The sequence below is a fragment of the Hippoglossus stenolepis genome, chromosome 1 (assembly GCF_022539355.2).
Source record: "Hippoglossus stenolepis isolate QCI-W04-F060 chromosome 1, HSTE1.2, whole genome shotgun sequence".
Classification (NCBI taxonomy): domain Eukaryota; kingdom Metazoa; phylum Chordata; class Actinopteri; order Pleuronectiformes; family Pleuronectidae; genus Hippoglossus; species Hippoglossus stenolepis.
Genome location: NC_061483.1, coordinates 13,462,572 through 13,677,652, shown reverse-complemented (window position 1 = coordinate 13,677,652; position 215,081 = coordinate 13,462,572). Strand labels below are relative to the sequence as shown.

The window sequence follows — 215,081 nt, the reverse complement described above, 5'->3', positions numbered from 1 at the left end:
AATGACACACAAACAATTGAAGCCTTTTGTGTCTTTACTGAATATAAAGATAAAGATATTGATATTGTAGAAAGATACTGTATCTGATACATAAATCATTAACCTGAACAACAATCAGGAGGAAGTGTGGACGAGTCTCTCGAGGTCGCTCCCCAGCACCTCTGTCTGGTTCAGGTCTCAGCTCCGACACATTTCTCTTAGTTTGAAGTCATTCTGTTGTAGATTTACTTTGATGTTCTCGGACATTGTCCTGCCGTCCACCCTGACATTATCCGGGTGATAATGGAATTTATGTTCCCCCTCGATGCTGTCCAGGACCAGGGGAAGCAACACAGACCCCAAATCACGATGCTCTCTCCGCTGTACTTCACCGTCAGGATGATGATTCCCTGTTGGTATGCAATGCCCTTTTCACCCCATACAGAGCCCTGCAAAACAACTCACCCTTTGCTCCATCACCCATAAGCATTTTCCCAGCAGTGTTGTCTAGTGTCAAGCTGTTCTTTGGAAAACTTGAGGCGAGCAATGATGTTTTTTGTTTTGGAGAGCTTGGAGACCATTCCTGTTCAATGATTTGCGTTTTGTAGACCCATAAACAGAGATGTGAAAAAGCTTCTCTGGGCTTTTTATGTCACCAAGTGTCTGTGTTGGGATTTCTGAGTCGTAGCTGGGCGCCCACTTGATGGGAGAATGACCACAGAATGAATTCATCTCTGTTTACAGACAGTTTGTCTGACTGTGCGCGTATATAAATACGCAATCTCCATAAGAGGACTTTGTGACCCCCTTAAATCAACAGCTCTTGTGTGTAAGTACTTCAAGAGAAGAGGAGTTCAGTTACAATAGATTAGATTTGCAGATGTGTGAGTACACAACTCCAGCAAGTTTCACGTTATGAATTAAAACTATCGATGCAATAGAAAATGATTGACTCCCAAACCTGCATGGCACTCAGTAGAGCTCATCAGTCCCTCAATCAGTTTTTTAGGGAAATTGGTGAAAATGTCAAAAAGCGCACTGTCTCTCAATGTTAAAGGTTCAGTGTGTGTAATTTAGTGACATCTAGTGGTGAACATGTTGCAGCTGAATACCCTTCACCTCAGCCTCCCCTTCCAAACATGAACAAAAAACCTGTGGGAGCCTTCAGTTGTCATAAAAACTCAAAAGCTGTTTAGTTTGTCCAGTCTGGGCTACTGTAAAAAAACATGGCGGCCTCCGTAGAGAGGACCTGCACCCAATGTAAATATAAAGTATTTAAATATAAAGGGCCAATTCTTGGGTAAAGAAAACTACAATTTGTACAATTTAGATGAAACACACTGGTGAAAACATCACTAGGATTATTTTATATTCAATTTCTGCGAATAGATCCCTTTCACCTAAATCGTACACACAGCACCTTTAAAGCAAGTGATATAAAAAAGTTCCTGGATCTGGCCCCTGATTCAGACCCTCACCCAAACTAAATGGGTTCTTCCCTGACCCATACCAGGGCTGTGCCAAAATTTTATGGATTCTTCCTTGTGTTTTGTGATTTGCTGCTTTTAAGTGGCTGAAAAATATATTTGTGTGTGAATGCAAAGTATTTTCAGAGGTGAGAGTTAAATCTGAGGTCAGGGCTCGGGGTAACAAGTTCGCAGACTCTTGTTATGTTGGAACACAGGACACAACATTTCTAACCGCCATGTTTTTTGGCCTCTTGTGTACGCTTCATCTTTAATAAAGATTTTCTCTGAATGAAAGGTAATGAAACACCACTGCAGCTCTGAGCCAACAAACGGGCTTGGAGAAGGTGATGATGGGTGTCTGGCTTTCCAGCAATGAATATCAGCCCCAGTTCAGGCTCTCTGGCGCCTGGTTGGCGTTGCTGAGCGGGTTCCTCGTGGTCGTAGGGAGGTTTGTCTCTGAGAGGAAACTTGACGAGCAGAGGGGGCTTCTCTGGGAGGGAGGCGGCGGTTGTTTGTCCCTCAGTGTTCTCTCCCAGCTTGCTTGCACTGGCAGCAGGTGCAGAGCTGCAGCAGTCCAGCGTCTTGGCAGAGCTTCGGACTGTTCTCGCATCATTTAGACTCTTGCTTTCGCTCTTTCACAGAGATTAGGACCCCCACCCACAAACAGAGGGGGATGCAGGGGGAAGTTATTCAGCAGGAATGTGTCGACTGGCATGACAAGAATCATTTCATCCAGAGATAGGAATGGTGGTTTGGCAATTCTCTCCAGTTATTGATTTCATATAGCTACGCTCCTCTGACTGGATCACACCACATCACATTCACGCAAACGATCAATCCACAGGTTTTAGGAGATGAAAATCAGAGGTGTTGCATAACCATGACGTGAGTTGGGGCGAGATGACCTCCTCTGACAGAGATTTGTTCTCTCGAAGTCGGAGACAAGCGGCTGATGAAAGCGTCTGTTACACCTGAGAGCAGCCCGGCTCTAAAAATCGGTGATCCTGTGTAACTTGGCCAAACGCTTCTCCTGAGTCCAGTGTGATTAGTCTTGGTTGGCTGGAAGTGTGCTGCTCTCACATAAAGCAGCCAAATCAGACGCAGCCTATAAATTCAAGATTGCACGTATCTGTTGCTCTTGGACCCTGAGCTCTTCATGCACAGTTACAGCTGCAGTAAAGGCCTTTCCACAACCCCCCCCTTCAAAATAATACTCCACCGACAGATGATATTGATTTATTTCGTTGGAACTCCAAATCCTATTGTCCATTTCCATTTCCTGGGTGCCTCTGCAATATGTTGGTTCCCCCAGTCTCAGCGGGCACCTGCTCCAAAATCCAACGACTCCAAGCGCTGATCTCACTGAGTCGACACACATCACATCATCGGGTCCCACCCTAGAAAGCGGGATGATGTCAGCTGCCTGCAGCACATGGGGGTCTATTTGGGAGTTTTTCAAATGCATGAGCTCCAGATGATCTTATCCGGACACCGCCCGCTCATCCACGAACAGAAAGCACAAATTACACATTTGATTTATAGCTTGAGGGGATGGCAGCGAAGGACGGGGGGGTTCAAAAGTTTACATTAATGTCTTTCTCCTTGACCCACTTAGAGTTTTTTTATCTGAGCTCCTGATGTTTTTTACTCGACAGTGTAAGTGACCCCCAGTGTATCCGCAGCTAAACCCAGAGTCCATCCCTACATGTGAAATGCTCAGAGCTGTGAGGTCACTGTGGGAAGTCATCTAACCCAGAAAACAGGCATCTGCCAGACATTTTTTCACCAGGAGACAATCCCCCCTCAAAACAACATGTTCCAGTTTCAGTTCAGCTTCCATGAGGATATTTTGGACCGGAATTAGATGAATCGGTTACGGGCGTTAGCGTATTTTTCGGACACATGGCGTGAGGGTGAGACAGCTAGAGATATCCTTATTTATGGAATGTCGAGGGCTTGTCCAATTTAGCGACGGAGATTAGAAACTCCCAATTCTGAGAATAGTTTACCACAAAAAGGCACCGCATTTCTTTTCAGATTCCTGGATATAAATACCTCTTATAGGGGAAACGTGAACAGCAGAACTATTTATCATATACTCCAGAGTTGCTATTCAAGACAAATCCTGCACTGAATTAGTTTGTTTGAAACTTTTTGAATATTTCCTTATTCTATTTAATGCATTAAATGTTGTCTTGGGGCAGCAATTAAAGAACTGTTGCTCATACAAACGGAGACGTCCATAAAAGGAGAATCTATGTGGATTACTTGATCTCTTCTGGGGATGAAGCACATTCCGAGTCATAGTATTGGATTAAAGATTTGGACATTAAGTCTCAACGTGTGATCTTATCAGAAACCCACTGGTATAAAGAGATCTGCATGGTGCGGACTGTTGACTCGGGGTATGAATGCAGGTTCTTATCTCATCTCCTGCTCTGACAACCCTGAACTCAACTTGAACCGTCTTTTTGACTCCAGGGACGAATAAAGGTGGGTTAAGAGTCTTTTCATCAGAAACTGAAGACTCTCGTTGTGCGGGCAGACACGAGACAAACAAGTACCCACAGCCGATAGTTCCAGCCAGTTGTTCCTGTAACCTTGTCTTTGTCTTCTCTCACTGAGACGTGAGGGAGGGGATGACAGAACGTGTGCGTGAGAACAGTCATCCTTTGTTGCACAAACCGATTTGTGTGTGCAGCAAAACTGACGCCTGGATGCTGCGTGTCACGAGCATCAAGTGAGATGAATCTTGTTTTTTGATAACGTAAACAATGAAGTCATATTCTACAACACACACAGACCTGTCATACAAACAGGTAACTATGGACACACTGCACCTCTCTGTTATGTGACGATTCCAAACACTGATGTGATACTGGTGCTCTCTTATTCCAGATTGAAGAGCTGCTCACCAGTGAGAGGAGCGTGTCGAAGGGTTCTGAGGTAAAATGAGGTCAATGAGGGCTGTGGCTCTAAAAGCTGAATCACAGAGTATGAATAAATGTAACAAAGAGACTGTATTCAATACGGATCGGACACGTTGTGGCTGAAACCTGATCTGCTGATACACATCTGCCAGATTGAATCCGTGAATCACTATAGGAGACTGCAAAGCTTTCTGCAAAACATGAAATGAATGATCAACTACTTAAAGGACAAGGCTGATAGTCTGTTTGTTTATTGTTGTTACAAAACCAATGAAAAGTTTAATGGATGATAAATTGATTCAATTTTTTTTTCTCTGTGTATCTGAGGCCTCAGACCTCTCTAGTAGCTGTGTCCCAATTCGGGGGCCGCATCCTTCTGAGGCTGCATTTGAAGACTGATTGCATCTCAGTGGCGCGACTTCACTGTCCCGCTTCGAGGGCTCCTCCAAATGTGTCCTTCCTCTCCTGAGCGAAGGAGACTCATAGGTGGATCCTTCCCCACACAAAATATCCCATGATGCACTTCTGTGACAAACTGTTTTTCAAAGAAGGCGGCAAAAATCAAGGCAAAAACATCAGAAGTTTATTGTAAGTTATCAACCGAACGGTAGACGTGTAAATGACATATTTTCAATGTTTTTAAACAACCAAAGAACTTTTTCGTCCGTAGTTCTGTTGCTAGGCGACGTCTGTAAGGGCGGGACAAGCTGGTGATGCAATAAGAAGACCAGACCGTCTCATTTGGGTTTAGACAGGGTCCTCCAAGTGGTGCGGCCCCTGAACTGAGACACAGCTTGTGCCACAGACTCAATCACTGGCTGAAAATATAATCTCCAAGAAAACTTCTATAAACAACAATGTCCAGCAGCTTCAGAAATGATTGATCCTTTTGACCTCCACCGAGGAGGTTCTGTTTTCACCCCTGTCCGGTTGTTTGTTGGTTAGACAAGCAAGGACCGTTCTAGTTGAAAAATAAACTAAATCAAATGTACCAATGACCTTTTTTTAAGATGTGTGTCCTCAGGAACAAAGACTTCTGAGGTTGAGTGCCACTGACATCATTTGGGTCAGAATAATATTCTTTAGGAGTAAAAATCCCGAGGATCCTGCAACATCTGGACAACGTGGCTCTTCTTATGAATCCCTCACACTCCTGAGTACACTCAGCACTGAAAGGCTGAAACACACTGAGGCTCCTAAAAAGATAGTCCATGGATAATATAGACAGTGTTTGCAGGGTGATGGGGTTTTCGCTGCTGAAAGCCGCCCCCCCATGAGCCTGTAGCTCCAGCACAGTGATCAACAAACTGAGGATCCCGTTCCTATGGCGACACCCTGTGGACACGCTTCATCATGAGCAGGAGGCGAATGTGTCACAAAAGGTGTCTTTACTTGCACACACACACACACACTCTATGAAATGATGGGACCATCTGAGTCGTTTACTGTCATAAAAAATAAATGGTGTTTTATTTTTTTTGTCATCTTAGTTAAGGCTTCAACAAATACTACTCACTCATCTTTACCTTAAAAAAAATAAAAAAAATACAGAGGAATACGTATCTACTGGATATTATACTCTGCTGGATCTTAGTAAAATGATGCTCCATAGTTTCACTACTTTACAACAAACATGTCAAAACACAAACGCATCTATTTTAAAACACATCACACAGCTCTTATCCAGCACATCACACGTTATCAGCCCGGTGTTCTTCCCCTCATCATAGCGGTGTCTAAGAGAACAGCGTGAGGAATCAAAGGACAGTACGTTTGTCAAAGAGAGGAGGAGATTTGAGATGGAGAGGAGCTGCTCCACTTAACTCCAATAGGGTTCTGCAGAATCTACAACATGTATTTCTTTACACTAAAAGCTATTGGAAATGTTGCTCTTGGATGGATGTGTTCACGTGCAGACAAACTTTAAGATTAGTCAGGTTTATTTGTACTGTAAAGTGATGACAGTGATTTGAATACACTGTGTTTTGAAGTAGTCTGGACAGTTCATTTGAAAGAATACAGAATTAAATTGATGTATTAAATAATAAATATTACACCTTTTTAACCATCAATTTGTATTTGTTAGAATGTTGTGAAATGAAGACTTTGTATTTGTGGTCACAGAATGAAGAAATGGACTATTGACCGAAGAATATAAACTGAGCAGTGTTAAAGCATTTATGACTAAATAATCTTAACTCACTTCTCTATCTGTGGATGAATTTGCTGTATTGTGACAGACGGTTGAGATGTCATCACATGACCCTTCATCCCCAGAGAATGTGGAACTTGATTAAAGATTATTTTGTCACACTATTACGTCTATGGTCATGCCTTTTTTTAGAGTGAACATAATTTATAAAAAGTCCAAATGATGAAACAGAGTTAATCCAAACTGTACATTTAAAAGTAACCCAGAAAGAATGAGTGAAATATGTGTTTTGCAGTTATCACGTGGCTCAGTAGGTTCACGTTATAACAGCTCTGAAATGGGACAGTTTGGGCTCCACTGTTACTTCCAGTCACTGAGCGTGGTGAGTGTTCACTGAGCCTGAGGCCTCTGGTTCTTCCTCTCCTGCCACGACTTCTTCCTCATCTCCAGCTCTGTGTCAGTGAACGATGCTGGACCCCAGTTGGTGATTCTCTGAGGTGGTTTATCCCCTGAAACACCAGGTTACAGGAGAGAGGATCAATACCTTTTAACAAATGTGAAAAAAAATCACTAATAAAAAACATGCATGTTTGCTGTTTTTGTTTTCTTTTTGAGTCAGTCTGGATTTGTGCACTGACCTAACTGCGGTTTGGATGCACTGAGACTGTTAATGAGTCTGAAGTGAACCAGAGAACTGTGACTGGACTGAGTTGCAGCCAAGTGAGCACAGGACCAAAGTACTTTGCTGCACCCTTGTGCATATACAGGGTTTCTGCAGCGTTCCCCAGGTTCAATTCAAGACTTTTAATACTACATGTTACTTCTTCAGTACTTCAGTGGAGTTATCGTAATTATTGTCAAATACTAAGACAATTATAAAACTTACAAAAATACTTTCATAAAGTTAAGATTAGGACTATTTAATACCCTCTGTAATTGCAAAACTGTACATTTGGGAATTTACTAAAAACCACAGATCCCCCCCCTCCCTACCTGGCTGGATGAGACGCATCAGCCCCTCATGTTTGGCCACCTTGTCTTTCCAAGACTTTGACTTGTTGGATGCTCCCTTAAGCTTCCTCGACACCTCCTGTATATGAGAACCAAAGAGGGTTGGTTTCATGTGAGCCGAATCAGTGCTTAGCCTTCTGCCTTAAACAGCTCCTTCAAATTCATTAATATGTATTTTGATTATTTATAAAACATATATCAATTTATACACCTGGAATATTCCAGCAGGTCTGTTGACATGGGTTGAAACTTGAGTTAATACATCATACATGCTCTATAATACAAAATATCCATTCAATAAATGTGAGCTGAGGGTGGAATTAGAAAGGAAAAAATTGAAATAAGAGTTCAAATGTACAGCTTTAGTTCAAATGTAGAACAAACAGAACCAGGTGGTGTATCATATATTTGTTATGATGAATATTTTTACAAATATGGGTAGAAAGGTTGAGTTAGTTGTGTTACCAGATACATGACCACTGCCGTAAGTCAAATAAATGAGTGGAATAAAACCATTTCTGATCTGAAGGGAAAATATAATTCAAATCAATGAATCTTTATGAACTTCCAGGTGAGGCCTGACCTCATACTGCTCCAGTGCTCCCTGCCGCTCCCTCTCCAGACTCTCCAGCTGCAACATGGCTGTCTGCAGCGCTCTCTCCTTGGCCCGCTGGTCGGCCACCAGCTCCTGCTTCTCAGCCTCGGTCTGAGACAGCGCCCTCTGCTGCTGCAGGTGGATCTGCTCCAGCTCTACCCTCTTGGCTGCCTCCTCCTCCAGCAGTCTGCAGGGGAACACAGCAGGGATACTTCAAGGAGGATACTGACAAAAAGAGAACATGTAAAAATCATCGAGGGTTAATCTGTGTGCATGTGTGTGTGTGTTAGACCTGGCCTGCAGTTTTCGCATGGCCTCCTCGTCCTGCTTGGCCTGCCTCTCGTCCTCTAAGGCCTCCTCCAGCCGGTGGTACATGTCCTCCAGCTCCCGGACGCGCTGCAGGTACTGCTCCAGTTCACTGGACTTCTGCGCCACCTCCCTCTCCATCTGCTGATGCACCTGAGCAACACACACACACACACATCACTTATCACTCATCACTCATTTCCTACACACAACTGTACATGCAGGACTTGGAACTGAGCAAACATCTGTAAATAATCTAAGAAAATCTTCACATTCCGCACTGAATCTACATCCCCTTACATGTTATTTTATTTCCCAAAGGCATTTACCAGTATAGTTATTCAATTATGATGATGATTAACAGTCAGTGCATCTGACACTTGAAGATGACTCAACATCATGGGAGTTATGATTACAACTATTTTTAGCTTGTTTCCTGGAAGGACAGAAACACAGACGGATGATTATGATGACGACTTCATCACAAGATAAAAAACTTCAGTTCATCATTTTCATTCGGACCCTTTGACAAGACCACGTATGCAGTTTATCACCAAGACCCTGCAGAGTTGTGGGAGGTGCTGTGGATACCATTTTCTCTCTCTCCAGGTCCAGCCTGTATTGGTCCTGTAGGTCTAACTGAGTCTTCTTCCTCCTGTTCTCCTCTAACGCTGCTTTAGCTGCAGTCTCTTCCATTTTCTGTGAAGCACAAAAGAGGAAAGAGTTGTTGCTTCTCTGCTTGACTGGAGGTGTAACCCGGCTGGTAACAAACAAGACATTGTTTTATGTAATTTATCAGAAACATCTGGGAGTGTTTGGCAAAAGGTTTTGAACAACATCATGTGACTTTTTGCATAACCATTAATATATTAGTTTTAAACGAAAAAGCCATCTGGCAGAGTAAAAAGAGAAGTGAGAGGACGTCGACAGTGAGCTGTAGTTCTGAAACAACTGAGTTCACACATGTGGTCGCCTGATAGATGCAGGTGTCCCTGAATCATCCAAAATGTCTTTGCATAGCAGGTTTTACTTCCTTGTTCTTTGTCAACTTTCTGCTGCATCCTGTGTTTGTGTGTGTGTGAGAGAGTGTGTGTGTGTGTGTGTGTGTGTGTGTGTGTGTGTGTGTGTGTGTGTGTGTGTGTGGTTGTAGGAGTGTGTCGGGTCTTTAGTAAGTTAGATCAGTGTTTAGTGCTCACATCTTTCCCCCTTCAGGTTTATTTTTTAAACATCCAGACAAGATGGACCGAAATTTTGGGTATCCTCTAAGTTGAGTCATTTAGATACAAAATGTACAAGGTTTCCCAGACAAATCGCACATTTCTACTCGTATTAAGCTTTGTTTAATGCTTGATTACATGATATTTGTTTATAACTTACAGGGGTTAGATATTAAGTCCTGCGGTAATTACTACATCTTATATATTCTCACGTTTTAGCTTCACCAAGGAGTGTTTACATGTCAGTTAGCCGGATCGTGCAAAAACTACTGGACATGAAATTGTTGGAAGGATGTGGTGTGGGTCAGGGAAGAACCCATTTGATTTTGGTGTGGATCCAGATCAGATGGTGGATCTAGGATATTCTTTTCTTCACTTTCTTTAAAATTGGGTATTTAAACATTTCTTGGAAATAATTCATGGATCTTGATGAAAACAGTGAGGCATGTTTAGTGAACTGATATTATCTATTCCCGTTGGGCCTTGGAGAAGGTATGAGCTCTACTGAGTGCCATTCTAGCTAAGACTGTGTTAGAGTTAGTGACTCATCTTTAAGCTCTGATGGGATCTTTGTATATTTGTGAAGTGGCCGATTGTGAAGTCGTTGTATTAGATTGCAACCAAGAATTCATTATATTTACAAAAGTTCAAAATAGGACTTTGGGGACACTGATTGGTCAATAGTGGAACACATTATCCCTCAGAATGTTTCCTCTCTGCTTGTTTTTTAACCTTCACTTTTGAAGTTGTAGGAGTTAAACGTGGAGCAGTACCTTCCTCATGGCCTCCAGCTCTCTCTGTTTGTGCTCATTGGCCACCTGGAGCCGCTTCATCTTCTCCATCAGGTCCTCCTCCTCTGCCTGCTGCTTCTGCCGCAGCTCCCTGCGCCTCAGCCGCGCCTCGCGGTGAGGAGACGACAGCCCCAGCCTCAGCAGCTGGATGCACGTTTGAATGGCTGCCGCAAAGTGAGAGGAGAACCACTGATTGATTAAACCTCCACAACGATCTGACATGTTTGATCCATGACCACGACATTCAAAGATGACTTATCAATACCTTGAATCCATTCCTGCTTCTTCTTTTTATCTGAAGCGTTGATTTCGAAGGTTATGTCAGTGCACTTGATGAGGAAAAGGCATTTCTTCCCATCTTTATCAGACAGAGACTGCAGGAGAAAAAAATATTACGACTGCATCCGTCACTTTATACCAGATGTGAAAAACCTTGTGAGCCAGTCATTTAGAAACAAAAGAGGACTTTTTAAAATTTGATTATTATTATAATTATATTTTTTATTTAATTTAATTATTTATTCAATATAGTTGATATATTATATATTACAAATTAAAAATAAATACCTCCACATAGCAGTTTATGTCCAAAAGGATATTTCCTTTCTTCTCCAGAAGATCCTCACAGACGTAGTACGACAGCGCGTTTGGTCGAAGGACAAACCAGCGCTCAGTCCAGTTCTTCCTCTTGTGGCCCTTTTTCATCATGTATCCCTTCAAATCACAGAGTGGAGTTCAACACAGACACCCGACTCACTGAATTAGTCTGTCATAATAAAACTAAACTACTCAGATGATTCACTAGAAACGGGAAGAAGTCCTCTGTCTCACAAGACAATGTCACTGTTCAGTAAAAATCTGTCAAATCAGTTACAAAAAGTAAACAAGTACATAATAGAACATATCTCTTTGAATATTTCTGTATTATTAATACTCTAACAGTGCTTACAATCACATTTAGTTTAACTGGTGGACACCTATTTTTTTTTTTTGCTCCCTATCTTTTTCAAAGATATATTATAATTGCACATTGCATATTGAAAATCAGAAAATAGATTTAACATTTTTTCCAAAATGTAAATTTTTATTTTAAACCATATAAATATGAAATATTCTAAACCTAAAAGGTTATTTTTTCTATTTTAAAATATTTAAATGTTAAATATTCTAAACTTAAAAGGTTATTTTTAAATTAAAAAAAATATAAATACAAAATATTCTAAACCTAAAAGGTTCTTATTTTTATTTCTGTTTAAACCTGAGTCCTGCGATGTGCAGGATTTGGGCGGCATGTTCATTACATAGAGGAGCTATATTTGAAAAGTGAGGCAAAACAAGTCCATAGACAATTGCTGCTCTTTATAAAGAATCCAGTTTGTGCACTAATGGAGGGAACTTATATTAGCATGCACAGTTTTCTTTCTACTCTGGGCTTCTGTGTTTCAGAGAAAGGAAGTTGGTGCAGTAGCAGCACAATGTTCAGAGAGAATCAATCACATTAAAAGAGATCTACATCCAGTCAGACCTGTTTGAGCACATCCAGTATGAGTTCCTGGAAGACCTCATTGATGCCCAGGGACAGGGTCTGCTGGTTCATGCCCTTGCTGAAGTATCCCAACCCCACCAGTTCGATCAGCTCCCAGGCAGTCAGGCAGTTCTCTGGGCTCAGCTGCAGCTTGTAATCTGCAAACTTCTCCTCACTCCATTCGCTCCCTATGGCCTCCAGCAGCTTACGCAGAAAGTACTCAATCTAAGGAGATGGACGTGATTTAATGGTGGTTAAATATCGAGCTTTCCTTTTAGACTGTTTTCTGCTTGGTCAAAATATTACATCATAAGACTATCTCTCACCTCTTCAATGATGATGACCAGTGGGTACTTGTCTTCTGACAGAAAGTTGAAAATGCACCAGACTTTGAAAGCATCGTCCTGTGTGATGAGCAGATGTTTGGTGCAGATACTGTTCTTGAAACACAGGGTCCAGCACATCTTGTTGAACTCCTCTATGTCAAAATCCTCCCGCACCTGAGAACAAACACCAAACCGCAGCATTCAGTCAGCGTCAGAGTCACACAGACCACCAGCAGTGTGCGGGTTTACAAATGCTAAGCAGGGGGCCGTTGTTTGTGTCCTTTCAGAACCCCGAGTCTGCAGGATGTGAGCTACAAACCTGATTTAATGAAACGCTTCATTTTCATTCAAGTCAGAGCCAACGAGAGGAAAGCAAGAAAACAGCTCCTGAGAACAAGGAGGGAAAAACTGTTTTCTAGCTGACATGAGAGTCAGTTTTAAAACGCTTCACATACATGTGCTTGTATTACACTGTGTGTAATAGATAGATATAGATAGATAGATGTACTTTATTGATCCCAAATTAGGAAATGATTGTGTTACAGCAGCATGTCAAGGGCATTGCACACAGCTGCGAAGAACAAAAGACTAAATACCAAAGACGACAAAAGGACACAAGCGTGCAAAATTGCAGTAGTTGTTGTTTGCAGAGGAGAAGTTGGGAACATGATTCAAATAAATAAATATGAATATTAGATGTGCAGTAAAAAGAGCTACCACAGCAAAACCTCTATCAGAGATATCAATCCTATATTTAAGAGAGCATTCGATGCATTTTATCTACACATTTCAATAACACAAAACCAACGATATACAAGTTATACCCAAAAACATTTTGTTACTGTGGGCACAACTTTTTATTTCCTCTCCAATCGAGCAAAACCGGTCACGATTAGTCATCTACAGATATTGTGTCATAGACTCTTACACAGAGAAGTGTGGGTGTGTGGGTGTGTGTCTGGTCTGTATTTAAATTGCGCTTTTCCAGTCAACCACTCAAAGTGCTTCAATACACAGCACTTTTTTTATCACACACCATAGCCATGCTTATAGAAGCTTCTTTGAGACATGCACTGTCGGCAAAGCCAACAGCAACAATTAGAGGTTCTCTATCTTGCCCAAGGACACATAATGTAGACTGGTGGAGCCCGGGATCGAACCACCGCCCTCCTGAGACACACACGCCCTGCAGTATGTGTGTGTCTCCAGGTATTTAAGTATACAGTATACACTGTATCACAAAATGAAGACACAAAGGACCATTCACACTCACATTTATTGCTACAGTCAATTAAGAGACTCCTCTCTCTTCACCTAACCCTACACAGACACATGCAGTACATGCTAACTCCCCACAGAAAAGCCTCAGTCGATCTGGGATTTGAACCTGGAACCTTCCAGCTGAGGGAGCACTGCTTACCACTGCACCTTCTTGAGATTTGTAATGTTGTTGATTTATTCTTTCACACAAGTTGCTCATGCTCCTGTTTGATGGAAACATTTACTTTGTCTTTACTTTTTTGCGATTTCCTGAAACCTCCATGAACCATTTTTACAATGTATTTGGTCCAACTCTTGTTTATGGAAATCTTCTTCTGATTTCTAACCACCATCATTGAATTTGTTGACAGTTTCACAAACCACTCTTCCAGCATCTTCATCCCCACCTTGTCCAGTATGAACCTGTTGAGGTACGGCATGTAGCCTTGGTTGGACAGAAGCCCTTTGTCATCGTCTTTAAAATGTTCTTCGAGGGACACAGGGTCGTGAGGGATCTTCATCACTGTGCACAGGTTGTGAGACAATACCTGAAGAACCACAATATGAGAATTAGATGACAAATACTTCAAACTAGGGGGGTTTACACAGGACACATTACTGTACAATTACACATTCCGGCTAAATGAACACATACTGTATGAAATTAAAAGTTACCGTCAAGATCGGTCTTGCAGTTTTCAGAGTTTGCCACCAAAAAAAAACCCTTCGGTTGCCATGTACAAGCATTACTGGTCAAGCGTTACAGATGAACTTTCACTCCTCAGACTAAAGGTACTTTCCACTGGTTTTTCAGCTGTCAGCGGGGAACATAACATCCCCTTGCAAGTTTCCTCTGATCGTGTGGTGGCATAGGGAGATGGTGGATAGTTTGCTTTAATTGGCCCATCATAGAAAAGCCAATGATCAATCTCCTCAAATATTGACTTTTAGAGTTCTCCTGGTCACTCTGTCTTATATTCTGGCAGAGGATGTGTGAGGGATGGAAAACACTACAGGATTCTTGAGTCTTTGTCAGGCTGAGCACACAGACATCAGAGCCTGCAGGAAAACTAATCCAGTCCCAGGCCGTCACAAAACACCGCAACCCATTTTCTTGAGTTTTAAACACACAAAGACAAAACAAATAGGCTAAAATTGAAGGTTCAGCGGGTAGCATTTAGTGACATCTAGTGGTGAAGTTGCATGTTGCAGCTGAATACCCCTCCCCTTCCAAACATGAAAGAGAACCTGTGGTAGCCTTCAGTTGTCAAAAAACTCAAAAAGTGTTTAGTTTGTCCAGTCTGGGCTACTGTAAAAAACATGGCGGTCTCCGTATAGAGTACCCGCTCCCGATCCAATCTAAACATAAAGTATTTAAATATAAAAGAGAAAATAACAATTTGTACAATTTAGATGAATTTATCTTCAATAAATTAGATTTATATTCAATTTCTGCCAATAGATCCCTTTCACTGAAATCTTACACACTGAACCTTTAAAATCGTTTTCCATGTCCCCAATTCAAAACATTGGGCACCTGCCCCTCTAACGGTCTCTGCACAGCCCTGCTTCAGGAAACTATAAAATCAAATCAAATTATTTGATGTATCATAAATCAATTTACTTTCCATTATTGGTTATTAGATACAGTAAAATGTAGTAAATTGTAGAGGGATAGTTCGCCCCAAAAATGAAATGTTGTCACTATCTATTCAGCACTATGTCGATGGACGGTGGGTGAAGTGTTTGAGTCAACAAAACACTTTTGGAGTCTCAGATGTAAACAGCATTGCAGCCAAATCCAATATGATTGAAGTCAATGGTGAGTGATTCCTCAAATGTAAAACAAAAACCACATAGAAAAAAGAAAATGCCTCTGTGGTGTCAGCCAAGTGTCCGTAAGCCCCGACATTCAAATTTGACTCGAAACGGCTTCATTTACATTTTGTTTGGCCCCAATGTCTGTGATCTACCCACTAATGCGGCTCCGAGGAGGATATCAAAGGAAAGTATGGAGGTTTGTTTTTTCTGTTGTTTTCTTACGTTTGAAGAATCGATCACCATTTACTTCAATTGTGTTGGATTGGGCTGCAACACTGTTTACCCCCGAGACTCCAAAAGTGTTCACCAACCCCCCCATCGACAGAGTGGTGAGTAGATAGTGAATTTTATTTTTTGGGTGAACTCTCTTTAGTGTAACGTGATGGATGAGAGACGTGTGACGTCAGCCTCGATGCTGGGAGCAGATGTCGCCAAACTTCCTGATGTTAAACAGAAACTCGAGTTTATTCCCCGCAGAGTCTGAGAAAGAAATAAAACACAAGTGAAACTGACCTTTAACTGAGACTTGGAAACTTTCCCTCGACTGTCCACGTCCAGGGCAGTGAACGCGTGCCATATGGACTTCAACAGCTCCTCTCGCAGCCACATCTTCAGCAGTGACGGGATCTGTGCTGAGTGTGCTGAGTGTGCGTGAGTGAGTTTGTGTGTGGTGGAGTGTGGTTTTCAAATGTCCGGCCCTCAAAAACAACTGACAGCATGGAGAAGTGTGTTGACAGCGCCACCTAACGTTTAAAAGTCCAATAAACCATCCTCCATGTTATAAAACTCAAGTACTCGTGCTGGCTGTTAATGAACATGAGATGTTAGCCCCAAACTTTATACTCTACCTTTTCTGATTTAAAATTTGGGCACTAATAAGATATTTTAAGTTTTCATCATTCCATTTGATTATTTAGTGCGTGTCAGGAAAACAGTTTTAAAAATACCCGTCTTGGTTTAAGTTTCACATCGTTGGTCCAACACTCCAAATGTTCCATTTACAATAAAAATAAAACAAAAACAGAATTGTTATACATTGGTTAAATTAGTTCCAATCTGATCAGGTACATTCAAGATGCTTACAGTTTAATTCATCAATAATTATACAGTAATAGTCTAAAATAAACCAGTGTGCCAAATAAATACTTTTACCATTGATATTCCAAGTGCATTCGTTGATAACCATATAGAAACCCACTTGCTTTGAAGAGTATTTTACGTTCTCCACCTTATCTATTTGATATGTTTAGTTAGAAACAGTATAGTTAAAATTAGCAGAGCTGCAATGATTGGGATCAATTCAATCCAGTTTTATTTGGATAGTGCCAAATCACAACACACATTATCTTTAGGCACTTTACACAGTGGTGGAGACTCTGGCATCGGACTCGACCAGTTAGGTTGAAAGGACAGAAACTGGGGAGAGGAGATGGAGAGAGGAGCAAAAAGGGAGAAAGAGGGTAAAGAGACGGAGCAGATACAGTTTCCTCTGTTGTTGTATTTAACACTGTCAGACTGGTTATGATGACAGTCGTTAAAGACACCTGAAAAATACTGAAAAATACAGCTCAGATGGTGATTAACCATCAAGGGTTTGATTTTGTGAATATTTCACATTTCATCTAGGACAGTGAATTCTTTCCTATAGCAAAAAGGTGCAGGGGGGGGAGATACACATTTATTAAACAAGTGTATTCCTTTGTGCGCACAGCCAGCAGTGTTTGATGGGCGCTAACTAAATAGTGTGCACACCCATACCTGTGAATACAATGGCCAAATACTTGAGGCACAACAGAAACATTTATTTGGCTGAAAAGGTCCTCAAGATTTAATATGCACATTACAAACCTTGCTCGTGTGTGCTAATCTGAACACTTGAATTAAAGTATATTTTAGTATAAAAAGTAATAATGAATGAAGATACATTTTCAGTTAATCCTGGAGCCCCCCCTAGAGTCTAAGTCCATAATTAAGACTGGATTACAAACTGCTTTATGCTGCAGCATCATTCATGTCTCACTTATTGGATTCCACAGGTTTCAGGCCACTGTCTTAGTTACGGAGACTCTGTAGGGGGCAGTGTTTCAAACCAGGGCTGTATGAACTGATGAGTACACATGTGGTGATTCTGTGATCACAGGAGAGCAGTGCCCTCTGGTGGACAGAAATGTGCATGTATAAGGAAACACACACGGTCATGAATTCCCTTAGCTTTTTTTAATATGTTGTTGTATATATAGATGGGTCATCCATACACCAACCAAAAGCTTGAGACCTTCACGATTAGTCCAATTGTACATGCTTCACATGATGTATCCAATTGTACTTTCAGTGCTCACAAACACATCCTGTAGCCATACCGAACACCAAGAGCATTCTCTTTTTTTTCCCTTGAATCAATGTTTCCGAGTTGCCCACTGATCCACTCTGTAACCAGATGCGTGACAACCAGCCATTACAGAAGTCGCTTGCTGGGTAACAAAGTTACAGCTGTTTTCATTTTAAATAGTCTTCAATTAAAAAAATTTGCAGTCTGATACAGAAGGCTAGGAGACCTGAACAATATGAAAGTGCTAGTCATTAATTTACAGAGATCAGGCATCACATAGTGCTAAGAAGTATCCAATATGCTACATATGAATACAGCTGCTGACACCTTACAAATGCCTCTGGTTGTTTTTCAAGGCTACCTGAAAAATCAATAACCTTGGCTTGTATGTACATAAACATGAGTGTTTATGCAGAAAATAACGTAGATATCACCACTACCAGAGGTATAATCTTATCACGGCCGTATGGCCACAACAGTGATAATGAAATATTAAGTCCCATTATCAATTTCTAAACTGTTAATCCCCCAATTTTGTTTAAGTGGGAAAAAAAACAAAAAAAGAGTTGCCGTCGTGACATCCCTTCCACACTGGGCTCCAGAAGACAACGTTGTTTAGAGCTTCTTCTCTTGCATCGTGCTCAAGTTCTTGGTTTGTTTTCCCCAGCCATTGGTTGCATTTTGGTTGCTTTCCCACATCTTCTGGTGCTATTTCCCCATTTGACAGATTGAAGAATGACTGAGAAGAACCAGTTCTGGAACCACTACTTAAGGGAACAACACAAGCTTTTTTTCACTTCACTACAATCAGTCACAGAGTAATAAAAAGTAGAACGGATGACTCAATTCATTCCTGGAGCAGTGCCTCCAAAGTTGAATGTAGATGGCACCACTGGCGCCGTGAACTTGTACCCGCCGTGTTTCTCGATCATCTTGGATTCTGAAATTAGACGATAAGCAAAAGAACTTTTAACATCACAAACAGACAGTTATCTTTCTCACTGTTCATATACTACACAGCTTGTGCTTGAACACCTCCTAAACATATTTTTACATTTTCATTTTATCATTTTAACAGCCAGCTGGTTAAAGACTGATTTCATTAGCAAAGATTTGTTTTCCTCTTTTCATAATTGTCCAGTGGATACCACAGGAGATATGGTTTGTGAATGTTTTTATCCTGTTAAACTCCCTGAAGACAAGTCATTGAATATCTGTATAAAATAGCGAAGCCCTAAAATATAGTTCATGCTTTTCATTTCTTCACCCTTAGCTCAGGTGATGAAGGCTTTCTCTAACATTTTCAGGTCAAACAAGCAGAATGATCCAGTATATTGGCTTTTTTTATTGAATTATGATTACAATAAAATTCATAATAATGAATATAAAGTATTATGTTTAACAAACTTGATTCAGTAGAGACCATAGACTGAATATAAAGATGGACGACGCGTCTTCACTTCCTCCCACTATTCAGAAATGAAGCCAAAATATCCTGGATACGAACGCTGCCATCTTGCACATTTGGAGCCGGAGTCTACGCAGTAGTGACGGACGACGGAGCCACTGTAGCGAGGTTCCACCAACAAATGCGCTTGATCAATCATGACGTTTCACACTAACTTATTAAAACCAAAGTTACCAGAGACATGGACAGTGTAACATACATCAGTGTGATACGAACTACATACAATGACAGAAGCCATTTTTGAGAAAAATATGTGTATTTCGACTTTCGTTTGTTTCATCCATGTCACATTCGTGAAAACGGAGGCAGGGTTTAGATCAAACAGTGAAGCCAGCGATTTAGATGCTTTAACTACAATTTTGTGAGCCATCGTGTCGTCTTTGTATCCAGTCTATGGTAGAGGCTATGAATATTGTAGTGCTGCGCTTATTCCAGGTCAGTATATGGATGAAAAGTCATTAAAGATAATTTTGTAAACGGAGAGTCCCTATCAATAACAAAAAACAAGAAATGGTAGCATGTAAAAAGTTGCTTTATTGTGTCAGACAGAAAAACCGCGTCAGGTTTTCATTGGTAATTTGAGGAAGCGTCTCAGCTGGTGCTCACCATGTGCTGCCCGTCTCTGATCTGCGAGTGTGCCAATGTCCTGAAGCTGTTTGCCCTGCTCCTCATCAAGGGCTTGTGTTAGTGCCTGGTACCACGCTGGGTCACGGCTCTGGATATCTGCATCACAAAAGGCAGATTAGTGATTGATGTACAACATGGACACAAACTGAGTCGCACAAGCTTTCAATAAACACGTCCTGGTTGCCTTACTCTGTAGTATGGCTTTGAAGATCTGATACTCGTCCACCAAGTTGTCTTCATCATCTACAGCTGTATTGTAGCCTTCAAGTGCCGTCTCCTCCGCATCATCCTCCTCCCAGTCTTCATCGTCTCCGTCCTCTCCCGCCTGCTTCGCCAGCATCTCCAGGTACTCCTGGCCCTCCTCGTCAATGTCGTCTTCGTCACTGCCCAGCTCAGCTGCAGTCATTCAGAGAGTCGTGTTAACACCTTCACTCACCTTGCAGATATGCGTGACGCAACACTGAATAAAAATATATGGGCCTTACCATTGTCGTCCTCTTCCTCCCCATTTTCATCATCATCGTCCTCGTCATTCTCATGCTCTGCTCGACAGGCATATGCCCTCTTGAGGCCACTGAACAGTAGGATGGCTGCTGGAAGAAGCTGACCCGCCACCTGGTTGATAGCCTGAGGTCTGTGGTCGAGGTCGATGAGGGCACAAAGTCCGAGAATGCACATCTTCCTGTCATGGAGGCTGTGAGAGGAAAACGTGGAAGAGCAGGATTTAATAGGGCTTCCCAGAATACCAGCCGTTAAATTGCTGATGAGGATGACAATAGTTTTGTAAGCGAGATAATTTGTCTCCTATTGGAATGAGGCCTAAGACCTTTGTCCTGACACTAAGGAAGGTTAATATTTAACAGGTTAATACAGCTGTCTCACCCAAGGAAGCAGTCGACATCTTTGAGCCACTGGGTTATGAAGTGGTTAGTGATTGGCTCAGTGTTGTTGGGAAAGCGCAGGTTCTCCAGGGTGTTGAGGAGAAGAGGGGGGCTGTAGTAAAGTGCTGCGATGGCCACCTGCAGGCACATGGTCCTCAGCTCGCTGGTTTTCACCTCCCGCGTCAAACGCTCCAGTGAAGCAGCCACAAACAAGGGAACAACCTGCAACAACAAGTTATTCCTTTAAAAAAAAAAAAAACAACAAACTTGTATTCAATTTACATACAAAAGACACTACTTTAAACTCGTAGCCAAATGGATGTTGTACATTCTGCAGACGCATGTTTAGAGCGTGTGTAATTATCTCACCAGTTCAGTACTCTGAGCTATAAATGGGATTATCTTCATTAGACACTGACCTGATCAATGCCACGACCTTTGCACTGCAGAATGATCACTTCCAACAGCTTTGCAGCATGGCACTCTGGATCCTCACCTGGGTCACCTGTCAGGACCTGTGTGAAGTGACAAGCAAAGGTAAGCCTCACAACAAATTATCTGACAGGCAGTGTTATATCTCTTACACTATGTGTTCACTACTGCTGCACTTTACCTTCTTGCACATGCTGTAGATGATCTCCAGGTATTTGGTGTCAGATAGGAGGGTGTCTGTGTCAACTGTGACATAGTTGTGAAGGAGTGGCATCATATCTAAAACAGAAACAGTAATTATTCCCTCACAGAAAAACATGGAGGTTGTGTGGCTGCCAAAAACAAAACAGCTCCTGCGCCAGTACCTGTGAAGTAGTCAAATCCATCCTGCTGGAAGACTTCGTACACCAGTGGAAGGAGCTGCCACATCTGTGGCGACACCTGCTGGCAAGTCAGGCTGTGAGCCAAGGACAGGATCTCCTCATAAAACTCTGAGAAAAGAACAAACACAGAAGTGAGTCACTGGGTAAATATAGTTGGTTATTGATTGTCTCGTCTAATACAGGTAGACAGAGAGAGCTTTAGTGTCACATGCAGGTAGAATGTGGAAAAACCAGTGGAACCAGTCCTGCTTACCCAGTACATGTTGCTGCAGCACAGTCCCAATCACCTGCAGGCAGATGCCCTCTAGTTGCTGGGTGATCTGAAAGAACACAGGGATTAAAATGAAATGAGGATTTCAATCATTATTTGAGATAAAGTTGTACATAGTTTCATCTTTGAGCAACAGCATGTTGTGAATAATAATAATATGCATCTTCCAATACCAGGCACTTGATTGACACACATGTAGTAAATGAAACATTTGGGCACACATTGCTTAGATTGTGACAGTCTTGTGTTTGTGGAGCACTTATTAGAAATAAAGTACAAGAAAAATCTTAAATGTTTCAGAAAAAAGAACATTTTATCCAAGCGTTAAAAGGATATTTCAACGGAATACTTAAAATATTCTAACTTTATATAACTAAATGATAAAAATTTGTCATTTCAGGATAGAATATTTTTAATTCTGACTGATTCCATTCGTCATCCATCCTGGTTACTAAAATCAATGTTAATCAGTGTTAAGGTGTGGATCAGTCCTGTGGTTTCACCCGATAAAAACAGATTGGGAGTAATTCCAGTTCTTTGTAATAATGTGAGGAACAAAGATGGCTGAAACCTGTATTACAATGGAAAGTCATCAGTGCAAAGCAAATCGAATTCTTGGCTTCCAGTATCAGCAGTCCCATGTTTCAGCAGACATGGTGGCAGGGTGCTCCAGGACTATTTCTAGTGCCTGCTTCAGCATCATTGAGTCATTGGACATGGAGAGAACAGAGAGTGTTCCCGGCAGTTAGTGGGTGGCTCGAGTGTGTTGCAAGAACACTACAACAGACCAGAGCTGCTTCTGCAGAGGAAGTGGCACCGAGATGAGCTTTCAGCCAGAAGAGTGAGAGAAAGAGTGTGTGTGTGTGGGCAGCATGCTTAGCAACTGTGATGCTAACCTCTTTATGGTCTTCCACCACACTTAGCAATGTGTCAATGGTGTTGAGGATGCCCATAGCGGTCACTGCCTTGTCATCTCCTCCTTCCTCATCAGGCCCTGTCTGAATCACCTGGTTGAACGTCATTGCCTGTCGAAGAGTGAACAGAGAATATTACGATTGCGTCTCTGGATTGTATTAATATCATGATATTTCAACATTAACAACATTAACCCTAACCATTTGTGTGATTGTTTGGATTAGTCATGGAGTGACTCATTTCTGCTGACTGTACTCAGTCTTGTAAGTAGGACAAAACATTCTCAAACTCAGACTTTTAGATATTTTATCCTAGGATTGCAGTTCTCGTTCAAAACAGCCATGTTTAATTGGCAACTCAGTATTGAGGCCTCCCTTTGTCAGCTACACAAACATGCAGCCTATCTCTCGTTCTATCAAGTTTCAGACAACTTCTGCTTAGTGACATGGTGCATTATTATGCCGTTAGTCTCCATTAGAAGATGGTAAATTGTGGCCATACATGGATACACCTGGTCAGAATCAATGCTCAGACTGTAGCATTCAAACCATGATTGTTTGGTACAACGCAGGTTGGGTGCATGGATTCATGCTGCAGAAATCCAGATATCAGTCCAGGTTACGTTTTCATGTCTTCAACTGTTCAGTGTTTGAGAGTCTGTGCCAACAGAAGGCTCAGATTTCTGTTCTTGGCTGAGAGGAGTGAAACCAGATCTCATCGTCTGCTGTCGTCATCCATCTCAAGGTTTAACATGTTCATTCTGAGATGCGTTTCTGCTCATCCCAATTGTAAAGTGAGGTTACACAAGTTACCGTATCTTGTGTCAGCTCCAACAAGTCTGTCCTTTCTCCTCAGACCTCACTAATAAACAAGGTATTGCTGTCTGCAAAAATGCAACTCCTCACGGGATTTTTTTTCTGAATAAAACCTTGAGACTCCAGTGTGTGAAAATCCAAGAAGATCAGTAGTTTCAGAAATAAATCAACCAGTCCATCCGGCACCAAGTGCCACAGTCAAAGTCACTGGCATCACATTTTCCCCCCGAAACAGAGTGTGTACGGTGTTCCTAATAAAGTGCTTGGCGAGTGTATAATGATTGTACTCACCAAGTGCTGTGTCATCTCCACTGCAATTGGAGTGACCTCCTCACTGTATTCACAGATCATCTTCTGTATGACATTGGTGAGATCATCGTTCTCCGTCTCCCTGACAATGTGCAGGAGTGCCTGCATCACTGGCCGGATGAAGGGGACGATGTATTCTTTGGCTGAAGAAAACAATCCATGGGTTTAGTCGGACATTTATTATCTAAACTTCTACTGGATTACACTCTATAAAAAAGGAAAATCGTTGTATGTAGTGCAAGTAAAAAATGATGAGCTGTATGACTGTACTTTCTCACCTTTCTCCTGGTTGCTGATGAGGACCTGCAGCGCAATAGCCGCCTCCACCTTGACCGGCATCTCGTTGTCATTGATTAGACAGAGACGGGTCAACTCCAGAGCCGTCTGCAGGTTCTGGTCACTTTTGAACTTCACCTCACAGAAGTAATGGAGCACCCAGCAGGCCTGTGAAAACAGACGGGTTGAGAAAATGTGGCAGGACAAATTAAAGACCATAAACTAAAGATAAAAGCTAATATTACAAGTTTGTGTTAATTTAAAGCCACTTTATTCTGCCTGTTGGGAAATTGTACTTACTCTGGCTCTCATGTAGCCCAGTTCATTGCGAAACAGGGGGAAGACATGATTCTGGAGCATGAACTCCATCTGGTCTTTATATATTTTTTTCTGTGTGAAAGAAATAAAACAGTCAAATTTCACAAGACAGTCAAACACACTCTACATCATTTACCCCATACGTTTAGCATTTTCATCTTTTACAGAAAGTCCATCTATTGCATGTTTGATCCTTTCTAGAAAGATGCTGTTCAATTCAAATTCGGGCACATCAGCTTGACAACTTCACAGCATCAGCACTTGAATCTTTGGTTAATAGATATCAAATATGAAACAACCTGTCGAGCCACACCTAAGTAGGCAAACTCGTTTTCATCATCTCCAATAGCCCACAGCTCAACCAACTTCTGCACAATCATCTCTTTCGACACTTTGACCATTATTTACGAATGAATGCTCACGAGGGTTGACACAATAAAGGGCAGTGTGCGATGAAAGTCCTGTTTGCTGCAATACGTTACAAATGCTCAACAGCTTCGCTCAGCAAGAATGTGTAACATAGAGAAACTGGGAAAGTGTAAATGAGTCTTTTGAGAGCTGGTTACCTTCAGCAGGATTTCAGCCAAGGAGCCTATCATATGGAGGGCACCATCCTTTTTCCTGGGGTCAGAGGCGGGATCAGTGAGGATCTGGTAGCAGAAGCCCATAGTCTTTTGCAGCACCTAAACAGAGACAATTAAAAAATTTGATTAATCTTCAGCCTTCATTAGATTGAGGGAAATGTCTCTTACCAACTTATTTCAGCTCACCTCTTTCCTCTTGTTGCAGGCAGTGAACAGGAGCGTCTGGGCTGCTGTCGTTGGGGAGATGAAGTCCTCAAAGACATCTAAAGGGGACAGCAGAGATTGAGAGTAATTGTTAGTTCTCACTGATGAACAGAATTCCTTTTGGTTTACAGGCACTGACTTTCTCTGCTTACCAAACTTCATGCGGATGTACTCGTATGGATCCTCCTGCCACAGTTCCTCATCACTATCTGTGTAACACATGAGTGGGAAAACCACATCCTGGATGATGCCCTGAAAAACAAAATTAAGAAGTCACAAACAGGAAGTGGTGCGGACAAAGTGGATGCCAGGCACCTCGCTTGAGACTATTTGTTTTTAATGTGTTCTTTCGTCCAACGTTCTTGAACTGATCAATTGTTGGTTGAACCTGTACAAACAGTCATTGCAGAAGAATTATGGTAAAGCACCACCAATCACTTGAACAAATTGTTTCTGCACAACTAACATGCTAGACTTTTCATTTACAGAATTGTGACACACTTCCTGGATATTGAACATGCTTTATTACCTGGATGTGTGGTTTGAGGTTTTTCCAGGTCAGAGCGTGTGCTATGCCCTGGTTGATATAGTTGAGTGTCTGTTGGAGTACTCTGGGAGCCACACATTGCTTTTCCTTATACTGGTATAAGACTTTCAGCAGCACCTAGTAGACAAACGCATAAAGAAATTCACTATGTGCATTCAAAATACACAGTTCAGTCAGACTGTAGAGCAGGTGCAGCTGACATGACATCTTTTGAAGTACTCACCTGTTGTGCAGGAACTGCATATTCCTTGAGGAAAAGTTCAGCAAACTCTGCGTACTCTTTGGTTGTGTTGCCTGGGCTTCCATACCTGAATGCAGGATTCAGTAAAGTTAATCTTATTGTTGAAACATTAGCAGGAATTATTTAAAAAAAAAAGCTAAGAATCGTTAGACGATTACCTCTCGAAAAGGCGAGCCAAGATGTGAAGGGCCCACTTCTTACACTTCCACCATGGCAGCTCAGGCCGCTCATCTTCATCTATCTGCATTGTTTCCTGTACAGACCAAGGACCACGTCAGCACGCGGAAGAATTTAATGTGTGCATCTCAGAAGCCGAACAATGTGTCAGGAGTGATGAATACTATTAGTGTGGAATGAATTCAAATTGTCTCCTTACCGGAGGAACGTCTCTATCAACTACTGTCTTCAGGATCTCCATCCATTCTGTCAGGTTTTGTCTGTTGATGAGTTCCAGGGGAAGATTGTACTGAGGAGACAAACCAAGTCACTGTTATATAAAATCCCAAATCATACTGATTATGCCTACAGGTGGACATTATGAATAAAGAGAGATTTCAATGAACAAAGCAGGTTTATTTCAACTGTAGTTAGACTTTTTCAGCTGGGGCTGTGCTCAACTTTCTCGTAAGGTCATGGCAAGGTCTCGACCTTACCATGACCTTATGAAAACCTTAAGAGCAGTTTGTGGTCCCGAGCTGAGAAGAAGGTGTGCGGTGTTGTGACGTTACCTGGAAGAGGGCATAGAGGATCTTGAAGATCTGCTTCTGTATGAGGACAGAGTCACTGGAGTGGTCTGGGAGCAGCTGGATAAAACGTTCTTTCAGCATGGGCATGAAGATGTGCATGGCGGCTACGAGAGGCTGACGCTCCTCTGGTTTCTTATATCTGTTTCACACATTAGCCACAGGAGAACAACATTAACCAAATGTCATGTGCCAACGATGCAATGTGAAATTAAGAATGAGAAATGCCGTACTCGTAGTTTTTGACAAGCTGGTAAAGGCAGAGCAAGATGCCCAGCCACCCTGCACTGTTGTCTGACTGCAGGTAGAAGCCGATCTTGTCCACGATGGCCGTCCACTTGCCGGGGTAGTCGTGCTTGATCATGTGGTGGATACATGTTGTCAACTGGACCCTGACGAGTTCAAAAGGGAAGGATGAAAAAGGGGATCAGGAGGGAACATTGATGGACAATAAAATCTCCTGACCTCCTCTCGCTCTACTCAGTCTACAAGGTGAGCGTTTACCTGATGCGCTCTGGGGAGTGGATGATGGCCTCCACGATGCTGTCTCGAATGAACTGCCTGTCCTCGTCAGGGATGTTATTGACAGGTGGCTCTGTGGCTGAACCTTCTCCGTCACTCCAGTGCTGGGTTATCATGTTCTTAAGGTAAATCACACCTAGAGAGACAGAAAAAAAAATAACCACAAGAGTCAGCCTTTTAATGGCATGTTCAGAGCACAAACCAAACTTGATGTGGTCAACTTTGGCAAAGCATTCTCTAAACCAGATATTTGAAACATTTGAAACTATTTAATTTATGTATTTATCATTAGTTTTAAGTGCGATAGATCAAAAATACTCCCTTCCCCCTGTACTTAGCTGCCCATTAAAAACATTGCTCTCCCCATTAAGCTCTCTAAACTCTGTTGGTGCACAACCAAATTTCTACCATCACATTGACGGCATTTACATCATTATGACTGCGTTACGACACAGTAGCGTGTGAATTCAGCCTAAACTGGAGGAACACATTTTTCCATCTGCAGTTCAGTAGATTTGAATGTGGCACCAGAGTGTCAACTGGGATCACATGCACAATGTGGGGCCCCACTCTGAGTTGTGTGGCTTCGCAGGGCGAGGCATCGGAGGGAGTGGAAGAGTGAGGGCTGGGAAGCAGACGTCAGACTGCTGACACAAATGTCCACACCGCTGGCGAGGCGATTTTAATCCAGCCTATCATTGCTGACAGAGCATTAAACCACCTCCCCTCCACCTAATACCACCAAACTACACTGACGTCCCAACAATGGAAATCCACTGAGAACCTGCCCTTTAAATTCATGGACAGGAGGGAAATTATTTGTTGAAAATCTATCTCACTAAATGAAATGACTGTAAACATAATATACATGACATAAAATTGGCATAAACATGGTAAACTACATACTTTAGTGTCGGTATTAGAGGCTTTAATTGTTTTGTTTTTTATTAGCTGTTAACCAAAAGCCTCAAGATTTTAACTTAACTGCGGCTCAAGTCCAGAAGCAGGAACAGATGTAAACTGTGCTCACTGATGAAGCCACAGATTAACCATTTTAAATTACCTCAATCTGTGTTTTAAAAATGACGTATTGTGGGTCAACAAAAACCTTTGAAATATCTACAGGGAGAAATTGAATCTTCAACAGATAAGATGGATAATTCCTAGATAAAGTCCCTGAAGGGAAATTGTTTATTATCAATAATCACCAGGCTATACCTCCTCTGGATCGACAGAGTTGGACATTTGGTCCAGACCAGTGAGACGTCCTAATTTTGTGCAAAGCTGTGACAATATGAATTTTAAGATTTAAAGTCCACCTGGCAACACATTGGAACCTCAACTACGAGGTTTAATGACAAAAACATAAAATGAACAGTTCTGGTAGCACTGCTCTTTGCAGAATTCTTTGTGTTTTGTTTGCCGAGTTTAAGGTTACATTTATTTTCTGCCATCACATGGACACACTTAGAGATAGAAGCTAAATGAGCCCAGCCTAAGAGATTGACTAATACAGTAAATGTAGACAATGTACATACTTCACTTGTGACCTTATTCTGACAGCTTCTGGGCCGTCCTCAGGAGCTGGTCCTCAATTCTACTCTGAACACCGTCAGACATTCTTCCTACAGCTGGAAAAGTATTTATTGCACTAAAGCACCCAGCTCTAGAACAGCTTAATTTACTCGTACAGTTATTAGTACTAGGGAGGTGGACGCAATGATTCAGATCCTCTCTGCACACATTTTTGGAACAACTTTGTTCAAGTTTGTAACTCAGACCATTAATTTTTCCCCCTTCTATCGACACAAATTCCACACAGAGAGGCATTTTTGTTTAAAGCAACACAGGCTATATTTAACCAACTTCATGTGTCCCCTGCACTTCGGCCTCACAAAAACAGAAGTGTGAATCATGTCATCATCACTAAATTATCTTTTCTGAAACAATTATATAAGTGACCTGTTTTGCTTGGGGTCATGGCAAATATCAAGTCCATTTCTCAACTAATGCAGTTTGACAAAATAGGAGTCAGATGCACAAAAAAGCAGCAAGTCACAGTAGATTCAGAGGGAGGAGGAGGAGACTTGGACTGAATAACGTGACCTATCAAGACACAAAACAGCAACACTGAGCATAGGAAATGAGAATTAGAATGTGATACTAGTACAAGTGTTGTTTTGCAGGTTTGAGAGGGTTGTATTAAAGAATTATAGTAAAATATTGCTCTGAGCAGACTAGGTGGAGAAAACAATAGATTTTTACTTTTATCCCAATGATAAATGTGTTAAATTTGTTATGCCATCCAGTGCTTTCGCCTTTTAGGTAGTTTGGGAGAATATTTCTACTTTCTGCCTTCTTGGTATAACCTGTATGTATTAGGGCACATCCCGCACCTGTTGGCATCCTCCACCTCAGCTTTTAAATACCTCCTTCACCCAAATCTGATTAGACAAATCAGTTCATTGAGAAGACGTGCTGGTCCCATTCCAGCAGAAAGAAGGAACTGACTCTTTATGTCAAGTGTTTCTTATAAAAGAGAACCTGACATTAATACACAAATGTGTTTCATCTAGTTATATTTCATATCACCGTTAACAGAGGGTGAAAACTGTTTTTACATGACAGGAGTAGAGACTCACCTGCTTGCCTGACAGGCAAATCCAGCTGATCAGACATGGTGACCCGCAGCAGAGTGGACACAAAGTTCACCTGGGTGTGACCCTGTAAATCAGAATTAAAAAGAGCTTAATGTAATCCGGTTACAAACACTAATGAGAAATGTTGATACTAATATGCATGAAACATACTTCTAGTTGTTTTTGTTGCACTTAAATGTATGCAGCTTAGAACATTTATCTAAGGCATTATGGAAGGAAGTTGCATTTTGACAAACTAAGTACACAATGTCTAGTATTCAAACTGCTGCTAGGCATCTGACAAACAGACAACGCCTTTTTAAAATTCAGAAATATTTTGGGAATTATTGACATTTTTACATCATGTTTACAAAAACCCCATGGAATCTATTATCCTTTAGTGGAATTTTTCATTACAACTCAAACTTTGAGTTATCAGAGAAAAACAACCACATTGAGAGTTGTTTATAAGGTCAAATATCATAAAAAAAACAATGATCAAATTATCCAGCTGTGATCCACAATAGTGCAAGTCATTTTGGCCAATACTGTGGCATGACATTCAATTTTCTGACCAAAATAAGATTAAGGGATGACAGATAAAAAACATTTTCTTTTCCTGAAAGAAAGCTGCATTTAGTTTTTGCCTTTGAAATTTTAAGGTGTAAAGTGACATGAGATCTACTGAGCAGTTTGTTTTGTAGGGATATCACCGTATGTCATTCGTTTGTGCCTTGTGCCAGGCTGCAGTGCCAATGAAGCACTTTTTTAGGTTCATATAATGATTTAAGCATTTTGTTGAATCTTATTTACCATTTTTCACGTAACAGAGTCTGAGATATGACTAAACTGTATTTAAAACAATGCCGATTTACTTCATCCACCTCCAGAAAGTAAAATACAACTCCAGCCACCCGTGTGTGAACGCTCTCCCAGCCATTCAAGTGAACCACCACTAACGATGCATTTGTTGGTGGCAATATGCTCAATTCCAACCCTATATTTTTATTCTGGGACTCTACTAGAGTAGCTTTGCATGATTCACAGTTCGAAAAGGGTTCTTGTGTATCGCACACTTCCTGTGATGCAGTCCCTCGGTCAAGCCTCTTAACTGTAATGGTGAATATTAGCCCAGGCCTCCTGAAGCCTCCTTAAGGGCCCAATTTCTTCTGATTGGCTGAGCATCTGGAAGCTTGCTGAGGGGCAGGACACCCAGGGATCGTGAGCCCCGCCTCATCCTCTGACCGATGTAGAGGTTCTGATGCAAACTGTGAAAGTAACTGACTAGTAACTAAAACCAAATAACAGAACATTACTGAGTGGAAATGGCAACTTCTCAAATTTCTTAGTGCACTTTGTAGCCCGAATCATATAAATTGTTTCTATATATATGCCCCGGTTAATAATTTTCTCTCTGGAAATACTAAAGCTAACACTGCTAGTAAAATCGTATTTTGCGGTTGCCAAACCTGCACGATGTTACTATTCAAGTAGAAAGTCTTAGGAGAGCAAGATGTGATTGGAGATGATCCGATAAAGAAATTAGTGACCGTCACACAAAAGTAAAAAGCAAAAAAAAAAATCATTGGGCCCTATCGCTCAGCAGTGTGATGCCTGAGCTTTTGCCTCAACAGGATTACCTAAACCAGAATGGTAGACATGACCTGGAATCAAGCCAGACTTGAGTCATAATTCTGATGACTCGACTAAACAAATTCAAGAAAGATTGGTATCTCCACTTGGACATTACCATCAATTACTTTTGACTTCACTTGGAAAATACTTGATAACCCACCACCAAACCCAAAGATTAAAAAGTATTTTATTGTGTGCCAAGAATAAATTCATTTCCTGAATCCAAAGTGGACACTTAATTCCCTGCAATCCTCAGACCCATGATAGCATCCAATGAAGTTGAAGCAGAGACATGTGAAGAACTGAATTTGTGCTACTTAGAGCAAACATTTACATGTATGAAGTTAAATAAGGAAAGTTCCCCAAAAAGAAATCAAAACACCTTAGACTGCCACAAACGATGGAGGAAGGGTTGTTTGGTTGGATCTGAACATGTGCCATGACTGACATATTATCAGTTGAATATAAAAAATAAGATACCTTGCTTTGTAAAAACTGTTGGGCATGGCATTGTGATTGGACTGTGCAACACTATGTGTCTTATGTAACACAAACTAGGCATTAAAAAAAACAATTCTCAGCCCTGGATGCACTTAAATCACCATAACCAAGACAGGTAGTCATGATTTACAAAGCTGAAAGTTGTTATATGTTGAACACCGAACATACTAAGTGATGATGACCCTGTTGAGGAGAACGATGTGGCCCCCACAGATCTTCACATGATTGATACCATCTTGGATTACGTGATAAGACAGAACAGCTTTGGCAAGTCAGGGCTGGTAATAACAAATGTTTTTTATATATATATATATATCTTATGCATGTAAAAGCACAGCAAGGATGTCTAACACATAACTGATCTACCTCAGAAGAAGATGCTTTGCTATTGATTAAGTGTTTGTCATTCTCTGACCCATAAAGAGATTAAAACCACTGAGAATCAGCCTTTAAACTGAGGACACATTTATTTTGATAATTATAGATATCGACTGATGTGAAAATGTTCATATTAATATAATTCTTGGCCTTATTGCCCAGTGACAAGTTGTGCAACACCCTTCCTGCCTTAGTACCAATAAAACGGAATGAGTGTGCTTTTAAAAAAGGTAAAACATTAACACTAAATATTAATTTAATCTGCGACTCTACCCTCGCACGCAGTAAACAGGCAAATATAAACGACTTCCTTTAAAGTGATTTTTTTTACAGTTTATTCTTTGTCATTTAAATTCTTTCTAAACCGTTTAGCTAATTGATTTGATTAATTTATATAAGTATAGCACAACTGACGGATGAGGAGAGACAACAACTTTGTAAGCACACAACATTGCTAACGTGCTCACATGGAGGTCGGCTAGCTTAAAACTCCATTTTGTGATGTTTTTCGCGAAGTAACTTCCCTCACCAAACAGATATCAAGTGGGACCGAGGCAAAAAATAGATCTGAAAAGGTCGTTGGTGCTAATTTACTCAATGATATAAAATAAATTCATCACTTCGGGGCTTGTCACAGTGACACGTGAGCAGCCGCTATGTAGCAGCACATCCAACAAGTAGCTCCGTTAGCTGGTGTTAGCCACAGAGCTACACATCACTAACCTCCATTTGACACGCTAAATGCTACATGCCCCGCGGTCCCTCTGTTTAGTTTACCTCTCGGGACACCGGTCACATTATTACGGTGTCGTGTCAGCTCTTATATTAATCGCAACCCGGCCGAGGCTGCGTGTGACGAGCTAACAATTACCTCCTGAGCATGACAAGAAGGGTTAGCTTGTTTAGCATTAGCCACACAGCTGGCTCAGGCGAACACTGACGTCGGTTACTGGAATCGACGTAATTTCTTATCGCGGCTGGATTCGTGTTATCGTCCCCGCGGCGGTGTTGGGGGTGAGGCCGGGAGACACGGGGGTGTTATGTGGGTCGAGTGGCGGAATTCCGCTCCGGCTCGGTCACGGTAGCGGGCAGCGGAGCGCCGTCTGCGTGATCGCACCATCTTGATGTTGTGAACGGCCCAGGCCCGAGCCGAGACCGCGCCACAACTGCCTTCACCATTACAGGCTCGCCTCAACTTTTACCTCGTTCAGCTGCCTCTCCGCGGCCTCCCGCAGGTTGGGGTCCATCGTCCCCCGAAGGGCCTCGACCAAAGACTCTGGATCCATGGCGAACGCTCTGTTTTACGGCTCGGATTTTAATATTTCAGAGGACTCTCAGTTCCCAGTCACTGCGCACATGGACGCACGGCTCTCCGGTTACCCGGCGCGAAAGGAAGCAGTGAATGAAGTACCCGGATAGATCAGCGCCAGATTTGTGCAACACGAACATCCGGCGGCGACTAGTGCATCATGGTAGTTGCAGTTTTTAGTTTTTGTTTGTTTGTTTTTTTTGCCAAGGCAATTTAAATGCAACACACACAAAGAGGTGTGACACTTGTTTAGCTAACCGTCAATGATTTGAATAGGGATAAGAGAATCCTTTAATAGTCCCACAATTACAATATTACAGCAGCAAGAGTCAAAAATAGGCATCAGTAAGCAATAATAAGTAACATGCAATACCTAAGTGCAAGGACAATAATACTTAAGTTTGAGGAAATATAGAAAAATATTAATGGAATAAAAACTAGAACATAGAGTGTAAAAACAAAAAAAATTGCACATGAACTCTTGTATTGCACAGACAGAAAGAAGTTGAGAGTTAAAGGTTCAGTGTGTAGAATCAAGTGGTGAAGTTGCATGTTACAGCTGAATGACCCTCACCTCACCCTCCCCTTCCAAACATGAAAGAGAACCTGTGGTGGCCTTCAGGTGTCATAAAAACTCAAAAGGTTTTTAGATTGTCCAGTCTGGGCTACTGTAAAAAACATGGCACCCTCCGTGGAGAGGACCTGCTCCTGATGTAAATATTGTATATGTAGTATATTATATCAACGATCAAAAATCTTGTGTTTTGCTTATCATCCATAAAAGAATGACTATTTTGTTTCTCTTCTGTATGTACTTGAACGATCTAATGAGATGAGCTGTTTGAAGTTTGAAGTTTGTATGACTGTGCTAATAGGGATCCTAATAAAGAAATAAAGAAATAAAGAATACAGATACACAGTTTTAGCTTTTGAATAGAAGAAGTCCTAATACAACCTATGTAGTGCATTCATTCATACCCATATAAAATATGTCAAAATAAAGGTTTTGTTTTGGTAAATACGTCCATGGATGTAATATTTTGCAAGAGAACACTGTTGCGTACAAGCAGTCATTCAAGGCAAATATAAAGTCAGCATAGATCTATAGGATGAGATAAATTGTTCATATCAGACCAACATTTTTACATGTGGTTGCAGAAACATGTTAAGCTGAGGACTGTCTGTGCATCATCAGAGAAGGCACAGTATCTGTTAATGTTTTTTATTTTTTATTTCTTTCTTTAGAGTTTTGCTGGAGAATCTAATGCTTGTTATTTTTAAAGCTGTGATAAGAGAAATGACGATTCAGCAGTCAGATCTACAATAGCTAAGATAGATGTTGTTCAGTCCAGGCAAGGTGCAGGTGCTGTTTGGCAGGATGGAGTGTGAGGGACTGAATCATCAGTGGCAATAAGAGTGGGCTGCAAACAGGAGCGGGAGAAAGCTGCAGTGCATCCAAGCATCAGTTGAACCTAGAAGTAGAGTGGATATGCCTCAGAATGATGAGATCAAATGCACAACACTAGGTTGGGACAGATGGTTTGCTGTGGAGTCCTGGAGGACTCATGAGGAAGAGACTGGACCGACTTAGGAGGGCCAGCTTAGTCCTGGTATACCACCTTGACAAGGTGGAGGTAGAGAGGAGAATGATGACTATAAGCCGTCATTTGTGATGAAAAAACAGTCCCACCCCCAGCAGGATACCGTCATAGCACTGGGAAGCTCCTTCGGTGACAGACTGATTCACCCCAAGTGTCTGAGGGAGAGGTATCGCAGGTCATTCCTTCCTGCACCAAATTCTGGGACTACACTATAAACTCACTCAGGTGACTCATTTAACTTCGCAATGGTCATTTCATCTCTGCCTTTGTATTGTTTAATGTCTTATGTTATATATTCTGCTCACAGTGAATATATTCTGTTTACTTTTTTCCAAATTATTTGTATTTTACATTTCCCCTTGTTTATAGCAAACTGGGATGAAGCAGTGCAGATGCTCCTAAATTGAATGAGGTGCTTCACTGGATCTTCGCTGATGTTCTTAGTACATGTTTACTTATTTATTTATTTTACTGATGTCTCTATTTTGACTCTCCTCTTAGTTGCTGAAACATGGCACATTTCCCTGTTGTGAGGCTAATAAATGTTTATTTAATTTAATTTAATTTAATCTTATCTTATGCACAGGGTCACATTCTATGCAGGGGAAAAGAAGAGTATTTTTTAGGGTTTTTTTGACACAAGACAGCCTTTATTGATCCCATAAGAAGAATTGTCATGGTACACATGACCGGTGATAACAAAATAATTCAAATAAAAACCACAATAGCCGAATAACAGACTTTCACAGTCAGATATTAAATAAAACATTCACCATTTATACAACAAAAACAGCGTTATGCATAAAAAAGTCAGAAGACACCAAGTGCAGGTAGAAAACTGATTTCTGGCTTTGCACATATGAGAAACAACAGAATACTGAAACTTTTAGTTGGACTAATTTTTGAAGAAATACACTCTTCCTGGTATAACTAATGCAGTCTACATAATACAACAGATCTGCAATAAATCATCCTTCATGAAGCTTAACGTTCAGGTGCTGATGTAACATTTGATCATTTCAAAGGAATGGAATTTGTGTAATTTGTGTGACTACTGAACTGTATTTTATTTAAAGAGATGTACCTGCAGTTTGCCATATGCTCATTGATTTGTAGGCGACAAAATAATTGAAAAGAAGAGTTTCATTCATGGGATAAGGCAATCTAGGATGGTTTTCTTATACAAACTGCTGAGAGACTGGCTGATAATAAAAAAAAAGCAGTGAGTCACGGAAGCAGCTCAAACTTCTTCAAACCCACAGATCTACTTCTGCTGCAGAAAGGTACAGAGGCCGACAGAGCTCAACGCACTGCAAATTATGAAAAGACGTTTTCTTAATGTGCACGTGTTTTTTTTCTATTTGCATGTGATGACCCCTATCGGCCACGGTAGGAAGGCCTTTAGAGGCCATAAGTAGCAATGACTGTCCTACACCAGTGGGGGGGTCTGGCGTGTGAGGAAGAGGAGGACTGCAGGGGGCGCTGTGGTGCGCTGTGGTGGATGGTGCTGCTGAGTGTGAAGGTAAAAGGTCAGCCTGTGTAACGTGTCTGTCAGCGGGCTGTCACTGCACCGGTGTCGGTCACCAGTCACTCCACCCGCCGGCTGCTGCTGCTGCCGCTACACACTTGTTCACTGGTGCTTCAGCCGAACTCGACGTTAACTCTGAAAAAATGGCGAAAAAGCGAAGGGAGAGACGAGAGGCGGACGGGTCGTCCTCGTCCCAGGAGGAGGTGAAGCCCAACGACAGCGACTCCCAAGCGCTGAAAGGTGGGTTCACACTGCGGCGGCTAACCGCTGTTAGCTCCCTCTCGGTTCAAAGGGGAACAAAGCGGAGGGAAGCGAAGCGAGCAGTTGGATTTCGAAACGCAGCCTTGCACCATGGCTTCATTTAGCTGAGTGTTTGTTGTGAAGCCGGAGCTAGCAGCGAGCTATAGAACCGTTAATGGCTGAGATGGTTAGCTTGTATCCGCAAAGCTAATAACACACACACACACGCTGTGGGTTTGATGAAGCAGCTACAAAAATACACTTTAAACCGAGTTAGTGAGCTCTAGATGAGCTGTGGATAGGATTCAATTAGCCCGAGTCAGCATGAGAACAAAATGTTAAATATTTGAATGTTTTTTGGAGCTGGATGTTTAACAAAGATCAGAGGGTTTCAGGCTTAATGATGAGATTATCTACTGAAAGAAGAGAAGAAGAAATTAAACTCTGCTAAAATACTCCATTACAGAACATCCGTCTATAACAGTATTCTACTACATTTAAAGTTTTATTTCATGGATATTTTCGAGTACCGACAAGTACCTCAAACGTGTTGTGACTACAGTACTGTTGATGTACTTACTATCATGTCACTGTTGCTAATGACGTGCCTGCCGAAAGGGATAAAGGGTGACATGGGATAATAAGATCCCTTTGTTCAACTACTTAAAGGTACAACAGTTAAACACACATCTAGATAAAACCACACAAAAGAACAACAACAATGTTATGAATGAGATTCGTGGGTAGTTACATTAATTAATCTAAACCTCCATTCTTTCCCATTGTAAACCTTCAGGGGAATTCGTCCACAAAGTCCAAGATCTTCCTATCATATGAAACTGTGACTTCGATAGTAAAATATTTAGCTGCTAATATAAAACAGTTTTGTGTTAATAAAACAATTTTGGCCATATTACTGTCAACCTGTATTTTCACCTGTAATAATTTACATCAGTTGTGACTGTTGTAGTACTGTTGTTTGTACTGTAAAGCCAAACAAAGTTGCCTCTACATGCATGACAGTTTGGTTTAGGTTGCAAATCCTTTTCTAAAGGGGCGGCAGTACAATGAGCTGCTTGATCAACAAAACCCTGCAGCAATACCTGACATAACATATCCACGACCATGACAGGAAGAGCAGGAAAACCCCTCGGAGTTTAGTGACGATGCTTTGTGAAGCAAATCTTGTTGATTCTATCAAGGCTACAGGACCTATAAAGTGGTTTTGTGGGAGTTTTGTTGGTGTGAATTACATTCAAACATAATAGTCAATGAAAAAGTCAAACTGAGAAAGTATCACAGTTTTATAGTTTGTTTAATTTCATAGGTTGCTGGCCTGTTAATTCACTACTGAGTGCTTTCTGTAATAAAACAATTATTAATCTTAAATAACTAAAAATAAATTGAATACATTCTACACTAATAAGAGACAGCATTTTCACAAACGTAAATATGTTCGTTTTTTGTTTAAGTAAGTAGGTACATAGTAAGTAAGCTTACTGTTAATGTTATTTGGAATTAACCTCAGGCGTCTCTATTCATTTCTGTATCATTTCACTAGTGTGCTTAAGGTAACAACCAAAAAGTAAATTTTTACGTACAGTATAAAATAACATCTTTTATTGACTTCTTAAATTATTACAGATATTCCAGTTGTCCCTTTCCATAAATCATTACACAGCAGACTGCCTTAGCACCAGCAAGAGTCTGTCTCATGGGGAGGCTCATTTCCTGTGGGGTTTGAACTAATGATGCAAACTTCATAAGAAAATTACACAAGGCCCTCATGTAGCTAGTTAGTCTGATTCAGGTATAAACTCTTTTTCTTCTTCCCCACAGAAGCTCAACATAGTGTGGGGGGCTCAACACGCATGTCTCTCCTCATTCTGGTCTCTATCTTCACCTGCGCTGCCTCAGTCATGTACCTGGTCTACAGGAACTTCCCAGAGCTTCAGGAGTAAGTTGCTTTTTGAATTATTCAACTTTTTTTATATGCGAGAGGTGATCATGTTTGTCTAGAAAAATATGACAGATTTCTTGTATAAGGGGCTGTTTTAACGAGCACTGTTGGTGAAGTTTATTATGGGTTAGGTTATGCTAAAACAATTACAAAGTGATATACCATGTAAAAAAATCAAATGATCTTAACTAAACCAGATGCACATAAATCACAGTAAATGAAATGATTATTTTAGGATAATATCAATGAAAATAAGTAATTTAAGATTCCGATGACCTCTAGTTTTGAGCCTTGAAGTTAGTTGAGTTCCCCCACTCTGAGTCACAAAACTCTTTTGTTGAGTAAAAGAAAATCATTGAGATAAATCTTAAAGTTAACAGGTCACCAAACACTGAGAGGCAGGGGCTGGTGCAGGGTTAAAGCGCGACAGACCTTTCTGCAAATCGTTAAACTTGGTCACTGAATTGCAGCCTCACTCGCCGTTTTGTCTTGTTTCTCTCTACAATGTCAGCTTCCAGTAGAAAAAGGAAACATGTGGCGGGGAAAACAGCTGAGAAATTACTTAACTGTGGCATTTTGAACAATCCATTTTTGTATAGCTAAATATTTATAATCAAATAAAAATTTTAAATGTCTTTTCTGGAATTTGACTGACAGGGAACATTTGAAACGTAATAGGACTAAATGAGACATATAGCAGTTTGACAAAATATGAATTATGTATTTATACAAAACAGAACAGGATAAGATCAAGTCTTAACCAACAGAGACGAAAAGGACTTTTAGAAACATGATCCTTGAAAGGGACACTGACTGTTTAGTTTGACTCATGAGGTCAGAACGAGATGTGCAGCTCAGCCTCTCAACGTTCCTTCTTTCTGAATTAGTCAAGCAGCAGGGACGAACACAGCTGCAAGCTATTTCCAAACTCTGCTCATTAGTGTTGTCAAAAATGTTTGTATTGTGATGAAAACAGAATATTTGTGTAAAATGTAAATGACTGACGATCATGTTGTTGTTTCTTTCAGTGATGAAATGGAGAAAATCAAGATCCCTAAAGACATGGATGATGCCAAAGCTTTGGGAACCGTGTTGTCCAAATACAAGGACACCTACTACAGCCAAGTGTTGGTGGCCTACTTTGCAACATATATTTTGTATCCTTGAAGAAAATATATACAACTCGGACTTGGAAAAATAAGTCCTTTTCAGAATGATTTTAGAGTGCACCAGGAAATGGGGTTGCAGTGATAATTTGTAGTAAGCGGTTCTCGGTCTTGGGATGTCACCATGACAAATACCCGTGACAGCTTCTTGCTCTTGTTTATTTCTGTCTGGAGTCTTCCACCAGGCATTCCTCAAAAGTATCACCATGTCTGGACTTACAAAACCGGTCCTGCCGCATCTGATTCATCTGAAACATCTCACCATCAGATGGAAATGGTCTGAGTAATCTCACAGTGTCAGCAGTGTACGGTTCAAATCGAGCCAATGACACCGGCTCTAAATCATGTCTCATGTTGTGTAGTGGTATCTGTATGTGAGCATTGGCTGGGATGGGCAGATAGTCAATCATTAAGCTACTCAAATTATAGACAAAAGATCAGGTATCAGTGTAGTTGACCTTTGCATTAAGAAAAACAATAGAAACTAGAACTAACTGCTAAACATTTAGATAAAGATCAGCAGGCTAGAGTGCTTCGAGGAATATGCTCGATTTATTTATTATTGCCGTTGATTTATTTGTTAACACACTCCTCCGCTTGTGGTGACTGTATGTTTTTGTTTAGTCGTTTACCTTGACGCTTTTGTCAGCCTCCAGACATTTGCAATCCCTGGATCTATCTTCCTCAGCATCCTGTCTGGGTATCTTTACCCTTTCCCTTTGGCTCTTTTCTTAGTCTGCTTGGTGAGTAAGAACAGTATGAACTGTGTGATTGAAAACAATTGTTGCCTTGCATTATGAACAGTCGTGTGCTGAAATGTTTTCCTTGCAAAAGGGGATGTAAATACACACATTTCAAGTGTTAAGAAAGGCTTGGCTTCACTTCTCCCAAGGCTACATTAGCTTATGTACATGCACACACTTATAACTTGAGATTGTGGTCTTCTCTTCCTTTTTGTGAGCTTCACTTAGTAATCATGTGTTTCATTTGTTTGCAGTGCTCTGGCCTCGGTGCTTCCTTCTGCTATATGCTGTCATATCTGGTGGGCAGACCCGTGGTCTATAAATATCTCACAGAGAGAGCACAGAAATGGTCCCAGCAGGTAAGAGCTGTAACACAAGATGTACGGTAAACTGAAGGAATCTTAGTAAAAGCAGTTTTCTCCTTGAGGTGTTAGATTTGATTGATTATTGTGTAATGTAATGTTTTATTCATGTAAAACACACCAGTTTTAGCTCATTTTCCAGTTTTTATTGACACTGTGTGAGTGACTTTCAAGGCTGAAGTTTTACCTAAAAGAGTTGCTGGTCTTGTAAAATGTCATATTACTGTTTCTATAATTACTACAAAGACAAAGGTTTGGCTTCAATTAATGATTATTGTCAATACCAGTTAATCTTATTATTTTCTTGATTAAGGAATTGTTTGGTTCATTAGAAAGTGAAGGAGCCAAGTGTCACATTTCTTGTTCAATTCAACCATCAAACCGAAATATCAAAAGTATTCAGCTTATGATCAAATATATCAAAAAACTATGATGTATTGTATTAGAATATTTTGAGCCTTAAAAAACCTTCTGCTCATGGTGTTTGCCCATAGGTCGACAAGCATCGAGATCATCTAATCAATTACATCATCTTCCTGAGGATAACACCCTTTCTTCCCAACTGGTTCATCAACATCACCTCACCTGTCATCAATGTGCCTTTGGGGGTTTTCTTCATCGGTACCTTTCTCGGTAAGACTCTCTCCCTTCTGTTGTTTTAATTTGGTGTCATGTGTTGCCAGTGACTCACCTGTGTTCCACCTGATTGATTCACAGGAGTGGCGCCGCCATCTTTTGTAGCGATCAACGCGGGTACAACGCTCTACAAACTGACCACCGCTGGCGAGGCCGTGTCCTGGAATTCTCTGGCCGTGCTCGGAGTCCTCGCCGTGCTCTCCATCTTGCCCGTCTGCTTCCAGAAGAAGCTGCAGCAGAAACTAGAGTAGATCACTGTAAACACCTCAGAACCTCATCTGCTGGCTGATCCCAACACCCCCTTCACTCAGCTCAGGAACATGCATCTCTCGCCCAAGTAGCTGCTGGGACTGGTGTGGTGCTAGTGGGAGAATCTCTGCCCGCTGGCACGAGCACTCATTGACTTCAGAATGCATGCAGTGGTGGGTCGTTCCTGATGTTGAGTAAAGTATAAAAAAAACTGGCCGCTGCTTGCACAAGTTTTTTTTTTGGTTGTTTCTGTGAATTATTTTGTTGATTATGGCACATTGCATTTTTTTTTTTATATAATCACTGCTTATTATCATGATTCTTGCCAGACAATTAAAGGTGCTACTTGTAGTTTGTTGAAGTAAAACACATTATTCCGATTCTTACCAGTTGTTTCATAGGACCTTCTTTTCATAGGGAAACTGCTGAAAGCAACGTCATCATTACCTTGTTCAGGCTTTTGCAAACAGCTTCCGTCTGGCAGTAGCATATCGGTTACTTTGTCCTATTTGTAGCACCTTTGAAAGTCCACTTCCCTCTTTTAATATTTATTTTGACTCTTTTGTGTCTTATGTCAACGCAATGATGTGCGCCACCACAGCAATAACTGTCACACTACTGTTGAAAGTGTTGTGTTTTTTTTTAAGTCCGTTTTGATACTGGTGCTTGACTCGGCAAATGTACGCAGCTTGAGGAAAGGATGTAACTGCGGTGACGAATGACCGATCTCAGTAAATGCTTCTTTTGTGGACATGTAGGTGAGTTCCCATGTTCTTCCTTGAAAGGTGCCTGGATCCACTGCCTCACAACTCCCTCACACATTGAACCTGTTTCTGTTCATATTAGTAGCTACTGTGACTACACTGTGGTTGTTTCCTCACAGAACATCCAAGATGCAGATTGCCAAACTCTAAGCTTTGCTCAATTCAAATGGGTGTTTTTAATGAGGAAGTTGGTATGGATTATACCAACACATGCACAGTGATGCAGCGGGTAGCACTGTTGCCTAACTTTATGGAGTTTCCGTGTTCTCGCCGTGTCTGCGTGGGTTTTCTCCAGGTTGTCAGGCTTCCTCCCTCAGTCCAAAGACATACAGGTTGAGGTTATAGGTTATTGGAGACTCTAAATGAGTGTGAATGGTTGTTTGTCACTGTATACGTGTTGGCCCTATGAAGCTGGCGACCTGTCCAGGGAGCCCCCTGCCTCTCGCCCAGTGTCAGTCCAGATTTGCTCCAAACAGTTAATGGCTGGATAGTAGAAATCCACAAAGTTGGTGAAAAGCCAATTCATGTAGGTCTGTAATTTCAAAGGTCGCGTTTTAGATGGGCTCTCAGGATTTGTGATGGCGATCATAATGCTTTACACAGATTGTGTATATTTGTCTCCGCCCCACATCTCTTGCTGTGCCAGTGTAGAACTGGAGATGTCCGTGTCGAGGATGATGCACCAGTGCCCTCAAATAAACCGCCAACAGACTTACCTTGCTTTCACTGCTTCCATTCTTCACCAGCAGAAAAGTATAACGATGCCTGATTTATGTCCTCAGCTCATTTCATCCTGTGCTATGAAAGATTACTGTTTTTTTCTTCTTCTTTTTCATTTAGATGTTTCTTTTGCGTGTGTACCCTGGTAACTTATTGCTGTTGCTTAAAAAAGTTTCTGGACAGTTGATGCAGTGATTGTACATGAGGGTAAATCTTTTATTTAATCTCTTAAAACTGCACATTCTTTAGTCACAGTTGGTTTGGTGCATTTTGAGATTTCATGTTTTTATTTTAATGTCTTAAATATTCAACAGATTTGCAGCGTACTACTGTAAGACTATTAACCTTGTAAAACTTCAGTTCTACTATGGGAGGCTACTATTATCTTAACATTAACTCTTCTCATACGATTTCATCCTGAATTGGATTATGCAGGACCTGCTCTTGTTTACCTGAAGACCATTGTTATCTTGGAAACTGCACATTTTAATGAGGTGATGAAGTCAATGACTCAATGCTATAAACTGGCCCTAAATGTTTTTTTTCTTATTATTTTAATCAAGCTAGATAATCTTCATATAACTCCATGATATTCAATCTGCCGTCAAATGAAAGACGGTAGTTAGATTTGTTTTTTTTCTCCTTGCTTTTCTTTATCCGCTTCCCCTGTTAAAGATGTTGTGAGGTTCTCCTTGTGTAACCCTCTGTTAACATTTCAAATATTAATACAAATAGTATTATTTTGTACTTAGCAGGGATTTGTTGCAGTATGAAGTGTTTACAGATGCACATTTACGTCCCATCTAACCTTTTTTTTTTTTTTATATATATATATTTATTGAATCATTAAAATTCTTTGAAAATTTGATTTGATTCCTGAGAGTTTAGAGTTTGGAACTAATCATGCTGCAGCAGTGAAATATCAAGAAAATTTACTTACTACAAAATTAAATTCTATATGATGAATAGTTTGTCAAACTTCGGAATTCACGTCATTGATGCATAAAAAGGGGGGAAAAAAACGTCTGACATTAGAATAACTTAATGCTTATTAAAAATCGTGATTATTCACTAAGGGGCTTATTCAATGTCTGATGATACTGTTTTATATAGGTTCATTGTCTTATTAATTATAAACCTGTCTTATTACTACGGATGAAGAATTGTTGCTGTTACTAAGTATGAGCAGCAGGGGGCAGCAGTGTCAACTAAATGTCCAATTTTATCTGTTTAATTTTATCTTATGATTTTCTCAAAATTCTTAATCTGACCCATTGCTCATTCACTCAGTTTCTTTCTCTACAAAAAGCAAATAATTTTGATTCCAATGATTCTTAAGGACATGACATTCAACATCATATAATGTTCAAGTGTGACTGCTTATTAAATATGTTTATCGGGGGAATTTATAGTCATTTCAAACACCAAAACAAATATTAAAAATATTTTTTTTATGAATTTAGAAAAACGGGATCAGTTTTTAGATATGATCAAAGTGAACTATTTCTCTTCTTTGACATGTGAGGGCATTGTCTTAATAAGTGCCTAATGCTGTGAAACTAGTCTTTGAATAATTAAATATAAACCCTGTCTTTGTTTATTCTTTAATTTAACCCAAAAGGTCCTGTTAAGATACATCTCCTCTGCCAAGGAGCCCTGGTCAAGATGGGCAGCAAATGACATTTAAAACCTTTTTATATATATATATATATATATATATATATAAATAAATAAATACAACAAAAAAAACACTTAAGCACAGACTAGACAGAGTAACACACGAGAATCAATCAAATAGAAAATAAAAATCCCATATTAAAAGCATGTGTTGGTAAAAAGATTAATTTGAACTCAACATTCCGATGATTAATGTGGACAAAGAGGACTTTATAAAACAATTAAAGATAAATTCATAATGACAATGTGCTTTTCACTGTTCTGATCTAAACTTTCTACACTTTTTTACAGGACTCTTGGTAGAATATAGACTTTTACCTTATGATCTGTGTAAAAGATGATGTAAACAGAGGGTGAAATATTGATGCCTACCTAGAAGTATGTAACTTAAAATAACTCTCAGTCTCAAAGCAAAGCAGCCTCGTAAAGTGAACCGATGACTTTGTGAGTGTAGCTGCACTTTGGCTGTGGTGTATAAATAATCAGTGTAAGATTCATGCACAAACAAAGCCTCATGTTACACTGTGGATTGTTGCCAGATGATTACAGCTGCGCTGCTGCTGCTGATGGACTGCAAGGCTCTTCTGATTTCTATAGATGTGTAGAACTATAAATAGTTAGTGTAACTAGAAACTAGGGAGAGTTCTTTCAAAATAAGATAATTTGTCTCAGTCAGAAAAAGTACATGGAAACTCCAAATGGATTATTTTGAAATATAGATTGTGGATTAATAACAGAAAGAGTGGTTTAGATATGGCTGAATTAGTAGACTCTTTATTTTTTATTCTTAAAACGTTTCAGAGTAAATGGTAGTTTGGGGATAGATCAGCATTTAGACATAGTAGTGAGCAAAAGTTTAGGGGACTTTACTTCTTTGGATTTTTATCTATCACATGATGTGGTCAGAATGGCCTCTAACTGGTCCCAGTGTGAGTGACCTCAAACAAACAGCCAGTCATTAAGAACAACAGTGGGTGTTGAAAGATAGACAAAAGGTGGTCACACTAAATACTGATTTGATTAAATCGTTTTTTCTGTTTCATGCATCACTTAGATTTTAGTGTCATAAAAGTTTATCAGCAGGGTCCATCCTCTTTGGCTTTGTACTGTAAAGTTTTTTAAAAGTCAAATCAATAAACAACACTGTTGAATAAAACATAATAAAAGGTTATTTATATAGAAAATACATATAATTTCAAACAAAGTCCTAATTGGCACGTTTTGCTTTAAATGCACAGCAGTGTAGGCGGCATTAAATGGCTATGTGGGATAAAGACAGGGTTTAAGACATATTGATTTATGTGGTTTGGTGCAAAATTTTAATTAATTTTATATTAATTACTATCAAATTATCATTAGCACTGTCAAAATTAGAATAGTCAACAGATATAGTGCACATCTATAAACATTGCTGCAATTCCACCATAGTCAGCCACATGAGGCTTTTATTTTGTTAATCTGGACAGATTTACATTCACCTTCAAAAAGGAACAGAAGCTTCAAACTACTAATCTATTGAGATAATCCATACGTATGTAGAGAAACCATAAAAACAGTGTTGTATGTGTTGCTCAAAAACATCATTATACTGCATCTCCAGGTTTTTACCTACTTTTAATTTTTACCCGCTCGTGTTTTCTCTGCAGCGTTCTATTGTGAAGGAGCCCGGCCGGATGTAGTGTGTGTTAGCGCTGGCTGCTAGCAGCCTGGTTAGCTTTAGCCTCGGTTGTGATTTTTTTCGCAGTATCGCAGCTGTAGCATCCATGATGGCAGCGAGAACCCTCCTCTCCCAGCCCCTCTAATATGCTCCCTGTCGAGGGGAGAAGGGAACCACCGGGCCAGTCTCAGAATGACCACCGGCTTCAGCTCCGGTTCCTGCCGGTTCGCAGATTATTTCGTGATCTGCGGACTCGACACCGAGAGCGGACTGGAACCCGACGAACTGTCCGGTAAGAGCGCTAGCTGTTCGGGGAGGGGGTGGGGGTGACCGTCGGGCTGGTGCTGGAGGCGAATAAAGAAGGAAGCGGCTCGTATCGTCATACTAACGTTGTTGTTTGTGTTTTCACAGCATCTCAAGGTGGCTGTTTGTTCTTTAACATGTGTATAACCACAGGATGCAGGTTATAGATATGAAAACACAACACCAGGCCTCGCTCCTCTCCTCTCAGCCTGTTTGTTTGTGCCGCTCGGAGCAGACAGGATTATTATCTCTTTTATTTTTAACTTCAAAATATCGATCATCTCCCTCCGGTCCCCCCACACACACACACACACACACACTTCAATATCAGATTGAATCGACGTCAGCTCTGCTCCGTTTTACGTGATCAACACTTTCTGGTGTTGATTGATTTTAAAAAAAAATCTAAACTCTGATGTCGCTGCAATGTAATTACACGTGAGAGGTGTTGTCACAGTGGCTGTCACCGGGTTGTATCAAGCATCAAGCTGCCAGGTGCTCCAGGCTATTAATGTACCATGCCCCCCACCACCACCACCACCACCTCCACCTCCATCATCGACCCCTGACAGCATCCACCACCACTGTGCATGAGAGCATCGTCTTTAAGTCACCTCCACAGAGGGCACACCCTCCCCTCCCCATCTATTTTAATACACTAAGCTTAAACATCATCGTAAACACAGCACAGTGGGTCGTGACACACCTAAATCCCCCTGTTTCTGTGTTTCTGTGTCTCTGTCTTTCATGATTTATCTGCATGTGAATTGAACTGAGAGGATTTGAGAGGATGTGGATATCTGCATGTGAATTGAAGTGAATTGAGAGGATGTGGATATCTGCATGAGGAAACTGAGGTCTGAGGATCCACGGATAGTCAGTGAGATTACAGCATGGCAACACTGCTGTTTTTGTTCTAACAACATAGGTCAAAGTTTATTTTTCAGGCTGAAAATCACATTTGATTTCCAGGAATGAACCACATAGCTTGGTGCTAATCACAGGTACAGTTTTACTAGTTACAGGAACCAGTTCCTAATGGTACTAATTACTAATAGTGCTAATTATAGGTTAAATAGAAAGTGAACAGATGGCATATTTTCATTTATCCCTTTCAGCGAAGCTCGCACTACCGTGAAACGTTTTCTCAGGGGACAGCAGTTGAGCTACATATGAAAAGTGTGTCAATAAACAAACGACAAAAGAATAAATCATCCAATAACAATTGAATTAGTGATGTGGGGTTTAAATTGAGTAGTTTCTTAAACAATCTGGACATCAATAACAATCAAACCAACAGTCTTGTTTTTCCCGTAATTACCAAACTGTATACAAATATTTGGTAATAATGGACTTGTAATATGTATATATCCTGTGAGGACATGTCATTTTGTCTATCCGCACAGTGATTTTACCAAGCTGAGTAAACTATTGGTAGTTTTAATATAACTTTTTAACATTTTTGAGTGTTGCTAGAAATGGTGCAGTTTTAATAGGATTTCTGTTTGATTTGATTTTCTGTTTGTCTAATACCATTTTGTTATTTCTTATGTATGAGGTAGAGAAAACATGATATTCACATCGCATCCATAAATTGTTTCTCATTTCGTTTTACATAAAATATATCAATGTAAAATTAGATTCAATGCAACAGATGTTTTAATCCATATTGCCAAATGGCAGTCTATTATCTCTGTGTATCTGGATCTTGTGGACTGTTTGTGATTATCTGGTATCATCTCCCTCACAGATAATGTCAGGGTTTTCCACAGCATCACTTCTTCTAAGATGATATCCTGGGGAAACCCTGAGTTTTGAAGGAAGCAATCAGTTCTACAACGACATAGTGAAGCTTCAACTCAAATTATGACACTGCATTTACACTCAAATGTAATAGGAAGAGATAGGAAAGTACAGTATTGTAGTACTGTAGTATAGGAAAGTACTGATACTAAAGGTCAGACTGCTGCTAACAGTCATGTGTAAATCTACTAACGTGAAGTAGCTTTAAGCCTGTTCTTAGTAACTGTGTTAAGGTGTATAAGCTCTTACTGCTCCTACACTCTAATGGCTCCTGACAATAATCCAATTTGTCTGATTCATTTTTTTAAATTCTTGTGAATACTATATATTTTTTTTTTTTACAGCACAGTGATTAATAGAACGAAACTGTTTCTGTGTGATTAATTGTGACTCAGCAGGTAGTGACAGGTTTGCAGTGTTGCTGTTGTGGTTTAATGAAAGTTTTTTACTCCTTCAAGCAAAAACACTCAACCCATGCACTTCCCTTTTTTTTTTTTTACTTCCTTTTTAATTCACCTTCCCGTTTACGAGATGAGTGCATATTTTCTTGAAACGAATAGAAGTTCAAGAACATGCTTTGCTCTATTTGGACTTGAGATCAACCATGAGCAGAGCACAGGTGCATCTGCCTGACCAGACTAATAGTGGCTGACCACACTAACGTGGGTGCATCTGGATTTGCATATTTTGTTTCCCTCTCTGTTGTTGTTCTCCATCTGCACTGATCATGTTTTCCTCTGCTGGAGATGTAGCTTTTTGAAAATGCTCAAGTGAATTCATTTGAAAATGTCAGCCGTGCATCAGTGGGAACAGAAAAAGAACATAAGTGTATAATTATCCCTCGTCAGTGCGTAGTTCTGAACAATGGCAGCAATATAGAAAAGACAAGTTCTTAGAATACATGATTGAGTAATTCCCCATTTATTGGCATTCCCTCTCAGCTTTTTATATGAATTTACTTATTAAACTTATTAAACAAATAATATCTTTAAGTCTTTAAGTTTCAGATTTTCTCTGTTATTTAAAATCTATTGTAAGGTCAGTTATAAGATTTACTTCAGGCCTTTTTACGGTCTAGATACAACTGGAACCAACCCAATCGTTGCAGATACGCACTAACAGGGACTCTGTGGTCGACCGTGGCTGACGGTGTCCTACTTACGTGCAAGACGCGGCTGTTTACTGTAGAGGTTTTAGGGGCTTGCCCTTATCTGCTGTTTCAGTTCTGAGTTGAAGAGAGGAAATGCTGCGGAAATTCCACTTTTATAGGTTATATACGAGCACGTCAGCCAAACAGCTGCTTTAAGGTAATCTAGATAATATACCTTGATCTTCAACACTGTATGTGGTAGTACAAGTGGTAATAGCTTTTTTTGTCTTCACCTTTTCAGCATGAAATCAAAATACTGTAGATGTTTCAAACTAAAATAATATTGCTGTTGTCATTCATGTGAGAATGCACCCACATTCTTTCGAAAAGAAAGGTAGGAACTGGGAAATGAAGATGTGTCTCGATGAAACGAAACAGTAAATATGTGAGAAGTTAAAAAAGGAATTTAGTGTGAATTTTGCAGACATCTGTGCAATAAACCTATGTTTCCTCAGATTTGAGGATGTGGCGTTTCCTTTGTAACATAGTGAACTGAATATCTTGAGATCTAGACTAATGATAAAAAAAATAAAAATCTGAAGAGGACACCTCAGGCTCAGTGGAATTAAATTGAATGGCTTTTTATTAGAGCTGAAACCTTTCTTGATCGTCAGCAGTTAGAAAATGTATCATTTAACACTTTTTATGGTCATAAAACCCACCAATGTTACCAATTCACAGTTGTTTGAATGGGCTGCTTTTCTTTTTCATATCGGACGATGGACCGCTGGGCTGTTGGTCTGTGCAAAACTAGACATTTGAAGACAAGTCCTTGGGCTTTAGGGAAATTGTGGCATGATTGTTTATGGACGTAAAAAGGACCCCAGTGTTTGATAAACCCCAACATAATAATCAATCCTATAATTAATCAGAACTAAAAAAAGAGTGTCAGTTATATTTGAAGGACAGTTTCGGTCTGCATAGATTAATGAAAAAGCAGTATTCAGTATATCGTAACTTACAGAGGAATCATTGAAATCACTGAACCAATGAAATCCGATTGTATACACTTGATTTGGTTTTAAATAATAAAAGCTGCCCGGCCTCAAATTTTGCTTCCAAAAACAATGAATGAAATGATCCACATTAAACCCTCTTGTGATTCAACAGAAGCATGTTGAACATGATGGAGCGGTGATTCGTGTACAGTGACACACAAAGACAGGACGGAAACTTCCTTGAAGCGCAGTGAGGACCTGATTAGCATATGTATGACCCTGCAGCCTCACAGGCCACACTGGAAACACAGGGAGCTGAGGGACATAAGTACACTCGTACACAGGCTCCGCTTATTCAAATGCTAAATATCCTTTTGAAATCTCCAGGCAGCCTCGCTCCCCTCCCCAATCCTACTCTGCAAACAAATGAGGATCAATGGCTCAACGTGCAAGCTAGCTTTAAATGCATAATATGCTTTTTCATATTTCCACTCCAGAGTTGTGTATTTATGGGCATGTAAAGTCTCCCTTGTCAGTGTTTTTACAGCATCTTGCTTGAAATTGTATCTGGGAAACGATAGAAATGATAGAAAATACTGCCCTTTAGGCTCATGGGGCGGTTTTATTATTTTTTTTAATGAATCAATTCAGGCTATTTCTGCTTCCAGAATTAAAAGCCCCATCTATGTTCCCAACAGACGATGTTATGCGGCTCACAAGTGGAGCTCGTCTGTGGCTGTAAAGGACATGAAATTCTCCTGGTTGAATCATCTCTACAATGTGATTCTTTGATTAAATATATCACAAGCTTATTGATGACGTTTACTACACCCCCCATGGTGCATTTCGACAATAAACAGCCAATAGGAGAGCTAAGATTTTACAGTGTTGAGCAAACTGACAATACAAAGTGCAGCTTTTCTTTTCTAACCCCTGAATGGCTTCTTGTCTATGGGAACAGTAGCAGTATAGGTTTGGTTTTCCATGATAAAATATAGACAAACCACGATTTGTTAGAAATTATGTTGAAATTGTTCGAACTGGTTCACATAACTCAAGCTTACATAGGACACTGTCAATGTTCGAGTAAGGGTTAGGGTTATTCATTCATTCCCTTTGGAGAAATGTCTCTTTCTCTTTCTCATCAGTGCTGATCCTTGTATGAATAAGACTTTTATGATGGTACCTTTAGATTTTCTCCTGAAACGTGACTGTTCACATTCTTTCCCGTCACCTCACAGTAATTAAACCTGCACATTCTTGTCTAAAAGACTGTGGGTTGTCTTTGTTTGTTAAGTTTCTCTGAAGACCAACCCCGTGGTTGCTAACAGACGTTTGGTGAGCTGAACCTTCAGGCTGTCATGTAACGTGTGTTTGATATTTGCAGTTCTCATCTCACTGATTCTCAAATTCAGGCTTTTTACGGAGGTAGAAACAAATGGCAGTGGGTAAAGTAGTGAAAGACTTAAAAATAAAATGATCTGATGGTTTAGGTTAAATACCCAACTTTATAATGTAGATGTTTAAAGACTATATGATGTAACATTAACAGGTTGGGGGGTGAGAGGGACTGTTTCCTAAGCACTGAACTGAGAATTGCTGCCTTCTTATTTGTACAGATGTTATAGTAGCTGTGAGAAGAGCAAGAACAAGAACCACGCTGAGCCTCTGTATAACAGTATTTTGGTTTCCAACTGGTTCAGTGTGATGTTTGGAATTCCCTCTTAAATAGATAACAAACCACTGTTTTGCCGAAAGCTTCCAAAGAAACATGATGCTGAAATTTTGGCAGCTCGCCTGTGAATGGTGTTAACCACAAATGTAAATGATGGATGACAGTGATGTTAGTGGCAGCTCTACTTTAGACTAATGAAAACTGGCACACCAACATCACTGTCATTCATTGTTAATCTCAAATGAAATAGTTTATTTGGTCTGACCAGCCGTTCAAAGCCCAATATTTAGTTTGTTATCATATAAAATAGTTGTTTGTCACATATGAAAAGCCAGAACCAGCAATTGTGGTTTTTCCTAGAAAAATGTATCATAAGATTAATCAATTATCTGAATAGTCCGATTATTTTTCTGTTGATTCACTCATAACTCAAGATCTAAAATGTAGAAGTATCTTAAAAACCTTTTTCAACACTGTGACAACTGAAAAATCAAAAATCTGGGAAACTATTTGAGAAATGTTGTCCTCCATTGAGAAAACCCCACATTGTGTCCACTGCGAGTATACACTGTGAAGACTGTGAGTTGAAGCTGTAAGTGAGCGATCATGTCCTGTCAGCACTGGGTCCTCTGGGTGAACAAGTGTTGATGTTTTTGCTGTTGAGCTTTTTTGAAGCGTTAGCGGAGTCTTCGCCACTTTCTGCTGCAGGCTGTCGAGTGGACTACAGCTCTCCTTTTAGGGTGGTACATCCGTTTCTGTCTGAGCAGAGTGGGCCATGCTACAGGAGGTGTGAGGGTGTTAGCACAGGGGAGCTGCTCAGCTGCCAGTGGTCCCTGGCTTAGAAAAAACAGCATGATGCCAAAGCTGACGCTCTACTCCCACTGCTACCGGTCCACGCTCTAATGGCATCACAGCGCTATTTGATAAAGAATATGAAAAATCAATAACATGTTTACACTTGAGAGGTTGCTGGTGCTGAGTCGACTCCCCACGCGCGACGGTTAGCTTCTAATTAGCATGCAAGACGTTTGCCGAAGCAATCACCTGTGTTGGATGAAACATTTTTCACTTGAGCCTGCTGTGAAGAACAAGGAGAAAGTACAATGTCAGCAAAATGAAACGCCTTCTAATAAAATTCCTTCTAATCATAACAACATCAACGTGAGTCGCGTTCCTGGCCTAGTTTCCGAAACTGTGGGCAGTTTGCATACGAAAGTAGCCGGCCGTTTAAACCACCTAATCCTCAAGACATTTACTCCCTCGCTAGGATCTTTCTCACTTTACCTAATGTGAAACAGTTTGTTGCTGCACTCAGCACCTCCTGTCTGGATGTGTCGACTGCACTTACTCGACATCGTTCTCACTGTTTGGTCGGGGAAAATAAACCTGATATCTGAATCGCTAATAGATTTTGTGGTCGGACATTGTTGGGCTCTTACCTGACTGAAGACAGCACCATTATTGCACCTGTGTGTGTTTGTGTGAATTTTCAAGATATCTCTGTATCCTATAGGACCATAGACACAACCTAAACCTTATATAGATCACAAAAGTAATTTATGATCATATGGTAGGAAATCATGCACTAGGAAATCAGAAAATCATGTCATATAGTGTAGTAATGCATTGACTTTTGCAAACAATAACATTAGAGACATGATCAACAGATTATTTAGATTTATCAATTATTAATAATATTTGTCATCGTCACCATATAAACACAGTCCAGTTACTATATGGTATAATTGACCTATTGATGATGCCATTTCTACAATATACAGAACCTAGCATTGACTCATTGGGGTTTTACAGAGCATGTACACGGTATGCATTGCCCCTCCGATGCTTTTCATTCTAAAAGTTACAATTAGAATTCACAGTAAAGAAAAATCCCTGATTTAACATAAATGTGTAGTTCAAACAAAAGCAACAGAGAGAACGATTGTAATCTTTGGGGTGGAGAGATGAGTCAGTTTATCGCCTTGTGTGTCTGTGTCACCACTGAGACGTTTCATAAGAGCGATGAAAATGGATTTTTCTCATCCCTGACCACACTGCCTGTAAAAGGTTGTGTGAGGAAAGTCCTGGTTTCACATCTCACAAGGCTGCATTAGCCTGAGAGCAGCTTTGGTTTGAAGCTGACATGGTGGAAATAGAAAAGAGTTGATGTTTGTCAGCACACATTTGGCTTTGACATGCTGCATGGTTGTATGTTTCTGCCAGCAGGACTGTTTTATCGGTGCTTGTCAAATGTCCTGCATCAAGAGGACAGCAAAAAGCGTTGCACGGCTCCATATAAAGGCTTTCTTTGATGTAAAATGTTAGATAATCCAGCTCCAGGGATAGTCAGTCCACAGTAGAGGCCATTCACTGTAGAGTTTAACCCATCACAGTCTACTAATGGATACACACATTTGATCAATCTGCCACACTTTATATACAAGAATGTCTTGTTTTTCAGTTGGAGATCGTCTATAGCAATCAGCAATCATGTCTACTTTGTAATTTGAATAATGAATGCCTCAAATATATGTTTTCAAGAATCAAAGCACCCAATAATTTCTTAAACAATTAGGCACTGTGAGGTTTAGCAAATGTTTAAAAAGAACTAAAGAGTGTATTCATCTGTGACTATTTAAAGCTGCGGATGAATATACATTTTGTGTGCCAGTGAGTAGTTACAGCAGTGTGATATTCATGGTATATAATATACAAAACGTATGAGTCGGCGAAACTGTGGTTTGATAATTGAAATTCTTACGCTATGTTAAAGATGTTAAATGTGAGGATTTTAGCATTGTCGGTGTGGGCATATTAGCATGCTAACATTAGCAATTAGCTCAAAGCCTCGAAGATAATCCATATCAGAACAATATGGATCACAGACTGCGTATAAAGATGGATGACACTTCCCCCGACTATCCCAAAATTAAGCCAAAATATCCCGGATACGCACATTGCCATCTTGTGCTGAATGGTATTGAAGTCCCGCCCATCAGTACAGGCACTGGACTAAATGCAAACCAGTCTCAGTCAGCCACCCGGGGGCGATCAAGATGCTTTGGTTTCACTTTTGGGATGCCGACATGTCGTCCATCTTTATATACAGTCTATGATATGGATATATATGTGATCTCCAGAAGAACAAGGAGAAGAAACTAGACACAAAACAAGTTAATCTTTTATCATAACGCCACCTGCTGGCTTGAATTTGCATACCCACCTGACAGAGATGCACATCTGCGTGCAGCTTGTTCTGAGGACAGAGCTGTCAGGATGTGTCTGCACAAACTGAGAAGTGATGCTCTACCAGTCCAGAACCAGGCTTGTAATTATATTTTTGTTTTATTTGTTGTGTAGCTTTATGCCAGTATATAGAGGCTACTAAATTCGGTGGGGCCAGAGGAAAATTGGCAAATGCAGACGAAGGTAACCCTCCCACCACACACACTCCTACCCCTCTTAACCTGAACTCAGCTTTAACCCTTCAGCCTTTAACCTGGCACAATTTCTTATCTTTTGTTCCTTCAAGTTTTGAGTTTCCACAGTTGCTTTCTGCACAGGTTGTGGGGACTTGCCCTCTCTGTTTTGCGCACTCTGATTTCTCTCCTCCTGGTTTCCCCCCCTCCCTCCCTCCCTCCATCTCTCACTTCCTCCAGCAGTAGCTGAACGAGCTGATGTTTGACAATCACTGCTTCTGTTTCTCTCTCACACACACGAATCCAGCGCTGCCTGTGCTGGCATTGCTTGGTCAATGTTTACTCTCCCCCTACACTCTGAATGACTTTTCAGTGCTGCCTTGGTGTGTGCATCACTCCTGCTTTACTCTGGGCTCAAATCAACTCAGTTTGTCTTTTTTATGATTGATTATTTTCTGTGCTGTTTTGTATTGCCATTAAAGCTGTCAGGAAGCATTAAGAGTTATAAAGTTTGGTTGATAATCTGTTTGGACTATTAGATGCCATCTTCATCATCATATTTACTCGATTACTCTCTAGAACAGAATGCAGATGACAGCTTTAAATGATGCAATACAATCTTCCTCCCAAGACAAATATGCTGACTCGCTCTTCTTCCTGGAATTGTGCCTGGCACCTGCTTCTGATCAAAATGTTTTTATTTTTACACCTGGACACGTGCGCTGGGTGCTTGTCTTATTTGTGCTTTTGCTCTCTCGCCCTCTCTCCCTCTCTCTCTTTCTCTCTGTTTGACTTTCAGGTGAGAATTTTGAGCAGAGTCCATTGCGGAGAACCTTCAAATCCAAAGTTCTAGCCCATTATCCAGAAAATGTCGAGTGGAATCCATTCGACCAGGATGCAGTTGGCATGGTACGATCTCTTTACAGTTATAACACACCAACCTCATTCTTAAAGAATAATAGCATGGCTGAATCTATAAGTTTAATGCATTGAAATGTGTTCCACTGCTTATATATAATACCAGCATGCAAAAAAAGAAAAATATCAAATTTAGTTTGATTGTTTCGAACATTTTTGAAAATATGTCCTTATACCAAGTTCAGACGACACAACTTTCAAAGGTGTTGGCTCTCTGGTGATTGGGAGTCTTACAGACTCGGTTCCACGATCGGGGGCTTGTGTCTGCAATTTCCAAAATTTGTCATTTTGTGGAAAATCTGGCTTAAAATTATGTAGTATGAATAAGGCAATAGTAGTTGTGCTGTAACTCCTTTTTGAACTTTGTAGTAATTCCAGACAACTTATACAGTAGTAGGAGCATTAGTAATAACAGCAATAGCAATAGTTGCATTCTCTAACATCTCAAACTGTCAATAAACAAACAAAATACTTTTTAGTAAGTAATGCTGGTAAGTATAACTTTGAACTTTTGGCAGGGCCAGCTGTTTCCCCCTGTTTGCAGTCTTAATGATAAGCTAGGCTAATCACCTTTTAACTCCATCTCTGTACTTACTGTGCAGACAGGAACATGTCACGAATGTTGTCATCAAACTCTAAGAAACTGACATTTTCAATATGACAGCCATAATGTGCTGATGTAGTCTGTTAAACATCTTCTCTTTTCCCATTGTGTTCTGATGTCTTTTATCCCTCTCACTCTGCACTCTGTCTGTCGTCTCACAGCTCTGCATGCCAAAGGGTCTGGCGTTCAGGACGCAGGTCGATTCCCGGGAGCCTCAGTTCCACTCCTTTATCATCACCAGAGAGGACGGCTCGCGGACCTACGGCTTCGCCCTCACCTTCTTCGAGGAGGTGACCAGTAAGCAGATCTGCAGTGCCATGCAGACTCTTTACCACATGCACAATGCAGAGCAGTACGACATCCTGCACACTCCCACCTCACCACAGGGACTCGAGGAGCACCGGCACCAACCGCCCCATCATCGTCCCATGCTCCACGCTGCACCCGCCATCTCCCGCCTGCAGCGCTTCAACTCATATGACATCAGCCGTGACACGCTGTACGTGTCAAAGTGCATCTGCCTGATAGCACCCATGGCCTTCCCTCAGGCCAGCAGGAAGGTGCTGCAGCAGCTTCACCAGGCTGTGTCCTCCCCCCAGCCCCCACCCCTCCCGCTCGAGAGCTACATCTACAACATCCTCTACGAAGTGCCGATGCCTCCCTCCGGTCGATCCCTCAAGTTCTCAGGCGTCTACGGGCCTGTGGTGTGTCAGAGGCCGAGCACATCTGAGCTGCCACTCTTTGACTTTGCCATGGGTGAGATGTTTACTCTGCTGGGGGTGGAGAACGTTCTTCAGCTGTTCACCTGTGCCCTGCTCGAGATGCAGATTCTGCTTTACTCACAGCGTAAGTAGCTGGTCGATGTTTTCACTTAACCTTTAACATCTAGTTGCATTAGGACACATTGATTACAAATATCCAGGCATCTGACTCACATTACAACCATTTTAGAAAACAAAAGAGAAAGATGTTACTAGTAGTAGAGACACACTTCATAAAACCTAGTATCTAAATGGCTGGAAGAGAGGAAGGAGAGGAGGAAAAGCATTTGCACAACATTTGTTTATTGAGCATTATGAGGTCATGTGATCTGGGTAGTAGAGACACTGTTAAGAGACATATCAGTGTCATGACATTAGAGTAGATATTGTCAGGGGACATGTTCAATACTACCAGATGTAGCTTTAAGGCTTCCTCTCCGCTTGTACATTTTAGATGGATGGAAGAAAGGCATAGGTTAGTATTTACACAAAAATGCCGTTACAGTACAGATATTTAGTTTTATTATGCCATAAATATCATGATTAAACGTATTACTATTGTTTGACTTTAAAGAAACACAGCGGAAAACATTGGATGGTCTTTGATAGGTTTTCATAAGGCCAAGGGTATGCTCATTTACAACTATGGCATATGACATTTTTTTCAAGCATTTCAGAAATCAGTCAAATGAAGTGTTTATAGTTGTTAATGGGCAGAGTCAAAGCATGCAGAGTCTTTCACACGTGCAAAGAAAAAAAACATAGCTATAAAGAAAATTTAATTTTGACTTTCAATCCCGAGATCCTTTATAATAAGAATAATAAAAAGTCAAGAATTATGGGGGCTGGGATCTCTGAAGCTGTTAAACCACACCTGCTGATTCTTTTTTACTTTATGGGAGCCCCTTAAATATGTTGAGTTTCTTCAATCTTAAGTGGCAAAAACAAAACCAATATCGTCATGTTAATGGTCTGTTTCACCAGGAAAAAAAACGTTGCATTTCATCTCATTCCCAGACTGTCTCTCCATAATAGTGCCTCTGTCGCCAACTTCAGAAATGTTTAGCTTTAAAACCACCGGATGGTTTTTGTATAGGAACAACAACAACCCGAGGCTACAACAAATGTTTTATATGCTTGGCAGAACTACTATCCAGGAGATTACATAACCTGTTGTGTGTCTCTATTAACGTGAAGTTGTGTGAGGATGAGCTTGTGTAAATGTTATTCCTCTCGGCCATTACAGAACTCGCATGTAAGAGTTTTTTCTGTGAGTGTTGCTATGGAAGTTCGTTGTGTTTGCACATTGGAGTTGCAGAGCTAAGCAGGAAGTCCTTTTCGTCTTGAGTGTGATTCTTCCTTTAAACCAAACACACAGCAAGTCTGATAATCATTGCTTAATTTAATCTAAGCTTTGGATTTAAAAAAAGTGTTGAGAGCTTGATCTTTGTTAGTCAGCAGTAAATATTCAAAGTAAGTCACATGATTCTTTGCTGTGTGTGTGTGTGTGTGTGTGTGTGTGTGTGTGTGTGTGTGTGTGTGTGTGTGTGTGTGTGTGTGTGTGTGTGTGTGTGTGTGTGTGTGTGTGTGTGTGTGTGTGTGTGTGTGTGTGAGAGAGAGTTTGGATCCCTTACAACGGCGATACAAGGCAAATGGTTTACAAAACGCCAGGGGACAAGGGGGAGCAGCTCTTTAGGGGGGGGGAGCAGCTCTTTAGGGGGAAAGCCGTGGTGTTGCTAGGCGACCCAGAGACAGGGAGGATAGCTGTGATGCTGGGTGATTATTATTGGTTGGAAGTGACATCATGCCCTCCCCCCCATGAGGCTCATCACTGCAGAACGTGTGAAGGATGTTGTGTGGAGTTGAGCCCTGGCAATCCTCCACTGAGAAGAAATGAGGGATTGTTAATGAAAGGACACTTAAACACTCTGAGGAGAGGGATGCTCTGCGAATAAGGAGACAACTGTGTGTTATGTGCTTTAAATAGCACAGTAATTCAAAACTGATTTCAAAAGAAGAAGAAGAAAAAGACCTTGGCCAACACCTCCTCCATGAAGCCATAAAAAAGATTCTGAAATGCTTTTCTGTTTCTTCTTTCTTCCCTAAAAACAGAACGCCCGTCATGTGTCACTCATGTGTCAACAAATGTGACATCCTACAATTAAGCTGTTATCTGTTGTTTTATTATTTCATGGCCATTTTCTGTCTTGTGAATTCTGTCACAGGATTGATCAGAGGATAGGGAGAGCGGGGTGTGAACAAGTGGTCTGACTTGAGGATGTTGCAAATACAAAAAAACACACATTTCAACCGCAGGGATTTAGACTTCATCCGAAATTAAAGTTGAAGCTGGGCCTCAGCAAAGTGTTTTTTTCTCTGGCCTGAAGATACAGAATCAAGCTCTTCGATCGCACACTATAAAATAAACACTTTGTCTTTCTTATTCCCTTTTTGTAAATTAGGAAATAGCATCGCCTTTCTTTGTTTTTCAGCTTTCAGATGCACCTCCATGATTCGCAAACCTTCTATAGTTATTCTCCACTAGCTTCTCAACCACATATTATCAATGTCCATTTGTGTGTTTTTATTTTGCCTTTTGCTTCTTACCAAAGGAAAATTATAAATAGTCAAAATCAGGACGTGCCGGTCGCCTTTATTGAAACTGAAGCTGCTTAAACAACCGCAGGATTTTGTCGAACACGTTGCTTGATCAGAATAGTGCTGAGATCTAAGATCAATCGCAGTTTCACTTCTGTGTATTCAGTGTATTTTTAACCTGCTGTTCTGCATGCAGTTGCACTTGACTTGTAAACTGAACAGCACCTGCACCACTTGAAGTTCCGGCAGCAGCCCTGTTTGCAGTGTGGACATTTCTAAAATGTCCATGGCAAGTGCCTGTGGAAATAAAGCAGCAGACCTGAGATAAAGTGGTTTATTGTTTTGGTGACCCAGTTTAAGAGCAGACGGGTGATGTTAGTATTCTTGTCCCCATCCTGGGAGAGGAAGCCTGCTGAGGGGGGATGAGGGGGGGGCAGGCCGGGTTGGGTGAGAGTCTCTTCTCATGGGCCAGCACATGACCAAATGAAGGAATGGTATTTATTTTGGCACCATAACAGGAGAGGCCGAGCTGCTGCTGCGGCTGCTGCTGCTGCTGAAGCTGATCATACACTAGGTGTCAACAGGATAGAGCAGGAATGCAGATGAGGAGGACCGGACACATATTTGCATGTATGGCAGTTGACTTAAGTGTGAAACTCTGTAAGTGAAGGAGTCACGGAAAAGGAATTTAATGTTCACCACAAGACCAGCTGACTTGCTGTGTTCACACGGCTGAGTGTGGAACCTCCAAAGGACGCAGGCCACCACAGGACCTCCTCCTCCCATGAGATAGTCGACCCTCACAGAGACTAAACTGTTGGCAGACAGACAACAATTTAGAAAATGTGGATGTGTAAAACCAGTACAGTGTCCTCAAACTACCAGTGGCAAGTTAAAAGCGGGGCAGCACAGTGGTGTGGTATACTTAGCACAGCAAAAAGGTTCCTGAGTTGAATCCGGGGTCTTGCTGCGTGGAGTTTGCTTGTTCTCCGACGTGTTTGTGTGGGATTTCTCACTGCACCCCAGCTCCCACAGTCCAAATGCATAAAGACTGGGGTTAATTTAATTGGAGACTCAAAGTTAACCGTAGGTGTGAATTTGAGAGTGAATGGTTCCTGTGATACGCTGGCCCCTTGCCCAACGTCAGCTGGGATTGGCTCCAGTGACTCTCAAAAGGATAAGCAGTATAGATAATCGATGGATAGAAGTTTAATGCGAGCATTAGAATTACCACAATGTCAAAATGCACCTTTGCAAAAAACCCAACACCATCTTATCCAGTGTTTTATGGATAAAGGGCTTTAAACACCAGCGATGTCGTCCATATTGAGGCACATTTTTGACACTACATTAAAGTCTGATCCTCTCCTTACATTGGGACACAGCTTATGTGTCATCACAGATCATTTAAGGTTCGTCATTGATCCAACTCCACTTCGACCTTTACACGACACGAAAACAACTAAGATAACCAGAGCAAAGAGTTGTAACAGTAGTAAGGTTGGCTGTCTCCTTCTATCATGTCATGTTAGTTCACGTTGTTTCCCTCAGGGTAAAGTACAGAAGCATATTGCATTCACTTGAGAAAGAAAACTCTGCTTTGTTTTTCTGAATCAATGCTAATATTTTGGATGGACTTGTGTGGTTACTGCAGGCGTAGCAGGACTGGCTACCAGGCGACACAGGGCAGTTGAGGTATTTCAGACTCAGGGAACAGCCATCTTGTTGCATTAAGAGAGAGTGCTGTTACTGGAGGGGTAAACATCTATCAGAAAAATACATTTTAGGGAGGGGGACACATGGGAAAAGAGTTGTGCAACTAGATTATGTTTGAATTTGTCCTAAAAATGCACTTTTATACTTTTATGTTCAGATGTTATGAAAACTGTCAGTCTCGAGTAATACAGCAGCAGAGTTTTACCCTCCAGGCTTCAGTGTGGCTTATATCCTTGAAAGTTTTCTACTAAAAGTGCCCTAGTTTTGTCCAATAAATGTTGAAAATATCACTTAGTTGACCTGGAATTTAGTGCCTTTGAAATCACTAATTAGGGTAAAAAAAAGCAATCACTCAGACCCATGACATTAATCAAGTCAAGAGATGCACCCTCAAATTTGCACGGTACCGGTGCGCTGACATACATTTCACATGGTTCCGACTTTTTCTTGATCACCGCTTGTTTGTTTTCTTTTTGTGTGAAACAGATTACCAGAGGCTGATGACGGTGGCAGAGAGCATCACAGCCTTAATGTTCCCCTTCCAGTGGCAGCATGTGTACGTTCCCATTCTGCCCGCCTCCCTCCTCCACTTCCTGGACGCGCCTGTGCCGTACCTCATGGGCCTCCACTCCAACGGGCAGGACGACCGCACCAAGCTAGAGCTGCCACAGGAGGTACACACACCATGGTGTCTTCTTACACTACGTTTTAACACAGCTCTTAGTTTGTCCCTTCGCTGACTTTTGAATGGCTGTAGTTTGCTGCTTAATTCACTGGTATAGGATTTCCATGTTATTGTGAAGGAACCCACTTGATGTCTTGTATTTTCTTTGGGCACAACCCTGTTGCCTTTTCTTGTCAGTTATTTTATTTTAGATTTTCGTCATTATTAGCTACATTTTGCAACCTCTTGAAACATCTACTTAGTTACAATTTTCATGTCCTTTTTCCTGTCCGATGTATTTGAAGCTCAGTTACTATCCAGCCGACCTGAGAGTTTGATTCATCAGTCATTAGTTGGCTCATTAGGAACATGTTCTTTGGTTCCCCATTCTGCAGATGTGTAATAAGTAGAAGGCTTAATTTGTTATACTGTTATTAGAACTTGTTAGACTTGAAGGACTAGTTACAGTGATGATACCACTGTTATACCTGTTTTGTTTTGTTTTTTTTCTACCTTATCTTCTTCCAGGCTAACTTGTGTTTCGTGGACATCGATAATCACTTCATCGAACTTCCCGAGGAGTTGCCCCAGTTTCCCAACAAGCTGGAGTTCATCCAGGAGATCTCAGAGGTGCTCATGTCCTTCGGCGTATCTCCAGAGGGAAACATTCACTCCAGCGACAGCCAGGTGAAATACCGGGGCCTCAGATCTGTTGACGTGGTCTCCGACAAGCGCAATGGCAACCTGGCCTCGCCCCTGAACTCTTACCTGCTGAGAGAGAACGAAACTATCGCCAGACTGCAGGCCCTGGTCAAGAGGACAGGTCTCAGCCTGGAGAAGGTGAGAAACCTTACAAATTAAAAGTCGGCTGCACTAACAATCATGTGTTATATATTGGTCCAAATGTTGCCTTAAGGCTTAACTGCAAACAAAAATGGTGAACATAGATACTAAAAGTGCCATATAACTGTGATGTAATAAATTATGTCATGTAAAAGCTTCACTATTTCACCAAGACAGATCATTTTAATTTTGAATTTGTGAGGCAAGATCAAGGCGGTAAAATGTTTTTAATTAAAAATGATTGTCTTTATGTTGGCATGTTGATATTCCCCTGTAAATACATTCTCTTCTCAAATGAATTGATATATATGTGGAATTAGGTTTTGCCAGTTCTTAAAGGATGTAGAGGGCCAAAAATTGGAAAATGAGTCTCGCTGATTAATATTAATACTGCATGAACTAAAAAGAACACAAAGTTTTATTGCATTGCTGCCCAACTACTGTCAATGGTGCAGTAAAGCACAGTAAACAAAAGGGGGCGCCCATCTGTCACACAATGGACAGGACGTGTTTTGTCTGTAAAGACAGAAAATGATAGTTGTTTTTATATTTAATGTTTTTTAAGTGCTTTGAAATAGAAAAGTAATGTGTGAAGTTGTTTTGATTCAGTATTTTAATGTCTGACATATTTTGGTGCAGATCATTAGATGTTCTTTTCCCCAAGGAATAATTCATAGATGTTGATGAAAAAATCTGGCACATTAAGAGGACTGAACACTGAGTGTGTGAAATGTGGTGCAGCTTTTGGATTTAAAGAGACTGTTGGGGGTATTTGCTGTACAGTGTGCCATTCAAGATTTATGTGTATGTGTCGAGTATTGAAGGTGTTTTATTATACAACCAAGAAACGCCATTGTTTCAAAGCATCAGCTCCAGTTCCCTTTGAAATGCTGCCAGTCGATATCTCACAGCCTTGATGACAGAAACACTTTATGAACACTGAGAGTTGTGCAATCTCATTTCCATTTGAGTATCTTACACACAGTATTCAGTAGTATGATGAATTACTCGCTCTGAAGACTGATAGATGGATGAATTGGCTGATAATGACAGGAAGTCTGTGTGGTAGCAGTCTAATCAGCCTGTGCACTCCTGCCAGCATCAATTAGAACATAGTCATGAACAGATGAGCTAATCGTCTGTTCAGTTTTCCCAGACATGAGGTCAGTCCTCACTTTTAATTAATCTTATCTCAACTCACTGCAAAATTTGCTTTAAGGGAACAAGTCAGGGATTTAATAGACTCTTGCTCTGTGTCATTGGGTTGTGACATTGTTTTTCATTTATGTGTACACACGTACAGTGGACGGCCGACTTTGTACAGCTGATGAACTGAGATGCTAAAAAAAGAGCTTGTGTTTGCTTTGAGCATGAATCAAAACCTATCTCCTTGACTTCTTTTCCCATAACCCTGCTGCTTCCTCAGCAGCCTGCGATAACAGACCGTTAAAGGCAAATTTATTATCAACTTTAGATGCACATACGGAAAGGGACAGAGCCTTTTGTTCGTACACTGCGTTCATTTTGTCCATATTTGTGCAGTTCTTCTGAAAGCTTATGGATATGGACGAAACAGACAAAATGGAGATGTACCACAGGAAATTGGGGGGGCGGGGGGGCAGTGTAGCCAGAAGTTCAAGCGAGATGTCCGTGAGACAAGAAGAAGAAAATCTAGCAGTGGCTGCTTTTGCCTCTTTCTCAAGAGGATCCAAATCACATCCTCCACATCCGTCACCATGTTTGTTGTTGTCAAACACTCTGGATTCTGTGCTGCCCTCTAGTGGATGTTTTGACAACCATGCCAACATAAAGGACTCATGGAAGTACGGAGGCAGTGATGGTTACATAATTTTGAACAGACGCATCTCTTTTCGTACGTAAAGGCAGCATAAATGAGCCTTACGACAACATGACAACTAAGCAATGTCATGCTTCTTTTCTACATCTCACTTCCTACTCGCATGTTTTTTTCCCCTTTTATCTAACCTCTGTTTTTCCTGTGCGTGTGCACATCAGCTGGAGGTGAAAGAGGACGCCAGCAGCAATAAGGACGTGCGGGTTCAGTGTGATGAGGAGGAGCTGAAGATGCACCAGTTCAACGTCCACGTGCGAGAGGTCTTCGCCAACCGATTCACCCAGATGTTCGCCGACTACGAGGTGTTTGTCATCCAGCCCAACCAGGACAAAGAGTCTTGGTTCACCAACCGAGACCAGATGCAGAACTTTGACAAGGTACAGTGGAATAGAAAGCTTGTTATTATTACACTTGAGTTTACTATATTTCATGATTGATAACATTAATTTCCAACTTTTCCACGCACAGGCCTCCTTCCTGTCTGACCAGCCGGAGCCCTACCTGCCCTTCCTGTCACGTTTCTTGGAGACGCAGATGTTTGCCTCCTTCATCGACAGTAAGATCCTCTGCCATGACGACGAGGACAAGGAGCACACGCTGAGGGTGTTTGACTCCCGCGTGGATAAGATCCGCATGCTGAACGTCCGCACGCCCACGCTGCGCACATCGATGTACCAGAAATGCACAAACATTGAAGAGTCAGGTAAGGAGACTTTGGAAAGTACTGTGCTCACATGTATCAGTATACCTCAGTTGTCTGACTTTGGATTTTGTCGTTCCTGGACCTCATGTCATCGGGCTCGAGAATGACGAGACTCACCTTCGTAATATTTGCTCTCGTTACCTCAGCTTCCTGAACACGTGTGCAGTGCATTATGTTGGGTCCACTCATAGAGGGGGGGATGGGCGTTCTTTTAAATTGTCCACATAATAATATTTCACTCAGAACCAGAGCCCGACCAATGTCTGTGAAAGGCTCATACCAATACGTTGGTGTTTGTTTGATGATGTGAAAACCTTACTTTACACAACGTGCAATGCAGAAAAGATTCAGATTTATGTTTGAATTTAACGTAAAAAATATGTTTATACTCGTAACTTAATTCAAGTTCTATAAATATGGTTGTATTTTTGAATTTTTTTTAATTTATAGCTATTTATAATATAGTTTATAGTTAAACTGTAAAATATCAAACTTCAATTCCATCTCTTGGTCATAAAGATTTGATAACATCTTAGGAATCCTTGCAAATTTGTATTCTTTTTTAAAAATATGTATTTTACTCCCTTATATCAACACACATTGTTTGGACTTTAGTCCGAACGCTCTGTGTTTTCAATAGAAAACCTTTTTGTAAAACATGTTATATTCACTTATTATAATCCAATAATTCTCTGAGACCCTTCATACATTGCACACTGATCTTTATCGTGCCCTCTGATATCTTGCCGCATGCACGCGAATTGGTGATAATTCATTCTTTTCAGGCAATTAAATCTTTGTACCTGTGAATTGCAGCTTCAGACAGTCACTCTTTACATTTTCAAGCTACCATTATTAAATCTGCTGTATATCTCACCTTGTCTGTTTTGTATCCTTACATGCACTGTAATTATTATTATCTATTCTATTTCTCCTAACTCATCCATGTGTGGGTGTGTTGTAACGAGGCATCAGAAAGACTCTGTCTAAAGCTGCATTCATGGACGACTCTGAACTGGTTGTTTGTGTTCTGGGCCTTTATTCTCTCACTTCCCTTGGTTCTGTGGGTGTTTGGAAGAAAATGCATTTTTCAGTTTTCTCTCTTCTTTCGTCAACAAGTTACTGAATAAGAAATTAGAGATAGTTAATTGAAGTTAATCTGGTTTCTCAACACAATTGGCTACAGAAAACATGAGAGTCTTACTCAGATGACGTTGAGAGACATTTACTGGGTTTCTTATCATAGGATATTTCAAGACACAATAGCCCAGCCCTGTATAGTATATCATATTATATTATAGTATTCAAGATTTTAAAAGGTAGAACAACAACAGAATTTGACTCTCTGATAATCATCCTTAAACTTGTTTCTCTTACCAGTCTAACATGATGAGTAGTTCCAGTTGTTTCTTCATTCTGTAATCTCACCGTCGACTTCCGTCCCTTCTCTCACCTCTCATCCGCAGAGAAAGCCATCGAGATGAGAGTGACAAAGATCGATCACACTGCCCTCCACCCCCACCTGCTGGACATGAAGATCGGTCAGGGACGCTACGAGCAAGGCTTCTTCCCGCGGCTGCAGTCTGCCGTGCTCTCCACTGGGCCCACTTGCAACAAGTGATTATTTCACACTAATATCACATCAAAATCTGCAATGTCATTTATTTCTCATTTTAAATAAACCTTCAAGGCCTTTCCCTCGAATTTGATTTTGTCGGCTGTTTTCAGAGAATTGACGCTAAAGGTGATCCGAGTCATGTTTTGTGTCACAGGTGGACCAAGAGGAGTGCTCCAGCCCAGTGGAGGCGGAGGGATCGACAGAAGCAGCACGCTGAGCACCTTTATTTAGACAATGACCAGAGAGAGGTGAGAGGTCCCCACAGTGTTTTCTCGCCTCAGCTCTTAATTAAACACATTGATTGGCCGAGCTTTGTTTTCTTTGTTCATTTTGCATGACGTGTTGTCTGTTTACTTTAAGTTGACTTCACCCTCACTCCCCATCACACTTTTGGTCACTGTCTCTTTTTGTTTTTCTCTGTCTCTTTGCACTCCCGCTTCACACACTCTCAGCATGTAGAGTGCTTGTTTCCGGAGCTGCAGCTCCTGCTGTTTCTTGACTACTACTGGCTCTCACAGTCCTTCAGGCCCTGTCTAAAGTCAGTGACAGTGGACTTGGTATGTGTTGGTAGTCCACGGACCACATGTGATGTGCACCCATGTGGCTTTTACCTCCCTGTGCTTCCTTCACCACCAGCAGCTCAGTTTTAATCTGATTATCCATGTCTCTTTTTTGATTAACAACATTTTAATAATTTTATTTAGTTTCACCCCTCATTGAATTTGATCGATTTGGTTCGGAAAACTTAAGTCTGGCATAATTATTAAAGCAAAGATCTGGTTTAATAATTAAAGAAATGAAATAGGCTGTTTAGTCCTTCATATATGTTTCTCTGTGACCTGATTGCTGACCACGATCTCTGTCTTCTATCAGAAGTACATCCAGGAAGCCAGAAACCTGGGCACGACCATCCGACAGCCCAAACTGTCCAACCTGTCGCCTTCCGTCATCGCTCAGACCAACTGGAAGTTTGTAGAAGGGTTGCTGAAGGAGTGCAGGAACAAGGTTTGACTATTTCTGCGATGTGGTTGATGCTGTGTCACATTGTTTTAGTTGATTACAGTGAACAATATTGATTACAATATGATTTGGGCTTTGTATTATCTGAAATTGTGAAATGTGCCTTTGAAACATAATGTGTCGCCTAGTTATGAGAAGAGCAACGTCATCAGCCTGTGTTTTCCTCACGTTAGTTGAGTAGCATTCCAGTGAGCTCCTCCTTTTTCTTGTTTCGGTTAAATAAATGCCAGGTTTTGTTGAAGTCCTGTGTGGACATGAGCTTTTTTAACCATTGTCCACACTTTCTTAACTGTTTCAACCAAGACACACAGACCCAAACCAGCACAGGTTTCATATGTTTACCTGTGTTTATTAGTAAACAGTTACTTTTAAGTGTTCACTAATAATAAATAGCAAAAACCAAATAAAGGCTTTGTATTTTTATTAGTCTTGTTACTTGTGTTTCCTACTGCACAAAAATCTTATTGTGACTAGATGGAGGCTAGCAAACAGAGCGTGAAATAAAATAACGCAAAAATAATGTTTATTAATCTGCAGACCAAGCGTATGCTGGTGGAGAAGATGGGTCGGGAGGCCGTGGAGCTGGGTCACGGAGAGGTCAGCATCACCGGCGTTGAGGAGAACACTCTGATCGCGAGCCTCTGTGACCTGCTGGAGAGAATCTGGAGCCACGGGCTGCAGGTTAAACAGGTCAGGACAGAGGGATCTCTGCGGTGTCCATGCACCTGATCAGTCCTCACAGCTAGTGGATGTAAAGTTCCCTCAGAACAAGTGATAATGCTACAATATGTTGTCTCTCTCTTTCAGGGTAAATCTGCCCTCTGGTCCCACCTCCTGCACTACCAGGAGAGCAAAGAGAAGAACAATGCCACTCCCGGTGGTTTGGGACCTCCAGGTAGAGAAATCACTTCACTTCATGAACAAAATGAATCACTGACTCTCATTGCATTACACATAGGAATTGCTTTACATCCCTTTTCCCCCCACACCAGGTTTTATTCATGACACGGAGAGACGCAAATCTGTTGATGTAGGATCAGCCATGCCACCTCTGAAAGTCTCTCTGATCCAGGACATGAGGTGAGGATGACTGAGGAGGATTTAGATGTGAACTAATGTGCATCTCAATTAGAAAATGAATGGATGAGGTCTCTCAGTTTAAGTGAATAAACCAATAGTTGTTTTTAAATGTATCTGCTGCTGGTCACTATTGGAGGAAAGTGAGTAAGACTAAGACTGCCCTCCTGTGGTAAACTGTCAAACAATCCCTACTGACCTTCCTGTTTTTTCCCTTTATAACTGTTTTTCTGTACATTTAGTTGATGAATAACTTTAATGATGAAGTAAATATCAAAATCTGATGAATAACAGCTAAACATTAACTATTAAAATCCTACCTGAGAAGTTTTAAAAGTAATGCAGCCTCTCATTAACATTGTTCATTCAACATTATTTTAGTAGCAAATATTCAAGACCACCTACAATAAACAAACAGGTAATTTCATACAATAGTAGAGACCACAGTTAAACTCAACACTATAACTCTCATGTTAGTTATTCAACTAAATAGGTGATTCTGCTGAAATTAGTGGATTTATTTTTATTATATATGGATCTTTGGCCAACTTCTGTATTGAAAACTACTACTTTCTAATAATACATTATTTGTAAATTATATTTATATAGCATTTATCAAAATCACAAATTACAATGTGCTTTGCAGAGTGCAAGGGTAAAGCAGTAAAATGAGATGAAATACTTAGAATAAAACAAAATAAGATTTTTTTTTTTAAATGTACACATACATTACACAAATATACTCTCATATATATATATATATATACATGCACAGAGACATTCACATACTCATACAACTTCACACATGTATTTGGCAGATACGACTTTAAAGGTTGATGCAGATTTTCAGGCAAGTCGTTTTATAGCAGTGATGCAGTTATATAAAAAGCTCTGACCCTCTTTAATATTTTTTTATTTATTAGATCGTAGATGTTGAGATATGTGACCGTAGATGGTGGCATGCAACATAAATCCTCAGCCTGACATAAACAAGGAACTGCCCAATCACACAACCACCGCCCCAGACCCCAAGGCCAATTTGGTGCCCCATTTTTTTTACTCTGTTGTACTGTTTATAAAACTCTAAAACTACTCCGTTCCATGGCCCTGAGAGCTGTTGTGGCTCACCTGCCTTTGCTGTCGTCGTGTTATCCACCCTACCCAACCAGAGCAGAGAAATCGAGGCTTGTGGTGCGTGAAGACAGCTCAGAGCGAATCTGTGTAACAGCACGTTACTTCCAGCCTAATTACCAGACCCCCCCCCAGACTGACTGAGAAGAGAGGAGGGGGTCAACTTAGGGCACAAACACACAGCTCTGCTCCGCTGGTAGACAGACCCTCCTCCACACTCGTGTGCACGTCTGACGCCATGATCGTAAACAGAAGCAACCACTTCCCTCACGTAATGAGTTTTAATAATTAATTATATTCAGGCAGAAAATATTTAATAGGGAAAAAAAAAATGTTTTTGTTTTAGCTTATTAAAGGTTATGGTGTCATATCTGTGTTACACAGAGTTTTCTACATAAGAGATTATGTTAATAGTGCAGATGTTTTCCTCTGTTGTCATGGCGATAACAAGCAGAGGAAACTAGGTTACGTGGTTAGAGTGTAGAGGGGGGAGACAGAGAGGGGGTTGGAAGGTGGAGGAGGAGGCATGAAGAGCTCTTAGCAGACGAGCTGATGACACAGGTGGAGTGGAAGGGAATGTGTCTGGACATCGGAGGCATGATAGTGGCTCGGAGCGATGGCATGGGACCGACGTGCACACTCTGAGAGTCTGAGAGGCAGACAGAGACATGCATGTACATGCTGTACCAGTGACTCGGGCTGAATATTGCAGGAGAGAGACAGACACAGTAAAATTAAGAAGATTCATTAAATACTAATACGAATACAGTTACTCTTACGCACAGGTATAATTCAAGATGTCTTGAAAAACAAGTGTATCCCTGTTTTTCCCTAAAATAAAATATGGTATTTTAAGTATTAATCTTCATCTTTCAACTATGGAAACTAAATATATTATAAATTTGTTAAATAAGAACTTTAACTTTACTAAACTTAGATTTATAAATATACTGTATATGCATATATAGACTGATACAAGTATATGGGCATGTATATATAGTATAAAAGAGTACAATATGAATATGATTATAAAAATGGAGAGTGGGGTTAAGTCAATTGCTAGAATCTGAATTGTTCGTGTGAATGAGAGCGGGTATTGTTGTTTGCCTTGTGATGCGCTGGCGACCTGTCCAGGGTGTACGCCACCGCCACTTGCCCAAGCTGGGATTGGCTCCATCTTCCTCCCATTACCCTTACAGGATACACAGCATAGACACTGGATGGATGAAATAATCATTTGTGACGATTTGTTCTTTTTTCCCACTAAAATTGAAATAACTCGTTGTGAAGTTGTTCTCAAATTTAAGTTATGATTTAGCAAAATATTTTTTGTTGGTATGAATGAGAAAGTGTTTAACTCGGCATGAACATCACTCTGCATCGTCAAGGCCAAACATTCAAGTGACGTAACGATAATCAAAGCATATTTAGTATTTTATCTCTGAAGAATCTTTCACCTAACGAAAATAGGAACAAAGCTTTTGTGGTTGTGTATGAGCTCCAGACCTCTGTTGACGTCTCGAGCTGTCGTTTACTTTTTTTTCAGACACATTCAGAAACTAAGTGAGATCAAGACGGATGTGGGCAAGGCCAGAGCGTGGGTTCGCCTCTCGATGGAGAAGAAGCTGCTCTCCAGGCACCTGAAGCAGCTGCTGTCCGACCACGAGCTTACAAAGTGAGCAAAACACCACACTGCTGAACCTCAACTCTGCTGTCGCTCACACTGACATAGTCCTGTACTAGTTGAATACAACAGTGAGTCTCACTAGGACATATTGAAGATCACATTTCCTACTTTTTCTCATCCTCACCCTCTTTTTGTGTTTGTGGAGGAATGTCTGTCGCATATGAAATGAAGGTGACGTGTGATCGACCCATTTATTATACATTAGCTCTCTTGAAATTGCAAAGCATCACACTGCAGTCCACCGCCGCATAAATAATTCACACCTCTTCCCTCTTCATAATTGATATCTGAGCGGTGAACTAGGTCAGAAGGATTTCTGTCTGCCTTTGTGACCTCACGTTGCCGATTGTTCTACTTTACATCAAAGCAAACACACTATGTTATTCATTTGCCACAAAATGAATATGCCATCAAAGATTTGAAATATTGAAAATGGTACAGATCATTTAACGTTGTGGGCAGAAGCATTAACGTCTATTTTCAACAAACCTTTTCTTCTTTTTTTTAGAAAACTGTACAAGCGCTACGCCTTCCTCCGCTGTGATGATGAGAAGGAGCAGTTTCTTTACCACCTGCTGTCCTTTAATGCCGTGGACTACTTCTGTTTCACCAACGTCTTCACAACCATCAGTGAGTCCTGACAACACGGCCAGAAAACAACCTGTTTGTAGTGTTTGGGCTCTTATTGTATTTGTTTTTGTATCTAATGTGATATTTCTCTCCTCTCTGTGTCCCAGTGATCCCATACCATGTGGTGGTTGTTCCCAGTAAGAAGCTGAGCGGCTCTATGTTCACCGCCAACCCCTGGGTGTGCGTCTCCGGTGAGCTGGCAGAGACCGGAGTCCTGCAGGTCCCCAGAAATACTCAGGAGATTACTTTTGAGGTTGGTGTGGATTGAAATCGGCAGCGGTGTCTCCACCATGTCCTTGTTTACCTCCTTGGGTGAATTAGCACAAAATGTATTAACTTCAAACTTTCTGCACAAGCACTTAAAGAGTTAAACGTTCATGCGTGAAACGAAAACCGTAGAACTCATCTCCTTCTCAACTCAAGGCACAAATGTATGAATCAACCCTTGTAGGTCAAAGTCGATCTTAGAAATTGGACTTGATTGGCTCTCTCATGTCTCCTTCAAGACCCAACCGTCCCCTTAAATTCCACAATACATCTGTCATATTCATTTGGACATAGTTCTAAAACTATTGAATATACATATAAACTCCCCCATTGAATCCACATGGTCTCAGCTACACATTGGCTGCAGTTATAGGTTTGTAGCCATATTTATTATTGTACAGCGACTAAAACATCCTACCTCCCCTTTGAAACCACATTTAAATTTGTTTGATCAAGATTTCCATTTTGAATTTTTCATTGAAACCCATGAATTATTCACAGAGAAATTGGTAATAAAGTTAAAAAAAAAACACCCTATAATGAAATAAAAAATTCCTGGATCCATCCTTATGTCCAGATCTGGTCCAAAATGTAATGTGCTCTGAGTTTTTGTGTAATCCTGCTGAGAAACAAACAATCAAACCAACCAATCAACAAACCCCCTTGGTGGAGGTAATAATAAAACTGGAATTAACCTTGAACAATATGAGCTGTTGTCTCGTGTTTTGAATTACATTTTTTGGCATTTGACACCAACATGCTTCTCTCCCTCGCTCTCTCTCTCTCAGTGCCAAAACCTGGGCAAACTCACCACAGTCCAGATGGGCCACGATAACACGGGACTCTACGCAAAGTGGCTCGTGGAATGCGTCGTGATCCGCAATGAAATCACGGGGCACACCTACAAGTAAGCACGCCTTCCGAGGAAAAGGCCCCTGACGTTGTTTTGACGAGGCAGTTCTCAAAAGTTGAACTGGCTGTGTTTGTCGGACAGGTTCCCGTGTGGCCGCTGGTTGGGGAAAGGCGTGGATGACGGCAGTCTGGAGAGGATCCTGGTGGGAGAGCTGATGACCCCCAGCTCAGAGAACGATGAGAGGATGTGCCGCACACCCCCAATGCAGCAGTCCCCGGGGATGATGAGGAGGTTTGTGACCATCTCACCGAACAGCAAACCAAGTAAGTTACTGCACTGCATGCGTCATCTGTGCCGACTCGGAAATAAAAATGTTCCTTATTTTAGCCTCAATTTGAATACTTGGAGTAGAGTCCTGCACGGGTAAAAAATATATTTATATAAACACAGGCATGGGTAAAAAATACTATGAACTGACAAGGAACTGGCTAGAACATCAAAATCAACCACATAAAGACTGAAATAGTCGGAATATGTGTCAGTGGCTTTGATGCTTGTAAAAAGTGCCCAAATTAGTTGTTGGTAACCTAATGGCACGTCGTTGCTGAGGAAACACATCTGCAGGAGAGTTGGTGCTGCAACAATTCACAGATGATTTTCCAAGACGGGCGGACAAGGGCACCATGACCCTTTTGATGCGAGTTACTGTGTACGTAGCGTGTTTATTTAGTCATGGTCACGACACAGGTCATATTTTAACCGGTCTGGAATTGACTTGGAGATAATTACTGGTAACAGATCGGGTTTAGAACAGAGCTTTGTGAGTATGGGTTTGCGACCTGAAGTTTTGTTCTTGATACCTTCACTACTAAAAATTTAAATGTGTAAATGTGAAAATACAATTCCCAAGGGGATCAAACCTGGATGGTATTTATTTCTCTGTGAGTCTGCTTGTATTGTCCTACAGCCTTTTTTCTTTGCCTCTTTCTTCTCACCCAGAGTTAAACACAGGTCAGATCCAGGAGGGAGTGGGAGAGGCCATCAATGGGATCGTGAAGCACTTCCACAAGCCGGAGAAGGAGGTGAGCGACGACAGTCCAGACAAGCCTCAGCCTGTAACTCTATTATTCATCACGTATTAAGAACAGCAGCTTTCTGCTCTGGTGGTCCACAAGCCACTCAGTAGCTGTGCCCTACGTGGTATCATTCACATTGTTAAACCTATTAAAGGAGACTTCTTACTGTTTTTTAGGCACGGACATTATAGAGTATGATGCCTGTTATTTTTCCAGTTCTAGTGGCACCATCCATGTTAATTATTATTTATTAAAGCAGTTGGAGAAATAATTGGAATTCAGGAGGAGGAGATTCCTATTGAAGTGTTTTAGTGTCTTGTAACTTGCCTGTGAATAACAGGTTTCAAATATCAATCACTGTGTATTTTCAGCACAAGGGATTATTTCAGGGAAACCCCCCTCACTCTCGCTCCACCTCTTGACAGAACAATGGCTGCTGAAAATAACAAATGTCCATAAGATTTAAATTCCACTTTGTATTCTGTTGTTTCTGTGTGTTTTATAGTGTGTCAATGTATTACATTATGAATAATATATCTGTTATTTCATACGTCCTCATGCCTCAACCATACATTTTTTAATCTCCAGTGCACCTTCACCCTTTTCTTCCTGCATGTGTAGCAGTTTGTTTGGTGTTTAAATGAAATAGTTTGACCTAAAGACCTTAAGAACTGTAATGGAAAAGTGCTCTGTTATATTCTTCAGCATCCTTACTTTCTCTAACGTTATGAGTTTTCTTGTTGTTTTTGCGCTTCGCAGAGAGGCAGTCTGACCCTCCTCCTCTGTGGGGAGTACGGCCTCGTCTGGGCTCTGGACCAGGTTTTCCAACACGGTTTCAAATCACCCCGACTCTTTAAGAATGTCTTCATCTGGGACTTCTTGGGTAAAGACTTAATATCATTTCTCCCTGATTAAGTCTCCCAGCCAGTCCTACCATTTACTCCATGTCTCGCAACCCCCTTTACTGTCCCCCCTCATCAACAATGAAGTCCTAAAAATTCTCAAATTATAATTCTAATCAATTATATTCTATTTTAACAGAAAAGGCCCAAGTGTACTTTGAAAGTGCAGAGCAGCGGGAGGCGACTCCAGATGAAAACTGGCAAAGCAGAGTTCACCACTTCTGCCGCTTCATGCGCGCCATCAACAACACATCCAGAAACATCGGCAAGGACGGGAAGTTCCAGATGCTTGTGTGTCTGGGTGCAAGGTAGGCAGGCCGCACTCGCTCGCCCCATTCTCAGCATGTTTACATATAGTGAACGCTGTTAAAATTCATTGAGGAAGTCCAGTGTTCAAAGTAGATTGTGTGAAATTTGTAGTGATCTTGTGGTGATGCCACAAATCTCCCTGCTAGAATGCACTTGGATAACAACTGAAACAGTGGGGCTGCTGTGTCCGACCCCTCATCCCGACGACAAGAGTCAAGTGAAAATGATCTCTCCTCAGAGGATTCTTCATGTATCAGATGTTTTAATGATTTCCTTTAGTTTGTCTGTAGAAAGGTTTGTGTGTTTGTATTGAGTGAATAATGATCGTCTTTTTGTTTTTGTTTCACTGCTTCAGCTTTTTTGTATATGTCTCCTCATTTTCACAATAGTATTGCAGAGAGAAAATGGCAATTTATCGATAGAGATTTTTATCCAAATTATAAAGGGGGTTGTCTCTAAAACTAGTTTTTCCACTGCCATGGTTTTAGGTTTTTCTAAGTGGGGAAAAAAGCGACGGTTACATACATTCTTTCAAGCTGCTCGTTTGACTCCTTGCGTCTGTGTCCTGCTTCTCGTAGGGACCATCTGCTGCATCACTGGATCGCTCTGCTCGTAGAATGTCCCATCACTGCTCAGATGTACGAGGACATGGCACTGATCAAGGATCGCTCGTTGGTGAACTCTCTGATCCGAGTCCTGCAGACGCTGCAGGAGTTCAACATCACTCTGGAGGCTTCGCTCGTCAAAGGCGTTGGTATCTAAACCAAACCAACCATCCCACTAGATGCACCGGAGCAGGAAGATCACTGGGGACCACTGAAAAAGAATAACAGAACCTTTTATATGCAGAACCTGACTTGAACAAAGGACGTTTTCTGGCTTATATTAAAGCTACTGTTACATTTGCCATATATCAAGTGCAATGAGCCTTTCAAGATACCTTGTTATTTTTATCCTCGACGATGTTGCCATTAGATGTTAAAAATATGTTTTCTATTATGAATCATGATTTTCACATTATCAACGATGACCTACTTGTGCTAAAACGTTTTATTGAAAGCTAAATATTTTCATTGTTATCGTGAACTGCTGACAATGGCTATATTTAAGGGATAGCGAGGATCAAAACTGTTAATATATTTTCAGAGAAAAACAGTATTATTTTGTTAAACCAGTCAAGTTGCTTGCTCTGTCGTCAACTCAGATTCCAATGTCATAATGCAGAGCTTAAAGCAAATGATGTAGAAGTATGCTTTATAAGTATGCGTGACAGGGAGGTTTGTAGAGTGGACGATGATTCACCTACATAGGAATAACCAGGCCATTACATTTGAGCCTTTCCCTGAGAAATGTACGAGTATGCAAATCTTTTACATGAATTACCTTCAGAGAAAATGTTCCTTCTTGCATGATAAGACTTTGTGATTTAAGCCTGTTTCCAGTGATGGACATTGATATTCAGTTGGATACAGGAAAAAAGCCCAAGTCTTTGGTTTGTGTTCCAGACACACATCCTCCAAGTGATGCTTTACCCAGCTTTCTGTGCAAAGTTGATCACAGTGACCGCCTCTGTATAAGTACCTCCAGCCAGCCCTCCCCAGCCAGCCCTTACACTACATCTGCCCTCTTCCCTGCACACAGCGTGACGGCCTCTGCAGGCTGATCTCCTGCTTCCCTTCAGATTTTGTTATATCATGGTTTCTTGCTATGCAATATCCAGAAGAGAAAAGTCAACCCCCTCAAACTCCATGTTCTGGTGTGTTGAGGTAGAACCGGGCCCGCCTCCGTTACATCCATCGAACTTTACTGTGCAGAAAAAGAGATTTGATATGTGAAGGACTTCTTTTCTGTGCCAACAATGTCTGGAACGACTGTGTTGTACTCGTCTGTGTACAACCCACACATGAGCATCTTGGGAGATATATATTTTTGTTTTTCCAATACGGTTGTACATTTATTGACATAGCTGTGTAATGTAGTGTTTACTAAGTGAGCAACAGTGTACAGTGTAAAAATATATTAAGAATAAAGCATCTGTAATGCGTTATAATGACTTGTTTTTATTATATTACAGTTCATTATCTGGTGAATGTGATTCCTCAGCTGAAAATATTCAGATCACTTTAAAAGTTCAATATTCTCAGATTCTTAAATGTGAGTATTTTATTAATCTTCAGTGATAGTAAACAGAAAACCTTTGATGTCTAGACTCGAGAAAAAACTACTAAAATCAGTCAAATTTGCTTCAGTAATAGTGATAGAGATTTTCTTACAATTAAATATAATAGATAATACTTAACTGCATACTAAACTGGTCGTCCAGTTTTCTTTCCACTTTGTATTTACTATTTCTATTAAGTTTTAATATATTTAAAGTATATATATATATATATATATAAGGATCCCAATTGTTAGTTGCAGTCCCGAGTTAGTCTAAAGTGGTTGTTGCCCAATTTAAATGATAATTGTTAGCTACATCCCAAATTGAATAAATTGTTGTCGTCCACTTTTCTCTCCACTTCATCCTAATTTAAACTGGTAGTTTGTATTTATTTCCAAAAATATTAAAAATTTCAACTAATTCCTCATCTCAACCCTGAGCCACATTTCTTTCCACACCAAAACTCTGCTTACTCCTGCAATAACTGTGAATTTGCACATCTTGTATTCATATTTTATTTATTTTGTCATATTCCTATCTACCTCATTACATTGTGTTTAAATGCGAACAACTACTGCAACTATCCACACTTGTCTCTTATTCATATAGTTTCTCATCTCTTGCATTTAGTCTGCTGTTTATAGGCTAGTTCTTTGTTCTATTATATTTAGTACTTTACTGAGCGGCATTTACTTAGTGAGTATGTACCGTTCTCCATCTATCTATCTATCTATATATCTATCTAACAACTACAATCACTGTGAAACGAGTCACAGCATTACAGTAATCTAGTAATCTGGTCCGTAGTAGTTTCTTTGTGATCATTCAAACTCTTCTGTTGCGCTTTCTCAGCTGAGAACATGTAAACAAACGCTTTCGCGCCATTTCAGAGGGCTGTTTTTTCTTGAAAGCGTCGGGCCCGGTGGTTTGTGGGACTTTGAGTTTAACAGGAAGAGGTTAACAACCGGGAATAAGCGGAGCTCTCCCGCTCGTTCAACTACACCTCCCGGAATCCACTGCCGCCGAGGGGCTCGCGAGGACGGCTGCAATTGGTTGGCTCCAGGTTCAAACTGAACGGCTGCACTCCTTATATGGTCAGAGTGCGCGTAGTCCTTTCATTACGGCTCTTTATGCTAACGACATGCTAATGCCCAGCTGTATGCAGCGGTAGTAAGAGCATGCGCAGTGCGAGACGAGGACACGGCGAAGATTCAAAGTTTCTCTCCAGTAAGTGCGCTCTTATTTCTCTCGTAAGGAAATTACATAGGTGAGATTCCGCCGGTTTGCTGCTTGCGGGAGAGACGCGTGAGTGTGCGTTGTAGCCGTAGCTTGCCGTGTGCGTGGCCGCGTGCGACGAGCCGAGCGTGCGAAGAATAACCGACAATGGGGATAACGTGGAAGTGAGCGAGAGCGTGGCGTGGCGGAGGTAGCAGCATCGGCTAGCTAGCATGCTAACGGCTAACAACAATGAGCCGCGTTTGGCGCTCTAGCTGGTTAAAGTTTGACTTGAAAGGCGACGACGGGTTCGACGCGACTTTTCGCGTTTTACCGACAACACGCACGCGCTGTGTCGAGTCCACGGCGGTGCGTTGTTTGGACACGTGTTTTACTCTTATTTGAGCGAGTAGCCCGGTAGCTTTTTGTTTTACTTCAGAGAGCACCGCCGCCGCTGCCGCTTTTTGTTCGGACTTTCCGCCGCAGACCGATCCACGACTAACGCGACACATAACGGCCGTTGCATCGACGATCGCTGAGCCTCACTCATTAGTAACGTTTCTAACGCACCGAGCCACGTTCCGCGCAGTAGCATCGACGACAGTGAACGATAGTAAAACGTAACGTTGTGTTGTGGGTGTAACGTGTCTGTGAATCACCGCACGTTGACCGGACGGAGTGTGTGGAAGTTTGGGACTTTAATTTTTACGTAGCTTTTCGTAAAGCTGTTTCTTCGACGACACGACTAAATAACACGAGGACAAACCGAGTTTTATCATTTTCGCGTTATGTCGGTTATTTCGTCCTTTGATGTTCCAACGACCGGGCTTTAAATTCCTGACATTCTTGGACGTTATTTGCTCTTAAATTTCGTTGTGTTCGGTTGTTGATCGTTGTGTATGCGTTGCTTTATCAGTTAAATTATTCTTTACATATAACATGTTGAAGTTTATTATGCGTTATGAATGACTTGTGATCGTGTGTGTGTGTGTGTGTGTGTGTGTGGCCGCGCTCGTGTAGGGACCGCCCCCTTCTCAGTAGTAGAAATGCCAGCTGTCTGCAGACCGACACACGGTGTTTATAACGAACACGGGCACGATTACCGAGCTTTGTCTTTTCGTTTGCAGGTTTTTGCCTGAACACGGCCCCACAAACAGACTATGTTTGGCTTCCACAAGTCAAAGATCTACCGGAGTAACGACGGCTGTTGCATCTGCAAGACCAAGTCCTCCAGTTCCCGCTTCACAGACAGCAGCCGATATGAAGAGACGTTCAGGCTCTGCTTTGGGTAAAGACACTCATTCATTCATAAAGTGCATTTGTGTGACGATGATGTGTGTTTTTGCATATTTCGGATCACAAACTGAAGCTGTTTGGTTTTATTTACTTGTCCAGGCTGTCAGAGGATCGTGTCGGGGACATCTGCAATGCCTGTGTGTTACTGGTGAAGCGCTGGAAGAAGCTGCCTCATGGTTCTAAGAAGAACTGGAACCATGTAAGTGACAGTGCTGAGAGTCTGGTTTTTTTCTCTCTCCCTGATCTTGAATTGTAAGTTGACTTGGATGTTTTCTTCTGACCTGACTCAGGTGGTGGATGCCAGAGCTGGGCCAGGCTTTAAGATGACCAAACCCAAGAAGATCAAGAACAGTGACGGGAAGAAGAAAAGCAAGCTAAAGAAGCTCCACAAGTTAAAGAGACAAAGTAAGTTGTTTTAAAATATTTACTAATATCCCCACATATGTTGAGAAATGTGTTTTTATTCACTGACTTGAAATTAGTGATACAAGCAATGTGTGTTGATTTAAAATATGTAGGTCACAGTGTCGGTTTTCTTCCCAGTGTCTAGAGCTGATTAAAAATGACTCTGATACAGCATCTGGTGGTTCTTTGAGTTAGGGAACAATCTCTGTAACTGCATAATACCAGGGTTTGAGTTAAATGGTCAGTTTTCAGAAAAGTAATTGGCATTAATTTTAATAATAGACTGTTTTTTTTATGGAAAAACATGGCAAAAAAAACAGATTTCTGGGATGTGACTTAATTATTTTCTACTATGACACAAAACAGGACACTTTTTGGTTTTTGAGCTGTTGGGCAACAAGTTTAATAGTTGGTTCTATGAAATAGAAAATGGCTAAAAATTTATAAAATATACTCATAATATTTAATGACAAATTTGGAAAGATGTGAATTCTGAAATGACTAAGACAATAAATTGATTGTTGAAATGGTTTGTCAAATCCATCTTCCGACTTTGTTTTAAGCGTTTGTCTTTTGTTTCCAAGCAGACTCTGATGCCCACAGCACCACCTCCAGTGCGTCTCCTGCCCAGTCCCCGAGTTACAGCAACCTGTCAGATGATGGTTCAGACATCGAGTCCAAACAAAGACGCCCAGCTCCCTCCACCTTCTCTTTCCTGGACCGATCCTACTGGAAGAGGTAAACTATAGCTTTAATTATCAGGAAAAAAATATTACTGATTGACTGTTTTTTTGTTTTGTTTTTAAAGATTGATTACTCAAAGTGTTTTCTTTTATCTTTAACCCCTGTTAGGCAAAAAGTGTGCTGTGGGATTGTCTACAAGGGGCGGTTTGGAGAGGTGATCATTGATCCTCGACTCTTTAAGCCCTGCTGCAGTTCCACAAAACAGAAGAATCTGGCCCCCACACCAGTGTCCACACACCTTCCAGACCCACTTCCTCCACAGCTCCCAGAAGACGTGAAAGAAACCTGGTGATTGCCTTTGTTGAAAATCCTCCAATAGGGTTGTCCACGGCATCCACCTGGATTTGTCTCCAGTGGCAGACCTCTAACCCCCACTCCCCCTGTTAGATCAGTTTGTTAGATATTTCTTTTCTACGTAATATTCCTTTTTAATATGGGTATTTTTTTAAACTTTTGTATAGAGTTAAATTTCTTTTTTTATATAAAATGCAAAAAGTAAAAAAAAAATCTTCTCATGGGCATTAGTGTTATTTATAGAATGATGCAACACATTTTGTTGAGGCTCCGTTTATGATTCTGAATTGTTTTTTTTGTTGTTTTGTTTTCGGATTGTGTGATCAAATAATCTGGTCTCTTTTTTTTTTTTATACATATCAAGACTGTTCCGTTTTCATAATTTGTCAAATTGTAAGTGTGCATGTGGGAGACACCAGCTCTTTCTAATACCAGCTGTTTTGTGTGTGTTGGAGTGGCTCTTCAACAAGTTGCTTGCTATGTTTTGTCCTTTGTGTTTTGCTCCATGTGTGTGAGTCTGTAGGATTTCTAGTACACAGAGGGCTGTTGGTGACACCAGGGATCATTAGTACAACTGTCCTCTGAATAGCGATTTAATGTGTATAGATGAGAACAAATAATTTCTGAAGTTTTCACATCTTAAGCATGCCATGAGTTTGAAACACCTTGTAATCTGTTCAGCAGTGGGTTCACATTGACTCGGACTGATGTGGTTAGATCATGCATGCAGTACATTCCTTGGCCTTCCTGGAATGACTAAAGCAATGTATTTATTTCTTTTGTACAGCCTACAATGAAATGACTGCATTTTGTAAAGCAAATGAATTTTTTAAATGGATTTTGTAAATGCAGTGTTTTGGCTCTTGTTAAATCTAAGCCCTTTTTCAAACCACTACTTCTGTAAAGAAACAGTTTTTGAGTGTCGGAACGGTGCTGAAAACCTATTTTTACGCTAATTTAGCGAAGCTTTTAAATCACATTTTCATGTCTCGTTATCTCAGGCACATTTCACTAAAGGCATGCAAAGCTGTAGCCTATGCTCTGCAGAAAAATGTGAAAACTCGATTGCAGCATCAGTGGGCTGCAATATTCCTTCTAATATTCTGTATTTGTTCACTAACGGCATGCAAGGGTCAGAAATAGAACTTACAGGAATCACATGATCTGTTTTATGGCTTCTTAACATTTTGTAAGGCGAATGCTGTCAAAGAAAATGTGAGATTATCAGCGCTGTGATTTCTCAGAAAAAGTTCAAACTATGCAGACATTATGAATGTGAGAATTTCTCTGGGCTTTCTGTCACTTTTGCTGTAGAAGTGTGAAGTGGTGGATCCTTATTCAACCAAATTAACTTGTAAAAAGCATCAAGTATTTCAGCAATAACTTTACATTTTCCTAACCATTATTCATAATTGTCTCTGTTTATTTCCTGTTTTAATGTTTCTCAGATTGCACAGTTTTAGCCATGGTATGCTTACTGTCTCAAATTAATAGTGCATTGAAAACGGTTGATTTCTTTTAATCTTATTCCTTTTATTTGCATTATTGTAACCAATTCCAAACTTCATGAATTGACAGGCGATGCTCTGTAAAGTTGCTTAATATATAAACTTTTCTGCGGCAGGGTAGTTAAATGCTGAACTTGTTCTATTATTCTTATTAAAAGGAGAGATGCTGCTTCCTTTTAAGCTGGAAAATAAGCTTGTTTTTTGTCCTTACGGAGTTGCCATATTGTTTGTGCGAGGTACATCTTTGGGATGTGAGATGTGCCTTAAATGAATTACCTGACTCATGTAATTTATATTAATTTATTACGAAACCTCTTTCTTTCTTTTTTTACTGAAACTTTTGAGACAACTGTTGTAGAGCCTAGAAAGTCTGTTTTTATTTTGTGCACTTCTTTTGAACATGCAATGTAGATGTTTTTTTTTAAATGCTTTTTTTTTGTATACTGTACCACAAACTAGAACTGTATTGTAATAAATAGAAAATCAACTCATAAAAAGAAAAAAGGTGTTTGTGTTTATGTTCACCAACAGGGGGCAGGCAAGAGCTACACAGCAGACGTGTTTTTCTGTGAGCTCATGCACATGAGACACTTGAGATGTAGACTTTGTTTTGGTTATTTCAGTTTCACACAACCTTTTAATGGTTTTTAACCACATGTATGGCCATTTTAAGAACTCCGCTACATTGCTGCTGCTAATACACCACAATGATATAACTGGTAGGTTTAAAATACCCCCAGAAAGTCCATTGTTTTAAGATAAGGGGACTCATTTTGACAGCCTGAAGTATTCATCAAAAACTGTTATGACTGTGTTTGCGTCTACAGGGTCAGTTATTTAGTTTTTTCATATCTACTCGTAACAGTTTGAATTAGCCACTTGTTCCGTTATCTGTTCGATGCCAAATAAAACCACACTAACAGAACGCGATTGACTTGGGTGTGATCTTATTGTAACTACTCTCACTAACCGTTTAATGACCTGTCTGGAGCTATCCCACTTTGCTCTGACGCTAACTTGAACGTTTTTCCCGCTAGAATTGTCACATTGCGATTTACAGACGGTAATTAAACGCAACGTTAGAGCCATTGTGATAAACTTGCGTTGCATAGCAACCACGTTAGGTGCCATTCTAGAAGTAGCTCGTAGCTAAGTTAGATACATGGACTAAGATCACGAATGTTGTGTGTATGTATTGTGAGTATGTATTGTTTGTATGCATCGTAAGTATGTAGTGTGTGTGTATATACTGTGTGCATGTATTGGGAGTCTGTATTGTGTGTATGTTTTGTAAGTATATATTATGTGTATGTATTGTGTGTATATACTGTGTGTATGTATTGAGCATGTATAGTGTGCATATATTGAGTTCGTGCTGTGATGGTGTGTGTGTATTGTGATTATGTATTGTGTGTATGTACTGTGTTTATATATTGTTTGTATGTATTGTGTGTATGTTTTGTGAGTATATATTGAGTATCTGTTGTGTGTTTGTACTGTGTGTATATATTGAGTATATAATGTGTGTATGTACAGTGTCTATATATTGTGTGTATGTATTGTGAGTATGTTTTGTGTGTATGTTTTGTGAGTATATTGAGTATGTAGTGTGTGTATTTACCGTGTTTATATATTGTGTGTATGTTTGTCACAGTTGTTCACAGTTTTAAGACACACTCGATCACGTTGGCGCAATAATAGAATTTCCGATTTATGATTTCAAAATAAAAGCCCATTCCAGCGCTTCGATCGCATAACGTTTAACACATCACCAGGACGCTTCCGGTTCAGCACCGGCGATTTAATTGACTTGACGCAGCTGTCTCTTTTTTTTTTACGTGTACGCGCGCGCACGCTCTCATTCTCGCTTTCTTTTAAACACACACGTACACACACACACACACACACTCTCTCCCTCTCCTTTCTCTTTTCAAAAGCCCCTTGTGAGCAGATTGACAGGCTAGAATGAAAATGAGGCGGACGCTCGCTCACGGCTTCAGTGCGTACGCGTCCCTTTGAGCAGACGTCTCCACTTGGATCATATCACCATGGGACCTGTTCGGGCTGCGAGGGACTTTTGTTTGTTTTTGCTCTTGTTAAACAGTCGCCAAAGCGCTGCGCTAACAGAGACTCGAGGTGGGACTGTAGTGAGTGTGTGTGCGTGTGTATGCATGTGAGTGCATGTGTGCGTGTTGTGTTTTTGCAGTCGTGCTACTTTACGCACGCTTTGAGGAGCGCGCTCTTGTTGTGTTTCTCCACTTTTAGTTTCTCGGCGTGTTGCTGCGTAAAGTGTCGCTATGGGAATTGACGTCCTCCTTACACAAATACGTTTTTTAGACAGGTTTTGTTTTCTGTGTAACTTATTAACTTCCAGGTTAGTTCACCCAGGCCTTTTTAAATTCCCTGCTGTAGACTACTTCTACTATTATTACTAATAGTAGGGAGTTTTATTGTTGTTGTGTTTTTCAGTTAAATCCGATATTTGTATGCTGTCAGAAACATGCCCAACTTTAAAGTGCCCACATGATAAAAGTCACACAACCTGAATGATTGCACTGTTTGAATGTGTGTGTGGAGATAATTAAGACCTGTGTGGATTTCAGCAGATCCATGTGCAGAGGGAAGTGATGGCTGTCACATTGATGCTATTTGTCAGACCACTCCAGGCTCGTACAAGTGCACGTGTAAAGCAGGATTCAGAGGAGATGGAAAACACTGCGAAGGTAACGTGTCCCCTGTTTGATAAACATTCTTATCTGGTCTCCACATCCATCAGTTTTGGATGTTTAGACACTGGAACCTGTAATATTAACATGTTTTTAATTTTCACATCACCATGTTTATTCTACTGTGGCATCGTTTAGGGGCTTTCCATTTTGTGATATCTGTGATGTTTATTCTAGTTATTCTTACATCCACACATCCTCTGATTGACGCTCTTACTTTTTGTTCAAAGACAAACTTTTTTGGACTTTTGATCAACATTCATGTGTGTGTTGTTATTGTGCAGACACCGATGAGTGCGACCTGGAGTACAATGGTGGCTGTGTACACGAGTGCAACAACATCCCAGGAAATTATCGTTGCACTTGCCACGACGGATTCAATTTGGCACATGACGGACACAACTGCCTAGGTAAGAGCGGCCAAAGACCGCTGAGTAAATAAGCTTTGTGATGGCCTGAGGAGTTCTTGTCTGTGTGGGCTGCTGGTCGGGACGTTTCTCACACACACCCGGACTCCTTCTTCCACAGCTTCAACACAAACAGTTTGGGTTTTGCTCGTCCAGCAATTTGAGATACTCACAAATATTTATGCTCCAAAATCTTTATGTTGGAAAAAAGCCTTGATTGCATTTGCAGTGTTTGTGAACACTGGACAAAACAGATGATTTGTACAAACACCGTTGAATCAATGTGATCAATCCTCTGCGCTGTAGATGTGGATGAGTGCAAGTTCAACAACGGTGGCTGCCAGCACACTTGTGTCAACACCATGGGCAGCTACGAGTGTCGCTGCAAGGACGGCTTCTTCCTCAGCGACAACCAGCACACATGCATCCACCGCTCTGTGGGTGAGTGTACATGCATGCACGCTTGTTATGTGAACATCTGTGAGCCGGACAAATACAACTCAAACATATTCTCTGGCACTCACAAAAAAATGAATAAAATCAGTGTCTAACTCATTTCTAAAAGAGGGTTTAAGGATTGTTTGTGGATGCTTGTATGTGCTAATTGTCTTAAGCAATGGGGGGAAAAAAGGGGACGGAGAATTATCCAGCAATTTCCTTAATGCTCACATACAAATCTTCAGACTGACAGCACAATGAGGGGTGACAGGTTCAAGCTGGCTCCCGTCACTGAGCTTTTATCCGCAGCAGCAACATGCTGTGGGAAAAAGGATCTCCGAGTCCCCGGAGAACAAAATAAGTTAATAACTGCAACACTCGGGTCTATGTGGTCTGTGTCGCAGATTTGTCTGCAGTGCCTTTGTTTTGTCTCCTCGATTGAAGTCAACTTAAATGCAGGCACTTTCCACTCCGTCGAGTCTTGACAGCCCTTTTAAACCCTGTGGACCTATCCACTCAGCTGTGACTCATCTGGATAAATGGCGTTTTCATAATCTCAGTTTTCTGCTCCGAGCGTCGTTGAGTACGATGCAGACTCCAGACCAGTTTGCAGAGCTTTGATTGCAGGGAATTCATTTTCAAACAACTTTTTCTCGTCTTGCAGAATAAAAAATTTCTCTCTAGATGTGATGAAATGATAAATAACACTGGGTTGATGTTTTTGAATTGTGTAAAGCCTGAGAACAATCAGTGTCTTTGAGGACGGCGGACTAATCTCTCACTATGTGTGCCTTTTGTGTGGAGCCGGTCAGTCACTGTAGGAGAGTTTCATTGTGTACCCTCTCCCTCGTTCTCTTCACAGAGGGCCTCAACTGTATGAACAAGGAGCACGGCTGTGCCCACATCTGCAAAGAGACGCCCAAGGGAGGCGTGGCCTGTGAGTGCCGCCCAGGGTTCGAGCTGGCCAGGAACCAGAAGGGCTGCATCTGTACGTGCTCGGTGGCATGAGGCTAACTTCACACTACACACCCACCCACACACACACACACACACACACACACACACACACACACACACACACACACACACATGCACAGTGGGCTTCAAATGGCACGCTGATAATTTTGTCTCACGCTTGCATGTTGTTGACCCCGCAGTGACTTGTAACCACGGCAACGGAGGCTGCCAGCACACCTGCGAAGACACGGAGAACGGCCCCATATGCAAGTGCCACATCAGGTACACCCTGCAGCCTGACAAGAGGTCATGTGTAGGTAAGCGTGCTGTGCGTCGCTCGTCAAACAGACTTCCATTTTTAATACACTCCTTTGAAAGCATCACATCTTAATCTCTCTGAGAGGTGTATCCATATTGTCTTTAATCCAGCTTCTGAAGTAAGCCAAAGGTACTAAATAGATCAGACAGAATTTTCGGTTTTTGGTTAGAATATTTCAGTTCAGTGGCGGATCTTGGATTTTTCTAAATCAGGGGCCATAAAGGGGGCCACATTTTACACAGATAAAATATATGTCCATCATCCATGTACGATTCCTGGTTCAGTCAGGTGCATATGTCATTCCTTGTTTACTGTTCGCTCAAAGCCAAACGTCCTTGAATATATATTTAAAAAAAATTGTTCCTTGTTAAATCACATCACATTGAAAAAGTTTGGAAAATAAAAACTTTTAATAAATTAACATATTCAGTTAGTGTCTTCAGGGGCCAATCAGATTTCAGCTAGGACCAGTGCCCCCTGACCACGCCCCTGTTTCAATTTGATATAACGGTGATATAATAAAAAAATATTGTGCCCTGGACAGTTGGAAAGTCCACTCACCGGATTCTTTCACATCCCACCATCTTCCTCAGTGAATGAAATTCTGATTAGGATGAAATGTGGTTGAAATCAGGGGGAAAGAGTGGATCATACAGAAACAGAAAGCTGATGAGAAAGGTTTGATTCATGTTCTGCCTTCTTGTTTGTGATAAATGAATTTTGGTAGTAAATATAGTTGAACTCGACCTGAGCTCAGGGAGCGAATATTCCAGAAACAGCTCACACTTTGTTTCTTCAGTCAGTCAGAGACTATCTTGATGACTGACTGAAAACACAGTAACTGGAACTATCTCCCTCTGTCAGCTCTCCTTGTTACGCACTGTGCCTGTTCCCACACAGCGGTTATGAGGGATAAGGATCGACTGTCAGATATTGGGTAATATCTCTCCCTGCAGCAGCAGTGTGTGTGAGGTCCGGGCATATCAGTGCAACGTTGTCTCCAGATTCTCTTAACTGATGTGCTGTGTTGTCTGACACGCGCCATGCCACTACAAGCTGAATGTCTCGAGTGTAAACATGCATCTGCTTACTGAGAGGTGGCCGACACAAACAGGAAGTCAACACAGGAGTCACAGTGTTTGTGTTGTTACCTCGTCTGTGCTTGTTTGTGTTTGTTGGCTGGCTTATGTAAAAGGTACGAAACCGATTTCCATGAAACTTTGTGGAAGTGTGGAGCATAACCCAAGGAAGAACCAAATAGATTTTGGTGTGGATCCGGATCAGGGGGCAGTTTCAGGAATTTCTTTTCACTTTCCATAACATTTTCCCAATGAAATATTATATAAGAGAGAGCATATCTCCACCCTGGCCCAACAGTCCCCGTATGAAACCACATTTAGATTCAATCCCGATTTGCAAACATTCATTAATCAGTCCCCTAAACATGCCTGATTTTTACTTAATTTTATTCTCCGAGAAATCGATGAAAATATTAATAAAGTCCCATTTCGCCAATTTTTAGAAAGTGAAATATATTCCTGGATCTGCCCCCTGATCAGAATCTGCTCCTAAATAAAATGGGTGCTTACTGGACTCATACCACATTCTACCACCTAGTTTTGTGATAATCTGTCAAGTAGTTTTTCTGTTATCCTGCTAACTAACCAACTAAAAGACAAATACACAAACAAACGCAGAAGAAAACATGTAATTTTGTGTGATTTGATAAAATTTAAGTGGACAATTGAGCTTTGGCGGAGGTATGTGCTCCACTGAGTGCCATTCCCGTTTTTCTTTTGAAAGGAGCAATTTTGAGTTTCAGTCGTAGTAATAAAGGTTGTTTTTCTGTGTCTCAGAACGTGATGAGGCCACCACCGAGCCCTCGGACAACAACGCCACATCCATCACTGAGGTGGACAAACGGGTCAAACGAAGACTGCTGATGGGTAACGATTGCACCCTCCTCCATTCAGAGGCCTGACTTTCTGTTTTATGTGACGCCGCGTTGAGCTGCCAGGAACCACCGAGGGGTGTCAAACAGGGGAGAGGAGTAATGTCTAGTAAACCCCAGGCATTCCTCAGCCGTTTGGAGCAAACTGTGAAATGACTGTGCAGTCGCTTTCTCGCCCCCAGCTTCCACCCTGAATAACATGCATTTGTGACAGTGTGGTACATTTCACATTTTCCTTCCATTTGGGGAAGGGCAGTGTGTGAATCTCGTCTTGTATCGTTAGTATTTATCAGTTGTGTGATTCTGGGTGAGTCTACACATGAAAAACAATATATCTTTGGCACCAGCTCTGGGAGCCTTGTCCTGTGTTATAGATAATACATGTTAGCTGTGATGTGTACCTAACCTATATGTGTGTTTTCTCTACTGTTCACTATACAAACCAGGCATCAGAGCCTCATTCATCTGTTTCCACCAGCATTTCTAAATGTGTTAAACAGCATTTAACAGTATTCAAAAGCATGAGAAGAAACTGTATATTTGTTGTGTTCTGCTGATTTGATTCTCGGGTGTTTTAAGAATATAATGTTCAGTAGATCGAGGTTCTGTTTTGTTTAGGATCTAACATCTGACGTTGAGAAATAACGCACAACCAAAGTCATTCACATACATTCATGCTTTGTGTTGCACTTTCAGAAACCTGCGCCGTGAACAATGGGGGGTGTGACTGCACCTGTAAAGACACATCCACAGGCGTGCGCTGCAGCTGCCCCGTGGGCTTCACCCTGCAGCCGGATGGAAAAACATGCAAAGGTCAGACTGGCAGTCCCCCCCCAAAAAAATATAGAAGAGAGCATGAGTGTCTTGGTGCGGCTGCCCTTCAGCTTTGTGCATTTGGAAGTGTTGTTCGAGTGTTGTTGACAGGATGTCGCCTTGTTTCCCGCAGATATTGACGAGTGCGAAATTCACAACGGCGGCTGCGATCACTTCTGCAAGAACACCATCGGCAGCTTCGAGTGCAACTGCAGGAAAGGCTTCAAGCTGCTCACAGATGAGCGTTCCTGTCAAGGTAGGAAATCAAATCTGACTCCTCCTGTCTGTTTACCTCAAACTCTGCACAAGCCAATAACGATCAGTTGGGACTAATTGTATTTGCATAAAACAGATGGAATAGAAAGGGACATCATGACAGAAGATGTTTTTGACATCCATTGCTCATAATTTCATCATTTATTATGATAATTTGATTTTTTTAAGTCTTGATCTCTTTAAGTCTTGATCTCTTTTTAATTTTCTTTCTAAATTGATTAGGCAAGATTTTCTTTGTTTAGTAATTTATCAGAATATGTGGGCGGGTTTTACTTCAAGGTTAAAAAATGGCAAAAAAAAAATTTTAAACATCAGAAAAAAAAATCTTTTTTACCTTCGCCTTGGAAAATATGTTTTTGTCTGCATTTGTTTGTTAGTTAGCAGGATTAAGCAAAACTACTCAATAGATTTCCAAATTCCAAATTTTGTGGAGGGGAGGGGCATGACCCAAGGAAGAGCCCATTATATTTTGATGTGGCTTCGTTTCAGAGGGGGGAGCCAGGAATTTCTTTTCCTTTCTTTAAAATAATTTTTCTACATTTTTGTTGATTAATCAGAGTACAATTTATGGATCTTACGGAAAAAGTCAGGCATGTTTAGGACACTGATATTTATGAGTGTATGTGCAATTTGGTGCCGATCCAAGTAAAAATCCAGACCTAGTGAATTTAAATGTGGTTTCACGAGGGGACTGTTGGGACATGGTGGAGGTGTACGCTCTCAGAGTGCCATTCTAGTTTGATAATGTGGCTACCGCTTCGTTTACCTTCAGAATTTATGTCTTTAATGAGGCTTATCTGATGCATGTGTTAGTACATAAAGGTGTCTCAATGAGTTACTACCTCCGGCGGCGTTTTATTTGTGAAACACCCTGTACACGTCACATTTTCCCTCAGTGGGAAAATGCAGGATCAAATGCTTATGTGTGTCTGTGGGTGGGAAATCCCTCCTAGTGAAGATTGCAACTGGCTGCCCTGCTATTATGTCATCTGTCTGATTCTGATTACAGATATAGATGAGTGTTTTTTTGAGCGGACATGTGATCACACGTGTGTGAACTCCCCCGGTGGTTTTCAGTGTCTGTGCAACAAAGGCTTCACCATGTATGGACTGGCCCACTGCGGAGGTGAGACCCTGTTAGGTGGAGGGAGGTATACATAACAACTTGAGCGTAACACACAAGTGCTAAAAAGCATACAAATGTGAGTACTTGCTCATTGATGTGTTGCTGTGAAATGGAGCCTGTAATCACAGTAATGATTTTCCTTCTTTTTTCCTCTCAGATATAAATGAATGCAGTGTGAACAATGGCGGCTGCGAGCAGGGTTGTGAGAACGCCATGGGTGGATTTGAATGCTTTTGCCATCCTGGCTATAAGCTGCACTGGAACAGAAAGGACTGCATTGGTAAGCTGGTGCATCTGTTGAGTGCTGCTGTTCTGTCTGTGGAACAAACGTGATGCAAATCTGTGACATCCAACATTCTGCACTAAAACCTGGGGGACAAAAACAGGAGATACTTTGAATTCTGCTCTCTTTTTTTCTCTTTAATTCTCCGTCACTTGATTTTTCTTGTGTTTTGAGTAAAACATCCAAAGTGCAACGATGCTGTCGGAGCTGTCAGGACGCTGGGCCGTGCCTCGTCCTCGTTTGTTACAATGAAAGGTTTTCTTTTTTACCCTCGAGTTTTGTTGTGGTTTCCATCTAGAGGCTGAGGGTTTACCACCTGCCAAACCCCCCTCTAAACCCACCTTGAACTGCAGTAAGCAGGAGGGGGGGGACCGCTGCTTCCTGACCTGCCAGTCCCAAGTTCACATCAGCAGCGGTGAGTTGGATGAATCAGATCAACACACTTAGCCAGGCCACGATGATTTTGTGTGATTTCTAACTTGATATCCAGAAGATGAGCTCTGCACAGGAGAGAGTTTCATGCTGAGGTTTCAAGGTTTGTTCAAACTGCAGTTAAAAAAAACAACTTTATTTTTTAACTTAAAATCATTTCACCTTGAGATCCATTTTCTTTTTCAATGTTTTCTTCTCATGAACCACATCTGATTTGCAATATTACTGAACACACATAGCACAGGAATCACTGTCAATTTTGAGTCATCAAGCATAAAAAACATAAAAAATATTTTCTGTTCTGCTCCCACTTTTCTGCAGTTTCTCAACATTTAAATAATCATTTTCATTTGTGCAATGTTTCGAACAGATACGTTAAGATTCAGCCCATTAAAAAATACAGAAATATCCAAATTTTAACTTTGATTTATCCTCAATGGCTAAACTTTTTGGCCTCCTTAACACTCACAGTTCAGGATACTGATTTGAAAATGGAATTGGGACAAAACATTTCATAGATACCAATAACAGGCTTGATGTGAAGAGGCTGCAGAAAGTGCAGACTGCTAGAAGTAGTTCTCTACTTGCTAAAAGTCTATCTAAATTAAACTTGGGGTATTTTTGGTTGTGTCCCTGGTTCTCATGTTAGCTTCAAACAGGGTTGAATGGATGTCAATGGAAGTCGGACACAGTCTAGCAAACACTGAGGCTCCTATACAGCTTGCATGGTGAATAATAAGATGAAAGACTTTCAATTGATATGACGCAACTCTCCTCAGTCAAGTGCGTCATCAAATTTTTTTTTTTCACAGTAAGACCCGAACAGGTCGGGCATCTCCTGGTGCAGATATGTTCTAGCAAAGTGAAGTTAAATCATGCTAATGGAAATGAGTAAGTTAAGCTGGTCTACCCCTGTGAACGGTCGTCAGCATCAGTCTGCAGAGAGAGATGGGTTTCGTGTTCCTACATGCTTCCTGTTTGCTCTCTCACTCGCCTTTTGTGGCCCTAACTTTTAGGGACGGAGGATTCCTACACGGTGACCTGTGGAATGCCTTTGCCCTGCTTGGCTGACGCACAAAAGAACAACAGTGGCTTGTATTGCTTGGGCAAGTACAAAACATCCCAGATTTACATCGATCTTTCCGCTCTGCCACACAAAACCGTAACTCAGGAAACAACTCAGGCTATCCTTGCCGTCGGTTGATATAAAAGTAGATCAAAATAACAAGATTTGTTTCTGTTCCAGGTCCAGAAATGGCCGCTGTTCCACGCATTAAGACCACAGCCACTTTTAAGTCGGGCACCGGGAAGTGCAACCTAAAACGAAGTCAGGAGAAACTGAGGGAGAGCTTGAACGCTGCACACTCAGGTACAGAGGTTGCCACACAACAACCCCAAAACATCCACACACACGAGACAGGATGCAGATCGACCAAGCTTTTAAGTTTCAGCCTCTTCGTGGTGTTGGTTAGAAAAACATTTTGGGTTTACCGAGAACTGTCAGCATCTAAAGCCACAATCTTTCGGAAGATAAAGCAGACCTGAAAGGCTGTAAACCAAAACAACCCAAAGGCGAATGTGAAAGAAATTTGTGGCTAAAGTGGTGTGGTTTGAAGTGTCTTGAACGGCTCAGCGCAGCACTTTGAATGGCCGTGACAGGGGAGGATGTAATTAGCCGTAGCATGCCATTCAGCTAGCTCCGACCCAGCTATCATTCAAAGGGAGTTCTGATTGGAAGATTATTTTGCTTCTCCGAAGGGTTTTGGCCGTGTTTCTAACATGAATCACAGTTCATGAATCACAGTTGCTAAAAGGGCACCCAATTGTTTTGAATAAAGGAAATTATAATAAAATGACCTAGAAGCTAGAATAGTACTCAGTGGAGCACATTCCTCCACCGAGGCTCAACAGTCTTTATATTTTAATTCACTAGATTCTGATTTTTATTTGGATCTGGACCAAATTCCACAAGCTCATGAATAGCAGTCCCTTAAACGAATCTGGATTTTTTTCATCAAGAAAAGTTCCTGGATCTGCCCACTAATCCAGATTGGTACTAACATCTATTGGGTTGCTTCCTGACCCATAGCACGTCTTTCCACCAAATTCCGTAATAATCCGTCAAGTAGTAAACAAACAATCAAAAAATATTTATAAATGGACAGGGGTGAAAACATAACCTCCTTGGATGAGGTCAATATTTGGAAGGCCTGTTTTAAATTCATATTGTAATTCAAACCTTTTCCATACTGAGGTACTGGGAATTTCTTTAACAGTTTTGTGTGTGTGTGTGTGTGTGTGTGTGTGTGTGTGTGTGTGTGTGTGTGTGTGTGTGTGTGTGTGTGTGTGTGTGTGTGTGTGTGTGTGTGTGTGTGTGTGTGTGTGTGTGTGTGTGTGTGTGTGTGTGTGTGTGTTTGTATTTGTGGCTCTGCTGGCTGTGGCGTGGCTGTGGGGGGGTGGTCGTTCCCTGTGTCCACAGATAGCAGGTTCCTCTTCACCGAAAATGTCCAGTTCAGCTACGTGAGCCTGCGCTGCACCTCGTCCGGGCAGCGGACACGAAGCCGCCACGGCAGGAAAGCCGGCGAGGAGGACGGCTCCTCGATTACAGCTGAGTTTGAGCTGGATGTGAACCTAGAGGAGGTAACAGGTTGGTTGGTCTCGCTGCACTTCTTGCCTGCTCTGTGACCTCTGTTCCTCGTTCTCCACCTCTGTCTCCCGCCGCCGTCCATTCGTTACTAATCAAACCAAACTGTTAAAGTATCTCCTGTTTTGACTTGGTGGTGGTGGTGGGCTCTGGATGTGGGCCGTAGGGTCAAAGGGGGTTTTGTTTTAATTTCTTGATTTCTATATGAATGGTGGCCTAGAGTGTTCCTTCCCTGACTTGGAGTCACAGGCAAGCATGTGGTCATCCAGGCATGGATTCAAAGTATACTCAAGGTGTGTGTGAGATGACATTTTGTGCTGGCAACAGTTGTGGTATCAAGTTCCTCTCTCAGCAGAGAGCTGCGACCTGAGCTGCGTGCGCCGGCGCTCGGAGAAGAGGCTCAGGAAGACCATCCGGACCCTGAGGAAGTCCATCAACCGGGAGCAGTTCCATCTCCACTTCGCCGGGTCCGACTACGAGCTCTCCAAGAATCCCGAGCAGCCAGTGGAACTGACGGGACACTGTGTGGGCGGACAGATGCTGATGGGCAGGAAATGTGGTGAGTTTGGTTTTTTTCTGTTTACCTTCAGTTCCCTTTGTCAGTCAATGCAGGACGAGATGGAGTTCGGGACATGCAGCATTCAGCCAGTGTTCTGTTCGTCTCTGCAAAGCATAGAACCAACCCACTTGTGTTGCACCTAAAAAGGCAGCGACGCCTGTGGGTCGGCCTGACGCACACAGTCGACTCAGAGTCACGACTTTAAGTAATTGAAATGGTCCATGCCAGCGAGATATATTTAGACAGGCTGGTTTAATGATTGGAATAGGAGCAGGTGTTGGCCAGATGAGTGCCATATTTGGTTTGCAGACATGCTGTAAAGAGCTGGTTGGAGGGCAGAGCTGGCTCGTGTGGAGGAACAGAGAGACTGTTGTTGGTCCTCTGCGCCGTGAGATCTTCCAGCATCTCCCTCGGATAAGAGCGTAACGTGGGGCCGCAGGCAGCCCCCTCCTCCCCGGTGGTTGCTGCCTCTCGGGTTTGGTTTTTATATACAAGTCGTGATGGAGAAAATGTTCATTAAATACGACCACACACTGTCAGCATTAGAGCGCCGAGGGCTGGCATGTGTTTTTTCTGGCCGTTGGCAGCGTGTGCCCCTGGTTTCGGGCCTCTCAGTAAGTTCTCTGCCTGCCGCACAGCCTCTCAGTATCGGTGAGAGGAAACCGGTGCCTTTTCTTCCGCCGTGATGTCTAAATATTTACTCAGTCGACGTGCGCTGTGTTCGACACATGCCCGTCTATTACCAGTGTTCAAGAACCTGATGTAGGTGCAGATCTTTCATAAACTCCACACACTCTTTTCAAGTCAGATTTTTGTTTCCCTCCTTCTGAACCGTTGTTGATGGATGTGTTATTGTTCTTTGTGGGTTAATTGGAAACCAAGACACGCCTGAAGCTGTCCTCCAGACATCTGAGGTTGTTGAAAGAAAATCATCAGCTTTACACATCATCAGCTTTATATTTACAGCACGTTTTGTTTTTTTCTTTCTTTTTTTGGGGGGGCTCGACATCAACATCAAAGTTTCTGCTGCTGATTGGCTGCGCTGATGTGATTTTAACCTGAACAGCCCCTGTGCATTATATCTCTCGGTAACACAGGTCTTAAGTGTCTTGATTCCTTAACTCCCCGCTACGCTTTCAGGTCAACATTAAGCAGTCTATTGGCCGTGGCAGGGGTGTAGACATGTAATTTGGGAGAGGAGGCGGGGGGGCTGAAAGGCATTCTTCTTAACCTCCAGCTCTTTAAAGGAGCTATATTTTCCCCCTCCTCCCCCACCTCCAGCTCTGGCTTAGCTCGGAGCGCAGTTTAGTCCTTTTCAGTGCCCGTTCCATTGAAAACCCCCATTTGGGGCTTGTTCTCACTGCCTCCGAGGGACGACAACACAGCCTCCCTGTGCATTTGGAGAAAATATGCTTTTACGTTTTGGGCATTTTTCTCCTTTGAATCCGTGATGTGATACATTCAGGCTCCTGTTCGCATCAGTTTGTACTCCAGGAAATATCCTCGGTTTAGATATATTTTATATTTATTATAAAAAATACGATAAAGCCTACTGATGATAGAAATATGTTGTTGTTCAGTTATTTGTATTTTTTGTTAATCTCAACAATCTGCATGTATCTGCATCAGAATATGTGAAGATTATATGAAAAGGAAAACAAGAGCGAACTGCGGCAGTCGAGATCGGGATCCAGAGATGACGTGAATGTCGCCCGTCCACGCGTTTGCGTCCATTTGGGCGCAGTAGTCGACTTGTTGGACTTGTTTGCGTGTTTGTTTTAACATTGAAGATGTTTAGGAAGTCCTGTTGATTCAAGCTGGCAGTTTGAGTGCTGCGTCCCCCCTGCCCCCCAGCTGGGGCCACTTTGCATGACCCCCGGCAACTAAACTGCTGAAGAGAATTGACTTCAGCCACACCATGGGAATCAATTAGCATCAGCTGTTTGGGCCTCCGCTTGATGGGCGCGAGCAGCGATTGGGCCAAGCCCGAATGGGGGGATTCAGAAACCTGACCCCTTTTATTGGGTTCAGCTTCTAACCACTGTGATACCGTAGTGTTTTCCTATGTCATCAAGTAGGCAAAGACTGGGCCCTTGAATAGAGGTGAAAGGTCTTTTAAACCTCTTTGGGGCCATCAATTCGAGGACTCTATAGAAGCGTTCTTTGCATTTGAAAGGCTTCAAGGTTTTTTTCCCTTTCACTCTCACTCTCTCTCTTCTCTCACTGCTTCCCTCTGTCAAATAAAAGCTGTTAGGGGACAATGCAATGATGGCTCCTCGTGGTCTTTTAGAGTAAACAATGGGCCCCGAAAAATGGACCGCTCTTGAGAGAATTACATTTTCTTGCTTAAGAGGGAAATCGAACTATTTGCTAATCTGGATCGACATAAAGCATGTGTGTGTTGAGATGGTGGATTCTCTACTTACAGGCAGCTTAAATTTAAGGCAACAACACATTTTCTGCTAAAGACCTGGTACTTCATTGATTTATTGTTGTGTGAGATCAGCTTCTGTTTTCAAGTCAAGTTCTTAAGGCCCTCGTAGACAGTCGCAGTAATTCTCAAATTAATTACAGACATTACTCTGAATGGGAGGAACCAAAGCAAAACTGTGATTTAGTCCCTGTAATCAAGCCTTTGCACTTTGGTGAGATAAAAAGGAAATCCTCTCTTTGATTTGTTTCTGTGTTTGAGGTGAGGGTGCGTATGGTGCTTATGGTATTAAAAGTTCCTCCCTGATGCACCGGCATGGCGACGTGTCAGATGTAGGACACAAAGGCAGCTGTGGAGAGCGCCGCTGCTCTTTTGTCTCAGTCATTTTGTTTGGCTGTATTCTACACTGGTAACCTATATGTTTTTGTATTGATTTTAAAATGATTTTATTTGTTTATAAGGCACCACATGGACTTACACCAAACTACTTGTCAGAAAAGCCCCTCAGATCCTCTGGTTCTTCTCTTTAAGTTTTTTAAGGAGCAGAACCAAAACATTTGGTGATGCTGCTTTCAGCCTTTACTCTGAGTCACTGGAACAGCCTTACAGAGGATCTGAAAATGTAGATATTTTTCTACTTAATTTAAAACATCTTCTGATTTATTCTTGCTTTTATGTATTAGTTTGAGAATTGTATGGTTGTATTATTAACATTTAAATTTATCATCATTTGTTTTACTATTTATTGATCTTTTACTATCTTTGTATAATTCATAGTACTTATTTACTTACGTAATTCTTGCTATTGTTGCTTTTATTTTTTATTCAATAGTGTTACTAAAGTAATGTAAAACTGTTATTTTTTTATGAATCAATTTTGATATAAATGGGAAAAGTCTGATTTGAGTGTCCCGGCCAAGAGAGCAGGGTTGCAGACATGTAACAATTTACAATGAAAATAAAGAACGAGTTAGTGTTTGGGATTACAGAATCAGAAAACATTAAAAAAATATTCATTCATTCATCTAATTCATTCTAACCAGAAGGTCGGCGGTTCGATCCCAGTCTTCCCCATCTGTCTGCCAAAGTGTCCTTGGGCCAGATACTGAACCCTGAATTCCCCTCATAGAAAAAAAAAAGTGCTGTGGCAATAACCTGTACTGTAAAGCGCTTTGAGTGTTCATCAAGACTAGAGAAGTGCGATGTAAATACAGACCATTTGTCACAAAGGCAACAGGAGTCAGTCAAAACATCCTCTGCCATATATGCCTGGTTATAAGTAGTTTTAAATCACGTTAAATGCATCTTATGAGACAAGATGCAACTGACTCCAAGCAGAGGTAGCAGAATACTTATGTACTTCTTATATATCTATATATATAATTTCCCATACTTTTTTGAAGGATGTAGATAAGATGGAAGAAGGCCAAGAAAAACCTTATAAATCAGTATGTGGTTAATATGGTTAAAACTGCAGGGTCTCAAAACATTCTTTAAAAGGCATACGGCAGTTGGGTAAACATGAATTTCTGTATCCATCTGTCCTGCATATAAGCAAATTGTATCTGCAGCCAACCGGAAAGAGGTTAAACCTACAAAAGAAGTTGTTGTTGTCATCCTGGTTACAAATCCTAATTTATGATTATACCCATACCCATACTCCTGAGTATTTATTAGTATTTCTCTTTTCACACCTATTGAGAGCATGTAAAGCTCCACTAAGCCGAACTGCTTCCTTCCCAAAGCACTGTGCTCAGTTTCCTGCACCTCAGCTTAACCACATCTAAGACGTGTAATATCCATGGATGCAAGCAGATCCCTCCAAACTGTCAACTGATCAGAATCAGTAAATATCTTTAATGTGTTATGGGCGGTGAATAATAAAGTGGCTGCTCTTCATTGTGTTTATCCAGTCTAAGTATGTACACAGTTCTGTTTGGTTACACTTAAGAGGCGGCTGATGAAGTCCAGGTTACTTTACTTTAATGGTCTCGTCGTGCAAGTGAGCCGCTGTATTTGCAGTGTAAACGTGCAGTGTGGTTAGGGCTGTTTGATTTTGTGTAGCCAGGGGCCACACTGCTGTATTTGTTGATTCCCGTCAGCTTTTCACGCCGTCTGTCTCCCCACCTCTCTTATGATGTGAGTAGTCGAACACCGGCTGACACTGATCTCTCCTAAAGTGATGTAAAGTACAAGTTCACACACGCCAGTCTGTTGTGAGAGTCTTTAAGTGTTTGTTTTTGGTTTCTCAGGAGAATCTTTGATTTCACCGTGCTTAAATAATTAGCTTAGTGATGACCGTATTCTTTCAGAGAGAATAAAGATGTGTTTAAGTATTTAGACACATGGCTCACCACAGCACTAAGACCCAACTATCACCGACGGGATATGACGAACCACCACAAACCTAAGCTCAATTTGCTTTGTGTCTGTGTGCGTATGCTACAACTAAGTGATTGAAGTAATCGCCTTTAATCCATCTTTCCTGTGTTGTCTGTCAGTGAGGTGCAGTGTGGGTACTTATTACAACGCAGACCAGGGAAGGTGTGTGATGTGTCCTGCGGGGACGTACCAGGGTGAGGAGGGACAGACGTCCTGCGAGGTTTGTCCTGGACCTGAGGGAAGAGAAGTGTTGAAGGTGGCCGGAGCTCGAAACATGTCCGAGTGTGGAGGTAAGTCAGTGTTCAACAGACGGAAGCAGTAACTAACAGGATTTTTATTGTATAGAAAAACTTGTATATCTAGATAATTAATACTTGAAACCTATTGTACCCCAAAGAGCTCTCACTGATATTTGACTCGAGGCAGAGCTGTAACATAAAAAGCTCTCGTATTAGAAATTCAGTTTTCAAAACCAGTGGTGAGATGTGTTAAAGTACATTTATTTAATTACTGTACTAATGTACATTTTCATGTATCTGTACTTTACTTAGTAGATTTATTTCCAGGTACTTTCCACTATTACTCCACTATGTCTATCAGCAAATATCTGTACTTCCTACCCCACAACATTTTTACAAAGCATTGTGTTACATGTTCACATTGTGTTTTTATATTTTCAAAAGTAATCAATAACGAGAGGGGAATTGATCCATTGACCCAATCGGAGCGGGCAGGTAACACTAGACCCCGCCTCCTTCTATCAGAGCAGAGCGCCTCTGCCGAGACTGATGTAGAAGTCTGTTACATTATTAGGGAATAGGCTACACACGCTGCAATTGCTTTTACTTTTTATACTTAGAAAGTATATTTAAAATTAAGTACTCACTTTTACTCAAGTAGAAAAGTAAATATGGTACTTTTAAGTGTTTCAGTACTTCCTCCACCGCTGCTCAAAACTCACAGAGCAAACGTCCAATTATTCCCTTAAAGGTCGAAGCAAAATTTATATTTGATATTTCTAAAAATATATATCTTGAAATTTGGCATTTAGTGTTTCCTCTTGTGTGTAGAGACAATAGTGTAAATTGCACAGCCCTTAAGAAAACAAAGAACTTTGCAATGACACAAATGCATGAGCCAAAGCGAAACATGTTATAACATCTTGAACAAATAAAACTGTAGAAGCCATAAAGGCACAAAATGTAAATAAGTGCTTTGTGATTGTGAGCCACACAGGAAGCGATGGTGCCGTGATACAGATCTTTCTCCGGCAGATGTTCTGCTCTGTGTAAAGCCAAAGACGCTCGAGCTCAGATTTGAAAGATGGATTTGAATTCAAAACATGAAGTCGGCTGAATACAAAGCCGAAGGAGCCACCATGTTTTGGTCTCCTCCCGTGCTGTTATCGCTACGAGGCTAAACCCCTGATCCCATCTCCTCTGACAGACTAAACAAGAAGAGCTATCAGCAGACTCCCACTGGCACCCAGTTTGTATTAGTCCCCCTGAAGACACAGTGTGTGAGGTGCACTGGGAGACGGCATCGTTCCATTAACCATTGCTTTAGCTTTGTCACTGGCTCTGACCTTAATGGATCGGGGCAGTTTTCCTCATGTAGCGCATTTTGAAGGTTTTGAAATCAAACTCATCCATCTGTCGTAGTTCCCGAAAGTTGTGTGTGTGTGTGTGTGTGTGTGTGTCTTGTGTGTATTGATCCAATGTTTGTGTGCGTTCAGGTCAGTGTTCCCCAGGTCAGTCCTCTCATGACGGCTTCCTCCCCTGCCTGCCCTGTCCACTGGGGACGTACCAGCAGGAGGTGGGCCGCACCACCTGCTTCCCCTGTGGAGGGAATCTGGTCACCAAGCGCATCGGTGCGGTCACCTTTCAGGAGTGTGAGACCAAAGGTGGGAAAGTCATTTTTTAATCAAGTGTCGATGCAGGGTAAAAAAAAAAACAGGCCTCATTCAGACCTTGTATTAGCATCCGTCTCACAAGTGGACAGCTTTAAGACCACATTCAGAGATGTTCCAGGATGTATTTCGCCACGTTTATTTGCTGTGTGAACGTAAATACCATCAGGGCCACATTGAGGAAACGCCTACTCAGCTGATGTCCCCTGACCTGCTTCAATGAACTGAAAATATTGTTTCTCTCGTCGGTGTTTCCCATATATTGATTTATTTGTGTCGACGCTCCCCCCTCTCTCATCATAGTCAGACTGACTAAAAACAATAACTAATTTGGTCTTTGCAAACAGAAATGACAGACAGTACATGTTTATTTGCATATCAAGGGAAATCAGATCACAAGTGTTTACTTAAGATACAAGTGGAGACACACTCTTAACCCCAGGTGTGAACTGACATTCCATGAGCCGTCCACTTGTGAATGGATCATGTCAAGGCCAGTTCAATTTTGTTTTAAGGTTTTCAAGGTTGGTTTTTGTTTAAGCAAGATTACACAAAAACAACTGAACAGATTTCCATTCAAACTTGGTGGAAGGTTGTGGAACCGGGGGGCGGATTCAGGAATTTCTTTTTCACTTTATTTAACATTGAGAGATTTTCACCATTTTCCCAGAGAGTTGTGATTCTTGATGAAAAAGAATCAGGCTCATTTAGGGGGCCTGTTGGGTCGGGGGCCTGTTGGGTCGGGGGCCTGTTGGGGTCAGCGGCCTGTTGGGTCGGGGGCCTGTTGGGTAGGGGGCCTGTTGGGTCAGGGGCCTGTTGGGTCAGGGGCCTGTTGGGTAGGGGGCCTTGGCTGAGGTATGTGCTCTACTGAGTGCCAGTCTAGTCATAGTTTCATGGTTTAACCTAAGCGGAGGGATTAGATGGTCCGTTTTTAGCTGTGAACGTTTATGAAGACCTGTCAGGTTTATTACGTAAAGTTTTGGTTTTTTAACTTTCTTTTACTTGACATCCCATTCGTGTCATATTGTTGTTGCGTTTATGGATCTGTTTTGGGTGTTGACACAAACTCTGCTGCCCTCTGCTGCTGACTTATTGTCTGTACGTTATCGAGTTCATTTAAAACGACCACACTTTGTAGGTATCAGTCTTTCAAGAACAAGGGAAAAAGTTGTTTATTAAATTCTTTATTTTCTCTTTTTTTCCCAGACTTGTAGACAAAAACAATTTATGTATTATCATAGCTCCATAATGGCATTTGTAAAAAAAAAAAAAAAAGGTTGTCTGGAAGCCTAATGTGCAGCATGTAAGCTTTCAGCTGATCTAAAATGATTTAAAAGCACAGATGCAAAAACGCAAGTGATGAATATTAGGAAAAAAATATAAACTAACAGCCTCCTGCCGCTGTGTTTGGCTCCTGCAGTCCAGTGCTCTCCAGGACATTACTACAACACCAGCACACACCGCTGCATCCGCTGTCCGACGGGCACGTTTCAGGCGGAGTTCGGTCAGAACTACTGTATGGCCTGCCCTGGAAACACCACCACCGACTTTGATGGCTCGACCAACTTCATGCAATGCAAAAGTATGTATGTCTGTGTACAGTAACTCCTCTGAAGCATGCACACGTAGAAAATACAGCAGCGTTTTGGGGTAAATTGCTGCAGCAGGAATGGGGAAAAAACACTTTATTCAACATAACTGTGTTGTTTTTACAGACCGACAATGTGGGGGAGAGCTGGGAGACTTTACCGGCTACATCGAGTCGCCCAACTACCCTGGGAACTATCCGGCCAACATCGAATGCACTTGGACCATCAACCCACCGCCCAAACGCAGGATCCTTATTGTCGTCCCAGAAATCTTCCTGCCGATTGAGGATGAGTGCGGAGACTTCTTAGTAATGAGAAAGAGCGGTGAGTTTGAACTTATCATGAAATTCATCCTTTTGTGGGGTTTAAAGCAGACGTACCACAGAACGCTGATCACAGATGCTGTCCTTTGTGCCGACATCTTTACCTCACAGCTCTGTCCAACTCTGTGACGACCTACGAGACCTGTCAGACGTATGAACGTCCCATCGCTTTCACCTCCCGCTCCAAGAGGCTTTGGATACAGTTCAGGTCCAACGAGGGGAACAGCGGGAAAGGCTTCCAGGTCCCATATGTGACATACGATGGTAAAAAGAAATATGATATATGTTTGAAGCCTCTGTCTCTCACTAAAATCTGTTAAGATGTGTCCCACTAATGAGCTTTTTATGGACTTTATTTGTTTCAGAGGACTACCAGGAGTTGATAGAAGACATTGTGAGAGATGGAAGATTATATGCTTCAGAGAATCACCAGGAAATTCTCAAGGTATCCAGAGTTCGCCCCTTTTATAAAAGAGCATCATGTTTTGTGTTGCGTCTAAATTTGTTCTACAGTTAGGAAGGAATTTTGTAACTTATAATGATAATTGATATATAATCAAGTATAAAAATATTTAGATATTAATTAAGGTCAATTGGTAATAATATAATAATGAAACTATAATTCTATAGCACTTATCTAAACAAGGTTACAAAGTGCTTTACACAATACTGGAGAATAAAACAACACAGAACAAAACAAGCTGCACCAGCTGCAGTCGAGACACTGAGAATTGACTGTTACATGTAAATGGGTCATAGCAGTAGTCCAGACGTGAGAAGACAAAGGCTTGAATAAGCTTCACAGGTCAGGAAAAGACTGAACTGGTTAAATTTTGGCTCCAGTGTATTTCTCGTGTGAAAGTAAAAGGATTTAATAAAGTAATTTACATGGGTGTCACTCCCAGATGTGTGGATCTGTAAACCCTGTATTTGGATCCAGTGAACCAGTAGCACCCTCTTTTGGAGACGTGTAGAAACACAGACTGCTGCAGCTGCATTGGCAGTTTCTCTTCATATATTACATGTAATTAATGAACTAACTCTTCTCCTCAGGACAAGAAGCTCATGAAGGCGCTGTTTGACGTGCTCGCTCACCCACAGAACTTCTTCAACTACACAGCTCAAGAATCACGAGAGATGTTCCCTAAATCCTTCATCCGCTTCCTGCGTTCCAAAGTCCTGAGATTCCTTCGCCCCTAAGAAGGGTTCTCACCATGTGTCTGGATTATAGATTAAATACCGGCCACAGTATCTGCTTTTTTCCAACTTGCCCCAAAAAGAGTATTCTGTAGTTATCTGTTTTCACCTGGAGGGATGAGCTGACAACACATTTGATAAACAGTTATCCTGAGAGAGAAGTAGACAAGACAAGCAAGTTAATTCCTAACTGGAGCTTTTGGAGGGAGAATAGATCCTCAGAATGGAAACCAGGTTCTCTTTCCTTTGTTTGGAAATTTGGAAAAATGTTTTTAAATAACTTCTTTTAGATTTTAAAGTCACATCTCAGGATTTACCAACTGCAAGTCTGTATCTGAATATTGCTAAATATTCTACATGCCATCATTAGGAGACTTTTGTTGACAACATTGTGATTTCAAGAAAAAAAGGTAGCTAAACAGATGAATGTCATTCAGTGTATCTATAGTTTGAACTTAGGCTACTTTCACAGGTAGAGACGAGTTGTTGGCAGAAATCCTGCAAAATGACAGAAACAAATATAGCACAATGTTTTCATGGAGAAATTAGCGCCACTAAAGAAGTAGTGGCACCACAAAAGCAATTATTCTGATGAATCTTTTGTATATGATGTAAAAAGTTTTAGGTGAAACGCTAATGTAATGTAGCAACTACATACATTTGGACAGTATAGCATTGCTGCAACTGCTGGTGGCTTTTTGGGGCTTTCCCAAAAACATAAAAATAACAGTGGCTTTTATGCATTCATGAGACATCAGCTGCCTCACCAGTATGTGTCAGTACATTTTGTATTATGAACTAGCAACCAAAGACAACCGCTCACTCGGCAGAAGGTCAGAGATCTGCGAGTGATGTGATTTGAGGTCAGAGACCGTGAAAAGAAACGAGACATCCTGTAAAATAGAACTGAGCTATTCACCTGTCTTAGATGATACGTGTATGTATATTTTCTATGGTTTTGTACATCTAATATGCTGTAAATAAAGATAGGAAACTTATTTTATGTTATTATTCCTCTCTCTCACTTTTTTTCTAGCACAAAGGGAACTTTTAAATTGCCTGTATGACACACGCACGCACGCACGCACGCGCACGTATCCAGGGAAGGGATTGATCTTAAAAACTTTTATCCTCATAGTTGGACATTCATCCTCCTGGCACCCCAATCGACTCCAGACAAATGTCATTCCAGCGGTAGGAGTAAGAAACTAGACTATTGTGTGCAAAACACAAAACTGGTTTAGAAAAAACAGCTTGCACAAGTAGAAGCATAACCAGAGAATGAAAAACACATTTATTACTGTTGCCCTCATAAAGCCCCACTCCCCTGCTTTAAGCGATTGGCTCCTGAATCTTATTGGGAGACAACAATCAAGTTAAGTCAAGTCTGTCTGTCCCCGGCAGTTACAGTCACACCTGGGTCTGTGTGAACAAACCTGCTCCCATAGATCACAATTAGAAATTCAAAAAATGTCAGAAAGAAAGTGTCATTTCACCAACTATAACAACAGTGTAAACCTGAGGGGAACATAAAGTAGTTTTTTTTAATGTGTAACTAAAGCTGTCATATAATGCACTGTTCAAAATGATTAATGAACACGTAGCCTAAGTAATCCTTATAAATGACCAATAGAACAATTTCTAAATCAGTGAAAGTATCATCAGCAAATATTCAAAGTGAAAGTATAGGCTCCTCAACAGGGTGGAGAGCAAATTTGAGCTGAATTTCAGTTATAGAAGCTCAGTTTGTGTTAGATCTATTGTCTTTTCACCTTATATAACCCACACACACACACTACTGCTACACCACAGGTCCTCTTGGGGTCCGCGGACCATAGTTATCCCAATGTTTACCATCAAGTCAAAGGGTGCGCTCGTTTTAGCTCCAGATACTCATCAGCAGGAGCGGGGTGTACCGCCGCTTGTGTGGGTTTGATAGTGTTTCCTCAGAAATCGTCCAAACCAACCGACCGATCGATTAACTGATCATAGATCTGAACACCCGATCGATCACCAGTAGATCGATCGCACGTGGCGTTTTATCCAACGTGTCCCCGCTCAACGCGTCTTCGAGCTCAGAGAATCGGTGTGTTCCGGTGCACAGACCAACCGCCACCACCCGGAAACTGCCAGTCAGCTGCCAGGAAGCAGAGGCTGTTAGCTGCTAGCTAACGCTGCCACTCGTCCGGTGGTTTGTCACGAAACAGCGGAACGGCTGCTCTTCAGAAACCGAACATCCCACTCAGACTGAACATGAAGGCCGCGTGTCTGCTCGAGGTTTTCGCTGTGGCTTGTTTTGTGCTGTTAAGCCAAGCGACAGCAAAGGTGAGGCCAACGTTAGCTTCAGGGGGTTAGCATAACACAGTGAGGAAATGGTGATAAGAAACGAGAGGAAATAAACATCTCTCTTTAAATCTGCCTTGAGGATCAATGATCTGTCTAGTGCTGACTGCTCAGTGTGATATTAACAATGTTCAACTAACGCCTGACATCCTGAGCTAACACATGAGCTGCGAAAAGGTCGCTAACGTGATGCTAATGGGGCTAAATGTGAGCTTTATCTAATGGCTGTCAACAAAAATATAGCCATTAAATCGCTTATTTAAATTGATCAACGAGCTGTTGAATGTGATTGTGTTTATTTTAACCGGATGTAGCTTGAACTGGCTCATGTGTGCATACTGTAATATTAGCTAACATGATCACCAATCAATCAATGTTTGTTATTGGGGCAATGTGGCACGATACTAAAAGGTGACATGGATTTGGTTGATATGCACAACAACTGTCTGACTTACCAAAACTAAATGTAATGTACTGTGGTTAAAGTATTCATATGCTCTTCATAAGTACATGTACTGTAATGTAGTTTAAAACACTCTGTAACAATTAAATATCATTCATTTACTTGAGTTAAAGTACTCATTATGCAGAGTGGCCCATTTCAGAATTACATATATATATATTTGGATTATAATTTTGTATACACGAGTGTCTACTTCGAGGATGCAGCTGATGAAGTTAGATTTTAATAGAGATGTTCTGATGTGCTGATACATGGACTCTGTGTATCGGCTGATACAGAGTACTGATCCAATACCAGTGTGATAACCAACATAACAACGTATACTGTATAATGTATTGTAACAGCTGTATACTAATATTCCTTTATGAAAGTGTTGATTGGTATCATTGCTGTATGGCCTGGCTCTGGTTAAAGCCTTTGGAAAACTAAATCATACAGAGAAACGGCAGCATTGGAGGCATGGAAAGGCAATAATGATATCTCTAAATCATATTCTGATACATCATCATTTATTTGTTGATCATACTTTAAATTACTAACCTGGTTCAGTGATTTAAGTTATCAAATAAATGTAGAGGAGTAAAATGTACACTCCTTGCTTCTGAGCTGTAATGGAATAGAAGTGTATTCCACCACTGAATGCTACAACTAGAACTAATGAAAAAAAGTAATGATGATAATAACGATATTAGCAGTTTTGGTGAGAACCATTTTGTAAATAGCACATGTTAAAATATGAACTCAGCAAAGACTTCATATATCTCAAAGAATGCAGAAGAAATAGGAGGACATTTAAAAACATAGAAACATGACCATAATGGCCAGATTCAACTGTTAAACAATTACAATCTTTCTGTTACAGAATCCCGAAGACATCCGCTGCAAATGCATCTGCCCACCATACAGAGATATCAAAGGGCAAATCTACAATCAAAATGTCTCTCTCAAAGACTGGTATGTTAAAGTTCTGTCACAACAGTTCCCTAAATGTTTATTTCCTGCGTTCTACAATCCTGCTAATGTCATACTCTTGTTTTTCAGTAACTGTCTCCATGTAGTTCAGCCAATGCCTGTGAATGGAAATGATGTGGAGGCGTACTGTTTACGTTGTGAGTGTAAATTTGAAGAGAGGAGCTCGGGAACCATTAAGGTGACTTGACACTGAAGTGCGTGCGTCAGAATGTGGGCGGCTGTTGATTTGTCACTTTACTTACTGTAAAGTAATGAACATTTTTTTTACCATTCCTCATGTTCGTCTCTTATGATTAAATCATTAAAACATTCAAAAATGTATCACCTTGCTGACAACTTGTTTCCTAAATCACTTTGTTATCTATGTTTGGATCATACACTAATCAGTGATCACTGTGTTTCTTCAGTTCACCATCATAATGTACCTCTCCATTTTGGGACTGCTGCTGCTCTACATGGTCTACCTGACTCTCCTGGAGCCCATATTAAAGAGGCGTCTGTTCGGACACTCGCAGCTCATCCAAAACGACGATGATGTCGGGGTATGTGTTTCTTATCACGTTGCAGCATTGCAACTGAGAAAGTACTGTATTTCTTTTAAGACGATTATGCTTCTACCTCACCCATTGTACACAGTTACTCTGAAGTCTTTATGTGTGTGCGTTTAAATAACTTCCCTTTGCACAACACATCACGTGGAATTCACCTGTTTCTGGATAACATTTAACAAGGTCATGTGTTCCTGCAAATAATTTTCAAAACCGTGTGCGTGTGTGGGCAAGGCTTTGAACAGGTGGATTTATGCTGGGCTATTAAATACCTCAAATCATTGCTGAGTTATTGTTATTACATTTTTTTATTAAAATGTTAAATAACATTCATTTATTTTGCAGCTTTTCAGTTACACAAAATTTATTTAAATTTGTATGTGAGTTTTACAGCAGCTAATTCAAGCAGTAGTGAGTAGTGAGATCATCTAGAGACACAGGGAGTGATGTGGAGTTTTAAAAAATGTTTTCCCACTCCGTAGCAGATTTTTATGTCATGGGAGAGCTCATTAGAGGATCCAGTTACCACAATCACTGACAAAACAACTATAGGTGCAGGCAGCTTTATCCATCACTGAAATATCACAGAAATGATAGACTAGGCAGTAAAAGACTAAACATTTCGTCTGGAATCGTGGTTGTAAGAACATGGGCTTGACACAGACCTGGGACAGGGGCAGTGTGGCAGTAGTGCAGTGGGATGAGATCTCTTCTTGTAGTCATGTGTCGTGGTCCTTTTTAAACTGAAACCAATCAATGTTACTGTAACAGACCTTTCATAGGCTGTCGTGTCAGTTTGAATAGTCTGGAAACTTTTACAACTACTTACCAAAAAGACATAAAACCAGGAGAGTTCAGCTCAAGTGTTGGATTATAGTGCTGCTACTGGCCCATTTGGAGTCACGAATACAAAAGGAAATTTGTTACTAACAAACCTGAAGGACACTGGGGTTTAAGATAAATCCTGCAACTGCAGCACAAAGTCAGATTTCTTGTCTCAACCGTATCCTGTATTTCATTCCTAATTATTTAATATAAAAAGCACCATTAAAGAGAAGGCAAGCCGTTTGGTTTGATTCGGCATGACGCAGTATTCAGACATGTTTAGATAATAAATAAAGGGAGTCACTGACTGGCTTTGCCTGAGGGTAGGGAACTGAGCAGCCGCGCTGAGTGTTCTGTTTTCACTGGCAGAGTTCAAGCAAGAGGAAGTGTTACATGATAGGTCTAGCTTAAAGAACGTCTTTGACCATGCAGAAATCAGCACCAGACGTTTTTCAGTGGTCAGCATCATAGTGAAAGGCTGTTGGTCGGTTCCCTGCTTATGGCGCAACAACACAAAAACAGAATTATGATATTTTCTAATTTATCTCAGTGTTTTCTCAAACTGTAAAGATAATATTTGTAGCACAGTACCTTGCTCCTGGATTATATCTTAGACCCAAACTGAAAGAGACAAATTGCCAGAGAAACCACTCAAACCGGAAGTGCTGCTGTTACATTAATTACAGAGGAAAGGGTGGACTTGTAATGTTTAGTCAACGTTTAATACACAGGATGCACAACTGATAATTCTCACGCAAGAACAAACTGCTTTGAAAAATGTCCACTTTTCTGCTCTCTGTGTCCAAATCCTTTATTATTATTACAATATTTTGTGTTTTCTCTGATAACAACTTTATTCATATAGCACTTCAAAAAACAAGTTAAAATGTTCGCTTCCAACAGATATGAAAATAACAATTAAAAAAGGATTATATCTGTGGTTCTGATGTGATCCTTTTTAAACTGCTGTTTGCGTTACAGGAGTGCAGGGATAAATCAATGAAGCATTAAGTTGATGATTAAAATCCACTCTCAAACACTCACCATTGTAGAGCTGCTACACTAGAGTTATAATCATTCTACTGGTAGATCTTGTACGAGTCTCAGAAAATGGACTGAGATTTGTCCGACAGCATCACATTTTTGTCCTTTCTGTGTTTTCAGGACCAGCAGCCTTTTGCCAACGCTCACAACGTGCTGTCGCACTCACACTCTCGACCCAACATGCTGAACAAAGTGGAGCACGCCCAGCAGCGCTGGAGGAGGCAGGTCCAGGAGCAGCGGAAGTCTGTGTTCGACCGCCATGTTGTTCTCAGCTAAAACTGCAGCGTGAGCAGGAGTTACTGATGCAGGAGGAAAAAAAGAAAACAACAAAAAAAACACTGTGAAGAGCCCTCAATTTCTATCACTTTTTTTCTCTCATTTGTTGTTGTTTGTATCTCATCAAGTGTGATGCATCTAAGGTAAACATGGTGGGGAAAAGGGTCCTCTTCAGATGGGTAATAAAAGCTGGGCACTTTTTTATAGTCTGCAGGCAGCCCAAGAGATTAAAGTGAATTCAGTCTTTTCTTTTTGCACAATCTTGAATGAAGAGTCTTAAATAACGTTTCCAAAAAAGCAGAATTCAATCCACCTGCGGTCTAGTTTGCAGAAGTGCCAAGTCACCAGAGAATTCGAAATTAAAAACATTGATGGCCAAGACTAATAAATGGGAGATGAAAGCAAAAACTTTCAAGTAGATATTTTCTTCACTCACTCTCTATGCAACCTGTCAGATGACGTCCCATCAGTCCAAAGCGGACTTTCAATTTTATAAGCCAAAATAGCTTTCAGGCTGAAACATCCAGATGTTGGTTGGTGCCACTTTTCATGGCTGGATAACTGGCGGCAGTCCTGAAAAGTGAGCATGTAGATGGTGGGTGTTTTCAATCCAAAAGCTAATATACAACTTGGAACTAACTGCTCTCACCACAGGGGAAAAGAACTAGTGTAATAAAATAGAAATCTGTCAGCCTTCTTTGACAAAATGCATGTTTTATAATATATCTTTTATAAACATGTTTCCAATCCTGTACTCCTACCGCTATGTTTAACGTCTGCTAACTGGTGTGACATCCATCAATTCATGCATTTACATTAAATTTTATGTTTGTAAGTAGTTTCACTGAACCTTGTTGCAGAAATCGTATGCAATTTCTTGGTGATGTCTTAGTGAACGTAGCTGTGCTATTGATCCTCATCGAAGACCCCGTTGAAATCAGTGCCCTCTTCAAATGTGTAGTGTTTTATTTTGTCCCTTCTTTGTGCTTGGTCTACAACCGAATTTCACATTAAAAGTCCCTGTTACGGGAGAGCTGTGTTTTTTCGAGCTCATAGAAGTTTTATTTTGTGAGTAGCTGGGCTGTGTACATGAGCAGGGTGAATGAAGAAACATGGGTGGAAGATGTTTTTGAAAGTGTTCTTGACTATTGTACATGTGATACCTTTAACTTTGAAATAAATTCATGTAATAATTGTGATTCATACATTTGTGCACTTCCTCGTTCTTTCGCATTAGCTGCAGGCGAAACCAGCCACTTCTCTTTCAGTTGGAAGAAAAACCAGTTTGCATGAATTCTAATGCACAGATCCCTCTGTAAATTCCCTTTGGCGACGATCTGATCAGTGTGTTGGCGTCCGATTTCAGATTCAAAACAATATGACTCAGCATCGTGAAATACAGTTTCCTATGAAGACTCAACAAGGGATGTTAAATAATTAATTTGGCGAAAAGTACCTTAAACCAGTGGTTCTCAAACTCTTGTCTGTGGCACACTGCCAGAGGGTCCGTGAAAAATGTCCAGATTCGTCCATTTAAATTATCATGACGAGTTCTGTGTTGAGATTGTAAATATATTTTAAATAAATATCTAATATATTTAGTAGTAAAGGTGTAGAATGAGGCCCAGAGGGGGGACCTGAAATATTTTCTATCTTGTAAGGGGGGGGGTCCTTGACTGAGAAAAAATTGATCTCTGCTTTTAACAACTCCAGCTGCTGTAGTCATGGCATGCTGCTAATTTCCAGACAGAAATTCTCCTGTTACTTTTATTAACTCTGAAACATCTGGAAACCACTGGACGGGGCCCAGTGAAAAGAGGCCTCATTAAAACCCGTTGGACTAAACAGTGACTACATTAATTAACTTAGGCTGCCTGAACAGTATTTGATAAACCCAGACTATCAGCACAGTGATTTTCATACAGCTGCGTCATCGTTTCCTGAGCAGTCCCCCCTTTTCTTCTCCCTCTCCCTCTCTCTTCCTCTCTCTCTCTCCCTCTCTCTCTCTCTGCATGCAGTTGAACTGTTTTCCACAGGAGAGAAGAAAAAAAAAAGTCAGTTTGCAGTTTGCAGTTTGCACAGACAGAAAGCGACACGGGCTCTGCTAAAGAATGGATCACTGAGCAAAAACTCTGCAGCAACAAAGACACACAGGTAGGACTTTGGTTTCAGCGCATTCAATGTTCAGTATGTAGAAATGTAACTTTTAAGCAACTTGGATTTGTGGCATCTTTAGTTAGTTTGGGCTCATAACAGAATCTCCTTGTGTCTCGCACTCTGTTGTATTGTTGACATGATTATCATGACCCAGCACTAAGTTATTCATAGACACTGACTCTGATTGACGCTGGTAAACTATTTAACCCACTGGTTGATGACTGGGTGGGAAAGTGGGACTCTCTCAGCCTGAGTGCTGCATTTGTAGTGGACAGCCTACAGGGGGCGCCTCAGCCTATGAATTTGATATGTCCATACTAATCCAATCAACGTCTCCAGCAGCTCCTCAGGTGTTGTTCACCTGTGTTTACTTTATCATTCATGTTACAACAAGTTTCAGTTCAGTTCTCATTGTTGTGCCACAGTACCACAGGAACAGACACACAGTGTTGCACAGCTTATCTGTATTAGGACTTTGCGTTGACTTCCATTCATTGTGCACAGCCCAACCAAAACCGTATGCCTAACCTTAACCATGACCAGTGCATGGCTGGCTCTAATGCTTACCCTCACCACAACTCACATCTTACCACTAAACTTATCCAGGAGCTCAGGAATTCAGTTTTGCCTCATTAGGACCAGGTCCAAGGAGGCAAAACTTAATTAACCCTAACCCTAAAAACGTAACCATTACAACTCAAGGCCTCGCCCTAACCCTAACTCTTAAACCAAGTCTCAACACTCAAACAACCCTTTGAATTTGTGAGGACCAGTGAAAACGTCCTTCCAATGATGGTATTTAACTAAAATTGGGCCCTACAACTATAGAAAACAAGCACACACACACACACACACACACACACACACACACACACACACACACACACACACACACACACACACACACACACATCTTAACACTACATTTGCCTTCAAGGTTTCTCAGCAGGAAATCAGACTGATGTTGTGGCTGCTCTGTGGTGAAAAGCTCAAATATGTCAAGATAAAGAAGTGACCTCGTGTTAAAAGTTGTTCCTCTCTGCTCCACAGTGTTTTTGACTGTAGCTGCAGCGATTCCACAAATATTTCTCCCAGCAGTCACATGGTGTTACTTGTTTCTGAGTGAATAGTGAAAATAATGCCGGGATTAATAAAGAGAAAAACCAGGGTGGTTACAAATAGTCGTTGATTATTCAAGTAATTACTCACTTTTAATCATCACTTTATTGTGTTTTTATTTTATTTATTGTGTTTTTAAACACTCAGTTAATTAGTATTGGACAATTGTACACATTGGTACACACACAAGAAAACTCTCATCCTTGCCAGCACATACCCTTAAGGTTAAATTAAATTTTCTTATTTCAGGTGATGAAAGATAGACGGATTCAGTAGTTTTCTCAATGGCAGATAAATTGCAAAATGGAGCACATGAAAACAACAACAACATAAGAGCAGTCAAAACAGGTTTTAAATGTGCTTGGGCCTGTCATCTCTTTAAAAGGAAAAACGTGGATAACTAAACAGCCCAGTTCCAGTTAACTCCTTCTGAACAACAACAATTCAATCAACTTCAATTTGATTTGTGTAGCACCAAATCACAACACACACGATCTCAAGGCACTTTATACTCAGGTTGAGACTGAGACTCAACAGTTCCTACAAGAATCTAAAAAACAGCAGAAAACCCACAGTGACATCACACTAAGTAAAAGTGTGCGTTCAAATGAAGTGATAGTGTTATATTTGTAATGTCAGATCATCTGAAAAAGATAATACAAGCTGCAGTCTCCCCTGTCAGACTGTATCTCGGCCCGTGAGCAGGAGCGTTGACCAGACATGTCAACTCACCCACATTAATCCTGGAGTTTAAGAGCTGCCTCAGGTCTGTCTCTGAAATGGTGTTTATTACGATAAAATGTGTATTTCATTAAAGCTGCTGCCAATCATCGTGTGGTGACGTTGACTTCCTGCTCTTCTCAAACCGGTTCAATATTTGCGCACGCCACCTCGACCCCCTCGCACCTCTGGAATGTGCGGAAGGTGAAAGAAAAGGTCTGAGATGAATCTTTGGAGTGTAGGTGGCAAAAGCCGCACAGAGCCGCGGAATAATCCCCCTGAATCTCAGAGGATTTGGGATTCACGCTGGATCCTCATCAAACACACGAGGTTTAGAGATTTCACATGAGCTAATAAACAGTTACTCCTTGTTACTGTGGCGTTAGCAGGTGAATAATCTTGTCAATGGAAAAGAAAATCATACATTTCCAGCGTCAGAGCACTGCGGTCAATCTTCTAACTTTTCAAATAATGTAAAACAAGGTTTCTAGAAGCTGTACGATTTTTGTGAACGTATTTGACTTGTTATACTTGGAGCAGATGAATGCTGTGTTTTGGTTTAAACTCTGTTTGATGCTCCTATGTCACGCAAGAGGAGGATGTGGCTTTTAATGAGGAATCCAGATGGCACTGCCTGTGATGATCAATGGAACAATGAATTCCACGAGTTAGAGGTTAGGTTACATTCTGGTAAAACGTTCCACAAAAAGACAGAGGAGTCGGAGCCTCTGTCTTTTGTGCTGAGACACTGAGGACACGCCGTGTTTTCAGGAAGGACGGTCTTTACGAGACCTTGAAGGGTTCTGAGTGGGTCTCGGAGAAAAGCTGCACAGTGGCAGAGCCGTCGGCTTCCTGCTGACTTGATGTTACGAACTGTGATAACGGATGTCTGGGTTTTGTGACTTCCTCTGTTCCCAAGTCTGTGGGATGATAAGACCCCCCCCCCCCAAGAGACCGAGAGCTGTGGGTTTTATGGACGAGCCGCGCTTTGACATACGCAGTAAAGATGTTACTCGTAGGTGCACAGACAGATAACCATGACCGGAGGAGGGATTGTTCAATATCATAAGGATTTTCGATGGGTTTGTTTGATAAAAATGGAAAATCTTTTGATCCTTAGCAGTAAAATCTGTCCTTGAAAACCGTTTGAGCTTGACAGTTCACCTTTGACCTTGCAGCCGACAAACCACTTTTCTTCTTTCTTTTTTTGTCGATCTCTGGTGATTTATTTCACCCCATATATTTAGCAGCGATTGACAAAAGGAGATCTAGAAAATAAATCACTTATTTATTTTGTTAATGCGGCACATCTTGCTTCTGTGTTTTATCATGAAGCAGTGGGAGACATGAGCTACAGAGCTGCTGTATAAAAGAACTTATCCCACTTGTGCTGCTGTCAGACAAAGACTGACCTGTGGATATTCTCCTGAAACAACCCTGTGGGCCCGTATGTGAGGACGCAAATGTGTGAGTCAGTGGCTCCGGATATTCTCCGGAGTTTTTCCCTGCCATCCCCATAGTAAAATGTCCGGAGAATGTACGTGTGTGTCGATGATGTTTCTAAAACGCACAAACATAGAAGACGCAGAAGATGTCAACTTGGAAAACAAAACGATATTCGAGAGCTTTAGGTGAAAAGGGCCGACACTGGTGTTGATTTGCTGTAAACAAAAAACATGTGATTTTCCTGCTGCTGCCTCCTGCTGCTGTACCCAGGTGCCCCCCCTCACCTGAAGGCTCCGGACATTTTCCTGTAGTTGTGTTCGCATCTGACAACCTGGACAGTCTCCCTCTGTGTTCTTTAAATGTGAAAGGCAAACTCCGGAGAATATCCAGACCTCACTTTTCCGGACAATTCATGTCTAAAAACTGCTTTGTTTTTACAGTTAAACCGATGGATGAATGGATACAGATCCATTGATATACTGTATATTATGGATGTTTGTAATTCCTCTTGTAGTTGTCTGGTATATACAGTTCACTGAGATGGTTTACTGACATCACAGAGACGCTCTTTATTATTCAGTGTGTGCTCCAGAACCTCAGCACAGAGAGAGTTGTTACATTTCATTTGGTTTATTACATTTTTGGTGAACATTTACATTTTTGTGGTTTCTGCTAGTTTAGTTCAGCTCTAAAGCAACGACACCGTCTAGAGATGTGCAATAGCTGGAGGAGACTGTGCACATTTACTTAATCACTGTACTTAAAGAGTAATTTAACACTGTTTCACCGTCGACTGCACCAAGTGTCCCTGCAGGGCGTGTTTGGGTGTTTTACACTTTGTTGCACCTGTAACCACAGGTGATGTCACAGGGTCCTGGAGTTCACCTGAACATCAATTAGAAAGTTAAACCACTGGAGGTCAGAAAAAAATAAACGCTCAACAAGCCTTTGTTCCTCCCATTTCTATGCATAACGAGAAAGAGGAGAATGTACATTCACACACATTGTATTGTTCTCAAACACAGTTACTATTTGGACACAAGTGATTTATTTTTATGCCATCTACTACCTTACAGATGGAAATATTGCTCTATTGATTATCCTATAGTAAATATTTTTTATGAAAACTGCAGTAGCTAGTCTTTTTTTACACGCAGTGTTTTGTGTATTAGTAAACTAAATCTGTAAAGTAACTGCAGCTGTTTTATAAATGTTGCCGTGGACAAAGTACAATATTTCCTAATATTTCAAAAGTAAATTTAGTATTGAAGTAATTATTTATGAATAGTAAAAGTACTTAGTAACTACATTTAGTTCTAAAATACTTAGTAATGAATAAAATTTGTACTTGAGATAAAACAATTAACTAAAAGTACTTAGTACCTCGTTTTAGTGTGATACAATTTGCTTGAGTAAAAGCACTTGTGCAAAAGTATTTAGTGATTACATTTAGTCCTACTACCTAAACTTTGTAGGTTACTTGAGCAAAAGTGCTGCAGTACAAGTACTTGGTCGCACATTCATCATGTCTGACAAATGAAAGACATCTTTGTGTGGGTGAAATGTATTCGTGTGGAGCAGCGGAGGATCGGAGCAGAACAATGTGTTGCAGTTCTGCTGGCAGTGTCTTCAGCTGGTGAATATTCATCTGCACTCCTCAGCCCCCTCAACTCTCCTCAACCCCTCAACCCACCATGACAATAAACAAGGAAAGAGAGATAGAGAGAGAGAGAGAGAGAGAGAGAGAGAGAGAGAGAGAGAGAGAGAGAGATAGATAGATAGATAGATAGATAGATAGATAGATAGATAGAGGGAGATATATATAGGAAGATAGAGAGATAGAGAGATAGAGATAGAGAGATAGAGAGAGAGGGAGAGAGTGGGAGAGGGAGAGAGAGAGTGAATGGCTGAGGAGAGGGGCACACATGGAGGAGGAGGGGGGGTGGGAGCAGGGGGCAAATCCCAAGAAAAGTTGAGGAGGCGAGGGGGGGCAAACAACCCATCTCCATGGCAACAAGTCCTGCCTCCCCTCCGCAGCAGCAGCAGCACAGTGGTCTGTGCTCTATGGTCTGTTTCTATGGTCTGTGTCTGTGTCTGTGAAAGAGGAGGCTGGACTCTTTCTGTCGGTTTTGGTTGGAAAGACATGAGTCGGAGTTCACTGAGGAGGTCCAGGTGTCCTCTGGAGCAGCCAGAGGGGTTCAACGCGTAGAAGAAGCGGGATCTGTGCGTCTCTGAAGGATTATAATCTGAACATGTCCGCGGCCATGGACGTGAGGACAAACTCGGAGGTAACTGTTTCCGACGCGTTAATGACGAGCTGCTGCGGGAAGCTCACACTCTGAGTTAGCGGAGAATTAAAACACACTGAGAACTGCAGCTGGAGTTTAAACTGGTTTAAATGTAGCCCTGGACTCACTGTGACCATATTTGGTCATCGACATGCTAAACGATGAAGTGCAGAAATACTGTGTGTGTGTGTGTGTGTGTGTGTGTGTGTGTGTGTGTGCACTGGTTTTTGTTACTTCTTCAGGACCTTATCCAGCATAAACCTTGTCAGGACCAGTAAACCCCATTGGGACCAGTTAGGGTGAGCTATGAATTGATCATGGCTAAGTTTGGGATAAGGTTTTGGTTGGTCTGTCCACAATGAATGGGTTTTAATGCAGTGTCCTGACAAGGTATGGCTACAAAACTTGCAGGGAATGCATTATGCCAATGAGTGTCCTCACAACTACAGAGAGACAAGTCCGTGTGTGTGTGTGTGGGGTGTGTGTGTGTGTGTGTGTGTGTGTGTGTGTGTGTGTGTGTGTGTGTGTGTGTGTGTGTGTGTGTGTGTGTGCGTGCAGTTTCTCCTTTGAATGAAGTGTTCCGGTAGAGTAACTGGCAGTAACTCTGTGGATAGTAATTAGTCAAAGTTATTATCGCTGAGATAAATAGACCAGATGACTGAACTGTACATACAATGAAAGCAGCTACATGAATAGGGGAATGTTGGAGGAAGCATTAAGAATCTTTGATCTAAGTATGATGACTAATATCACTCTGTGAAAATACTCCATTGCAAGTAAATGTCCTGCATTGAACATACTTACGTTACTTTAGATAGCGTAAGTTCCAGATAATCAGGAAACTGTACGGTAAAATATCAGGAAATAGTGACACTTTTATTATGTTTTAGTCCAAACCTCAAAAGTTTTGAAACTCAATTAAGATTGTTAAAAATAAATAAATAAATATAAAATTTAAAGGAAAAGCAGCAAATCCTTACATTTAAGAAGCTTAAACCTTAAAACATTTGACATTTTTGCACGAGAAATAACTGAAGCTACTTCCAAAATATTTGATGATCCATTTTAGCTCTACTTCTATGTATTACTAGATACTAGATAATCAATAACACAATGTTATATATTTTATTTTATTATGTCTTTGTACATAATTTTATCTAGAATCTATTTTTTATTATTATGATAAACTTAGCTGCATATTTAAACAAAAACAATAAGCACTTTAGGCCATGTTTTAAACAACATGTCATTGGTTTTTAGTACAGATGCAGATCTAGTATTTGTTTTAAATACATTTATAACACTGAAAGTATATAGTACATGTACATATATATTTGATCATTTACTCATTTTGTGTTTTGATGCAGATCTAGGTCCATACAGATTACAAAAATATTGTTAAACTTATTATTATTAAGGTGATAAGACATGCACATTCATTAGAACAACACTGGCTCTTGCTGAGTTCATTTTATGTCTATCATGAATGTTCTTATGAGTGTTAAACAGATTACATCTAAAATCCTTATGATCTTATTCTGTTGAGTTTATTGCAAACCCTATAGCTGCGTTGCCTTGTTTCCTTTAGGTTTCTTTTCTCCCTAAAACGTCCTATTGTGCAGATCAAACAATGACCTGGACCTCTCACTGGACGGGACTGTCAACGCAAAGCTATTCAGGAAGTTCTTCTCGTCTGGGCTGTCCCCAGCCACTTTTAAGGCGACTGTTCAACCTCCCATTTGAAGTACATTTTGTCTTCCTGGTTCTATTTATCCATCCATGATTTACTGAGGATACATGAGAGGGAAGGCCTGATACTGCAAACCAGAGAGCAATTCTAAAGGAACATCTTTCTTTGACATCTTGCTTAATGGTACCTCAGGTCTTTTAGGTCCAGACTAATACGTTTTAGTTTGAGAACTCATCTGTTTTGCTGCCTCTATGCTTGGTGTCCACACTACTCCAGAGTTTCAAGCCCCAAAAACTGTGTAAAACACTGTTGGCCTTGTTTTAGTTAGAAAACTCTGGGGTTGCGTTTTATTATGGATGGACAGAAATAGCCATTTTTGGGAACAATGCTGGGGACACACATTTACGCTTCCTGTTTGAGTTTTAACAGTCACGACTCGACTACCTGCAGTGAGTGGAAAATGCTGTTAACCTTACTTTCAGTGACAGCAACAATAATAGCAAAGTAGACAATCTGCTTCCTGTTTACACTGGAAAGCACATGCCCAACGGTCATGTGATATTTGTTTTCAGGTGTGTTAGTGGAGATTATTTCTGATATGACACAAAAATGCTTGTCTGGATTGGACTGAGGTTGTTGCTGTTATAAAATGAAAATGTATTCATGTGGATTGTAGCCTCAGATTTGTGGGGAGTACTTCTGTAACATATGGTTTTAGCAGATTTCCCACACAGGGATCTTATTCAGATCACAAGAGAATCTCCCTTTACTTTACCCCAAAGCTCTACTAAAGATATCAGCCACTGAGAGAATGTCTCCTTTGATACCCAAAAATCTGCTTCCACATTTCATTTCCTCTCGTGGCTGCAATAGAGCTGATGTGCTGTAACCTTAAGATAATGTGATGTTAAATTGCGTAGATGTGGGTTTTTGGTCCACTTTAAGGATATGCTATTAGTGCCTTGCTTTAGTATGTGGCAGTAATGAAGCATGTTTCCGTATATCCTTGGTTTAATATTAACATGTTTCAAACTCTCACACCTTATTCCACACCAGTTTCTCGGATTCATCTTATAAACATCTTCACTACAATTATACTAAGACTGTAGGTCGCTATCCTAGAAGTGCTTACTTGCCGTACTTTCTGCATACATGTCCACTGAGAGTTGCATTCTCGTTCTGGTCACATGTGTTTAATTAAATAAGGATCTGCATCGGTCTGGTGTTCCACGCATTTGTACCCGATCCCACATTCCATTCCATTCCATTCCATGTAGTTGGATGTATTGTACCTGGAACCCGCAGTGTGGTTATCCGGTGGGTGATGACATCTACGTCACAAAGACCGTAGCGGACTAAACTGACGCAGAAACTATTAATTTGGCTTTAACAAGTGGTGTGCAAGTGGGGTTTGTGGGAATCCCAGTTACCTTGGCTTGCAGGTGGCAATCTCCTTACTCTCATTTGTCTAGATTGTCTGTCAAGTAAAAATAAGCAAGCAGTTACTGAGTTATTTAATGTACCCCCCCATGCACTGTATATTTGATTGGGTTTTGCAATTTTAAGGGGTCTGCGTGATGTGCAGTCTGTTTTCTTATAGACCTCGATTTTTAGCATTTTTGTAAAATAGACAGCCGATAACATATAATGTATTGCTAGTGGCTGTTTCTTAGAGTATTATTGTAAAACATACTTTCATACAGTTAGAATGAATGGTAATACTTATGCAAGCACTGGAAGCACAGTAGAGACATAATGTTTTCTGTTTGTCCATCCACCCCATTCTCATTAACACAATATCTCAGTAATTTCTCTTAAGGGAATTTCCTCAAGTTTGGCACAAATAGCCAGTTGTACTGAAGGATGAACAGATAAGAATTTGATGGTCAAAGACCGAAGTTCAAGGTCCCTGTGTTGTCGCTAAACACATTTTTGGCCATAACTCAAGAATTCATGCAGTATAATACCTTTTATTAAATTCCGTCTTTATTAAATTCCTTCTTCCCTCTTATGTAAGTCTTGAGTGTATTATATGTGTCTGGACAGACATGGGTGTAAACTGCAACTTGACTTTGGTGGAAACATACAACTGCGAGGGGGCAAATCTGGTTATGTTAAATGAAGTGGGAAAGTGTATCTGTTGATAAAGAAAGGTTTAGCACAATCTTGATTTATGTGTATAAAGTGACAAGGAAGTAAGTGACATTACAGCTCATTGTCCAACTTCCAACAAATAAGTCCAGTCTTCTAACTTAAAACTTTGAACCTGTTTTAAGTTGGTAAGCACTAACAAAGGACAAAGGATATGTACAATCTTTGTTTTGTTGACTTAGTTAAACTCTGACCTTAACAAGAATATATCTTATCAACCTCTTATGTCCTTGAGAAATATTTGAGTGTCAGGGGTCACTTCTGTGACACAAATTCTAGCCCCCCCACTCAGCTCATAAGCCTGTTTTCCACATGCCTGCCTCTGCAGCTGTGCACGCTCATATCTAGGCTACACAGAAGGATTTTTCCTCTTCTCCACAAAGAGAAAATATGCCACAATTACTCTGAAAAAAGCTGAAGTGGCCAAAAAGCTTCCAAGAACTAGTTCCACCTGGTCAATTGGGCTATATATCGAGAGCATGGCGTACCATGTGGGGCTAATTATACAGGTATGGCTATGTGCAACTGCCAGCAGCATCAACCTCGGTGGTTTTCTTAGAAACACAGAACCTGCCATCCAGAAATTCGGGTTATGAATACATAGAATGTGTACATATAGTATATCCAGAATGAACTACAATCTTACAAAGTTTCACATGGGAATTTCTACTAACCTATTTGACCTATAGTACAAAATTGTCTCACATGCACAGTTTGTGTGTGTTGTAAATGTTTTCATGTGAACTGTATGATCCTGTATTATCAAGAGCTGCATTCTCCTCTACCAGGATATATATGCGACTCCAGTCCCACATTGCTGTACTGACATGATCTGACGCAATCAGCTCAAGTCTCTTTTTGTCCATGGGGAACAAAACTGGTCTTTCTGCAGATATTGAAACAATGAGTGTGTGGGCTCATGCACTCACGCCTGCCAGTGAGTTGAGACGCGTGGAAAGAGTTGAGAATTTGCAAAGATTTTCGCTCCTTCCTTTCTCCATTGCTTCTTGGCTGCCTCTAAATTCTGCGGTGGTCTTAAAAGCCTTGAAGCCAGGTTGCTGATCAGCAGAAAGAGACGACCAGGTCAGCCAGAACACCGAGTAGAGTAACAAGAGACAGAAGAAGGAGGCAGTATTAGACTCTGTTTGCTGAAGCTGTTGTGTTTGCTACTGCATGTGTCAGGATGAGCAAAGGTCTTCGAGTCCCAGGTTATCGAACATGTGTCCATCACGACGTCACAAGATTGTTGCATAAAATGCCCTCACAGACTGAACATCAGGTGCCAGGTGCTGAGAGAGTGCATATTTCTGTGCAGCCTTTGTTAAATGAGAAAGAGGCTCTCGGCTCTGGGTCCAGGTGTTTCTGTCTCTCTTCTGTGTTTTCTTTCACCCTCTGAAAACATTCTTTAATATTTTTTTAAATCGACCGCAGTCTGATGGATAGGGCAAGTATAAGTACATTCCTGAAAGTAGTGGAGAGAGCAGTGTATCAGATGATCTGTCAAGTGTGACAGGCCCAAGGACGTGTGGAATCTATTTAAAAAGATATTTTACCTAATTGAGTCTCTCCTTTTCACACACGCACACACACGCACACACACACGCACACGCACACGCACACACACACACACACACACACACACACACACACACACACACACACACACACAGCTGATAAAAGACTTACTTTTAACCATGTCCCTCTCAAGGTCGTGTTGTACACAAAGGGCTCTTTCATTCCAGCCCGAATAGTCTAATGGAGACTGTGTTGTAGTTCCGGGTTGAATGTGCTCATGTTGCTGAGGAAAATATGTGTCATTGATATGTCTCTCATGTAACCATTTAGTACTTCTGGACATAACCATGACAAAACCGTGACAAACCCTGAAATGGCTATGCTAGGTCATAAAGATGATGGTGTTGAATGTCTTGAAATGACAGTTTGGCTTCTTGGGATTTGTTTTTAACTCAGAGCCAGTGATGGGAAAACTCATGGATGCTCTTTTCATCTCACTGTTTTGAGGTTGAAGTCATGGCAGTAACTTTTAGGGATTATTATTATTATCCTGTCAAGATGCAATGATCATGGCATGCGTCAAGACGCCCCCAGTGTGTGTTTGGATTGAAAACAATGGGTGCTGATGTTCTGACATGCAGTCATATGCTGCCAGTGTGTGTCACCCTGTTACTCTTACTCATGTTTGTTAAGTGTCCTGGCTCCTCAGTGACATCAAAGACGCTCTATAACAAAGATGACGCACTACAAACTGCACTAATTGTATGGAACAGTCTAAACTTCCTGTCTCCTAAGTGGGCGTGTACGCAAAAGAAAACAGGAACAGACGTTGTTCCTGTTATAACAGCCTATATGTGTCTATGATTAGAGCAGCATTTAGCAGTTGGTAAGGACCAAAAACAGTCTTAAAAGGAGAGTGAATACAGGTGGCAGAAATACAGAAACCCACTCCAACCTTATCCTAATTTTACTGTGTATCCATATTACTTTATTTAAATTTACTGAAGAACTTCTCATTATGCAACCTTCCCATATGCTGATCTCTCAAATAAAACCAGCTCCAACCAAAGTGTTCCCGCATGAATGAATGTCTTTTCATGACCTGCGTCATTCTGTAATACAGCTAACATTCAGACACCAATCAATGTGTCAAGTGTGTCATGATCATTGAACGATTGCCTCCCCTCAGCATGAAGCTGTTTCTACTTCTCATTGTTGACTGTTTTTCAGTCGTCTCAGGAGAAAGTTTGTCTTAAATCTGGTTGAATGCACTTTAAAGGTTCTCTAGAGCTTTCTTGAAAGTGGTTGTTTAGAGCATGTGATTTTGTGTTGGGAGATGCGATCAGATCTCAGGAAGTCAGTTGGCTAACGCCTTGGTGTTTACACTGTAAAGTCCATTTTGAACTTTTGTGACCTATTTTTGTGGTTGTAGATTTCTCAGTCCAAAATATGGAAATAATTACTTAACAAACAAACATTGTTCTTAGGTGTATAGAGCTGTAGTAATTTCAAAATATCAAGCTTAATTTTCTCTGCTCCCTTTTCTCATGGTTTTGTTATAATCTTTGTCATGAGTAGCTCCAGCTGAGAGTCATCTGCATATTACTTTATGCACTGTAACATCTATAGTAGGACAGTAAAATGTTATGTTTGAATTCGGTTGTTAGATCTCACAAAGAATCCTTGAGCCAAAATCAAGTTTAAGTGCACTTTGAGTATGATGGTTTTCATTTTCCCTTAAACACAGATTGACATCAGTAGAGGAGATTTGTAACCAGGACAGGACATCATCAGTCTTTGTGTTTGATGAAAATTGTGATGCATGCCTGGTCCTCTTAGCGCAGTCCACAGTTACAGGAAATAGCTGACAACAGGAATGCTCCCCCTCTCCCCTCATCTGTCTCTATAGGACCCAGCTCCACTACTGGTTGGCTGGCTTCTTCATACAACAACTTCCTGTAAACAACTCATGCTGCCAAGCACCCTCCCATCCTCCACCTCTGATCTCTAGGGATCTCCGTTTGACCTCCTAACGCACCAGAACAATCGCAATGATATGCCACCCAATATGAAGCAGAAATATCGACATTGGCTGATTAGCCAAAATAAATTAGTGTGTAGAAAAGCCAAATATACTGTATGAATGTGAACATACATAGACTACATACATACATACACTTTGTCCCCCAGAGAGCAATGACAAGTATGTTTTTCAACTAAAGGTTAAAGATTCTGCCTTTACGTGCAAAGAGATTTGTCCTTTTGAAACGATGGAACCATTACTACATACTACATGTATTCTTTACATGGGTGGCCTTTACACCGGGGGCATCACAGAGTTTTTGACTCCAGCGACGATGACGGTAGTTGTGATAATGTACCTAATTAGAAAGAAGCAAAAGCCGCTGTTTTCCCCTTTAGCCAGGCAAAGTGGTTTAGGGTCATCTTGCGGTGACTTGTTCAAACTGTTGCTATAATGAGACTATCACCAGTATTTTCTTTAGCTCTGCTTTTAGTGTGTATGAGAGCCCTCTTTACCCAACAGGTGGCTGCAGACACCTGAAGGCATCAGGTTTGCAAACTCTAAATGAGTTGGACACAGGTTGCAAGTTGATCCATTGTGGTTACCTCTGTAGCCTCCAAAAAATGACACAAACCTCAGTGCCTCTGAGTCTGCAAACATCAATCTGCTCAGTTTTGTATTTTCTTGGTTTCTGCGTTACACAACCATCCAGTGGGGAGCAGCTGCACGAATAATAACTTTCAATCCAGATTTCCTCTTTGGTTATGATCTGAAATTTTGATCGGGAGCTTGTTCAAATAATGTGTGTTTAGCTGTGTTATTTTCAGTAATGTAGCACTGTGTTGTTTGATGTAAAAATAGATGTTTTAAGTGGAATATCTTTGTCTGAATATATTTGAGTTTCTCTGGCACAATGCACTCGACAGGCTGTCTTAGTTATGTCACTTACTTTCTGGTTTGTAGAAAGATTTGTCTACAATGTTTACACTGGCGATTCAATGTGGCAGATGTGGTGAAGTGGTTCCTATACTCCTGGTTGTCAAGTGCAATCAGTGCACCTTGTACTTACATATTAATCTATGATTGGGAAAAGTAGGTTTATGGTTGAGAGTATTAGAACTTATAATTTACCCTGTTCTTATTCTATTGTTATTACAGGACCTAGTGTGAATGTATTAATACCTGAGATATGCAGAGTCACATGCTCATTTAACCAAAGTTTTAAGTAGCCATTTTGTGTAACATGAGTTTCCCTGTTCAGACTAATTTGGCACTCCCAGTTTTGTCCTGGCTCTGGTCCTATAAGAATGTAGGTCATCTGGTTTTTGATCTGGCACTGGATTAAATCATTACAATATCGGGTTTGTTGTTTCTGTACCGGCTTTAGCTCTATAGAAAAATGTAATAATTTCCTTATAATTGTTACTGACCAACCCAGACTAGTTTGGTAGAGTCTTAGTTTGCAATATCACCCCATATTGTTTGGAGTTGATTGAAATGCATTGAATGCTGCAGTCATTTGAATGTTTTGTGTCCTTGTGTTTGTCCAACAGGTGAGTTGGCAGTTTGCAGACAAACATGACTGCCAACAAGAGTTTGAAGGCTGCGCCTCGTGCAGGAGGGGGTAAAACTCCCCGGGAAGCCCCCGAAAGGTCAGTGACATGTGGGACGGGCAGGGTTTGCTTGGCCAATGTGCACTTCCACTCGTGTCATATGGTTTCAGAGGTCGATTTTTTCCTTTTCGATTTTGAAAGAAGCGCTGCACTTACAGTAATATTTATTTTTAATCTGGTGTTTCCATCCGTGATCAGTCTGTAGTAGTTTTCTTCTTTTTTTACCTCATGGAAAACAACGACCTGTGATTGTCAATCACAATAAGACTTCCAAAGCTCTTACAAGTACAATCCTGTATCCTGGACAAGGGCCCCATCCGACTCTGAACTGTGAGTAGTGAGCTGAAGCTTGTGTTAGCATGTTGAGAGCTGGCAGTGTCCTGCCGGGAGAGAAAAATAAACTTTGGGAATGATATGTGATATCTACACTATTCATTCTCACAGTCTATCATCCTGTCCATTTTTAACAAGCTCAAAGTCTCAGTAGCAACAGGCAGGAAGCTGCACACGATCACGTAATGCAGCTGTGAAGCATAGTCTGCGTTTACATTGTTCACAGACACATCAGCTTCTGTCAGTCTGATGAGGTGATGGTTGGAAATCCTGCGCCTGAAGGTGTTTACATATGATGCGATTGTTGGACTGTTCCTTGATGGAATTTAACACAGACAAAAATATTCCTTACAACACCTAATTGCCTGTGGTGTACTTTAGGTCCATTCACACAAATGCTAATCGTATTATGATCGAGGTTATTGTCACGTTGCTAAATGTGCCCGCTCACCACGGAGCTGTCAAGTATACACATTCCCTATGGTAAACCTGGTGAAAGTAAATGTAAGAAAAACAGTAATCTCACTGGCATGTTCCTCTAGAATGACAACTGTGCATTTAAATTGAGTTTCTCTAGATAAGTACCATCACAATAACAGATTCTTGAAGCTCAGATTAAAAGCTCTTGAGACAAAGACTCTTTGCAGCTCCATGTTTCTCTGCATGAGGGAGGAATCAGTTGGGTTGGACAGAGCTGCACAATGCGTTCATCGAAACTATGACATCAGCCAGTGATCCATTTCTAGAACAAATCACACCCACTTTAAACTTTGTTGCCTCAAGAGGCACAAAAAAGACCTTGAGACGTGTTCAGTTCTTGCTCTTGAAATTCTGGGAAGGACTAATTTCTAAATTTACAAAATACAGGATCTTCCATTGCCAAGTTTCTGATGTTGTCATAAACCTCAACGATTACAGTAATAAGCAGATCAAAGAGGTGTTTTGGCAACTCAGAACACACTGACATGACTGTGTAAGAGAGAGACAGAGCTCATACTGCTGTTGCACACATCCACACATTACTTACTAATATGTAAAAACAACCTCCAAAACATATAGAGAAGGCCCCATCCGGACCTGAACCTATAACTTATAAATCATTTTGACAGCACGTTTTTATTTGAACAGGCACAGCTTTCCCAGCCTTTATAGCCCTGGGTTATCAGCCCGGGAAACTCAAATCAACACAAAGGAAACCAATTGCATGCGTTGTAAATCATGTCACCGATGCCACTCAGCCAATCAAATCGGGGGATTCTGATGATCATTCCGACGGACCGGTGAGTGAGATGCACACGTCAGGGAAAAAAGAGAGGAGGAGGAATACAGTGACAGTGAGTGAAAGTAAGAAAGTTAACTTCACACGGTTTCTTCTAAATAGAGAGAAGTAGACAGCAAAAGCAGAGTTTTTAATCAAGACTGAACAAACTCTCACATGTTCATTCTTCCGACGGGCAGTTCAAAAACAGATTGTCTAATATGCGGCGATTGTTCAAAGCAGCAACGTGAAACAACACGACACAATTCCGGCTCAGATTTAAAAATCTTGGCAGGAGGATTGGAGGTGGGATGTAAGAGAAATATTAACTGAAGTGAAAATGAATTAACAAATAAGAAAAAATAGGGAAGTTTAGTAGACTTTTTTTTTAAAAATAAGCTTTTTGTCATGCAGTTTATTTTAACTTCAGATGAGAAAAGAGCATTTGTGATGTTCCGGACCTTTGCTGGAGGAAATGTTCTCTATCTAGAATACCTCTGCTCTAGAGTAAAATCAATGTTTTATAGATGTTCAAAAATTATAACAGAATAACTGGTTGATGAGTATAAATGTTGAACTGGGATATCAGAAGTGCTGGTCCCCTGCTTTCTCCATCCTGGTCAGTAAAAGGAAGTGGCTTGTGGTGAGCATGCCCTGGACCGGCATCAAGCTCTTTGTACAGTACTGTATGTGTGGCCGGCCCAGCTGAGGCTCACTAAACTGGGCTTATTTTTACAAGCTTGATCCAGACCACTACAAACCCCTGAAACTCCCAGAAACCTAAATAGACTTAAGTTCTGCATATATGTTCTTTTAAGTGAGTCTAATCGAGAGGTCTCTGTGCTGTAGTCTTTTGTAAGTACTAATTCTGGCTAAATGAGGCTATAATATTCTAAAATCTGTCTTGTTCTGTGTCTGATTTTACGTTGCAATTGGTTAAATCTTCTACTTTGTAAACAGATCAGATTTAATGACAGTTTGCCAATAGGATATCATCATCTGCAAAACCCCAAATTGTGCATTAATATTGATAATGTAATATATGATAATCTATCACTCACAGGGGCAAACTACTTTTACTTTTGATACTTAAACCACATCTTGCTGATAATAATTGTTTTTATCAGAGCTACAAACATATTGTTTCATGATAAACGTCACTGTAGAGCCCTGTGTGAAGTATCTACAGGAGCTCAAGAAACAAAACTGCCAGACACGTGAAATGTATTCTGACATACTCAGTTAATGTGAGTAATAAATAAGCAGCAAACAACAGTGGGACCTGCTTCTTTAGAACTACAGCGTCATATCCACTTATTCTTTGTTAACAACACTGTGTGAAGTGGTGTTTACTAATATGTCAGTTAATTTATTAATGATTATTTTGAGCTTCAAAATCTATTCATCGGACCTCAGATGACTGCAGGCTAGTATGGAACGTCTCCAGACTTGAGTCGTCACGTTAAATTCTCTCATTTCTTCGAGGGAAGTAAGATAAGATGCATTCATCACGCTTGCAGCTTGCAGGTTGTTAGCTGTTGTAAAAAAGTTTCCCACCCTGGAGCAGGAGGAATGAAACCAGGGAAGGGCAGATAGGTGTGAAGAGAGATCTGTCCCAACCTGCACTGTTGGATCTGCAGCCCTCAGCTTTCTCCTCCTTCCATAACGCCTGTTTTTTCTCACCATGGCTATGACATCAGATCTCCCAACGCTTCACTTTCGCAAGAGTTAGTCAGACTCCCAAGTCATGACTAGGTTCCTGAAAGAGTATGAGTTGTAAGGTGTGAGGGAACTACTGGGAAAGTTTGTCTCTCTGGAAATTTTAAAGGAGGTGAGCACTGTGTGTGTGTGTGTGTGCGTGTGTGTGTGTGTGTGTGTGTGTGTGTGTGTGTGTGTGTGTGTGTGTGTGTGCGTGTGTGTGCGTATGTGTGTGTGTGTGTGTGTGTGTCGTGCACAATGGTAGAGTCAGCAGTGCGAGTGGGACTGTTGTAACACCTAGTATCACTTAGCTGCAGGGATCAGAACAGGCTCTGAGGACCGGAGAGGAGCAGTGAGACTTCCAGGTAAGAACGCTGTAATAAATCTTGCTTTCTGTGTGAGGTCCACCGTGATTCTCCTCCAATGGAAAAATCCACAGCGGCATTTTAATGTAGTCTGTATTTCCTTTGGCTTTTATTTTAATCTTGTGCTGCCAAAGACAAAATACTTTCCTGTGGTTGTTCTAAATAAGTGGCTCAGGTTTTCATTCTGCCTTTGAACTTGGAAACGAATTCAAAACTTTCAGCTGATTCTTGAAAATGTCTTCCATCTGTTTCGCATTGGCTTTCTCTGGCTTCTCATGGTGCATTTCTAGGCTGCCCTCATGATTAATCTATTTTATAAAAATCCTAAAATGTTGGGGGATTTCTGAGAGAGAATACGAATGTTTACAATGTTCACTCACACCTTTCTTGGTCCTGTTTCAGGTGCCGGGCTACATCACCGTGTCCCGTTCTCTCGGCCAGCCAGGGGCAGAGCCAGCAGCCAATCCTCAGCGACAGTGAGAAGCAGAGTAGGTACGTCCGCACGGACGGCAGGTTCCTGGCACGTGCTGGCTGGAACAGCAAGACAGCAAGCCTGTGCAGTGGTGCATCTCTCGCGGGTGATCGCGACACCCAAGGTCGTCTCACCAAGTCAAAGAGTATCAGTTGCCTGGACAACAGGCTTTCCATCTACAAGCCCACAGGTCAAACCAACTCCTGTGAGGAAAGTCGGGGAATCCAGGAGGAGAAGGACTCAAAAGGGGATCTCTCTGCGGGAGGTGGACTTAATGGTAGACCACTGAGCTGGAGCACACTCTCACTGGGACCCTCCTCAAACCAAAGCCACAAGCGTACCCTCTCTCTCACCCGTTCGGTAGCAGGTGTTCCCCCCGCCACAATCCGCAAAAAGATCTCAGAATGGGAGTGCAGAAGGGTGGCTCTGCCTAGGATGAGCTTGTGTCTGGATAAAAGAGGAGGAGAGCGTGTAGGGGGCAGCGAGGGCTGCCCGAGCCTGCTTTCGTCTCCCTGTAGCGAGAAGACTTTTGACTTTAAGGGGGTTCGCAGGATGAGCAAAGCGTTCTCCGAATGCTCCTACACAGAGACAGAGGCGGAGGAAGGAGTTTCAGACAAAGACACCCTAGGTCGCTTCCAGAAAAGGATAGGCAAGACAGAGTCGTCAGGGACATTTGTACGTTCCCTGTCTGCTCGGAAGGAGAAGTCCGCCGTCCTCAATAGGATACAAAAGATAGAACAAGCCCTGAAGGACAATCCCAGCTCCCCTCCACGTTACCTGAGCAACTGCTATGCTCCAGACAAGACAAGACAAAAGTCTTTTGTGATCGGTGACGACTTGGACAGTACATGCACCAGTAAGCGCAGCAGCATTTGCTCAGTGACCACTGAGCCAGATGCGGTTTTGGTGCCAGATAAGCTCTCGAAACTCAGACAAAGGTTAAGTGTGAGCTCAGCTAGGTCCGAGAGCCCAGAACCACCCAGTCAACAGACCTCTGTGGGCACACCAGTCAACCCCTTACCCAAACCCAAACGCACTTTTGAGTACGACGCCAAACGGGACGAGAAGGGCGTGTCGCCAACCAATGGACTACCTCCAAACAGGGCCTCTGAGTCTCCACCTCCTCTACCCTCCACCCCTGCACCCACCATCACACGAAAGACCCCGGGGAACCCCCCCACCAAAATCCAGGACAGGTGAGAATATCAGTGTGATTATATGTCTCCTTTAACTTTGACTAAGCTACTTGAGAAGACAGTATAACACCTGTGTCTTTTCTCTTGACTGAGTACATATTGGAGATTCTTCTGCTTTGACCAACTTTTTCGGTAAACTTTGGTGTTAGAGATAAACTGATCCCAATCACAGAATCTGTTTTGGTGCTGATACTGACCTATTTAGTGGATCAGGTATTTGATCTACACTGATCTACCTCAAATACAGTTTCTTTGTGAATCTCATTTTAAAATGCCAGGTTTCATTTCTCAGTATCTCAGACCAACTGGTCACCAACTGGCCTCCCGCTACCTTACCTAAAAATGATTCCACTGACTTTGTAAGAAATTTGCACTTGGCAGATGGAGTTGGAAAAGTTTCTCGCATTTCGGATAAACTTGTGAGTAATGTGGATCAACAGGTTAAGTGTTTGCTTTGTTGGCGTCGTAGTTTAACAAGTTACTGATCAGTGGCTCAGGTTGAGGTGTTGGAGAGAACTGCTCTCATTATCCTGTGTTTGTTATTAGTCATGATTTAAAGTGGAGATCAGTGTTGAATCAGTCCACATGCTTCTCTAAAGCCAACTGAAGGATAATAATTTACGTCATAGGTTATCATGAGGTAAATGTCTACGGGATCTCAATGATTAAAGAGCCAATACAAATAATAGATTTCTTGCGTAGAACTTCATGTTGATCTTGAAATCTTAAAAATCTGTAGTATTCTCTGACTCAAAAAGAAATTCACTCATACTCACATGAAGTGAAACACAGGTCACCCCGTTCAGATCATGTGTTAACGTCTGTCCTGAGTGATCTGATCACAAGTGGTCAGCACTAAGCACAGGCCTGAACGCACCCATTTGTGTCCTGAATGTGTCCTGAGGTCTGATCATTTTTGCAGGTAGTTTGAGACACGTGGCCACATTGTTTTAACCATGGGAACGCAAATGTGTCACGAAACCAACTACTCATCTGACATCCTCTGAACCGCTACAGTTTCACAAGGAATCAAAACTGATCTTTACGCTACTCATTGTTTTATCATATATTGGTTTGTTTGTGGTCACTGCAACAATATCAACATGGACCACCACATAATGGTTTATACTTTTATACTTTTTAGTTTTTAAGAACAGAAGTGACGTACGTGTTTATTTGCATATAGTGCGGGAGAGTGAGATCTGACCTGAAGTGGTCACAGGAGACACATTCAGGACACATTTGAATGCCAAGCGTGAACACAAAGTTAGAGCTGTCCACTTGGGACTGGATCTCTCAGGATGGATGTTAATACCAGGTCTGAACAGGGCCCCACATTCTCCAGCTCTAAACTAGCAGCAACAAATATCCTATACCAGAGAAATCCAACACTTTATTATTCCCTTTTGTTGCATGCATAGCTGAGTCTTGGTTACTACAGTCCACTGTTGATTATGTATTTTTAACTTACAGCGCTCAGAATCTGATGTCCTCAGTGATTTTATGTGAGGGTGGGGCCTCTCTAGATCGTCCCTATGTGAAATGGGGATAAAATCCCCAAACATTCTTCCCCTGGACTCTGTGTTTAACATTCCTGTGGCACTAGCCATTTCAGACCAGGCTTAAAAGCCACAAGTCGATGGTGCGACATGACTGGTTCCTCTGCAGGGGCTTGATGTGTGATGTGTGCCTTACATTGTACCAAGAACACAGCAACACTGCATGTTTACTCGTGACTTACTCGGGATTTCTTTGTGATCGCAGCACATTTTTATCATGACGTTTCTGTATTTTATAATTAGTACATCTAACTTATGGATTTTGAGGGATAAGACAATGTTTTTATAACCACTAGAATTTTCTTAACCACCTGTTCAGCCTCTCTCTTTTTTTCCAGATAGCAAGTGGAGACTGTTAGAAGTCAAACTGGCCGTCTGGACTATTTTTAAAAGCATCTGGACTTTTTCTTACTGCTATTATCTTTCCACCTTCTTTGATGCAGACACCGACTTTTTCCCTTGTAATTTTTGGTTATGCAACAATGACATTTTTTCTCCCATCTTGTTCTGTTTTGACGTTCTTTATTTCTCTCTAGAGAATCGTGTGAGTCAGAGGATGCTGCGAGTCTACCGTCTTCATATCCATCCTCACCCACACAGAATGGCACACTGACCACAGACTCACCGAAACGACCCAATTCCAAAAGCACTTTAGAGGAGAATACCTATGAGGACATAGTAGGTAAGAACATTGGTTCACTGGCTTTGAAAACCTTCATTTCACTCACTGGTTTCTGTCTGACTGGGGTCACTCTCAGATACAGTTGAAATGATAGACCAATTGATTAATTGATCAACAAAAAATGAACTGACAATTTCTTTTGATATTCAATCATATCTCATGGTTGTTAAGTAAAAAATAAACCTCTGCCAAGAAGGTTATGTTTTCATCCCTGTCTGTTTGTTGGTTGGTTTTTTTGTTGTAAGCAAGATTACTCAAAAACTACCTGATGGATTATCACAAAACTGGCTGGAGGGATAAGATATGGGTCAAGGAAGAACCCAGTAAATTGCGGATGGTACGGATCTGGATCAGGGGAGGAATTGTTTTATCGCTGAATTTAACATTGCGAGAGAGGGCGTTCTTTTCTTTCCCACAGAATAATTGACGGATCTTGATAAAAATCTGACATTTTTTGGGGCCCGATATTTCTGATTGTGCACAATTTGGTGCAGCATGATTGAATTTGAGTGTTGACTGTTGAAGGAGGTATGCCAATTTTTTGGTTTCTTGAATGTGGGTATTTGCTGTTTGTCAAATTGTGTTTGGAAATTTCTCACTATTTACTGACCTTTTCTGGACCAAACAATAAATCACTGAATCAAGGAAAAAATTGACAAATTAATCTATAAAGAAAATATTTGCTACCATACGCCCCAAAACAGTTTACTTACATTAATACTAAAAAATCATATGATTTTTGATCATTAGATAAAACTGAGACAATATGTTAGTCATCCCAGGTGAGATGCTGCAGCACAGTGACAGATTGCAGGAAGCATATATTTCTATGTACTTGCAGCTTTTTTAAATGCAATGAATAGTTTATTATAAATTGAAAGTATTGACACAAGATTATATTAGAAGCAATATTCTTCTCTGTATCAAAAAGCAAAATATGTGTTGAAGCGTGAATACTGATATGATATTGTTAATGTGAGTGCGGTGGAGGTCATAGAAGACAGATGTTTTGAAAACGATAGCTCCTGTGCAACGTGGCCTAATGCGATAAGACTGTGAGGGTAACTCCGCCTCCTGCATCTGCCTCATGGCGAGGTGTGGAGGCCAGAAAAAGTCTTAATGTGGGAGCAGTCAGTGATCACTGGACATAAGATGAACGGATAAAGTGCAGGTGTAGGTTGTATTTAGTATAATGATTGATGGGTTGTCTTCACTGCCATCCAGTATATATTGAAATCAATAAAAGCCACTTTCAACTCCACCTATGGCAAAGAAGATACTCATTTTATTGCTAACTTTTGATGGTTGAGCACCATCCTCTGACATGGCAACCCCCATAGCAACATGTCATGCATCTCAGTGTAAATGGGATCAACCCAGTACTTATTTACTCTGAGATATTGTGTGTGAAATGCTGGACATGTTGAAGAGCCAAATTCCTTTCCACTAGAAAATGACCCCAGGCCTTGTGCCCAGTCTGTTTGCCAGCTCCCCCTGTGCACACTTAATGTGCTGGAAATGTGTGTCAGTGTGAGTAAAGTCTCACGATGAAGCTCGGATTTCAGACTTAGAAAAAAGTTTTCACACACTGAAATACTTTTTCATGATAAATGCTCAGGGTTGACCAAATAAGGGCTATTGTGTTTTTTATATGCAAGTATTGTATCACAAGTAGCTGTGCTGTTGTGTATGAGTCCGTGACTAGTGTGCTCATTTTTTCTTATGCTGAGAATGTGCAGAAACAGCATCAGAGCACGACTGATTTTCATGTGAATCCCAACAAAGGCCCCATTGTTCATCCAGTCTGCAGGTCGGAGTCGCACTTTTGCCAGTTTCTGTTTGTTTACGACAAAGAAATTGTCTCTGAGTCTCTAGTTAGTTCAAACAAAAAGCTTTTAAATTGAAGTCCTAATGCAGGGGAGCAGTTGCTTCCACCAACAACACGATGCTGTGGTTTAAAAGGTCAGATGATCCATTCGAGAGGTAGCCACAGCAGAAGGAAATGAGCCATGTTTTGTTCCCTCTTGTGCCCTTACTTTAACAAGTATCTCTCACAGAGAAGGCCATACACTTCTCAACTCCAGGAAGACATCTTGGCTTTCCTCTTGGGAACCTCAACGTCATCTTGTTTTTTTTGGTACCTGCACTTGACCTACAGCAAAATCGACATGAAAGTTTGAGATATTAGGCGACTGATTTTAACGAGTGTAGTTGACAGATGCAGTGCCAAAAAGCCTGGAAAACTGGGTCTGGCCTTTCTCCGGACTCTGCCCCTTTTATGTATGAAAAAAGCAGCTGGGTCAGACACGTTCACAACAACAGGAAAATCTCTGGAGCATTCAGGTGATGGGTGGCGTCTGGGTAAACCACACAGAAAGCAAATTCCAAAGTGAAAATCAAGTTGTTGTTTAGACCACACGATCCCCAAAGCCTCTAGAATCTCTTTGTCCTTCCAACTTGACATTTGTTGTTGTGGTCTACATGTGCGGCTCCTCTTTCTCATCCTCAGATATTTGGGTTCTTTTTAGTTTTTATCCGTTTTGCATCCATTGTGTGTTAGAAACGTCATCAACACAGCCAGGCGCTTGTGGTGGATCCTCGTTATCCAGAGTTTTTAAAGGGGGCTGTCAGGACAATAGCCTGACAGCCCCCTTCAGTGCATGTCTGAAAGCAACTTAAGTGATCTGTTTACACACTGATGAATCACAGCCTTTGCAGCGGCGGTTATATGATTCAGAGAGTGCGTGTTACGTGCTCATGGTACTGTCTGCTCTTACTCCTGTGAATAAACCTGGGAGACTGCTGTGTATACAATGAGTGATTTAAATTCTTAGTTACAATTTGAAAGCTACATGCATAGTTGGATCTATGTTGTTGTTATTCTGTGGTGTAAAATATGCCAAAAATACAACTGCACTTTTCTCCAGTGCGGTCACACGTAGTCGATCTTTATGACTGACACACTGTATGGTTTTGTGGAACTGCCAGATGTTCTTACAACACTTTAACCAGTGGGTTTTTTTCGTCCCTCACATATTTCCCTTGAGCCCATGATTGGTTGAGCGGTGCCACTGTACTGTGGCTCGTCCACTTTACCGGGTAAGCTGATACTGACTGTTGGTGTAGCTTGTTCTGTGCCTCGCCCTCGCCCACAGAGTCCATTGTGTGCACAGAAATGTACAATCACAGTTTGCAGCCGAGGTGTGTCCCCTCCCTGCTTAATACTCTTGTGTGTCTGGGGGTGTGTTCGTGAGAGATGTGGATGTTTGTAATCAGAGGAGTAGATTAGTACCCTCCAGTACATGAGCAGCTATATAGACATATCATTTTCCCAGCAGGCTTTCATTACAGTGTTGCTTCAGTTTAATGAGGTAGCGACACAACGTGAGGTCAGACTGCGCTCTCTCATTCCGCTCCTCGGTTGTAATGATGCACAGAAACTCACTCCGCTAAGCTAGTTTACTGTGTGACATGACAAAACCCTCTAAAAGATCCTTGGCAGCGTTTGTCGCTTGCGTTTGTGTGCATGGGTGTGTGTATTTACCTCAAACCGTTTCAATAATTAACCTAAAAATAGATAACAGAACAAAGCTCTGCCTGTAGGTTAATCCCTTGTGTTTTTAATAAAACACTCACTCGTTGTTTGAGAACCGGAGTTCATCAGGTTTTTCCTCTAACATACTCAGGAAGAAGGAACCCAGCTACTAAATAGATTTTTTTTGTTCTTTCCCTTTTCTGCTGACAGATAACACTGCTTTTCTTTCTTTTTTAAAAGTTCCCCTCATGCATTTCAACACCATCTGGCTCTGTTTTTATTCTTCGCTGTGGTTGCTTCACTTTCTCACAACCTTTTTCAGACCCTGCCAAAAAGCTATTCTCAGAGCACATGTCTGAATAGACATGGACGGTGGTGTTACACAAGCTTTTTTCTTTATTGAAGTTGGCTCTCAGCCAGATGACATCAGTGAGAGCAGTGCAGGGCTATGTCATGTTCATTTTCTTCCTTTTATGCTATCGCTTATTGACCGAGGTGGAGAAGTAAAGGAGTCTGTCCTGATTGTAGCTTCTTGAGGTTAATGAATGTTTATAATATATTAATTGAATGACGATGGAGACCTTAGTTTTTTGTATGAACTATGGTTTTTAAATGTTTCTGCTTTTGTTGCAGCTCTACAATACATTTTCACATTCTTTACATTTTACAAATAGGTAGTTATTCTCTGAGACATCGATGAAAATGTTGAAAAACGCAATCTTGCAATGTTTAAGAAAGAAGAAGAAAATGTGCCGGATCCGCCCCCTGATCCAGATCTGCACCAACATTGAAAGGGTTCTTCCTGGGGTCATGTTCCACCCCCTTTTTGGGTAAAACTGCTAGCTAACAAAAAACAAAGAAAGAAATGCAGATGAAAACATAACCTCCTTGGCAGAAGTGAAAATATATTTTGTAAATGGTATTATAATAATATATATACAAAGCATTTGAACAATTTCACTTCTAGAATGAAAGTCTAAGAAGATGACCCCCATGTCTCTCAGCAGACAGTTTACATGCCTGGACAGTGACTCACCAGCAGTGTTGTGTCCAGAAGTTTCAGCTGGGCCCACTGGGGCCTGCGGGGCCCATTGCCAACAGTAACTGTTTTGAAAAATGGGAGTTCACTTGAGCGAGCTGGGAGTGACCTTTGACTTACCTTTCTTGACCCGTCTCTTCCCAGACTAACCATAGGGAGGCCCTCTTGTGCCCCCGACACCCTTTACTGCCCTCTTCTTTACCCTTTTGACCCCTCATCCTCATCTGTCTTCTGTTGAAAAACACCCTTTGTCTGTGGACATTTCTCGGCTTTTACTGCTGACACTATATTCAAGCTACATTTATTATATTTCCCTCTTTCCCACAGAAAAGGAGAACCCATACGAGGATGTTGACCTGAAGCGGAAGAGTTTGGTTCGGAAGTCTTGCCTGTTCGAGAGCAACAGATCTTGGAGCACCCCAGACAGGAAGCTGAACTCTCCGCCTCAGGTAAAGACATAAACCTGCTGGCATCAACAGCCCTAATGTATTTTCGCTATACGTTCCAATGCAGAGTCCTGGAAAAGATCTCTTAAAGAATCTCACACCTTAGTTTTAGCACGACAGGAAACAGTTTGATATGTTTACACCTGCTGATGTTCCACAGAAAGGCCCATTAGCAGATTTGGCTTCTCTCTCTTCACTGCTCAAGCTCATGTCTCACTAAGAAAAGGAAGACAGACACCCGCAGTTACTGTTGGTTATAACAAGAGTGGTTTAAGAGCCCGGTCTTTGTCAGAGCAGCTGCTGTATCTATTCAACGTGCAGCCAAACAAACTTGTGCTGCTCTAATAAAGTCATAAATAATAAATGTCAGTCAATTATTATTCATCCCTCAACTTTTCACGATCATCTGAGCTCCTGCACATGAGGAGACAGACAGCAGGTCACAGTAAAGCTACTTTGATGAAGAGTCAGTTTGTGTCTGCTTCCTCTACTTTGCTCTGCTCAGTATCTTAAACTGATCTGCCGTCAAAAAAAGAAGAAAATCATCTTGGTTTGTTTAGAAGATGCATTTTTCTCTCGCTGTCTAACTTCTAACACAAAACAATAAGGTTTCCAGTGACTGTTTCACAATAAAAGCCAACCCACATTCCCCTGGTTGAACAGTTTTAAGTCTTTTATTTTTCAATTCACATTAGTAGTAAATTTATGTAACTCCATTAGGGAGGTAACCGTAAACAGTGGGGCTCGTGTCAATGAGATGAAATTAGAAACTAAAATGTTGCATTTCATACACGCATCATTGCCTGTACATTAAATTAATAAATAATTCATAAACGTTGGGTGCTTTCACTTCTGATGGTCCTGACCATGGTCCGAACCAAGGTTCATGTCTTTCACACCTGATGTTTTGGGTTACAACTAAACTGAAAAGTCAGAAGGAGTAGATCAAGATAATTGGGTGTGAAAGCCCCTTAGATACTGTAATTCTTTGTAAATACTTTATGAATGAATGGGAATGAATTAAATGTACCAAACCTTCCATGTTCTTTTATTTCCTGACTAGTTGCCTTCCAAACCCAGTAGCCAGTCCCTTCGCCTCTCTGGTCAGACTGACAGGAAGAGCCACCGGATGTCTCAGTTGTCCAAACGCTACAGCCACGATGAAATGCTGCTTCGACCCCAGATGGGTGTAACATCTTCACAATGCGGCCTCCTGGATGATAGCTTCTGTAGCACAGGCGACACGCTTGCCTCGCAGAGGCACTGGCGGATCCCCAAGGTACACACTGCTAGATCCTACTCAAACATCTACACTAAATCCTTACAGAGCTCTGGCTGTGTGCTCTGCCCTGTGTTCACAGAGCAGATCAGGTTTCTCAGTCAGAGGCAGGGCAGCTCTGGATCACTGCTAATTCCTCAGTTTGGACAAGATGTTTCTTAAAACTCCATGTATTCATATGTGTGATGCATTTCCACCCTCATTGGGCTTTTTCTGCAGACCTTAAAGCACATGTACAGTACTTTACACTATTACTTTTGGCCAGGTATAGCCCCCTACTTCCTCTATACTCATGATCAAAACAAACAAAACCTCAGATTCCCCAACAGAGCCTTTCCTCTTTCTTCTTTTTACAGCTGGTCCAGAGGATCAACTCCATTTACTGCACTAAACGTGGGAAGAAGAGGTTGAAGAAGCTAACCATTGCCAATGTGGAAACTGCATCTCTGAGAGGTAAGGGCTCTCTGTACTCCCCTTACCCTCTGACCAGATAAGTGAGTAAATATTTGTGTCTTAGCCACGTTGTCGTCGTGCCCCCCTCATAACACATTTTTTTTAAATTGCCCTTTGACCCGTGGAAAACCTTCATGTCCATCTCATGTCTGTCTCCAGATGACAACAGTGAGAGTGAGAGCGACTCCGATGACAGGTTCAAAGGTGAGTGACCTTAGCGTTCATATGCAGGGGTGAGATGCTGCACTTCTGTTTGCGCTCAACTTTTTCTCAGAGATGTTTTTCTCAGTGTTTGTGCAACAGCTTCCCAGTTTTGGATTGAGCAAAATGACCAAGACCACAAAATTGTTATTTGCCACATGCACAGATTATCAGTAGACCACACAACATTCATCACATCGAGATTCGATAGCAGGCACGGATACTGATATTTTCTCTCTATTTTGTTGCGTCAATGAAAAAGAATAACACCAATACAATGTCCTGCCTATCTATAGAGTCTGAGACCCTTAAATTAACATGTTGAAGTTTAAAGTGTGAATTTTGCTTTGGTCAGTAAATGTAATGTATTTCTGTTCATTTCCCTCCTCAGCTCACACCCAGAGGCTATTGAAACTGCAGTCTATCCTTCGACGGGCCCCTAGCTACCGCACACTGGAGCTGCAGCTCATTGAGTGGCAGGAGAGAGAGCTCTTCGAGTATTTTGTGGTTGTTTCACTAAAAAAGAAAGCCAGCAAAAACTCTTATTCCCCAGAGGTCACCTACCAGTTCCCAAAGGTAAAAGCATGAAAGACATAACTGATTCCCTCTGTTGCTCCTCTCACCTTTAAAACTTGAACAAGAATCCATAGTGACTGAAAAAGTTAAGAAAAAGTTCATGCATCGAGACCTTTACAGTGGTTTTAAGTGTTTAAAACCACTGTAATTAGAAATCACAAATACTACACAGAGCTGCTGACTATTTTACTAAACTTATGATGGGACAGAGCCACATTGTCAACAGTAGTGAATGTCTTTGACAGCAGGAACTGATTTTAAAGCTGGAAATAACAAACACTAGAATGGCACTCAGTAGAGCGCATACCTTCGCCAAAGCCCAACAGTCGCCCTAAATTCAATCAAGTTGCACCAAATTGCACTCAGAGATATCAGTCCCATACATGAGCCTGATTTTTATATCAAGATCCATGAATTCCTCCCTGAGAAATCTGTAAAAATGTCCAACAATGTTGAAGCTCACAATGTTAAAGAGAGTGAAAAACAAATTCCTGGATCCAGCTCCTAGTGCATTCCTGCTAAGTAACCGACAAACAAACAATCAAACTTAGATCAATACGTAACCTCCTTGGCAGGGTAATGCCCCAAATTTTAGTTTTTTAGGGATTATTATTTTAGATTTGGTTCAGCAGAAGTGTCTCCTGGGAGAAGTTCATCTCTGCCAGCCAGGGGGAAACACTCGCTCTGTTGTGAGTTAATGAGGACAGAGTGGGGCAACGCTTTAACCTTGTATTGGAGAAATAATATTCTGGTCATTTACTATTCAGACTGATATCAAGGGGGTTTAAAAAAAAAAAAAGTAGGACAGAGTTAACTGTAGGAGACTGAGCTGACTGAAACTTCTCTCCTCTCACAGCTAGAGAGGCCCACCAAGCAGATGAGGGAGGCAGAACAGAGGCTCAAAGCTATTCCCCAGTTCTGTTTCCCAGATGCAAAAGACTGGAGTCCTGTCTCGGAGTACACCAGGTATGACCAAGAATCTTGTACATGTACATCATCAATGGAGCAGCAATGAAGCCTTGTACTACAGCGGCCAAGATATATTAAAGTCTTTCTTTTAACCATCCCTACCTGTTGAATGGCCACATCTTTCTAACTTTCTGTAAAAAAAAAAAAATCTAAATCCAAAATTTAGATGATGCACTAAATGTTCTTTTCTCCATAGCCACGTCTCGTACATCTGAGTAAATTGACTTTCCCCTTTAACTCTTTGCCATGACACCAAACAATATAATCTGTTGTTAAATGTGTAACTCAAGGTTTAGAGGGAACACAAATTCACCGTCATGGTAACAGAACAACTGCTATACGAGCAGAATGTTTTGAGACTGTGTTACCAATAATAATATTATGGCATAGATGCTTATCGACACAGCATACTGTTGATATTATCTCAAAAGCGCCTCCACCCGTGTTGATGGCCTGTCAGATAAAATCTTATCTGTGTTTTACAGCTGCTACGCCATCGCATAAATGAGAGTAAAAATCCTGTGCCATGTCTGTTTTGTATGTGCAGTATGTCTACATGTGTCTGGTTTTTTGCCACAGCGAGACCTTCTCCTTCATGTTGACTGGAGAGGACGGCAGCAGGAGGTTCGGGTACTGCAGACGCCTGCTGGTAAGCCACCGTTAACTCTCCATCTCCTCCTCCCTGCTGAGCCCTGTTTGTTGTGACAGAGCTCTTTATGTGAACATGTTATAATGGTTTCCTGTGGAGCTACTGATGTGTTTCATGACCATCCACCTTGGCAGCAGGAATGAGATCATATATTAAAAAAAGGGAAAACTAGAATGGCACTTAGTAGAGTGCTTACCTCTGCCACGGCCAAACAATCCTACTCATCACTGACTAGTTTAGACATAGATGTCAGCATCATAAATATTTAATTTTTTTACATCCAGATCCAAACTTCACCCATACGTCATCCCTGCATCAAGTTGGATGCAAATTGTCTCATTACTTTAATAATAATAAAAATAATACATTATTTCACCGTGTCTTTCTAAACACCCAAAGACACATTAAATCATAAATAAACACATGAATAATTACAGTAAAACCAAATGTTAAAATCAGATTAGGAGACACAAACACCTATCACTACAATGTATATGACACAGGAATACTTAAAAGTAAAACCAAGGTTAAAATCAGGTTTAGAGGTAAAGAAACCAAACTGTAAGAGAGTGACGAAAACTAAAGAGTGTAAATCCAAAGGTTAAAATCTGCCCTTTGAGTGTAACTCTGCCAAGAAATAAACAAACTAAGATGGCACTCAGTGGAGCGCATACCTCCCCAAGGCCCAAGATCCAGATCTTTATTTGGATTTCCCCAAATTGTGCACACTCACAAATATCAGTCCCCTAAACAAGCCTGAATTGTTTTGAGACAACAACGAAAATGTTGAAAACGCCCTATTTCGAACTGCTAAAGAAAGTGAAGAGCATTTCCTGGATCCGCCCCCTGATTCGGATCTTCACCTAAATTGAATGGGTTCCACCCTGAGCGATATGGCATTGTTTTGCCAAGTTTCGTGGTAATCTGTCCATTAGTTTCTGCGTAATCCTGTTAACCAGCAGACAGACAAATAGACAAATAGACAAACAAACAAACAATCTAATGAAGACGAAAACATAAACCTCCTTGGTGGAGGTAACAAAACAAACAAACCAACCGACAGACATAACATAACCTCCTTGTTGGAAAACTGCCTGAAACTGAACCTTGTGTAAAATCTTTATTTATGGTTTAAAAATTTATAGCATTTTTTAGCACACTGGACCCCAGCCAGTCATTATTATAGCAGCTGATCAGCCTGATGGTCCAAAGACTTCTCATCCTTCTGTTGTTATTCAAGTCTGCCCAGGAAATAGCTCTGGTTAGAAGTAGTAACAGAAACATCTGGAATAACAAACATTCAGACCACATCGCCAACACCGATTTCAGTTGCTACAAAAATGCATGGACCTAGTTTCAGTTCTGCAAAATGTAAATCTGTCTCTTTAAATATATTTTAAATTTGATATGATTACAATTTTATCTCAGAGAGAAATAACCACATACTGTCCACATTCAGTCGTTGTCATAAAGTGTTTAAAAATATGATTGAAAATGACTCATTCAGTTTTAACAAGAGTTTCTCAGGAGAGTCAAGACAAAGAGAAACCATGAAAAACCCCAACTTTGTCATTGTCGAGCATTTCTTCTTCGTAACGAGCCCGGGAAGAGCTTTGAAGTCGTTGAGTTTCCTATTTAGCTTGCGGGTAGCGAGCATGACTGTGTGGGATTCTGTGAATGTGGTGGTGATTTTGTTTGCCATTTGGTATTTCAGTACGTTTACAGCACTGCAGCGTGTATGTTCTCAGACGTCTGTAGGGAGTGTCTTCACCATCCAGCGGGACATCCTGACTGGAAATTCTTTAACAAGACATAAAGAAAAACACTTTGTAACTCTGCTCTCACGCTTGATCTGCCCTGTTGATCTGATCTCCTCGATAGAAGCAGATTTTTAATGAAGGTGGAAGAAGAGGTGCGCTGCTCTCCTCCAGTAACTCTGTTTCCTCCCCGCTGTCTGTCCAGCACTTGGCAGTAGCCGAGCATTCCTGAGGACTTGAATCAAGCTCCACATAGTTGATTTAATCGTCCATTTGGAAAAGCGGAGGAGAAACAAGAGGAGAAATTGTATACCTAATATGGACAAGTGAATTGGCATTTCTCGAGTGCTTGTGTTCATTTGTGTGTGTGTGTGTGTGGAAGCACATAATGGTCTGTGAGCGTACAGAGGAAGGTAGATATGATCAGAGCAGCAGATAAACCACCTGTGTTTAGGAAGTCCGTATCCACATGAAAGACTTTCACCTCAGATGACAAACTAGATTCAAGACTTCAGCTACACTATATAAACAGCTTATCTACATATTCTATTATCATGATCAGACCCTTAAATATATATATATATACACAGTGTATATATGTGTGTGTGTGTTTTCAAAAGATAATATGCAACAATTCTTAAATTGCCTAAAAACGACTAGACCTGTTCAATATATTTGGTTGACTTGTGTACTTAGATTATATTATTACTAAAATGTTCAGACCCAGAGAAATCCCACATTTATTCTGGGAAACAGGACGTTTCATTTTGGTCGCCTTTTAATTGCATCACATCCTCTTAATGACTTTGTCAATCTCCAGGGCAAACGACATATGATGAAGGGAAAACACACGGCTAGACAGTTTGTTCCTTCCTCTGTTTGCATTGTTCACACATAATGAAACATCATTAGTCATTCCCATTAGCTGCGTAACGTGAAAACAAACGTGTTACCTCATCCGTGAACATGAGTTATGTCTGGTAGATTTTCATCAGCAATGATGGTGAAGACAACATCTCCCATGATTCCAAAGCGGCTTCACAACATCATTAAACTTGGCCTTTGGTTATCGTTTTGATTGACAGAACCCTAGCGACTGAAGTTACATATGCTACGGTTAAACAAATGAGTTTTGAATAATTATTCATTCCGTGAATATAAATTACTAATGACTCTCTAAAGCTGAAAAAACATCCTTTACAATGTCAGGGTTTATCTCATCTCGGGCTTGGAGACAGTATTTTCAGCAGAAAGCCCGGGGGGTGTGGTTTTTGGAAAGATGCGAACATTTGGCAGACAAGGAGAGTTGCATCATGGGAAATGCAGGATCCACTGATTTGGGGGGCCTTGATTTATATTTTGGCCTGTTAAAGAGCAAAGCTATACTGCTGAGCTGCTGCCCCAGGAGTGTTTGTGGTCAATTTTCAGAACATCTGTGAATGTGTCTCTTCATTGAGTCGATTGAAAGTGTTTCAATGAGTCTCTGTCGATTTTCTCCCACAGCCGACAGGGAAGGGGCCTCGTCTTCCAGAGGTGTACTGTGTCATCAGCAGGCTGGGCTGTTTCGACTTGTTCTCCACAGTGAGTTCAATCTGGCCCTCTAGCCACCCACACACACACACACGCACACACACACACACACACACACACACACACACACACACACACACACACACACACACACACACACACACACACACACACACACACACACACACACACACACACACACACACATGCGGATAGGCAACTACAGCCAGCTAACTGTGTGGTGTTGTAACTGTGGTTCAGCCCGTCTCACTGCTGAACTAAATGACTTTCAGCAGGCTGTCTGCTGAAGGCCTGTTCATTGGTTAACCTTACTTCATTGTCTTTTTGAACGTTTTGATTTCCCACGGCGAATGTTTCCTTCACTTCTGTCTCAGTGACGCTAACATGAAGCAGATCAGTCGCGACCTTTTTTTCTGATTACTTCATTCATTCAAAGTGAGTGAATCCAGTCTGTGGAAACAAAGCGGCTGCTATATGACAATATACAAATAATAAAAACGTGGTAGACGGTGCACACAGTGTGTTCTGTATCCATTATTTAATAATAGGGACCTTGTGGAGCTTTTTCAAACTGCATGTGATCAAAGACTGAAAAGTTGTAATCCTGAACCCTGAAAGGAAAAATCTGAAATGTGTCTTTCGTAGTTCAGTAAGAAGAATAACTTCTATACTGAGCTGAACTCGTGCTTCACAACAAATCAAATGGTAAATGCTTTGTCTGGTTCTGCGTCATGTGATATAACACCTCAGACGTCTCTACTTTGACAACAGTGCAGACACAAACCTGAAAATGAAAGGAGGCTATTTTTAAAGTGCTTTCATCGTAACTGGGAGCTGATGGCGGTGTTAGATTTCATTGGGAAAGAGAAACACAGACAGATGAAGAGAGAGAGGTGATATCACGTGACCTTGAAAACGAGCAATTCTCCAAGCAGCTTTCCAGACAGAGGCCGCTTGGACCAAAACAGGCAGACAGGCACACTGGGTGGAATTTTCCAATCACACAGACATGGAGAGAAATGCATTTGCTATTTTTCCAAACAGAAAATGAATACTTGGTTCCAGACAATTGCTATTACTCAAACTTATAAAAATATGTTTCCATCAATTGTCACCATGATCAATAACCTTGACGACCTTAACCTTATTTTCCCTTTTCCCTCTTGGCTATTCACACATTGTAGTTTAAAACCTCAAACCTTGTGCTGTGTTGTTTTTTTTAATGAAATATATGAAAGCATCTGTGCTCTTCCTTCCAATGTTCAGATCCTGGATGAGGTAGAGAGACGGAGAGGTGTCTCAGCAGCTCTGGTCTATCCCTTCATGAGGAGTCTGATGGAGTCGCCCTTCCCTGCACCAGGGAAGATTATCAAAGTGAAGACCTTTCTGCCTGGAGCAGGAAATGAGGTGAGAGCTGCCAGCAATGCCTGACACCTCTGCTCATCTCTGTCACTACTTAAATCCTGCGCAAATAACGAGCTCAAACTATTTTCATTGTATTATTTCAAAATGTGGTCAGGAAATGTGGGGGAAAGAGCAGAGCAATGATGTGCAGTAAATGGTCCGGCTTTCCAGAATCAATGCCACCACCACGCCACAAATTTCACATCCTTTGTGGTCATTCAGGTCATCGAGCTGAGGCGGCCCACCGACTCCAGACTGGAGCACGTGGACTTTGACAGTCTGTTCAGATGCCTCGGCGTACGGCAGGTGATACGAGTCTTTGCCTCGCTGCTGCTGGAGCGCAGAGTCATCTTTGTGGCCGACAAACTCAGGTGAGCCCGAATATTCATCTCAAAACAAACTTCAAATGAGAGCCAGCCGTTTAATTCACCTCTTCTGTCACAATTGGTTGTCCACTGCTGGGGACATGTGACAGACCAGCAACGCAAACACCTTAACAGAACCTTAATTGGGGAAGACAGGCTGCAGGCTTTGTCAGTGTTTTTGGGTGTGGAACTGTTTGATTATTATGTATTGATTAGTATTAGAAAGTCAGGCAATAGTCCATGAAGTCAGCTGACCGTTTTTATAACCAGAAGTAAAGCTGGGTCACACGAATGAGAGTCACAGCAAGGGGGGAACAGGGTGCGACTGATAAGAGTCTCCAAGGACTCAGTGTCCCAGTCTGTCCTGTTGTTACCAAAAAGAGAGGCTTGCTTTTAGAGGATTGGATGCGAGGGCGGAGTGGGAGGAGATTTGAGAAGAGGAGTAATCTCTCCATGTATCAGAGCCCAGTTTAAACAAACATCAGTGGGGGCAGTGACTGTGAGGGGAAGGAATGCACTTCCTGTGTGCACGACTCTGCCCTCTGTGATCTGTGGCTCGACCGTCACTATTTGACATATGATGCCACATTCACTCCCTGTGTACGAGTGGCACTCTCTGTGTCCCTGGAGAAAATCTGCCTCCGCTCCTCATTACCAGAGGTGATAACATCAAGGAGTCACTGGGCAGGGATCTTGAATCACGACACAATATTATCAAGATTTATTATCCAATAACAGGCAATTATGTGATTTAGTGATATGTGATTAATCTAAATATCTGTTTACTTGCTGGGATGAACATAGATCTAAAGGGATGAAATATTCATTTAAAGAGGTAATATGCAGCACTTCTTTGTGCCGTTTTCTGCATAACGAGAGTAATTTCCTTTTATCCATTTCATGATTTGTGACTGAGTCAGATAGATTTTCATCTCCACGGTGAGGACAACAACTCCCATGATCCCACGCTGCTTCACAATGTCATCTTTCATTATTATTTTGATTGAGAGAACCCCAGGGACCAAAGTTACACATTTTACGTTTAAAAAAAAGTGCGTTCTTGTGGTTTGCACAGGATGAATCCCCTTTGGTGATTTTTCCCCCATTAGGGTTTGATATGTGTGCAGGTTTTCGGGAAATGTCTCAATAGCTGTTGGATTGATTACCATGAAATGAGGTACAGACATTTATGTTCCTCTCAGTAGGATTTCTAATCCCTTTGATGGCCCCTTCAGTTTTTATGTCATTATCCGTCTCTGACCAAATACCAAGAGGAAAACGGTGCACGTTATTATTGCTAAACATCTACTTTTAAATTTGGATTGTCAAAGGTCAAAAGATCATTTGAAAAGTCTGTAGTGGCAGAATACCATTAAGTGAAATTTCATGACACAAAATAACAAATATGAGTTCTATAATCTGCTCAAACCATGTGTGTGTGTGTGTATGTGTGTTGATTTAAATGTGCAAGCATGCAGGGGTGCATGTGGAGCTCCTGTCTTTTGGTTTCTTTTAAAAACAGCGAAAGGGCCTCACTGCAGCATTAATGACTTGTATGATAAAAAGGGCTGCTCCCTCTGGGGCTGTGGTATATAATCCATTCCCAAAATACCTCGCCACTGGAACATGATGTATGTTTCTTTCCCTCAAAATGTACATTCGGTGCAAGCAGGGGCCGAGGGGAAACACCATGTTAGGCAATAGTTCTCTGTGGGGTCTTCTGTTGGGGTCTTGTTTTCTGGCATGTTAACTCTTGATATTGCAGTGAGAAAATATTTTTTCGTGAGAGGTTGTTGCCCCTACATGAAAGTCGCCACAGACAATTTATTTTAAGAGCATCTTTCAACATCTGATGCCTGTAATAACAATGCCTAATCAGATAAATTCATCACCAGCGATGTCACTGTTTAACTGCTTAACTCAACTGACCCGCAGATGCTAAATGAGTTTGTGTTGCAGTCTAATGTGAACAGCGTCTGCCAGTCTGCAGGATAGAGTTCAGGTTGGTTACCAAACTTAAGTGCACGTCTTGATGTATCTGTTGGCATGGCAAATATTCCTACAGTAAAAGTATAACTACATGTTGGATCTAGACGACTTTCTCCACTGTGCTACTTAATTTTTTAATTAATCCAATGTATTTCTATTTTTGTGGAAATGAAAAAGAAATCTGTCATATAATGGGCCAAAGATTCAAATATTATTATATGTAATCTTTGTGAGACAAAAGCTCAAACATCAAAACTGAACTTCAGATTTTCTTTTTCTTTCTTTATTGAATTGATGCTGCACAGCTTGTTCACTCAAAACAGTCTTCTTGACTTGAACAACAGGCTTTTAATCTCCTCCAGCATACAAATGTGAGAACACAGGTTTACTGTCCAGTCATTTGGCAGCAACAGAAAAATGCTAACTTTGAATTTCCTGAAATCAAAACGTTTTCAACCGAAGTCGGCAGTTTAGAGCTTCGTGTAAATGATGCCTCACACATTTATAGCATCAAATAACTAATTAAACCAAACTTACTGTAGAAATGATCACTTGAACATGATGAGAACCTCCTAAAATCACAGAAACCATCTTGAGAAATAATTATTTGACCTGTACTTTGAAGGAGGTGATTTTCATGACCCAAACTGCAACCAGCCAACAGGTGGCGATCAAAACACAGACACTGTCATGTCGTTCATCTTTATACACAGTCATCAGTTTTACAGTTTGCTTTCACAACCGAAACAAAGGTCAGAGGATAAAGTACTCAGTGTGCTTCCAGATGTTTGGACATTTAAAGGATGATCTAATATTACCTGTTGAAGTCAAAGGCTCAACTGAGGGACTGCATAATAATAAGGACTGTTTTTAAATTCTGTGAATCGTGCAGTTTTTCTAGTGGGAGTCCCAGAATAAAAAGTGAGTGAGTGTCTCACATATTGACGGCTGTAGGAAAGAAAAAGAAAAATACATTAAGGTAAGAAGAGAAATCTGTTTGAGAGAGAGAGAGAGAGAGAGAGAGAGAGAGAGAGAGAGGGGCGATGAACAGGGAAGAGACTATAGAAGAAAACTAAACAGTGGCTTCTGAACTTTTCCGAGACACTGGGAATTAATCAAGCTCCCTTTTCCAACATACAGCAGCTTGAGTTTCACTCTCTGGTGTCCCCTTAGTAAAAACTTAAAACTGGTTATTTAACAACATAATAAAGAGTCTATGTTTAGGAGTTTACCTGGGCTCTTATTTTGTTTTTGTAACTCAGTGTCTGAAAGTGAGTTGGAGGCACCAACATGTGACTGCAATCCTCTGACAGGTAGAATTATTGCCAGCGCCGCCGGCATTTTTTTGATTAGTACTCGTTTCATTTAGTCTTTGGTTGGTCTCAGACACTTTCTGAAACATGCTCTGCAGACATGGCATGAAGCCAAAACCGCTTTTAACAACTTAACCGGTTTTCCATGTGGTACTTGGCTCTGGGGTAGAGTGAAGCCCACTCACTGTAAACATGTGAAATGTTTCTGTTTTTCAAAAAGCCTCGGCTATTACCGGAGCCGCCACAGCTGATTTTTACATCAGAGCCGCTCTCGTGAATGTTTACACCCACGCGCTGACGCTCGCATACACACGTAGACGCTCATATACACAAACACCTGCACACATTCATCTGCTCTCAAGACGGCCTCGATCAAACTGAGACACTCTTGAGGTTTTAATAAGAGCCTGTATGGAGTTTCCCACCAGGAACCTATTTCTCATTGTTAAATGGCTTCTGCTGGTTCCTTTTGTGGAGCCGTAGAGCTGCAGCCTGAGGACCAGTGGCTGGAGGTGCTTATTGACAGGAAGTGAGGGAAAACCATTAGTGAACTACAGGAACAGCAGATAGAAAGTGCATGTGCAGCTTGTCGTAGAAATCCTCTAGGTCCAAGTGTACGCCGCAGCCTCTGTAGATGATCTCTAGGTATTATTTCGAGCTTGGGAAAAGTTTTAACAGTGAAGAATGGTTTTGCGGAGCTTTGCGCCACAGCTGGAGTCTGACAGCTGTACTTCAGTCTCTTTGTCCTCTGTCTGAGGAATCAGTCTGAGCCGTGGCAGGACTGATAGACACAGTGCAGTGCTTTAGTAGAGCTGTGAAGCATGTGCTGATACAGCCTCTTGACTCCGGCCCTCTCACTTTCTCAAGCACTGAAATTTCCCCTCCTCCTAGTCATCCTCTGGGCTTCACAGGCTAAGCCTCTCGATCCCATGTTTCCTGGAGTATCTGCCAGTTCAGCCTCACACACACTAAACCAGGCCTGGCAGACCTACGAGAGCTAATATGTCAGGATTAGCCCCCAAACCTCAACACATCGCAGCTCTGCTCAGATCTCACCTCTGCAGAACTGGCTCACTTTCTTTTTTCTGAGACTGGGGGCATGAAAGTGAAATTTTAATGAAATGAATCTTGGTTTATGCTTGTGTGGTGTAGTTTTTACAAGTGAAAATTGGGGTTAAACATTAAAAACAGACTCAAAATGTGCATCACTTTGGTAAAATGAATCCCCTCATAGCTCGTTGCTTTGGGCTTCAGTGAGGATCAGTCAAAATCAGCTGTCGTCTTTCTGCGGTCAGTTAAAATGACTCATACAACTAGAATGGCACTCAGTGGACCGCATACCTCCACCAAGGCCCAACAATCCCCTTTAATTCAATCAAGCTGCACACAGTCATACATATCGCTCCTCTAAGTATGCCTGATTTTTTTTTTTTAAATCAAGATTTCTGCATTATCTCTTGAGAAATTCACAAAAACGTTGAAAATGCCTTATCAAGCAACGTGGAAAGAAAGTGAAACAAAGATTCCTGGATCTTTCCCTAAAACCGGCTCCAAAAGTGAATGGGTTCTCTACCCATAACCCCACACTTCCACCAAGTGTCAAGCAAATCAGTTCAGTAGTATTTGTGTAATCCTGCAAACAGACAGCCAAATCTACACTTATCTACATATAGTCAGTCAGGAACACTCTCGTCGTAATTCAAGCATTTATCGGAACGAATGGAAACATAGTTTGGCTTGGTGCTGATGGCTCCACTTGTAAAATGCTCCCTGAATTAGCCAAGTAGCATGCTAAGTTAAACAAGGAGAGCAGTGCAGAAAACCTTCTACATAAGACTGAGCTTAAAGCAGGGCATCGAGTACCATTTTAAACCTTTGAGCCTGGTAAAGAGTCTAAACTAGAAAAGGGGACGCTGGGGTGGTCAAGGCAAATTTTCAGCAGCAGTGTGAGGCAGCAGTCTGGTATCAGGGAATGAGGAGGGTGTCATATTAACAATAAGTGGACGTGAGCTGTGAGTGACTGTTTGGACCACAACTGGCTGTCAGCTGATTACAGCTGGAGCGTATGACTTCTGCGTCCTGCATGAACTAACGCAGTTTCATTGAACCCCCCAAAAATATTACTTCATTTAATTCAGGAGAGAAAATGAGTTGTTTCCCTCTGCTAAAGCTGTCCTGATAACATTAACCCAGTCCCAGTTATTCATTACATTATGTACACGTGTGCTTTTCCTACTGTGACATGTCCAACATCTTCTGTTATTAATGGGTGTTTTTTCCTTTTTTTTAAACGACAAATCCATGGTCTTAAGTTTTGGCCTGAATCTAACGGGAACGTCTGTCCAGAGTTGAGTGGCAACCTTCGCTAGTGCAGAGTGTTTGTATTGCAAGTTCATCTTCTCCCAAGAGTGTGTGGTTGGGGAACGAGTGTAATTGATCCTCAGCGGTGTGCAGGGCCGCTCGTAGCCTGTGGCGAAGGTTTTCTTGAGATCTGTGCCCCATCACTCCCTGTTGGAACCTGTCAAACCCAGGAGATGGGATCTGGTAGGAATTATCAAGCCCTCCTCAGGCAAATGGAAATCAGACCGGCCAAAGCAAAGTTGCCAGTGCTTCATGTTAAGATTGAACTGGAAAAGGACCTGAAAAGACTGAGAGCTGTGGTTATTATAGCCCTCGGGTTTTCACTGGTGTAACTCTGTCAAGAAAACACATTTTAATCTTGGCAATTTGACTCATGGGAAGTAAAGATGAAAAGGCCGGTGGCCAAAGTGTGGCCTGAACGAAAACTGTGGAAAGGTTTGAGGCAGTTTGTCATTTACCTCAGCACATGGATGCTGGTCCTGATCTCAGCTCTGTGTGTATGTTCAGTCTCTGTGGGCTGAGACACAGTGTGAGTGAGGTCACTTAAAAGGGAGCAACTTCTGTTTACTTGGATCTTCTGTCTGCAACAACCATGAAACAGATTCCTCATTAAAAGCGTACATATCTCAAGTGAGATGCGTTTGCATACCATGTTTGATCCCTGGTCTTGTTTTTGATCCATACTGATTTTGTGCCTATGTGTGTGTGTGTGTGTGTTGTGTGATTGGACCCGCAGTTTATTTTCACTCTCTTTGTGTACATGCAGCGGACAGTATGTAGAGGACAGAGGGGGAGGAGGGTCAGCCACTGTCAACAAGCGACGGATCGTGAGAAAGACAGGCTGCTATTTGTGATCTCGATGTTATGGCACAGCTGTCGGAGTTAATCCGAACTTCGTTCTTTCTGGTATTGCATCAACAAGCCTCCAGCTTAACTATAGCAACATGTCAGAGTCACGCCACCGCTGTCGGAGTGTAAGAGTTGTCTGCTGGATCCTGGCGTCCCTCAGACGAGCTGCAGGAAGAACAAAGCGCCAAAACCGGACGCACATAGCTGCAATGTTCCGCCTCGTATGAAGAACGTGTTTCAGGGAAAAGAGGATGAAACTGTTATTTAACTTGGAAAATTAGCCCAGAGACCGAAATCCTGTTTGTGTTCTAGTGGTTCAGTGTGTCACTAAAGATTTAATGATAGGGATTTTTCCTGCATGTGTTCATGATGGCAGGTGATATTTTTATGAAAATGTTTCATCACACAATCCACAACCCCCACTTTAAACTTTTTCATTATCTACTGAAACGTCTGCCATGTTTCACCGTGTTTGGTTTAATCTGGTGTGGCCTCTGCAGGCCTTTGTTTTGCGAGCGTGACGGTGATTGATGGTGTGTCTTTGTTTTTCTCTGCCTCTCATCATCAGCACCCTGTCCAGCTGCATGCACGCAGTGGTGGCGTTGCTCTACCCCTTCTCCTGGCAACACACCTTCATCCCTGTGCTGCCAGGGTCCATGTTGGATATCGTCTGCTGTCCCACTCCCTTCCTGGTGGGGCTGCTGTCCAGCTCGCTGCCTAAACTCAAAGAGCTGCCTGTGGAAGAGGTGAGTACGTCATATTAGGATTTTCTTTTCAATGCTGAAAAGACGTGCATTCATGTTTACATTTTCCGTAAGAACTTTTTTTAAAATTTCCTAGTATTTTAGTTTTCTTTTTATGTAAAGTTATTTACAATAAAGTAATTGTATAATAAATATCAAGCCACAAATACATTTCTTTGTCATAAGGGTTTGATAATGACATTTTAATCATCTTTGCCAATGATTGTTGTGGCCATTTTTTTTACTGCCTAAAATTGGCAATGGTCCCCAATATGAGTCAGTCTCTAGCATTGAACACATGTTTATACACCTCTCAGACTGGTAGTTGGGAAAAGACCCGTCACAGTTTACACAGAGCTGTTAATGGGCTGTCAACATCTGCTGTCTGTTACATTACTTGTCCTGTTGCTGTCTGACTCATAAAAACATTAAATCTGCTTCATTGAGAGAGAGAGAGAGAGAGAGAGAGAGAGAGAGAGAGAGAGAACAAATGTAGCTCTGCATGGAAGAGACAAACTAGCATGTTTTCATTTTGTGCCTCTGTTTCTTTTTCTCAGGCTCTGATGGTCGACCTTGGAACCGACAGATTCATCCGACAGGTTAGTCTGTGAGCGCAGGGATCATCATCGAGCCTCTGTGTGTTTTATGGCTTTAAGACACAAACCATGTTACATTTCATCCCTTTATCAATCAGGGCAAACCTTTAGGAACAAATATATTGTTATAGAAACTGTAATAGAGCCACAAACAGAATAAAACAAATATGGCTGTAGGTTATCAATGATATGTTTGTTTCAGTCTATTTTTGTGCTAAAAAATGTTAGCCATCAGAAGTGTCAGGTCATAGCAGAACATGTAAGGCTGAAGCAGCAAAGGCTGTGAATGTTTTGGGCTATTGAAGGAGAGTTGTATTTCTTAAGTATTCAACTTTTCATCTGTGAGAGGAAACTGTCTTCTTCTCCATTTGAACAGGGTCGTAGGACATGTGGTTCATTCGATAACATCTGAGCATTTGAAACTTACTCTGCAAACATGGTTGTTTATCACCGGCGACTGCAATGTCTTTGATTGTTTATAGATGGACGACGAGGCCTCGCTGTTGCCGCGCAAACTTCAAGCGGCTCTTGAGCAAGCGCTGGAGCAGAGGAATGACATCATCAATCAGGACTCTGACAGCGAGTCAGACGAAGGTGAATAAGTGAGAAATCATCGGTCCCGACCAAGACAGATGTCGTTTTTTAATCTCTATTGATTAGAGCAACGTCTGCCGCTCAGCCCACGTCTGATCAGCCTGTGAAACTCACTGGGAAAATGACGTCTTCTGTTCCCACGTCACTGAGTCACAAAGGAGTCCAGATGATTCAGGGTTTCTAATGATGAAAGGTTGATGTTGGCTGATTACGCTTATTTTTAATGCGATCCACAGAGTTGAGATAAAACAAGACAAAGGTCAAACAGCACTGACAAAACAAGTCAACAGCAACCAAGCCAAAGTGTTTTCTTTCTCCTCTATTTTCTAATGTAGCAGCTGTTGTTTGATATCTATTCATGTTCATTCATGTCCCATATGGTCTAGCGGTAAGGATTCCTGGTTTTCACCCAGTTGGCCCGGGTTCAACTCCCGGTATGGGAATAATCTGAAATGTTTACATCTGGAGAATTAATTGACGTTTTCACAGTGTAAGGATATTGATATTCAACTGATAACACCAATCTGCTACATACTTTTGCATTAATAACTAGTGACCTTACATATTAAATCTCTGTTTCCACATTCTCTTCAAAAATAAAACCGACATTCGTGCAACCAACAGTTTGTTAGATCAGAGGAAAGATAAAGCTCAACTTGCTATACTTACAAAGACAGAAAAAAATCATCTGAATTTTAGGCCTTACAAAGTCTTAAATATCTTAAAGTATTATCCTACCTACGCCGTGCTTTATGAAAAGCAATGTTTTGGCGAAATACATAAGTATATAATGTCTGGGACTGATAATACTTATTATCTGTCATACTTGACATAGGTCTTAAATGTTATTTATTATGGTTGTAAAAAGCTCTTAAAAAGTCTTAAATTTAATTTGTTGAAACGAGCAGAAACCCTGCTGCCAGCTGCCTAATGTTTACTGTACAAAACGCTAATATGACGGGAAAATATTTATATGGAAATAAGTAAAAGGTCCAGTAATGATGGAATTGTCCTCATGTAACTCTTGGTAAGGCCATTACAGTTATGGTTGTTATGGTTGTGCCAGTCTCGAGGATTTCTGTCTTTTCTGTAATTCACTGTGTGTGTTTTGTTCTGGGCAGATTTATTTTCCTCAGACTCATTCAAAGTTTCTTTAATTTGAATTTCAGAGAAGTGACATCCATGGTCCTGGTCTTGTCTTGAGCCATGAAGCCCTGAGTCTCTTTAAACTTGCTCAGATTTTCCAATAGCTCTAGTTTTGTTTTATGCTTTTGGCGTTCTTTGACAGCACCAGTTTAAGAGCAATAGATATAACTAGGGCTACGTTGTAGCACTGAACGGGCCCGAGCACATGCAACTCGGGACCTGTTGCGGTTGGTGGAGAGAGCGATCGGCGACCGGGCACACGGCTCCGCGTTGCATGTGTTTTGCACACTGCGGGAAGGATAAACGCTTCACTTCCTGCGTCTGTCACGCGACGTCGATCCTTGTCTACTAATTGCGCATTACGGTCCACGCAATCAATTGCAGATCACACGGTGAGAATTACATGTAAATCGAATGATAGTTGTAAAACAAAGCTTACTTCCTGTTGCCAGTAGGTGGCTCCATCACTATTATTACATACAGACATATAGATCTGTTCAAGTAGGGCTCTGATGTAGCGTGAGCAATTTTGTTTCAATTGGACAATGTTAGCACAACTGAATATTCACACTGATCAGTAGGTGGCGCTATGTCCGTCTGTCCAAAAAAAAAAATACGGACAGACAGACGAAAAAAAAAAATAAAATCCATCCGTCTGTCTGTCCAAAAAAAATAATAATACGGACAGACAGACGGACTAAAAAAAATGAAAAAAATTAAATCTGTCCGTCTGACGGACGGACGTCTGTCTGTCTGTCCGTATTATTTTTTCAATAGGGCCTCCCACCGTTCGGTGCTCGGGCCCTAATAAAGAGGCAACCTCATTATTATTGTTTCATATTTTGTGGTTTGATTTGACCAGGAGTTATAAGATACGTCCCCAAATATCCACACAGTGGGTGAGCTTTTGTTGTTGTAAGCTTCAAGCCAAACCATGTATTCTTCTCCATTATGAGTCTTACAATCTGGCTTTTTCTTTGGAACATGGTGACATGGTCTGTTTTATCGTTTGACTTAAGGTACTGATGTAAGTACTGTGAAAAACTGAGTACTGTGTTTGTGTCCCTCTCGTTTGCTTCCACAGAGTATAACTCCTTGAACAGCCTGGTGTCCGAGGCCTTCATCCGCTTCTTTCTGGAGACCATCGGCCATTACTCTCTGTTCATCACGCAGAACGAGCGGGGAGAGCGCGTTTTCCAAAGGGAGGCCTTCCGCAAGTCTGTGGCGTCCAAAAGCATCCGTCGGTTCCTCGGTGTCTTCATGGAGTCTCAGATGTTTGCAGGGTTCATTCAGGATCGAGAGCTGAGGAAGACACGTGCTAAAGGTAGACTGGCGTTTCCATGAGTGTCACTTATTTCTATGAATATCCTCTTTCTGACTTTGAGCATTTTCCTGTATGGATATCCCCCCCTGGAGGTTTACTACTCATTGTGTAGCATAGGATATTGTGCTAACACTGGCCTCTAGTGGCTGAAAGTTTTCACCTCATCTCTGTTCCTCCAGGTCTGTTTGAGCAGAGGGTGGATCAGTATCTGGAGGAGCTGCCAGACACAGAGCAGAGTGGAGTCAACAAGTTCCTGAAAGGCCTTGGTGAGTTCTGCCGCAGACTTTTTACAAGGCTGCCGTCACATTCTGTATGTCTGACATTTTTATCAGTTTTAAATTGTGCTGCATGACTCCCTTGAAGAGAAATTTCAAATATTGCTTCTCGGACTTTGTTGAACATGCTCCCATGACAGGATCATATCACTTGACATTTTACTGTTATGTACACTCATCTCCTCTGTCCAGATGTTAACTAACATGATATAAATCATCAAGCTAATCCCTATACGACTGTCCACACTAATAGTAGGGCTCTAAGTGTGCTTTTTGTATTTCACTCCATTTTGGGTGTTCGACTTTCACTGTGCAGGATGATGTTTGTGCAGAGTTTGACACTTAAATGCTGTTTTCACATTATCCTGCTGAAAGGAGAAAGTTTCTCTGTGCTCCAAAATGTTCAACTTTTACTGGTATGATGTGGAAACTGGAATCAATATACTTATTACTGACAAGTGACTTTTCCGTGGAGCAGGAGATATCTTGTGTCCAGCAATTAAACATGAACATGAACAATAGTCACATGTTTTTCAGGGTTTCCACTGGGTCTTAAAAAGTCTTTTTAAAAAAGTCTTGAATTTAAATATCTTGAAATGTCATGCACTCAGCTGTGGGAAGGACTATCTGTCAGTAGTTTGTGAGATAATGCAGCGTTTTAAGGGTTATTCTCTACAAGGCTACTTTCCCATCATCTTCAATAGTTGTAAAATTTCTTTCATTATGGTTTTTCAAAAGTGTTGCAGAAACCCTGTTTTCAGATTGAAGGGTGAAGGAGCAGATCTAATTTAAGAATATTATGTACAAACACAACTTGTTATTCAAAGCCAGGTATTTTTATGTCTCTAAACATATCTTTGGGGGATTTTTAAAATTTGATCAGAAAACCACAAACTTAAGCAAATATTCCGACTCAGAATCAGGGTTAATTCAGATTTAAAAGTATTAATCCTCATATATTGTATAATTCAATTGATCCTCAGATGTTTCACATGTTACATTAGTTAATGGATCTGTTTTTCTTTCTTTCAGGAAATAAAATGAAGTTTCTCCACAAAAAGAACTGAGGGCGACTCTTCCTCCAAACTGAAGACCTGATGTCTCGAGTCTCTGCATCATGTTCATTCTCACCTTTTTTAATGTAAACATGTACATATTATTATTTCACTGTAAACTGGCTGTGAGACCCTTCAGTGTATGTTTATAGTGATGGCAGGGCGGTACACAACTAATGAGCTGTAGATTAACCACTGTGCTTATGAAGAGTGTTGTCAGAATGTGTGAGTGTGTGTTACTTGGGCAAAGATGTACAGTTTGTATATGTATTCTTTTTACATTAATTCACAACAGTGTTGTCCTCTGTTTAAGGAGTGTAAAACCTATTCCAAAACTGTACATGCACCAAGACAATGAAGAAAATGATTGTAACTCTTCATAGAGTCTTTTGCAATATTTTATTAAAAATGGTAGTTAAAATGCATCAAATGCCTGAGTGCACAGTGTTGAGTTCACTCATAACAGATACATAGTAAATATTTTTGTTTCAAGACTTGTTTTGACTCATCTGCCGTCATGAATTACTTCCTATTTCTTCACTTTAAAAAGAAACTGTATCTGTCATGTCCGCCAAGGCCCGACAGTCCCCTTATGAAACTACATTTAAATTGACTAGATCTGGATTTTAATATTGACCTGCACCAGATTTCACAGACTGATAAATATCAGTCCCTTAAACGTGTTGTTCTGTTCTTAGATATCAAAGAACGTTTTGAAAAATGCACTATCACGCACTGTAAAAAGAAAGTCAGCCCCCTGATTGGGATCCACACCAAAATGTAGTGGGGGGTTCCCTGATCCATTCCACATCCTTCCACCAAGTATCGTCGTAATTGGTCCAGTAGGATCTGTGTAATCCTACAAACAGACAAAACAAATGCTGACGGAAACATAGACAGCAGATCAGATTTACAGATCAATCAGAATCTGTTAGTGTTAACTTTTGTTGTCTCCCATAAACAAAGGCCCAGATCTACACGTAGCACATCTGGACACAGAAATATGTAATTCACATTTTACCATATGGCGTTAAATCACCTCTTATCTCGCTGACAGCTTCCCCCAAAGCTACTGTATGTGTGATGAGAAGCTGGTAAGATCCCAAAAGACAGTGAGTGTAGCAGCAGCCACCACATGCTGCTGGTAACCTAATTACGTCTGTGCACATCACTCTGGTGGCTGTCACTGTTATTAGCTCGCTTCACTGAGACACTCACTGTTGACTCCAGCCGCTGTTTCACCTCTTCCTCTGCTCGAGGCCTTTCCAAGCAATTAATGGGTGATATTTGTTAAATAACTGTGTTGTGTATTACAGATACAACTACACAGCCACTACCACCGCTACCCATAATAATAATAATAATAATAATAAAAAACATTCATTATTCTTAACTTTGAGTGCTATACTTTACCATATTCAACTGCTACTTCCTTAATATGCCCAACAAAATAATTGAAAGGTCCCTTTACTCAGAAAAAAGAATAATCGATATTTCCTCCAAGAGATGGAAAATATTTCATTTTTAACTATTTAAAGGTTCAGCGTGTAGAATTTAGTGACATCTAGTGGTAAAGTTGCATGTTGCAGCTGAATATCCCTGACCTCAGCCTCCCCTTCCAAACATAAGAGAGAACCTGTAATAGCCTTCATTTGTTATAAAAACTCAAAAGGTGTTTCGTTTGTCCAGTTTGGGCTACTGTAAAAACATGGCCTTTATTAAATACAAAGGGCCCATTCTACTGTAAATAAAAAAACAAACACTTTGTACAATTTAGATGATTACAAATTAGTAAAAACATCACTAGGATTTTCTTATATTCAATTACTGCCAATAGATTCCTTTCACCTAAATATTACACACTGGACCTTTAACTTTTCTACTTGAACTTAATTTGATGTCATGATTAACACATTAACTGAATGGATTTGGATGGTCAAAGATCAAGGTCACAGTGGCCGCACACATCTTGTTTTTGGGTTCTTGAACACGATTCCTCAAATCTGCCCGTAGGGAACTTCTTTAAATGTTGGTCTCAAAGATTAACTGATTAGATTTCATGCTGACCTCTTACTGTATTAGTCTGAGAAAATATATGGAGACTGAAACTTCACTGGTTGGCAAAGGCATATAAAACATAGCAGTACTTCTAGCTTAGATGTTCGTAGACGTTTTAAATAGTGAATCATTCATTTGAAGACTTGAATAAGAATCATGTTTGGTTGATTGCGGTCAGCAGCAGTGCTGGAAGGAAACTAAGTACATTTAATCAGATACTCAGATGCAATCTTGGGGTATTTTGCTTGAAATACTTTAATCAACCAAACTGTTTATAACATATTCAACTTATCTATCACATTTAAATGCTGCTTGAATGTGAAGAGCAACAACATAACGCTGAAATATAACAGTGATAGAGACCATTCTGCTTCTTACAGCACTGATACAACTGTGCATTACTAAGGTAACATGTCTAATACGGGATTTGTATTAATAAGGGCGATTTGTTTCACCTCGTGTTGCTGTTGTTGTTGTTTTTATTTGGGCAAATTGATGTCACATGGGCAGCAGTGACGTCACCCACCCCTAGAAACACAAACAGTCGAGTCACACCACCAAGTGCCACACTACCGCTTTGAGAGACGTCATTAGTGTTGCATGAGAACAAACAGAAAGTCTCACGATTAACTGCGAGACTTGGTGTCTGCTCTCCAAAATATTTAGGAAGGTCCAAAGAGACACATCCGATGGGGGAGGACCGACCGACGCACGGAGACGCACGGGACAAGGTAAATGAAACAAAGGGAAGAGAAAGGAGAAAAGAAGGAGAAAAAAAGAAAGAGAAGAAGAGCTGCACACCTGCCACCATGAGACTGACTGACAGAAGTTAAGTTGCTCCTCACATCCTCACGCGCTCACACTCATGTTGTACCTGATGGGATGTTTTGCACGAGCTGTGCGTCTCACGAGCTGCAGTTAATATTGCGCGTACACACACACACACACACACATTCACAGGCGGATGCTGTGTCCTCCAGATGATCGGTGGGATCGGCTGTCCTCTGGTTGTGTGGTGGATTGCAGCATGGTGCCATGACAGGGGCGTAATCTCATGCGCACTTTCTAAAACATCAGTGATGCTGGAGGTGAGGATGAGGAGGATGAGGATGCAGAGGCAGCAGCAGTCTGTGGCTGCGGGGGCAGGTACCTCTCTGAGGTTTGACTGACGTGTTTGTTATTAGGCGAAGACGCAGTTAATAACAACGTGCTGTCAGTCTGTCACATCCGTGCGCACATGGAGCAGGTCGCCAGTGTGACACGCCAGAAGGAAATCACTGCTACTCCCAAATTCCCACAGCTTGAGCAAAACAACTCACCTGCATTAGTGTGTCCATAAAGGTTCAGCTCGAAGTTACAAAGTAATGTACAGTGGATCAGCTAATGCACGTAACGTATAACAAGATAAACGACTATGAATAGTTTCAACCATACCAATACAACGGAGTATTAGGGCCTGTTAAAACAATCTAAAATTTAGAGAATAAAGTCATAATATTAGGAGAATAAAGTATATTTTGAGAATTAAGTCATAAACATAGAGATAAAAGTCTTAATTTTATAAGAATAGAGCTGTAATGTATGTCAAAACAGAATAGTATGAGAATAAATCATAATCTTACAAGAAAAAAGTTGTAATAATATGTGAAATATTGGTGGAACCAGGCTTCAATCAGTGGTATGCTTTTTGCATCTCTTGCCCAAAAGGTAGCTTGTATATGTTAAATAAGATGGGACCCAAAATGAACTCTTGGAGGACTCCACAAAACAGAGGAGCACAGGAAGAGGAGGCATCTCCCAGCACAACAGAGAAGGACCTATTTATTCAAGAGGTTAGCCAACCCAGTGCCACATCCATGATACCAACGCTTAATGTTTTGAGCATCACAACCACCGTCTTTGTGTGAGAAACCTCAGTCGGGAGCAGAGATAACGTAAACATAGCACCTTTAAAAAGCAATAATAAGTCAGTGCCTCCTAGTGGCCAAAACTGTATGAGTGACATTTTAAAATGAATAAGGTTATGTGTTCACCCGTCTCCTTTGGTTTGTTTGTCAGCAGGATTATGAAAAAACAAACTGAACAAGAAACCCATTAAATATCGCTGTGGATCTAGGACTTTGTCTTTATCACTTTCTTTAACATTTGTGAGATAGGACTTTTAATTTTCACCAATTTTCCAGGAAATGATTCATGAATCTTGATCAGGCATATTCAGGGGACAGATATCTTGGAGTTTATCCAATTTGGTTGGACTTGGATGAATTTAAGGGGAGTGTTGGGCCTTGGTGGAGGTGTGCAGGTTACTGAGGCCATTCTAGTTCTTGTGTTTTAGAACGAGAGATAACATTTGAATAAAGAGTAAATTGCTACAGCGAACAGAAAATAAAAGTGCAGTTTTGGGCATTTGAACGGAGGCACACTGTGAGATCCCATCAGCTGCAGCAGTTCAAGCTCCACATGATGAGAAGATAAAGAGAAATGGGCAAATATCTTTTCACCATCTTGTTTATGTGCGAAGCTGCAGCTTCTGAAGCTTGACTTTTTAACAGAGGATAACTCTGTCAGCGAGATCTTTTGATACCCAGCTGTAGGTTGTATTGAAGATTTGTTTGCATTTTCCAAACAGAAAGTACATGCTCCTGTTGGTGGATCTCTGTGCAGAACAGAATATTTGATTTGGGGAGATTCAGCCTTAAAATGGCATGATAACGTCCGAGTGGTTGAAGGTAATCTTGCTTTTTCCTGTGATCTCATCACTGCAGTGTTAATAGAAGTTGCATGGGGGGATGCTTTCAAGGGACAGATCACTGCCCAGGTTACTATTATTGTGACATCTCTTGAGATGGCATGCACATCCAGTGCCAGCTTCACTCAGCAGAGCAGAGGAGCTGCCAGCAGTTGAGATTTCAGATAAAAGCTGCTGGAGGTGCAAGGGAACAAGTGCGCAGTTTGAAAATGCTACAGAACTGAGTGAACAAGAGGCAGGGCGTACTGCGACTGACTAATTGTGTTTCAAATTGGGTCTTTGAGTGCACAATGGGGAATGGGATTGCTCTGAGCTCCCCACTGAAGCACCCAAGGATGAGAAAGTTGTCAGATTTGTAGGTCAGGCTGCAGGGGTTGTTGTCAGGCAGACTGGCTCCCAGCTTCAGATATCACACTGGTTGGATTCTGGGCTATATTTGATGATGAGTGTGTGTTTAAAGTTGTCTGGTTTACCCCGTCCCCTATTTCAACTTTCATATCATCAGGCAACTCTTTCTTTTGCAGATAATTTCCTTTGTCTGAAGTTGTCTCCTTTTCTTTTCTCTTACTCTCCTCCTGCTGTGGTTGCCGCGTTAAAATCTTAATTGATTTCACAGTGTTAGAGGGAATTGCAGGACTATCCTGGTCCCATCTGGAGCTCATCAGAGCCTGACCCGGTTTCTGTGTGCTACGTTAGTGTGTAGCTCCACTGGGATCTGTCCCCTCCTCGCGCTGACGAGGAGAAGAAGGCCACAGCCGGCCCACCCTCGCCCAGCTCGACACCACCGGAGCCTAGCATCACCTACTGCTGCCGCACTACGCCCGATCCACAGACCCAAAAGTTGCTTACATTACACTTTCTCCCTCCTTCCTCATTGTAGGTCACTTGGTCTTCCTTCTTCCATTTTGGAAAAGGGCTTGCGGGGATATTTTGCCCTACAAAAAAATAATTATCTTATCTCCCTAATTCCCAATTATTATGCACAGGCTTATTTAAGAAAAAGGATTAGATTTTCTCTCTTTTTTTTGTGTGTTAGCTGCACCATCAAGCAGGGGATGAATTTGAACGTGATGCCTCTCTCGTCTGCGGCAGCGAGGGGGTCCTACACATGGATGAACTCGGGGAGGAGGGAGCACAGTGAGACTGTCATGTAAGCCGTCTCCTCTGGGGCCACCTCTCGGTGCGCACTGCTTCCTGCCTTTAGGTAGAGTCGTCAGTGTTTCTGCTGCTGAGGCGTCAGACTGCTCTTGCTCTCCTCTCCCTCCCAACTGCTCTACTCTCAAAGCACGGAAATGGAGAAGGTAAGGGGATTTTGTTTTGTTTACCGTTGTTTCCTTCTTTATCTGACACAGTTTGAGATGAAATTCGTCAGGAGATTGTTTCTTTTTTGCACCAGTTTCTGAGTTGATCCTGTGAATGAACCCCTGTAGGGCAATTTGAGGCCGTGCAGAGTTGGCATCTTTTGAATGTTTGTGTTGCTCTCTTCCCCCGCCGTGAAAGACACGTTAGATATTAGAGTGGAAATTGGTCCTGAGGTGCTGTTCACTGCTTCTAAATTGGTCGGAAGGGACGACTGCAGAGGATGAATTTCCCCACAGAGATTAATAAAGTATTACTTAGGTGAAAACTGCTGCTCTGTGATTCATCTCACTAGATTTCAGTTGACAGCTAATGTGCTTTTTTATTTGCTCTTAACTGGAAGAAAATCACAAGTAAACACAAGGGACTTTAATCTTCTTATTGAATAATACAAATATCAAAATCATAATTTTAACAGATTTGACATACATTTGTTTACATACATTATGATTTTTAAATGGTAAATTAAATCAGCATTTAAATGACGGTAAACAGTATTCTCTAACACAGGTTTAGTTTTATTTTGAAAGTCTCTGAGCCATTTACAAGCATAAGAGTGACGAGTGGGATTTAGCACAAAGTAAGGCAGCAACACGAATAGCTCTGACATATGTCACATTATCTTACTATCACATAGCTCTGTGTGTGTGTGTGTGTGTGTGTGTGTGCACCTGTTTTCAATGTACATTTTCTTCGTGTGTCCCTGTCAGATCTGCTCAGAGTGCTCAGACTCAACACTTGCACAGACTCTGTGTACACTCTGCAACAAGTGGTTGTGTTACCAGTGCACAGATGTGCATCAGCATCAGAGAGCCCCTGCCACGTCCCAGTGCGCAGACCTGCACCAGCAGCAGAGGCCCAGTGCCCCCCAGTGTCCTGAGCAGCACCAGAGAGGCTCCAGTTCCATGCCACCAACCGGACAAGGCAAGATCTTTGAGTACTTCCGGACTTTATTACATCAACTTCTCAGTGCATGTCTGACAGATTCCTAATGGGGCTAAACAGTCTGTCTCTCTCTGTGTCCCCTGAAAACCTTGTTTGTGCTCCTTTGTTTTTCTTTCTGTGCTCCGTTTGTTAATCATGTCTCCCAAGGAACCATTGTTATGAATAATGCATGACCGTGGCGATGGTGGATGATAGCTTCTGGAGATCCCTGTGTTTTATTACACCCATCTTTAACACGTGGCCCAGATTCTGAAAGGCTCACACAATTTCATTTTTGCTAATATTAGTGTGCTGCTATTTAAAGACCCTCCAGTCTGCCTGGCAGGTCCGTTGCCGGCTGCTTTTGCAGGTCTGCTTTGTGCGAGTTGTCAAATTGTAACGAACACATCGTAGACACATTGACTGTGCCATGGCAGTGTCACTGTTTTGCTTGTGCACTTGTGAGAAACGCTGTGTGACTGCACTGACTGACAGGATGTGGTCAGTCAAATGGATCTGATGCACACAGGGGGAAGCTCCTCTCTGCACCACAGATGTGATGATGTGCAGGCAGGGTTGGCTGAGGTGAGCTGGCCATCAGAGAGCAGCAGGCCTGCGTTCATTAGCCTCATCCAGCTATTGTTAGATAAACCCTCTGTAAGACGACAGTTTTTACAGTGACCCATTTAGAAATATGTGAGGGATATTTTTAGTGTTAGTTATTTGATATTTTTGTGTTTTGTGTGTGTGTGTGTGTGTGTGTGTGCGTGTGTGTGCTTGCTGGACAGCACTGAAGTGTTGTTCACTTTCATCTTTGACACCCAGCTGTCCCAGTTTCCCATTGTCTACGTTTCAAAGTGCACAGGAAAGTGAGCTTTAAAGGTTCAGAGTGTAGAATTTAGTGACATCTAGTGGTAAAGATGCATGTTGCAGCTGAACACCCCTCACCTCACCCTCTCCTTACAAACATGAAAGAGAACCTGTGGAAGCCTTCAGTTGTTAGTTTAGTTTGTCAAGTTTGGACAACTGTAAAAAAAAAAAGCATGGTGGCCTCCGTAGAGAGGACCCGCGCCCGATGTAAATGTTAAGTATTTAAATATAAAGGCCCCAAAACAACAATTCATACAATTTAGATGAAACACACTAGTGAAAACATCACTAGGATTATTTTATATTCAATTTCTGCCAGTAGATCAATTTCACCTAAACTGTGTACACCATTTAACCTTTAATCTCACATGTCAACATACTGTAGCTGCTTTCAGACATGCGGACTTGGATATTTTCCAATGAATTTTCCAGAGGGGCTGTATGTGAGAACACAAATAAGTCAGTTGCTCTGGACATTCTCCTGGAAGCCCCCTATACTAAAAACTCAGATAGTGGGCATGTTGATGACATTTCTAACACACAACAGACACACAAAAGAAAAAGAATACAAATATCTCAGGATTAAGAAAAGGTGTCAAGGTGTAAACTTGGGTCGTGTCGCGCTGACCTGGACAATCTCCTGCGTTGTTGATATGTGGAAGGTAAAGTCCAGATAATGTCTGGACCCAATTGTCGGGACATTTTCCAGAGTTCATGATTTGTCAGATCTTTTAACCTCTTGTGTTTCCGGCCTGTGGGACAGTAGCAGTACGTACAAGTTTCACAGACCACTTGTACTATGAAAATGTATGAAAGTGAACATGTGATATATACATTTACTTGCATCTTTCTGTCATTTTTAACACAAACTCTTTGTGTTATGTTTAAGTGCTGCACACTGGGGGCCCTCCTCTGGCTCTGGGTGTGAATTACTACCCGAGTGTGTTACTAATGCTCCCCTCTCCCTCCCCTCCTCCCTTGCCTGTCTCTTTTAGGCCCGGGGTCGTATCCTTGCTCCCTCCTAATGTGCCACTCTCACAGACAGGAGCCCTTGGAGCTGTTTTGTGAGTCATGTGACCTTCTGTGCTGTAGCAGCTGTCACCTGTCCGCCCACAAAAAACACAGGTCAGTCCTCAGACACGCAGCACAAGGACACCGCAGCGAGGGGCTAACCGCAGGTTAAAAACTTCCTCTGAGCAACAACACTCTTTAACCGCCTTGTCACTTTTATCGTCTGTATCTGCATACACTACCCTTGGCCTGCCTAATACCCATTAAGTATTCATGCGCTTTTGTTTTCTGGGATGTTACAGTACAGTAGCTGCCTCTAAGGTCACCGGCACAACGTCGTGTCCCCGGGGGGAAAACAAATTTAATTCTGGTGCTCTGCGTTCCCGAGGAATATATTAGTGAACTTTCTATCTGGTGCTGTGATCTCTCATGTGTTCAGGGTGGTGCAGATCGAGAAGGCCCTGCAGGATCAGCGGTGGCTGTTTGAGAGCCTGATGGTGCAGGTGGAAGAGAGGAGGTCTGCGGTGGAGAACAATGCTAAAGACATAGAGGGCAGGTTGGTTTAGACTCACACAGACTCATCATACTCTGAGCAACAGTACCAGGGTGAATAATGGCAAGCTAATGCAGAAATGAACTGTTCTGCTGCTTTCTTCCACCAGGACTGAGCTCTTTATTTTGTCCTTTATGTCCTCACAGGCTTCACGGGGTAAAGATTGCACACAGGAAGGCAGAGAACCAGATTAAAATGGCAAAGATGATTATGATGAACGAGCTTAACAAACGAGCCAACCTATTAATAGAGCAACTGGAGGTAATTACTTTCTCTTTCTGTCTTTCCTTCTTATCCTTCAGCCAGCCGTGAATATACATGCAAAGAATCTGTTACCGCCGCGATCAGGGAGTTCAGGGAGCCAATAAAAATATGTTAACGCGGCTTAAGACGGCAAATAAAGAATCATTGATTCAGACCACAGTCCAGTAACAATGCTCTCCCTGTGCCAGTAATCACACATAACAGCGTGTATTTTATGGGTGTGTTCACAGAAAATCTCAGAGGACTTTCAGCAGCGTCTGGACGACCAGCTGCAGGGGGCGATAGAGATATGTGGCCAGCTCGACCACGTTCAGAAGTTCATCACCTGGGCTACGACCCACCACTGCAGAGGCCCGGTGCTCTTCAGCAGGGCTCTGGTACGCTGACAGCACAGGAAACCCTGTCTTACTACGACACACACACACACACACACACACACACACACACACACACACACACACACACACACACACACACACACACACACACACACACACACACATTTATAGGTTTTAGTTATAACAGTATTCTATAACTAAAACAATCTCCGTCCACACAAAGGTTGCAGCTCCTCATCAGAACTAATCCACGTCCATACGAACAAACTTATGTCACGTGACTGTTCACGTACTCTGCATGTATGTAGAGTAAGGTTGTCTGTACTTGAAGCACATACCATAAACAAGAAACAACAACGGTGAAAAGTAAGATGTCGAGTCGGGACTGATAAGAATCGATCAAGAAGCAAATGTGGGTGACTGCTTTATCATTTCCAGACATCTGAAACGAGGCCAACAGCATTCTAAAATGTAAACGCAGCAGCAGAGATGCATTTTAAAACATTTAGTGGTTAAAACTAGCCAGTGTGGAAGTGGTGATACTTTTTAATTTCTGTGAGGGGAGTAGAACATGTTTAATGCCTCGTTTTATCTTCGTTAGAAAAGTAAACCCTCTCGTTTATATTAAAGAGGAACTCCACCAATTAAACACATTATGGTCAGTTTACTTGTCATCACGGTTACTGAACCAGTGGAAACAGTTGGACTGTGTTGTGTTGAGTGTTTTTGTTTAAGTTCTTTGTTTAAGTAAAAATGACTGAAGTTGCATCAGTGGATTTGTTTCAGTTTGGGCTTTGGAACTACACATTTGTAACAGAGAACCGTTGTTGTGAGCTGAGAGTTTGAGTGTAAAGTTTGATAGAGGCAAGAAGGGTTTTACAAAACCAGAAGTAGCTTGACGGTAGGATTCTGTATTTTTGGCACCTAAACTAAACAATGAACCAACTAAACTCAAATCCACTGGTGCTGCCAAAAGTACAGTGATATTGGCAGCTTGGGTTTCAGAGAAAATCTAAATATGTTTTCTTATATTATTATCCAGGGACGTCTTCGAAATGCACTTCTGGTCATATTTTTTATTATGGAAAGACCGACAGTTATTATTTAGGACAGTGTGGAAAAATGAATAGAATATATTTGATTCCTTCAGATTTCACTCCAGATGCAGCAGCTGTTGGAGCCATCACTGCACTCAGAGTCCTGGAGTCCCGTCAAAATCAAATTCAACTGGGATGCAAGTTACTGGATGAGGCAGATTTCCTCTTTAGGTAAAATGAAGGCTACTGAAGCAAGAAGACCGTGTGACAATATTTCTTAGAAATGTTATTGAACTCAGGAATAAGCCCCCAAATAAAATGTGAATGCATGAGAATGAACTGAAATGTTTTTGTCACAAAATGTCAGTTTGTCTTTAATGTAGAGACTTTCAAATTAATTCAAAATAACTTTTAATTTACACAAACATATCATTTAAAATACTTAACTTATGGACCACTTATTCACTTATTATTATCAATGTTATTCTTATGACATATGACATGTAGTTTCTGATTTGCTCTGCAGGCCAGCTGACTGTTGAAGGGGGAAACTGCATCTATCCTCAGAGTTTGTCCTGCTCCACTATTATGAGGCCTCAGCCAATCACCTGCTTGGCTCTGCCGCCTGTGTTTCACAGACGAGAGCCAGGCTGTGGGTGCCAGTCCTGCTGTGAGCCCCAGATGTGTTGCCTGCACGGCCTCCCCACTCAGCCAGATCCTTCCAATCCGGACAAAAGTCAGGTGGAGGCCGCACTTTATACCAGCTGCGTTCAGCCTGCTCTCATCTCTAACCCCCTGCACCAGAGCCAGCAGCTCCAGAGGTGCTGGGACACAGAGAGCTCCTCACACCGTCCTCCCCCGACATCACCCGTCCCACTCATAACACCCGTCCAGCTCACCTGCGGCCGAGGAGCCACATCCCAGCCGCAAGCCACCGACTCCCAACCCCACTCTCAGTCCAAATCTTATCTGTCTTATCACCCGCACCAGAGAGAAGTTCTTCCAGGCAGCCAGGCTCTGCTGAGCGCAGACTGCAGCAGGTCCGGTCAGTGTCCGGGGAAGCTGTCGATTAGCACAGCTCTGCAGCAGGAGCTCAGCCACGCAGCGGTGGACAGAGATGTGATGACCGAGGAGAGCTGCGAGGAGAGATGCAGAGTGGAGGAGACTTGTGGCCACGCAGCAGCAGGTGAAAGCAGAGAGCTGCTGGATGAGGGGCTGCAACAGGACAGGGCTGAGCAGAGTCCTGCCCCCCCCCAGCAGCAGCAGCAGCAGCAGCAGCACGGTGTTCCTCCTGCAGCAGAGCTGAGAAAAGAACAGCAGAGGACCAGCCCTTCACTGACACTCAGGGACCACAGGGATGGCAGGGTGAGAACTAACAATGGATCTTTTTTTAGTTAGATATTTTGGCTTCTGAAACAAGAGTAAACTAACTTCTAAGTTGAGAACAAAGCAGACCATGTGGGAGAGTTTGTGCAGCTCAGTCTGTCTGTGGTCACATGTGCTCCTGCAGTGTTTCTATGAGCTCAGACAATTTTTAACCCAGCTCACAACTCATGACATGGTAAACCACACAGTGCTGCTTTATGCACCAGAACGTATAGGTCAAAGTCGAGTGTATTTTTATCAAACACAAATGTCTTCACAGAGAATGTAAACGGTAAAGGGACTTTATTTATACAGCACTTTTCCAGTCTTATTAACCAAACAGCTTTACAAGTCGCATTCGCCTATGCAACGCTTTTACTATCACAGACCTTTCATACACTCTCGGCACAGTCACTGGGTCAATTTGGGTTTCAGCATGTTGCCCAACGACACTTTAGAGAGCAGACTGGAGCTGCTGGGGATCGAACTACCAACCTTTTGGTTAGTTGACGACCCTCTCAACCTCCTGAGCCACAGCCGCCTGGAGAAAAACAAGGCAAAAATGCAACAAACCCCAATTCCAAAAATATCACAATATGAACCTGACATTTAAGTTAAATTTAAATCTAGTAGGAAAATGTTTCACATATGGGATGCAGTGATTGCATATTTCTAAAATGGAAGGCAGCATTCAGTTTTAATTAATATCCATAAACGGCTAAACCAAACTAAAAGGGAGCAGTGTTTATTTAAATGCCAGAATGATCACTTCCCACAGTTGACAGCCTGCCTGAAAACAGATGGCGCTACAGAAACCGGCTCCTGCTTTGATGAAGAAAGGATGATGGGAAAACAAAGAGCTGCTCTGACAATTAAAGCAGAGCCGTTGGTAGCGGTGCATCCTAAAAATGCGAGAGAGCGCTGTTCATCATCGTCACACTCGATGCCAGAGGGTTGAGCAGCCACATAATCACCTCTCGAAAAAAAAAAACCAACCTCTCTCAAGATTACAAGCGAGAAGATACATTATTTGTACGTTTTAAGGCCACAGCATCTGAACGCGACACGAAACCACTTGGGTGCAGTCATTTATGTGCTTAACCTGTCATTAATGAGTCACTAAGGGAATAGTGGGAGTTTGAGTCGAGCTCTGGTTTGCAGATAAATTCCTGCACCCCCTTCGTTCCAGAGAGAAGGATTATACTCTTATTTCCCTCCACACTCTGAATCCTGCACACCTCACCCAAGGGGCATGGATCAGGTAAATGTTTTAATCGCATGATATTAGGAGTACGCAGTGTCAGCCCGGCCTGAATATGTATGATGGCACACACACACCCTGCTTATATTAGCTGAAGACACAGAGCCAAGGCATTTAAAGGAGCTTTTCAGGACGCTTGCATTTCGTTAAATTCTAATACGAGGGAGGGAGAGGCTGATTTTCAGGCTTAATCAAAGGGCCACTCTGAGTCTAATGGTGAATTTACATATGATAATTGCTGCAGTAACCAAACCTTTCATTCTCTGTACAATAAATGTAATATATGCAGCTGTGTGGGTCATTCTCCGTGTGTTTTTTTTAAGTCGTTTTTGAATCAGTGGCAGAATAAGCACTGAGCGATGTTTTCCTCTGCACACCTGTGCGACCACACACATCCCACTCCTTTTCTCTGCTTCCTCTTGTTAAAGGCACAAACAGGTGCATCTGTGCATGTGATCGAGCATGAAACCCCCGCTCTGTGTGTGTTTCTGACAGAGATCCACGTCCCTGGAGGTGCTGGCGACAGCCCACGACTGTGTGTCTGACGTGCCGAGCAGCAGGCTCATCCCTAGTTCAGCGTGCGCGAGGAGGACGCGACGCTCCCAGAGCATCCCGGCAGAACTGGCAGCCCCGTCCACCAGCCCTTACGCCGAAAGGCCCACAGGATGCACCCACATCCCAGAGGCAGGAAATAAGGTAACGCCACATCAGAATATAGTCACACATACAGCAGTTCAATCAGGAGGGACGTCTAGTTGATCGAATGAAAATGAGGAAATAAGAATGACGTAAAATTTATTGTGAACAGAGGAATTAACTTTGGCACTTTGACCTCAGTGGGAAGTTGAACACCATGGAAGCAGTCCTAGGAATTATAGTAGGAGTGGAGCTAAAAGTCGGGACGTCTGATGAAGGGCTTCTAATCGTTTGAAGGGAGATGAGCGGATACCCAGGGTTGAGGTGGTGTAGGGGTGGGGATCGGTCATTCAATGATCACAGTACTGAGCTGACAGCAGAATGATAACAGCCTCTACACATTATACAAGAATATTTCACCTTATATCTAACTAAGAATAGGACATCAGTTTCTGTTTAGTTCTGTTTAGTGGCTTTTATGGAGCTTTCCATCATTTTGCATGATCCTCATCAGCAGATGAAGACGCTCAGTTCTCATGGAATTGTACCTCTTTAAATATCAGTTTTTTCCAAACACTTTCTTTTCATCCACGTTAAAAAGAAAACAATTTGAACATTTATTCGATTTGTGTGACAACTGGGCAACTCCTTCTGCTGATGAGGATGACGTGGAATGACCACAAGCTCCAGAATAGTTTCAGGCGCCTCAGGTGCGTTTGTTTTCTCTGTTGCTATCAAGGTCAATGAATTTGTAACCCTCCAGATACTTATTCTTTGTATCTGGCATAATGCATAATTTAAAGGGTAATTGATTTTACACATCAAAGTCTGTTTACTGTCTGGAGAACAACTGCATATGTAAAAAAAAGTTGGCAATCTCTGACCCCTATTTTTAAAATGAAATTGAAATAATTGTGGTAAAGTTACAATAACAATAAGACTGTTTCTCTGTTGAAGAAGTTGATACAGTTAACATGATTGTTTTGTTTGTGTTGTTGTCAGTATGCTAGTGTGGATCCCAGACAGAGGAGAGCGTCAGATGGCGTGCTCTGTGTTGTCAAGGAAACCTCGTCTGACATGGCCTTGCCCAGAAGCCACCGTTATCCTCTACTGTCCTATAAGACAGAGCCAGGTGCTGGAAATGATACTTTACAATACTTTGCAATTGTTACTGATATCCTCAAAAAGAAAAGTTTGTGAAAAGGTGCCCTCCATCTTTCTCTTTTGTAGATCATTGTTTTACTTATGTAGATGAAGAGATTGATTGTGAGGCCAAGGAGAAGTGCAGGCTGTCAAGAAACGGCCACAACAGGTGTGTAATAGTTCAAACATCTGCCTGTGCACAAATCATGAAAATAATAATAACTATCTTGCTTTAACAGTAATGGGGATGTTCACAAGGACTCAGCGAGGCCCAGGGTTCCAGTGGTTTGCTTAGAGCGTCTGAAAATACTGGTCTCTCGTCTCCCTCCACACGGACGACGGCAGAGTGACCCTTTACCTGCCGGCTCGATGGAGAAGAGTGAATTGCTCCCACAGCAGAAATTCTGGCACGATGCAAAGACTCAAGTATGTTTTATTTCTTTTATTTTGCTACTAGTTCTTGTTTTATCTTTTACATCTTTAAACACAAGTGACTCTAGTTAACAGGATGTATGATTCAGCAGCAAATATAAAAAATATGTTTAATAAAAGCGACATCGTCTTCTCCTTCCTTCTCTTCTTCCTCTTCCTCTCCCTTCTCATCTTCCTCTTCCTTTCTTGTAAACATAGAGGTTATCTGGAGGATCTGAGACCAGGAGGACCTCCCACTCGCTCACAGCGCCACTGTATGCTGCAGAGCGGCAAACTCGCAATCAGTCCACCGCACAGTCGACCAACAGCGAGTTTGAGAGCCGAGGGAGATTCAGCTCTCGCAAGGCATCCACACCTCCCTCCACAGACCCGAAATATGTCTCACACAGTTACTCCCCACTGGATCTGGACTCTGACTCTTATCTTAAATCGTTGTCAGAGGACGCAGCCGTTTCTCTCGCTGATCCAGACCCACAGATAGACTCAGATACGTCACTGCCTGATTCTGACCCAAACGCAGAGTCTTCATCTGAGGCTGAACTTGGATATCTGGCTGAGGAGAAATCAGAGGCTGCAGGCGAGATGGGGCCCTGCAGTGAAACCGATATCGCAGCGGGTTCAGAGCCAAGTCTTGAATATGACGAGGACCCAGAATCAGAGGGAGAGGTGGGATCAGAGGACGGACAGGGGCTGGACGCTGACGCAGAAGCAGAGTCTGAGGTTCAGCCTGAGTATGTTCCCCGTTTCCAGGTTGAGACTGACTCCAACGTAGCGTCCGATCAGCCTCCAGACTCTCAGGAGTCAGAACTTGACGTTGAATCGGAGGCTGAATTTACAACTGACGAGCCGCAGCCGCTTCGCTCTGATCTGGAGGAGGAGTCGTCCCCCATCGGACCTGGTCAGAGGTCACTTCTGATGGCAAACCCCGGTCCTCTGAGGGGGACGGAGGACATCCAGTCCGAGCAGGACGATGCAGAGATGGAGAGTGAGGACTTCTGTGCCGTGTGTCTGATCGGAGGCGAGCTGCTGTGCTGTGACCGCTGTCCAAAAGTCTTTCATCTGTCCTGTCATGTCCCATCTCTGCTGACCTTCCCCACGTAAGCTTCGGATACAGAAACATGAAAGTTATACATATTAGTCTCTCACCTCCTATGAGACTGTTTACTTAACCCAGTAACTGTTACCTGATGCTGTTTCATATCCTGTTCAGAGGCGACTGGGTGTGCTGCCTGTGCAGAGATGCTGTGCAGCCAGAGGTTGAATACGACTGTGAGAATGAGAGAACATCTGGAGAACACACGCTGGCACACGGCCTTTCTGCAAGTGACCAGAGAGTAAGTTATTTCATCAGCTGCATTCAAAACTGGAATATCACTCAGTAGAGCGCAAACATCCATCGAGGCCCAACGGTCTCCTGAAATTCAATCAAGCTACTCTAAATTTTAAACACTTAATATCAGTTCCCTAAATGTGCCTGATTTTGTTATGCCTCTGTGCCGGCAACAGTCAGTGGCCGAAGGCATTATGTTTTCGGGTTGTCCCTCCTTCCCATTCTTGTGAACGCGATATCTCAAAAGCGCCTTGGGGGAATTTCTTCAAATTTTGTACACACATTCGCTTGGACTCAAGGATGAGCTGATTCGATTTTGGTGTTCAAAGGTCAAGGTCACAGTGGCTATTTGAATGTGATATTTCAAGACCAGCTTTAGGGAATTTCTTACACTTTTGATAAATTGTCATTGAAGTGATTACATTTCAGTGGTCAAAGGTCAAACGTTACAGTGACCTTGTATGAATCTGGAAAAAAAAAAAAGTAGAAATATGTACAAGGAAACTGCACCGATTGGTAGAGGCATACAACTGCAGTGTAGTAATTCTGGTTTCATCGAGACCCATTAGTTATTCTCTTGGTTTAAGAAATAATAAAATACTCCTGGATCCGCCCCCTGATCCTGATTTCACCAAAATCTAATGAGTCCACATCAGTCCACCAAGTTTCATGGAAATCTGTCCAGTAGTTTTTGTGTAACGCTGCTAACGAACAAACAAACACTAATGAAAACATGTCCTTCTTGACGGAGGTAATAATTGTTAACCAATGTCTTATTTGTTGATTTCTGTGACTCTTCTTTTTTCTCTTTTTAATAACCCTTTTCTCTCTCATGCTTGGTCGACTATTTGTAGAAAAGTGAGCGGCTGACTCTTCTGATCCTCAGTAACGTCCTGAGCTCTCCCTTCCACGAGCCCGTCAGTCCACTCGTGAGTCATCACACTTTTCTTAAAGTCCAGTTATGGTTTCAGTCTCATCTACATAGATTCCTTTATACTTAGATCACAGTAGCATCGTAGTAGTTTTTCTTATGTTTGGACTCAAACACGTAGCTGCTGTATTTGTGAGGGTTCGTGGGTTTTAATGTAATATTTAATTACTAATTAGTAAGTCAGACTTTTGGAAATGTAGTCGGACATCAGACTTGCTGCTCCTCTAGAGATTCGTGGTCTTGTTTATTTTCTCTAGCGAGGTCACAGCAAAATGGACAATGAAAATCAGTGATGTGTTAATAATCATTTTGGCATCATACCAACAACAGTACAACTTTCATGAGAGTTTCAATGTCCACGTCTGTCACAGCAGTTTTTTCTGGTGCATCCTCTCTCTCTCTCTCTCTCTCTCTCTCTCTCTCTCTCTCTCTCTCTCTCTCTCTCTCTCTCTCTCTCTCTCTCTCTCTCTCTAAATTACAAGGAATAAAATTCTATTTATATTCAACTCCTGAAATTTGTTCCATAATGTTCATACATGTGGACTTTACTGCACATGAAAGACAATTGAAAACAAATCTTGATAAAGCCTTAAACCCTCATGCTGACGTTTACCTCCTTTTGAGTCCAGTTCATATTCATATATTTGTTCATAACCCTTCATCTTAGATTCTAAATACCATGTAAGCAAGTGGAGGAACAAAATGTCAAAGTGATGCACAGTGCGATCCCTGGAACGTTGGTTTGTCGTGTTTTGAAGGGGAAAGACCCCCGAGGTAATTAAACTGGAATGAGGGAACCACAGTGGCTGAGTGGAAAGAATAACAGTGGGAAATGTCACTGCTCTTTCATGCAGGCTCGTCATTATTACCAGATCATCAAGAGGCCAATGGACCTGTCGGTGATCAGAGCGAGACTCCAAAAGAGAAACGCTCGGCATTACAACTCAGCAGATCAGTTTGTCGCCGATTTCTCTCTCATGTTCCGCAACTGTGCAAAGTTCAACTACGTAAGTTAAAAACTGATCTTGCATGTGTGTATTTAATGAACACTTTGTCTCGTAATTCTAATTATCATCAAAATGGCTGTTAAATCAGTCAATACATCTGAATGTCGCCGCTCTCTGTGTCTCTGACCACAGCCTGACTCGGAGGTGGCCCAGGCAGGCCGCAGCCTTGTGGCGTTTTTCACCTCCAAGCTGAAGGAAGTTTTCCCAGACCGAGTTTTCCCGGCGGCGGAGGCGGACTCTGACAGCGACGAGTACGATGAGGCGTACAGAACCGCCGAGGGTGGTTTCCCCTGGCCCGACAAGAGGGAGCAGAGCCACAGGAAGAGGAAGAGGAGACACTCGCTCAAGTCGAGGAGACAACACTTCTAACCAGAGGTGAATGGAGGGGCAGCCACAAACACAATTATGCTAGTAGTGTATCATTTGACAGTTTTTTTTTATTGAGCAGTGTTTCCATTCTGTAATCTGAAAGTACCTGTTTTGGGAGGTTTTGCAGTAATATCCCAGTGCTGCCATCTGATGGCTGCTGGGACTTGGCGGAGTTATATGCGTTCTTCTGAGTACCAGTCGACTTCTTACTGTATCATATCATCCCCGGATGCACTGGACATTTCTTACTGTGTTTACAATCAGTTAATGTTGCTACATATGCCATGTACATTGTACACAGATGATGCTGTGGTTGGATGTTCATGAATCTCACTTTGCTTCTTTACTGAGTGGAACTTTTTCGAGCACTTTGAATCTTTGATATTAGTCAGTTCTGTATTTATTCGTAAATGTTCGACATATTTATACATGTGTAACTGTACAGAACTTTATTTTACTATCATAGGTTTGATATAGATGATATATGATCGTTGATGTAATTATGTGTCTTAGTAGCTTTTATTTTGAAAAGCAGCAGTGAGTCCTGAGCGAGTATAGCTGGTGATGGAGCTCAACAGGGCTTTTGTATTATCATGTTTGTCAGGGGATTTACTGAAATATCTAGATTATACTATCCCAGAAAATCTTTTGTTTTGCTTTTAACTATAGATTAAATTTGTGTATTCGCTACGTAACTTCTCTAATATCTAAATATCTCAGGCTGAATAAGAGTGTAAGGTATTGATATCATTCAGAATGGATTATTTTAAAAACTTTGTAGAGCAAAGTCATTTTATAATATTAATAATAAGAATACACGCTGTTGTTGAGCATTTCCTTCTTTGAAATCTACTTTACCTGCTTCCTGCTGCTTAAAGTAGAATTTACTTGACTTTTACAGTAATTAATGCACAAGTCTGTTTCTTCTTTGATCATCATCAAGACTAGTGAATATGAATATAAATGTATGTAATGTTATTTCCTTTTAAATCAATAGATGTGATCATATATCCTATTGTAGAAGGGAAAACTAACTTTAGTTACTGTCAATGTTTCATGAGAACTTTTTTTTTACTGTAACAGTCAACAGTAAATGGCCATATATTAAAATCAATAAAATGCATTTAAGAGAAAAAATGATATGTATATGTATAATTCTTATTATTTACTATCTTCCCTTATTAATCATTATAGGAACAGGCATGTTTTTGTCAGAGCAGATGCTTCACATGGATTATTTACAGCGAGTTTGCATTAAATCTACTGTGTGAAACAAGCACTCAATATGTACTACATCCAGTGGTGGAGGAAGTACTCAAACATTTTACTGAAGTAAAAGTACAAACGAGTAGACAAAAATGTATTCAAGTAAAAACCAAAGAAAGAATACATTTCTGATGTTTCTTCACCTGTGATGCTGCTGCAGGAGGAGGGTCTAATGTTAACCTGCCTGCTCTGATCAGATCCATGGAACAATTCACCTTTTTGTTATTGGTTACTTTTAAAACCATAAAAAACTGTGTGTACAGGTGACACAATTCATTGTGAAAATGTAGTGCAGTAGAAAGTACAGATATTTGCTAATATATGTAGAGGAGTAAAAGTGAAAAGTACCTGAAAATAAATCTTAAGTTAAGTCCAGATAAAGGAAAAACATACTTAAGTACAGTAACTAATTAAAAGTACTTACTTACATCCAAACAACTGACTGCTGCCATTTATAATTAGACTTTATCCTGCTATATGTAAGTTTTCTCCACCACTGAACATGGTTTCTCGCCAGGAGCAGGGGGAGTGATGGTCGTTTGCCAAAAGCTTCAGCCGTTGTTGTGTTTACAAGAAAAGACATAATTCGTCCTCTGTGGAGTTCTACCTCTTTAGGATCGGATGGAGGTTACAGCCACTCCCTATCAGAAAGTGACCAGACGGGCTGGGACTAGCTGGATAGCATACTGATCTCAGTATAGATGCAAAGAAGTAATAGAAGTATAGGGAATACAAATTGCATCTTGGAATTAAATTCATTCAAATTCTTTAATATTTATTTCACCTGTATTCACTCTGGAAGATGGTGAATCTCCAGTTGTTAAAATACTGTAATATGTTCAAATAGGACGTTATCTTGCAGATTATTTCAACCCTGTAAAACCAATAGAAAGCGATGTGATCAGTAATCATTTTATTTGGATGCTGCAGGTTCGGGTGACCAATAATGAAACAGGATTTTTGGCTCCCTCAGAAAATATATTCTCTTGTCCATCATCTACTTTTATTTTATTGTGTTGTCTCTGATTAAACTAAGTGATGATTATGATGATTAAAATATCCAATGCCAAATCCCTTTATGAGGTAGATAATCCAGTGTGTTAGGGTTTTGAATGATATAACATGGTTTCAGTGCTGTGAGAAGCAGTGGAGGCCTCACTGGGGATTGTAAGGGGCTGTGTAAGGGTTGTGCAGATTTCATAGCAAACTGTCAAACACATTGGTAACCAAGGCTTTTTAGAAAAATAAACAAAAATATAGGAAATAACAAAGTTAACAAATTGATAATCCTGCAGCATCCCTGAAAACATTAGGGAAGATCATTTCTTTGAAGGACGATAAAAGAAGCAGAAAGTCAAATTCAGCCTGAACCAACTTTTAAGTAGGTTTCCCACCTTTTAAAAACAGAAACTGCATTGAATTGTGTAGATACAAAACAGATGCTTTGGTTTGACTTTTACTGTTCACTGTTGAAAAGTTGTCAGTCCTTAAACCACACTGTTTTAGTGTATGAAAGCTCCGTCTGTTCTCAACCTTTCCTTAATAATGTAACTTTGGTTTCCTAAAAAACATCTCAAGTCCCAAATTTCAGTGGATTTACTTGATCAATTATTGTGTCAACACTAATAAATCAGAAACATATTCCAGTCAGAGACTAATAAGTTCTAATACTTGTCCACTAGATGGAGACCAAGAACCAGGAATTAAACATACACACTGTTTCCCCTTCAGTTTACACATATAGAAAAATGATGGTTACTTTCTACTTTACAACATCTGGTCGACACACATCAGTCAACGGAGGCGTTTCAAGCTCCTGAACGAGCACAAGCCGCTCTGTACTTTCCCTAATACTCACTCTGAGAAAAAGTTTTTTGCAAATACAACTTGTTGAATGAAAATTACATTTTATAAAAGGTAAGGAAGTTTTCTTTAATGTCTCTAATGGCAACTAAGATTCACCTACACATGAGCAGACTATTGTGCAAATGTATGTGTCGTTGCCATGACAACGTGTGCCACTGTGGATGCTGTTTAAACTTAATGTCGTTGGTCTTTCTGAGCTATTTCATGTTTTAATAAGAGTAGATTAGCTCGGTGGAGTCGAGTGTCTCAGTTCTGTATCAGAGGTATGCTTTTAATTAGACGTTAATAAATTAAGTTATGTGAGGAAATTGAAATGTTTCAACTTGATCATAAGATAATTAACTGTAAAAAATATCAGACCATTAAAATCCCTCTGAACTGTGTGGTTTAAGTCGGGAGTCAGTCTGGAGCAGTCGATGACTCAGTGCGTTCAGCCACAATGGTCCCTTTTACAAACTGTCACAATTTGTAATTGATGAAAATACATCTCGGTCATTAAGGTTGGCTCGTTTATTATAGTTATAAAATCAGCTCGGCAGATGGACCACGCGTGATTTAGAACTGCAGGTGGAGACGTGTGTGTTCTGATATGAATGTGCTGACTTCCCTTGTCATTGAAATGAATTTGGTTTGTTCTTGTTTCTGCTTTGGCCCACATTTTTTTTTTTCTTTATAGATGTTTGCCCTCCTAGCTTCCAAAAGCTGAGCCCAGCAAGGGCAGAGATTAGCTTTAACCAGGATTAAACCAATGAGAAAATTTGAATTTGTTGGCCCTTATCTCACAGCAACATGTGGAGTGCTCTGGGCAAATAGCAGAATTTGATCTTTTTTGCTTCCTTTTGGCAAAGCGTGTTTTCTTGCACTAGACACTTATCAAACATGACCATTGAAGACGGGAGGAATTCTTGGAGGGGCATTTTAAATGATTTGTTTACAGGGACACTACATGCATTTGCTTGTTTGCCGTGTGCAGGAAGAGGAAGTGAAAAGCTCCTTTTTGTCAGTCGTGTCGACCGTACAACTGTCAGGCATTTTCTCACCGCTCTGTTGTGTGTTTGTGTTTTGTTCTTTAATGACTTAATTACATTTAGACCAGAAGCTTTGATAATCTCTCTGCATAACATTAGGGTTCACCCCATAACTTAGTGAAGTAGACTGGCTCTATATTTGCATTCTAAACATGCAATTTCTTGCCTCATCAGGTAATGTAATTCCACGCTTCATTAGGACTGTGAAGTTTATCATTTGTCATCAAAGCCAAGCTGTCAATAAATGATTAAGTTTCACATGAGGAAAATGTAATATTTGGGCTCAAGCAAAACGGCGAGCAGTGTACATTTTAATTGCAGTTAGTGAGATTTTGTTTTTTTATTTGATTTCCAGGCTGTAGTTTAGCAGCTGCTTGTTGCAGCTGGAGGCTCTGTCATTACAGAGTCGACTATTCAGGCCACTCACCAAACAAAACAACTTGTAAAGTAAAAGAATCGAAATGTGTGATATCGGGTTAAAAGTGAAAGGAGTTTTGACGCTGGCCTCAGCAGTTTGTGCTGTTTGTTTCTGGGATACACCGCGACTGACTTGTGGTATGTTGTTGCTCTACCGGCAAAAAATTAATCGATAAACTGTTTAGTCTATAAAAAAAAATCTGAAAATAGTGATACATTTTTCATCTCTGAAAGCCCGAGGTGAGAACAACAGTCCACAGCTAAAAGTTTTGAATTTACCATTATAAAAAAGGGGGAACAATTTAATGATGTTGTGGGATGTTATGAACATTGCAAACAGGAGGGGCGAGTAAAAGTGATATTGACATTAAGAGTGGGAGAAAAAGTGAATATACATTGACCCTGAAGTTAACCAGCAGGTTAACGGGAAGAAAAGTTACACAGGATCCCAGTCATTTGTTTGTTCCAAAATGTGTATTTATTCACTCAGTAGTGTAAAGAAACACAAACTATATACCTGTATTATTGTGATTTTCTTCTCATTAAATTGCAACTTTATACTTTCTTCTTGTAATATTATGACTTTATTTTTGGCATATCTGAATTGTTTGTGAATACAGCCCTAATACTACGTCATTATTAATTACGTACTAATGACATAGACATAGTTGTGAATATTTAATTAGATATCTGCCAATAGAGCCTCTTAAATCCTACACACTGGTCCTTTAAAGCAACGTAAGACCTGTGTTTGTCAGTGACTCGTTTTTCAGATCGGGCCTCTCACTGTGACCTGACCCTCTGATCCCACTTTCTTGGAGTGTGGGATCTGAGGCTAACGACTGGTCAGGGTGGGAAGCGCATGAGGTGCACAGGACCCTCCTCCTCCTCCGCCTCTATAGTCACTTCAAGTCCCCAGTGATACACTCGTCACATGCCTCTGTCTTCCACAAATGAGCTGTGATTGAGGTGATTGGAATTTCCAGAGGCTGTCACAATCGTTTTGATTGGAAAATAGACAGGAGATAATGGGGAAGACAGGCCTGTTATGAGAGCCCTGTCAGGGCTAAAATAATGTATCAGAGTGAAGAGGTTAAAGACACCGCTTCCTTGTTAATAATTAATTGCCGTGCGTGTGGTGGATCCACTTCATTGCTCCCAGGCATCACTTGATAATTGCTTTACATTTAATTTGGCTTTAGAGACTGTTTTTCAAACTGGGTAAATTGTGCTTAAAGTTAATATGGGTTCAGACAGAGACAGCAGGGTGGACATAAACCAATGATAAAGAAAGTGACGAGATTCAGTGATTCTGTGCAACTCTTCTTGAAGTCTGGACTTGTTGAGTTAACCTTTTGTAAATTCACAAAGAATAATATCTTCAATACTTGTTAAAATTATCTTCGAAAAGATATTCAGCTAATTTCTAAATGTTGTTTTTGACACCAGCAGTGCTGATGGTTCCTATTAGAGAACATATAGGATTTCCTGGTAGTCACTAATATTTCATTTTTGAAATTTTGACAAAACTAGAAACATTGCTCTTTGTATGTTCGACATATTTTATATTTGGAAACACAATACGTTCAATGTTAATAAATAATGAACGAACATGTGATCAGTGCTCTGTAGCAACGACGACTGGTTCTCCGGTTCAGGTTCGGTGCCCTGAGTCGAGCGTCACTGAACTTTGAATGTGGACTAAGTCCTACTTGCTTTAGCTCAATTACTGCAGATCACTTTTACAGGTTCAGAAAGAAAACCAGCACAGGCCAAACAAACAGCCCGTTGCAAACAGGAAGGTTTAACATGGCCACTGCACTGGTAATAGCAATGGTAATAGCCACCTATTGAGTTGACAAATGTCTTTTATTGGTTAGGCTCTAATGATTAGGCACGACAGTAAGTGGGTCATGACAGAATGTAAAGTATAGTCTTGTTTGTAGGTTGAACGTGAGCTTTTAAAGGACGGTTTGGTGGGTTGTTCCTGAAACAGTTTTTGTCTTATTTGTTAAAATCCTCTCACGTTCTCAAAGCCATCGTCTGTGGGCTGAATCATTTCATTCAGACCGAATGAAATGATTTGCTGGCGTACCTGTCCATCATTAATGAACCTGCCTGCCTGCACACTGACTGTCTGTGCTCTCACTGCACATGACTGTAGTCTTCAGCCGGAGGGGGTGGGATGTATCGGCTGCATATTTTCAAATGTAGCCGCGCTTGCTAGTTCTACCAGGATTACCAGCCCTAGCTTTAATCAGTAACTAATGCAAAATATCCGTTTCTATTGGATCACAACAATAATCACAACAAACACATCTTGGTCTTTATTAAAAAACTTGATTTTAATAAATCCCATGGCAACAGATGTTCCATTAAAATAAGTGGTTGACTGGTCGGAGCGATGCAGTTATTATTTGTCCACTAAGAATTTCATCTGTCATGGGCAGCCCAATTATCTCCTGGCTTGATGAGGACAATCAGAGCGATAATGACTGCCCTCTCCTTCCATCTGTAAATGACAGAAGCAAATATTAGTGGATTAGACACGGACTTGGTGTCCCCGCGAACCAGCAAGTATGGAAACACACCCTGAGAACGCTGCTGAACTCAGGGTAGGGAGAGCTTCAATACATTAGTCCACTACAGTCCTGTGTTGTGCTATGGGGTCACCAGGGAAGTCACACATACTCAGTGGTGACCTCTACAGAATACGCTCTATCGGCACCAGGAGGATCAGACTTGACTTCTTTTCTGCCGTATAGCCCACCCACCCCCTTCACTGGGGAATTTCACTGCTCCCTTTGCCAAATTCGAAACAGCCAGTGCTCAGCCTTGCATGCACACAGATAATGATCAAGTTAATTAGACCTGAGATTGAACGAACTGCAGCAGCAACTTAATCATTTGTAACTTGATTAGAAATACTATATTCTGCAGCTCCGGGGACCAGAAAACTTTGGCTTTTTTCAGAGGGCTTAGAAATTAGGATGTACTTTTGATGTCAGGTCTTGAGCTGAGACATTTTGTTTTTCTTTAAATCCAAAACAACAAAAAGATCCTAAAATCCTAAACACGAGTTCGCAGGGAAATTATCTGTCTCTGACTTATAGGTGATATAATTGTACAAATGTTTTCTTTCTTTCCTATCCCCACAGGGAATTTATAAATTTGGTAGGGTCAAGCTGGTTTTGTATACGAGGCCACTCACATCAAGACACAAAGAAACTGGGCTATTAAGATGGTTCACAGTGTTTGGCCTCCCTGTGGGAAGTCTGTTTTTTAATTTGTTAAACAGTTGCACTAAAAAGAAAAACAAATGACTATAAATATGCTGAATCTATCTCCACCAAGGCCCAACAGTCCCCTAATGAATCCACATTTAAATTCACAATATCCTGATTTTTATTTGGATCTGCACCAAATTGCACACACTCATTAATCAGTTCCCATCAGTCCCCTAAAAATACCTGATTTATTTCATCAAGATTCAATGATCCGGATCTGCACAGAAATTTAATAGATTCTTTCCTGACCTGGACCCCATCCATCCACCAAGTCTTGTGGTAATCTGTCCAGTAGTTTGTGCATAATCTTGCCAGTTAACATACAAACAAACAAACACGGATGAAAACACAACCTTTCTGGCAGAGGAAACAAGTGAATCATCCCCACATTATACATGTAAAGGAAGCTACAACAGGCCCAGGGGGAGCATCACTGTTCTTTAAGTCACAAACTCAAAATAAGCCGAATTAAGGGGGTGGGTTACAAGTGATGCATGTGACACATCATAATCTCCTGTTGCTGTGCGTGTCTGCATAAACATTTGTGTTAAACCCACACAATGTGACTTTATGGTGAGACGCGTTTCCTCTGCTTGTTTGCAGAAGGTGTATTTGGTTACTCCGCTGTGCGCTGGAGGTGAACTGATGCAGCTGTTAGAGCGGAAAAAGTGCTTTACAGAGGATGAGACGAGGCACATCATCTGTTCCTCGCCTGATGCCGTTGTCTTCCTTCACAATGGAGGTAATGTTATTCCACAGTTTGACAGTATTGAATATCATTTAAGATAAGATATGATGAGATTCCCACTGCAGAGCACGTTTTACAGCTTATGATACATCAGTAATAAGTAAAAGAAATACGTAAAGACACATATGCAAAGGGATATATATAATGTAAGCAGAATATACTGTATACACTGTTAACAGGAGTACACATATAATATACTGAAATTGAAGAGATATTAAAGAAGTATTGCACAGTTAAATTAATAACTAGCTTAAAATGTTGTTGCTGCTGTCATGAAGACTGAATCCTGAAATCACTGATAAGGATATTTACAGGTGAGACGAAACTCAGTTGTTACAGTTACAGATGTACAACAGTTACATCTTGGTATAGAGCTTTTTAAAGTTAGTGCTGGTAACATACTTGTAGCAATCATTTCATAAGAACTTTTCAATATAATGTAAATCAGGTGATCTGAGACAAAACTAGACTTCTACACTTCCTCCAGGCTCTGTTTCCAGCCTTCGGGGGAAATCTGGCCCTTGATGAGAGACTTTGACCAATCACAGGGCAGTTCAGAGCGAGTGGGTGCTCCTATTGGCTGCTCTACTAAGCAGCAGCACATGTATGTCCCTTCGATGACACGCTTGTCCTGAATCAATGGCAGAAACTCCTACAGGAAAGGTTGCTGTTCCAGCATTGGCAACAACTGCCAAAGAAACCTCAAAAAAGGGAGAGTGAATAAACAAACAAACAAACAAACCAAAAAATGCAATAAACCTTCAAACGTTGCGTGCACGTATGAATCCTGTGTGTCTGCCTGTACTCGTCTGCTGGGAGGAGCCTCCATCCCAATAACGTTAGTATTGAACGGCATAGGATTATTACTATTATTACTATTTTTCTGTTTATCCCACCTACTGCAGCTTTGAGTGCCTTCATATGTTTCATATTCTTAACCCAGTCACATATAGTACAGGACCAGGTTTTATTTTAGATTTTTAGATTAAGAGAACAGGTGGAATTAAGAAAAGTCTTTCACTTAGGTTGTTATGGTTCCACAGTCCCATTATAAAACTCAAACTGTGTTGCTCTCAATACCATTAGATTTGTTGACGTTATAGCTTTCAGCCATTAAAAGAAGAAGTGTGGCTCATTTTGATAAAAGAGAAATAACAAAACAAGTGGCAGTAAAAAAAACATAATAAACATTTGAATTCAATCTAACAGTTATATTTGGAAATGTATTTTCCCTGTCTGATGGTGAATTCTGTGGATGGAGGTCATTAAGCACACTGTCTGGAATTAAGGCATCATTACATGTGGCTAATGACTAATTTATAACAAGATAAGGAGCAATACTTATTAATAGGTGTGTTTTCACATGGGAAGTCCCTCATGTTTGTTTAACTCCCCTCTGTAGACAGTAATGATACTACTAGATCCCTTTTTTTCAAATGAGCCACCATGACAGTCACTTATCTTTTATATTTTATTTTCATAACAATATTTGCTGTGCTTTATCACCTGCAGTCGCCGTTTTGTCACATTCAGGAAGTGTCTACAGCAAAAATAAAAAGAAGTTGAAATTAGTGTGTTGTCATGTTTAAATCACCTGCGATCGAAGCTGGAGCCGATGAAAAACCTTTGTGTGCTGCAGAATAATTTAGCCTTTAAGCTGCGTTTTGGTCTCAACCACCAGGAAACATCGAACTCTTCAGCCACGACGACTGTTGTTCGAAGTCACTTCACTAAGCTGAGCAACCTTTCAATCCATTGTTGGTATAAGGTATCAAAAGTATTGATTAAAACCATTTAATAGCGTAAACACAAATGTCACATACACTCAACTGTTTTCAAACCCATGACGTGTGGGTGGAAGTTTTTCTCCTCACATTTCCCGGACACTTGAAACTAGAGAACATTCTTGTGACAGATTCTCCTGATGAGAGTGATAACGACAGGATTAATATCAAGGTAAGATGGTAACTCAGACTGTGAAACTTTACATCGCTGCTTCTTATCCCTTCTCCCAATACCAGCCTCTGATCTCCTCTATATTTAGTAAAGGCTTTAAATACTACCTCATTACAGCAGACCTCCCCTGGTCTGCCTTTATAGTCCACCTTTACAGAGATTCAACTGTATCCTTAAACAAATTACCAGCTGAGCACAGCGTGTGTTGTGCATTGACAACCAGCCAGGCACGGTGTGTGAGCTAAAACAAGGCTAGACCACAGGATAAACGCCTCTCTGTGTGTTTTCCTCTTTGTCTCACACACACACATGGACACACACACACACACACACACACACACACACACACACACACACACACACACACACACACACACACACACACACACACACACACACACACACACACGTTGTTAGAAAGTGTTGCCACGGCACAGGATAAGTCACTTTCATTTCGCAGTAGTTAGTCCTCTCTTCTGGAGGTTTTCTTTTGCAATATTGTGATACCCCTTTGCAAATATGTGAACTTGCACAGCTTTAACAGCTATGGAGCCATTCATGAAAAACCTCAGGGATCATTGTTTGTTGTTTGATTCACAAGAATAAATGAGACAAAGGATATAAAATGGGTTTTGACAGCACATCTCAATCATGTTTACCTGAATAACCTTGTGTTTTTGATCCCTGAGTGGCAGATTTTGGATTATCAGTCAGGTGGTGAATAGGGATTGAGAAAATGGCAGAGGCCTGTGGAACTCTCATGTACTGTATATGGGTGTGACGCCCGCATCTCCGAACAAATGACCACAGTAAGAAACACTTGAGTGTTATACCCAGCATGCATTGCAAACTGCCATAGTATCCTTTTGATTTTACCATGCCAAAGTGAGACATTTTAATTCCTACACATTGTAATTTTTAGTTTGTAAGTGTGAGTGAGAGTAATTATGTTAAAAATGTATTTCTTTTACCTTTTTTTATGTATATTATGATGCACTTATGTGCTCTGTAGAGTCACTGACCAGTCGTGGTGCTATGAACTTGCATGTGCCCATTGGTGCAGAAATGCAAATGTTAAGCTACATTATGTCAATGCTAAATGTTATGCTTTTCCACTGATGCATTTCATAAATGCATTCAATCCCTTTGTGTGGCCTCTAAAAAGATACACACAAACCTGCAAGTTAACACTTTCTACTTGACAAATTACATTAAAAGAAAAAGTCGATGCCTACATTATTATCATATAGTTGCCACTTTGCAAAGCAATTTTATAAATTTGTTAAACCTGCGTTGCTCTGGCTCAGTCTTCATGTGCAGTGCTCCCTGTTTTGGCTCATTTCTGCCAACAGACGTGGACATGCATTACCACTCTCTCTATCATATTACACCTGTGCTTGTAATGCTTGTGCGTGAACATCCTCGGGAATGTGATAATAAAACATGATACAAAAAATATGGGATTCATTTATTGAAGCATTGATCAGCTCCACCAGTAACCAGTAGTTTACCAGGAGCTTCCTGTGCCCCAGATTTCTACATCCCAGATAAAGAAAGTCATCCATGTGTGTGCAAGTTAACGTCAGCAACTGACATGGTGCAAAGCCATAGTTACCCTCACTGTTGATGTGCGGAGCATAGGAGTCATTATCCATCTGTGGTAAGACAGATTCTCTAAATAAAAAGTATATACTAAAAATTATGATACATATAATTTAGGATTTATAAATTCATTGTATTCCCAGTAGCACTCCTGAAGTTGAATTGTAATTTTCTAAGCGACAAATATCTACCAGCCAAACATTTTAGATTTTAAACAAACTTTCTCATCAGACTGTCTATGTGCCTACATACTGCTTTTTATATCCAGTCACCACTAGATGGCGCCAGATTAAGCTATTATAGAAGATGCTAATAAAGTTGTTTTTACATGAATGTGATGGTTAATTCTGTCGTGTAAGATGAATATGAATCTTATCACTGCGGTCTCATGCCAGTGGGGAAACAAACCAGTCAGCCAAGTGCAAAGCGGCACAGGCCTCAGGACGGTGAGGACGTCAGCGCAGGACAGACATCACACCAGCGAGCTCGGAGGAAGATCCAGTAAAAGTAGAGGGTAAAAAAGACGGAGCATTCAAAAGAGGAACACTCGGGGTAGACTTTATTGGTATTTCATGTAATTATATTTCATTCTGTGATTTTAGCTTTGGTGGTTCAAGATTTATGGTGATGATCAGAGAAGCAGCAAAAATAGTACAAGAGTTCCAAGACCACTGGAGCCGAGTGTCCGGCCTCAGCTGGGCCTTGTGCCAAAGGGAAGGGTCCTGGTCTGAGGGGTTCACAGAGATGGAATGAGTTCGTCAAATTTTGCTCGTTTCTGATTGAAGATTTAGTTAAATAAAGATAGAGCAACCAAGGAGATTTTAGGACATCTCAGCTATTTCCTTATAAAAACTGTTTGTATTTACTACTAGAAGCACACGCCTTCATTATTAATGTATTGTCTTTATTTACATACACTGTCAATGTATGTTGTCCCTGTTTATAACATTCACATAAAAACATGTAAAAGTGTTTTTTAATTGCACCTAGAAATAACTTACTGGTTAGGGGTAAATAGGAAAACATAAATATGGTCAGACAATATTTTAAACATTCAAATAAATTCCCATTTGTTCCCTGGTAATTAACATTTGTTTGTAAGGAATTTAATAATGTCCCATATATCATAAAACACAAAACCGTTGGGTATTTATATTCAACAAAACCACTTTTACAAGCTAAATTTCAGATACTCAAAAATACTAAAGGGATGTTACTATTATCATTATATCGTACAGGATATTAATTCACAACACTGACGAAAAACAATTGGGCTTTTCTGTTTTTTTCCTGCTCTGACCTCTCAATTCCAAAAATGCCCTATATGCAGTGACTGCATCCACTCAGTGTCAAAACAGAGGAACTGTCACACAGGCTGGTTACGCTCCATCTGAATGCGGAGGATTGGGACCGGGGGCAGCCACGGGTCTAATCTCGTTTGGAGGCCATTGAAAGCAGTAGGAGCTACTTTGAGGACACTGCCATTCAAACACAGGTTTTTCCGCTGTCGAGAGAATAATCCCCAGCATAGATACAACATTAAAGTAGCCAAGCAGAACACACAGAGGCTGAATTTCAAATTCACGCATTTGCATCTCGAAGTGAATGAGTGCCAACCATGGAGCCCCGTGTTCATGGCCGCACTCTGTGTTTTAGTGCACACATGTAAATGTAGTGGGCATTTAACGAAGCTGTTTTCAAGACGTGTTTCTGCATTTCAAGGAGGAGGATTAAAAGCGTCCGCATAGTTTTTACCCTCATCACTGTCTGTTCAGGCAGATATAGTGACCCTGATGTTTCTTAACATCATGAATAAATAAGCAAAACAGTTTTACTTTGTTATATATATATTTTTTTAAACTGAATGAACAATTATCTTTGATTCCAGCTGCTTGCAAAAAACAACAAAACAAACCCTGCAACATTATTGACATACCGTTTTCCTGCGGTTTCCTCCGACTGGTATCAACAGCAGATGGAGCTGTCGCAAGTTGCTGAATTCATTTCCTGGACTTAATCTGACAGCAGAGTGCTTTTCCCTAAACCTAGTTTTGTGCATGAGGATGTGTAATTAGAATTGATTGCTTGAGTCGGTGCCCATTAAAACTGTGATGTCCATGTAATCTGTCACTAATTAATATGCTGAATGGTTATGTCTTGATGGTGGAGGCCGGCTTCTCTTTTGGGGGTTTGTCTCATCCACAAAATGTGGCCGATAATTTGAGGAAAACTGAAAACACACACAACACGGGTTCCTTTCGTTTGTTACATCTCTTTTCCCTTTAAGTAACCTCACGTGATTTGCATGAAGTCTGTGTAGATAACCTCATGTATGGCTAATTTTTGTCAGAGGAGGAGAAGGGACTCTAACATATGGTCCTCATTGTCTTGCGCCAGACTTTTTAATTAATTATGGGGGAAATGGGGGAGGAATCTTCAAATTGATTTGTGCGAGGAGAATATGACCTACAGCAAATTATAGGAGCTCGTACACATGCCTCGGAGTGGAAAGACACCAAGAAGAATATGGAAGAATCAGTTTTCTTCACATGTGATGACAGCAGGTTCAAATGCTGTTAAGACACTGTCAGTTCCCATCTCTGTGGAGGAAACAGGAGCATCCAGGTTGAGTTTCACTGCTTCGGCCACAAGAGGAACAGAGGAAAGAGGTGGGAGGGGAACCAAAGAGGCCGGTGGATAGGTTAGGGGCGTGAATTTGGGACAAAGCATGGAGGCAAAGGAAATTAGAAAATTCGCCGAGATGGAACAAGGGATGCGTCCCCTGCACCCCCCTCCCCCCCAAAAAAACAACCCCCCCCTTTTTCCTCCAGCAGTGCTCATGACAGATGGAAGTGAGGGTGGGTGGGTTTTGACGGGCTGGAGGGATTAAAAACTCTGCAGTCCCGTTTTGGGGCCTGGAGAGAGCGTCACACGTGCAGGGAGGCACTTGTGGAGGGAGTCGCAGGGCCTGTGAAGAGGGCGCACGCGGGCTAATGTCAAAAGAGGCAAGGATGCTTCCTGTCCCAGAGCCCCCCCTCTGCTCCATTCACCTTTATCCACCGAGGGCTGCCATAGGAGACGGGAGGGGGTGCATCTCAATAACCTTAATAGAGCTTCCTTTAATTAATCAGCTCATCTGCACAGGCCCGATACCTGCAGCTGACACCCCCCCACCACCACCACCACCACACCGCTCCATCCTTACCCCCAAACACAACATCATCACACCACTGCTGTGACATTGTGGTAATGAGGTAACACAGCTACAATGTCATGGAAATGTTGCGGAGACGTTATCTGTGGGAGCTCATCACACATGCTGATGTTCCTGATCCCCTTCAGTGTTTGCATTGTGTGCGGAGACGCGCGTGCGTGTTCATGTGTGCTGCTGCATCACGGCAAAAAAAAAAAAAATGTCTCCCCCCCCCAGCCGCCCCCACAAACTAACAGATACATATGGCCAAATGGCAGGAGGAAAGCATGATGCCTCTATTTTCACAGAGGGGGCGGAGGGGGCTGACATCAAGTAAACATTTGAAACAGATGGCAATTTCAAAAGCCAGCCTCATCAATCTTTGTTGACCCTACCCCTTTGTCAAAATCTACTCTTATTTGTAATTATAATACATACTGTAAGCTCATTTGAATATCAAATTAATTACCGAACACACTGGAGTAAATACCTCTTTTATAAGTCCTTGTTAAAAGTGAAAAGTTCTCGACTACGGTTGGATGGCGTGTTAATTTACAGTGATATCTAATCCCAAGTTACTTCACATAAAAGGCATTACTATACATATTTTAATGGGGAGGTGGTTGTTTTCACGGCAATTTTCTGCTAGAGTACATTTTTAATTTATTCATATTTAATTTATTGGTCTCTGCATACCCGCTCAGTAAAACTAATCAACACCATGTATGGGCCTCTTAAAGCCACATCTCTCCTTGGCAGGCAGACAGGGAGCCTCTGCATAAGGATAAGCTCTCCTCTCTCGTGCACCAGCGCCGGGTGTAACGCCCCACTATTCAGTCAAGCAGGAGGATACCACCTCCAAGGAGGCTGTTCGGTTCTCACAAACAACCTTTTAATCAGACAGAAAAAAGGGTGGAAAATGAAAAATGTGCCCAACCTTGAATGATCCAAAACATTTCAATTCCTGCGGATGGTGACCACCGCCGCCGCTGTCAGAATATCGTCCGCTGGGGACAATGCCTTCCACCTCTTCTTTCAGTTGCTTCCTGCCCTCAAAAATCCTCTGCCCTTGAATTGGTTTTTATGGGGCTTTCGGTGCCATTTAGCAAAGTATGAGTGGAGTTCTTATCACCTCGCTCCACTATACACTCTAAATACCTATCGATCCATTGACACACCTTGGGGAGGGTCTGCACATCCTTACACATGGAAATGATTTCAATTAATTACCAATCCCCTTTGACAAGGCAGAGGAGCAGGAGGGAAACAAAGGAGCCCACACAACAGGAGCATTTCTCTGGTGTAATGTGCGCCATGTGTAATGAGCAGCGGAAAGGTCATTTGACACATTTCTGCCAGAATGAATTCATTTGTTTCAAGCACTTAATTCTGTAGTCACCTCATTGGTGTTCGGCTTGGCAGTGCACTCAGAGGGTGCATTACCACAAGTGGAGGCTTAGCTTCCTCCCAACAGCTAGTGCTGACCACAGGTCTGCGGGAATGACTGAGGAGCAGAGAGAGATAGTGAAATGGAGTGTGGGAGATCAAATCATCCCCTTCCATCATAGGGAAATCGCCTCCATCACCTTCAGTGTAATTGGAGCGTTCATTACAGTTCAGTAAAAATGCAGGTTGCCATTAGTTGGGCAATTTAAAAGTAGCCTCCTGGAAAATGATAGACCCGGGAGGTCGCGATACGGGGTCACAGTCAAGTAAATAATGGGAATTGGTCCCGCGAGGTTTGGAAAACCACAAAGCCCGTGGTCACACACCAAAAATACAGCTCGGTGCAGGAGAGAGGCAGGAATTCGATCATCAGGCATTAAAAGGCGCCATGTGCCCTCTCGACATCACAATGAGCACAATTAGAAAGGCAGAGTGTCATTTGCTGTTATTTACTCGAACCTGATGAATTGAGAAAGGGATGTGAGTGAGAGCGACAACAGGAAACGATTTTCTTATGTTAATCGCTAAGCTGCTATTGAAGATTGAGATAATTTATGTAGATCTATGAGAAAATGGTATATCTTTCACCCACAAAGATGCCATGTCAACTGTGTGATGGTAAAGTTAATCAGAATGAAAAATCATCAATTATAAGACTTTTTCAGACATAAACGCCACAAAATGGCAGCACAGTGTGTTCCGGACTTTGCCTTTTATATATGAACAACTCTTGACATCTTCATCGGCGTCTTCTACATGTATGTCACTGCTTTCTCATCCTGATTGGAATTCTGTTCTTTGTTTCTTTCAGTTGTCTGTCGTGTGTTAGAAACATCACAGTGAATCCTCCAGAGGATATTCTGCTGTTTTCTCACATCAGACATTATCCAGATTTCCTACTTGGGGGCTGGCCAGAGGAACTGCATGTCTGATGTAGTCATGTAAAAGTTGAGTCAGTTCAGAGAAGTTTCACTGAGGAGGAGGACGTTGCCACCAGCTGCCACTAGAGGCCTCAGTCAGGCCGAAACTTGTATCACTTTTGTTTTTCCGGGCACTGTTTTGCTGCTGCTGCTGCGGCTGTTTTTTTTTTGTATGTTTTCACATTTTCTCTGCAGGGAAACATTTCACTGTAAGCAAAACCAGAAATATTAGGTTGATCAAAGGAAGCATATTTAATGTGTTTAGGTCTGAAAGCTGTGGTGTTATTTACGTTCTGAAGGTTATTTTATAAAACTTTGTTCTTAACAAAGAAAGCACAACAATAGCTCATCAACTCGTGCAGTGCCCCGCTAACTGCAAACATGCCTAGAGTCACAGCTGATAACATGATTTCAGATTCTCTTTGAGAGATTTAAACACTCTAACAATAAATCTGGGTATTTATTTCTTTGTGAATCCTCCACTAATGACCATGTTTTTGCAGGAGAAAAAGCCTTAACATTAAATATGAATAAACACTTCATGATGAAACAATTAGGCAATGTTGTTCTGTGGAGCTGGTTAGAAAAACTATCTGCACAACAAACTGTTGGGTAGAATTAACATATTAACTTTACTTCTCAGCTGTAATTAGTGAATTTTACATTGAGAAAACACACATGGCCTCTCTAGTCAATGTCACTGGCACCAGACCAGGGGAGATCTGGATCCACTAGGAAGTGATTGCTTTTAAGTGGAAAGCTGACTTTCATTAGTTGTATTGTCGTGTTAAATACTTGTAAACTTGTAAAAATTACTCTGTCCGTTATAGGGCAAAAGGAAAAATATATAGCTTTATTTGTATCTATAAAACTTCAGTAAAACATGTTAATTACAATTCCAAATATAACAAAAGGATATTAGACATAGGATACCAAACACAAATATTTATCCGAAACAAATACTATTGACTGTAAACGTAGCGTTCAGGACATTTTCCTGACATTTTCCGGAGGGCCTGTACTTGAGAACGCAAACGATGCCAGTTGCTCTGGATGTTTCCTGTCAGCCTTTTAGTAAAATGTCTGAGTGATCCCATTTAAGATTACAGCATGAAAATGTCTTGAAAATTCCCAGCTAGCGAGTGGTTGATCACGTTGATCACGATTCTCACAGGCAACGAAACTGAAAAAAATAAATTGAGATACCTTAAAAATAGGTGTCATACACGTAGAGGACGGCAACTTGGAAAGACAAGATTTTGACGATGTGCTGTGAACAAAAACAAACAGAATGCTAATGTCAACTACTTGACAAACACACATCCCAAAACCACGTCACAACATTGTAAAACACATAATATCGCATTCACGTAATATCACGAACCAAACTTTAAGACGTCACTTTAGAGCTCATTTATTATTGAGCTGCGGATGAGCAGAGCTGCTAGCTACAATCCGTCAAGTAGATCCATGGCAGCACTACAGCGCCATCTACTGACGTACAAGAGTATCATGGAGCAAAGCTTACGAGCAAGTTCAGGCAGCCAACTCGAGCTGCGCTGCTCCAAACATGTGATGTTTCTCATTCACCACAGTCCTCTCTAATACACACCCTCCCAACTTGGCGGTCTTTTCAAGGTGCTTGCCCCCCGCCGCTGCTGTGTCAGTATTACCCCAGCATCCATCGTATCTGGAGGAGTGATGAAGTCGGAGCCTAGATGCCAAACACTAACTATGTTCTGCTGCAATAAACATTTCACACGTGAGTTGTTTGACTGAAATGCAAAGACTGTGTAAAGAATGGTAAATTAGGCTGGAAGGTGGGGTGTCTGTTTAGATGAAAACTTAACATGTAGCATTTCATACCAACTACATCCAGAGGAAACCCTCAGTGTTATGAAATAAGATATGAAATGAGAGAGTAATCAATCAGATGTATGCTTCCCCCCTTGGAAGTGATGGCCAGGGGTTCATGATAGGATGACACGCGGCCTCGTCGTCAGGAGCTCTCACACATCACATGGGGTGGGCTTTTACCACTCAGGAAGCAGATTGGACTTCTCACTCTCAGCTACTCCGCATTATTGTCCATTATCACACCGTGGTCCATGTGTAAGGTGACAGTGGTGCTCTGATGGAGAGGCGACAGGGGGACCCAGACTGCAATAACATATTATTAGCTTTTTTTCACAGCTCCACTGGGCTGGATTTACACTGGATATCCAGAGACCTCGGAGGGCAGCCCAGTGCCACAGCGGCGTCCACCAGCACAGCAATTGCCAGATACACAAGTTTGTGTGTGTGTGTGTGTGTGTGTGTGTGTGTGTGTGTGTGTGTGTGTGTGTGTGTGTGTGTGTGTGTGATCAGTGACAGGCCTTTTCTAATTGGCCTTTTCCAATTAGCCTCAGTGTGTTGTCATTTTTGTATGCTACTGTAGTACCACATGTTCTCCTTTTGTTCTAAGGATGGATGGATGGATGGATAGGTAGGGGAGGATGGATGGATGGATGGATAGACGCATAGATGGATAGATGGATAGATGGATAGATGGATAGATAGGTAGGGGATGGATGGATGGTTCGATGGATGGATGGTTCGATGGATGGATGGATGGATGGATGGATGGATGGATGGATGGATAGATTGATAGATAGATATATGATAGATAGATAGATAGATAGATAGATAGATAGATAGATAGATAGATAGATAGATAGATAGATAGATAGATAGATAGATAGATAGATAGATAGATAGATAGGAGCTGCAGAGTGCATTCAAATTCCCTGGGAGGTGGAGTGCAGCACATCTGCCGCTCCTGTTTAATACGTGACGCTCTTGTCCTTGGTAATGTTAACAGTCTCCCTTGTGACTGATGCCTCTTGTCCCAGCCCTGTTTATAAAACAGTCAGAACTTCGTTAAGGGACAATAACATCAGCCAGGCTCAATTATGGTGACATTTTGCTGACGTGCAGATTGCCTCCCCTCAATCTTTCTTATGTAAAATACTGATGTGCCAGTCACATATGGATGGATGAACTTTGGGGGAATCAATGGTATTGATGAATCATAGATCATACAAGTCAACGAGACTGACAACGGGAGAGTGAATTCATCGCACGTGGGAAGTCAGTATTAAATTGTAATCATAATCAGACAAAGTGAGTTATGTAGAATCAATAGCACAATTATGATAGTATGTAGGACTTGTCTGTGCAATACACACAATAAGTCCATTCAAACCGGCGGCATTGTGTTTATTACAGCACAAGCGTGTGTGGTTGTCTGAGTGTTGATACTGGTATCACTTTAGTTATTTATGGTGACACGCATCATCTCAGGCAGCTAATTAATCATAGAACTGAAATGTTGATCACAGTCCTAATAAAAAAAGGCAGAGACTCTTCATTGGGCACAGTGGGATTTGCAAGACAAACACTTGGCCATGAATGGTTGAAAACTATGGCAGTTACCAGTTTTGTTCTGAAATCTGTTGGGAGGAGATTGAAAGAGGAAGAGAACAATAAGGCTGCTAAATCCTGGGAGACAATGGCATTTGATTGTCCTTTGGTGTGCCCTCAAATATTGGAGGGATTGTGAGGTGTTTCACACTCAGCAGCTTAATCTGATGTTGGCGGATGTGATCTGATGTTTTCAGCAAAAGTAACACAAAAAAAATCTATAGAATATGGTTTAATATATAAAATATTGTGTTTGAAACAAAGTTCACAATATTAGATTACACGTTTTTATTTCTACATCATGTCAAACATCTGGGTCCATCCCGACAGACTGCCCACTTCTAAAAACATGTGTCTTTGAGTTAGACAAAAGACAAAATCCACAATTACAATCTAAATTCTTCTAAATGCAGATGAACAGGAAACTGAAAAAAAAACTGTATCTCTCTAAGTACCTGTCTTATTTTAAAATGCTTAATAATATGCGAACAACCAACTTAGTCTTGGTGCGTCATCTATATTTACAAGAACACTAATTGCTTTCTTTTTCCAGAGTCACACTGTCAAGATTCAAAAGTTCTGGAAACAAAGGTGCGTACAGCACCTACCAGCAGTAGAGCATCACCTAAAAATAAAATGGACAGAAAGGGATGTCTCTGTGTTGACACCATAACCTGACACTGGGAAGAGTAACACTATTAGACTAGAGCTGGATTCAGACATGCAGAGAAGTCCGAACCTTTTCCTGATATATCCGCAGGGGCTGTTTGTGAGAACGCTAATGTCCGTGTCAGTTAATCCCAACATTTTCCAGAACTTATCCCAGTGTAAGTGAACCCATGTAAGAATACAACAAGTCAATGTCCAGAAAAGGGCAGACGCTAGTGTCGATGTGCTGTAAACAAAACCTCCTGATTCCCACAGTGGAATTCACACCTGCTGCGCTCTTCATATGTAAAAGACTACTCTACAAAATGTCCAGACATTGGGACGTGATGTGTTTTCTTAGTTAGTGGATGATCAATCATTGGCAGCTTGGTTCAGAAACACTAACAGGTACAAGGATTTCACAATCATTGGTAAAAATCAAGCGTTGGAAAGTAAAAACAAATAATTAAACATGCCTATGTAGACAGGGAACTCTGTGTTTCAGATTCCCTCTGTGTGTCATAATAAATGAGTGTTGGAGGAATTGTTGAGCACACACAGGCCAGAGGAAGTCAGGGATTGGAGAATGTGAGCTGACAAGCTGTGGAGCAGCAAATCAAGAGAATATATCTGGGAGGTGGACAGGTATCTACACACATGCCTACATGCCTAATAGCTTTCGTACATATGTATGACCTCCTATGGATGTGCTGGTGAGGATAGCTGCACTTTTTTACTCAGCCTGTATATATATATGATATAATCTGTCACATTATTCTCTCACATCAGAGTATTTTTACATTTTCTTATAGCATTTTTTCAATCAAACTTTATTTATATCTATAGCACCTGCTGCTGAAATGTTGCAAATCCAAATAAGTCCAGTGCTTTTCATTTGCACATTTTTATGAATGCCCATACAATATATCCAATACTTAAATCATGCATGTTTACAGTATGCAACTAGTTCAGCATCTGGCTACAAACTGACTATAGAGGCACATGTAAACAAGCGGTTTCTCTACATGTTAGCGATGAGCTTTGGTGTGAAGGGATGCACATGCAAAGGGTGGAAATCTGTCCAGTTGTCTTGAGTTTTCTCGAGTCTTTATTTTCTTAATATTGTGACTTTATCCTTGAAATATTGCGACTTTATGAAATTTGTTTCACGCAGGATCCCGCAGGTGAGCAGGTGAGCAGTGGAGCAGACTGTTTCAAACTTGAGGTTCAACCACCTCTGGCGTTACCTCTTGTACAAAGTGGTATTTGAACTGTTCAAGATGCCATTTCAAGCCAATGGAGTCTCTCCAACCCTCCATTCTGATATCACATGAGTTAATGGCTACAAACTTTACTTTTGAACAAGTAACTGAATATATTTCCCTTAAAATTTTGATTAAAATTTGAATCAAGTTCAAGGTCTGAATTTCGAAGCCCTCATAACCATCCTCTTGGCTTCAAACAGGTAAGTAGGCTTTTCTCCTGTTATTTAGGAGACCTGGCCCTTAAAACCTGACACTACTTTTAACATTAGCCTGATATTAGTCTGTTATATTTCACTGTCGGTTTTCTCTTTCATGTCCAAATTGATGTGTTTTGTAACCGCAGCGGCTGCGACCCAACACAAACTCAACAAGGACTGACAAAGCTTCAGGCTTCAGTTGGCCTTGATTATTTTCAAATGTAATTTATTATGAGATTTCTCCATTATTCTCTCTGACTGTGTTCGTCATCTCGCGTCCATCTTCATCATGTGGAGCAATTCAGTATGCAAATGCCCGATGGGGAGAAGGAAAGAGACGGAGTGTAGCCGATGTGATAGCGAGCAACAGTTAACAGTCACTAATGAAATAATGAATTAAAAATTGCTGTGTAGCTTCAGGTCTTGGTTTTACTTCAGCGCTCAAATTAGAAAAAAATTAAAGTTTAGGAGAACTCAAAATTAAAATTAAAATTTTGAGGCCAACTAAATCTTACATACATTGTGCCAAACTAATGATCTGCTCTTCTAAATATTTCATAGTTATAAAAACTTAACTTTTTGAGTTTTATACACTCTGGTGTCACTGCTCGCCATGAAACCAATTATTTAACTCACACACAACTTAGAATTTTGTGTTTTGTCAACCTAAATTCACCATTGAGGGCAACTTCTACAAATGATACAGTTAGTTGAAGCAAATACTTTGCTATGTTTCCAAAGCCATTAAATATTCTTTGTTCACTTTATTAAAACATTATACTAAGCCGAGCAATTTCAAGTTTAGGTTGTACTTTGTGATCAGCTTGGGTCTTGAATCTACAGGCACCAGTTTGGATTTCCAATTTCAAATCCTCAAACTTTTCTCCTCCTAAATTTATAGGTGATCTATGACCACGTTCGTAATTCAAACGTGACAACATTAAATTCAGTTAAAGGGGACATAGCATGCAAATTCCACTTTGTTAGTGCTTCTACAGGTTAATGTAGACCGCTGTGCTGCCTCGCAGCGGTCTTCCACACTGCCAGCTGTGTGGAAGACTTCCGCAGTGTTCAGCTCTACTGTATGCCGGGTTACAGTAGTTACGCCGGGTTACAGTAGTTACGCCGGGTTACAGTAGTTACGCCGGGGTACACCGGACGCGGAAGCGCAGCTGCGAGGCAGCGCAGCGCCGTTCTCCAGCGCGCAGCCGCCTGGCTGTTCACACGGGACGAGCATTTCTCCGCTGGTCAGCCCCATAGACTGTATATATAAGGTCAGCCCGCGATTCTGCTTTCTCCGCTTGTTGTTGTACCCGTTGAATGTCGGGTTCGGGGTAAATGATGGTCTTCATAGCCCCCTCTCTTTCTCTCTCTGTCTGTCTGCTTGTGTGCTTGTAGTGGATGGGCAGAGGGGGACATTTAATTATGTGATTGGGAAAATTAAAACTCCAGGACAACAAGGGAATACAAAGTATGGGATGCATATTTGATAATTTATATCATATAAAATATGTAATTTATATCGTTTAAAATCATGGGGGGAGAGGGGGGAGGGGGGAGCTGGCTCATTAGCATTTAAAGGAACAGGCACTCAAAACAGGTCGCTCTGTGGAGGGCTGTTTTATACAGGGTAAAAAGGGTGCTGTTTTATATGATCCTTGTGGTATTTTGACCAAAGTATGTTACAGACATTTCATTAAGACCCCAAGGAACCATATCAACTTGTGGTAAAATGGGCATGCTATGTCCCCTTTAAAATTTTCACACGAGTATTCAGCTGTTTTTCACAAACTAACTCTGAAAAAATAGGGTCCGGATATTTTTTGCCGTTTTCCTTTCACGAAGAACACAGATTGTCTTGATCCGATGTGTTCACAACAACAGGAAAAGCTCCAGCACATTCAGGTAATGGTGGCTCCGTGGTAGAGAATGCAGGAGGCAAGAAGCAGGACATTAGATTGACACTGGCGTATATGGTCAAAAGCTCTCAAATCTCGTCGTCTTTCCAAGTTGACATCTTTGTATGTGTCTTCTACGTTCATGGCACCTCTTTCCTATAATTTTCATCCATTTTGTGTGTGTTGTGCGTTAGAAACATCATCAACACGCCCACTCGCTCACGTGCTGCATTCTCTTACGGGCTCTCACTCTGACATTTCCCGGACATTTAACTCAAGGGTTGTCAGGAAATATTCCGGAAAATGTCAGGAGAGCAACAAACACATCACAGCCTTGATACTCGTAAGCAGACGCTTGCGAACACGATGTACAGGTGGACACACAACCACCGCTGGAGATGAGCGCACGCACAAACACACACCAAGATTTATGCAACTCAACGAGATAATATATTTCGCAGAGTGAATATAATCATCAAAACAAGCTCGCTCTCCCTCACTTGCCTGTGACTGCAGCAATAAAAAGCATTACATATGACTCACATGATGTAAGGCTCCTTTTCCCAATGAATTCCCAAGAGCGAGACTGGCTCTGTCATCTTCATTAGACGATGGCATCTTTTTTCCATCAAAAACAAAAAAAATCTTCTTAAGGATGTGTAAGGACCTTATATCAGACACTGTAATTGCGGACCAATGAAAATACTCAAGGCTGTGTACAAACAATCTTCACTGAGACCTTATTTTCCATTGTGCAGATTGGATTAAACTACAAGGTCCAATAACTTGAGAAAGCAGGTGCACACTGTGGTCGCCTCCGCTTCTATCAACTTTTTTCTTCATTATTTCCACTTAACCACCGTCGGTTTAGAAGCTGCACATTTTCCCTTCTCCCTCGACTGCTCGGTGTGCAACAGATTATTAGAGAAACAACCCAGGAGCTCTGCAACATAAAATGAATGTAACATCACTCAGATAGAGGTGTGTGAGGTTGATGACCTGCACCTTAGCGTCTCTCCACTTCCCTTCGCCATGTTGTCTTTCATTCTCCGGCTTTTGTTGATTAACCATAATGAGGTGACTTACTATAGACCCAAGGCCGCGCCCCCACCCCTCCTTTAGTGAGGTAGTACAGATACAAAAAAAAAGTCCTTCCAGGCAGCCGCCATAGGGGTCAGTACAAATCAGATGCAGGGGCTTTCTTGTGTCTGGCAGCCGACACTTTCAAATGTTAATGGATGGGGGCGAACAAAGTTGAAGTGGGTCTGAAAATGCTAATTGTCCCTAATTCATGTAAATAGGTTTCTTAATGGAGGAATTAAGCATTTTAAATATGCAATTGGAGGCAATCAGTCCTTTCATTTGGTCGGGTGGCACAGGTGTAGTGGATTGAAATTCATCTTTCACACAGGGCGGCTCATTTGTCATTTGGCTGTGTTCAGGCATGGATGACGGGGACTGGAAGAGTCGGCCTTCTGCGGCGTTATGTTCAGATATCGGGTGTGAAAACACGCCGCAGAAACCTATAATTGTGTTCTTGTTGTTGACCATATCACGATAGAGCGAAAAGCAATTAACGCAGACTCCAATCAATACTGGTAAATACAGCCAGTGCAAAAATATAGTTTACTCCCACAATTTAGAGAAGCAATACGCATACATTAATTTTTTATCGAGAGTTATATGTATTTACTACATGTTAAATGTATTTATACTCCAACAATATAAATATGACAGCAGCAATAGAGGTAGTTTAATGATTGGAGGGAAAAAAAATGCGAGTGTCGCACACAACAAAGAAAGGAGGCCTGTACCTACCTATCACTGACAGAGGAGCAGCAGAGTGGACAGCTCTGACTTATTATTCTGATCATCTCAAACGGACAATAAACCAGGAGGTCATGTTTCAGCATGTAATAACACGGTGTAGCAGCAGGACCAGAGACAGAGGGAAACCCACACACACCACGTAAGGGCTATGAATCAAATGGGCAACGCATTGTCTCCGAAAATGACTTATTAGTCAATATAAAGGGGGATACTGTGTCTTTGAGGCGTAAATAGCCGTGGCTCTGCAGAGAAGTGGAGGCAGCCCTGGTTAATGAAGGAGACAAGAAAAACCTTGTTTAAAAGGACAAATCAGATCACAAGATTTCAAACCCATTAGCTGCTACTCACAGGGAATGATAACAATGATAAAGGATGGCCGGGCCTTTTGATTTGGAAGTAGCAAACTGTGTTGTCTTGGGAAAAAATCTTTTCCTGGAGGAGAATCAAAGAGCAGTTCATTTTCACACTGACCTTCAGGGCTCAAGGCGGCCAGACAAGGGCACAAACAGATTGAGAATTAATTGGTGCAATTAACATTTTGTGATTATAAGGACTTCAGATCAATACCCTATGCAAATAGCGGTATTGATGTGCAGCAGAAACCTTGTTAATTGTGTTTGGCGAACAAACAGGCCCCTGTGTTACTATTCCATAATGGAACAGGAGGCGCAGACAGGTTCAAACTGCTGACCACTTTAGATGCACGAGGACACCCGGCAGTTTCACTCTCCTCCATGGTGCCGGTCCACCCCTTCACCCTCCACTCCGCTCAAGACTCTTCAGGAAAGTTGGGGAGTTTGATGATCTCGGTTTCTTTTAAGTTGCCCCTTAGTGGCTCTATGGAGAGACTCTTTAAGGCTGCATGAAGCTTCTTCAGTGTGTCTGTGATCACGGCGCTCATGTCAAGCCGCAGCAGATTAAACAAGTAGCCTTCTGCCTCATTTTTTAACCGTTTTTAACAGTGGCAATGGGCATGTGAGGAATAACAGAAACACTCTGCTGACAGCCATTGAAATGAATTAGTTTCAGCTTTATTGCAACGGACTGGATTTTCCACTCTCGTTATTAAACTGTGTTAAAAATGCACTTTCATTTCAGATAAGTACCAGTAATCCTGTTTGCGGACCACAGCAGATGAAGTTAAATATAATTTAAGCAGAAACGGAAACGGGTGGAACAATGTAATCACTGAAAGTGAGATTGAAGTGATGCTATTCTTATCACTGTTATTATTTTCATTACTGTTGGTGTGGAGAGACACTGGCGATGGTATAGCAGCAACAGCAAAGCAGAAGGTGAGAAAAGATGGGAAAAGCACCCATCCAATAACTATCAGAGCCAGTAAATCCCTGCGCAGCGCTGCCTGTCTCACTCTTTCTTTCTGTGACAACTGGCTTGCAGATTGTAGCAGGGCTTACATCCTGTGGCCTTGAAGAAACACACAGAGCTGGCAGCGTTCGAAAAGCATGAATCCACTGTTAATTAGCTGAGTTTACAGACTGAGGGAACAGTTAGCGGGGTCTTTTATGTGCCGCACTGCCTACTGCGGCTGTGGTGTTGGTGTAATGATTCAGTGCTTGATGTACACTGGGCATACCTGTTTTCAGCAGTGTCGTGTCACACTTACTAAAGGATGTAGCATGAAAGGTAAAGACCCTGGTGAGAACAGAGCAGAATGGTGCTTTTTTTTTTACACCCTGCCTTTATCTGATATATGGATTTTACCAAATTGAAATGAAAGATAATGAAATAACTCTGAACCCCCAATTTCACTATAATTTCAAATGAGGCTCTCCAGAGCAAGATTACAGGTTATTTAATAAAAATATAACAATTGCCATCGTATTAGCCATTTGTTAGTGCGCTAATTACAGTTAATTCTTTTCAATTTTGGGCTGTGCTCCTTTAGGCATTAGCCTTAATCTCCCTGGTGATGAAGTTGGTGAATTAAATAGAAAGCAGTGGAGGGAGGGAACAGTGGACATGGAATTAAGCCATCATACTTAAAACCATGTTAAACAAACACTACCACTTATTGGGCTGCTTAATAATGACTCCAAACTAATAACCTGCTAAATGTGTTTGTTAACTAAGACCCCGTCTAACTATAAATGGAGGAATCTCTGCCTTATTCTATTGGATTCTCTCAACAACAGCTCATCCGATCGACTTTAAAGTTCGCGGGGGTGTTGCTGAGGACCCAAGGACGCTCACTGAGAACTGTGGATATTTTTGCATGAGCGGTTCACCACAAAAGGGTCTCCATTTATTGTAATGTAAATTGGACTTCCTGTGATCATGTTAATACAACCACTGATGACGCTAAAGGTCACGCTCCAGCTTGATGGGAACTGCACTAGTTATTCAATCAAATAACACAGGTCAAGGCTACATCCAAACTACTATGTCCACAAAAGCGATATATCCATATGGGCATGGGAACTGTTTCAGGTTATTCAAATAATAGTTAGTCTCCTATGTAAGCAGTTGTATCATTGTAAAATACAGAATTTAACTGTACAACTGTCAGCAAAAAGACAAAGAGGTCAGCAATGCTTGTAAGTGATTATCTATGTTGACTTCTACACTCGTAGCTGAGGCGTTTTCTTCCTAAAGGGTGTCATGTGATAGGAGCCTGACGAATCAGCGAAGGCAACAAAGACCCAATGAGCAAGCAGTTGTGAGTCCAGACTAAAATGCAGTGCCAGAGTTTTCAAATTGAAACGAGACGAGCAGTGTTTCCAAACTTCTCAGCTCTAGCGGCTCTAAAACTCAAGAGTGGTGTGGACGTCAGGCGTACACAGAGCCGATGCATTTTAAAATGAAACTGTAGTAGTATAGATGCAACCAACAGTGGTTGTGTGGTTTGCTTCCCTCAAAACGCTCAAAGAAATAGAAAACGGATGGAGGGATAGTTTTAAAATAATGTTTTCCAGCTTGAGGCATTGATACATAAAGAGATTTCTTTATGCAAAAATAAAGTTTGGTTTTGCTATGGAAAACATATCTGTGTTAAATCTGTGAGGTGTTAGACCCAGGAATATCCGAAAAACAAAATGTTTTTTCTATTGGAAAACATAATGTAATTAAAATGGGTATTAGACTAATTGCTATGGCCATGTGGTTTTATAAAATCCATTCATAGGTTGATGCAGTTGCTGCCTGATGAACTTCCCCCTTCTCTGGATCAATTAATGTCGATGGTCAAGCATGTCAAATTCAAGATTCAATAGAACTGCAAATACCCGAGGATGACGACCAGACCACAAGTAA

The 215,081-nt window shown here is 41.3% G+C and overlaps 9 protein-coding genes and 1 non-coding gene across 22 annotated transcripts; 8 read left to right on the top strand and 2 right to left on the bottom strand.

Moving 5' to 3' along the window:
• Nucleotides 1-5,824: 5,824 nt before the first annotated feature.
• Nucleotides 5,825-16,054, bottom strand: swap70a (switching B cell complex subunit SWAP70a). The gene is made up of 12 exons (XM_035181796.2): nt 15,896-16,054; nt 13,969-14,109; nt 12,302-12,475; nt 11,976-12,200; nt 11,018-11,164; nt 10,716-10,824; nt 10,433-10,614; nt 9,034-9,141; nt 8,429-8,595; nt 8,125-8,323; nt 7,524-7,620; nt 5,825-7,039 (listed from the first exon to the last, which is right to left on the bottom strand). Exons 1-12 carry the CDS (start codon nt 15,989-15,991, stop codon nt 6,921-6,923), a joined length of 1,764 nt encoding a protein of 587 aa, XP_035037687.1. The 5' UTR covers nt 15,992-16,054; the 3' UTR covers nt 5,825-6,920.
• Nucleotides 16,055-16,677: 623 nt separating this feature from the next.
• Nucleotides 16,678-33,808, bottom strand: ipo7 (importin 7). Its single transcript, XM_035181665.2, has 25 exons — nt 33,603-33,808; nt 29,890-29,971; nt 27,230-27,383; nt 26,959-27,117; nt 26,711-26,867; nt 26,359-26,448; nt 26,141-26,235; nt 25,965-26,049; nt 25,724-25,858; nt 25,347-25,446; nt 25,177-25,253; nt 24,973-25,089; nt 24,389-24,478; nt 24,091-24,256; nt 23,795-23,955; nt 22,670-22,798; nt 21,756-21,822; nt 21,485-21,610; nt 21,301-21,398; nt 21,107-21,202; nt 20,689-20,909; nt 20,292-20,500; nt 19,996-20,202; nt 19,786-19,902; nt 16,678-18,651 (listed from the first exon to the last, which is right to left on the bottom strand). Exons 1-25 carry the CDS (start codon nt 33,684-33,686, stop codon nt 18,554-18,556), a joined length of 3,120 nt encoding a protein of 1,039 aa, XP_035037556.2. The 5' UTR covers nt 33,687-33,808; the 3' UTR covers nt 16,678-18,553.
• Nucleotides 33,809-36,825: 3,017 nt separating this feature from the next.
• Nucleotides 36,826-45,080, top strand: tmem41b (transmembrane protein 41B). Its single transcript, XM_035159515.2, has 7 exons — nt 36,826-37,078; nt 38,918-39,035; nt 40,067-40,195; nt 40,854-40,947; nt 41,202-41,306; nt 41,804-41,942; nt 42,027-45,080. Exons 1-7 carry the CDS (start codon nt 36,982-36,984, stop codon nt 42,194-42,196), a joined length of 852 nt encoding a protein of 283 aa, XP_035015406.1. The 5' UTR covers nt 36,826-36,981; the 3' UTR covers nt 42,197-45,080.
• A 1,989-nt stretch (nt 45,081-47,069) lies between these two features.
• On the top strand, nt 47,070-79,579 carry dennd5a (DENN/MADD domain containing 5A). Of its 4 annotated transcripts, XM_035155713.2 has the most exons (24): nt 47,070-47,304; nt 56,242-56,310; nt 57,100-57,209; nt 57,984-58,668; nt 63,384-63,571; nt 64,090-64,401; nt 66,421-66,636; nt 66,728-66,962; nt 68,429-68,579; nt 68,735-68,828; nt 69,033-69,137; nt 69,454-69,585; nt 70,138-70,290; nt 70,408-70,495; nt 70,593-70,680; nt 73,355-73,483; nt 74,004-74,125; nt 74,233-74,378; nt 75,181-75,299; nt 75,387-75,568; nt 76,245-76,327; nt 77,081-77,204; nt 77,363-77,531; nt 78,111-79,579. In XM_035155713.2, the coding sequence occupies exons 1-24, from the start codon at nt 47,205-47,207 to the stop codon at nt 78,292-78,294; spliced, it is 3,984 nt and encodes a 1,327-aa protein (XP_035011604.1). In that variant the 5' UTR covers nt 47,070-47,204; the 3' UTR covers nt 78,295-79,579. The 4 variants fall into 4 exon arrangements, with proteins under 4 accessions (XP_035011604.1, XP_035011605.1, XP_035011606.1 ...); XM_035155714.2 differs by lacking the exon at nt 56,242-56,310 and having other exon boundaries at nt 47,071-47,304; XM_035155715.2 differs by lacking the exon at nt 69,033-69,137 and having other exon boundaries at nt 47,071-47,304.
• Nucleotides 79,580-80,770: 1,191 nt separating this feature from the next.
• On the top strand, nt 80,771-85,659 carry sinhcafl (SIN3-HDAC complex associated factor, like). 5 transcript variants are annotated; one of them, XM_035163587.2, is made up of 6 exons: nt 80,771-80,920; nt 82,036-82,196; nt 82,304-82,403; nt 82,495-82,609; nt 83,197-83,347; nt 83,462-85,659. In XM_035163587.2, exons 2-6 carry the CDS (start codon nt 82,069-82,071, stop codon nt 83,643-83,645), a joined length of 678 nt encoding a protein of 225 aa, XP_035019478.1. In that variant the 5' UTR covers nt 80,771-80,920; nt 82,036-82,068; the 3' UTR covers nt 83,646-85,659. The 5 variants fall into 5 exon arrangements, with proteins under 5 accessions (XP_035019478.1, XP_035019446.1, XP_035019453.1 ...); XM_035163555.2 differs by having other exon boundaries at nt 83,194-83,347; XM_035163562.2 differs by having other exon boundaries at nt 80,916-80,960; nt 83,194-83,347.
• A 1,334-nt stretch (nt 85,660-86,993) lies between these two features.
• Nucleotides 86,994-108,925, top strand: scube2 (signal peptide, CUB domain, EGF-like 2). 2 transcript variants are annotated; one of them, XM_035163647.1, is made up of 23 exons: nt 86,994-87,291; nt 87,762-87,878; nt 88,166-88,291; nt 88,595-88,729; nt 89,589-89,714; nt 89,884-90,000; nt 91,859-91,948; nt 92,650-92,766; nt 92,900-93,022; nt 94,052-94,168; nt 94,326-94,448; nt 94,750-94,866; nt 95,900-95,989; nt 96,130-96,252; nt 97,363-97,530; nt 97,880-98,086; nt 103,019-103,189; nt 104,635-104,802; nt 106,229-106,390; nt 106,524-106,721; nt 106,832-106,984; nt 107,086-107,165; nt 107,774-108,925. In XM_035163647.1, exons 1-23 carry the CDS (start codon nt 87,204-87,206, stop codon nt 107,918-107,920), a joined length of 3,063 nt encoding a protein of 1,020 aa, XP_035019538.1. In that variant the 5' UTR covers nt 86,994-87,203; the 3' UTR covers nt 107,921-108,925. The 2 variants fall into 2 exon arrangements, with proteins under 2 accessions (XP_035019538.1, XP_035019533.1); XM_035163642.1 differs by having other exon boundaries at nt 87,759-87,878.
• Nucleotides 108,926-110,014: 1,089 nt separating this feature from the next.
• Nucleotides 110,015-115,593, top strand: tmem9b (TMEM9 domain family, member B). Its single transcript, XM_035160331.2, has 5 exons — nt 110,015-110,242; nt 111,586-111,677; nt 111,765-111,873; nt 112,103-112,237; nt 114,233-115,593. The coding sequence occupies exons 1-5, from the start codon at nt 110,171-110,173 to the stop codon at nt 114,386-114,388; spliced, it is 564 nt and encodes a 187-aa protein (XP_035016222.1). The 5' UTR covers nt 110,015-110,170; the 3' UTR covers nt 114,389-115,593.
• A 797-nt stretch (nt 115,594-116,390) lies between these two features.
• dennd2b (DENN domain containing 2B) lies at nt 116,391-165,639 on the top strand. Of its 2 annotated transcripts, none has more exons than XM_035152717.2 (20): nt 116,391-116,542; nt 131,051-131,149; nt 135,167-136,432; nt 138,528-138,673; nt 143,575-143,696; nt 144,757-144,972; nt 145,329-145,425; nt 145,585-145,629; nt 146,018-146,202; nt 147,059-147,168; nt 147,751-147,820; nt 151,081-151,158; nt 152,395-152,535; nt 152,755-152,903; nt 159,978-160,155; nt 160,710-160,751; nt 161,231-161,342; nt 163,573-163,812; nt 163,992-164,078; nt 165,120-165,639. In XM_035152717.2, the coding sequence occupies exons 2-20, from the start codon at nt 131,076-131,078 to the stop codon at nt 165,152-165,154; spliced, it is 3,393 nt and encodes a 1,130-aa protein (XP_035008608.1). In that variant the 5' UTR covers nt 116,391-116,542; nt 131,051-131,075; the 3' UTR covers nt 165,155-165,639. The 2 variants fall into 2 exon arrangements, with proteins under 2 accessions (XP_035008608.1, XP_035008601.1); XM_035152710.2 differs by lacking the exon at nt 116,391-116,542 and adding an exon at nt 121,851-122,118.
• Nucleotides 161,714-161,785, top strand: trnae-uuc. The gene has a single exon. It is a non-coding gene; the product is annotated as a tRNA-Glu (tRNA).
• Nucleotides 165,640-167,727: 2,088 nt separating the features above from the next.
• Nucleotides 167,728-185,916, top strand: trim66 (tripartite motif containing 66). 4 transcript variants are annotated; one of them, XM_035152688.1, is made up of 18 exons: nt 167,728-167,931; nt 170,986-171,250; nt 172,019-172,232; nt 174,098-174,227; nt 174,553-174,669; nt 174,813-174,927; nt 175,161-175,307; nt 176,419-176,536; nt 176,832-177,670; nt 179,427-179,627; nt 180,570-180,699; nt 180,798-180,879; nt 180,950-181,136; nt 181,341-182,239; nt 182,353-182,476; nt 183,327-183,401; nt 184,258-184,410; nt 184,543-185,916. In XM_035152688.1, exons 2-18 carry the CDS (start codon nt 171,242-171,244, stop codon nt 184,777-184,779), a joined length of 3,777 nt encoding a protein of 1,258 aa, XP_035008579.1. In that variant the 5' UTR covers nt 167,728-167,931; nt 170,986-171,241; the 3' UTR covers nt 184,780-185,916. The 4 variants fall into 4 exon arrangements, with proteins under 4 accessions (XP_035008579.1, XP_035008570.1, XP_035008587.1 ...); XM_035152679.1 differs by having other exon boundaries at nt 167,728-168,288; XM_035152696.2 differs by having other exon boundaries at nt 167,728-171,250; nt 176,431-176,536.
• Nucleotides 185,917-215,081: the final 29,165 nt, after the last annotated feature.

What these genes read in the sequence shown, in the direction of transcription:
- swap70a (XM_035181796.2), bottom strand. Translation starts at nt 15,991, where the DNA reads ATGTGGCTGCGAGAGGAGCTGTTGAAGTCCATATGGCACGCGTTCACT. An exon ending in TACTGGATGTGCTCAAACAG is followed by an intron (nt 11,165 to 11,975) that starts GTCTGACTGGAT and finishes TGTGATTTGAAG; the next exon opens with GGATACATGATGAAAAAGGG. An exon ending in ACCTGGAGAGAGAGAAAATG is followed by an intron (nt 8,596 to 9,033) that starts GTATCCACAGCA and finishes TGTGTTGCTCAG; the next exon opens with GTGCATCAGCAGATGGAGAG.
- ipo7 (XM_035181665.2), bottom strand. Translation starts at nt 33,686, where the DNA reads ATGGATCCAGAGTCTTTGGTCGAGGCCCTTCGGGGGACGATGGACCCC. An exon ending in CCTGCAACAAGAGGAAAGAG is followed by an intron (nt 25,090 to 25,176) that starts GTGAGCTGAAAT and finishes GTCTCTGTTTAG; the next exon opens with GTGCTGCAAAAGACTATGGG. An exon ending in TGGATTTGACTACTTCACAG is followed by an intron (nt 21,399 to 21,484) that starts GTACTGGCGCAG and finishes TTTCTGTTTTAG; the next exon opens with ATATGATGCCACTCCTTCAC.
- tmem41b (XM_035159515.2), top strand. Translation starts at nt 36,982, where the DNA reads ATGGCGAAAAAGCGAAGGGAGAGACGAGAGGCGGACGGGTCGTCCTCG. An exon ending in CTCTTTTCTTAGTCTGCTTG is followed by an intron (nt 40,948 to 41,201) that starts GTGAGTAAGAAC and finishes ATTTGTTTGCAG; the next exon opens with TGCTCTGGCCTCGGTGCTTC. An exon ending in CTTCATCGGTACCTTTCTCG is followed by an intron (nt 41,943 to 42,026) that starts GTAAGACTCTCT and finishes ATTGATTCACAG; the next exon opens with GAGTGGCGCCGCCATCTTTT.
- dennd5a (XM_035155713.2), top strand. Translation starts at nt 47,205, where the DNA reads ATGACCACCGGCTTCAGCTCCGGTTCCTGCCGGTTCGCAGATTATTTC. An exon ending in GGAACCCGACGAACTGTCCG is followed by an intron (nt 47,305 to 56,241) that starts GTAAGAGCGCTA and finishes TTTGTTGTGTAG; the next exon opens with CTTTATGCCAGTATATAGAG. An exon ending in ACCAGGATGCAGTTGGCATG is followed by an intron (nt 57,210 to 57,983) that starts GTACGATCTCTT and finishes GTCGTCTCACAG; the next exon opens with CTCTGCATGCCAAAGGGTCT.
- sinhcafl (XM_035163555.2), top strand. Translation starts at nt 82,069, where the DNA reads ATGTTTGGCTTCCACAAGTCAAAGATCTACCGGAGTAACGACGGCTGT. An exon ending in ACGTTCAGGCTCTGCTTTGG is followed by an intron (nt 82,197 to 82,303) that starts GTAAAGACACTC and finishes TTACTTGTCCAG; the next exon opens with GCTGTCAGAGGATCGTGTCG. An exon ending in CTAAGAAGAACTGGAACCAT is followed by an intron (nt 82,404 to 82,494) that starts GTAAGTGACAGT and finishes GACCTGACTCAG; the next exon opens with GTGGTGGATGCCAGAGCTGG.
- scube2 (XM_035163642.1), top strand. Translation starts at nt 87,204, where the DNA reads ATGGGACCTGTTCGGGCTGCGAGGGACTTTTGTTTGTTTTTGCTCTTG. An exon ending in AGATGAGCGTTCCTGTCAAG is followed by an intron (nt 93,023 to 94,051) that starts GTAGGAAATCAA and finishes TTCTGATTACAG; the next exon opens with ATATAGATGAGTGTTTTTTT. An exon ending in GAACAGAAAGGACTGCATTG is followed by an intron (nt 94,449 to 94,749) that starts GTAAGCTGGTGC and finishes GTTTCCATCTAG; the next exon opens with AGGCTGAGGGTTTACCACCT.
- tmem9b (XM_035160331.2), top strand. Translation starts at nt 110,171, where the DNA reads ATGAAGGCCGCGTGTCTGCTCGAGGTTTTCGCTGTGGCTTGTTTTGTG. An exon ending in TAAGCCAAGCGACAGCAAAG is followed by an intron (nt 110,243 to 111,585) that starts GTGAGGCCAACG and finishes TTTCTGTTACAG; the next exon opens with AATCCCGAAGACATCCGCTG. An exon ending in GGAGCTCGGGAACCATTAAG is followed by an intron (nt 111,874 to 112,102) that starts GTGACTTGACAC and finishes GTGTTTCTTCAG; the next exon opens with TTCACCATCATAATGTACCT.
- dennd2b (XM_035152717.2), top strand. Translation starts at nt 131,076, where the DNA reads ATGACTGCCAACAAGAGTTTGAAGGCTGCGCCTCGTGCAGGAGGGGGT. An exon ending in CCCCGGGAAGCCCCCGAAAG is followed by an intron (nt 131,150 to 135,166) that starts GTCAGTGACATG and finishes GTCCTGTTTCAG; the next exon opens with GTGCCGGGCTACATCACCGT. An exon ending in CCGACAGATTCATCCGACAG is followed by an intron (nt 160,752 to 161,230) that starts GTTAGTCTGTGA and finishes GATTGTTTATAG; the next exon opens with ATGGACGACGAGGCCTCGCT.
- trim66 (XM_035152688.1), top strand. An exon ending in TCAAGAAACGGCCACAACAG is followed by an intron (nt 180,880 to 180,949) that starts GTGTGTAATAGT and finishes TTGCTTTAACAG; the next exon opens with TAATGGGGATGTTCACAAGG. An exon ending in TTTCTGCAAGTGACCAGAGA is followed by an intron (nt 182,477 to 183,326) that starts GTAAGTTATTTC and finishes GACTATTTGTAG; the next exon opens with AAAAGTGAGCGGCTGACTCT.